This window comes from Chelmon rostratus, chromosome 19, assembly GCF_017976325.1.
Source record: "Chelmon rostratus isolate fCheRos1 chromosome 19, fCheRos1.pri, whole genome shotgun sequence".
Lineage (NCBI taxonomy): Eukaryota > Metazoa > Chordata > Actinopteri > Chaetodontiformes > Chaetodontidae > Chelmon > Chelmon rostratus.
Window position 1 is genome coordinate 22,611,666 of NC_055676.1, and position 282,825 is coordinate 22,894,490.

The window sequence follows — 282,825 nt, forward strand, 5'->3', positions numbered from 1 at the left end:
CTAAAAGTTAAGCATGTCAGTGTGCTGGCATTAGCATTCAGCTCACCTGCCTTTTAAAGTGAATGGGAGATGACTGGCTGGATTGATTCATGTTACGCCCAAAACACGTCTATGATTAATTAAGAGGCCAATAATCACGCCTGGCGCCTTACTTACTTACTTTTTTCTCTTCACCTTATACACCACTGACTTCAAGTACAACTCTGAGTCATGTCGCCTGCAGAAGTTCTCTGATGACTCAGCTGTTGTCGGGTGTATAAGAGAGGGAGAGGAGGGGGAGTACAGGACACTGATAGACAACTTTGTTGAGTGGTCCCAACAGAACCACCTGAGGCTGAACATCAGCAAGACCAGAGAGATGGTGATCGACTTCAGGAGGAAGAAGATGCCTTCACAGCCACTACGGATCAAAGGGGAGGTGGTGGAGGAGGTGGAGGACTACAAATACCTCGGTGTGGTGATCGACAACAGACTGGACTGGAAACCCAACACAGAGACTGTGTCCAAGAAGGGGATGAGCAGACTCTACTTCCTGAGGAAACTGAGATCCTTCAACGTGTGCAGCAAAATGTTGGAGATCTTCTACCAGTCTGTTGTCAGTCTGTTGGGGGGGGGGGGGGCACTGAAGACACTGAGGAGAATGTGCTGTGTGAGGACAGACCGATGAGGGAGGCTGCTGGGGGTTACATAATGGCCTGTGGGAACACATATATCTCAGAGGAGTGACGATGTGGGAGCGAGGAGCTTGGAACAAAAACATTGAATGTGCCATCATGGCCACAGATGCCCCACAGATAACAATACAAGCTGGAGCTGGAGCTGCAGACGGAGCCCAGAGTCACAAAGGGCTCAACCTGAAACCCGCTCACACCTGAGCCCCGGAGTTATCGCGTCGGCAGGTGACCCAGTTTGAGCACAAACTGTCACACGCTGTCCTCGCACAAACTCCCCCGGACACGACACAACACGCAAGGCGGCGAGAATCACACAAGAGGCGAGCTGAAGGGTTACAGTTCTTTAATGGCAAAATAAATTAGACTTGTTCTCAATGGTTATATCTTTTATACATGTGAGCAGCTATGGAGCGTAATATCAGCTTTAATGATAATCTCCTACAGGCAACAATGCATAAATGTGCACATTTATGGACATAAGTTAACTGACAAGACGAACAAACTTCTACTTTGATACAGCTGAGATGGATACTCGCTCTACAGAAAATGCTGACATAGCACTGAATCAACTCGAGCTGCACTGTCCCACATCATGTGTGAATGTGAAAGCAACAGGCGAAAACATGAGAAACAAAGAACTTACTACTGGCTGCAACATTGTGCACACATTAGTCTTCAGTTTGATTATTGAACGAGATTCATCCACCAGTTCTTTGCTCAGTTTACATGTAAGTTAACATCTGTAAGTAGTGCTGGTCCATAAACCATTAACAAATGTTTTACTACAAACTATAACTCACTTTAATGTAGCTGTAAGCAGAAATAAGGAGATTTTAAGTGTTTATTAATGCAACTTCTTCTGTGAAACATCTGTAAGTGGATGTTTGAGTGTAGCAGATGAACGACAACATAATATGCTGCAGTTTTAAATAGTTAAAAAGTTATAATTGTCATTAATAAACACTTCATAATGTCCTTCTCTCTACCGTTTACTCAGTGTCTATATACTACTGATAAGTGCTACATGTGTTACTGTGTTTTTATCTTATGTATTATGCGGTGTTGTTGGGATTTAAGTGTCTTGCTCAAGAGCACATGAACAGAGGGCAACGAGGAAGGGAAGAAAGTTAAATATACTTCGCAGTATTTTAATACTGCATCACGTTCCATGTCTAACATGCTTATTTAATACAAAACTATATTGTCGTCCTTTTAAGATTGCCAGATAATTGGCAAGTCTAAATGCAACTGTGACTGTAAAAGTCACATTTCCTGCCAACAAAGCTGCGTTAGTGTTGGGAAAAGATCCGTTTTCTACATTTCACGCTTTAGTTTCACAGCTGATTAAAATCATCGTCGTTTTTTTGGAGACACAAACAAAACCAACTGATTAAAGGAGAAGTTCACAGTTTTTCAAGCCGCCCGGTGGCCACATTGAAGCAGGCTTTTCTAGCTGTCATCGTTCCTCCTGCTCATGCTGGCCTTTAAGAAATCCCTTTATAGTGTGCTTTCAACAGAAGTGAAGGGGGACCAAATCCACAGAGGAACAACTCAGGGCTGGAAACACAGCCGCCTCTCCTGCATGTAAACAGTGAATGGACTGGTTTTATACAGCGCTGACAACCACTCTCTCTGATTATATTTCAGCACAGAACGAGGACTGTGGATTCTGTCCCCCATCACTCACGCTGGAAACGTGTCCAGTGTGAACAGGACAGAAAACAGAAGGACAAACTGCATCTAGACTTTAAAGCTACTAAAACACAAACTCCCTTTGGCTGAGCTCACTGAAAATAAGATGATTACGTTGATGAACAGACACTTCTATACTTTAAAAATAAAGTATGACAACTGAATGATACGATAAGCTCCAGGCCCGGATTTAAAATCCCCCTCGTCTATGATGGGTCCTCTAAATGCCACTCAAAAGAACCACAGTGATATAAACTGCATATAAGCAAGATTCACAAGATTCAAAAGTCCACTTGAATTGAATCCTGTTGGGTCTAGCTTCGGCCGACGGGACACTTCACAACAGTGTTGGTTAGTTGCAGCATGAGTATGTGTAACAGGCTAATTACTGGGTAAAGTTGGCTAATGAATATTTGAAGAGACGGGAGATACTCAAACCTACATAAAGTTTTTTTTAGTTTGAAATGAGAAGGTTTATATTTCTGGGTGAGCCACAGCGGACACAACATGTATAAAACACTGCGAGTATCCTGGAGGGGAAACTCTTCTTCTCTTCGTTTGTCAATAGGAATAATCTCAGGCGCTGTCGTCACACTCACACATTATCTGTCCAATCAGAGTCTTTGAATGGAGTCTCTATGGGCCGGTGTTTTGGGAAAGGTTGATGCTCCCAGTAGGAAGGGCAGGGAAGGCAAACGGGTCCACAACACCGTTCAGGGGAACTTTGGGGATCTGTGGGGGAAAAGCGTAGAAATACTGTGATTATCCTGAAAATTAAAACCCACATCTGGATCAGATTGTAGGAGATTAGGTCCCTTTTATCGGTCTAGTCGTCTCTCCTGATAACGAGAGGAGGAGAAATCAGGTCTGGATACTTCGTTAGTACAGAATATTTGGCAAAGGTTTGCAGGTTTAATTGTGATCCCTCGTCAGAGGTGGAGGAAGTACACAAACCGCAGTATAAAAACTACAACTCTCAGGTTTACAGAAGGTTATTGTATGTGTCACCCTCAGTTTTACGGGAGGTTTTGTGCCTCACTATTTCTTGGGTGGGTGCAGACACTTCCTGGAGTTTTCGCTGTTTGCTTGGCAACTTCTGGAATATCGGCCAAGAAATAGTCCAACACCCAACCTCCTATGTAACCAAAATTTCGGGTTTTGCACAGATGAAACAAACATGTTAGTAAGCCAGGCTACCTGTTTCTCCCTGTTTTCACTCTTAATGCTAAGCTAAGCTAACTGGAAACCTGGCTACAGCTTCATATTTAACCAGAGAGATATGAGAGTGGTATCAACCAAAATGCTCTTTGGCAGTTGTAGTTGATCTCCTTCCGTCAAGGTTTGTACACACAGACTTACAGCCATGACACTTCCAGTGATGCAGTGATGATTAAACCTGGAGTCTTAGATAATATTAGCCTGATTGATCATTTTGCATAGAATCGTTTCCGTTCAGCTGCATAGATAGACAGATAGATAAGACTTTATTAATCTCACAATGGAGAAATTCACTAAAAACAGTTGTATGAAACTCTCATAAATGTCAAATTTCCATGACTGTTTCTTTAGGTTTGACTGGAGCTTCTTCTTCCTCTGCTGTGATGTTTGATGGCACCTGATGGAGGATTAGCTCCACTCGCTGTCCTAATATTCCCGTAATGTTCATGGGTGGAAACACACATTGCTTTCCATTTTCTTTAGCTGATTTTCTGTAAATTCAAATTTGTGCTACACGTGGATTGAAACCTGGCTAATGTTAGTATACATAAACCTCACAGAGGTTAAAGGTCAAACAGAAATGTGTTTGTTATTTATATAGTCCAGTGTTCAATGCCAATAAATGGCTCTTCTCCTTCATAAGGTGTATGTGTGTTAATCTATTATTAGGTTTTCACTATAATATTGGCTTAAAATGAACAGAAAAAGACAATTAAATTGCTGATTGACATTATTTTTACGCCATTTAAATGGCAACTTAAATTTAATGTATTGACAGCACTGGAAGAGGCTCATCAAAGCAGAGCAAGAACTGCCAACTGCATGTGACGTGTTCTCCAAGACAAACTATGACCACCTGGACAAAGAGTTGGGAAGTATTCAGGCCAGTAATCCTGAAATCTGACACAGTTGTAATCATTTTTCTTCCCAAATGACCCTGAAATTGCTTAAAATTTGTATCTAACGGCAAGCTTGTATTTACCTGAGTGTGACCGTTCCAACAGAAGAATGACGACTGTAACGGTCCATTCTCCGGAGGATAATCTGATCGAGCTGTTCCCAGGCCAGTGCCGTCTCCATTCAGGGGAACCAAACTGATGTTGCGCACATCCGTGCTGGAGGACTGCGTCGTCCCCTGGTTGATGGCTGGATAGGAGAGGGTGAAGGAAGCGTTTGGGGTCGTCCCTGCGTGCGTGGCCCCTCTGGAGCGTGGGGGTCCCAGGAGGGGCCCGTTCTGTCCAGCAGGAACAGTGGCAGCGTTTGTTATGTGAACTTCCCTTTTTTCATACATGCAGCTGCCAGATAATCGCTGTGTTTCTGGGTGGAATGACTGAGCGGTAGAGTTCATGCTGCCTGGTGTGTGTGAGGAATGTGTGAGTGTGTGATGGTGAAAACTTTGCAGCTGCTGCTGTTGCCACGCCGACGGGCTGCAAAGCTGTGGCCTCACGTAAGTCTGCTGTGAACTAGACTGGTTTATCGTATATTGCGCACTTTGGTCTGTCACTTCCAAGCCAAACTGACGGCTGCTGTGGATACTGGTGGCGTTTTGTTCAGATGGAAACCAGGTGTGTTGTGTCACGTCAGGCTGTGAATTAACAGCATGGCAGGATTGTGTTGAAATCCTCTGGTTGCCACGGTGATGACCGCTGCTGCTTGTAGGCCACAGTCTGGGGGTGTGTCCCTGACGAGTGTTACGACACTGTGTGGGTGTTTGTATGTGTGCAGACACAACCTGAGAAGCGTCTTTTAGTCCAACTGAACAACCAACATCACCGAGAACATCCCCCGACAGAGTCTGCTCACTAAATCCAGACGCCGTGTCTGTCATTGGTGGCTCAGAACTGTTCCCGGTCTGATGTGAACCCTGCACAAACCCACCAGTCTCTCTCCTCAGAGCCTCCTCCACGTACGAGAACACGTCATTGGCCAGGATGCGGTCTAGTTCCATTGATGCGTCTTCCCTCTCGTTATTCATCCTAACGAGGGTGTTCTCCCAGTCCCTCAGCTCTGTCTCCTCAACTTCAAGACCCTCTATCCCTTCATCCCCGATATCTCCCAAAATCTGCTCCAAAGAGTCAATCATGGCTTCCGACGTGAGGTCCCCTGTGACAGACCTCTTCTGTGAAGTCTGGATCTGGCCTGGCACACTGAGCAGAGCATGGCTGTCCAGGAAGGCTTGTTCCAAGGTTGACTGGGCTTGTTCCACATCAAGGTCCTCAATTTGGGCGAAGATTGGGAGCTGGGGACTGGGTTTCTGTGGCTGGGTGTAAAGGGAGTGGTCCTGCCGGTGAAGGGATCCCAGGAGGGAGGCAGGGTCCAAAGCTTTCTCCGTTGTGGGCTCCATGGTGCCCGGTGCACCGGAGCCGGGAGGACCAGGCATGGAGAAGGCATCCATCCAAGTTTCGTACAGGACACCTTCACCGGTGGCAAGGTTGAAGGGGAGCTGCCGTCTTCTCTGGTGCAAGTGTTCCTCTCCTTCTTCATTTCTACAGAAACATAATGAGCAGCAATCAAAGGTTATCATGAACAGCACCGTCAGTCTTTAGTTTGAAACGACACACTGAGCTCAGAGATACTTCAACAATGAAACTGCCCGGCTTTCCATAGTAATGTGAACCATATGCTAATCCAAATTAAAATGGTTCAACATCACAGAAATCTAATAAATGATCATTGACGTTACCAGAATCACATGCCAGGAAGGTGGGAGTACTTTTTCAGCCCTGAACAATGCCTGCAGTCTTCCTCTCCGACTGTGTACAGCACCAACAATCATCCACCAATAAGGTAGGAGACAAACAAAACCTGGGGCAAAATGGTCTGAAAATCACCTGATCGGTAAACCTTTTGCTGCACGGCAACAATTGAAGGCAATTCAGAAAACCCCACAAACATTTGCTGATGGAACAAAAACCTCTTTCAGTGCACAGACGGGCACCTGACTACTGTTTTTAGATATACTGGAAAAATGGAGCTATTCTTTGAGGGGGTGAGGTCAAGATATTTTGGTAAGAAAAGTCATCCATCCACCCATTCATCCATCCATCCACCAGTACATCAATCCATCTATTCATCCATCCATCCTTCCCCCATCTTTTCACCCATCCATCTATTCATCCACCCATTAATCTATCCATCCACCCACTCCCCCATCTATTTATCCATCCATCCATCCCTCCTACCATTCACCCGAAAACCTCCAAAGGAATTCAACCAGGACGGCTCCTGATCAGAAGCCCAACCACCTTAACTGGCACCTTTCTGTGCAAAGGAGGAACGACGTGGAGCCGTGGGGTGAGATAAATCTTGTGGAAATAATGACCTTGGCTTCAATACATGAACAATAAGGTAAGAAGCTGATGCTTACGTGAGGGCTTTCTGACGTGCGATGATAAAGTCTGGTCTCCCGTCCTTGAAGACTATCCTTGCAGAGGCCTGAACCCACAACCAGTGTCCTGTTTTGGTCAGCAGCCGGAAGAAGGTGAAGCCACTGTCTCCAGTCTTTATCACTGAGGACGGAGCAGATGGACACGAGACAATGAGGTTAAAAACAAGCAGATAATAAACAGGAAAATGACAGGAGCTTTATGGTAAAGTGGAAGTCGGGTTAAGAACAGCACAGAGAAGAAGAAAGTGTATGATGCCAGTGCACTTAGTGCATGTGTGTTGAAGGATAACTCACTCTTGAGGTGGTTGTCAGCGCAGTACATCATGTCAGCAGCGTGGATGAACTGATAGCCAGAGCCTGTTGTGACCAGCTCTACCTCTGAATATCCCAAAACCAGCTTCCCTCTGAAAAGAAACAGATACACAAACACAACGACGGACTGTTGAGAAGCTGATCTAGTTCCGCTTCTGTTAGCTTGCCTCATGGACAGCTAACACATCACACATCTGCCGTGAAAAGGATCTTCAGAGATTCACTAGAAACACCAACCTGGTGTCTATGCCCATAGGAGCAAAGTCCATCCTGTGTTTAGTCTGGAAGATGAGGGTCTTAGTCCGGATCTCCATTACTGAAGGAGGCTGCAGAGGTGTGGCGATGGCAAACAGAGCCAGTTGAGGAGGAGCCACAGCCCCATCAGGCCCTGCGTTTCCCTGCAGATGCAGGTACTTCAAGCGTCCGTTGAAGTTTAGAGCCTGAAGTGGAGGAGATGTATCCACATTTATGCACGTAGTTACGCAAACAAGCAGATCAAGTGATGCAAGCAGCTTGGCTCTATGGATGGGTCCACTACTCGGTCCAGAAATATCTCATTAGCTATTGGATGGATTGCCATGAAAGTTTGTACAGAAAACTCTTGATCCCCCAGGGGATGAATCACACTGACTGACACTAGTGCCACCGTGAGGTTGACATTTCTGGTTTTGAGTGAAAGGACGACCGTGTCCTCCCTCAAAATTAATTGTTATAACTTTCGTGATCCTCTGACGCCATCATCAGGTCAAAATTATACTTGTTAAACATCAGCATGTTAGCATTACCATTCGCCAGGTTTCCATCCTGATGTAGCTCAAATTTCAACCAAATTTTCAGAAAACAGGTGGATAGAAACCCTGACCATGTTAGCAACGCAGAGCTGCTAGCATGTCTGTAGACTTAGCTTAACAAACGTTCTCTGTACCAGGAACCCGGAGGTGTTGTCCAGGAGGCAGCGAAGGCGACAGCAGAAGCTTCTTTCCAGGAAAGAGGAGTTCTCTGGAGGGATGTACTGAGGCAACACGCTCACAGAACTGCTCGAAGCTTTGCACTGCCCATCTGCAGAGAGACAGCATTCATGTCAAACTGGTGTGGTGCTACGCTGTATCCCACCATTTCTGCTCTCTACATTCATCAGCATCTGGAACTCTGACAATTACATCTCAATGTAGGCAAAGCAGATTTTACCAAAACGTTTGGATCCTGCATTGTTTGCATTCATTTCCAGTGTTTGTTGGAGCGTTACCAAGACTAGCTACACACCGGTGCTGCTCAAAAAATCAGATCTTTTCATGGGAGTCCGGGGCTGATTTGCTGCCACCTCAGATTACTCACATGCAGGTTTTTGCTCTGGAGGACAGAGATCTGATCTCAATGAGGATCACCAGAAAGCATTAAATATGAAAAGGTCTAAACACAAAGGCAAGATCGTTTATTACCCAGATAGCAAACCCGGATATAGATCTGGAACTGAACTGCTCTGAAGATGCCGTCATAGGTCTTCATGCCAAATGTTCTGCCCTCTTGTTTGGTGATGTCTTATCATTGACTCGTTACAGTGTGTAAGACCTGTGACTAAAGTGCTGTTTACTGTAGAAAACTACTTAACCAGCTGAGCTGAATGCAAGAACAAAGACCCAGAAAATGATACTTCAGTCATGTCGCTCCCCCAGAACAGCTGCTGAAGAACCCAGAGCTTTAAATATCTGAATCTGGTTGGATTCAGATGATACCTGAAAGGAATACGTATTATATTTGCGACAGGCAGGTTGATTCGTACTTTCTGCTCTCACGTCTGAGTCGTCATCGCTGGGGTCGAGGGCGAAGTGGAGCTGACATTTGAACATCTCTCTGTCGTCCATGTGAATGAGCTCATAAACACTCTGGTGGACCACATCGGACTGAAGACACAAAGGAAACCATTTCATAACACTTTATACTTCCACAACGCTACATTTCAGAGGGAAATATTGTACTTTTTACTCTATTACTTTGCAAATATGTACCCCCATACATCCGATGCTCTCACGTGAGTAACTGTAGTTAACACCACAACAACATTCAGCTACCAGCTGAGGAACACCTAGTTTAAATTAATACACCCTGATGCATCTTAAACTGTATTACATTATACAGAGAGGTGTTTTATTATTTAGTCTAACCTCATTGCTGTAAATAGGGTGGACAAAATAATAGAAAAACCTCTGAGTATGAGTACACAGAGTACAGTACACAGTAAATACACATATCAACACTAGCAGAGAGATACATAGAAAAATTTGCTCAAAAAAAACCCCCTCCAAATTATCTCAATATAGAATATACGAGAAAAACCTTAGCATATATCAGAACAAACTACTGTAGAATACACTAAATATAGTAAATTATCAGATATAAACACATGAAAGTAGGATTTATTGCAGGACTGTTGTGTTAAATATATTTAAAGTGCTGCTTTTGCTTAAATGCATCAGTTGAAGAAACAGTGACAGGGCCCACTGTGCAGAGTACTTTTATATATTTATACACTGTAATGTGGCTGCTCTTACTTCAGTAAAGCTTCTGATGCTTCCTCCAGCACTGCTACAAGGAAAGCTGAATTTACAGTGTTTCTTATGTGTTTACCTGATGGAAGCCCAGGAAGTCCTGGATGGTCGGGGATGTGTAGAAGACCGTCCCATCAGTCGTCACAACCAACACGAATCCATTTAAAGCCTACAGAAATAATGCAAATATAAAATGACACATGGCCACGCTGACAAATACACACCTGTGCACACATGTAGTCCACTGGTTTGTTTCTGTACCTGCAGAAGTATTTCTCCCTCTGAGAAACTGACTCCATCCAGCGACACAGACTGTCCATTTCTGCCGTTCACGGAGGCCGGAGGTGACAGCCTCTTCTGAAACACAGCTGCAACACACAAAAGAACAAACGACTCAGTCAGGAACGTCCTGAAGCTGCCAATGGGTAAAAGTGATATTGTCACAAAAGTTAGGGAAGACAGAAATTTAAATATGACATACTGCACACTGGAATAACCTGTAATTCATATAATGACACCAAAATAAGATGATAAATACATGTTAGGATGTCCTGTACTGACTATATATGATCTCTGTTCAAACAATACAGAAATACATAAAACAATACAATTAAATTACAACAAAACAACAAACTACAATCAACAGTGCTGTTTTGAATAAACTGTAATTCTATCTGCTGTATGTTGTCACAGGTTCCACCTTGTTTATATGATAATTTTGTATATTCTTGACCGTCTCTGTAGACACTGTGTCTTTAACGTGTAGTCCACTCTACCCTGGACTATGATTCCCTTGATGTTTATCCAGCCAAGTTCAACTGATTGACACAAGTGTTCTGCATTAAGGCAAATCAACTGATGTTGTTTGAACCTTTTGTGCAGCTGCATTCACTGCTACCTGTCTCTGACCGAGAGCTCGCTAATTAAAAAGAGCGAAAGCATTTGCAGATTTGAGTGTGAGGACACTTCCTTCATATACATAAATACATGTGATTTTCCCAGGAGATTGCACCTGGTTGCAGGCAGAACTGCATCATGAAAACCGTGTTTATGGGAACCAATCTAAAGGCGATGGTGTCATTATCCTATAGCCAGTACATTGTGCAATCAACTCTTACATCATAATGACAAGTTAAAGTAGAAAACTCGTCACTACATGCTCCGAGAAGCAAGAAACATTCCAAAGTAAATAAAAGCACGACGCTGTTGTGTATCTGTGTGTTTCTACAACACTTGCTGCATCCCTGCTAATCTTTCTCTGGTTTATTCGTGGAGCAGATAGAAGTATCAGTGGCGTCCTGCAGGCCAAACGCAGGCAGCTCCACCTCCACCGGCAGGACATGAGCGTTTATGTGTAATCATCTGCAAAGCATTCATGTGTTTGTGTAAGATAAAGGCAGGCAGATTTCACCCAGAATTAGCTACAAATGAAGCTCACCAACAAAAGCAGGAAATACAGCACATGCAGGAGTTCTGTCCAGAACATGTTGCTCAACACAAGTCAGTTGTATTTTGCTCAGATGGGATAGAAAATAGAGTTTTCCCTTGTGTTAAAAATAATTTGCCAGACTTTAAGCGTTGGCTAAATTTGTGTAATCTAATCTGCGATCGCTGGCTTCAGTCAGCTAAGCAAAACTTTTCCTTTCCTCGCAGTAATGACTACATGGCACGCTAACAAAACGTCCCTGCCCTCCCCCTCCTCCTGCTCCCACCACCTTCCCACCACCTTCCCTCCCGCTTTTTCAAACAAACCCGCTGGATCTGACCCCCCCCCCACCACCACCACCACCGCCAGCAGAAACCCAGAAAACCCTGTCATCTCGGTCCCTTTCTACAAACTCAAAGGGCCGAAAGACTCTCAAGCTTGTTTTTACAGAGCAGACTGTGGCTGACTCAGGGGATACAAACACATCAACATGTGGCCAGGTGTGAAGCTCAGTGTGACAGACTGGACCAAAGTGATGAGAAAAAACTGACGGTTTAATGTGAATCTGTAACCTGGCCTCTCCCACCTCCCTTCACTTCCATCCTTTCCTGCCTCCCTTCCTCTTCTTCCCTTCTCCTCTCCCCCTCTTCCTCCTCAGCACAGCACTCCGGAGTTCTGAAGGAAGAGGGTTCACACGCAGAGTCAGTACGCCTCCCTAAAGACGCGGGCCTGGAGAGAGGAGAGGGGGCTGATGGAGAGCTGCAACCCTTCAGACTCAGCCAAGGCGACCCAAGCCTTGACCTCATGTACACTGACTTTTTTTAAACTGATGTTTGTTTTTAAAAAATCTGTCCACATGACCTACATTTTACAAAAACATCTTCATAAACACACGAAGGAAAAACGATACCAAACGCTACAAGCATGCCGGGCCAGCAGGTGGCGGCAAAGTCTACATCAACATCGCTAACTCAGTGCCATCGTCTGCTGCTGGTCTACTGCAGGTTTCCAGCAATGGCCCAAAGAAATTTTGTCCACTTGGGCTTCAAAGCTCTGGAACAAACTACCTACAGATACCTAAAAACTTCCCTCTTCACTTTAACCTTTTACTAACCAGCTATGACTTCCTGATACAGGACTGAAACTTTTTTGCTTTGCCTTGCACTGATGCACTGCTGAACTTTTTAAAATGTTGTATTTTACTTTATTTTATGCATCCTATGTAATCTATTTTGACCTATATTTTATTGTGTTGTGATTTGATGCTTTTTCCAGATATCCACATGAAGTGGCCGATGTCACTTAAAATCTTTGGCTCCGTTTTTGGTCTCCTATGGGAAATATCTGCTCTTTAGCAGGGAGTGTACACTGGGTTTCAGAGTTTCTTCACTGAAAGCAGCTTCCTGATGCTGCTTCTGGGAAAAAATGTTGATGAGAGCAGCAAGAGTGAACCAAAATGGTAAATTTGCAGCCAGAAAACCAAAAGAACGAAATAAAATGAGATCAAATGCTCCGTAAAGCTGAAGGGAATTTCAGAGTCAGGCAGTGGTGGAAAGTAAAGCTGTTGGATCAATGTTGTGGAGTAAAAAGTACAATATTTCCCCCTAAAATGTACTGGAGTAAAAGTATAAAGTATCTTAAAAATGAAATTACTCAAGTAAAGTACAAGTACATCAAAATTGTAGTTAAACTACTTGAGTACTTGAGTATTTCCATCACTTAACACACAAAATGTACTCTGTTGTTTCCACCCTTCACTATTAGTAATGCATGCTTAATGCATGTAAAGTTCATCCGAACGAAGCAGGACTCTGTTAACAGAAACAGATTTATCTGGCAGGAACATGCAGCTGGAGGCTGAAGTTAATGACAGCAGTGACCTCGAGTCAACCTCGTTCAGCCCTCGTTATCGACAAACACAGGAAGCAGGCGTGAACAAGCAGCTCTCCAGGCAACCACGGCCCAAACAAGAACAGTAGTTTGGTATTGTGTTTTATTACGATGGTGTCGAATAAATTCAGGTTCTGTCGCATTATTATCTTCACTCTTTAAGGATGTTTAGCCTTCAGCAGTTTAATCCTGAAGATGTTTTGCTAACTCGTGGCTGATCACTTAATGCTTATGTGGACTAAGGTTTCAGGTTGCCCTGAAATTATCAGTTGAGATTTATCGTCCCCAGAAGATTATTCTTAATAATTCTGCAAACTGAGTTTCATCTAGCGCCACCGTCAGGTCAACATTTTCAATTGTAAACAGGAGATATCCAAATTTCGCCAAGAAAAGTACTAAGCTGGTTCATGCTCCCCAGAGGAAACCTCTTCTGATTTTGAAGGCTGCGTGAACTTAATGATGAATGATTCATATAAACTTCACATTAACTGAACTGACTGTGTTTGTGGAAGCATCTACAGCCTAATTTCTTTGTGAGATCACTGCGTCGAGTTTTTAAAATTTGCTTGAATAAGAGCAGATATTTCCATTTGGGCGAGTGTTCAGAGGGTATGCAAACAAGATCTGCTTTCAGCTTACACACTCTAACTATAACAATAAGGCACATCATACAACAGCCTTTCCCTGGTTTGCTCCCTCTTCTTGATGCAACAACACATTCGAGATATCCGAACACATTTCAACAGTTAATAAAAAAAAGACATCAAAGTTGCGTGAGGACCGTGTGAAGGTTTTGTTGTTCTGAAGGCTTTGTTGTGTTCAGCATTAAACATCCTCCACAATCAGAGGAAACTGAGATAAGAGATAAGATGGAGAGTGGGAAGAAATTCAGGAGACCACCGAGAGAAAAACAAAACAATGAAAACTGCAACGCTTTCACGATCACGATGTTTTTAGCCGCTCTGGCATGTTTACGTCGGTCGCTCCACCACTTTGGTCCCACAACTACCGGACGGACTGTCGTGAAGTTCAGTAGAAATGTTCATGATCCCCAGAGGACAAAGTCTTCTGACTTAAATGGACCTGACTTTTCCTCTAGCACCACCATGAGGCTGATCTTTTTGGTTTTTAGTGAGATGTCTTCACAGCTATTAATGGATTACCACTGCGTTTGGTACAATCATTCATGTCCCCCAGAGGATGAAGCCTACAGACTTCAGTGATCCTCTGACTTTTCTTCAAGCGCCACCATGAGGTCAGAATTCTTGCCAAATAGCTGTAAGCCTCAGCTGTAATTATCCTCCCCCACAGCTAACTTGATGCTTCAGTTAAAGCTGTGAAAAGGTTCCTGTGTTACATGATTACATCATGTGATCATAACCAGGAAATAAATCAGTCTGATGCCACTGGGTAACACCTGAACAAATACACAACGCCTCCGTTTTGCAAGACCAAATCTGGGTCAAGAAGATTTCCTATCACCTGTTTATTTCAAGCCCCAAAGGAAGAAAAAGATGTTTGTTACAGCAGGTGGAAAACGATGGAAACTGGAGCGAATAAGAGGCTTAAATGACCAAAAAATGTTTGAAGAGTCAGCTGAGTTAGTTTACTACATTATTTGAGTAGATTTACTCAAGCAATGTACTAAAGTAAGTAGTAACTGAAGTACAATATTTGCCAACATTGCTGTAAAAAGCTACACAAAATACACAAGTACCCTAACTTTGTACTTAATTACAGTAGTTGAGTAAATGTACTTAGTTACTTTAGACAACAGTCACAGTAATCACAGACTTTCATGCTGACTAGAGAGACCGAGTGGTGGAATGTAACTAAATACATTTACTCAAATACTGCACAAATTTGATATATTTTTACTTGAGGATTTCTATTCTAAGCTACTTTCTAAGTAATTTCAGAGGGAAACATTGTACTTTTTACTTCACTACATTTGTCCGAGTTATAGTAATGGGTTATTTTTCAGATTAAGATTTTACAGTTAAAAAACGTGATGAATTTATAAAATATGGCCCAACGTTCAGGATTAAACCAGCTGTTTCCAGATTATTTCAGTTGTGACCTGTTATATATGTTTATATCTATTTCAGATGTTCAAGGAGACATTTCCCTTCGAAACCTCTCACATGGTTTTATTTTAGAACAATTTGAGGCCCAAAGTAATAAAATCATCCAAAACTTTGTTTCTTCTTTTTTCTCCCATTAATCATCTCACGACCCCTCACATTTATCTGGTGACCCTCCAGAGGTGTCCGGACCCTACATTGGGAACCGCTGTAAACATTTTTTTTTGCTTGTTTCATGGGTGACGTTAAATGCGGCGCAGCGCTGCTCGACGACAGCTTGTGTGTGATGTCGGGCTGGACGAACATCAAAGCTGAGACGAGATAACGTGTTCGTAATACGACGTATGACGGCACAGGGCAGAATGTGCTGATGAAGATACGGCCTTCATCTGATTGGCGTAAAAACGGAGTGACTTCCACCAGCTTCAGCTCAGATGCTGCATCTCTCAGCTCACTCTCTGTTTTCTGTTTCTTTCTTTTTTTTGCAAGCGTTGCGACGAGCTTGAATATGTGAGGAAACACACGTCTGTGGCCAGACAGAGCCGAGTTACGTAGCGAATAAACTCTCAGGTGACGTGAAGCTGAGGTCGGACTGAGTCGCTCAAACGTCCCCGTTCACAAACGCTCGTCTGCACAGCCTCGCCAAGAGCCCTCATGTCGTGCCACCGTGCCTCACCCCCCCCCCCCCCCCCCCCCCCCCCCCCCCCCCCCCGCCCCGCCCCGCCCCGCCCCGCTCCATCAACAGGCAGTGATCGGCCGGCTGATAGCAGCGCCAGAGAGGCACAAAGCGAGGGGAGAGGCCTGCAGGACTCTGCTGTTCTTTGGTGTTAAATCTGCGGCCACAGTGGCACCTGTTATTCTCAGTTTAGTCAGAATGAAGCCGTGTTTAGGTCGATATTAAACAGCTGGTGGAAGCATTTGACTGAATGACTAACATACCACTCAAACTGTTTTCACACCTAAATGTCAGTTTACCAGTCATGCAGTGGAGCACTCAGCCACTGAAAAAGCTTGTATAGCGTCCTCTGTGGCTCTGGAGCAGATTTGTGCAGCCAGAGAAAATGACCCCTGGTGATGTCACAGTGATGTCATCAAGGTCAGTTCAGGCTTGGAGGCGGATTTACAGGAGAAAGCCTGCGTTACAAACTGTGGGTGTGGAGGATGTAGGGGATTAACAGGGAGTGAGGGCCTAATGAAAGATGCAATTGAGTTGCATTATGGGAAATGTAGGATCCACTGCTTTTGGCGCTTGGGATTAAAAACCAAGACAGCTCGGCCTCGGCCGCTTTGACTTTAACATTCTTTTCAATCTGGCTCTTTTCAGTCTTGTGTTGAGTGCCAGACCTAACATCTTTAACACTGACAGAAATCCCTTCAGAGTGTTAAATGTTTGAGGCCTGACATTTACTGGGAAACTTACAACGTGGGCAGTATATGCAAATCAATGCTGTGACTTCCCACCGTGCTGCCTGCACCCAGAGCTCTCCACTCCAGAGGACTTGTTTCTTTTGGCAGCTATAAGGCTGCTGTTCCAACAACAGATCGTGCTTCTGTATGTTTTGCATGCTCGCCTCCACTAACAGTACTGGACCGAGGGACCGTGAGAGGGGCGACTCAGGAAACTCCAACTGTCAAACTGGGCAGTGCTGAACAAATATGATAGAAAATACAGTTTTCTTTGGACATGTTTAGTTATTTGCATCTTTCTACTGCATCTTGCCAGCCATGAGGTACCCCTCTGAAATCTGTCTGACTTCCCTACGCTGTCTGCAGCTCTTAGCTCCAAGCCCATCGGTTGCTAATGACTATGTGAATCTTGCAAAAAACACAAAAACCTAAAACAGCCGCTCAACTGCAGGTTTTATCAAACAAACAGCAGAAAATAGTGCATTTGTTGGGGACTATTTTCAGCGGCGGATTAATCCACATTTGGTGCTCTGGTGAGTGTTTGTGGCGGCAGGACAGTGTGTGAGGGATTGAGTCAGAATAAACTATATATATAAAGGAACATGTCTGCCAGTGCAGCAGTGCGGCTCATTGATGTGGTTTTAATACTCTTGGACAACATGGAGCTCTACGGCACAGAGGAAGAAGATGTCAGGCTGCGACACACAGATAAAACTTGTTGGTTTTGGTCTTCTCATGGGATTTGTTGATAAAAATATAGAATATCATCATGCATTAATCAAAAATATCTTCACCTTTGTTTTTTTTTTTGCATGCAAAAACACTGGAATCGCCCTTAAAGGCAACAGAAAAGCAACATGCAATTAAACTGATTATGTGCAACAACTGCGCCCTTCGACTGGGTGTGTCGATCAGCATCAGAAGAAAGACGTGCTGTTCCAGTCTGCCCGTCTCATGTTCCTCTGCCCAGACTCCATCTGTCCCGCAGCTCCCTCTCCTGTTTCCCTCCCGGCTGATCTCCCATTCATTATTCCCAGTGTCAAGTTCCCTCTCTGACACCCCAAACACTCAGAGCTCAGCCACAAAAATGTCTGCAGCAACATGTTTTCACACCTGACACACTGTCCCACACGTGCTGCCTCTTCTTTTTAGTACTTCACACAAATATGCATGATCAGTGTGACCTTTTCTGTGCAACCTTTACTCTTTTCCTACAAAACTTCAAGGCAGAGGTCACCCACCATGGAAGTAACTCTTAACCTTGAGGTATCCCACACTGAGCCGGAGCACAGACAGCTTGTCCAGGCGACCTCTGACCTCCTCTGAGAAAGGCAGCAGGCTGGTCAGACGCTCCAGCTCCACATTCAGACGGTCCCGGTGGCGTTTGGACGGATTGGTCTTCACGGGGGGAGGCTTTGCACTTCAAAACAACACACAAGACAAGAGGATGTGTTCAGTGATGCTGCCTGCTGGAACACATTTGCTCTGCTTGACAGTCTACAGTGGAACAGTGGAATTTCCATTTAGAGTTAAAGTGGGAGTTTTTTGGTAGGAGGTAGATTTTTCATATCCTGTAACAAGCTCACGCAGGAGACTTGTGTGTCACAATGACACACTGACTCCTCCTGTTCATGACAACAACACATCCGGAGAAAATTCCAGTGTAGAATTTCTAAGAGACAATGTCGGCTGCAGTCCGAACAAACTCTCAGCCACATCAAACAAACCTTCAACTTCAAGGTTTTAAGAGCAGGCAGAGGCTGAAAGCGCAGCTCGCACTTTGAGCATTTTAAGACTGAAAAACACACAAAGAGAAACGCTGTTTCTTACATCACTTATCAAATTTGCTCTGCTAGCCTTAGCAAAATCTAAATGCAAATCGGGTTTTATGACCACAATCATACACAGCATCTCTGCATTTAACCCACGCCAGCTGGAAGCCAGCGCCTTGGCGAGGGCAGAATTAACCTAATATGCATGTTTTTGATGACGGGGGAAGCCAGAGAAAGGAATCAAACCTTCTTCTAGCTACGAGGCATCAGTGCTAACCCCCGAGCCACCTAATACATCTGATCAATGTGAGATATACTGAGAATTAACTACTGAAATCATGTCCACAAAGTTAAGTGGAAATCATTAGTGAAAACTCATCAGTACAAGCAGCTATAGAACGTTCGTTTTAGATCTGCAAGGATGAACTATATGGTCGACCAACAGAAAAAGAACAATGAGTTAACATTTTGATTATCTGTTAATTGTGTGTGTTGTTTTTTTTAGGTTAAAACATCGACATGTGATGGTTCGAGGTTCCAAAAATAAGAAACTGCTGCTTTTCTTGGTTACATTACAATGAATTTAATGTAATTTGACTGTTGGTTGGAAAAAAAGACATCTGATGAAGTAACTTTGGGCTGTGAGGAACATTTGCCACAGTTTCTGACATTTTATAGCCAAATCATTAAATTTATTAATGGATCAAGAAAATAATTTTTGTTTGTTGCAACCCGAGTCTGTTTAATTGAGACCTGCAGGGGACGAGTGTCAATAACAAAAGCTCCTCTGTGAGGCTGTGCTACTGTTAAATGTTAGCATGCTAACATTTGACAATAGCACTAAACACAAAGTACAGCTGAGGCTGATGGGATTGTTTTTGGTTTGATCATAAAACAAATTTTTGGACCAATTAAAGTTTTGACCCGACGATGGCAGTGATCAGTCAGATCACTGGTTCGAGTTAAATCGGACAGGAACATGAAGCATGGGTCTGTTTGTCTTCCACTTGGCCTTCGCCATCATTACAAATTACCACAACATAATTCCTCTCCAGCATGTCGGGACACGCAGCAAGCCGTCTCCCCCCTAAATAAACACTGATGTAAGAAAAGAGATGGAGGGAAGAGGAGAGAGAACAAAGCAGGCAGGAATGAGGAGATGGAACAAGGTGAGAGGTGCAAAAATCAGGAGGAAATTAACTCAAAAGAAGGCGATGAAGCAAATAGTTGAGAAATGAATTGAGTAGAGAACAGTCGTCTGTAGTTCGGGATAAAAGAGAAGAAAATTGCCTGAAGGAGTGAATAAACAAAGGCAGTGTAAGCATAATGAGTCACAGGATGACTGGACATCACATGAAGGAAAGTTAGCTCATTAAAAAGCACATTAACAGAGATTCCTCAGCTCGTTGTGCAGGATGATCCAGGTCCTTTACAGTCATGGCTAAGTACTGCGCTCCAGTCCCAGTTTCAGGTACTTGTACTTAACTACCATTTTTAAGCTATGTAACTTTTATTCCACTATAATTTCAGGGGGGAATTCTGTACTTTTTGCTCCACTACATTTATCTGCAAACTTCAGTTACTTTGCACATTAAAAATAGAAAATAGAGTCAACAAATAAATGATGTTCTATTATAGGTTAAGATAAAACTTTATTGATCGACTACAGGGACACATTAAGTTAATGAACTCATCAATAATAACAATCAACTAATATATATTATTATGAAATGGGAAACTGATGCATAAGTACTAATGTACGACAGTTGTAAGTATTTCTACACTGACTGTGGTCTTGCTTCTCCTTCCACCACAGCCACTATCACCTGACCGACTCACCTTTCTCTACTCTTGACGTCATGATTTTTTGCTGCAGGTGAGCAACCAGCCCCCCACCCCCCGTCCGGAAATCTCAAATCTTACAAATCTGACTTGTTTTGGTGGAAACACGAGGTGGGTGTGAAGCGATTGGTGGTATTACTACAACTGTGGATAATTACGCAGTCTCATTGTGGCGGTGATGACAGTGACCAGCAGTAGCCCCGCCCACTGAGCCGAGGCCAGTTAGGTTACTGTAGCGCATTGTTTCATACCCTGCGGTGACATATAAACGAGAAAACACATTTTAAAACATTCAAACTTACCTTTTCTGAACGGGCTTCTTCCTCCTCTTCACCGCGTACACTCCACCACCCCCCGGCATGGTGGCGCTGAGGTTACAACCAACCGTCTGTGTCCTTTCACTTCAAAGAAAAACCCTTCAAATGTTCACACTGACATAAAAAAGTTAGATCTTTGAATATCCAGACACACCCTGAATGTCTCTTCTCCTGTAAAACCTCCAGGTGATTTAGTCGAACACGGCTCGGCCCGACCCAGGAGAGAAATAATCCACATACGTGAAGTTTTGCGGGATTTCGCAGCGACGCTGTCGGTCAGAGACTAATTTGAAAGTCGTGAACTTTTCAAGTGAAGTACAGCAGCTCACACCTCGAGCAGCCCCCCGCCTGCGTGTGTGTGTGCGCTGCTGCTTCAGCCAATCCGATGCACCGTAACATCACTACAGCTCTGTCTCGCTGTTTGTTATTGGTGTACACCTTCGTCTTTGTTTATCTTCGCCCTCGACTGTAAAATACACGTATTACATTACATGTAAATATGTTCTGGCTGCTTTAATGGTCGCTTGTGTAGATGGACGAAGGTTGTTTCCTTTCTGTAAAGCTGTAAAGTTTGATATAAAGTGGCAGCAGCTCAGATTTCAGCTGTTTTCTGTTCTGTTTTTCTTTTTATGGACTCTGCCATGTTTTCCTGCCTTCTGAAAAGATGTGCTTGAACCTGTAGCTCCACCCAGTGGTAGCTCCAGGTATCGCAGGTTTCTTGCAGGGACTCTGTGTAAATACCCCATTACACGTAAAAACCTGGCATTAAAAATGTCACTGAATGAAGGTACGTTTGAATAGCAAAATGAACTTAAAGAATCAAAATTAAAAATACTCAATGCAGAAAAATGGCCCCTGTGAGCAGTGGTGGAATGTAACGAAGTACATTTACTCCAGTACTGTACTTAAATACAATTTTGAGGTACTTGTACTTTACTTGGGTATCTCCATTTTCTGCTGCTTTATGCTAGCTGCATTGCACTACATTTGGAGGGAAATATTGTGGTCTACTTTTTACTTAGCTACAATTTTTTGACAGCCTTATTTACAAGTAATAACTTCAAGAGTTGGGTGAGAAGATTGATTGGCTCTTATGATTGTTCACTAAATATGAAGCTAAAGCCAGGAGGCTGTTATCTTAGCTAACAGATATAACCAAGCTAACGCTAGCCATGTTTGTTGGTTGTTTCCAGTCTTTATGCTAAACTAGGCTAACCATTTCATTTTCAACAGACGTGAGAGTGGTATCAGTCTTTCATCTAACTCTTGACAATAATAAGCCAATAAATTATTAGCCAAATACATATATATGTTATTTAGATATAATTGTTAATGAAGGAAAGTACTTGAGGAAGTCTTAAATTCCACTTACCAACCAGTGATAAAACACAACAGTATTTTTATGCAGCTTTTTAATCACCAAATATTATTTATTACATGTTAGCAAAATGCATGATTAACATAAATTTGATGGCGTCTCACAGTTACTCCCAAGATTTCCGAAAAACATCACATTTATTGCATGATTATTTTGAACAAACACTAGTCTCTCATACAGGAAAGTACCTCAATCACGGTTTTGTTAAAAAAAAAAATAAACAAAATCAAAATTTAATCTTGAACAAAGGCACTGACCACTGCCTTACAGTTTAAGGTCAGAAATTAAGACATGACAGAGAAAAGACATTTGTTTTCAGTGACACTGCTGTATTTAGAATATATGGAAATCTGTGATTAAAACTGAACTCTTGATAGTTTTATGACTGAAATGTGATCGACCACAAACTCAAAACACCAGAGGCTTCGGTTTTTCCCAGGGGAACTCCTCTCTGCCAAAGTGACCGTAGCAGGCAGTGGCCTGGTAAATTGGCCGCTTCAAACCCAGCTCTCTGCAGAAGAAACACACCAATATTACACTGTTAAATTTACAGAAATAGACGGAAATACAATGATTTCAGCTATGAAAGCAATTATACATACTTCACAATGACACCAGGCCTCAGGTCAAAGTTCTTTTGTACAATCTGCAGCAGCTCGTCTTCATCCCTGTTCGACGTGCCGTAGTGAAACACTGAGATGGAGAGTGGATGACTCACACCGATAGCATAGGAGATCTAAAGGGCATGACAGATAAGACATCAGTGTATATATTCTGTCCAAAACGTAGATAAATAACGGAAACAATATGAAAGAAAAGTTTATTGGGACTCAGTGCTAGCACTGACAAGCTAGGCTAACTAGCCTCCCCTGTCTGCATGGAAGCTGGATGCACAATAGCTGCAGCATTATTATTTAAATCTGAGCAACAAGTGCAGCTTTAACTTGCCTCACCTGAACGAGGACTCTCCTGCACAGTCCAGCTTTGACCAAAGACTTGGCAACCCAGCGAGCCGCATAAGCTCCGGACCGGTCCACTTTCGAGTAGTCCTTCCCAGAGAAAGCCCCTCCTCCGTGCCCTCCCCATCCTCCGTATGTGTCCACTATGATTTTACGCCCTGTGAGTCCTGCATCGCTCTGGTGATACAAAAGCATCAGTCAGCCGCTGCTTGCACGCAAACATCAGACAATCACACTGATTGATCTTTTTTTTTTATGTTTCCCTCTGCAGTTTAGTCCTTACTCACCAGGGGGCCACCTATAAGGAATTTCCCACTTGGCAAAAGATGGTAGATGGTCTTGTCATCCAGGTACTTGGCAGGAATGACAACCTTCACCACCTTCTCCATCAGATGGCGTCTGATCTCCTCCAGGGTGATCTCTGGGATGTGTTGTACTGAGAGGACCACAGTGTGAACACGCATGGGCTCCATGGCTCCCATGTTGTCTCTGTACTCCACTGTGACCTGCAGGAGTAAACAGGACAGTCAGGATATTGTTTTCAGGATTTTAACAGGCAGAAAATGAGGGCTAGAGATGGTGAAAGTCATGCAACAAAGGTCAGAGTCAGACCAGCAATTTTGCAGTTCACAGCACCTGACCCAGAGTGCACCAGTGTAGGTTTTTAAAATGCCCCCCGTTGTTTTTCTTGTGAGGTGGCTCACTTGTGATTTGGAGTCTGGTAGTATCCAAGGACACTCTCCATTGCGTGACAGCTCCTTCATCCTGCGGTTGAGCTTGTGAGCCAGGAGGATGGTTAAGGGCATACACTCCTCAGTCTCATCTGTGGCGTAGCCAAACATAAAGCCCTGAAAGAGACGAGCAGCAGCCATGAAGATGGAAGTCACGCCAACAGTTCCATTCAAATTCAAGCCTTCACAATAAAGTAAATACAGCTGAAAAGGCTTCTGAATGTTGTTTGTAAATGATAGATGTTTTTTGTATTAGCCAGTGAGGCTCCAGGCAGCTGACTTTTCCTCTAGCGTCACTGTAAGGCTGAGATTTGTAGTTTTGAAATGTGTGAAATGTCTCAACAACAACTGAATGGATTGTTGTGAAATTTCATTTAGACGTTTCTGTTTCCCACCGGATCATTTGCAATAACTCTGGTGATCTTCTGACGTTTCATCTAATGCTCTGGTTCATCCACTCAAAAGTTCACACTTCAAACCCAAATCAGCACATCGCAGCAGCAGCAGCGGAGTTCACGAGTTCCATTTGAAGGCTGCATACATCTGCTAAACATTAGCATTTTAGCATTGTCATTGTGAGCATGCTGCCCTTAGCATTTAGCTAGTAGAGCCTTAATGGACGCCGAGGTCGTCTTTTGTTGAAATTGTTGAAACATTTTGTAACATTTACATCAAATACAAAGTGAAGTAGCCAATAAAAACACACAGCAATGAATGACAACTATCACTGTGTATGAGAATACTGCAAATGTACTATGTTTCCTCACTAAAGTGACTTTTTACAACCATCCTCACAACAGAACAATTATAAATCCACATGGTGAAACATGGCAGACTGGATCCTGCTGAGGATTTACAGGTGAAATACTGAACCTGGTCCCCTGCACCAATGTTGTCCTGATCCCGGCCTTGAAACACACAGTCGGCTATCTCCACACACTGCGGCTCCAACGCTAGCAGCACGTTGCAGGTCTTATAGTCAAAACCTGCGGATCACAGTTGGGACTCATTCACTTAATTTCCCTGCAAGATTCTGCACAATGTTCAGTTATTAAATTGGACTGCTGAATCCCACCATACTGCACCTTTTGAAGAACCATCATAGCCAATCGACTTGACGGTGTTCCGGACCACTGACTGGAGATCCACTTTGGCCTTCGATGTCACTTCTCCAGCCAGTAAAATCATGCCGGTCTTCGCCACACATTCTGTAACAACACATTCTGCTTTAACAAGCCAGAATCTGAGTCCGGAAATCAGTGTTTCTACCTCATGCAGACCTGGATGTATTATGTAATCATCATCATAAATTCAGAAAACCCTCAGTTCTTGTGTACTTTTTTCATGACCAGGTCTGACAGAGCTTCACAGAAAACAAAGCACAACAGAGCACAAGGTGAACAAGGTGACGAGGTTTGTCGTTAGCTAACATGCTTCGCAGGGAGCTGAATGTCATAACGCCGTGTTGAACTTTGATTTATATGGCGAACATTGAGCCAGTCTTAGATGATTGGCTGTATAATCATTAGTTATTAACACTCCTTCACGGACAGATTCACGCGAGTATTGACAGCTACACAGTTCTGATTTTTAGTTCACTGACATATCAGGACAAGGTTTAAGAGTCTGTGTACTCCTGTGAAACCAAGACAAGACAGAAAATGAATTTGGCTCAAAATTTAATTATTCCAATGAATGTTTAAAGAGCTTTTTTAAAAGTAAGCATTAAATACATGAGAGGTTTTTATCAAATGTACTTAAAGGTCCCGTCCAGACATGATTTAAGACGTAGAATTACTCTACTCTGAATAATACCTTGCGTTCTATATGATTCTTATGAGTCATATAATAACATCAATAGATCATAGGGCAGTGAACTCACCACAGGCCACCTTGGAGTCGGGGTCTTGACTCAGGTAAGCATCAAGTACAGCATCACTGATCTGATCACACATTTTATCTGTGACACAAAGTCAGAGACATAAAAGTAAAGAAGCTGTAAATGTAAAGAAGATTACAACCACAGAGTGGCAGCGACCAGTGAGGACGCTGCGGTCATATTTTCATTGATCATAAAAGTTACTGAATGCGATTTAATAATTTATGCATAGAAGATAAACAAATCTACTTTCTTTAAATTTGGAGGCTCTCTGGTTGATTACAGTTACAGTCACAAACTCACTGGTACATGTACTTTTTTAGGCTGATTCCAGTATTTTTATGCTGGATATATTTAAATTTGACAGCATATAACATATAATGACAATAAGTTCAATTTAAACGGAGTAGTCGGGAAAGTATTTGAGAAATACTGATATTTTCTGACTTGACTTTCTCATCTAACTTTCGGCAGCAAAGCAAATCTTGAACTTTATCTTTAAATAAATCTTGCAGAGAATCTGTGATAGAGTGGCCATTAAACTGTGATAAAGTGCCGATTGCAGAGCCACACTCTAACTGTTTCAACAGTACAAAGTTTTCTGTGTTTTTTCTACACAGGTGTAGTACTTACACTTCAAACCTGAGTTACATAATAAAGCTCTTCTAATCTTGAACTGGGCTTGTAGCTGTTTCAACATAAAAGCACCATGACTCAACATTTTGCAGTTAATACTGCACGTCTACTTCAGTGACTTTTAGAATACTTTTACTGAAGTACTTTGAAGGATCTGACTGATTCTTCCACCACTGACCACAACACAAAGCCTCTACATGTCCACACATGTCCGCGCAGCGTGCTCGCTGTACAGTTACACAGATAAATATGATCGTGGCTGTGTGATCGGCCGTCGCGCTCACAGTACCGGAGTGTCCCTCTCCAACAGACTCGGATGTGAACAGGAAAGTCTTCCCGCTGCTGGTTCCGCTCGGATTCATTTTCAGCTCGTCGGTCGCCGCACGTCACCTGAATTAAAGTCGCACAAACTGAACGGGATGACAGGAGGTCGCGCTTTAAGAGAACGGAAACTCTGATGCCCGCCGACACTGATTATAAAAAACAAATAATTAACCATGAAGGTTCAGCCGAGGAGAGGCGGCAGCAGGCGGGTCGACTGACCGGCGGATTTAACGGAGGCACGGCAGAAAGCGACTGGTGAAGTTTTTCACCAGGAGACGAGAAATGTTCTTCTAAAAGTCCAGCTTCAGTGAGTCGTTTTCTCTGCGGCGGAACTTCTGTGAACGGCTGCGTGGACCGAACCAGGACGGACGTTTTCAGGAGGAAGTCCTTCAGGCAGCAGCCGGGACAGCCTCAAGATGGCGCTGTTATGACGCAACACGTCAGGGACCTCTTCATGGAATATACTGTACTATACTATGCTATACTGTACTATACAGTATATTATAGTCTATAATATAATATAATATAATATAATATAATGCAATCTAATATAATACAATGCAATCTAATATAATAAAATACAATATTTCATCTGGAATAATATCTAATTTATAAGTTGGCTTTTATTTTGCATGAATACTCTAAATTGTGGCTAAAGTTATTGAATTGAAATTGTAGTGGAGTGTAGAAATTCATATAAAATGAAGTAAAATACGAGCACTTCCACCTTTCACTTAAGTACAATACCTCAGTAAGCGTACTTATGCATTCTGCTACTGAAATTCGGTCACATATTGCTATTGCTGTATATGGAAGAAGTACTCAGATCTTTTACTTAAGTGGACATACTGACACTGCAGTGTAAAACACCTCTGTTACAAGTAAAAGACCTGAATTCAAAATTCAGATGTTCTCATGATGCAGAACAGTTAATTTCATAAGAACGTTAATTATGTTATTGCATCACAATCACTGATTCCTTCATTCCTTTGATGATGTTTAATGTTAAAAGTTAATCTAATTTTAATTTCTTTGTGTGTTGCTGGGAAGCTTGTGAATTTCCCCCAGTCAATCAATAAAGTTTAGCAAATCTTAACTTATAACATTATATCAGAATTTATTTGTTGATGATTATTAATTTGAATCCGCAACTTAATCAGCAACAGTCAGGTGAACGCAGCAGAGTGAACAGGACTTTATGTGACAGAAGCTGCAAGTACACACACGGGCAGCTGCAGCTAAACAAGTATTCATATATATACAAGTATCACAACCTTCACAAAGGTCAGATTTATTGCAGGGGCAATATAATGATACGTGTTATATTGTACATGTGGTTATGTTGTTTGGATCGTCCCTCGTGTTTAACCCCTAGAATACTGGAACATTGTGCTTTATGCAATGTGCTGTTGTTTCATTACTCCTTCCTACTTCATTACTGTATTTTTTATTGGCCTATAATGTCTTGATACCTTACAAGTGAAGTGTTACTTCACTGAGTAGCTCTACAAAACTCAAGTCTATGATTCCTGTAATCACTCAGAGGTGGGAAGTAACTCAGTACATTTACTCATGTACTGAAGCAGAAACTGAGGATCCTTTACATGAGTATTTCCATTTCAGATAACTTTACACTTCTTCTCCACTGCTTCTCAAATATTTTACTTTTTACTCCACTACTTTGTCCAGCAGCTTTAGTTACTTTACAGATCATTGGTGCCAGTGATTCAGGATTTAGACACATCCAGAGTCAGGAAACAGACAGGAAATATAGCTGTAGATCCACCGCAGCCTGGACACAACCTGTTCCAACCTCTCCCCTCCGGGTGGCGCTACAGAGCTCTCTTCAACAAAGCAAGCAGACACAAGAACAGTTTCTTCACCCTGATGAACAGTTAACATCAGTCACACAGTGTCGTTAAAACATCCATTTACTTCCTTTAGAGAGTATATTCTCACAATTTAAGTGCAAGTTCTTCTGACATGTGCACGTTATCATGCACTGACACTGTTACCATAATCCTGCACGCTGTATATACTGTATGCAGACATGTATACATGCACATACTGTACACAATCATGCACTCCATTCTATTCCACCACATATCATAGGGGAATATTGTGCTTTTATTCCACTGCATTTATCATGTACCTGTAGTTACTTTGCAGATGAAGATTTTAAAAATATATATAATTTAACACAATTCATTATTATACAGTAAATTAAACCACCGAAGTATAAAAAATGAATAAAAGCTCTATCATACAACATATAGATATCAGGACAGTCACCAAATATTTATAAAGGAAGCTTTTTATCTTGTCTTCACCTGTTCTTTTAAATATACTCTATTTTTTTATTTCCTTGTTTTTATTGTTTTATCACACATGTTATTGTTATTTGCTTTTACATTAAGCACTTTGTGTTGCATTTTATGCATGAACTGTGCTATATGAATAAAGTTTATTTATATTATAATACTTTTGTACTTTTGCTTGAGTAACATTTTAAATGCAGTTTAAGTTTTACTTCTAATATAGTATTTATTTATTACAGTTCTGCTCCTTTAACTTCAGTAAATGACCTGGATACTTGCTCCACCCCTGTCAGTTTTATCATCACACATTAGCCTAGTTTAGACCACAGACTGCAGGTTGGTGGTGTGACATATTTCCTGATGCGTTTCTCATCTTCAATTAATGCAGTAAAGTGTAGAAAAGCTGAGTTCCCGTTACACAGTTAATTCTTGCCTCTGAACAGCATGAATGAAGCACAAACTGTCAGCAGCTGGTTGCTTTACTGCTCGAACAACAAGCTGCACAGCACAGGATGAGGAAATGAAGTGAAGCAACAGAGTGACTTCACCCCTTTATTGCCTTGCAAATATCCCTGCGTGGAACAGAGAGCCCTTTGCTCAGACTATCAGTCCAGCTCTGCCCTGCATCCGTCGCTCTATCCGCTGATGGTATGTACGTACGTGTATCAGAGAGGTTTTAGTCGGTTAAACAGTTTCCTTCTTTGAACCACTTGTCTGAACCTGTTGATATTGCTGCACTTGTCTGATGAATATGTGGCAGCTTAGTTCATGAAAAGCAGGAAATGAGAATACAGCTCAGCAATGATCCGGCTCGTTCTTTGAAGCAGTGACGTCTGGTTCCTGCTCCTGTCGATGAAACTTTGATTGAGGCAACGGGTCAGTTAATGAGTAACTCAGGAAAGGTGCAACCTTCAGCACACGTCTGCTCAGCGCTTACTGTGTGACTCATACAGTCAGTTTGTTTATGCTACCGGTCGGACGGGATCACAGCTCTCTGTGGAGGTCTTTCGTGCTTGTATGAAGCTGTTTTGTGGCTCCTGACTGAGAAACGCTGCTGCTATGGTACGTCAGGTTCTCTGTAATCAGTTTACACGTAAAGTTTTCATCTTAAATCTTGTTCTTCAGGTGTCACCGCTTGTTTTCACCTTGATATCATCTGAAATGATCTCTATGGGTCTGACAACCAGGTTTACTTTGTAACCTAAGCGCTCGAGCTGTTCATGTGACAATCACACAGGCCTCTGTAAACTGATAGCGGCCTTTTCCTGTTATCTCACTTGCAGGAAGTGAGGTTGCGTCATTCAGCGTTGTGACCGCAGAGGTCGTTGTTGCCTGCTTTCAGTGTGCTCTGCACGCTGGTAAATATGTGATGATTGTGACCAGTTTGTCCTTCCTTTACACAGGCCGACACAAGCCCCCAGTCGGCGGCCTCCGGCCCCCCTTCCACTATGGACAACGTGCAAAGTCAAGTCAACGAGGTTAAAGTCATCCTGACAGACAACATCAGCAAAGTGCTGGAGAGGGGCGAAAGATTAGATGACCTGATTGACAAAACCGATGACCTGCAGGCGTCTGTGAGTATTTGTGACCCATTAAAACAACAAAGCTCAAGTACTGCAGTTAAGTACAATTTGAAGATACTTTACTATACTTGAGTATTTGCTATGCTGAGCAGTTACTTTTCAGATGATTTAACATAAATACAGCATAGAATATATGTATTAATCAAACATTTCCACTTTAAACCTTCCAAATGGTTTCATTTCAATAACTGTTTAAGGCCCAAAGTGGTAAAACTGTCCATTATTTAACAACAAGGCAGAAAGTAAAGAAATGCTCAACAAATGAAAACTAATTTATATAACAGTTTTTTCTTCTTTCCTCTCCTGTCGATCGTCTCACAACTCTTTAGTTTGAGCTTGTGACCCTTTTAAGGGGGCCCGACCCCTCAGCGAGCTGCCTACTGTAGCTACAGCAGTAAAATGCCGCCTTCACACTGATGCATCAGTTTTAACATCTGAACATCAGTCACAGGGGCCATGTTTCTGCAGAGCCAATGTTTTCAGCTTTGATGCTTTAAGTAAATGTTCAAGTACATTACTTGCATTACATGCAGGATTACTTTTAAATTACAATATTGGTACTTTTATTGGAGTACTCCACCGATTCAGCCCTGCAGTCCTCTAACGTTAGCAGACTCATTGTGGCATCAACAAGAGCAAACTTGATGCCTTTTATTCCACATATATCCCTTCCTGGTCAAAATCTGGCACCAATTCTATCATCGTTAATTGCAGCATAGTCTCGAGCCTCTAGCAGAGGCTAACTCAGATTTTATTTGATCAAACTTGTGGCCTCTTCAGATCTAACTGAAATTTATCAGATGTAATGTAGCTGTCGAGTTTTTTCACATGCGAAACAGAACTGAGTAGCCTCTGATGTGTAAAACTGGTGTCCTCCTCCTTTAGATTACAGATCCGAGCACTTCTTCCATCACTGGTGTCTTATTATATCTCCCTTATTTTATTTTTTTCAGGCTGACTCGTTCCAAAGAACATCCACACGGGTTGCCAGGAAATACTGGTGGAAAAACATTAAAATGATGATTATAATCGGCGTGATTGTGCTGATCATCATCATCCTCATCATCCTCTTTGCCACAAACGTTATATAAATCCTACCTGCACTCCTTCACCAGTTCAGGACTGAAAGCGATGGAGCTGGTGGATGAAGCTCACCTGCACTCAGCTTTTAATTGCTCTCATCAGAGTCTCTGATCATTTCAAGAGGAAAATATTCCTGTAAATCTTAAGGGTTGATTTTGTAACATCTGACAGCTTATTGATACTCTGTGATAAAGATTTTGATAGACAACGAAGCTGCAGAGCTTCAACTGTCAGAAGCTGAAATACTTCCTTAAACACTCCAACAGTCAGTCACATGTGACGTAATACAACTCTCACTATTTCACAAAGGATCACAATGCCAAATGTGTGTTTATTACTTTTATTTTGTCGCATTTATGTATAATTGCCTGTGTGTGTGTATATATATATATATATATATATACTGTAAGTTTATGAATGTCAAACTGTGATAACATATGTATTATAAGACTGATAACTATGATGAAGAGGATAAATTGTAACAATGCATTTCATATCTTTGCTACCACAGTACTGTATATATGTGTGTTATCTGTTCCAACCAAACTAACATTTCAGTAATGTAATAAATGAAGCAATTCACAAATAGCATATGAGAACAATAAATACAAAAACAAGAAGGGATGCAGAAATGTTGCAGTAATCTAAATAAATGCCAAACATCAAAATCCAAAACTCTGAAGATACAACAAATACTCTGGTAAATATAGAGGAAATGCGCTGTAGGCCACAGTGCTCTTCATTTATTTCCTTACAATCAGCTAGTGATCTTTGCTGGATACCATCATCTCTCTGGTCAAAGCTCCACCAGCCCACAGCTGTCTTTCATCACTCTGAAACCTACGAAAAACAAACGAGAACTTATCAGCTCCAGATGAACACAAAAAGGCTAAATTATAAAAAAAAATAGGAATCCCCGTGTTTATAATGTCCAATGTAAAAACAATAAGACAAACTGAGAACAATTAGCTTAACAGTTTACAGTTAAAAAAAAGTTAGTCCATAAGCTAGAAATCCTGAAGCGCAATAAATTGAAGAGGTCAAAGCCAAAATACTAAATGGAAGAAACCTTTGATTGGTCAAAAATACACATTAAAGAAAGCATTACATGCAACTTTCTGGAAATGTAGTGACACTTGTTGTTTTACAAAAGGTCATAAGAGGAAAATTCGTTACAAGAAAATTAACAAAAGAGGAGTCTTTTCCATCGCTGTCAGTAAGACAAAACAGAGCAATACATGTACACAAAGTAAAGCACTTTATCCCCCAACACAGTAGAGTCCAAATACGAACCAGGTTTTAGCTCATGGACTACAGGCTACAAGAGCTAAATAAAGAAACAAGCATGATAGATAAGATTAGAAATGCATATATTAACAATAGGAACTGGGAAGTCCAGAGAATGCTGTACGTATCCTTTGAAAAGCAAATAGTTATTTTTTCATATTTATAATCATTACTTGTGGGGGAGTAAGGGCCTGTAAAAAATGACAATTACATGTGTATAATTTAAGTTTTACATTACAAACAGTTGCAAACAAATTAAAATGGAAAGAAAGATGACAAAGCTGGACGTGTCCCATATTGTTTTAGTTTAGAAATGCTGATACAGGATGTTGTAAGACCATACCAAATGGCAGCATTCGAGAGCGTATGCTTCTCGTACCCGGTCCGCATTGAGCGGGCCCTGAGAGTATCTGGGAGTCAGCTCATGGCCTGCAAGGAAGCTCCGCTGGCAGGTACAAACAAGGTATGTCAGAGTTAGGAGACAACACACTTCCTTTTCTGTTTCCTTGCACATCCTTAACTTTGGCATCCATTTACTGTAGTAGCAGTACTTTACCTGTTAACTTTACAGTTTAAAAAAGAAAGAAGGTGCAAAAGAGGCAGCAGAAGGCCAGCTGTTAAAATAATCGCCACAAGAGTGTAGCCTCTATGTTACCACTACTGTAAAGCACTTGAGGGTGCTGAGAAAAAGAAATTTACAAGAGGAAATTACACATTATGTTACCAAACAGCAAAGTAAATATGACTACTTTAAGTTAACAGGAAGTGGTGTATTTTTGTTCTCACATACCTAATTGAAGATGAGGGTTTCCCCCATCAATACGGCTTGTAGCTGTTGGTGTGACCACCACGCCGAGGCGACTTGCCATATCCACCAGATTGATCTACGAGTGCAGTACAACGTTTTTATTATTTCAAAAGCAACAGAAAGTAAAAGGAATAGTTGACATGAAACTTAAACCCATCAAGGTGTGATGGATTTGCTTACCGTTGTAGTCACCATATCCATAATAGTTGTTGTAACCAGGGTAATCATAACCACCATATCCTCCATATCCTTGATTATTGTAACCATAATTGCCATAATTTCCATAGCCTTGATTCCAGTAGTTGCCATAACCCTGGTTCCAGTTTTGATTGGGACCTGAAAATAAACAGGATTTAAATTAAAATGCTTTTCGTCAAATGTTTGATCACACATCTGTTTCAGTGGGGTTGTCCATGTCTGTTTACTCGTGGATGTTCAAGGTCTAAAGTGCCAACCTGCACAAAAAAAGCAGAATTAAAATGAAGTTCTAGTTTTATGGGGGTAACGTGCCGAATATATATTTCGTGGGCGGGGTTGATATCTTGTTTGTTTAATCCGTATAAACACAGATAAGAGAAAGTGGTGTTATTAATTTCTTTGTAAGGCACAGGGAGTCTCTGTTTGGACTCCAGGAAGTCCCTGTGCCTTGAAGTTTAGAGTTGCTAGCCCCTGTTTTTCCCCTGTTTCTAGTCTATATGCTAAGCTAACAGCCTGCTGACATTAGCTTCATATTTACTGTACAGACATGAGATTGTTGTTGATCTTCTCTGCAAGAAAGGGGAAAAATAGATCCAACACTATATCGTTCTTATTTCAAAGTTTCATCTGTCAAAATTGACAATGATTGGGACTGAGAAGGCGAACAGGTAGTATTATTTTCAGTTTTCTTTACATGTAACACAAATGTATTGCCCACTCACCACCGCCTCTTCCTCGAGACCTGGATGAGTATCCACCTCTGCCTCCCCAGTACTGCTGCTGCTGGTACTGTTCCTTGGACATGGCCACTTTAATTTCACACTAAAGGAACACCAGTTAAATTGATTTGTGTACGTAGTGACCATCAGTCAGTTATTACAGTCACTATAATATGTGTCAAACCAATTATCAGTAAATAAAGGTTTACTTAAAAAAAAAAAAGAGCCCATACCTTGCTGAGTCCAATATTGTGGTATTTTTTCTCCATGATGCTCTTAACTGGATCCTCCTCCTTGAATGTGATGAAGCAGAAGCCTCTCCTTTTGTTTGTTTTGTTCTCCATAGGAAGTTCAATTGACTCCACCTGATCACATTATCAATTAAAGTAAATTTACTCGTCCTCAGAGGATGTTTTTTTTTTTCCACTTCGACTCGTTAGCCCCACACAGTTATACAGACACGCAAGAGAGAAATTTGTAAAAAGCATAAAAAATGAGCCACAGCACCAACTAAAAGCTAAATCTGGGAATGTAAGAAAAAGACGTACCTCTCCGAAGGCACCAAAGTACTCTCTGACTTTCTCTTCAGGAGTGTCTGGAGAGAGACCACCAACAAAGATCTTCTTTACGGGCTCCTTGCTCTTCATGGCCTTGGCTTTTTTTGGGTCAATGACCTTTCCATTGAGTTTATGTTCCTTCTGTGTGGCTACCTTCATTACAAAATAATCAAATGACAAAACGGGTCATACAAAAAAGTAACTGCATGTAAAAAAAAATGTTAATTCACAGTTCCTTACATTGCATTATTTAAAGGTACCTGACCCCAATGCAAACAATGTTTATTTGTTGTTAACCTAATAATCAGACCGGACTGCCATTTTTTTTTCAATTCACCACTATATTTCTTAAATGCAAGAAAATTAAGAAAAGGTTTGAGATTCAAGTTCATAGAGCTCACGCTGACATACTCAAATTTCTAACTTGGTCAGACCAACAGTCCTAAAGTCAACTGCATTCAGTTTACAATGATGCAAAAGAGAGAAAAGTACCAATTCCCTTAATTTAAGATGGTAACAGTATACTTTTGCCATTTTGCTTGAAAGTAAATTATTAATCGAATATCCAAATGCAGAAGTTGCCAATTAATGTCCTGCTGATAGACTGTTCAGCGTTGCTTCATTCATTCTTTCACCATTTGAATCAATAAATAAGTCGAAGATGTGGAAATTGATTTAACTTCAGTGTGTGCCTCATTTTTTACCATTAAATTCAAGTCGTGGAGCTAAGCATGCGAAATAAGCAAGGCCAGCACGGAGGCTTAATATAGAGCAAAAGTCCCAGATTAATCAGAACCCGGTACCTGGGTTTGCTGTTCGGACACATGATGTAGACACTACTGATGGGAGCAGAACAATACCTTGTCAACACTTTCAGGATCTTTGAAGAGCACAAAGCCAAAGCCCCTTGAACGGCCAGTCATGGGGTCCAGTTTTAACGTGCAGTCTACAACCTCCCCGTACTTGGAAAAGTAATCTTTAAGATCCTTTTTAGTGGTGTCCCAGCTGAGCCCCCCTACAAACATCTTCCTGTTGACAAAACAGCAAATTTGAGGATACCATAACTCTGTGCAGACTCGAAAAAACAGCACTATTTAGTGTTTACAACACAGCTGTAGTGTCTTTCACGTTATCATACGTGTTGGTAAAATGTGTTCAATAGTGGAGATTGATTTCAAGTGTAAGATTAGTCTTGCACCAACATACCCCTCGTCCTCTTCGTTTTTACTGGCGTCAATTCTTGATCCCTCGGCCTCGCCCCCCATCAGGCCACAGTCCCCAGCCGCAGACATCGGGTCATCACTGTTAGCCTCTCCATCCTCTTCCATTCTCATCATGGTCGTGTCATCGCTGAATTCGTAGTCTTCTGACATGTTTTGGCTTTTGAAATGCTGCCCAGAGTTGTTGCTAAACAGCTCGCAAGCTCAAGCTACGTCAAAATTCCCCGTCGAAGCTAAGCTAGTTGGCTTGCCGTCAGGTAACGCTAGCTAGTGGCTAGCTAATATTATGTTATCGTTAGCTGTAACTTGTCGATAATTAAACCAAGCTATCTATGCAGTCTTAGTGAGTCCAGCAGTAACGTTAGCCTGAATCTAGTCAAGCTGTGCGTCCGTAAAAAGGAAATTAGTTTCGTATCTAACGTTACAGTTTGGAGGATGTTTTGTAGTCGTCGTTTTGTTTTCGCCGCATTTTCTTCTTCTCGTCTTTCTCGCAAAACTACGCTCAATAGCGCCACCGCCGAACTGACAGCCCTGATCTGAACATGTGTGCACAGTGTTTTTTAAGTCGAGTCAGTGTTAGCTGCGAGGTAATGGCAAGAATAGCTAGCTAGTGGATAAACAGCTAACCAGGTGGTACATTTTTGAGCGCACAGATAATCTTTGTTTCAACTGTCCGCGTTAAACAAGCATCGAAGAGCAGCGTTACCAGGCTTTTACGCTGCGGTGCTGCACATTAAGCTAACGTCAGCTAACCAGCTGCAGACTCTCCTTAAAAATGGCCACTGTTTCAATTCCTGCTCGTTCCAGTGCACTCTTGCTAGATATTGAAGGAACAACAACACCAATCACATTTGTAAAGGTAAGTTATATAAGACGAAACTGTTTTTCAGTGTTTTATGCATAATAATTTAATAGCAGTGTTTGCTAATTATGTAGCGCTCAGAAACGACTGGGACTCTACGGTCATGCTAACTGCCCCCCCTAGCAGTCAGCTAAACCAGCATAGCTCGACGGTGTTTGACCATTGTGAACTTGTAACATTCAAACCTCAGTGTAACGCTACTCTATTTCTTCTGTTTGTGTACTTCGTTACTGTCTTTCTCCATTACTCATATTAGTTGTTAGCATCATTACAATCACTGCCTGATTAAAAACAGACCATATGCCGCGTTCAAGTCATATTGGAGTCATCGTAATTACATCTGTCCCACCTATAAATAACGTTCACATCGACATGTAAGTCATAGTTAAAAGCTCCGAAATGTCGGGCTTTGTGCTTTATAATAAGGAAGTGAATGAAAAACACACAAACATGGAGAACCCATGTCAGCCAAAATCCGTCTTACAGTAGTCAGTAATTAAAGCCAGATTTAATGGATGTGGTTTTATATTGTCATTGTACAGTGGTTTTAGCTCGCATAGGACCAGCAAGAGGACATTTCCCATTCTTATAGACCGCCCCATTTGGCGTGAACGCAGCATAACAGTTAACGTTTTAACTAAGTCCTGCGAACATCTGGACAAAATACACTAACAGTAAACATATTTTTTGCACCAAAAGCACAAAAACATGAATGAAGTATGAATTAATTAAAAAGTGCTAGTTATATGTTCAATGTTGATTTTATAAATATGTAAGAACCAGCACATTTTGTGTTGGATTTATTCATTTTTCTCGTGTAAGGAGCCTGTGATAACACACCCAATGACTCCTCTTTGTTGTTTGCAGGATATCTTATTTCCATACATCAGGGAGCATCTTGAGGATTATTTATCGACTCACTGGGAAGAAGATGAGTGCAAGCAAGATGTTCATCTCTTAAAGAAACAGGTAAAAGGCTGAGGAGTTTTCAAGTGGGAATCAATCAAATTGAAAAGCAGACTTTTCTTCCCAGATTATCGCAGGTTATCATTCATCATGACGAGGACGTACATGTCAGCATCTAGTACACTATGTTCTGTAGAAAGTCAACCTCTTCCAGTCTCTTTGTGTCAACATCTTAATGAGTAGAGGAGGGAAGACTTTGGCCCTTGACATGTATGTTAGTGCAACTAATGATTATATTTATTATTCATTGACAGGACCATTGTTTTCTTGGTTAATCCATTCATCATGTGGTGTAAAAGTGAAAAAAAATAAAAAAATAGATAAATCATAATTTCATAAAGCTCAAACTGGAATATTCATGGTGCTTGTTTTGTCTGACCAACTGCCCAAATGTATTTAGTTTAATATCATATAAGAATAGGAAAACCAGCAAATATTCACTTTTAAGAAAGGATGCCTTTTTGTTAAAGTAATGTCATCACTAAATCGCTTTCGCCAAAGTCACCAGACTCCATTTACAGAAACAGTAATTTTATTTCTGTAAAACTCACTTGATTCAAACTCGACAGAACCAAAATAAATTTGCAAAAAACGTCTTGGTTCGTCTTTCCGCTAATATATCATCACCAGAGTTGGTGTGTCAGACTTCAACAGCGTATTAGGTTATTACCAGAAAACAGAAACCCTGCTGGAGGATTTGACCTGTCGACATTTTACTAGATCTTTGATGTAATTTTGGCAAAGACAACACAAAGCAGCCATAAAGCTCCCTGATTGTTGTGGCAGATTGAAGAGGACATGAAACAGAACCGTTCGGGTCCTGTCCACACCGTGGACCAGACGGTTCACACAGATGAGGAGAAGGCCATTAGGGAAGTAGTGGATAATGTGCTGTGGCAGATGGCAGCAGACAGGAAGTCAACAGCACTCAAACAGCTCCAAGGTCACATGTGGAGAGCAGCTTATTCTTCTGGGAGAATCAAAGGCGAGTAAGTACACTGATCCTTTTCTTCACTTCAAAATTCATACATCTATACAGAAGTTCTGTTCAGGCTGAAGCAATGACCGTTCATCAACCAGGACTGATTCACATCTCCTGCATTTCCATCAGTTCTGCATTTAAAACTGAGTAGTAGGAAAAAAACAAATGACTCACATGGTGTGAATTGAAAAGACCTTTAAGTCCGGGGGGGTAGTTATTTTAATGCTGATTTTCTATTCAGGTCTCTGTAGCAGCTTTTTTATAGCAGTTTTCTCGCAGCTGCTTTAATTCGTTTTATTCGTTGCATGTTACATGCAGCGCTTGAGTGTGGAGGCAACAGGGCAATGACACATTCACAACGTCTGTAAGATTAAGGCAAGCAGTGAATTACCGTTATTCATGAGTCCTTTTCTGTCCCTTTTCTATGTCTGCTGTAAAAATATGTGGACAGGCTCTGTGCGCCGTGCACACCACGCCCGTTCTCCAGCCAGTTCCCTGGCTGTAATGTTTGCTATTGAAGCACCCACCAAGAGTGAAAAATGATGTAATGATAATAATTTTGGGGTCAGAGCCTCATATAAAGAATATTTTAAATGGAATAGTGTTTGGACTAAATGTTTGATTGTGGAAAGCTCTTTTACATGTTTGTCTTGTGACAAATGATAAAGCTAACTGGCGTTTGCAGGGTCCTGGACTGATACATCACATGTAATGAATCTGAGCTCTGTTTACAATTGTTTTCCATTCTCAGGAGCATATTCGGAGTGGATTATAGTGAAATGATGATAGTTTTCAACACTTTTCATCTTTAATTAAAAATATCTAGTAGCTTTATAAAGGTGATTAAATAAGGTTTATCTTCTGATCGTGGTCTTATTGCAAACAGGATCTACCAGGATGTCATTCCATCCATCAAAAGATGGAAAGAACAAGGACTAAAAGTGTATATTTACTCCTCTGGAAGCGTGGAGGCACAGAAACTTCTGTTTGGACACTCTGTGGAAGGAGATGTTTTAGATGTAAGTCCAGCCGCCTTGCATCATCTATTTAATACTCATCAGAATATTAAGATATTTCCATTCAAACATCATGTAGTTGTCTTTGTAACTGCTGTTGATGTTGTAGATGTTGTGGCTTTATCATTTCAGTTATTTGATGGTCACTTTGACACCAGTATAGGAGCTAAAGTAGAAAGCAAAAGCTACGAGAGGATTGCTGAGAGGATTGGCTGTCAACCCGAGGAAATCACATTCTTGACAGACGTCACTCGAGGTAAGGTCTACGACTTGTTCACGATCATCATTGAGAAAGGCCAAGTGATGCAAATTTCAAAGCAGCAGCTGCAGAGCACTCTGAAAATGTAAATAATTGATGCCCTTAAAGCAGGAGAAGGATGTAAGAAGACAGCAAAGTGTTTTCAGGTAGTTGTTTCCTCGGTTTTGTGATATAATTAAGAAATGTCAGTTAACAGGAACAGTAGAGTTGAGGTCTGGAAGCTTCTAAGAGAACTGCTCGTAGGATTGTTTGACAGACTCTTGGGTGGTGCTGCTCTGTTCTCCTGAGCAGCCACACCTGGAATAGTCATTCCTTCATGGAAGCTATGTGTGAAAAGCTGCCAAACAGGAGCTAAGAGACTCTGAGCTACAAAATGCCTTTAAAAGCTGAGCTGTTTGTCAAACCGGGTGTTTTAAGTACTGACTGTGTCGGGAGCAAACTGTGGCTTCAGGTCCAGTTTTATTTTGAAACTGTGAAAGATGAAAGTAAAAAAAGTAATCCTACTTCTTAAAGAAATGCTTCATTTATAACTTCATACCTTGTTGAAAATCAGGTCGTCTTTTACTCGCTCAGCTCTTCACAGCGACAGATGTTTGCCAGCAGGATTTGTTCCCTGTAACATTTGCTGAAATCAGGTTTTTATACATTACGATTTTACACTGCACTTGTGTTGTATTTTCATTATAATATCCGTTTCCAAGAAGCGTGAGCCCCTACAGTCCATCACAGTGTATAATGAAACAACAAACCAGGACCTGCATGTAGAAACATGGCCATAGTGCTGACAGTGATCAGGATCTCTGCAGGGAACCTTAAAGGAAGTTTGGTGTTCACAGCTTACCAGCATGACTTTCTCTTTGCAGCAGGGCTCTGTTAGTGTGGGATTACATTCAGGATCTACGTATTCACTCGTAGATTTGTCCTTTCAGAGGCTAAAGCAGCTGAAGAAGCCGGGGTGAACGTGGTGGTGGTGGTCAGGCCTGGAAACATGGAGCTGACGGATGACGAGAGGGCCCACTATAACCTCATCACGTCCTTTAGCCAACTTGAACTGATGGGACGCGTTTAACGCAGAGCGCGGAGGAAGACGGGGAGATCTTCTCTAACTTCATTCATAATGAGCTGTTCCTTCTCCTCTTTGCCCCCCCACCCCCCTGTTTGCAACTCTGGTGTTTTGTGTGTTGACAGTTCAGGAAGTGTAGGAGACGCTGCTGGGCTGCAGATAGCCTCAGGTAGGGCTGCTGGAGTCCCGGCCTGTGATGAGTTCAGCTATCCGGCTCTTTCAGGACGCCTTCCACATGTGTGGAAACAGATCTACGGAGTGTAATAGGAACTCAAATGGAACATCACTCTGAGTGGGACCATTTGATTGACTGGGAAGAGAACAGAGAAGCGAACAGAAGCAAGGAACCTGAAGGACACTGCACACGACCTGTGACGTTACTTTACCTTTTTACCCTTTAGATGAAGCGTATTCGGTTGCCCGTTCCTCTCGAGCGTTAAGCAGAACTTTCCAACTGTGTGTGTGTGTGTGTGTGTGCGTGTGCGTGCGTGTGCGCGCATCAACGTTTTGTAAGCGTTTTCCATCCATGTGCTGTTTCCTCCCTCGACACACACCTGCTGCAGTTTTATCCAGTGACTGAACTGTTTGACATTGTAATGTTTTAGAAAGTAGAACTACAGTATATAGATGCACTCAGCAGTGGTGATGCTGACAGGAAGTTCTCATTTCAGACTTTGTTCAAATGTCTTAATTAGTCCCTCGCAGGTGAATGGTGTCTATTTAAATGTGCCATCCTCGTTGATCATCTGTGATGTAGGTATTGGTAAGTTACCTAAAAATTGCCAAATTGAGGATTTGTGTTTGTGAAACGTAATTGGTATTATTCAGGAACGATAATCTGAAAACTTCCAATAAATGCCTTGTCTCACACAGAATCTGTTGACTCTCAGTTCAGCCTACAAAGATTTGTTCCCTGTGATGGAAAAGCGAGTGAGCGCATTTCCCAAAATGCAAAACTTTTCCTTTTACAAATTGTCTTTTGGGAATAGAGTCAAATGAGATGATTGATACCACACACATCTGTCTGTCTAATATGAAGGTACAGCTGGCAGCTGCTTAGCTTAGCATAATGACTGCAAACAGCTAGCCTGGCTGACAAAATAAGCCTCCCAATACCTCTAAAGTTCACTAAATGATAATGTTACTCATGGTTTGTATTTTTCAGGTGGAGAAGCACAGAATCCTTCAAAGGTAGTTGTGAAACCTAAACATATTGACTCTACGAAGACTGAAATCCCCCCCTAAAATATAGTTTTTATCTTTAGAATGTAATTTTCCCCAAAAGCAAGGCTAGCTGTTTCTGTTTCCAGTCTTTGTGCTAGGATAAGATAAGCTACAGCTGACTTCAGCTTCATCTCTCCAAAAATGTTCCAGTGACTCTGAATAATCCACAAACCTCACTTGACAAATTTACTTTTATTTTTCGTGATACTGATTGTGCAAAGCTGCATTTAAAGAGCTACATGAAACTAATTACATAAATACATTCAAATGATATAAAAGCAAAGATTTAAGAAGTTTCAACAACAATTTAGATTCAATTTAGATTAATGTTTAAAAAGAAGTTTCAGAAATGGTAAAAGTAATTCCACAAAACATTCGTACGTACAAAGCAAACAGATTGTAAACAAAGCAGATTTTTGGTGTAGATAGCAAAAATAGAACAGTCAGTCATGAATACATATAGTCAGTGATTTGTTCATTTGTAACAGGGAGTTAAGACCTGATGGGAGCACACCCCTGCCCCCTGTTACTAATGATAGCAGTAACGTAAATACAAGGTCTAATCTAATCTTGCTGATCCACCTGGTGCAGTTCCACCCGAGTATTTTACAGCATGAGACAGTGTAACACCTCTACGGTTCGTCCGGCTGATACGTGGACGCCTCAGAGGGGTTCTCCGACAGGCTTAATGGACGCCCACAGTCGTCTGTGCACACAATGTCAAAGCGGCTGTGACGGAACTCGATGGCGAAAGTGCCGAGGAAGATGAGGAAGAACATTACCAGCGCCCACTGGCACTGAGCTGCTTGCGTGTGGAGGCCCAGACCCATCAGGGAGAAGTCTGCATCAGGTGAGTTAAGGTGAGACGAAGGATGGCAGTACATGAAAACACAAGGAAGCAACCTGTGCACTCAGTCTGCAGCCGGTTTAATGTGGGATTCAGAAGTCCAGCCAGTCAAATTAATCTGCAGATATTTTGTTAATCGATTCAGTAAATTGATATCTTGTAGTGTGTGTGTGTGTGTATATATATAAACACACACACACACACACACACATATGATGCTCATTAAGGATTAACATCGGCCTCAGCTAGTTCCTGCTTCTAACTGGTGAAAATGCAGAAAGACCACTCACATATGAAGTTAGAGCCAGTTAGCTTAGCTTAGCATAAAGACTGGAACCAGGAGGTCTGAAGGTGACAAAACCTACCTGCATGCACCTGTAAAGCTCACAAGTTCACACATTTTATTTGATGTATGCAAAAACTAAAGTGCTAAAACAACAAATTGTGGACAGAGAAAGTTTCTCCTTCTCCAGTCTTCATGCTAAGCTAAGTTAACCATCGTTTGCCGACTTTGAGATTTAATATCAGTGGAGTTCCCCGTAGAGCGAGAGGCAGAGCAACGCTAAAAACAAGCTGAAGTCATCACATAGAGCTCTGACTATATGCAGACTTCAGTTTCGCTCAAAGAAAACTCCACAGGGCTCCTTTAAATTCATAACCTCCCATCAGTCATTGTGTTTGAAAAGGATACAGAGCACCATGCAGAGAGTGATGGACCCCGACAACAGGAAGCGAACGATCCCAGCCCTCCTCCCCTCGTTCTTAATGTCAACTCTCAGGGTGATGTAGGACTGCGCCCAGCAGTACAGCGTTCCCAGCCCGAACGTCATGAAGGTGCCCAGGTTGTGAATCACTTCATCGCTGAAGAGCTAAAACACCAAAATCCAGCAATGAACTCGTGTCAAGCCTCTGCAACTGAACCTGCAGGTGAGTCCACCTGCAAGCGCTTACCTGGAAGTTTCCCACAAGCGTCATTCCAAAGCAGCCAATAGAGAAAGCCGTCAGACTGCCAACGTTCAGCCACGGCTTGTCTATTCTGGGTTTCAGCTGAAGGTATCTGAGGACGGCCGTGAAGAACGCTGTGATGAAGGAGAACCAAATAAAAATGAACTGTTGGCTTAATTCAACAACTGTGTGGCACGTTACATGTTGTTTGGTGACATCTGATAATTCTCTTATTATTATCAACAAATCTCATGAAAAGACCAAAACCAGCATTTAATTACACAGACAGAGTGGGGAAGTACTGAGAGACGGACCAACACACTGTTGGTTTTAGGATGCGTTCCAGATCGTATACATACTGCATACAGTATGTATACAACTGGGACAAAATACTTCATCATAACATCACACCTTGACCTCTGACCCTCTTGCTCAGACTGTTGCAGCCAGTAGCTTAAAGAAAAAGTATGCGATTTGGAGAGAGTGGCAACACTGTGCACAGGATTGTCAGTAAAAATAGCCAGAAAAGCATGCTGCCAATCTTTTCCTGGTGTACGAAACAGCATAGTAGTACTGGAACGCAGTATTAGTCTTTTCATTAGTCTCAGCCTTTAAAAATCAGTTTCTGCAGCGCTGAGATATCCGCACTGAACACCGGTGGATTACTGTTCTTACCCAGAAATGCAGACAAGTTCATGACCTCACTGAAGATGCAGCTGGCCGGTGGAAAGTTACCTGCAATACTGAAGGCGGAAAGGTGAAACATTTGCATTTGCTCTTCTAATATACAGAAAATGAAAACGCTGCTATCATTGTGAAAAGGAAATGATGAGCATGTACCTAATGTATGGAGGATAAAAGGAGCCATTTGTTCTCCTAAAAACATGGAAAAACAAATCTTAATCCAAAAAGATATATAAGGCTCATTATTTACTGTATATAATGTTGTGTAATTCTTACCAGGATTTCGAGCCCAGTGGTACTATTTTCTCATCATGGACAGCAATGAAGTATCTATTAAAATTCATCAGAACATGGGGAATGTATATTATTATTAACAATATATTGTGCCTCCAGTTTTTTGTGTCTCTGTAGACATTTTACTATTGTCTTGTAGTTTTTTGTGTCTTTGTGGTCATTTTGTGTCTCTTGTCATGATTGTTGTCACCTCATAGTCGTTGGTGTATTTTTGTCATTATTTGCATCTTTTTTTAAATCCTCTTGTGTTTCTTGGTAGTTGTTTGTATTTCTTTATAGTCATTTTTTTTTGTCTCTCGTAGTTTTCAGTCACTTTGTAATCGCTTTGCCTTTCTTTGTCTTTCTGTCAGTTTGTAGTAGTTGTGTGTGTTTTTGAAGTACTTTTGTCTCTTCATAGTCGTTTTCTGTCTCTTTTGTAGTCATATTGTATCTCTGTAGTTTTTTTTTTGTCAGTTTGTAGTAGCTGTGCAACACCGCGGTACATGATATGACAGGACAGCATGAGAGAAAGCTTGAGATGTGGGGAGCAGGACTTACACCAGCCACAGTCCAGCAGCAGTGAAGGCAGAGAAGATGGGGGGCAGAAGAGCCCACTGACCGCACTTCAGCATCTTGTCTCTGCTCGTCTGGAATATCTGAACTAATTAAATGCGCATGCGTCACGTGCACAGGAAGAAGACGGTCAAAGGACAACGTTTACTCAAAAACAGAAAGACACGCGTCAAACAACTCATTTCAGATGTATCATACAGTGTTTCTGCGGCTTTTATCTGTATTTAATAAACTGCACCAAAAAGAAATTTGGAATACGAACAGAAACAGGAAGTGAGCGATCGAACACTGCCAGACAGCAACAGCAGATCCCAGAACACCTGAACGTCGATGTAAACAAGGAGAGCCGGAAACGGGCTTTTGTCGTTGGTTTGTAAATAAAAGGTAACTGTCAGCCTCACCTGTCCGTGCTGATAATCTCACCGGTCCCAACGTTTCCGGTCCGGGTGGAGGCTGTAAATACTGTCGTTAGATGAACGGTTGAGCTACCTCTTCTGTATTTATGGTCGCTACTTAATGTCACTCGCCCCGTAAATCATTAACAGCGCTTCAAATGACCGCTAAAGGTGTAATGACGTTGTCGTTGCTTCTTCCAGCAGGCTGGAGTGAGATGAGCAACACTTCCGGTTTGGGCGTCTGTCCTTCAAAATACAAGCATGGAATTTTGAACATATACAGTCTGTTAATATGATGTCGTTGTACATCATTTACTTTAGAAAAGTAGCAATACTACAGTGTAAAAATACTCCAGCATTCAAAATTTTACTAAAGTAAAAGTAAAAAAGTAACTTCAAAAATACTTAAAGTATGAAAGGTAAAAATACTCATGATGCAAAATTGCCCATTTCAGAATATTATATTAAGCAACTGGTTTATAATCATGTGTAAATCACATTAATGGTGTTGCTGGTAAAGGTGGAGCTCATTTTATTTACTTTTTTAATCATTTTTCTTTTTTAGGGTTTTATTGCCTTTTCCTATTCTGCTGGTAGTTTAACATGTAACAATAGTATGTCATAATTTCTAAGTTAATCATATGTTGTATTTAAAAAAAAATCTGCAAAGTAACTAAACCTGATAAAAATGTGACAGAGTAGAAAAATAAATAAATGTAAACAAAAATGTTCCAGTGACTCTGAATAATCCACAAACCTCACTTGACAAATTTAGTTTTATTTTTCGTGATACTGATTGTGCAAAGCTGCAATTAAAGAGCTACATGAAACTAATTACATAAATACATTCAAATGATATTAAAGCAAAGATTTGAAAAGTTTCAAAACAATTTAGAAGTCAATAATGTTCAAAAAGAAGTTTCGAAAATGGCAAAAGTAATTCAACAAAACATTCGTACATACAAAGCAAACAGATTGTAAACAAAGCAGGTTTTTGGTATCGCTTTCTAAAAAAAATGTATGCACACAATGTCAAAGCGGCTGTGACGGAACTCGATGGCGAAAGTGCTGAGGAAGATGAGGAAGAACATTACCAGCGCCCACTGGCACTGAGCTGCTTGTGTGTGGAGGCCCAGACCCATCAGGGAGAAGTCTGCATCAGGTGAGTTAAGGTGAGACGAAGGATGGCAGTACATGAAAACACAACTAAGTAACCCATGCACTCAGTCTATATATGTATATATAAATAAATAAAATGCTTATTAAGGATTAACATCGGCCTCAGCTAGTTCCTGCTTCCAACTGGTGAAAATGCAGAAAGACCACTCACATATGAAGTTAGAGCCAGTTAGCTTAGCTTAGCATAAAGACTGGAACCAGGAGGTCTGAAGGTGACAAAACCTACCTGCATGCACCTGTAAAGCTCACAAGTTCACACATTTTATTTGATGTATGCAAAAACTAAAGTGTTAAAACAACAAATTGTGGACAGAGAAAGTTTCTCCTTCTCCAGTCTTCATGCTAAGCTAAGCTAACCAGAGCTGCGAGAGGCATGAGACAAAACAAGCTGAAATCATCACATAGAGCTCTGAATATACGCAGACTTCAGTTTCGCTCAAAGAAAACTCCACAGGGCTCCTTTAAATTCATAACCTCCCATCAGTCATTGTGTTTGAAAAGGATACAGAGCACCATGCAGAGAGTGATGGACCCCGACAACAGGAAGCGAACGATCCCAGCCCTCCTCCCCTCGTTCTTAATGTCAACTCTCAGGGTGATGTAGGACTGCGCCCAGCAGTACAGCGTTCCCAGCCCGAACGTCATGAAGGTGCCCAGGTTGTGAATCACCTCGTCGCTGAAGAGCTAAAACACCAAAATCCAGCAATGAACTCGTGTCAAGCCTCTGCAACTGAACCTGCAGGTGAGTCCACCTGCAAGCGCTTACCTGGAAGTTTCCCACAAGCGTCATTCCAAAGCAGCCAATAGAGAAAGCCGTCAGACTGCCAACGTTCAGCCACGGCTTGTCTATTCTGGGTTTCAGCTGAAGGTATCTGAGGACGGCCGTGAAGAACGCTGTGATGAAGGAGAACCAAATAAAAATGAACTGTTGGCTTAATTCAACAACTGTGTGGCACGTTACATGTTGTTTGGTGACATCTGATAATTCTCTTATTATTATCAACAAATCTCATGAAAAGACCAAAACCAGCATTTAATTACACAGACAGAGTGGGGAAGTACTGAGAGACGGACCAACACACTGTTGGTTTTAGGATGCGTTCCAGATCGTATACATACTGCATACAGTATGTATACAACTGGGACAAAATACTTCATCATAACATCACACCTTGACCTCTGACCCTCTTGCTCAGACTGTTGCAGCCAGTAGCTTAAAGAAAAAGTATGCGATTTGGAGAGAGTGGCAACACTGTGCACAGGATTGTCAGTAAAAATAGCCAGAAAAGCATGCTGCCAATCTTTTCCTGGTGTACGAAACAGCATAGTAGTACTGGAACGCAGTATTAGTCTTTTCATTAGTCTCAGCCTTTAAAAATCAGTTTCTGCAGCGCTGAGATATCCGCACTGAACACCGGTGGATTACTGTTCTTACCCAGAAATGCAGACAAGTTCATGACCTCACTGAAGATGCAGCTGGCCGGTGGAAAGTTACCTGCAATACTGAAGGCGGAAAGGTGAAACATTTGCATTTGCTCTTCTAATATACAGAAAATGAAAACGCTGCTATCATTGTGAAAAGGAAATGATGAGCATGTACCTAATGTATGGAGGATAAAAGGAGCCATTTGTTCTCCTAAAAACATGGAAAAACAAATCTTAATCCAAAAAGATATATAAGGCTCATTATTTACTGTATATAATGTTGTGTAATTCTTACCAGGATTTCGAGCCCAGTGGTACTATTTTCTCATCACGGACAGCAATGAAGTATCTATTAAAATTCATCAGAACATGGGGAATGTATATTATTATTAACAATATATTGTGCCTCCAGTTTTTGTGTCTTTGTAGACATTTTACTATTGTCTTGTAGTTTTTTGTGTCTTTGTGGTCATTTTGTGTCTCTTGTCATGATTGTTGTCTCCTCATAGTCGTTGGTGTATTTTTGTCATTATTTGCATCTTTTTTTAAATCCTCTTGTGTCTCTTGGTAGTTGTTTGTATTTCTTTATAGTCATTTTTTTTGTCTCTCGTAGTTTTCAGTCACTTTGTAATCGCTTTGCCTTTCTTTGTCTTTCTGTCAGTTTGTAGTAGTTGTGTGTGTTTTTGAAGTACTTTTGTCTCTTCATAGTCGTTTTCTGTCTCTTTTGTAGTCATATTGTATCTCTTTGTAGTTTTTTTTGTCAGTTTGTAGTAGCTGTGCAACACCGCGGTACATAATATGACAGGACAGCATGAGAGAAAGCTTGAGATGTGGGGAGCAGGACTTACACCAGCCACAGTCCAGCAGCAGTGAAGGCAGAGAAGATGGGGGGCAGAAGAGCCCAGTGACCGCACTTCAGCATCTTGTCTCTGCTCTTCTGGAATATCTGAACTAATTAAATGCGCATGCGTCACGTGCACAGGAAGAAGACGGTCAAAGGACAACGTTTACTCAAAAACAGAAAGACACGCGTCAAACAACTCATTTCAGATGTATCATACAGTGTTTCTGCGGCTTTTATCTGTATTTAATAAACTGCACCAAAAAGAAATTTGGAATACGAACAGAAACAGGAAGTGAGCGATCGAACACTGCCAGACAGCAACAGCAGATCCCAGAACACCTGAACGTCGATGTAAACAAGGAGAGCCGGAAACGGGCTTTTGTCGTTGGTTTGTAAATAAAAGGTAACTGTCAGCCTCACCTGTCCGTGCTGATAATCTCACCGGTCCCAACGTTTCCGGTCCGGGTGGAGGCTGTAAATACTGTCGTTAGATGAACGGTTGAGCTACCTCTTCTGTATTTATGGTCGCTACTTAATGTCACTCGCCCCGTAAATCATTAACAGCGCTTCAAATGACCGCTAAAGGTGTAATGACGTTGTCGTTGCTTCTTCCAGCAGGCTGGAGTGAGATGAGCAACACTTCCGGTTTGGGCGTCTGTCCTTCAAAATACAAGCATGGAATTTTGAACATATACAGTCTGTTAATATGATGTCGTTGTACATCATTTACTTTAGAAAAGTAGCAATACTACAGTGTAAAAATACTTTGTTACAAGTAAAAGTCCTGCATTCAATGTTTTACTAGAGTAAAAGTATAAAAGTAGCTTCAAAAATACTTAAAGTACATCAGGTAAAAATACTCATGATGTAAAATGGCCAACTTCAGAATATTATATCACGCAACTGGTTTATAATCATGTGTAAATCACATTAATGTTGTAGCTGGTAAAGGTTGAGCTCATTTTATTTACTTTTTTTTTTGTAGGGTTTTATTGCCTTTTTCCTTTTCTGCTGGTAGTTTAACATGTAATAATCGTATGTCATAATTCACTGCTAAACAGGTATATGTAGCCATAATAAACACAGACGACTCCTGAATACACTCCAGATGAAGCTTTATCTGAACAAACAGTGACAGGAGAGATTAGTCTGATGCTGCTTGTTGTGTGTTCACACAGAGGCTCTAATTGTGTTCATTTTAAGTGATTCTGATTTATACAGAGGGATATACTGTACCATCAGTGGTATGAAGATTGTATATGTTGCTCCCTTTGGCAATAATGACAGTAAAAAGAAGCTATAATATACTGTCTATGATAATAATAAATACAGTGAGCGGCCATGTCTGTTGGTTTGTTCATGTCTTTGGTCCAGACTGAAATATTGCGTAGCTACAGGATGGTTTGCCACGACAGTTTGTACAGACATTCATGTTTCTCTCAGGATGAATTATATTGATATAATTATACTGTTTATTTTCTGACTCTCTCTGGCGCCATCAACAGGTCAAAAGTTTAATTTGTGTGATATTTTGGTTTATGACCGAATTCCTGAAAAAATAATTACATTCTCATGCTCAGCTGCATTTTGGGTTTACTTCCAATTAGCAGTTGTCAGTATGCTAACATTAGCATTTTGCCAAAGCACTGCTCTGCCTAAGAACGGTCAATACCTATATTTAAGTTTTAATACTTTTAGGACAACAAAATGACAAATAAAGGCTCGTCCTGAATGTTGTGGCAGTGTGGAAAAGAATTTGAAACAGCATTCAAACCTTCATGCAGAACGAATATTAACTGCAGTTAATTTAATGGAACAGCTGTGTCTTTGAGCATCAGTGTACTCTGCTTATCTGAAACATGTTTGACCATCAAATCTCTTCGGACTCAAATGAAAGCCACTGCTGGATAAACTGCAGGTGCAGATCTTTTCCACTGGCTGCATCTTCTTTCACTTTCTTTTCATTTCATTCATTTAAAAGAAAGCAACTAAAATCATATTGTAAATAAATACTATTTATTGAAAATATTGCATGTAGTCAATCTAAAACAAAGACTTGTTTTCCTTTATTAACAACATAAACTGAGGTCGACCACTCAGACTACAGCCCTCATCATAGTTGGAATGAAATCAAGTACAAGTCTCCTTCCAGTTTCCTTCTGAGGTCTGATTAATTAGCAGATAATTGACCTCAAATGCCTTTAAAGAAGACTGTTAGCGTTTGTTTGTTTGAGCATGCATACTTTAAAATTCCATAAAAGCAGTCTCTTTTTAAAAGTCCATTGCACTCTGCTGAGCCCCATGATTACAATGAAAAAAAAAGAATACAACAAATCAAATGAAATGAAACAACACTAAACGTCCTGAACAAATGGATCTGCATTGCTGTGCATTGACATATCCCACACACTGACAATGTCTTGGTCCAATGTGTTGTGTGGAGGGACACCAGTGGTGAAAGTAAGCCAGAAAGAAAGTTTAAAATATGAACATAAAAACTTGCACTTAAGCTTGAAATGCCTGTGAGACGGAGCACTGGTTTTCAGCTGAACGGCCGAGCTGACGGCCTGTTTTTAAATGAATACATGTTCTGTCTCTTAGATCTCTCACTGTGGTTATCTGTCGCCTGATTTGCAGGTCTACTGCAAAATGCATGCAGGCAATGATGCATATATGTAAAAAATAAAGCCTGATTTTGTACTTCGAGGATAAATTTCTACACATTTATGGATTCTAATGTATCTGAGCTGTGTTGTAGTGCACAAATATTGAAAGAGTATAAAGATGAACAAGCTAATATTTCTTAAATGATTGTTGTTTGCGTGATCACACAGTCGTGAGGCAAAAGCATGCTGCTATTAATACCTAATTCATTGACACTGGCTTTATTCTTTATGTTGACTACATTTAATTTGATCATATCAATACAACTAGACAGAAATGCCCTTAAAATTCCTGAATCTTCTGTTTCCTATTTTTGTTTTCATTGATTATTTAATATTTCCATATCCAACATGCTGAAACTGTGCCTTCCTTATGTTGTCATTAACAGTTTGGAGATTTTCAATAGGATCGCTGCATATTCATTAAATCCTCACACATTAATCTGTATGAGCAAAAATCTGAATCGAGCCCTTTCTCTGTCGTGTGCATTTGTTCTAAATCTACAACCCTGATTCCAAAGAAGTCTGAACTCTGTAAAACGTGAATAAACAAACTGTGTTTCCTTTCCAGGATGATTCAGACCCAATCATGATGCTATCACCTGTTACCAATCAACCCGTTTACCTGTGGAATGATCCAAACAGGTGTTTTTGGAGCGTTCCCAGCCTTTAGTTGCTCCAACTTGTTCGTCTTTGTACTGTTTTGAGTTGAGTTTATGTCAGAACGGATTAACAGGTGATCACATTGTTTTATGTGTGTTTTGCACAGCGTCCAGACTTGTTTGGAATCAGGGCTGAACTTTCACCACTGAGTGCGACTGATAGCATGGCTTGTGTTTGCGTTGCGTCAGAAAACATGAATGGCAGATAGAAGAATTTTTAGGATTTTCATACATCTCAGAATTCTTCTCTTGCATCGAGAGTCAAATACAGCTCCCTGTGAAACCAGCTCGACCCCTGACCGTCTCCAACGTGTCGAGTCTCAGACTCGGAGGAGTTTGGAGTTTTGGATTTCTGCCCGATCAGACCCCGAGTTTGTTGGCTTGTGTCAGCACCACCTTGAGTACGGGCATGAACGCTGACGTCTCGCTGAAGTTGCTGCTGCTGACTATGTGGGTGTGGATGTTGAGGCCCTCCGTGTAGGACCTGGACTCTATACTCCGGGCTATGTTATGTAGTCCTCCTACAATGGCGGGAGAGAGCTGCAGAGACGACCAGCAGAAACACAAATTAGAGACGTCCTTCGTAAACTTTCTCAAATTCTTCTTATCTTATATTCTCATCTAGAGTTCTGTTTCACATGTTGTGGTTCTAACTGTATAAAACGGGGCTTCATCTTCATGTTTTCTCTTCTTATTTCCTCACACAGTGGAAGAAGCCCTGCAGGATACTCACCGTCTGCTCTCTGAGTTTGTCATAGAGCGCCTCCAGACGTTTGTTGGCATCGTCGAGCTTCCTCTTAGTTTGCTGTGAGAAGGTCAAACAGAGTCCAGTTACAAATCTGTTGGCTCACTTCGTTCAGCAGAGATCGTCAGAACCGTCATCTCGATCGGATACACTCACGGGGTCAGTAGCTACAGCCAAGCACTTCTGGATGAGCCCCTCAAACGTGGTCTTCAGGACCAGGTGCTCATCTGGGATGGGCTTCTTCATGATCTTCTCAGCAGGGATGGACTGCAGAGGCTGAAAGGGTTGAACGGGGTCAGAAGAGTTCCAGTCTAATGTGTGAAATTCATTACTTTTTGATCATCTGTTTTATGACTTTTCCATGGAAACACTCACAACATGCTGTGTTTTATGTCAGAATCTGCAGAAAAATGAGTACCTGTATCACATCTCCAGTCGGGGCTCCTGGCGCCCCCTCCATACTGGTCTTGGGCATTGCAGGGTTCATGGCTGGAGGGGAGAACTGCTGCTGGTGCATGCCTGAGTAGGGGATCTGGGCGCCGTGCGGACCCTGGACCATGGCCTGAGGGGCCCCAGAGGACACCGGCTGGGCCTGAGGGTCAGCACCCAGCGGGGCCATGATGGGAGCAGTGATGGGGGCAGGAGGGGTGTAGTGCTCTCGAACCGGCTGAATGATGATAAATGCATTTCATTTAGAACGCCTCCACCTCTGTCACGTGGTTAAAGGTTAGAGATTCCCCTGATGTGGAGTCTGCAGACTCACCTTCTTCTTTGAGGCTCTGCTCAGGGCCGGAGGGTCGTTCCAGCCATTCTGAGGCCCTGCAGGAAAATACAAACTCATTCTCACGCTAACAGGTTCTGGATGTTTTAAGTTTTAAATGTACCAGAAGATTATTTCTTAGCTTTGATCACAAACTTTTGTCATTTCAAGGAAAAGTTTGACATTTTGGAAAATACAAGAAGATTGATACCACTCTCGTGACTGCACGCTTAATATGATGCTCCAGCTGTTAGCTTAGCTTAGCACAAAACTTGAGGGGGGAAAGCTAGTTTGAATCTCTTTAAAGGTAAAAAAAGGCATGTCCACCAACACTTTTAAATCTCATCAATCAATATGTTTTATCTTGTTTGTTGAATCAGTGAGAACAGAGATGTAGATCTACATGGACTCTATTTCTTGGTGCTAAGCTAAGCTAACTGGCTGCAGCTTCATGTTTAGCGTACAGACGTGTGAGTGGTATCAATCTTCTCATCTGACTCTCATTAAGAAAGCAGTCAGGGTATTTTTTAAATGTCAAACTCTTCATCCACCCGACAAAAGCCCCGCTTCAAGTCTACAGCGCTGCATTGATTGATTGATTAGGATGTAATCTGGATTCATTGGGAGGATCAAAACAACCTCATTGTACCTTCAAACTTCTCACAGACGATAAAGTCGACTGATGTCAGCGGAACATTTCCAGATGAATGATTCTGACGAGTCTAGTTTGAATTCTAGTTGTGATCTCTTCCTCTTACTGCGATGGAGGTGATCAATGATTAGCTTTGGTTTCGATGTGCACAAAGCTTTATTTTCTGGACTGCAGTTTTATTTTATTTTCTGAAGCAGAAAATAAAATAAAACTGTTTGCTGCGTCTTTTCCACATCATGATCTGTCAGTTTGTGTCTAATTCTAATTCGTACGCTGATAAATGTGAAGATCCATCAGAAACACATGAATTCATTTTACATTTAATTTTGGCTTCATCAAATTAAAAGCCAGAAAAGGTAAAATTATAATTCAGTGTGATAGTTAATCATTCTTTCCTACGCTGATTTTAAATCATAAATTAATTCCTGAATAATTTCAAAAACAAAATGACTTTTAAAATCACATGAATAACATGGAATATGAAAAAGATCTAATTTAAAGCTTTTCTAAAACAAACTATGGAACTTAATTTAAAAATAATCTTTTTAATCAATCAGAATGAAAAATCTAAAGAAGTGGCAAATTGTATTTTATTTTTAAATAAATGTATAATTTCAGTGCAAATTTTAATTAATTTAATTCAGAATATTTTTTGTGACTGAAATTAAAGCCTGTGAAAAGTCTCCAGGCCTCTGAAACTGGAACCAAGGTTCTGTTTGAACGTTCAGGCTGAGTGAGTCTGTGAGGAGGAAGATCACAGTGATGAAGATCAGAGCCATGCAGACCTGTTCCCTGAGAGGCGGGGATCAGGCCGGGGTCGGGGTCGGGGTCAAGCCGTGTACCTGAGACTCCGCTCGGCGGAGGAAGAGGCACGTAGGACACAGGAGATCCCGGACCGCCATGCTGGAAAGACGCTCCGGAGGACGGAGGAGCGGAGAAGGAGGAGGAGGAGGGGGTCGGAAAGAAAGCAGGATGGGAGGGAGGAGAGGAGGGCGGGCACTGGCTGCTGGGAGGTTGTCCGGGATAGACCGGAGGTGCTGGCTGAGAGGAGATGGGCTGAGTGTACTGAGAGAGAAAACCGGGAGGCTCTGCGGGAGGAGGAGCTGCAGAGGAGTACCGAAGAGGCTGATAGATAGACACCCCCCCAGCTCCAGGTGGGTACTGGCTGACCTGGGGGTAAGCTGGGAGCCACACAGGACACAACAGGTGCTGTTAGTGAAAAACTGGTGCACGTTAAACTGACGGCATCATGCAACGGGACAGATGAGTCTACATGCTACAGCGCTTCACGTTCAGCTGACGAAGAGTTAAACATTCAAAACATCACTCGACCACACTCATCTTCACTCTACACTCTCATCTTCTGCTGACGAGCGCGACGGCACGGCCGAGACCAGACGCTGCAGAGTCAAACATTTCCTGGAGGAGATGTTTGCCAGTGTTTTAAAGAGGAGAGAAGAAAGGCCGATGATGCTCCTGTGAAACCTGCCGATGCAACCGTGTCTCCTTCAATAAAGTTCATATACTCAATAATTCACTGTCCCACAAACGTTAATGCAGCCTGGAGCCGTCCAAAGCCGTCCGTACCCGCCTTCGCTGTTCCTACCTGTCTGTCTGTTTTTAATGAGACATGAGCTCCGGCTGCAGTCGGGACTTTTAATTCTTGTTGTCAGAGACTTCTTGGTGAGCTCTTCATGACATCAGATAAGACGAAGGCTTGATTTGCTCATGTGGGTCTGTCTAGCACTAATGATGCAGGACGACATCACCAATCACCTGCTGCAGGTAGATTCGATATCAAAAATATCCTCAACAAATCAGCTGTATATGAAACTTCATTTTTAGGGGACGAGGTTGCTCGGTGACATTTGACCTCAGACTCTCGGGAATGTTAAAACAGAGCTAACTCCTCAGGTGGAGCACTTACGCTGGTACTGATGGGACATCATGTATGCGGGCGTGGAGGAGTTCGGAGGTGCGGCAGCCGGGCCGGCGGGTGGCATCCCGTACATTGGGTTTGAAGGCTCCACCTGCAGAGGCGCAAAAAGAAACCTGAAGCCAAGTTTCAAAGCACAACACAGAGAAATGTCCTCTGACGACTGACTGATCTACAACAGAGGATGAAGCCGGCAGAGGTGTTCGATCCTGATCCAGGTGCTTTTTACAAGCAGACACTGAAGCTCCTGGTTCAAAATCACTTCAATTATTGATGTGATATGAATGAAAGATTATCTGTGATGGATCAGTTGTTGTTTTGCGAGAGCAGACGTCTGGTGGAAGTTCCACCCGTCACAAATGACACGGGTTTCACTTCAATCACAGAATTGAAGTTAATTAGCGACAGCTGATATGATCTGCCTCCGGCCATGCTCGTCATTTGAAATATGCAGTGATGGAGCTTCACAAATCTGTTCGCCCAAACATTATTTGACATTAGGATCAGCTTGGAACATCTATAGAAGGCTTTTCTCCCCACTGTAAAAACAAAAAAAAAAACAGGGCAGGATGGTCGTGTGTCAAATCTGCTCTTCTGTGAAGTAATGTATGCAGTGTCTTCAGTATTATCTCTGCTAACGAGGAACAGCAGCGGTGCAGTATGTTTAGACGAGCAGACGGATGTTAGAGTGTGAAGAGTGAGAGCTGGACAGTCAAATCACAGTAAGGGCACGAGAAACAAATGAGCGACTGAGCGAGAGACAGTGAATGCATCACCAACAGGAAGTGAGGCAGCGTGGGGAGGCAGGCTACCACAAACACACCACAGCAGCCAAACAGAATTTGGGATATCAGCTACTGATCCGATAAGTGAAAAAAAAACAGCTTTGGCATTTGCAGTCAGTAAGGTGGTGAGTTAACGTGCAAGAACATCTGTACACATCTGCAAAGGTGTGTGTGTGGTCAGGTGGGCGGTCAGGGTACCTGCTGCTGGTCTGAGGCGCTGCCTACTTGGAGAGGAGGAGGGACATTGGGGAGGGCTGTGGGAGTTTGGTTACTCCAGGAGGTGACAGTGGAGGCAGCCCTCACCTGAAGCACACAGAGACACACGGCACATACCGATGATGGCCGCAGCATGGCGAGGGGGGGGGGGCAACAAACAACACCACAACGCACTGGACCAGAGCCAGGGTTCAAATTACACAAACACATCGCAGCCAAACCTGAACGTTTGTACAGCACCCCCCAACAATCTGCACAGTTATCATTAATGTTCCACAGCATGTGATTTAAACCCTGGCCAGAACGGAAATCCAACCAAATGACTACAAACCGCCACAACGAGCACTTCACCAGTTAGTATGTGATGAGGATGGGGTCTGACAGCTTTTTATCAGATCCAGGGTGGAATCCAATGTGAACCCAGTCTCTTGTAGAATCTTATCAGGTTTAACTAACTAACTAAACTCGAGTATTTGTGGCACAAAGCATTAATGTACTGAATCATCTTCTGGGTATTGGAGCACAGTCAGACTGCGGCTGGTGGGATTTGCCGTATAAACCAGCGACAGCCAGTAAAGACGTTTTCCACTAAGAAGGTTTGAGAAGAGATTCGTTATTTTGCCGGCGGCTATTGGAACCCATCCCTCGTATGGGACGGGTAATGTCAGATTTTAGAAGAAGAACAGGAAAAAGACCAGTCTGTCCTCAGATTTAATGAAACCCCAAAACTAAATCTGCGTGAATCCTGATGTATATCAATGAAACTGATGTGATACAGCAGAAACTCAGTGGAACATACTGGCTGGTAATACTGTGGTTGAGGTGGGGCGGAGGCAGCAGGTGTGGGCATGGCGACCGGAGCGGCTGCGGGGGGCTGAGGCACCACAGCGGGCTGGATCGGGGCGAACTGATGCCGGGGCGGAGCCTGAGTCGGGGCGGGCAGCTGAGGCTGAGCTCTATGGGTCTGTAGCGGAGCTGCGGGAGCCACCGCCTGCTGCCCCAAAGCCCGACTGAGACGGTCCCGAAGCTGCTGTACGGCAACCTGGGTGGTCCAAACAGGAAAGGTGAACTTAGGTTAGCCTCTGTGTCAAGTGTTTGTTTGACAGCTTAGACGTTGTTACTAAGAACTGATGACTTAACACACTAACTCATCAACAGATTTACTGACAGCTGGTGCAGCGCAGCCCTGCTGTGTTACACACCTGGTTGGTGTTGTCGGGCAGGTAGGTGATGGCAGTGGACAGACTGCCCTGTGAGGCCAGCAGGTTGGCATACTGGCTCATCTTCTCAGCCAGCAGGATGCCGATAGCAGCGGGTCCAGAGTGCTGGGTCTGCTCGACTGCACGTCGCAGCACCACCACCTTCTCCACCAGGTCCTGAGTGGTGGAAACACAGCACGTTAGCATGAGGGAAATACATTTATCAGCTCTAAGTGTAAAAGGAAATCATGTAGTCGCAGGTTTAAGATACAGAGCTGGAGTCGCTTTCTCAACACACCTGGAGAGAGAGCGGACAGGCTCCGTCCTGCGCTCTGGTCCAGCAAGACACAAGTTTCTCCACGTTTCCGGCACAGATGTAGCACAGGCAGGCCTGCGCCTGCAGTTCAGTGTCCTCTGCTGCCTCCAGTCTGCCCCCGAGAAGGTCTGACAAACAGAGGTTCAGTCAGAGAGCAGATTCATAACTGAGAGACAACAGAATTTAAAAAAGGATGAAACTCTGAGTACAGGCCGCATGGAAGGAAGGAATCTCCTTTTTCTCGATAGCCATTCATCCAATCTCCTTCACACTCGGCGAGCACATTGCTGAGAAACCACGGTTCAGTTTTGAGTGTGAAACATAAAGTACAAAGAGAAACATCGGCCTGTCAGCGACTATTCTACTCAGAGCCAAACAGTGCTGGTTATAGCTAAAGAGGCTAATCAGCTAAAATGAGTTTTAATTCTAACATTGTGATAATCTGGTTTACTTAATATTGTTAAACTAAGATTAGCAGCGAGCTACCTTCAACGAATAATGTCCGCCTGTCCGCTGTAACATCCTGGGAACCAGCTATAACTTGGGGAAGCTGACTAGCTTCAGCATGAGTTCATGAATTTTATCAGTGGTGATGATGTGGCGGTGAAGAGTTTATTCATTCACTGTTACATGTGGATGAAAAACTCCTTGGTTAGATTTCAATGTCAGAGCTTTTCTTTCAGCATCTCCCACAAATGCTGATAACCTCAAATCAAAATCTTTTTGTTGCATATGTTGACATTTTTAACACATATAACAGAGACAAAGCAAAGAAACAACAATAATGATTAGAACTATTAATAATGAAGGTGTGGCTCATGTTTTGGGACCACCTCAATAAACTGTTGTAAACATCTAGAACTGCAGGTGGTCTCCGGCTCTCTTCAGGTCGATGACATTGAGAAAGCTGCTGGTGCTGATATGGTCTAAGCACTGCGCTCATATGCATGTATTCTTAAACTAACCACAGAGGGAGGAGAACTCCTCGGGCTGAGCGTAGGTCATGACAGCAGCCAGAGCCTCCTTCCAGTTCTGCAGGTCACACGTCTTTAGGATGTCGTGCCAGTCTTTCATCACCACGGCACTGATCAGCTGCAGGACGAACACATCGGTTAATCATCGATAATGAACTCTCCGTTCATGAACTCCCAGTGAAAAAACTCCCCGGCGTTACCTTGGTGATTTTGCTGTGCGTTTTTGTGAAATACTTCTTCTGGGTTTTCTCTAAGAGCTCGGCCCCTCCGGCGATGGCCAGGATTATGCTGTCTGCCATTCGGTTGTCATGGAGACACAGCTCCACAGCTCCCTCAAAGTCTCCGGTGAGCAGGGCCTGTGTGATGAGCCCGTCCACGTCTGGCAGGAAAACAGCGAGCGTTGATATTTGACAAACACGACAACCACGGGCGGTTCTTTCTCTCGGGCTGAAATCTGCCGCTGTGGGTTTACACGTAAAACGCTGACAGTTACCTTGACTGATGCTGAGACTGACTCCTCTTGTTTGAGCTGGAGCTGGAGCCTCAGCGGGCTCCTCAACTGGAGCTGAGGCCTCAGCAGGACTGGGCTCCTCCTCCACTGGTGCCACCGTCTCCTGAAACACCAAGTAAACATCCCATCATGTCTCAAATGTACTCCTCTCCATCCCCCGATGTGCTGCAGGACACTGACTCATTTAATAAATCACGTGAAAATGTCTGCAGCAGTTTAAATGATTATACCTGAGCAGACACCGACTAAAAACACATAATAATTCAAGAATACACAACTACAACTGATGTGTGTTGCTTACTCACAGCAACACGATCGGTCAGGTGGAGTCGTGATTGTGATCACCTGATGAATGTGAGCGAATATTCCCCCTCTTTTAGCTCTGTTTTTGGTCTCCACCAACACCGAATGCTCTACTATGTTCAGCAGCTCGTCGCTAACTGTGTCTATCTGCTGTTTGCTGCTGAGCAGGGTTTTTTTTTTTACAGCTTTTTCAGGGAAGACAACACCATGAAAGCAGTAACATTGAACCAAAATGAACCAGACAGATGAACAATGAGCTGAAACTCACTTTAAAGCTCCATAAAGTCAAGAGGAGCTGCAGGTTCAGCTTATCTCATCACTATAAATGACACCTTTCACACTGTCATCATTGTAAAAAGGTCAGTTGTCTTTGGAAAATGCCAACATGCATCCTTAACAATTTGTACAAACTAATAATATCACCTCATTATGTCTCTTTAAGGCCTGCATGGCTCTGGGATCTAATTGATCTTGAATAACTGTATTGATCCTCTGAGCTCCTGCTTTTAACCGTCATCTCATTTTAACTCTAACGCTGTAAAGTTGTTGTGTTTGTTCAGTAAATCAAGTGAACTCAAGACATCTGAGCTCAAATGAGCCATGAATTCACCTGACTGACGGATGCTCTCATTAATCTCAGTGAACTTTGATGAACCTCAGTCTTAACGAGCACTGTGGAAGACACCAGAAATACATGACTACTCGCAAATACCTCGATAACTGCGGGCACTGGGACGAGCCTAGTCCGAACATACCCCCGCGGTCCTGGAAAAGGTCTAATCGAGCAAAATAATTAAGATCGCCTGTGTGTGTTCAGCAGGGTGTGAACTATCACCTGAAACAAGTTCAACAGTCTGTTTGAAGGCAAGTCAACTGAGCTAGAAGACAGAATCCATGAAAAAGTGCTGAGATGACGATACCTCCTCCAGGGGGATCTCCTCCTCCTGCTCCCCTGGGAGATCCAGGTCCACCTTTTCTTCTGGTTTGTCGTCTGGATCTGCTGCTGCAGGCTCTTCTGTCTCTGGGTCTGGAGTGGAGTCTAGCTCCGGTGTGGGTTCCGGCTGAAGGTTCGCTGCAGCAATCATGTCGAACGCTGCCTCGGGAGTGTCGGCAGGCGGCGCGAGGCTGAGGTCTGGTAAAGGCTGGAGGCTGGCTGGAGCGGGCACCTCCACCTGAATATGGAGGAAGATATGGCTTCAAAGTCAGAGAAGTGAAGAAGTGAGCAAACCTAAGAGACATGGGAAGACTGTAAATTAGCAACTAGAGAGATATTTTCTGGTCATGTCCAAAGTTAAAGAATGAGTGCGATTGAAGTAAAATTCAAGCTAAAAAGGAGAATTTGCAAATGATTTATGCACCAACTGGTTGGAATTAGACTCGAACTAAACTCCAGACTTGGTTTAAATTCGTGGGTAAAGAAGAGCGCACGCTGAATAGAGCAAACGTCACATCACCAACTGGTTTCTGGATGACCGTCCTGAAGCCTCAAATCGTTGCCATCTTGGTTGTTTGAAACCAGAAGTGACCATATTTGAACAAGAGGTGGAGTCTCCATGGATTCACATTGCTACACCACTATCCTGATCGGGTCAGACTGAGAACTCGACACACCATGGTAGTGATTGTCAATCACAGTGTAGCCACGCCCTCTGTTGAAGCATTCCTTTTCACAATAAGAGAACCTGCAACAAACAAACTCACCTGTGGAGGGTCAGCAGGATTTTCCTCCAGTGCTGCTGAAATCTGACAACACAAGGACACAGTTATCACAAGATGTGCTGAAAGACACACCTGATGAAAGTATAAAATACTCTGAGCAGGTGTCATACGGGGCACACAGAAGCCTGGAAAATACACCTCACCTTTAAGGCCAGCTCCTCTTTGTTATAGCCCAGAAGTTCCAGGTACTTGCTGCGGACGTCACTTTCAAAATTAGCCTGAAAACACACAATATTCACACACACAGCTTAAAGAATGACAGCATTATTTATTGAAAATATAATAATAGGTTTCCACGTTTATTCAGATTTTCACACCTTGAGGAAAGACCAGACAGTCTTTTTGAACTTGTCTTCAGATGCATCGATCTTCTCCTGGCAGAAATCCACAAAGCTGCCTGCACTCAGAGTGGCCTGCAGCTGATCGGAGCGCTTCAAAAAGGCCGTTTCTGTAACAACCTGGCTGATATGTACAATGGGTGCCGTGGGCTGCTGAGGCTGCTGAGGGTTCGGCTTTGTGTTCTCCAGAGAAACCAGCTTCCCACCAAACTACCAGGTGAACAGAAGCAAAACAATAGGAGGTGTTTGGGATGGAAAAACAAAGATGCTCTATCCTTAACGTCATGGAGAGTAAAGAAACGGGACTCACGGCAAACGAGGCTCCTACGGGTCTGCGGATCCACTTGGGGGGCTTCTTCAGGGGGGTGACTGTTGCTGGAGGGGCGGCAGTCTGGGGCAGCTGCAGCGGGGGTAAAGTTTGACCTGTTCCAAAAGGATCCATGTTCCCAAAAGAGTTGCTGATCTGTGGCAGACACAAAGATGTGATGCTTCAGATACCAGACATCTCATTTACAGCCAAGCTCATGATGTGCAGCTCTAAATAAAAACTACATATGGACAGAGGTTCGCTCGCCTAGATCCCAACAGCACCAAGAGATCACACAGTGTCTGAAAAGAAACAAGAAACTGCTGCAAGATTTTATCGTGACACTTTCTATGAGTCACCAGGATCATTGTGGCTTTATTTAGCCTCTATTGACCTGCAAATGCTGTTTTTTTTTAATTGTCTCAACCACAACTTCAACTACTGCTGAGAGTAAATACAAGTGAAAAAGTCTAGAAGTCTACGTTTCTCCAAGCTGGAGCGTCACATTCACGTTTTAGAGAAGGTCAAATGACCTGACAGCAACACACCGACCGCAGAGATCAGAATAAAAAGACGAGTTATGTTCTGCGTTATCTAGCTCACATCGAACTCAACGAGCTCACTGGGTGCCGCAGCACATGAGTCCTGGTCCGTGTTCTGTGCAGGAGGACTGAGCAGGACTCCAGCTGTCAGTCCTTCACTCTGTACATTATATTATAAAACTGGTCTGATATGTCCACATAACAATGGAACTCACTCCACTTCTGTTGCTGACAGGAAGTTAAAAGAGAACATTTTAATACTTCCTTGTTGAGGTCAAAACTGTAGCTTACAATCTGCTGATTAACAATTTTTAACAATCAACTGGTGCAGTATCTCCAGCATGCTGTCAGACAATATTAAATGCTTTAAATTCAGGGTGGGGGTTGTTTTCACACCACATTTTCAAAAATCTTTGTGCACAAATGTTCTGTATGTTCAAAAGTTCTATTTTCTTTGCCTGTCATCTCCTCGTGGTGCCTTCCATTGATTACTAAACATATCAAGACTGCTTCCTGTTTCCATCCTGTCCTCTACGCACAGCAGATGCTGTGTGTTTTTGCTGAAACGGGGTTCTCGGCACAGTTTCCAGCGATAGGTAGCTGAATCAGGTGTTTCTCAGTTCGAGGACAGCGAACACTGATTCATTTGCTGCTTTTAATTGTGCACACAGAACATTTCTTTTGACTCTGTTGAAGACACAGAAGTGTTGAAACATCAGTCTGATTGCACTGTTAAAAATCAATCAGTGTGCTCCAGGCTCTTAGATAGATAGATAGATAGATAGATAGATAGATAGATAGATAGATAGATATACTTTATTTATCCCAAGCTGGGAAATTGCAGTGCAGCAGCAGCATTACACACAGTGAAATAAGTGAAAATAAAACTATAAAGAAAATAAAACTATAAAGAATTAACCCTAACCCTAACCCTCTTTTTCCCCATGGAGGAAACATGTTTTTGTCTCTGGAGATTTAATCTCACCTGGTCAGCGTGTCTCTGGCTCTGCGCCTGGTTGCTGCCTCCCATGATGGAATAGATGTCGATGTGTCCGTCAAAGCCTGCGGTCGACAGCACCGCGGGGTTCCTGGGGCACCACTGGATGTCGAAGCACCAATGGCTGCTGGTGGGCAGCTCGTACAGCACCTGCAGATTCGAGCAGATCATTGGCTCACATCAGAGGGATAACAGTGGAACAGGTTGTCATTTATTTCTGCTAATAACAGTGACCTTTAACCTGACAGTAAACGCTCACCTCTCCTGTGTTCGGATTCCAGCACAGGATCTTGCTGTCTTTGCCGCAGCTCAGGAGCAGCTCGGGATCCGCCAAGCTCCAGGCGATGGCCAGGACCCCCCTGTCCACGAATACAGGAGTTAGGTCTTAAAAGGCCACATGCATTTCTATGGGATATTCAATACTCAGCTTCAAGACCCTTATTTTCTACTGAATCTTTAAAAACAGGACACAACGACAACAACCATTTTAAAAAAGGCTAAATAATTTCCTCACGCAGACTGACACCGGCTCTATCAAACATTCCTCAAACAGGAGGAAATATAGCATTTATCTGGGTCTGTTTTCAGCGGTAAGTAAGTGGGATCAACCGATTGCTGGTTTTGTTGTGTTGACAGTAAGAAAAACATAAAATATCACCAGACTGTAAAGGAAAGCTTGGTGCTGTGCATGGTGTGTTTACCGTGTGTGATTCTCAAAAATCTTGAGAGGAGAGGTAGCAAAACGTAAGTCCCACATCTGGACGACCGGCATCCTATCGTCCTCCGAGGCCAGGACCAGCTGAGTGGCCACTTCCGGGTTCCAAGCCAGCCCAGAGCAGTGCATCTAAACACACAGACGTACACACAACAGTGCACAGTTTAAGCAGCAGACAGCACAAATTCAACAGGACAGCATGTGTAAGACTCCATCTGAGTGCGGGAGACACAACGTACTCTGTTGCTGTGGTCGCTGACTTTAATGATTAGGTCATTCTTGCGGAGGTCCCACACTGAGGCTCGGCCACTCGGGCTGGCAGAGGCCAGGATGTGTTGGACCTGTTTATTCCACGACACGCAGCTGATGTCCTCCAGAGGCTTTAAGACAAGAACACAAGCTCTTATATTCTTTATATGCTCATTATATTCGTCCAAACTGTTAACAGGGGGGCTGTACTCTCGCCTCCTGAGGTACAAAGTGATGTTACAAGACAGGATGGGTGTCAGCTGGCTGGTTAGCATGCTAACTTCAGTAGATATCTCTGAAACACAATACATAGATGTCTCTGACACATCAGAACTGTTGCTTCTTATAATTCTGTTGATTATGTTATACTAAAATTCTAGTCAAATCTTACACATTGCAAATTTAATTAAGCCAAATGACACTTGCCATTATGACAGCAGAAAGGAGGACAGTGGAAAATAAATGTCAAATATAGCTAACATGGTAAAAAAATAAAATAAAATACCTGCGTTTTCGCTCCTGGTGTCATTGGAGAGCCGAAGTTATTCATGTCCCAGATATAGATTTCAGACTCATTCCCACCTGATGCAACGAGGTTTGTCTGCAGCACAGAAGACAAATCACAAAATGGGTCAGTGCAGTTGGTTTAAACCAGAGTGCATGAGTTCAGTTCAGATTACCCGACACTGCAGTGAAATGGATTGTACCTGGAACGGGTTGACGTCCAGAGCTCTCACTGGCCCTGTGTGCCTGTCGCTCTCAGCTATGATCACATCGCTCTCTCCTGCCATGATCTTTGCGGGGTCGTACAGGATGACGTTGCCGTTCTCGCCTCCTGCAATAAGAACCCCCGACGGGTGACTTTCGCCGTCCATCCCATACGGACCCCAGACCAGTTGGTGATATCTGCGGGGAGAGAAAGAACAAAAAAAGTGTGATGAACAGCTGCACTTGAAGGAAAAAGGTCAACAACGTGATGGCAGTCAGCAGCTTTTAGTACCTGTGAGCAGAGGAGAAGCTGCCACATGACTTCATGTCCAGAGACGGCTCAGTCAGGTCCAGCTCGAAAAACTCCAGGGAGGCATTGGTGCTGAAGGAGGCATCCAGCTGCTGGGCTGATGTTCCTGCAGAGAGAGAGTACAGGAACCTTTGGTGCATGTTGTGTCACATAATATATAATGCTGCCATGAAAATGATGCAACATAATTTTGTGTTCTACTGTAATGTACCAGTGGAGCAAAATGGCGAACAAGTGAGATGCATGCTGTGTGCCTCAGATTAGTTTAAGTGGTTGCATGCATGGCTGAAGGACTTGATAAAAATGACATAATGTCCTCGTGTCAGCAGCAGGTCTGTGCTGGTTCTTTGTTGCATGCTCATACCTGTTGCAAGGTAGATGGGGTGGTGCTGCGCAGGACTCCAGCTCTGGATGGCTGTGCGGTTGATCTCTTTAAGTTTCATCCTGGAAAAATAAGTGCATGTTTTGATGCAGTATTGACTACAGAGTGCTTACAATGGATTATAATTTTATTTTTGTTTCTCTCCAGGTGGCTTCTGCAGGAATCGCCACAGATAACAGATTTTAGTTCTAACAGTAGGAATCAAAAATAGCATATGCTGGGCTTTACATTATGTATATGTCTTAAAGGATGGGTTCACATTTCAAGTCTGTCTTTACACAACAACTGCATGCTCATATGTTCACTGACAAAGTTCAAACAGAGATTCCTTATTAATGTTATTCCAAAGTACACAATGTATGTATTTAGTATTAAACCCTCTTTGTGTATCCATCCTGAGCCACGGTGGCAGGAAACAGACATTCTGCACTAGAAAGAATAAGTAATTCTGAAAGATAAAACATTAAATTAATTTTAAATGCATTTTAAAACAGAACAAGAACTTGATTTTTTACTCCATCACTTACATTTTTAGCACAGAACAAGTGGTTCTTTTCACAACCAGTATGGGACAATTACATTAACTAACAGCTCTTTCGACACACCTGCTGTAGGTGCTTGTACCCTCAGTGGCCAGTTTATTATTCACCTAGTTAAAACTAATGCAGCCTAACATAACAGTCCTGCAATAAATCCTCTCTTCATGAAGGTTAAAATATTCAGTTCTTTTGCTGAAACCATTTCAGAAAGGTGTTAAGATGCTGTTGAGCTGCACTGCCTGAGTTAACACCTCTTCAAAACAGTTTTATTACAACCTTTATGAAGGAAGGATTTACTGCACAATTCTTGTATCAGACTGCAATAGGTGAACCTAACAAACTGGTAACTGGTAACAAACTGGAGTGTGAGTATTGTGTTAATTGTGAACCTATTCTTCAAATCTAAGATGGGGCAAACTAGTCAAGACATAAGGTAATGGTGTCATGAGTTAGAAACAGGCAAGTCCGGTTTTACATCCACTTCTGTATAGTCCATTTTCACCCTTGAGCCCCGCTATTGTAGTAAATACACGAGTTAAAGAGTTACAGACCAAGGCCTACTTTGACTGACACTAATTATCACATGTGCACTGCATTGTAGAGCAGTGTTACAGCAATGACATAAAAAACAGATGTGAAGAAACTGGGGAACCAGTCGGCGTTACTTACTCCTTGCAGTCAAAGGTTAACATTAGCAAACAAAAAGTACAGTGCAAGCTAACTTAGCAGCAAGCTAACAGCTGACTGCCCGGGTCAGAGCCACACGGCAGTGCCGATAAGGAGCCTCAGCAGTAGCAGGAATGAAAGTCAAACAGCAGAAAACGGGCTGTAGTTTCTTGTCACTTCTTGGTACATGGTTGCTGGGACATGGAACAGCATGTCTTAAAACTACAAGGGGATATCACGTTTTCTAGCCTGCTAGCTGTCCGTACAGGCAAAATATAACAGTGGGAAGGCAGTTACACACTCATAGAAACCCACACAGATCTTACTACTTCACCAAAGCGGCTTACCTTCCTTTCTTTGCTCCTTCTCACATGAACGCACACATAAAATTTGCGACAAACACACACAGCCTGCACCTGAAGAAGTTCCCCTTTCGGTTCAGCTTGAGAAATAACGGTTGTAAAAACAGAAGACGAGGCTACCGGTTCCCGGCTACGGACTCAAGACAGATTTCCACGTCCCCACTGGTCTCCATCAACGTGGCACTAAGCAACAATCTCCTCCTACCACGAAGAAGAACAACAGCTTCCGGTGAACGTCAACACCGCTACTCCTGCTAGCATGCTAAGTAGCACGCGAGCTAACCATACCAGCGTTATAGTCAAGATGGAAAAAATCATACTCGTGGAAGATTTAACATTTAGAAGTATTTAATATAGTATTCAGTGTCGAATCATTGTGAATTTAAGTGTTTCATACTTCAATGAAAATATTCTAGATCACTCTCCTTAATGATTATACTTGTACATTAGATTAATTTTCATTGTTTACCAAATGCTCTGTACGGATGATTAATCCCTAAAATAAAAAAGGCGATGGATTACCAACTAAATACAACCTCAATAACCCCATGAATTCTTCTCTATTTTCATTTTAGACTCACTGATTAAAATGGTGTTGCTCCTGAACATATTTTAGTTTTTTTTATATAGTTCTTGATGGATTCTGCTCAGTATTTTGTATAACATTAAAACCCTACCTTTATGCACATATTTGATATTTATATCTAAAAAAAGAAAAATGAGTACTCAGTACTCATGATACTTCAGTACAGCACCAATACAACAGAGGAAAAATACTCCTTTAAATTAAAAGTCTCCCATTCAAATTTGTACTTAAGAAGCACAGGAGTATTATCAGGATACATTTAGATTTTAAAATATTGATCCATCAATGTGTAAGAGACAGTAGAGCTATTACAGTAAAATACTGCAATAACTGGTCAAGGTGAAGTTAGTTGTAATTACCTCATTTTGATTTTCCTTTCATGTGCTTTTATTTTTTCATTTTATTAACTTCTTCTGCACTTATGTCCTTGAACTTTTTCTCATTTTATCTGCCTGGTCTGGTTTTATTTTTTCCTTTTGTAAAGCACTTTGTAACATTAAGAGCCATATAAAAAAAGATTATTATTTCTACACTGTACTATTAGGAGGTTTATTCCAACAGGCCCTTCAAAGACTCACAAGATAAATCTGAGGGGTGTGAGATGATTAATGGGCTAAGAAAGAAAACTGAAGAAAACTGTGACACATCCAATTTTACCACTTTGGATGTGAAACAATTATTTGAAACCATGCATTATCTTTCAGTAGTAATTTTACAAGGAGCCCCAATTACACACATCAAAAGTCAGTTAATGAAGAATACAATAATTTAATGTAAAATGCAACAGAGTATAAATACAGCATCCAATGGAGATACTCACATAAGGTACAAGTACCTCTTCATTGTACAAAGGTACAGTATGAGTAGCAAAAGTATTTTTCACCATTGCCATTAAACTCTGATAATGCAAAGGTAGTAAGAGGATTAAATGCAACTAGAGATTCCTCTAGTAATATTTAAGTCAATACACCTGTAATAAGCAGGGGAAGTTTCATGATGAATGTCTGAAATGTCTGATAAATCTAATTTCCTCAAAGAGACCCCACCATCCATTAAAAAAGACAAACACCGACTTTGCTCCACAGCTTGTATTTATTTGTCAATATATAACTTGAGACAAACAAAGACAGACCAGTCAAGTACTAAAGTGACACATCCTTTCATTTGCACAGCAGCATGTGAAACTGATTTTCAATCAGTGTTGCTTCCTAAGTGGACAGTTTGATTTCACAGAAGCGTGACTGACTTGGAGATACACTGTGCTGTTTAAGTGTTCCCTTTATTTTTTTGAGCAGTTGTAGTTGTGTAAGGACATCACCTGAACAGACTTCCACTTCCGCATGTCAACCCTGAAAGAACAATGCAGATATTTAAAAGAACTTGAAGTTAGTCACAAAACGGCAGCAAGTTCTTTAGAAGCTGAGCACCAAAACCCTCAGTTAGAACTTCATAGATAATCTTCCCCAGACATTTGACTGGGTCAGATGGGTAGTGATTGATATAATCATTGGGATGGCCTTTAACTTTATTACATAAATCACAGAACTGCAATACATACATGTATGGATGTCAGGTTCATGCTGTTCTTTCACTGCAGCCCTCTTCAGCTGACCTGTAAAACAGAGAGATGTTAAAAATGCTTGTGGTTAAGTAATTTGTGCTATTGGGGAATTACACAGAAGACAATGAATACATTTGGACACCCAATAACCGTAGAAATACGACGCGTTAGGATTTTAAGATGTATGCCGAATTGAACAGGCGCAGAAAATGTTTGAGTTGTGTTCTCTTGGCTAAGTAGCCCTGGTTGAAAAGAGAGTTCATTTTAACGCGTGACGCACGTGTAACACTGGAGCACGCGGACTGTTCTTGACCACGTGCTCTGGCGGTTGTGGCTTTAGAACGTGAAGCGGGCTAACTGTGCTTTCCTGAACACATTATCACAAAAACAGAACAACAACACATTTAATTTACTTACCTAATTGCAGACACGGAACCCCGCGTGCAGAGATATAGTTTCGGCTAACGTTTGTCACCAAAACCTCGTTTCAAAACCATGCACCACGTCCTGACTGCGTTAATTTACTGTGCACAGAGCTTTTCTGAAGTGAAATATAACCGTTCCTATCTCAAAGTGACACTTTGCTCAGCATGTTCAACTCGCTACTGATCTACAACTGCGCTGGCGTCAACCTAACTTCTTCTTCTGTGTCTTCTTCTTCTTCTTCTTTCTTTTTCTTCTTCTGGTTTACTGACAGTGTTTGCGTTGAGTGCGTTGCCGCCACCTACCGCTTGTTTTGGACTGAAATGTGAAAAAGAACGGTACTTTTTACTTTCATACATAAAGTATTTTCGCTGGTAATATATACAGCACATATTTTTGCTTACTAAGTAGCATGAATGCAGGACTGTTTAATGATGTTTTAACATTAAAGGCATACAGACACATTTTCATCTTAAAAAACAAAACATTATATGGTTTAATGATTGTTTAAAAGTCAGGATGGGTGGACATGTGAAACATTTCAGTCAGCTACAGCCACAAAGATGAAAAGCAGCGACGTAAACTCTACAGCAGACACTCGTCGGTTTATTTAATCTGAAGTAGTATTAAGGGCACTCAGAGTGAATGAATTTATGTGAAAGAAATGAACTACATTGGTAAATGTTATATAATTGCAAAGAAAGGGTCTTAACAGAGTATTTGTGCCTTTTTTAAATTATTTTGCATTTTCAAAATGTTTGTCTCCGGCACAGACAGAGCAAAATGACTTTAAGCAGCATTTGCAGATAGAAAGAATTCGTTCACATTTGTTTTGGTAACATTTTACACATTTTTTTCGGACGTCTTTAATCTGAGAGACACACTGTTTGCCAACAAGATGTGTGTGAGCAAAGTGAGGAAAGTGGGTTTTGGTAGACTCGGACTTGAAGTGGTGAGTCACACACACACAGTGACATTATGCACAAAAACAGACGAACAACAGACAAGTGGTTCCTCTTTAGATTTAACGGTCTAAAATCCCACCCACCTGCTGCTGTACGATCCACATTGAAGGACCATGTGGAGGTTTTTTGGAGGGTTTCAATATAACAGCTCTGCCATAAATTCTCCTTTTACTAACTTATAAGGTTCAGTTTTCGGTGACATTGTTGAAAATGTGTAAATTCATTACACTCTATGTTTATTACTGCAGAGGTCAGAGCTGTTGTACAGGACTACATTATATTGAGACGCGTTTCTAATTTTTTGTACCCTTAATTTACATACATCAGAGCAGCAGAATTTTAGAAACATCTCTAAATATAATGCAATCTAGTACAATGCCATCACTTATTCTGACCTCAGTGCTAAAACATATGTAATTAACACGTCTATGACTGTCAAATAAAACCTGAAGATTGCTGTAATGTAACAATGTTTGAGGAACGGGTGATTTTTTCTTTCACGTTGTTTCATCTGTGTGTGCTGGATACTACTTAATGTATAAATTAATAATGTTGTTTTAAACATGTGGTATCAAAAGAAGAATGTAAATATTGATACGTCTGACAACCTTCCACTACAGACACCACAGCAGGGCTGTTGTATTGGGTTACATTAGATTGTATAGTTGTACCTAATAAAGTGGCCACTGAGTTCTGTTCACACTGTTTCTAAGCAAAACGTATTACTTAAGAACTACCGAACATGCTAAGTGCAATTTTTTGTTAAACACCATTTGCTGGGATGAGTTTTGGAAGAATATGAAACGTGCAGTGTCCTTCCACAGTTGCTCGCTAACACTCTTCTTCACTGCTTCTGTTGGCGTGTTTCTAAATGTCTTGGCACTTTACCTCCATCAACTGTTGACCAGTGGAACAGAGTGAGACTTTCATCAGGACGTGGTTCTGCCCCACCACCAGATCCATATTGCACAATGACTCCATGCAGGTTTTAGTCTTCAGTCTGAAAAGGTTACTTAAAGCAGACAGACAGTATTCAGACTCAGTACAATTAAATACAAACAAAGAAGTCTAAAATCTTCTGACAAACATTTGGATGTCTGTTTATGAAGTTTTCCTGCTGAACTAAACACTATGGCAGTTAGTATGCAGCACATACTGTATGGGATTAGTATGTAGTACGAATCTGGGACAGTCTTACAAAAACATGGCTCCATGGCGCCCTCCACAGGACAACTTTAACATGGAGGCAAAACACCAATAAACTGACAGCGTCAGTTTGGAATAATTGTCAGAGAAAGAAAGAGGCGGACAGACGGTTTGACTTGTAATAGAAACACAAGCAGAAGATAAAACTCACGTCAACGATTTTTCATTCTACCAAAACCCAAAATATTCAGTTACAATCAGACAGGACCAAAGAAAAGCAGCAAGTCATCACATCTGAGACGCTTTGATGAGCAAGTTTGTCCTAAAAAAAAGACTCTTTTAATATTAATTTCTAGTTGAAAAACTAAAATACTTTTTACTTTGTTGCTTTTGGGGTCATGAATATCGAATGTAAGAGAGTTTTCAGGGGCTTCTGGTATTACATTACATGTTTGTAACTAAATACGCATCAATCAATCAGTTTGGAATATTTGAACAGTCAAAAACTCTGCTAACCTGCTTCACAACAAACACACCGCTGTCATCAGATTTGGGCTTTTCCTTTTTCCAGCCTCAGCTCAGCTCGCTTCACACCTGAGAGAAAAGCACTGACGAAAACCACGAACACAGAAATCTCACGTGAACTGTTCACGCTTTGGCAAAAACACTTGTGTTCATGTCGGACGCCATCACTCGTGTTAGGTGACAGGAAATTGGTTTTCAGGGGCTTTTGGATTCAGTGAGAGCACCGTTACGCGAGGAAATAACTAGTTTGTATGATATGTTGTGTGTTTATAGCTGCTGGGATGTGCTACACCGGAAGGCGGCGGAAGAGCTGCTCATTTAAATATCAGGAAAACAATAAGTGTGTAAGGTCAAATCCTTTCTCAGCTCCACATAGCCTGATTTGAGAGTGAACGTCGGATCGTCTGTTTTCGGAAAGTTACAGAACCTTTCAGACACGACGCCTCCTAATGCAACATCCAGGTTTCTGGAGCTGTTCAACTGTCCCACAAGCAGTTCTGACGGAAACACAAACCCACGACCTCAGAGCGCACAAAAGTGAATGAAAAGAAGCCATTGTTACTGTTATTAGTTACTCCTGTGCCTTCCTGATATGAGCAGTCAGAACAGATGCTCGCTGCTCTTCATCTGTGGCCTCGGACGGATCAGCTGACCGTCACTTGTGTTCCTCCGGCCTGCTCACCCCCAGTTAGCAACATGAATCATTTAACAAGTCATTCAGGTCTCATTTGAGTTTCCATTCATGGTGTTTTTTTAATGTAAAGTAAGCATAACGTGACTAATAAACCAGAAGATCTGTGTACCTCCTCCGACTGAGCCACATTTCAACTATTCTGAACGGTGTGTGTGTGTGTATAATACATTATGTGTGTGCATTCATCTTATCTAAGATTGCCTCTACACATTTTCATTGAAGTAATTTAGCCTAGCCTTGGTTAATTATTAACATTTTGCAGCACACAATGATTAAAAATACTTGTCAAAATAAATATAAAAAGATACAAGTTCTGTCCGTCTACTGTCAGCACAGATGATAACATACAAATTACAGGCATTTCTTTTTTCAAAAACCTCAAAAAGGGGAAAGAATAAAAGAAAACGGAGTAAAATGGAAGAACAAAAGTTTGAGGGAAAACAGATCTGACAGGGAAAATAAAGTGAGGAAATGATTTCATTCCTGTCCAGCGACACCTCGCTCAGCCACCTCTGTCCCTCACAGCCAGGTGAACGAGTGTGAGAACAGCTCTGAAGGTCCATCAGAGACGATCTGCTCTGTCCGTTTGTCCTTCAGTGAGTCAGTGAACGGTGCAGACGCCTCTTCCATGTTTATTATTCCAGCTGGCTATAGCTCGTCCGAAGCTGGGAATCTACTCTGAGGCCATCGTTCCGCCTTCAGATGAGGGAGACGGCCCGTTTCCCTGCAGGACAGAAACCCCGGGGGTCCGAGACAGAGCGCAGAGTAATTCGTGCTTCTCGGCCCGCACGGCCGGGGCGGGTCGGAGGGCGGGGACGGACACGTTGCTCCGCCTAGCAGTTGATGGAGGAGCAGTCTGCTTTGGCTTTCCCCGCGGAGCTGATTATCCTCATGAGGCAGTGTCCGAACTCCTCCAGGATCAAGCGCTCCGCTTCGGCCTGAGGCTGGTGAGTCTGTTCTGCCTTCTTGGCCTGTTCCAGCAGACACTCGCACGTCGCTTCGAGCACCTCCTTTGTTACGAACGTGTACGGCAGCCTGCGGGGCGATGACAACAAGACCTCAGTGAGAAATACGCCGTCCTTCACGGCGTCAGCTATCATCATACGTTAGCAGAGGAGGTGACTGACAGTCACAATACACACTGACTAAAGTCTGAATTCATCAAAAGACTTAGAGACTCATCACAATCTATTTCTGATGATACTTTATGATATTTTAAGCTCTAAAATAAATTTTTTACATTTTTTTATACATGAATATTATATAACATATTATATATGTTAGAAATACTGAAAACATGAAGTTTTCAGGGGCTGTAAATATTTTAAAGAGGAGTGCCTCAACAGACAAATCAAAAATAAAGAAAGATATAACAGCTCTGTCAATCTGAACAACACAATCAAGCAAATATCAGGTGGCAAAGAAAAAAACAGCTTCTGGCGGAATCACAAGCGGACGCAGTCGTGTCAGGAGGAGTTTGTGGATAAAGCTGGCATCTGTTTGTGCGTCACTCTGAACCATTTATTGACATTACTGATAGTTTTGTGTTGTTCTTGTATGAAGAGCAGCAGCTGCTTTTCTTTTCCTTTTGGACCTCGCTTTCATGAGGTAGCAGTAAACACCATAAAGAAACGATCATAAACAAAGTGCTGCAGTACCTCCCGCCTCCACTCGAAATAACTGGCGTCGTCCGCATGAGCAGGTCTGAGATCTGTGAGGACAGCTTGGTCTTGGCTGCCGTCTGCTGCTGAACTCTCACTTCTGCTGCATCGGCCAAGTGCATCAGCGTCTTCCTCTCCGGGCTCTCCTCGAAGTTTTTACAGCCGATGCACTTACAAATGGACGAGCACATGATCTTCGCCTACGACGTGAACATACACGACATGTATGAATGTAAACGAGTGCAGTCTCAGTTCGACGTGAAAGCGACAGTAATGTTAAAACAGCTCCTGCAAACCTCGTAGCACTCGCAGTAGTTCTTCAGGCAGCCCGATCGCTTGCAGTTGCAGCCTTTGCTGTGTCGCCGGTCTGACTCTCCCTCTTTGCCTTTACCAATTTTAGGTTTGAAGGCTTCGGGGTTCCGGTCCAGACACGTCTGCGAAAACACATTTTCAGCTCGATTCATCCGTCTGACGAAACAGCTCAGTCCGGTAACATCGCTCTCAAACCTCCTTCTTACCTTTATGGCTTTCAGACGCTCTGTTTCATGCTCCAGGTTATTGAAGCAGTTGTTGCAGTTACAATTGTTGCAGAATTCTCCGTTTGCAAAGCAGTCGCAGTACCTAGGCGAAGGAAAACAGCTGTATTTAGTGAAAGTGCGTTAGCAGCCTAAATGTCAGCACTCACCAAACACAAACAGAAGTGGACTGACGTGTTTTGTGTTAATACAGCTACACACACAGCACACTGATCAGGTGAGGCTCTGTCCACACACTTTTGTCAAACAAATACAACAACAAACAGGTCCAAAGGACAGTCACACTTACAGTTTGAGACACTGGGACTTGGTGCAGTTGCATGGTTTCCTCGGTCTAGAGGTCGTTTCTGCTGTCGACAAGCTGTGAGACAATAAAATGAAAACAAAGCACATCCGACAATCACTCAATAGCAATAAGAACAGCTTCGAAAACGGTTTTATTTTAAAATACTTCCATTTCAGTTGAATTGTGTTTTCTGTGTGAGCTTGAATAGACAGGGAGAAGGCTTTTCATGAAGGCAAGATAGTTTTCCATCTTCGTTTTGATTCTCCTCGACTTTTATTCATTCAAAAAACACAAAGGCACAATATCAAAGCAACAGTTTCTTGACTTTGCTAAAACATTGTTTTAAACATTAGATTAACGGTCTGTCCCTCATCAAATAAGAACTGTCTTCATGTCCATACGTACCCATTATGTGGCAGTTTGGCCTGAGTCTGGATCCCAGTGGACGCAGGGAAACCAGAGCTGCTGGCGAGGGTCACAAACGGTGACTGCTGGAGCTACATGAGACGAACACAACATGATATTATCATGTATCTGCTTTTGTGCACAAAGTTCTTTAATGAACAGAACTTGAACACACACACATACACACAACAAAAAGAAAAAACACTGCTAACCTGTGTGACATATTGTGCTGGTACGACTGCGTAGCCCACGTTCCCGCCTCCTGGTGCTGGTGCCAGAACGGTGCCTGGAGGGAGGTTGGTGAAGTTGGGCTGGATCTGGGGTAGCTGAGTTGCGGGCATGATCAGGCGTTGCTGGGTCTGAGTGGTGGTTACGACTGCTGCTGATGTCAAGGGCTTCGGTGCCACCTGAGAGGAATACAATCCATGAATGCAGCTCAACAGACATTTCATAGAAAGCTGCGTTTGAATAAAACAGCTTTTAAAGCAGTTACCTGTTTGATGGTCTGTGCTGGGACAATCGGGACAGACATCCTGACTGCTCCTGTACTGACCACCATAGGTTTCGCTGTGGGACATTAACCATAAGTTACAGAAGAGCTTCCACGCCAAGTGCCATCTGTGTTTGTTACCAGAAAAAACAACAATGAAAATGTGTGTTTAGACGTCACCTGTCTGTATAGAGCTGGTGCTGGGACCACTGGGCTGTCCCGTGCTGCTAGCTGTGGTTGCCGTGACGAGGCGGACGTACTGGAACCGGTTACCTGACACCTGAATCTGCTGCACATTCGGCTGGGTGGCCAGTGGGATGATGGTCTTGAACTGGGAGCCAGCGACTCCTCCCACAGCGACAGACTGCACTGGTTTAATATTCTGGAAACGTTCAGACACAACAGGAGACGGAGTTTGAAGCCCAAACGACAGAAGAATGAATCAGTTGAAATGTAGGAAAATCAAGGACAGTATGAGCAGCATCAATCTTAGACAGATTCACACTTAAAATCAACTGTTGCCATCCATAAAGAAACTTTTCAAAAGCTGCTCCGACCGACCTGGACTGAAGGATTGGACAGAAGAACCACATAGTTGTAAAGAACAAACATCATGTACACATCATGCACACCAAATTGTTCCAAACTGTCTTTCATTAGGAAGCTCAAGAGCAACTACAGCCACTATGTAATGAAACCAGGGACTTGATGCCTTAATAATAAGAGAATAACAGGGAACAGCTCCGGAGAAGAGAGATGTACACATTATGAGTAATAAACTTTATTCAAACACAGTGCTCTGTGTTTCACACAGTCATGATGATCCCCACAGAGCAGCTAACAGACATCAGCGGTGAGAGAAGGCTCACAAGTGACATCCAGTGAACAAAGAATCTGCTTCCCACACACAGACTTTACTTTTTGTATAGAGCAGATAATAAGCAGCGACCAGTGCCGGTCTTTCATCTCACCTGTGTCGTGGTTTGGCTGGTGGCCACCTTGACTGGAGATGCAGACGTGGACTGCTGGACTGTGAGGATCTGCTGGCCGAGCGCTACATTAACAGGCAGCGCCACAGACTTCTGAGAGGTGTTAGAGGTTGGGGAGGCCACAGATACCACAGTCACCTGGCAGAGACAAAAATAAAGGAAAAGGCAGTATGATCAGTCCCAACTACTGACCGGATAGATATGAAATCTCATATTAATATTCTCACATCATATTAATGTTTGGCCCACACACGTTAACTAACCTGCTTAAATATGGGTGTCATAATCAAGAATTAATGCTTAATGTGTTGGCAGAAACGGAATAAACCCAAAATGTAGCTGTGACACTCTGATTTAAGTTAACATTTCTCAGAGTGGATATCTTGACTTGTCAAACACAAGTGTATATAAAAACATTACTGATTGCTGTATTTCATGTCAGTGTGTCACTGACTGACATGACTTACAGGCACTCATTAAGGTTATTAATGACACCTGTGCTTTTCCTGCTGTAACAAGTCAACATGTTGTGACCATCTGGGACTTGATGTGTACGGACGTTTTGCAAAACCAACATTTTCGTCTGCATTTGCGCCTCTTGTTCACTCGAAACAGCATTTTAGGTCTTAGGTTTGAGCTTTTTTGATTTCTTGTAAAACAAAGGTCGCATCGAGAGAATTTTTTTTTTGTGGTCTAGGCCTTGAACAACTGAAAACTGCAGCAATGGCATTTCCAGGCGCCTGCAGCTTGTCAATATTTAAATAAAGTGAAAATAAGTTGGAAACACCAAACCAACATTATAGGGAAAAAGAGAAAAGAATCCTTTATTTGGTAAATGAGGAACAGTGTGTAGAACTTACCTTGCTGGGAGTCTTGAGGGGTGAAATAGCAATCTTTTTGCCGGGGAGAGTTTGTATACTAGTGTTGTGGGGCTCAGAGAGAGTAATGGTCCTTGGGGGCATCACTGGGGAATTCTGTGTCAGGACCCGTCCTGAAGCACAAGATTGAAAAAATGTGGCTTAATCGTAGCAGAAACAGAAGTAAAAGGTTTAAAAAAAAACAAAAAACTATGAAGTCTTAACTGAAGAAATAATCACAAGGCAATAAGTCGAATAAACTTACCTGCAATAACAGGAGATACTGATGACTGAGGACTTAGACCTTTGCTGTTAACAGTTTTTGTGATGATAAACTTGATTGGTGCAGCTGAGGACGTTGGTGTTTTCTTAGCAATCTGTGGAGATATTCAGCCAGACGCATGTGATGTGCATTCGAATCACACATTCACAACTAAGGTTCAGCGGACATTTTTAATCCAAACATAATTCCTATCTAGTGTTATGTCTGTCCTGTTATATCTACTTTAACCTTAAACTACTTCCAGTTTGTTTCGTTGTGTTTTAATCTCATCCTGTTGCTTCAGTCAAATCTGGCCAACACCTGATCTGCTAAACTAAATTCTTGGCCTGCCAGGTCAGTTTAATTTAGAGAGAGATAAATGAATATTCAGTGATTGGTGAGGGCCGCCATAACTCACAGCAACCAAGCAATGACGGCCAGACAGTCCTTGAAGATTTATGATATCTATGCACATGTATATGCCTCACATACCCCAGCTTTTAATATTAAGGTATTAGTAAGCACAGGAGTACTTGTGCCCACAGCAAACACACATGCAAACGTGACTGCGGCACAGTTCATAATGTACTTAGCATTCCTGATTATCAACTTTAATTTATGTATTACTGCTTTATCTAAATAATCACGAACTTGACTGCCCATCTTTTTGTGTTGCTTCGCACATATGTGCATTAAACTAGATATTTTTGTGTTTTGTTCAAGCAAGCCCATCATCATTTTAAAAGCTCTTTAAATAAACATGTCATGTCATAATGTCAAAATTAGAAAATGTAAACCAAGAGGTAGCTTCACCTTCAAATCCAAAACACAAGACTGAAGCGGTTCCTGTTTACCAAATGGGTGGGCTGGTCTTTCAGTGCACACGTCACACAAAAATAGGAATGCTAACACTGGACAATGAGATGTATGCATGTCTTCTCCAAGGTTACAGTGACACAGAAACAGACCATCTCTTCTGAGAGGCAAACAAACTGGCTTTTAACTTTCTTATCTACCTGTCCAGCAGGAGAACTACCTCAGCAAAGCTACATGTGTTTTGCACCGGCAGATTCTCAAATCAAGCAATCAGCTGTTCTCACCTGATGATGTTTAATGTCAGTTTAGAGCATCAAAGCCTACATTAATGTTTACATGTTGGACAGCCCACTGAAGACTCGAACACTGAAATCCTGTCTAACAAAGCCGGTCAAGTTTGTATTTTAATGGTTTAGTCAGTGAGTAGCTTCTCAACAGTGTGTGCAATCTTATTGGCCAAAGCTAAAATTTGCAATAGTACTTATGTTTAATTTAACAGTACCATGTGGCAAATAATCAAACACCTCGAATATTAAATTGTCAGTAAGATCAACTTCCTTTAAACATTGTACTATAACAAAACAATCAATGTTACCTGTACAGTCTTCAGCTGCTGGGCCTGTAATGTGGTCACTTGGCTGCCAGCACTTCCCACCACCGGCTTCAGCTCCGATCTCCCACCAATAGTCACCACTTTAAACTGTGGAGCTTGAGATTTAGTGTCTCCTGAAGTTTGTGAAACACCAGGCTTGCTGCCTGTGTGGGGTAACTGCAGCACTATAGGTTGTCCCGCCTTTCCTATTGCTGTAACCAAAAGTTTTTGTCCTTCCTGCTTGATGACTTGGGGTTGATTGCCTGCAGACTTTGCTGCTTCTGTGGCTTGAGATGAGGCCACCTTGTTGAGAATGATCTGGTGGTTTGCAGCAGAGATGGTGAACGGAGCTGTGAGCTTCTGTAAACCACTGGTAGACACAGTAGTCCCAGTCACACTATCTGTGGTTTTGGTAGTGGCTGTGGAAGTAGCCGTGGATGGTTTGAGGGCAAGAAGGGGTGAGGATGTGCCAGAAATTGAGATAGGAAGCTGACTTCCAGTGCTGATGCTGAATGTGGAGTCTGTGGGGGTGGAGGTGGTCAGAGTCTGAGTCTGTTCTGTTGAAGTAGCATCCGAGCAGAGGCTCATATTTTCTGAAGCCATGGGTGTATCCGTTTCCATCGGGACTGATGTGTCATCACTGGGTTCTGACTGGGCCGAGGTGCCGTCGGGTTGGGAGTGAGGGATGTCCTCTATGGCCTCGGTATCCATGATCTCATCAGGAAGGAGGCTGTTGAGCTCTGGTGACACCACATCCATGCTTGCAAAGTCTCAGCTCTCTGTTAATCCCAGAAGAACAATGCAATCATTTTATTAAAAGATGTCAAAGGTGATTAAACATTTTTTAATTGAACACATAAATTGGATCTTAAAACACTGGAAGCTTTGAGAAATATTTTCATTATTTGTAACTATTTCAATGAAAATCTTGTAACCAGATTTAGGAGAACTGTGCATTTACTGCACTAAATGCATCATAGTGCACACAACAGGGAAAATTCAGATACTATGTGGATTACTTTGCAATTAACTGACAATTAATGTCTAAAAACGTGACGTACACTTTTTTTAATTATTTATGATAAACTGCTCTACATAATTGATTAACACATATTTAGAGAATAATGCAGTCTGCTTGCAAAAAGCTTTGCAAGAAAAATAAACAAACAAGCAAGACAGTTAAAACTAGCGAGTTAGCGAGTGCCCGGTTTTATAACTTTATGCCTGTTTATTAGTTACCAGTAATCACGTGAGATTTAATCAATCAGGGGCTGCACAGGAGTCACGTTTGAGCTCTGATTTTGACAGAGCCTGACAGCTGATGCTGGGTTAGCTAGGCCGCACCGATCATCACAGGCGTATCTTTGTCCTGCTGCACTCTACTCAACATTAATCCACTGAAACGCACATATGAACCATGCCCACCCCATACCAGACACACACAAACGCGCACACACAGCTAACTGCTCTGACTGTTTTCGCGTCCCCAGATGAAACTGTGCTGAGTTGCACTCATCGATGGACAAACATGCGCAGAAGTGGTCCCAGCTGGGGCAAAGAGTGAGAAAAGGCGACAAGCTGTTTGCTGGCTGCGTTACTATTTCAGGCCCGGGTTGGATTTCGAAAGATCCGCCATTTTTACCTCGTCATCAACTCAGTTAGCTCTCCGGCTAACACTGAGCTATTGACAACGAGAGAATGCATTTACTGTTATTTACGTTAAGCGAATACACTTAACCGCAACGATGCCCCGCAAAACAGAACAGCTACACGACAGCTGAACATAGTAAGTTACTTGTTGGTAACTGTGTGCTACTAACAAGTCACAAACTCTTTTAGCAGGCTCAACGTAAACAATGCTAGCTTTCAATAATTCCTCCTGTCACTTGAGACGTCTATCTGGATTACAACATTTTCGCCAGACAATGCACTTAAAGACATTGTACCAGATAAATTTACCTAACGGCATGTGTAGCCTGATGTCAGGGGCTATGAGTCGAGTTAGCGTGGCCTAACCAGATATAACTAATGTTAAATTACATTGTTTTAATTAAACGTCTAGTAGATCCTATTTTAGCGCATTCAAGATACACATACAAGAAACCAGAGAAACATCAGGTTTGACACCAGGTTTACAGTTAATTAATATAAAAACTGCAACCAGCAAAGGCAACTGCTAACTTGTGTTCCTTTAATTTTGGATAGCATAAACAGGAGGAACAGTTACTGCATAAGTCGCTTTACTATCCCATCAAAACAACTCAGTACACGTCTCGGTGTTCAGCTAAGTTAGCCTTTACTTTTCATTTACGAACGCAGTAACTTCACTTAGCAGACGATTCACATGATATTTGCACCATGTTATTAAATTGTCGGTTAGTACACACCAAACTTTGTCTCGGCACACAGAGTACTGTAATTGATCCGTTCCAGGGAATACCCTAGCCCCTGTGCTCCTCATTGCCTTAACTATCGTTATCATCATCATCAGCCACATCAAGCCAGCCCAGCGGGCAGGACAACTGTACTAGCAAACTTGCTGAAGCTGCTAACCCAAGCTAGCTAGCATAACATTCTCAACATTGAACACTTTCTTAAGTGTACGGCTTACTAATGAATACCGTGTAGCGAATCCTAGAAGGGTCCAACACATAAAGATGCTTACCCGAGGTATTTACGCTATGCAACGTTTCCAGATAAAACGAGGAAAGCAAAAGGCGATTGTTCAAAATACCGCGCCGAGCGCCATTCCTCCCTGACATTTCACAAGTCGACCACGCCCTCCGCACCCTGCGTCACTGCTGCGTAATTCTTAAAGGCGCAGCACAACTTCATCCATAATATTACATTGGTTTTAATAAAAGTTATTAAAAACTACAAATTTCCCAATTTATGTGCGTCCATTTTGGTGAAAGAAAAGAAAACAAACAAAACTCCACAAAAAACATTGGATTCAAAAGAGTGTTTCACTTTCTGAAGAGCATTGTACATTTGATGATGTCAAAATGTATGAATATAAATGAATGAAAAGGTAGAAGAGATTCAGTAAATTCTCCAAAAATGACTAAATAAAAAATTAAGAAACAAATTGCACATGAATAAGCAGGAAAAAAAAGAAGAAACCCTGTTTGAGTCCCGTTTGTAAAAAGATTATTAGTTTGAAAATCAGGGTTGTTTTGTAAAGTCGTATGCATGTACTACAGCAACAGGCCCAGCATTGCTCAATAGAACAAGGATAACGTCTTCATTAATCATTATCAATTTGATGATATAGAAGATTATTTTTCCCCCTCTAGCTACCAGGACAGTAGGCTTGCCAAGGAATAAATTTATGAACTGGTTGAAACACATACCACATAGCAACAACAACAGTAAAAATCTGTCAAAGTAGCAGAGGATTAATTCATTTGGCAAAGCTGATTTTTTGCACTTAAGCAACAAATGGTGTTTCTCGGAGATACTTTATTTCATTTAGACCTACTTTGGTCAGATTAAATACCTATGACATGCATACAAAAACCTGATTATAGATCACACAGTGTAACTGTGCTTAAAAACACATGTATTTCTTTACACTGTGTCCATATTGTTATTTTTTAAAGATTATTTTATGGCATTTCTGGTTGATTTATGTAGTGACAGCTGGAGCAAACATGCAGCAAATGGCCCAGGCCACTCCTGTAAGAACTTAAGCCTCAATACACAATACACTCTCTACCAGGTCATCCATGTCCTCCAGCTGAGGGTGGGCACCCCAAACTGTTATGTTTTGGACCTTTAATTACCCATCAAGTACATGTCAGACCACAAGAATCAGGTTCATCATATTTTGCCTGCAGCCCCAGAAATGATTTTTAATCAATATTAATTCCACTAAACGCAAATATATAATGTATTATGCAAGAACTATATCCACAGGAATGATAAGGGTATTAAAACTAGATTTTGCTACCTCAACAATGAACCTTCTAAGGGTCTGGTGCCCTGGGCCATTGCCAGCTTTGCTCTGCTGGTAATCAAGTCTTGGATGACATGAGGACAACTGATTGTAACTAGTCATCAGTGGTGAAGGAAGTATTCTGCCCTTGCCTAGGTAAAAGTGCTAATGCCTCAGTGTAAAAAGTCCTGCATACTTAAAATATTAAAAGTACTTCTAGAAAAATCTAATGATATATTATACCATCAAACTATTACACATTATACCATTAATGTAAAAGCAGGTGGATGAGTCGGAGCTCACTGAAACATTTTGTTTTGGACTGCAACTAGTGATTTTCTCCATCATGGATTAATCTGATGATTATTTTATTCACTAATCCATTGATGTCTTGTGAAAACTCTGAAAATAGTCAGAAATGATTATTGCAATTACCCAGAGCCCAAACTGACACCGTCACAATGTTTGTTCTGTCCAATCAATACTACAAACCTAAAAAATAAATACAATTGTTTAAAATAAGATAAGATAAGATAATGAAAGGGAGAGGCAGAAAATACTCACATTCAAGAACCTTGAGGAATGAAATGTGCCAATTAGTTAATCTACCATCTCTACTGTCATATTGATTAATCGACTCATTGTTCCAATTGTACTTGAACACTTTTATGTGTCGTTGCGTGTAAAACTCTTTTTGTAAAGGAACTAAAGCTATCAGACATATGTAATAGAGTAAAAAGTACAATATCTTCTGGTTTGGAGTGTAAAGTGTAAAGTGGCATCAGTGGCATCATTACTCTCATGAAGATAAGAACTTCGCCTGTGTCGGTGCGCGCTCCCGCGATGGGCGCACACCGACACAGCTTCATGCTAGTTGGAGGACCGACGAGCTCCGCGCGCCGCTGACACAGACCGGAAGTCTCGCTCCCCTCTTGGCAGAGGAAACCGCTGTTGTTGACACTTCGACAGGCGACAATGGCGACCGAAGTGAGACAGGAGCTTGCACAGCTGATGAATTCAAGTGGATCTCATAAAGATCTTGCTGCCAAGTATGTAACGCTTAATATAAAAAACGCATTACTTGCTAATAGCAATATACTTTTTTAAATGTAGAAAGAAACCGCCCCAGTAACTGTTAGCTAGTAACGAGAGAGCTGTGATAGAGTACGCTAAGCTAATGTTAGCTACGTAGCTACATTAGCGATACATCCTCCAAGGTATACTCTAAATTGATTGAAAAAAACGTAATTGTCTGTCAAAGCACTTTATTGAACGGATCCTCCTTTAAACCGCAAGCGGCGAGGTTAACATCGGCCACACCGTTATCTTTAATCGTATTTGTATTTACAGAACAGCTAACGATATTGTTATAATAGACTCAGAATCAGTTGATGCTGTGCACAACATAGCTTTAACAGCTAACTATGTATAATTTATAATTTTAAAATGTTAACTCAACACTTCTGCTGCTATTTCACTGTGTCGTTCTCTACATTTACTTTTTGTTTCCATTTTAATAACATCCCAATAACAAACGAGTTTTAATGCGTCTAAGCTTTCTATTTATACAGTTTTGACTAAAGTGTACTTTTGTTTTGTAGATATCGCCAAATTTTGGACAAGGCCATTCAGTTCACAGATGCAGATCAACTGGAATCCTTGAAGGCCTTTGTTGAAGCAAGTATGCTGTGCCCCTTTCCTTTTAACGTGATCAGCATTTTCTTCACTCTAAGTGCTTTTGAACTGAAACGGGATATCTTACCATTATATTTCTTCGTCTTCTTTCTTTCACAGTGGTCAATGAAAATGTCAGTCTTGTCATCTCGAGACAGCTGCTCACAGATTTCTGCACACATCTCCCCAACCTGCCCGACGCCACAGCTAAAGCAGTGTATCACTTCACCTTGGAAAAGATTCAGCCGAGGGTCATCTCCTTTGAGGAACAAGTAAATGCCCGCGCTCTCTCACAGCCCTTTTGCATATTTGCTGTTGATCATCTGGTCCGTTAAACTTTAATGTTCTTATTGAAATGCACGATTGAATTATGTTCTAACACATCCTCAGGTAGCCTCAATCAGACAGCACTTAGCAACCATTTATGAAAAGGAGGGAGACTGGAGAAACGCTGCCCAGGTTTTAGTTGGCATTCCCCTGGAAACAGGACAGAAGTAAGTAAGCTACTAGCAGAGTTATTTGCTAATCTTTAACATATGTGATATTTCCAAGTCTTTACATTGCTTTCTGTTTCCTCCCTTAGGCAATACAATGTTGACTATAAGTTGGACACATACCTGAAAATTGCCCGACTCTACTTGGAGGATGATGATCCAGTGCAGGCAGAGGCCTACATCAACAGAGCCTCACTGCTTCAGAATGAGTCCTCTAATGAACAGCTGCAGATACACTATAAGGTACACCATCCCTTAGTGATTTCACCGCTGCAGGCTGTATCAGCAGGACTGTTACAATTGAATTTGAAATTGAACATTGTGGCAACTTTGCTGTAAACAGTGTCTGCAGTTGCTTGGATCAGGGTTTCATGTGGTTTTCTTCTTAGGTATGCTATGCCAGAGTCCTAGACTTCAGGAGGAAGTTCATTGAAGCTGCTCAAAGATACAATGAGCTGTCATACAAATCAATTGTCCATGAAAGTGAACGTCTGGAAGCACTGAAACATGCCCTGAACTGCACCATACTGGCCTCTGCAGGTATCACCAAGACTCACGTGTTTAAGACTACATAAGAAAATCTTAACGACAAACTTCTAAATAGTTCAGCCACGTGTCTCGTACCAAAAATGTTGTCATTTGTGTCAGGCCAGCAGCGCTCCCGTATGTTGGCCACCCTCTTTAAGGATGAGCGCTGTCAGCAGCTGGCTACCTACGGTATTCTGGAGAAGATGTACCTGGACCGTATTATCAGAGGCAACCAGCTGCAGGAGTTTGCTGCCATGCTGATGCCTCACCAGAAAGCCACCACAGCGGATGGTGAGTTGAGATAATTGGCTTTGCACGGCCTAAACTGCTAAGTTGTTGGATCTGGCAATGGGGCAAAAGTTTCCTATTTACAGCATCACTTCTTCAACTGGTGATGGTTGATAAATTTGATATTTGATATACACAGTGTGTTGTTTGAAAAAACCTCAGTGCTTCTCTGAATTTAACGTAATATTTAACCACATGATGGCTGCAGGTGTTTTATGCTGTCTAGGACAGTGTAGAGGTTCATAATATTAGTAATTAACTTTGTGTGTTCTCTCTCGCAGGCTCCAGCATCCTCGACAGAGCTGTGATTGAACACAACCTCCTGTCTGCTAGCAAACTCTACAACAACATCACTTTTGAAGAACTAGGAGCACTATTGGAAATCCCCCCAGCAAAGGTGAGACACTGATGAGATAAATATGTAGTATGTTTTTTCATTTTTTGGTGTTTTCTGCAGAGAATGACTTCACTTCACTGGATGGAAATGGCAAATTAACATTGAGCTCCAGATATTTAGATAGATGCAACAATTCACTTTCCATGGATATGACTGGTGGTCGAGCAGCTGGTTCCCTCTGTGCGGATGTTGTCAGTAAAATGTTTTGTTTTTTCAGTTTAATATTTCCCAATTGTATTAAAATCAGCCCAATCTGGCTTTTGCAGTACAGAACTGTTTACTTGTTTCAGTAATGTTAACATCATTAATATCTATATATTCGTTTGTGATGCGTTCATGCACATCGCAGCAAAGTTGTTGTCAAAACCTTAAATAATGAAACATTTTACTTACACAAACCTTGGTAAAATTACACAATTCATCCTTTTAGTTCTTCTTTAGACATCACACATGAAATTCTAGCCATCCAACTATTTTTTGTATTCAGCTCTGATGAGATGTATTAGATCCAGAAAATTCATTTTCTGTGTTTATTCAGTATACTTTTTACCACAGAAATGCCATCTGTGCAGCTGTTTATTCTCTGTAACGTACGTTGAGATGTTTGTTTCTTTTGTTTGTCTTCAGGCTGAGAAAATTGCTTCACAGATGATCACTGAAGGACGCATGAATGGCTTCATCGATCAGATAGATGGCATTGTACACTTCGAGAGTGAGTAATGACAGCCAATGTGTTTTTACATTTGATGTAGAACAGGAACTGGCGAGTCCTGTTGTGAATCAAAGACCAGTTTTTAACCATTAAAGTGAGGCCGTTGCAACATTTCACCTGTTTTTGACAACATTGTCCATGATGGGGATTTTTTGTGTATTTGATTGTTTAGTTCACCTCTAAAAAAATCGATTGTCATGAGCATCAACCACACTTACAAGAAGTATTACAAGTATTTGTTCCACCAGAGTTACATTCATGATAGCATTAGGTGTCACACTACATGCTTTTAATGCTCATGGACGACGTTTTCATTTTGCCAACAGTGAGAGGAAAATGTATTAAAAACCTTGAACACTGGTGTAGAAACAAAACAACCTTCGAGGCAAACATCGACGCTGATGAAGATGAGCAGCAAAATTTAGCTTTCTTTCATAGTAAAGCACTGTGCTAGCTCCTCTTGGTGTTATATTCACTCCCGATCAAAGGACCCTGATCTTATTGAAACTTCACGTTAAGGAGAAAGCAAACACTTACAAATAATCTTTTTAGCTACTAATTAATAAGCTGCATTCAGCATTTAAAAAGTGGTTTAAAGCTGCCTTCTCTTCTACTATTCCGTATTTGAGGGTTAAAGTTAAGTTGTTGGTATGTTGATTATATTGTGATATTTGATCCAATAAACAAATGATCTGTGGCCTGTAGGGGGCAGCCTCTCCAAACAGGAATAACCAGATACGGTATAAAGCGCCTACTCCCTGCTCCTGGAAAGAGGCAGTGCTGTGATAGAGCAAGTGCAAGATCCATTAAAGCCACACACAGAGTTGATTCGCTGTTCATGTCGTGAAGTTGAAACGTGTTTGATGCCCTGGATTCCAACCCTCTTTTTTTGTTTATCTCCGGCAGCCCGTGAACCCCTTCCTACATGGGACAAACAGATCCAGTCTCTGTGTTTTCAAGTCAACAACCTCTTAGAAAAGATCCGTCAGGCTGCTCCGGAGTGGGCTGCGCAGGCGGTCGAAACCCAGATGACCCAGTAAACATCCCCAACCCCTCCCAAAAAATCCCCCACACTGCTTCCTCCGCCTGTCCCAAAGGGTTGTCTTCCTGGTCAAAAATGTCACCACTTCAGTCCCAGTACTGAACCCGCCCGCGGAGAGAGGCCTCTGGTATCACCATCACTTGTTTCAAAGAACACTGTTTCATTCTTTTGCCCACGGGGAAAATATGTTTCTCAATATTTCAGATCTGTGTCTGGCATAGATGTAATCACAGGAGGGATGTAATGCAACATTTAGGTGTGACTTCAAATTGGTTACTTGCCATTTTAAACATTTGGATATGTTCATTTGGATAGCTGACATGTAATAGGGTCAAAAAGAAGTGAAAAATATGAATAACTGGTCCATTTAATCTTTTGTTTTCCAACACATTCTTATGTTTTTAATGTAACATAATGACACAGCAATATCTGCCAAGTGGGTCTTGATTTATTCATGCAAACCTCCTCTGTCTACATCCACGAAATTACAGCAAAGAGAATTAAATTCAAAGCTGAGAGAAAGAGTTATTTTCTGCTTCAGTAATAATTCATTGAAATGTAATCAAAGTTTAAATAAGCATTCATGCGACAAAGTCACGACATGCAGCTTTCCCGTCACGTTTTCTTTTAATCATCTAGATGTTCCTTCTGGTTTTCCTGTGAGAAAATAATTGTAGGTCAGAGTGTTGGATGATTCAGACGGCAAATCTTCAAGCATTAATGTAGGTTTTCTCCCTGTTAGCCTCCCACAGCACACACTCATTGGACTCATTCCACTGGACCCACACACAGGTTTAAAGAGGTCTGGTCACCGTCTGTCTGTTATCCAGGCTGAAAAATGTCTTAATGATACATACACAACATTCATGTGAAATGCAAGATTTTAAAAACACTTTTGCTCCTCTTAAACTACAATAATTTGTACGACATATAATATCAAATTATTTTACCTTTTCGTAGTTGAGTCCTGATAAAGAACACAACGCACACAAGTTGTGCTGCTGTTGGCTGCAGCAGCTCATGACTAATATACATGTATTTGTAGAAATTAACTCACTTGATTAACTTACTTGAAAGGAAGAACATGATGACGACTAAAAGCAGAGAATGCATTAAGCTGCATAATGACAAAACCTTAAAGGCGCAGTGGAAACTCCCCAGTGCACATTTTCATTTCCGGTATTTATAATCCAATAACGTGTTCATGTCATTTACATGCACAGTTTCTATTACAGTTCTAAAGTTTACAATTGTGAATTAATTGTACTGATAAGTATCATCTGTGAAGCCGAATCCTGATAAAAGGTAGCGTGTACATGCTGTAAAAAAAAAAAATTTATGAAAGAGCTGGACTATTGCATGTCGTAAAGTCTTTTCTCACAGCGTATCAGAAGGGGCAAAGGTCTATTCCATCAAGGTGCGCCAGCGAGAAAAACAACGTCCTGAAACTGGCACCACTAAATGGAAAAGCTAATATAATAATTAATGTTCTGGTGCACATATGAGGCACGTTAAAAGTTGTAAGAATGAACTCAACACTCACATAAACGTTTGTGGTTGTAGCTCAGTTCATTGTTGTTTTTTTCTTTTCTCAGGAATTTTTTATGACAATGAAAAACTTGATAATTCTCGCTGTCTTCAAACTAATCGTCAATAAAATAAAGAAATACAAAGAGTCTGCAGCCACGTTAGCAGCTCTGTGAGGCTGTACTTAAGGCACAGTGGTGCGCTGAGCTAAATGCTGATGCTAATACATTTCCCCACAGAGATGAACGGAAAAAAATTGCTAATGCTAATATGCTCATGCTAACATGCATGTTAACTGTCTTAGTTTAGCATGTTAGCATGCTAACCTTTGCCAAACAAAAAGTACAGCTGAGGCTGATGGGAATGACATTAGCATCTTAGGTATTTGGATGTAAATCACAGTATTGTACAAATTAAACATTTCAATGTCAATGCTAACATTCAGTGTACCGTGTTAGCATGCTTGCGTTTGCAGCACAATATTTACTTTAGAGTGCCACTTGGCTGATGGGAAGGTCGTTGGTTGTGTGACGTTTGTGAAGTAATGAACAAATTAACATTTTGCCTTGATGATGGCGCCAGAAGTAAAACCGGGAGACTCGAGAGTCTGTAGCCTTCATCATCTGGAGCCATCTATCCCATAGTCGTCTAAATATTTCAGTCAGACCATCACCTGTAGTGTGGCCAATAAAAAATGGGCTAATACCGCTGTGTAGAGAGATATCCAACAGATCCACAATCAAGTAGAGGGGAAAAAAGCGAGAGAATACCTCTTCTGATTCAAAATAAAAAGTTTTTATTGGCAGACCAGATTTACAGACTTTCAGCGTCAAGGTGAGAAGTTCATCAGGATCCATTTAATATACTTTTTCCACGTCTGAGATCATCAAGACATATAAAATGCATTTTGAAGCAGCTTGTTGCTGTTTAGTTCAACTTACATAAGATAAACTTTATTTATCCCCAGTTGGGGAAACTTGTGATTTAAGATTCAAACATCTGTTGTAGAATTAGTCGGCTACATGCGGTGTCATGTCAGCAGTCATGTTTCGGCTTCAGTAACAGCTGTCTTACATAATTAAAGTCAGTGGTAATCTTCCCACATCAACTGCTCAGATTAGAATCATAACAGGAGCAATAAAGTTGCGTTGCAGCCGACTAATGTTTAACCGGCTGGCGTAGGTCGATATAATTTCCCTCAGACAATAAAAGTTTTATCTAGAAAAATCACATGGATGGTCAATTTACAACACTATTAAAGGTTGCGTGGTACTGTAATGCCCGTCATACGCAATCTTAATCAAAAGCAGAAAAGGCCGTAACCACCAATGCTTCAATGAGTCCAGCCCATTCACAGCTTGCCTGGTGCAGTGACAGCATCTAGAAGACATGAAATGATAAAATGTCCCATAATTACGTGTGAAGGTAACACGACAAACCTGGCGTGGAATACGTGAGTCATTTTTAAAAAGAGGATGTGTTTTAGAGCCGTTAAAAGACTCTCTTACCAGTTCAGAAAATGCCTTGTTCCTTCCTGCGTTCAATATCTCTCTTGAGCTGGCAGGTGGCACAGCACGGACAGAAATAGGACGTGATGAAGTCTTCACACATTGAGCCCTGGCAACACAAAGAACCAGCGATCTGTGTCACAATTACTTACATATGTGTCAAAAGAAAACTGAACTGGGGAACTTTCTGGGGAATCATAGATACATTCCCATCGGTCGCATGATGGTATCAGGAACATGAAACAACACACTTCCTCTTCAAGCCTCTAAAGAGTCTAGAAATAGAAGTCTCTGAAAGTGTCTCTGAGGCTTTCTGCAGAACGAGTACGTTTGATACTGCAGGTGTGTTACGATGATCACGCTTTTACTTCAGTAGGATTTTAAATGAAATTTAATGTGAGTATTGAGTATTTACATATAATCAGTACTTTTGCTTAAGTAAAGGTCTCAGTCTCCTTCCTTCCTGGTTTTAGCACAGTGAGGGTTTCACTGCATCTTCCAAAGGGGGTCCCGCAGTGATCCAGCTCCACATACAGACTGAGAACTTACTTGGATGTTGTATTTGGTCCTGTAGACGCTTCGGATGGGCATTCCCAGCCCACACAGGCAGCACTCGTCCATGTCGTTGGCAATGGAGCAGCCGAGGCACATGTAGCACCACATACCGTAGCAGCCTGATTCAGAGGGAAAACCAATTTAATACAAACTCGCTCTCGAACGCAGCCTCGACTGTGTGTGTGTGTGTGTGTGTGTGTGTGTGTTTTAATCAGATTTCCAGTCAAAGAAGAGCACTCACAAACACTTTTGTCGTCGCAAATATCACACAGGCCGGTCTGGAACTCAGAGACCTGGTATCTGCCTGGTTGGTTGGTCACAGCCATGATCAGGGTAATTCTGTGTGGGATGAAAAGGGTTTGTCACTCATGTTGGTTCTTATCTGCTCTGAAGCCCAACGCTGACGACCTGAGGCCTATTTTCTCATCGTTACTTGTGTATTTTCCCCAGCAGAGATAACAATAAATTACACCTCTTTTGAACATCAAACAATATATGTTTGGAATTGAGAGTCAAGGAGTCGTTAGCAGGTAAATCTTACCAGATGGTTGCAGAGTTGACGGATGGTGAAACTGATGAAGGTGTTCTGCTGGACGACAGACCGACACTGGAGCCTTTATGAGTCTTCTAAGCCGGTGACTAATGCACTTCTGCTTTTATTGCGCAAATATTCCCAGCAAAGACATCAATAAACACACCCACAAACCGGACAATACTGCAATAAACTTCACATTCTCCTCCATGTGATCATGCTTTCATTTTAGGGAACACGCACACAAGTTTTAGCTTAGTTAATCCAGTTCAATCACACCAACAAAGACAGTGTAGGAAAGTAACTAAGTACATTTACTCAAGTTCTACTAAGTAGTTCTATCAGTATAATTATTATTGTTGCTAAATATGATTGATATATATTACCATTATTGTTGTTAGTTTTGTTATAATTGGTATTACTAAAGTATTAGCAGTAGTAGTATTCTATTATTAGGAAGATGTTAGCCAAGCTGACATCTATCATTGTCAACCCCTCCTACCCCTGCATGGCACAGTGGGGGCCCTCAGCAGCTCCTTCAGCAGCCGACTGCTAGCATCGTGTAATGTAGCACTGTGTTCACATACAGACTGTTTTTTCTTTGTTCGACTGTAAAACATCCTTCTACCTCATCCATGCTATAACCTGTGTAATATTACATACCTTTTCCCTTTAATACTACACTATGCATATATATTTTTATTTCCACTGTGACACACACACACACATATATCTACTGTGCAATAGGGCCAATACTGTACTTAATTTATCCATAACCATGTCCAATTTTTGTTTCAATCCCTATGCAATTTAATATTTCTCAAGTAACTTTGCCAATATATTTTCTATAGTCTTTTGTGTAAAATGTACATATACATAGTCTACTTCTTTGTATTTTTTACTTTGTATTGCCTTTGATATTTGCTATTTTTATTAATGCTGGCTGTGACACCAAATTTCCCCAGCTGTGAATCAATGATTTACATGTCAATTTTTACATATTTCTCATATATTTTTATATAAGATATTTTGTATTTCCCTTTTCTATTTTATTACTGTTGCTCAACGGGAACAACTGCAAGTTAGCCAGCTTCATGTCTGGGATCATTAAAGTACTTCAGAGGTACTTCAGAGGTTTCAGAGGTGATAATATAGTACTAGCCTTCACAACATTTATCTGACAGTTATTTTAGTACTTTAGATTTTAAAAAGCTATAATAAATATACTACAGTTTGCTAATTATACCTGTGTACTTTTAATTCAGTAGAGTTTCGGATGCAGGACTTTTACAAGGTGTGTCAGTCATAAACAGAGTTTTATAGGGCTGACACACCTTGTCCTGATTCACCAGCAGAGAGACTAAACTTCTGAACTAAACTTATCTGAACTGAAATCACCTTTGACTGAACACACAGGCTTTAAGGTTAAAGTTAAACTTTCCTCTCATGCTTTTGGAATCCTTGCTACGCTCCTTTCAGACACACGGTGGCGCTGCTTCCCACAAACTGGCCTACACCTACTCAGGCTGTGTAGGAGAGCATGTAATGACGACCTGACTGTAATGATACAGGCTCCTCCATAATGAGCAGCTATAAGTGAAACTAAGGAATAGGCATGATTTTCAATTTCCTACAGACTAAAGATAGACGTGGGCTAACTTACAGCAAAATCCACGAGGTTACCATTAGCCTGCAGTCCACAGCAGACCCCGAAAATACCTCCACCGTGCTGAGCACATCCAGCAAACTTTGATAGATAAGAACTTTATTAATTCCACACCAGGGAAATTAAATTGTTACATGCAGCAAACAACAAAAGAAGGATATAGGAAGACCAAAGGAGTCAATAAAAAAGGTATACAGAATAACAGAATAATAATAGAATAGACAATCAGCTATGTATATGTGCATTATATCGAAAGAGTACAAAAATATATGCTGCCTTCAGATTAATAATAATAATAACAATAATAATAAATTGTGTTAATACTATTGCAGAGAAGAATAAAATATACAAAACCATAAAAAACGTGTAGTATTGCACAATATGTTAAGGATAAGAGTGCATGTTGGCATAAATGACAAAAAACAACAGATTTGTATGGGAAACAACGTCAACACGGTCTTATGTTTAGTTTGTGTTGATGTTGTTTCCCATACAATCAAACCTAATTACTTATTGGCAATAATAAAATGTATTGTAAAGGGCCAGTGTGTCCATGGCTTTGATTTATTTCAGGATACTACAGGGTTAAAGATAAAATCAGACAAACTTGTTCATGTTTTCAGCCTGACAGCAGTTTCATTAGTTAAATTCAACATTAGTGCCAGACAAATGTCAGAATATGTTGGGGGTTTTTTGATATTGTCCCCGATAATGTTTGTGGTTGCTGGGTGATCATGCTGGAGGTCATATCATCATCTTCTGTACAGAAATACACCATCAGGAAGTTGATTTATACGGCAGAATATTTCTAAGTTACTGTGTTTTTACTCCATGTATCTGAAAGCTATAAAATATGATCAGTTTACAAAATATGCTGCATTTTCCAGGATAAACTACCAAAAATAGTTAATTAGCTTCCTCAACCAACTGCAATATTAAAGTCTACATGTTAACGTACATGTGACATGGGCCATTCTGCATGATAAGTACTTTTATCGCAGGTGGAGCTACTTTCAACTCCGTCATATACAGTTAGCTCGTTTAGTCCAGTGGTTCTCAACCTGGGTGTCGGGCCCCTCCAAAGGGTCACCAGATAAATCTGAGGGTGTGTGTGTGTGTGTGTGTGTGACAGTGTCTGACATACTGCTGCTCCGGGTGTCTGGTCTGAAGGGGAGAGTCGCTGCAGCTTTAGAGGATGGCAGAGTCCAGAAGGAGATGAAAAGAGGAGAGCAGCAGAGGTTTGAGTGCGGAACTTCAGAGCTGCACACGTCTTTTGTCCTGAGCTCTCCCTGCGCACTTGGACCGGAGCTGACCATGAAGATGAGCATGGTAACTATGCGTGAACACCGTCGAGACCGTAGCGCGATGTCTTTCGGGTAGTTTCGTCGGCGCAGATTCGTGTGAAGCAGAGTGTGTTTGCAGAGCAGCATTTCGCCAGTCGTACTGCTCATTCGGGCGCAGCGAGTTCACAGAGTTTTGGGGGCATTTGCGCGGAAAATGTGCACTTTTGGAAACATTTACGCACCGGAGGCGCATTTGCAGGGTGTTAAGTGTTGCACCGCTACAGGTCCACAGCTGCAGAGCTCAAACTAACTAAACTTCTCGACAGAGCACGCTTCACGCCTTTTGCAACGACACCAAAGCGCGTGAAAGCGATGTCAGGTGGCGCATTTCGATTGTGCAGACGCTCCTTGGGGCTTGTATTTGAGGTACCGGTGAAATGCAGCCGGGCCGGCTGCCAACTGTCTGGGTCAGAGTGGCCAAGTAAGTAGCGCTGTCTGTCTGCAGCCTTGGAGCCAGAGCTGAAGCAACACGCACAAAATCCTGAGATCCAAAGGCTGTCATCCGCGTTTGGAGTGCGGTCACTTTTCATTGGACATCATCCGTCTATCACCTGGAGCCGCTGACGTTTGTTTATAGTGGTGTTGCCGATTTTTCATTTTGAATCTAACATTACTGATTTTCGGACCGTTGGTCATATAAAGCAAGTTTTTCCACTATTTTGCGATATTTTCTATACAAAATGATTAATCGGTTACTTGAGAGGTTTATTGATCATGAAGATTTTCATTCCTGTTTCATCTGCTGGTTAATCCATCAATGGTTTGGTTCATAAAATGTCAGAAAATAATGGAAAATTCGACTGCAGCCCAAAAGGTGAACCAACAACACAGACACAGTTTGCTTAAAAAAGACTTAAATGATCAACTGATTATTAGAAAAGCTGCAGATTTATTCTTTGTCGGCTGATGAGTCGATTAATTGATTAATCATCCTGATTAAGGGAGAGCTAGAAGACAAAAACACAGAGATAAATGGAAAAAAATTGCTAATAATAACATGCTAATATGCTCACAGTGACAATGCTCACATGCATGTTAAGTGTCTTAGTTTAGTATGTTAGCATGCTAACCTTTGCCAGGCAAATAGTACAGCTGAGGCTGATGGGAATGACATTAGTGTCTTAGGTATTTGTATGTAAATCACAATATTTTGCAATTAAACATATAATGTCAATGCTAACATGCTGTGTAATGTGTTAGCATGTTTGCAGCACAATATTTACTTCAGAGTGCCACTGTGTAGAGAAATAGCCAACAGATCCTCAATCTGGGGAAAAAAACGAGAGAATACCTCTTTGAACTCAAATTAAAAAGTTTTTATTGGCAGATTTACAGACATCCAGTATCCAGGTGAGAAGTTCATCAGGATCCATTTAATGTATTTTTTCCACATCTGAGATCATCAAGACATATAAAATACATTTTGAAGCTGTTGCTGTTGTAGTTGAATTTACATGTGAGTTAAGATTCAAACAGCTGTGTTCATGTCAGCAGTCGCATTTCGGCCTCAGTAACGTCTGTGTTGCATCATTGAAGTCAGTCATTTTCTTTTCCACATCAGTTGCTCTAATAAGATTCATAACAGGACCAATAAAGTTCCTACACTCAAAAAAGTCAAGAAGTGAGGTGGGTTGTGCACTTTATATTTATATATATTTTTGTTTTCAGTTTACTTAAAATAAATGTCTTTGTTAAGTTTTTCTTTCTATTAAAGCCCATGTAATAGTGTCTTTCGTTATGTTTACACAATAATTATGTGTTGGGTAATCACAAACCATTTATTTGAGTCAATTAGGATTGAAATACTTCTTACATCCAGAAGGTGGCAGTCAGAGGAGAATTAAAATGCTTCAGACTGCACATGCAGAAACTCACGAGCAACTCTTCCCTCGCTTTTTGGCGGTTTGTCTTTGTTTTCTGAGTTGAGAGAGGTAGGAAGACATTTCTTTTCACCCATACTTATTGTAGTATTTTCATATTGAGCATGACTTAATTTTGAGTTCATGATAACTTTACAACAGTTGTTCTATAACTTAAAGGGCTTGTGTAGAGAGCGGTGGGTCTGGCAGGCTAAGTCAGTCTGCTTGTTGCCAAGCCCCGCCAGTCTGTGAACAGGTTAATACGGTGAAACCATAACGTTAACGTTATTATAGTCGGTATACAAATATCACTAGTTATCTAACATTATATTCAGTCTATGAACGTTGACAGAGTCCAGAAGTTAGTCTCTGCAGGTGATAGCATTACCGGTACTGTTTACAGGCCAGATCAACAGTCTGCTGGTGATCACAGAGAAGCTATGTTGATATTAACGTTAGCCCTGCTTTTGTAGCCAGGTCGGTGTGGTTTGGTGAGTAATTTTACTGTCGTGTTTCTGTCCGAACTTTCAGATATCAAGTTTTATTTTACCGGTGGCTGATCCCATCTTCTTTCTAACGTCACTGCTTCATATTAAAAGCCTTCCTTAGGCAAACCAGCGGGAGGCTTTTATTGTGAAGCAGATGCAGGAAATGCTATGTGTTTTAAACAGGAAGTCGACTTTACTTTTGACTATTCAGTTACTAATGGACAAAGAGTCAGGACGTAAGTTAGGTCCTGAAATAAAGCACCGGTTGCTTTAGGCTTAGGGTAACGTTACCAGCTCACATTCCGCTAACGTCTGATATTTAGGGTTGTCTTTCCTTTCGGCCAATACATACATAACGTTATGTTTGTAGTGTTTATGAACTTGAATGAACCGCTATTAGCCCAAAGTTGTGTTAGCTATATGCTAATGTAAATTGGAAAAAAAGAGTGCCACACTACACAGCAGACGTGGGGTTTTGGCAAGTAACGTTACATTATTTAATGTTGGAAATGAGACTTTGAGTTTTGCCTCTTTTTCCCCTCACTGAATTTTTAATAGTTAACTCTATTGTTTCGCACTCTTTTGTTTTTCTTTTCTTCCTCTTTCTGGGTTTCTTGGAAAGTACTTCTCTATTCTATGGATATGGACTCTACAACTTCAACGCCGACACTCGTTTATTCGAGGAACTTTTTAAACGCCTTGAGAGCAAAGTCCCGCTTCAGTGTGGTGCCGTGTTTACCTGTGGACGTAAGGAAGCTATAGCTAGCTAAAAGCTAAGCGGCTAGCTAAAAGCTAAGCGGCTAGCGAAGAAGTGGAGATACGGTGCCTTCAATTATCATAGGAAACGAGAACTCTTTACCGAATAAGATAGACGAACTGGCTGCGCTGACGAAGAACCTACAGACCTTAAGGGAGTACAGTTTACTGTGTCTTACTGAGACACAGTAAACTATCTATCTATCTATCTATCTATCTATCATGGCTGTAAGTTTACGTCACTATTACTTGCCCAGGGAGTTCAGCCACGCCATTGTTCTCATTGTTTACATTCCGCCGCGCTCCGACCCAGAGGCTGCGTGTGACGTCATCCACAGCGCTGTGGCCAACTTCAAACACATCATCCTGAGGCCCTTGTGCTAATCTCTGGGGACTTTAACCATGTCACTTTGGACAATACACTGGCTGCTTTTCACCAGTACATGGACTCTAACACCAGGGGGAAGAGGACTATAGATCTGATGTATGCAAACGTGAAAAATGCATACAGAGCCACCCCCCTGCCAGCAGTGGGGAAAGCAGATCACAATCTGGTCCTGCTCAAACCTCACTACACACCAAGAGTGAGGAGACTACCAACAACCACACGCTCATTCAGGAAGTGGTCTCCTGAAGCCGAGCAGGCTCTGAAAGACTGCTTTGAGACCACAGACTGGGAAACACTGTAGGGGTCTCACAACGAAAACATGGAGGAGATGGTTGACTGCACCACAGACTATATCAACTTCTGTATGGACACTGTTGTTCCAGTACAATCTGTACGCTGCTTTGCCAACAACAAGCCCTGGATTACCAGTGACATCAAAGGACTTCTGAACCAGAAGAAGAAAGCCTTCAAAGATGGTGATACACTGGAAATCAAGAGGGTACAGAAGAAACTCAGAGTCCAGCTCAGAGAGGCGAAGGAGCAGTACGGAAGGAGATTAGAAGAAAGGATGCAGAACAACAACATGAGGGAGGTGTGGGAGGGAATGAAGACTATCACTGGCTGCAGCTCCAAGAAGGGTGCCCACATTGAGGGGGATGTGGGGAGGGCAAACCAGCTCAACCACTTCTTCAATAGATTTGATCACCCCAACCCATTCACACCTCTGAGCACAGCAGCCCCCGCCCTACTACTCCCACAAGCCATCACCAACACAGATGAGGACATCTCCCCTCACACCACCCACGACAATCACAGCAGCTCAGGTCTGTCGTGAGCTGAAGAGGCTGCGCCCCAGCAAAGCTGCAGGTCCAGATGGAGTGTCACCATGACTGCTGAAGGCCTGTGCGAGGGAGCTGAGACACCCCCTTCAGCGCATATTCAACCTGAGCCTGGGACAGGGGAGGGTTCCCCAGCTGTGGAAGACATCCTGCATCATTCCAGTCCCGAAGAAACCACATCCCGGGGAGCTGAACGACTTCAGGCCGGTCGCCCTGACGTCACACGTGATGAAGACCATGGAACGGCTGCTGCTCCATCACCTGAGGCCACAGATCCACCACGCTCTCGACCCTCTGCAGTTTGCTTACCGGGAGAAGACGGGAGTGGAGGATGCCATCATCTTCCTGCTCCACCGATCTCTCTCTCTCCTGGACGGAGGCAGTGGTGCTGTGAGGATTACATTCTTGGACTTCTCCAGTGCCTTTAACACCATCCAGCCACTGCTCCTCAGGGACAAACCGACAGAGATGGGAGTTGAAACACACCTGGTGGCATGGATTACAGACTTCCTGACTGGCAGACCTCAGTATGTGAAGCCGGGGGACCGCAGGTCCAACACTGTGGCCAGCAGCACAGGAGCACCGCAGGGAACTGTGCTCTCTCCGGTCCTGTTCACCCTGTACACGTCCGACTTTCAGTACAACTCAGAGCTCTGTCATGTACAGAGGTTCGTGGACGACACAGCCATAGTGGGCTGTATCAGGAGTGGACAAGAGGATGAGTACAGGAAACTGATTCAGGACTTCATCACATAGTGTGACTCCAACCACCTGCTCCTCAGCACCACCAAGACCAGGGAGATGGTGGTGGACTTAAGGAGACCCAGGCCGTGTCCAGAACCGGTCATCATCAAAGGGGACTGCGTGGAGGTGGTTCACACCTACAAATACCTGGGAGTGCAGCTGGATGAGAAACTGGATTGGACTGCCAACACTGACGCTCTGTGCAGGAAAGGACAGAGCCGCCTGTACTTCCTCAGAAGGCTGGCGTCTTTTAACATCTGCAAAAAGCTGCTGCCCAAGGAGGAGCTATGTATTGTGGTCTAGCAATGTTGTCCTGGATAGCTTAGTTCTTTATTTTTATTTCACTATTTTTTCTTACATTGTTATTCTGTATTTTGTATTGTATTTTTGCCACTTACTTGAAGGTTGTTCTTTCATTACTTAAAAGTAGTTCTTGTCATTACTTGAAAAGTAGTTCTAGTTTTTATTTTGCATGCCCTTGTGTGTCCACCTTTTGAGCTGCTGGAACTGCAAATTTCGCTTTGGAGATGAATAAAGTATCTATCTATCTGTCACACCGCGGTGAGGTCTGTCTTGTCATTGGGGTTTTGTCTTGTCTTTTCCTGTTTTATTTTGAAGGTCTAACTCTCCTCTGGTTTCAGAGCACCTGCCCTCCCTCGTGTGTCCTGTGCGTCCGCCCTGATTACCCATTGTTTCCACCTGTTCCTGATTACCCTCCATGTGTTAAATAGTCTGCGTCTCCCGTCTTGTGCCAGTGTGTCTCTGTCCGTCGGCGATTCACCCAAGCCTGTCTTCCCCGTCCGTCCTTGTCACAGCCATAGATCTTGTTTGTTCAGTAGCTCCTGTTTCCTCCTCGTGAGTGTCTTTTGTTTGTAAGTTTGATACCTTAGTTTTTGGTTTATTTTCACAGTTTATTCCTTAGCCGAATTGTTTTCCTCTAGCGTGAGTGATTTTCTGTTGATTCCTTTTTAGCATAGATATACCTGTTATTTCGTAGTTAGGATAGTACTTTTGATTTCATAGTTTTTCTTATTCAGCCTCGTTTTCCTAGCCATCATAGTCCATTGTGTTTTCCTCCCTTTGGAGCGTTTTCTGTTCATTGTCTTTTAGTACTTAGTGATATTTAGCTTATCCTCTTAGTGAGCGTTTTCTGTTTCTAGAGATTTTCATTTCTTAGTGTTTTCTTGTTTATTCTCTTAGTGAGCGTTTTCTGTTATTATTTTGATAGTCATTGTTATAGCCATAGGCCTAGTATAATTATATAGCCTATTCCTTTGACACTCGTTGAAGTGGATCTTGAGTGCTGCATTCTCAATAAAGATCTGTGTGTTCTACACTCTGCATCTGAGTCCTGATCTGAGTCCCGGCCTGACGCTATCCATCTATTCATCCATCCATCCATCCATCCGCACCCTCTCACCTTTTGCAGGTGAAGAATACAACTTAAGGCTGCTCTGCAACCCATTCATGACTGGCCATATCATTCTATGTAAGTGTGTTAACTGAACTGTAAACTGGCAGTTTTGTTTTTTCCATTTTTTTATTTATTTTTTATTACAACGCTTTGCTGAGGGGGCTTTGGGCTTTTTCTTAAAGTGTGACAAAGGTAGTCACAGGCCCAAGGAGGAGCTATGTATTGTGGTCCAACAATGTTATGCTGTCATTGAAGATTAGAAATAGGGTAGGTATTGCCTATTCCTCAGGCAACTGAAGTGACCATAACAACCAATCAGCCAAAAAATAAATAAATCCACAGTTAATTTACTCAGTAAGTTAAGTTTCTTGAATCTTGTGAGAGCATCTATGTTTTAAATGTTTTAATAGGTGCCAATAATATGTTGTGTTGGTGGACATTATGTTTTCAGGTGGACAGAATTTGTGAGGATGACTACTGCTCCCCTTGTCTCAAAGTTTCCTGCACAGCTTGACCAACACTCTGCTGTGCTCATCAAAGTGTTTAAGAAGAAAGGAGGCTCTGTGGGGACTAAAATTAACAAACAAGGAGGAAGATGCTTTACTGGCTTCTCTGTCCCTTCCCTGCATAATGTGGACATCTGTAAAGTGGTGATAGCTTTTTTTTTGACAATGTAACCATTTATGTCCATGTGATTATTCATTGTTCTACCTCTACAGTTGAGATGTCATCCATTTCCTATGCTTATAGAGATGTGAGGTGTAGTATCTGTGAATGTAAAGCTCTAAAATATCTCGAGCTGTTGTATTGGATTGCATTAGATTGCATGTGGTGCTAAAAGAAATTGCTTGATGAGTGTATATTAGATAAAATATCTCTAAAGTTTGATGGAATCACTCAGCACTGCTTTATCTTTTTCTATTTTTTATTTATTTTTATTTTTTTTTTACAAATGGCACTGTTTGAAGTGTCATGCTTTTTTATTAAGGGAAACCTGAAAGGCAAAAGTTAATCTTTGGAATTCTACAAAATCTGTGATTTTATAGTTTGGCTTGTCCTTTCTTTTGCCCCTGTGTAAAGGACCCTGATGCCACAGCTGTTCAGAGGGAGTTTGAACGAGTTACCCTTGGCATCTACAGCGTCAGGGAGGTGATGCCACCACTCTTCCAGCTGATGTTGGAATAGTGATCGTGGGTGTTGAAGTTCTTCATGACCTGGGAGACGTTGCCTCTGCATGTACACTTTTAAATGGGTGTGATATATGCACTGAACCTCACTTATCCAAAGGAACTGAAAGCGTTCTTTGAAGTACTCTGAAGCTCTTCCTTCAACTGGACGCTGGCAGACTCTCAAACAAGGTACAGATGCTGAAGAACAAACTGGACCAGTGTTGGAGCCTGTAAATATATTCTTTAAGTCCATACAACATAAGTGAATTAGACTGGGTAAGCTTAAATATCTCTTGTTGATCAGAAGTTATTTTATTTAGTTGGGTCAACTCACATTGTGTTACTGTAATGCAAATTCATACATTTAGAGGAACTTAACATTTTTGCTTTTAACTAAGCAACCTTTTGGAACCTGTTGCCAAAACAAGTTTAATTGAAGTCAATGTTTAATTTTTTTGAGTGCAGCCGACTAATGTTTAACCGGCTGGAAGAGGCTGATGTCATTTCCCTCAGATAATAAAAGTTTTATCTTGAAAAAATCACATGGATGGTCAGTTTACAATGCGTGGTACTGTATTGCCCGTCATACGCAATCTTAATCAAAAGCAGAAAAGGCCGTAACCACCAATGCTTCAATGAGTCCAGCCCATTCACAGCTTGCCTGGTGCAGTGACAGCATCTAGAAGACATGAAATGATAAAATGTCCCATAATTACGTGTGAAGGTAACACGACAAACCTGACGTGGAATACGTGAGTCATTTTTAAAAAGAGGATGTGTTTTAGAGCCATTAAAAGACTCTCTTACCAGTTCAGAAAATGCCTTGTGCCTTTCTGCGTTCAATATCTCTCTTGAGCTGGCAGGTGGCACAGCACGAACAGAAATAGGACGTGATGAAGTCCTCCAACATCGATCCCTGGCAACACAAAGAACCAGCGATCTGTGTCACAATTACTTTACAAATGCAACAACCATTTGGTCCCAGTGTATACAGAGATGACTCCAGCCATGCAAATTTTGAACAACCGTGCAGGTTTCCTTCAGGAGGAAGTTGGGGCGCCGTGACAAGATTGTAAATATGTGAGCTTTACATCTCATACAAGTGTAAGGCAGTTTAAATGCAAAGTCATACGTTCTCAGGATTAGGGCTGTGGTTTTGACCTGAACACAACAGGAGGGTGAATATGTGTTAACAGGATACTGAACTGGGGAACATGGGACCCTGGGATCATAGATACACTCCCATCAGTCCATGAAACAAAACTAAGTCTAATGCTAACAGTATATTTGTGCACAATGGTGCTTTGAGCTAAGGTACAGTGTTTACCATTCACCATCCTTGTTTAACATTTGTAACTTGCCCTTAAATAGAAAGTACAGATGTGCCTGATGGAAATTCTTTTTGCAGATATTTAGTCATAATTCAGCTGAACACATTAAAATTCGGACCTGATGATTTTGGCTATTATTGTAGTTGCATACGAGTGTCTGCATTGAATTTCCATGCAGATCCATCCAGTAGTTTCAGTCTGAAACCCATGGAGCCACACTGCTGTCATGGCTAAAAACAAAATGCTGCTACGCCAAATACATTTGTATTTCCCTTAGTTTTATACTGCATCATTATCCTCTTCAGGCCCCCACTCACACGGCCTTCTTTCTGCAGAACGAGTACGTTTGATACTACAGGTGTGTTATGATGATAATGCTTTTATTTAAGTAGGATTTTAAATGAAATTTAACTTACTCTGATGTTGTATTTGGTCCTGTAGACGCTTCGGATGGGCATTCCCAGCCCACACAGGCAGCACTCGCCCATGTCGTTGGCAATGGTGCAGCCGAGGCACATGTGGCACCACAGACCGTAGCAGCCTGATTCAGAGGGAAAACCAATTTAATACAAACTCGCTCTCGAACGCAGCCTCGACTGTGTGTGTGTGTGTGTGTGTGTGTGTTTTAATCAGATTTCCAGTCAAAGAAGAGCACTCACAAACACTTTTGTCTTCGCAAATATCACACAGGCCGGTCTGGAACTCAGAAGCCTCGTATCTGCCTGGTTGGTTGGTCACAGCCATGATCAGGGTAATTCTGTGTGGGATGAAAAGGGTTTGTCACTCATGTTGGTTCTTATCTGCTCTGAAGCCCAACGCTGACGACCTGAGGCCTATTTTCTCATCGTTACTTGTGTATTTTCCCCAGCAGAGATAACAATAAATTACACCTCTTTTGAACATCAAACAATATATGTTTGGAATTGAGAGTCAAGGAGTCGTTAGCAGGTAAATCTTACCAGATGGTTGCAGAGTTGACGGATGGTGAAACTGATGAAGGTGTTCTGCTGGACGACAGACCGACACTGGAGCCTTTATGAGTCTTCTAAGCCGGTGACTATGGTTCTGCTTTTACTCCCAGTAAAGACATCAATAAACACACCCACCAATACTACAATAACCTTCACATTCTCCTCTCTGTGCTCATGCTGTCATTATAGGGAACACGCACACAAGTTTTAGCTTATATTTAAAGTGTAAATGTAAAGAAAGAATGTTTGCAATTATTGCTATATATTACTATTATTATTGTTAGATTTGTTATTGTTACAGTACTAGCAGTAGTAGTATTCTATTATTCTTGTTACTTGATGTTGACTGTTGCACAACAGATATGTTTTTACATAGACTGATTACACTTAGTTTATATTTACATAGACATATTTCATGTTTCTGATTTATGTGTATTTATATTGGTGTATAGTGTATATTTTTTCATATTTCTAATATATTTTTACAATCTTGAAGATATTTCGTATTTCCTTTTTCTGTGTTATTACTGTTGCTCAATGGGGACAACTGCAAGTGACCCAGTTTCCTGTCTGGGATCAATACACTACACTACACTATGCATATATATTTTTATTTCCACTGTGACACACACACACACACACACACACACACACACACACACACACACACACACACACACACACATATATCTACTGTGCAATAGGGCCAATACTGTACTTAATTTATCCATAACCATGTCCAATTTTTGTTTCAATCCCTATGCAATTTAATATTTCTCAAGTAACTTTGCCAATATATTTTCTATAGTCTTTTGTGTAAAATGTACATATACATAGTCTACTTCTTTGTATTTTTTACTTTGTATTGCCTTTGATATTTGATATTTTTATTAATGCTGGCTGTGACACCAAATTTCCCCAGCTGTGAATCAATGATTTACATGTCAATTTTTACATATTTCTCATATATTTTTATATAAGATATTTTGTATTTCCCTTTTCTATTTTATTACTGTTGCTCAACGGGAACAACTGCAAGTTAGCCAGCTTCATGTCTGGGATCATTAAAGTACTTCAGAGGTACTTCAGAGGTTTCAGAGGTGATAATATAGTACTAGCCTTCACAACATTTATCTGACAGTTATTTTAGTACTTTAGATTTTAAAAAGCTATAATAAATATACTACAGTTTGCTAATTATACCTGTGTACTTTTAATTCAGTAGAGTTTCGGATGCAGGACTTTTACAAGGTGTGTCAGTCATAAACAGAGTTTTATAGGGCTGACACACCTTGTCCTGATTCACCAGCAGAGAGACTAAACTTCTGAACTAAACTTATCTGAACTGAAATCACCTTTGACTGAACACACAGGCTTTAAGGTTAAAGTTAAACTTTCCTCTCATGCTTTTGGAATCCTTGCTACGCTCCTTTCAGACACACGGTGGCGCTGCTTCCCACAAACTGGCCTACACCTACTCAGGCTGTGTAGGAGAGCATGTAATGACGACCTGACTGTAATGATACAGGCTCCTCCATAATGAGCAGCTATAAGTGAAACTAAGGAATAGGCATGATTTTCAATTTCCTACAGACTAAAGATAGACGTGGGCTAACTTACAGCAAAATCCACGAGGTTACCATTAGCCTGCAGTCCACAGCAGACCCCGAAAATACCTCCACCGTGCTGAGCACATCCAACAAACTTTGAAACCTAATTACTTATTGGAAATAATAAAATGTATTGTAAAGGGCCAGTGTGTCCATGGCTTTGATTTACTTCAGGATACTACAGGGTTAAAGATAAAATCAGACAAACTTGTTCATGTTTTCAGCCTGACAGCAGTTTCATTAGTTAAATTCAACATTAGTGCCAGACAAATGTCAGAATATGTTGTTTTTTTTCTGATATTGTCCCCGATAATGTTTGTGGTTGCTGGGTGATCATGCTGGAGGTCATATCATCATCTTCTGTACAGAAATACACAATCAGGAAGTTGATTTATACGTGCATAACATGCGAACATCTTATAAAGTAGGATGCATATAGATTAAACGGTTTATAATATCGTTAAAGTTTGCTTCACATTGAGAACTAAAACAGAAAACTGCTGCTTTCACATTAATGTATCAGTATAATAATGTGATCAAATAACACATTGCTCTGAGTACTTTTACTCTTGATTCTTTGAAGTACATTTTTCTTGTAATATGTATGTACTTCTACTCAAGTAAGAGCATCAATACAGAACTTTTACTTGTAAAGTTAATATTTTTACAATGTAGTTCTACAAACTTTTATTAAAGTAAAAGATCTGAGTTGTTCCTCCACCACTGCAAATCAAGACGGTTTAGATCCGCTGGTTTAATCTTCAACATGTTTTGTAATATTTAACTAAATCCTAATCTAAACTGCAAAGTAACTACAGCTGTCGAATAATTTTAATGGAGTAAAAAGTACAATATTTCCCTCTGAAATGTAATGCAGTTGAAGTGTAAATTAGCATCTCAAGTAAATTACAAGTTGTTAGTTGTACTGTGTTACTGAGTTTCCACTTTGTTGCTGGTACTTCTGTACTTGAATGTGCTCCACAAACACACTTTGACTTGTGGTGGAGTACTTCTCTCATGTGGAAGTGAAGCTTTTACTCCAGTAAATGGTCTGAAGGTTGGAGCTCCTCCACCTCCTCTCGCAGGGCTGGAGGAGCTGAGGTTTATGTGAGCTGGTGTTATTTCAGGGCAGCACTGATAGACATGCGCACAGCTGATGGAAGAGAGGCACATCTGCACTGACGTCACCCCCCCCCCCCCCCCCCCCCCCCCCCCCCCCCCACCCCCGAAAAAGCTGCCAATTTGAAGCTGTCCGGGACTGGGACATACCGGGTCTCTGCAATGTAGTGAGGAGGAGCAGCTCCGAGCCAACTTTTGCTGGTGTTTGCATGCACTTTTCTGAGAGGTGGCAGAAAACCCTCTGCAACTTCAACTTACTTTTTAAGCCACTCCGAGCCACCAAGAACACAAAGTGTAGATCAAATAGACGACAGATAGGCTGAAAATAGACCCCTCTGCTGGAGGAAATCCAAGCTGAATAGCTGCTTTTTGTGTGTGTGTGACAGTGTCTGACATACTGCTGCTCCGGGTGTCTGGTCTGAAGGGGAGACTCGCTGCAGTTTTAGAGGATGGCAGAGTCCAGAAGGAGATGAAAAGAGGAGAGCAGCAGAGGTTTGAGTGCGGAACTTCAGAGCTGCACACGTCTTTTGTCCTGAGCTCTCCCTGCGCACTTGGACCGGAGCTGACCATGAAGATGAGCATGGTAACTATGCGTGAACACCGTCGAGACCGTAGCGCGATGTCTTTCGGGTAGTTTCGTCGGCGCAGATTCGTGTGAAGCAGAGTGTGTTTGCAGAGCAGCATTTCGCCAGTCGTACTGCTCATTCGGGCGCAGCGAGTTCACAGAGTTTTGGGGGCATTTGCGCGGAAAATGTGCACTTTTGGAAACATTTACGCACCGGAGGCGCATTTGCAGGGTGTTAAGTGTTGCACCGCTACAGGTCCACAGCTGCAGAGCTCAAACTAACTAAACTTCTCGACAGAGCACGCTTCACGCCTTTTGCAACGACACCAAAGCGCGTGAAAGCGATGTCAGGTGGCGCATTTCGATTGTGCAGACGCTCCTTGGGGCTTGTATTTGAGGTACCGGTGAAATGCAGCCGGGCCGGCTGCCAACTGTCTGGGTCAGAGTGGCCAAGTAAGTAGCGCTGTCTGTCTGCAGCCTTGGAGCCAGAGCTGAAGCAACACGCACAAAATCCTGAGATCCAAAGGCTGTCATCCGCGTTTGGAGTGCGGTCACTTTTCATTGGACATCATCCGTCTATCACCTGGAGCCGCTGACGTTTGTTTATAGTGGTGCAGTTTGCACATGCTGCCGTGAAGCGCGTCAGTGAGTAAAACCACAGTATGCAGAAATTATATCATGTCGACTAGTCAGCACCGTTGGCGCTGCAGAGATTTATGCATCCATATTAACGCGGTTATTACGCTTCAATGACACCGCGCAGCCTCGTTTAAGTCACTCAATAAGTCAGCGGCTGAAGTCAGTGTTGGCAAATGGCAGGTTCGGGTTGAATGATAGAAACTTCAGATGCTTTGCGTCACATTCATTCATTCACCACAGATTTAGGCCTTTTATGGGGATTATTTCCATTAAAGATGCAACGATTAGTCAATTAATCGATTTGTGGATAAAAAAAAATTAATCGGCAATCAGCTTCAGGAATGTGAGCATTTGCTGCTTGTTGTCGGTTTATGTCAGATAAAACAGAGTTTTTCTACTATTTTGTGATAATTTCCTGACAAAATGATTAATCGGTTACTTGAGAGGTTCATTGATCATGAAGATTTCCATTCCTGTTTCATCTGCTGGTTAATCCATCAATGGTTTGGTTCATAAAATGTCAGAAAATAATGGAAAATGACAACCGGAGCCCAAAAGGAGGCAACTTCACTCTGCTGCGTTTGTTCAAACAGCCAAAGATATTCAATTTAAATTGAAATGAACCAACAACAAGCAGCATTTCCTCACACTTGTGAAGCTGAAAGCGGCGAATGTTCAACAGTTTTGCTTAAAAAAGACTAAAATGATCAACTGATTATAAGAAAAGTCTCAGAGGAATTCTTTGTTGGCCGATGAGTCGATTAATTGATTAATCATCCCGATTAAGGGGGGCTAGAAGGCCATTTAACCTCTGATTGATTTCCTTCACAGGAATGCAGATGGATCGGTCGAGACAAGTTTCCAATATAGAGCTTCCTGTTTGGAGTTACACCTGAGAGCGACTGTGTCTGATGGATTACGCTGTTTTCTCCGAGCTGCTGACATGAATTCAGAGGCCAGTGAGATGTGGAAGTGCTCGCCTTCAGGAGAAATCTGAGACCTGGATGAGCCCTCGAGCACGACGAGAACATTTCAGTGAAGGAGACGAACCACAGACTTGTTATGGTGTGGCATCGGACCGATCGTGTGCTTTTAACCCGTTTGTAGCACCCTCTACCCCTCACCCCATGTCACAGCTTTCCCTGAATTATGGAAATTTTGTGGAAGACGCTGACTTGGACTCTGAGCCTGGTGGTGATGGCCGCTTCTGAATTTCAAAGCATCAACAGACTTTCACACAACTCTCAAGGTATGATGTAGACAGGTGGACAGGAAGCAGGTTTCACTTCTGTTTTAACCAACAAATATGTCCTCTTTTCTCTGCTTTGTCCTTTAAAGAGGAGTTCCTGTCCTACCTGCAGCACTACCAGCTGACTGTCCCGGTGCGGGTGGACGAGAACGGAGAGTTCCTGAGCTACACTGTGAAGCAGCACCGGCCGGGCCGACGGAGACGAGGGGCGACGGACCCCGTCATGGGGCAGCTGCCTGCGTCAGGCCCCCCGGAGTCCCGGCTCTTCTACAGACTGTCAGCCTACGGAAAGCACTTTCACTTAAACCTGACGCTCAACCCCCACCTGGTGTCAAAACATTTTTCAGTGGAGTATTGGGGCAGAGAAGGGCTGGAGTGGCGCCATAACATGGTAGATAACTGCCACTATGTTGGATTCCTGCACAATCAGCACAGCACGACCAGAGTGGCGCTCAGCAACTGCAAAGGCCTGGTGAGTAGAAAGGGCTTTTTTCTTATTGTTCCAAGCGGCCGGCTCACACTCTTACCGAGAGTTCACACCGCTCACCTCAAACAAACCCAGAAGCTAATGTCACATAACTCAGATATACCTAGCTTGTGCTGCTCTCATGTCAGCCAATCTTTCAGAGGATTAGACCAGTTGTAGTTTGCTTAACAGAATCCTGGCTTGCTTCCACTTGGCACAGTGAGTCTGCAGGCAGGAGTGAGCTGATGCACATGGAGGGAAATCATCTCGGTGATCTGTGCGTGATAAGCATCGGGGGCTTTTCTTTCCATTTGTGCATTAAACCTGCGCTCTGTCCGTAGATTTGAAAAGCCTCGGTAGTTGAGATCACATTTCTTTGAGTCGATATGTAAAATAATGTGTCTGAACCTTAGATATTACTGCGAGGGCTCCGCTCAAAAACAGAACCGAGCAGCACTAACAAGGCATCTAATTATCCTGTCTAAGCTTTTAGTCCTCAGGCTTTTATCCACAGACTGTGTGACTGTCCAGCTTCTCTTTGCTAATCAAGAAATTGGAAGGCGTTTTAATAGCTGTTATCCCTCCTTGGTTCAGAATAACTCTAAAGAAGGGAAAAAGGCCCCGCTTCTTATTGGCAAATGTAATCATGTGGAGAAAGCATGTAGCCAAATGTGCTGGCAAGACCTACACGGAGCATCATAAATTGAATTAGTGTTTGCCCTTTTTTCTAACAGCACCAAAAATGGACAAAACTGTGTCTGTACTTTAATGTAATCAGCTGTCTGGACAGTGTGAGATCTTGACATCACACACTATTAAACCCCTCAATCGAACGTGTTTCTGTGTGCTGGTGTGATGTGCTTCTAATTGCTTTCATTGTAGGTTTTACAGAGCCAAGCTCGTGTTTTTTACGAACCCATTGTGACAGACCTCTCTCTGTTTATGCTGCGTAGAGGGTGTTGAAGGATCAAGAACAATGTTTGGGATTTGGTCTTGATGTAATTGATCGTTAGGGGTTCTTAAATTTGACCGCAGGCTAGAAACTAATGTATTATATGTGCTAAAACGCGACCCCATCAGGAGAGGAGATTACATGGGGGAGTATATTAGTTATTTAAAGGGGTACGCCTCTCAACAGTTCAACAAGTTGAGAGATTCACATCGGACACAATGAAGAAAAGTGAAGCAGCAAAAACTTGAGATATCCTCACTTACAAGTGCCTACAGTCCAAAAATGCTGGATCCTAGATTTCCCACAATGCAACTCATACTGACCACATTTTCACACTCTGAACCCCCAGTTTAAAACATCAGCTTTCTGTAAAAATGTAAACCCTCCAGACCCAAACTGAGATGACCCCGATGATGTCATCAGGGTCATCTCTGACGACGTCGTCAGGGTTTGTCTACGGCTGTTAAAGCTGAGTTCAGACAGAAAGCGAAGCAAAGTTTTCACCTCACATCATTCCAGCCACACAAACGTTAGCTGAGCTAGCTAGCAACAGGCTAACTGTGTTTGTGGGAGTGTGCCTATCCTCCAGTCTCTCCTTTATTGACTCGTCTGAGGAAAACTTGTGTCTTTTCATTGACTTTGCATGCAGTCACATCCCCTCTAAAATCCTCTCTGCGCTCAGACAGTTGAAGTGCACCTTTTATAGAGTGAAAGTACACAGAATCGTTAGAAATACAAACATCTCAGTTGTTTTTCCTGCATTTTTGTTAATATTTCTGCATTCAGTAACAATGTGTGCTTGTGTTTGTTGTTAACCTGTTTCTTTCATTGATTTTCTCCCCCGACAAGCACGGTGTTATAACAACAGAGGAAGAACAGTATTTGATAGAGCCATTAAAGAACATATCCTCCACCACCTCCAGTGAATGGAACCTGGAAGAAGCACAGCAACATGTTATTTATAAAATGTCTGCCATTCCCTCACCACAAGAGCATAGCCAGGAGTTCAGCTGTGGCATTTCAGGTTGGTGAACCTCCATCTGGGTTGGACTCTGTGTGGGTGGAACTGACGTAAAGGAATAACTATACATAGCAGGTTAGAGGAAGTGCTGGTTTGGTTCTAGGCCCAGGTTCTGGTAGACATGACCGGGCCTCTTGTGTGCTATAGTTGCTCCTGGCCTGGACACCTTTCAACCTGTAAGAAAAACTCTCGCTCCAGCTTTCATAAAAGGCCCTTCAGTGCATAAAGAGTACTTGGCTCTGACTTTTATAGAAGCACAAATCCTATTTATAGAACCAACAATCATGTTCAGATTTTAGAATTCAAACAACTCTGCAGAATACTGTGTGTGCTGAGATATGCCGAGTTGGAAAAAGAACCAGGTGGATATTTAGGTATTTGGGCCAAGGTCTTATAAGAAACAGCAAAAGCTGTCATCGCCAGGAAGCGAGCATGCCCTAACATGTACCATCCTATAGCTTTTTCCCAGAGCATCTGGGTCATAAAGCTTTAGCTGCAAGGTTCAAAGGGGCAGATTCTCTGTGTGCGTCTACTACACGCAGACCGGCGCTCTCTCAAACAGACAGCGCATCAAGATTTTGCTGTCGGCTTTTTCCGTGCATTCACTCTGACCTCTTTGTCCCGCTGTCGTTCGCAGACCTCATTAAAAGCAGTGCACCTTGCCAGTTCAGCACACCTCCCCCTGTCCACCCGTCTCCTGCACCCCAGAACGACAGCGAGCAGTCGAACAGCACCCACAGACAGAGGCGCTCCGTCAGCAGCGAGCGCTTCGTGGAGACGCTCGTGGTTGCGGATAAAATGATGGTCGGTTACCACGGACGCAAAGACATAGAGCACTACATCTTGTCTGTAATGAATATTGTAAGTTTGATCCTATTTTTTGGTTGTTGTTGAACGTACAGTGTCTCCATTGTTGCCGGTTTACTTCATGGATATCTACAGATCTGTGGCCTGTTGGTTGAAGATCAGATGTGACGTGTGGACACAATTTGTCTGACTTTGTGTCTTTTCTTCTTTTCTGGAGGTCAGGTTGCCAAACTTTACCGTGATGCCAGTCTAGGAAATGTTGTGAACATTATTGTGACCCGGTTGATTGTTCTGACTGAAGATCAGGTAAGAAAAATTCTCTTTCTCTGCAGTTATTGTTGCCGTGAGGCCTCTTCACAGCGCCTGTACCCTCACCTGTAGTCAGTGTATAACTGATATGCTTGGCGTGAGCGAGCTGCAGTATTTTATGTGATTGCCGTGGTTGAAGGGAAGAGAGAAGACAGACTCTTCTCCATATGGACACCACTTCAGATGAAAGATGTGCTCAGGCATCTTCCCTCAGGGAGCCTCGATAGAGGGTTTTTACATGCACTGTACATGTGTATGTATGTGTGATGGCAGAAACAGAGCGTCTCTCTACCATCTGCTTTTTCTAAAGGGGTCATAGCGGCTCTCTCCGTAGAATCAGGTCCAAAAAGCAAGTTTTTACGTAAAGTGGAGCTGCAATTTGATTCAATAGGAAGGAAATACAAGTCTCTCGGCCCTTGTTTTGGATAAACCAAAGAGAAAGTACGGTAAAAAATCAAACAATATTTTACGGTGAAAGTGAGTCACTGATGGGCTGTTGAGTTGTTCAGTATAGTGTTGTAATTAATCAGACGGCAAGCTGAAATCAGCGCTGCATCATCTGCTGGCGATGGTTTACCGTCGTCCATTCATGGACGTAGATGCATTTTGCAGACTTCACTACAACTTCAGCTCCTGTTAGTCTTCTTTCCACGTCTCCTGCTTTTTTCTAATAATGCAAGTCCTTGTTCTGCTCCCTCTCTGACTCATCTAACTCCCCCCTGCTATAAATGGTTTTACCTCTACCACCACTGCATCTTCTCTTAAATCAAATACAGAAACTGCTTGCTCTTCCAACAGCTTGTCCTCTAACCTCCCTCTGATCCCAGTACAGCACTCCTCCAAATAATTCATCCCGATAATCGCTGTACTTTGGCAGCACGGAGGCTCATTGGTTAGCACTGTCAACACATGACATGAAGTCCAGCATCTTTATCTTTTGCATACAGTAGACATTTGAGACTGACAGGAGATGAGAGGGGCACAACAAGACACAACAAACCAGGGATGTTATGATGTTGTTGTGTCACATGATTCGATAACTGTTCACCTCGACAGTCCACACATATTCTCCATGAAGTGTATCCAAGTATAGTATATGTATGTGCAGTAGGATATTTAGTGCTGTATGGTTTATGATATGATAACATACGACACAGCATGACGCAATACGACACAATACAATAAGACACAAACCGATCCGATACAACAGGACATGACAGGACATATGATGAGAAATGATACAAAACAAAAAGTGCTGTATAAATAAATTTTGATTGATTGATTGATTGAAAACAACATGATACAACACGTACTGAAACTACTTCTTTTGTTGCATATGGTTTTGTTTTGTAAAAGTGTATCATGTTTCACTGTATTGCATGTGTGTTGTGTTGTCTTTTGCAGCCTAACCTGGAGATTAACCATCACGCTGACAAGTCTCTGGACAGTTTCTGTAAATGGCAGAAGTCCATCCTGTCCCATCACGGCGATGGCAACAGCATTCCTGAAAATGGGATGGCTCATCATGACAACGCTGTCCTGATCACCCGGTAAGTGTAGGCCCACACGTCCGGGTATAAGGAGCGCATACACTCATATTGATCCAGCATGGATTCATGCACTTCAGACAGTAAGAGTTGTTTCTTTCAGTCCTTACGACCATTGTAAGTAGTGCTAATTTCCTCATTTTGAGCAAACAGGTTGCAGGTTATTTCCTGTGTTCTTGGCGCATTAAAAGCTGTGCAGTCACGGTTCAGCTTCAGACTGTAGTTGTGTGTGTGTTTGCTAACAGAGGTGGCCAACAGCTCAAGTACTCAAACCTCCCAATGTCCAGTTCTTGTGCACAAAATTTACCTGTGACCATTAAAGCTGATGGGAATAAAGACCTCAGTTCTTAAAATAAAATGTGCTGTTTCAGACGTACCTGTCACTCTGCAATTTATGTCATGGGTGTTACCATAAAACAGCAAACCTCTGTCATTACCTGGAATAGGCTTCATTGTTGCCAGAAATGTTTTGGCCACATAACCTAGCAACTAAAGTATAAATTCCCCCCACTGGTTCAAGTCAAGAGAGAGGATGGTGTTCAGTGATTGACATGGGCTGAAGCCAAGCTTTTTGACTCTCTGGGCTCTATCATTACTGTGCTTTTGCTTGTTGTCTGTCAGCTGATGCTCTCCAGTTCTTTTGGCTCCTGTTTTTATTGTTGGTTTTAGCTTCTCTAAGCACCAGCACCAAAGGCTGCTTAGTACAGTCTAGATGCACTGGTCACAGGCTTTAATGACTGTTTTTTTGTCTGTTGGTTTTGTTTTGCAAGGGACATGATAAATTGAAATTAAAATTAATCTCATGGCGTTTGTGTCTCACAAACTCACAAACCTACTCGTTCATGCTAATAGCACGCAGGGGGGAGCTGCATAATCAGTCCGTGTCTAAACATGCTAAACTGTGCCACCTTTAGATGTGCAGATGTAAACACGTCAAGCTTCAGTGCAATTTTAACATTTCTAAGTAAGTGAGTATTTGAAACTGCGTGAATCAATTGTTTGGCCACTTTGTGGCAGAAGAACTGCAACACAAGCTGGCATGCACACAGCCCCGGCATATCATGGCCTTATAATATTGGTATAGCTCACACTTACACATCTAGCAGACACAATATTACGCAACATTATTATCCCAGTGGCGGTGTGGTTCTGGCCACCTGACAGATGTAAGGTTAATATTCCTTGTCCTTTAGTTCTGTGTTGGTCTCCAAAAACTCCTGAGGAAACACAAGTTCACTAGATGTTCCACTTTCTTCACTAGCTAGCTAGCTAGCTTTGTCTGCTGGTTGGTGGTGGGCAGGAAGCGGTTTATTATTATTATTTGCTGCTGGAAACATGATTGAAGAGAGCCATGAGGCCAAACTGTACAGTAAAAATGCTGTAAAACCAAGAAATTCAAAAGATTTAAGTGTCCATTGCTCACCTGGCTTAAAGGCTTTGCTAGGTGCATGAAGGACCTAACATGTTAGCTAAACCGCAGCGCTGAAGATGAATGAGCTAAAATGGTCAGAGAAAAAGTTTCTTTTAGTTCAATACTTTGGTTTTTGAACAAACACCTATAAAACTAATGACACACTGTATATTGCTAACTAGTGAATATTAGCATCCTAACACGCTAAACTGAGGTGGCGAACATGGCCTTGAATGTTAGCATGCTGACTCCAGTATGAGCTTAGCATGGCTGTAGACTCTTGATCTTGTTAATTATTTTAGTGAGGCAGCGGTAAAGTTTTTTAAGAGGTGTGAAACCTCACGAACACTCACAAGCAGCAGCTATTTAAGCTAGCAGTTATGTTGATCCCGGCAGGTGGCACTCGATCGTGTCAGTGATTATCACTGTTGTTGCCTGTAGGTGGCGTACGTCAATGCTGATGTGGATCGTGCCATTAATATGCCTCAGTGCAGTGCTCAGACTTCCATATAATGACGTATTCGTGAATGTGGAGTAAATTTAGCATGGGTGCACACTGAGTAAAAACAAGGCAAACGTAGGTGAGAGATAATGAGATAATAAGCTGTGGGGAGGAGGGACCAGCTGAGCTCTGAGATGCTAACATTGGAGATAGTATAAATAGCTGATGGTAGACACCAGGAAGCCCCCATTAACCACCATGTCTGGAGGAGCAGGCAGACATTCCTGCAATGGTGGAATGCACCTGAAAAGATTCAGTAAGATTTTTAAGGCGGTTGATGCTCGCAGCAGCTGAGCTGAAACGATTTGTCCATCAATTGACAGCTAAATCGACAGAAAACGAATCGTCAGCTATTTTAATAATCAATTAATTGTTTGAAATGAACATTCTCTGGTTCCAGCTTCTCTAATGCAAAGATTTTATGTCACCGTAAGCTGAATATCTCTTGTTTTGGAGTGTTGTTCAGACTTAGTCAAAGCCCCAGATCCAAGGCATACTAATATAATGTTACAGTTACATTGTTCGCTTAATTGTAAGGTTTGCTCAACAGTTTTACTATTATTAGTATAATGTTGGTCCCTAACTACACATCTGAAGCTAATTCCAACTTCAGAAAAATTCATCTTAACACTCAAATAAATATGATTACTATTGGACAAATATAGTAATATCATCACAGGGACTTACAGCCCGGCTCACAGGAAGCGGTTAGCCTCAGAGTATTCTTCTTCTACTTCTTCATTATCTCCTGCAGGGATGCAACAGCGGGACACACAAAACCTTTTCATTGGAGCAATTACCGATCTCATCGTGGTAAACGTGACCTCCTCGCTGTCGCTTACTTGTCGGTCTCTGCGTCAGATCGCATTTTGAGGCTGCGCCGCCCCGTTTGGAACGTTTCCCATCACGTTCAAGAAAAGACACCGAGGGAAATTAGGGGAATAAATCAAAACAAACAGACGACCCGAACGAGGTCACGATTGTACCTCATCAGTTTGGAGCCGCTCCACCCGGGAGGGACGAGGAGAGAGCCGGGGAGAGGAAGAGGAGTTCAGGAGCGAGGGAGGGAGAGAGGGGAAGGGGGATGAAATTAAATTTGCTGTGCCCTTGGTTTTAATAGATTAAAAGCTTTAGGAATGATTGGATCATTCATTTGAAATGTATGATGTGTTATTAAAGCACCGTGGCTCAGAGTGTTCTGGCCTTTTTTCCCCTGCGCTCTATTGGATTACCTGAGTTACAGAGGTTAGCGGTAGGGACACAGCATGAGGCCTTTCACTTTACTCTCACCCCTGTCTGAGCACAGCACTACGACATCCTGCACAGGCCTCGTGCTGTGGATGGAACCAGGTGTTTTCTACCACCGAACCTGTCACGACTTCGTTATATGCTGTTGCTAGGCTGAGATTATATCTGGCCAGACTGTGATTAAACATGGAAAGAATGGAATGGCAAAGAGCCAGTGGAGGAAAATACTGTAAAAAAAAAAGTGTAGAGTTGATTTAATTGTTTGTGTTCTCTCCCTTTTTTTTGCCTTTCTTTAGGTACGACATCTGCACCTACAAGAACAAACCCTGCGGTACCTTAGGTGAGAGCAGAAGATTTATGTTTGTTAACATGTATTTTCTTGCCACATTGGTAATTCTAGCTGGTGCTGACTACATGAGTTCCCATCTTACGGAGCTCAGTCGTCTCTTTTCCCCTCCGGAGAGGTTTTCATTTTCACGCTCGGCCTTCGACGTGTCCTCAGACAAACCGTATTTAGCAACGTTGGTCTCCTTCAGGAGAACCCCAGACGGCTCCTCCTGCGAGACATAATGAGAAGGATGTTTTCACTCGTGTTATTATAGCTCCTCAGTGACTCCTCTCTGTCGGTCGAGGCCACGGGCCCTGAACCTGGACAGCCATGGTCACCTCCTCACATGGCCTCAGTTTATAAAAAGTGCTCCGTCTCGCCCCTCCGCCTCTAACCTCAGTTTGGCCAAGGTGTTTACACTTCCACCGGGGGCTGAGAGAGAAAGGAAAAGGTGTGAGGAGGGGGGATGAAGAGGAGGAGATGGAGAAGAAAGGAAAATGGAAGGGGAAAAGGACAATTACAGGGAGTGCTAAAGTATGCAGGAGGGAGATAGAGTGGGTGATATGCTGCTTTTGACGGTAGTGGGGGTGGGAAAAGGACCCTCTTCTCTCTCTCTCCTCTTCAATTCCTCGCCCCGAGGTTTACTCCTACCCACCTAGCCCTTCTCTCCCCATCTTATCTTTGTCAAGGCCCCGCAGGCACCACAGTATATCTTGGAGGTAATACTGTGACTTCAGGGGTGGTTTGACAGATTGACCGCATTCGTCACATTCCCCGGTCGCTTTAATTGCCCTGGCATCTGCTCGGCTTCCTCGTTGTCTAACCCCCAACCCCCCCCACCCGTCTCCTCCTCCTCCCCTCCACTCCTCACTCTCCTCTTCGGGGATCATGCTCCCGGGTCAGATCGCTGCCCTTTAGGGTCGCCGAGTAATCACCAGGCTGGAGATAATACACAGTCCACTGTGGCGCTAAGCAAACAACTTGCGGTGTGTGTGTGTGTGTGTGTGTGTGTGTGTGTGTGTTTGTGTGTGTGTGTGTGTGTGTGTGTGTGTGTGTGTGTGTGTGTGTGTGTGTGTTTGCGCTCACCCACTTCACTCACTCACACACATTCTTAAACTAATCGTAGAGTAGCCACCCTCCTGCCTCTCCCTCCCTCTCCGCCTTCTTTCTTCACCTTCGGGCTCGCTCTCTCCCTGCAGTAATGGTTTCAGTGGCCTCCTGATTTGCGAGTCTATTCTTGTTTAGCCTCTTACTGAAGAGGATACAAAAGCCACTTTGAGCAGGGAGGCAGGGAGTTCACGGGAAAACCTGAGGCCGTGCTGACCACCAAAACACCACAAGTGCGACTGCAGGTGTGTCCCGTCTGTCGACATCACGCTCTTTCAGTGGCTTTTCTTCCTCTGTGCTGATTTAATGGCACCCAACTGGAGAACCGCTGTTCATCTCAGTGCCACGAACTCCTAATACTTACATAACAGCAGTGGATTAACATGCATTAATTGAGCATTTTGTTTTACGGGTTTTCAGGAAATTCTGGTAAAATTTGGATGGAAATTCAAGATCTGAGGATTATCCAGAGTATGAGGGACGCTGCATTTCTTTTATTAATGATGTCAGCAGCACATATTAAATCCCATTCACCTCCATTTAATTGGAGATCAGGCAAAACTCTTGAAGCCAATGAATGAATGAAGCCGAAGCTGCCTGCGTGGTTGAATACAAGAAGAAGATTCACTACGCCGTAAACGTCATCATTAAAACGCTCTTTCCTCCACACGCACTGATGCACATCCCCCTTCACACACACACACACACACACCTGCTTTGCGCTGTCAGATGATCCACTCTCCAGTCACCTGTAGATGTAATCTGTGAAGAATTGCCTCCTGTCTCCCGATCTGACCTGTCAGACTTTAGGAAAAAGGACCTGCGACACCTGGATTGTGGAGAGTTTTTTACTTTAAACTCTCCTCTCCCTTTCTCCCTCCCTCGCTCTCCGACAAATTCTGAAATGAGGAAAACATCTATATTTTCTGACAGGTTTCTGGTGGGGTACGGTGTTGGCGAGGGGGTTCTTATATTCCTTTCCTTGGCTCGCGTTGTAGGCGATCCCTTGTTACATGAATTGAAATGTATAAATCTAACCATCGTCTAGACTTTTTCCAGCCGTAGTTTGCAGGGAATGAAAAAAGAAAGACGTCTAGCCGGCGATGCTAAACTCAACTCCCCCTGGTGAACAGGAGATCATATGTGCGGAATCCCAATTTTACGACCATGACTCTGAAGAATACTACGTCTCGACCCTGTGTTTGCATGTTTGTCTGGCGTGTGTGCGTGTGTGTGTGTGTTTAGGCTTGGCCTCCGTGGCTGGAATGTGCGAGCCAGAGAGGAGCTGCAGTATCAATGAAGACATCGGCCTCGGTTCTGCTTTCACCATCGCGCATGAGATCGGCCACAAGTGAGTTTTAAGACTTTTAAGATCCTAACAGAAGATATCAAATCTGACATTGCGCTCTTGCGGCAGTGGTGGGACAAAGTCAGGGGCCTCATGCAAGAACCACAGATTCATTCTTAAAGATCCCTTCCAGACATGTTTAAAGACAAAGAGAAAATTCCACAAAAATGTTGAACGAAAACTCTCAAAATTGACTCCAGAATCTCTGAATATGCAAATATTTGTTGTCTCAGAACTTGAACTGCTGCACACAAGACGTATTCTCACAGTTAGTGCCCTGCAGGTCTCCAGTTCCCACTTCACATTTGTGCAGGTTGCGTTTTGGACCACGACTGGCTTCCTAACCAGTTGTGATATCACAAATCATGCTCGTACGTGCACATCTTGAAACCTGAACCTCTTCAGCAGAAAAATGCGTAAACAGCCTTCTCGTGTCAAACTCTGCACAGATGTCATTCTGTACAGCGAAGCTCAAACATCACAGCGACGCTAACAAGAAGAAAACCTCATTTTGTTACTTCACTGTGTCATCATCGTCGTAGCCACTTTACGGAGAAATTCAATGTTTTTCTTTAATTTAGATTTTATTGTCATATTTTGGCACAGGGAACTCATATGGTTCAGTAGTTGCCTCGACAGCTGCCTCGGTCTGCGTGGTCAGGTCTGTCCGTCCTCTGTTATGATATCTGACAAAAAAGAAGTCGTATGTATGACGTATTGTCCGACCACGTCTCAAATCAAAAGTGTTTACAGAAGTTCGTCGAGGCCGCCGTGCGGGGCGGGCTGAAAAGCGTGATGTTGTATAAATGTGGGGATAACATTTTCAGACGGTCTCTGAGGACGATGCACCTGGTTGTTCACATGAAAAATGACAAAAATAGTTGAAAGGCGTTCAAATATACTGGCCCCGTAATGTCACCTACTGTATAATATGCTCTCCTCTCCTTGATTGTCTCCCATCTAAGTCGTGGACCGCTCTGCTTTTGGCACCGAACTCCATGTCAAACTTTCGGCTCTTTGAGTGTGTCACAGCACGGCGCTGCTCAGACGACACATCGTTGGCAGCTGCGCTCACTTTCTGAATTGTTTCAAGTCCCCGAATATGATTTCTGCACTGTTTTTGTCTGCTGATGTCTGACAGCAAACTCGAAGCTCTGTCTAGCTGCTGTAGCCTCTGAGTCTCTTTACAGCATATTTTTATCTCTATTTTTTATCTTTGGGGGGCACATCAAGTCATTCCAAGTTAAAAGGCTGAAGTTCAAGTAACGCCACGAGTCAAAGTCGAGTCTAAAGTCATCAGCTTCGTAGTCTGACTTAGTGGATGTAAACTGTGGGTATAAGCCTGCCATTGGCTGCCTACTGACGCAAGTGTGTCATATTGACGTATGCAGGGGTGGCATGAAGTACATGCTCACACACACACACACACACACACACACAGGTCAGAATAGCATTAATTTACTATTTCTTTAATCTACGTTTCTTACGTTCCTGTTTATCAAGGTGACTTACAATAAGAACATTTAAAGGACTCAAAAGATAAATACACCTACCAATCACAACAGAGTGGCATCACACCAATATAATTATAATTCAATATAAATCTTTTTAAGTACTCAAAAAGAAATTATAGCCCTAAAAGGTACAGCTACAAAAGAAAACAACGTACATGCATCCAAAAATACTCGTCAGACACTTCCTGCCTCTCATTTGCAGATAGCCATAATGCCTTATGATAATTGGGTGGTACTTGGGGTGGCCAATCAGATTTCAGGGGCGGTGAGTGTCACCCCAGGCCCCCTTCTGGGCACACCTCTGCCTCAGAGATAGCAACCTGCAAGCTAATCTATGCTGGAAATGGCAGCTCACCCTGACCTTCACCTGCTCGCTAATGGTACGAAACTCAACAGGCTAGCAGCTATGACCTTTTCCTCCGCCGCTGCATTCTGGGATTTGTGCCGCCAAGACGATTGTGATTGGTTAAAGAAGTACTAACAGGCCAGAGCACTTTTCCCCCTGCACCACAGTGATGATGGGTCCAGCTCTGTGGCGATGGATCAGATTCATGACCCGATCGAGTCCAAGTCCTTCAACCTGAGCCCACACCTCGTTTAAGTGGGATTCCTTTTTTTGCTCCTTCAAACCTTCACTTCACTTTCACGACTGTGTGCTCTAATAATCGCTCTTAAACAAACATTTCTTACTACTTGAGTTCGTCAGACCTGCGTGTAGCCTCTTTTCCCCCAGCAGACGTCTCGAACTGTATCTCCACATATTTCCTCATGCAAATGTCAGTGTCCACATACCTCTGGCTCTTTCTTCCTGAATATAAAGCAAAATAATGATGATGTATTAGTCTACGTATCCCTCTCGAGAGAGTTCAGCACGATGGCGATTTCCTTTATTATGTCTCGTGTCTGCTTCTGTTGTAAAAATAGTCTCTGCTTCTAGAGGATGTATAAAAAAACACACTGCAGCGGGGTTTCAACCGGGCTGATTTATTTCCAGAGTAGGGTAAAATGTCATAAACGCCAGCCTTAGAAAAACAGGTTCAGGCTGTGCAATGTGGTCGGGTTTGTTATATACATTAGACCTGATTTGTGCTGCTGGACTGCAAGGAAAAGTCAGCTTTGACATCCTGCTGTAACATGAGATTTTCCCTCAAATGATATCCAGACAGATAAGGTTTTTTTCAGATGCATTGTTAAAATGATTTATTTTCAGCCCTAAATTCTTGAGCAGCTTTCATAACAGACCACAAGGTCGGGAGCTGTTTAAGTTCTGGGTCTCTCTGTTCTCTGGTGCAGCGACTGATCTAAAGGATCCCCCATCTTCGCTCCAGTCAGCGTCGACTCTGCCTCGCGGCTTGCTCAGACCTGCAGGCGCTGATTGACAGGCAGGCATCAGAGTGGTGATTAGAACTTTCTCGTTCCTGCCGAGCTCCAGACAGGGTTTGACCCTTGACCCCCGGCTCTTCTCCACACAGCTGTTTCAGAGCCGCAGAGCTGGATCTTTACAGCCGGGGCCACTGAGGGAGACGTCCTCCAGCCAGCGGCCTGGACTGACCGCCGTCGTCCCACCTCAGCTGTGTAGTTAAGAGAAGAGAGGTCACTTTTAGACCAGCGGTTACTGATGATCATCAGACCCGGCCGCCTCAATTCCGGTTTTCATTTTGTGTGTTTCAGTTTTGGGATGAACCATGATGGGATCGGGAATTCCTGCGGCACCAAAGGCCACGAGACCGCCAAACTGATGGCCGCTCACATAACAGCCAACACCAACCCTTTCTCTTGGTCTGCCTGCAGCAAAGACTACATCACCAGCTTTCTCGAGTAAGTGAATGACGGTTTTTCCCTGTCTGAGGGTGTTCGTGTTTGGTCGGATGTGTGTGTGTGTGTGTGTGCGTGTGTGTGTGTGTGTGTGCGGGCGTGCAGTAGAGGAAAAGGTGCATGCCTGTTTTCCTGCTCGCCTGCAGCCGCCTCGCTTTGCAACCTGCTGCCACTGGCCGGCCCTTGCGGTGACCCGCTAGGCTGTCTCGTATGCAAGTCCTTCGCCACTTATTCACATCCATTTCATCACCGAGACTCCTGCCAGACCTCCTTGTGGCCGCGTATGATAACTGGGTGCCTTCCGCCCTTGCATCCTTGCACCACAAGGCGGGTGATGTTAGAGCTCGTGTGGTGCTCAGTGGTGACGTGCAGGCAAGCTGCCTTCAACCACTGCGCTGCCGTTTCGTGGATAAGTCATAGAGGACAACAAGTTGAAGTGCACAAATAAACTGAGGAGTAAAGCGGTGGCGTTTGGCAGGATGAGGGATCGCTGGCTGAGTCCCGCCAGCCTGGCATGGTAAAGAACTTACACAGGTTTCTAGGAGTTAGCGAAATCCAGACAAAACATCTGGAGCTGGCCTTCAGAGTCTGGCAGTGAACTCAAAGCTACTACCCTGAACCCTGCGCGTCGAGGGCACATGAGTTGAAGCTGCTTTTAAAGGAGTGTTCGACTTAAAACAGTTAAATTCTTCGCTTTCAGATGCACATTATTGAGAACAATATCCCTGAATCTGACCATTAGTGAGCTCCACTGTCATGATGGATAGTTTTATCAAAACTGATGCAGCAGAACCGCAGACGTCTTTTCATTCCATTCATTCATCCTGTTTGTTCAAACCTGGCTCCTACGTTACCCACAATGCAACTCAACTGCAGGCCGGAGATGTGTGCGGACGCTCGTAGCGGCTAATGTTGCGTCGAGCTGCTAGCCTCAAACAGAGATAGAAGAGGGCCACAGAGGTCTGGTCTCCCCAAGACCTGTAAACACACTTTGATGCGTATAATAGAGGGAGTCCTCCTTTAGACAGTAGTCAGTCTTGGTCGGCAGATGAGAAACATGCTGCCATTCCTCTTTATTCTTAAATCGTGAATGAGGTCAGGCAGTGCAGTTAAAAGGAGAGTAAATGCTGGACTTACATTCGGCAGGTGGCCAGAAAACTTGCCTGCAAATGAAGACTAATGTACTTGTTGGATGTGCAAACACATTTTTCATATCAACCGAAGAAGGTCAGTTAATGAAGATATAACTGCTTAGCAGCGTGGAGTGTTTTAAACAGAAGACGAACAGGATGTCGCAGCTGTACAGCAGGCAAAAGAAGTGGTTCAACAAAGAGATGAAGGTTAATGATTAAACCTGGAGGTCGATGCCGCCGACCTTAACACATGAGAAGCTTTATGTCTGAAAGGGCCTGCAGCCGAGGTGGAGGTCTACTTGAATAGGTTTTATCTGCTCCAGCAGCCTTGGTTCTCTGACTGCACAGGACATGATGGAGGTGGAGCTGTTACCTGTCTTCCAGAGAGGCTGAGAGGCCTTTCAGTATGGTATGATTTTTAGGCATTGCCCTGCTGTGCTTACGTGCATCCTCGTTCATTATAATGTGTCTGTGCAGTATTTGTGCACGTCAGTCTGTGTTTGTGAGGCTTGATCTGATTTGAGCATTTTGGAAAAGCAGAGGTTTGTGCGACGGAAACATAAAGAAACTGCCGTCTTGGCCGTCTGGATAATAGATTCTGTTTATTTAAGTTTGCTCCTGCAAAGCAGCAGTGGAGATCGCAAATATCTTCATTTCAGAGAGCAGTAAAATCCTTCCTTTTCCATCTTCCTGCAGAGGCTTCACAGCTCAGCTTGATTGCCCATCACTAAGACCTGAGTGCTGCTTGCAAATCCTGATATACGACATTGTGGTGGAGCGTTGGTCGGATGCGTTGCTAGTCTGCGTCGTGTCTCTGTGTGTGTCTGTTTGTGTATTCATGTTTGGTTAGCGAGGCCCTCCAAGAAAGCCGATAATAGCGGCCGTGGTTGTCAGATGCTGTTTCCGGCTGAGGGCTGTTGGAGGAGGGTTAGTGAGCAGCACTTGTGGCAGAGATGACAGTATTAAATGCCAGCTTCCAGCTGGGACACAAAGAGCTGCTTCTCTGCCGCTCTGTCGGGTTTCTGTCCGGTTCTGGCTCGAGTGTCTGAGAGTGACCGAAGCAAAGGGACAAAGACGGTTCGCTTGTTTTCAAAGCAGAATCGGCTGTTATACCCTGATTCATATCAGTCTCTCAATCCAGTTTTCTCTTTTCATTTTGGTCTTATTGCCTTTAGTTTTTATGTTTTTCTTTTTTTTTGTCTGTAAACTCCAATTATCCTGCCTTTCTCTCCCTCAATCAGAGTTTTGGATATCACACATGCTCCTCCAGGCCAAGTAAACAACTTTGGCTGTGGTGTTGGCCTAGATTCACCATCTCGCTAAAGCAATATGTGGTGCTTTGTTTGGGTTTTTTAGGAATGGTTTATGAATGCACTCACAGTTCAGTCATAGTTTATTCTCCCAAGTCTGCATGCCAATTTGTTCTAAATGTTATATTGCAGGCAGTTTGGCTTTATTAAACTCCCAGAGACCACATGCTCTATTCAATTTGATATTAGACTTGTGTGACTTGTGCCTTATGATAATTGTTAGGTTAGTCTGATTTAATCACCCTGCTGTCTCAACGCTGCTCGGATCCAATCAGCGTGGTTAATATCAACATGAATGACTGGTGTCAGAGTTCAAGGGTCGCTGATGTTCTCGCTTATTAGACGATATTTCCGCTCTGCATAATGAATTTGGCTCGATCCACCGGACAGGAAGCCTTTGCGACAATGTCAAATAATAGCCTCTATGTTTAAACTTTCACTATTTTGTCTCTCTCCAAACCAATAAATAGTGAGGCTTGCCCTTAGTGCACAGGGAGTCTGGGGGCCTCAGAGACCGGTTTGTCCGTCTCCCCCCATGATGAGAGGGTCCTCCGAGGAACAAGAGGCAGGAAACAGGATTATTCTATTCAGTAACTGAGAGCAGGGGATGGAGAGGGGAAGAAAGAGAAAAGGGAGGGAAGAGGGAGGGAAAATGAAAGGACGGGTTCTCTAATCTCATCTGGAACATAATTCTGCTTAGAACACATTATTTTATTTCCTAACAAACAGCATGTATTAGATATTGTGGTTATGTTTGGACGGTGCAGTTCTCCATCACAGAACAATTAAAAGCAACTAACGTTGGCTCGCTGAGAGATGAGTGGCAAGTCCAAGATGAGGCAATAAGAAATATGGTTGACATTTGATCACAATGCTGTTCAATAATGTCATCAAAAATAAGGCTTCATACCTCAGATTATAAAGCCTTATAATAATAATGTTAATTGTAATATAATTATAATCTAAAGCTCCTCAGCTGGTTTAATTATCCACCATGGAACCAGCGGAGACTCGAGGAAGTTACTGGTCCCGGTGAAGAAAGGGTCCAGAGCATAACCCCCCCATAAAACAACAAATTCAAACAAATGAGATATAACATGTTAATTGAGGAGCGTTAGAGGTGCAGGTAGGGGGGATTTAATGGCTTACAGGTTCCCCCTGTTCCCAGTCTTCATGCTAAGCTAAGCTAACTGGCTGCAGCTTCATATTCAGCATGTAGAGATGAGATCGGTATCAAGCAACTAGCTAGCAGACTTTCTAACTAGAAATTATCTATGAACTTTGAAATTTCAGTACTTTCCATAAAGCTTCATCGTGTTGGGCACAAGCAGGACATCTCAGACACAAACATCTCAAATCCTGGACACCAAATATCTATTTTTGTATTTTGTGTGAACCAGTTTAGTTTAAGTCTCCTGTGTTCTGGGTCAGTCTGCTCAGTCCTGAAGCCTAGCTCTACATTACTGTTGTCACCAGGCCCACTTTTCCTTTCGAGGGATGGGAAGCATTCCACTGCATGCTGCAGCTGCCGCAGCTGGAAGGAGCGCCGCGCTGGAGTAAATACTTGTAGTGATATTTCGCCTTGAGAGAAACCTCTGAATCAGAGAGAAGCGGGGGAGTTAGCGATCAGAATGAAATGCATCTCTGTTTGTTTACTGGCGCTTGTCTTAAGTTTGATTTTGGTGTTTTGGCACGTTGGCAAAAGGTCAAAAGGATAATGCTTCAGCATCTGAACCCAGAATAAACAGACACACCAGCATAAGAAGCTCCTCGAATAGAGTACTTTTATTTTGAAGCTACTAAAATACAAAGCAGCCACGTGTGTGTGTGTGTGTGCGTGTGTGTGTGTGTGTGTCTGTATGTGTGTGTGTGTGTTTGTGTGTGTTTGTGTGTGTTTGTGTGTGTGTGCGTGCATGTGTGTGTGTGTGTGTGTTTGTGTGCGTGTGTGTGTGTGTGCATGTGTGTGTGTGTGTGTGTGTGTGCGTGCATGTGTGTGTGTGCGTGTGTGTGTGTGGGTGTTTGTGTGCGTGTGTTTGTGTGTGTGTGTGTGTGAGTTTCCTGTCAGTTCATTGTGAGCACACATATTTCTATCTGACAAAACAGACTAAACATAATCCCGAGCCTGGACATATGACCCACAGCTCGCTCCAGATTTTTCTCTTCCTTTGGCTGCTCTGTTATTTTATTGGCTGCTCTGTGGACTCAGTGTAAGCAGTGACATACAGGACAGCGGAGCTCAGGCCATATAATCACAGCGCTGGTCTTCTGAGACAGGCGCATCGGCCCTCGTTGCCTCCGGTAAAATGTCACTCCTCGTGCTTCAGCGCTCCCTTTGATGAAGAGGTGTTGATGTGTAATATCAGCATTAACTACATGTCATTTGAGATCTCTGACAAGCTTCCCACAATGGCAGCTTGGTGGTAAAATTAAACGAGTCAAACAAGCCTTAAAGAGAAGGGGTGGGAGGGCTTTAATCATCCAATCTTGGCATTTCTAACTCAGCAATCCGCCAAGTGTAGAAAGGTTTCTTTGTGTAAGAAACAATCCTATTGTAGGTTTGTTTTTTTGACAGCTCAGGTCGGGGGACGTGTCTGGACAATGAACCTCTGAAACGAGACTTCCTGTACCCAACAGTGGCCCCGGGGCAGGTGTACGATGCAGACGAGCAGTGTCGCTTCCAGTACGGAGCCTCCTCACGCCAGTGCAAGTATGGGGTAAGAAACCAGCATCTTTCATCCTCCCTCCTCCTCCCACTGACCCGAAGGGTTTTAGCTATATGGCACACGGGATGATGGGGTCAAAGACGCCTCACAGTAGCATCGCTGAAACACCCGCATAAGACCGGACTTTAAAAGGTAATCGATCAATCACCATCAAGACGTCAAGACAAGACAGTTTTCTGACATTTTATAGACCAATCGATTATATGATAGTCAATAAGGAGAAAAATTATTGGGTGCAGCCCTTGAAATCAGAGACAAAAGGAACTCCTCATAACTTCTGATCTATTTCAGATGATTGTTGTCTGTTTCCATGGTTACAGTGTGAATCATCATCCCATAATGATGTAAATAGTCTTATGTTGATGTCAAATCATTATTCTGACATTCAACGCAGGATGAAGCTTGACTGACCTGCAGATGTTGTTTATTTCCTCCTGATCCAAACTGAACTGAACTGAATTCAGGGACCGTCCCAAAAGTGCATGAAAAATGTCCAGAAGTGCTCAGATTTCAGCCACAGCATTAAAACCGCATCCATCGAGGGCATGGACACAAAACCGAACCGGGACACTGGCGGCGGATCCTTTGGATCCTGTGGGTTGGAAGATGGGTCCTCCATGAGTTAGACTGGGTTCCTGGGTGGGTGGTGCGTGGCAGTGCGGCATCCGTATGAATGCCAGGGCCCGAGACTGCATTGTCATGAGATGATCGATGTTACTGACGTCACCAGCTGGTGGCTTAATGTTGTGGTTCTCCATCCCCATTAAGGGGCCAGTTTACAGTCGGAGCTGCAGGTCTGAACTTTTCTCTTCAGCTCTTTTACACTTTTTTCTACTATTTGTGTCAACTGAATGTAAATAACTGCCAGGAGAGACTGTATGTAAACAATACTGTGTCTTCTTCCTCTTCATGACGGTCAGTTTCCACTCCACCTTCGACTGCAGCTAGTCACAAGGCGCTTTGGATAAAAGTGCTATAAATAGTGGACAAAAGTGGAGCATGAATTCTTGTAAAAGTGCAACATAAACATTGTCTAAATGCAAAAAATGAGACAATAATTTTAACTGTTAAAGTTCTGTTTCTTCCACGTTTAATAACGGGTGTTGACGTACAGCGTGCTCACTCCTCGCCGGGATAATCGCCGTTTTCTTCAGGTTCACATTTCCTAATTGAGATTAAAGGAGGGTAATCATGCGAGGGAGAGAATTGTTTTATTATTTCTCGACTGTGCGGAGGTGTCTGTCCACACGTTTCCTGATTCTTCTTTTTAATCTCTAAACGTCCCAGACAAAGAGATGAAGGATTGAAATCAACACTCTCCTCATCTGTTTTTTTTTTAAGTCTTTAATGATAATGACCCCCCCACCCCCCCGTTCTGAGTAATGAGAAAATCTGCAGTGAAAGACAAGGAACAGCCATGCTGTAAAATGAGCGCTTGAAAGATTTAACGAACAATAACGTGATATTTTTTCGCATTATGTAAATATTTGGGCACACGATGGAAAAAGGGGGACAGAGATTAGCTGAGATCATAGAGTTATTTCATTTCATTGAAAGAAATATCTGACAGCAGATTATAACAGGCCCCAAATCAAGCCCTGTTATTTTGGCTCCTAAGCTCATAATTGTGGTTTTAGATCAGCATGAAAGACACACATTTATGAGCGGGTTGGATTCCAGCTCTGATTCAACAGAGCTAGATTGGAGTTTTTCATCTGACAATCAGATCTATTTCATGCAGCCATCTGTGAAAGAGATGCCCTCTGCGACTGCTTACAGGACAGACATGACCACAGAAATGGATAAAGGCTCTAATGAATGGAAGAGTCTGGTTTCTGAAGCGAAGGCTCAGCCATAACTTATTGAACTTTTCCACATTTGGATGAATATTTTTGCATCATTTTGCGCTGTGACAGAATACAGACGAGCAGTGTTGGGAAAGGAAGGGAAGTTTAGCCAGAGCGTATCAAAGTTTATCTCTAACATTACAATAAATAATGTCATACACACATGTAGCCTTCATATTTCACTGGCGAAACAGACTGTAAGATAACAAAATGATTTATAATGTTTTCAACCACAGAAAACTTAAAATTCTGGCCACAAATCTTCACCATGTTCATTCATCCTCAGGACAGGATGGAAATTTACCACCGCACATGACCCGGTTTGTCCCGTTCGACTGGGATACACTGTGAACAGCAATGTAGAGCGGCAGTTCCCAACCAGGGGGGTCCGGCCCCCACGGAGGGGCGCAAGATCATTATTGAGTCAGGAATGAAGAAAAACATTCAATTCTGCTGCACAAAATTAGGTTTAATTTCCATCATTTTCTCAAACTTTTCTTGTGGTTTATATGATTCTCATGAATCTGCGCCTGTTTTTTCCCCAATTAGCCAAACTGGCATTAAGACATTAACAAACTCAACACGCAACGACTCTGTGATAACTAACGACCAATAAAACCAAAGTTCAGTTCATTACAGCGAGGCTGAAACTGTCGTCAGCCTCGTTCACATCACTGAAATATCTCAACAGCTGCAGCTTCAGATGGATGGTGTTTGAATTTTAATAGAGATGTTCATGCATTCACCTCAGTGAACCTTCCTCTAGCGCCACCAACAGGCCAAACTTCCTGAGAAACATCCTGATCCTGATCCACATTGTCTCACACCAGGTCAAAACCGATTAGGAAATGCTAACAAGCTAAACTAAAATGGTGAACATGGCAAACATTATACTTGCTAAACATCAATGTGTTCACATTGTCATGGTGAGCATTTTAGCACGCTGACATTAGCATTTAGCTGCTAGCATGGCTGCAGACTCTTGTTTTCACCATTTTTTTAACTATTCAGCTCATTATTTTGTCTACGATAAAGCCTTGTAAAAACGATTCCATCTGTTTTTAGGAGCACAGACTATTTGTGTAATATCCAAAAGGCCTGCTCTGATTGGCCCATTTGTTGTCAGTCAAATCTGGCAACATCATCATCATCATGAAAGCAATTCAAGCTCAGAAAGGGAAATAACTCACCCTTCAATTTAACTGCCCACAAATCAAACCAAAGTACATCCTGCTTTGTATTTATCGTCGCTACCAGAAGACTTGTGAACCGCTGATGCGGAGCAACACGACGGCGATATTTCACTGAACGCGGCCGTTCAGAAGCACGGAGGTGTCGCAGGCCTAAAATCACGGCGTGAGACTCCGTGGGAGGCGGGAAACGTAACACAGACGTCGAGAGAGGAAGTCGGGCTAATTTATAGCAATAATATGGTTTCAATGACCACTTCCCACGTCTGAGCTGGAAGCCGCCGACACAGACGTGCAGGCCATACGAGCGTTTATGAGACACTGGAAGCTGAAGGTAAGAAAAACAAACAACCTTTGATGGCTGTATTTGGGAGGCCCTCTCTGAGCGCCCTTGCCCTTTTTATCGCCGGCTCGTTCTCTCTTAGCGTAAATCCATCAGGTCCACTTCCGTGTTCGTTAAGGCCCGGGCCGCTGACCTTTTAGCAGGGCCGGGGCGGAGGATGGAGCAGCGGGGTGGCTTATTGAAACCAGCTGGCAGAGGGGAGTCGCTGCAACCAGAGTGGCAGTTTGCTGCTTTATTTAATCTGGACAGGCTCGGGGAGCTGCAGGGCCGTGGCATATTTACTGACCCCGGGGGTCAGAATCTATGTGCGGGATCATAGCTCTTTTTCATGGGCCCGCTCTTCTGCCGTCCACAATTGTCCTGTAAAAACCTTTGAAGTCGAGACGACCCAGTTCGGTTTAATGGGAAATCTAATGCAAGGTTGTGCAGAGCTGTCCTTGTAACATGGTTTTATTTATTCGGGGGCGACTTAGTGCTGTCGACCCACTATCTCCGGCCCTCTAACACACACACACACACACACACACACACACACACACACACACACACACTCAATCCCTTTAGTAATCTAAATGGATTTTCCTCATGCTCTAGACTGAGGAGTGAGGAGGAGAAGACGGAGATATGATGTTTATTCAGACCACTCAGTAATACTAAAGATATTTGTTAGGCCTACAAGTTGTCTTTATCTAAGACTTGGGAGGCCTATTGCTCACTCTTGATTTCCCCTAAGAAGCAGAAATTGGATTTCTTGAACTGATGTCACGGTCCCATGTGGTCCTGAGGTGAACGTGAGCAAACGTTAGTCATGGTGTTGATCCAGCTGACTCTTCATTTCTCATAAGAGAACGCTGACCCTTGGCGTATTGCTCAAGATGTACTATGATCCAAAGCATATGGGCTCTTGAAGTTAGATGCCTCTCAGCGGTCTTGATGTGGTCTCATCAGCTGCTCTCATCCTCTGATTTGATCTGGAATCGCGTAGATTTGTATTTCCATGCTGTTTGTGTTCGTTTTTTTTTCTCTCGCAGCTGTCAGAAGAAAAGAGGAAAACCACCAAAGGCTACTGATAAATCATCCTCGCCCTTATTCGGCAATCCACCCCCCAGTCTGATGAATTGACTTATTCTGACCAACTTGCTTTTGCCTTCTTTCCTAGGAAGTGTGTAGAGAGCTCTGGTGCCTTAGCAAAAGCAACCGCTGTGTAACTAACAGTATCCCTGCTGCAGAGGGGACTCTGTGCCAGACCGGCAGCATCGAGAAAGGGGTAAGTCATCCGATGAGCGCTGTGCCTCCACTCACACCTTCCTCACCTGTGATCAAAGCTAGCTGGTGGGTCACAAAGGTAATAATAAGACAGCTTTCCCTCAGAGGAGAATCCATCTTGTCATTGGTTAAGTAGCAGCCTATTAGGAACTACTGGCAGGTAGGTGTGGGCGTGGTTTAGGTGTCTTGACAGCGTGACAATGGCGGCTCCTGAAGAGGTTAGCATGAGTATTTCTTCACTGAAATTAGAGCAGAGAACGATACTGAAGGCTTTTCTCCATGGAAAAGAGTATTTCATTGATCTGATTGGTTGAAGTTAGCTCATGATAGACAGCAATAGGCTGATGGTTCATCCAGCCACCTGCCAGGTGTTTTATTTTTAAAGTACCTGCCCTCTTTCAGACAGTTTCCGTGGCTGACTTCCCACACGGTTCTGTGTAACAAACCATCTGGAGCTTCAGGTTATTAGAGGTGCGCCCTGTCAAGGTGGGAACTGTAAGCTCTGTGTGCATTTTCTTCCACTGATAGCGTTTCCACTGAGCTCATTCTGGGGAGCTTTTCTCTTCACTGTGAACACCTTTCAGTGGCGCTACTTTCTGCTGAAGAAATAGTCCCCATGAAGTCTCTCGAGAGCTTCCTCGGTGTAGAGAAACTTGCAGAGATGTTCAATGCAGTGAGCAACATAAATGCAATTCCGTTCTCTCCATCTGCGTGACCACTGCAGACACGGCCTGTGGTCGGAGATGAAAGTCTGCACACGGTAACGCAGTGCCTGGCGATGTGAGGCGAGCGCCTCAGCTCCCTCCTCTGTGTGCAGATATTAGCCTCAACTCGTGGTACCTCACTGCCTCGACTCGCATCTATTCCACTCTGGGAAGGGTTTCCATTCTCTGAGTGTGCACTCATGCAATGAGCGCTACCACACACACTCTCACACACACACACATGCAAGCAGGCCAGGCTTTAGGTCATCAGCCCACTGTTGATGCCAGCCAGGTTAGGGGAGACAGTTTTAACACGGATTACGGCAGCCATTGTCACCGGATGGTCCGAGGTCTAAAAGGGAAGAATAGGAGAGTGTCACGAGCTGTCACCCGTGATTACCATTAGCTCAGTGGAGCCTTTGAGGACCGGGGCCCACGGACAGGGTCCTGGACAACACAGGGGGCCCCAGGTTGAGCCTGGGGGGCTTTGGAACAGCTTTTGGAGCAGCTTTAGGAGAGCCAGTGGCATACCCCGTCTGCCCCTGCCGGGGACAGCTTCAAAGGAATATGAATGTCAGCCATTTCTCACCCAGCGTATAATGGAGAGAGGCCCTTCCAACAGGAGCAGGGAGAGAGAGAGACTGGGGGAGAGGGCAGAGGGAAGGGGGGGGGCAGAAGCTGACCAACAGAGAGCACTTTTTTCTCTTTTACTCGACTCAGATATATACTCTAAGGTTGCTTTGGAAAGCTGACTTCACCCCCCTTCCCTCTGCGTCTCTGCCACTGCTAATCTTGTTTAGACAACGTCTCAGTACGTGAATGAGTAAGTCAGAGAAAGAGGACAGTGGCCCAACGTAGCCCTCACCTTGACTGTCCCGGTCTCTCTGGGTTCTTAACCTACTGACACAGTTGGAGAGACAAAGGGCGTCTCTGATCCCCTCTTCCCTCTGGAACTCTGACCAGCTTAGCACGAGGCTTAAAACACTCCTGAACCTCAGCACGGTGCTCTCACCTGCCTCTGAAAGCACCTTGCAGCACACTGGAGACGTTAAGCAGAAACACAAAAACATGCTTATTCAATATTACATGTTGTTCAATAAATTCAAGAGTGTTAGAAGAAAACATTTTGTTGGTGTGATAAAGAAAGAAAGAGCACAAATTAAAGGAATAGTACAATATTTTGGGAAATGTCACTTTATTTGACACTTTGATGATAATAATTCTGTTGTTCCCTCCAACACTCCAAAGTATTAACTGAATGTACGTACATACAGAGCTGAAGTAAGGACATGGTTAGCCTAGCTTAGCATAAAGACTGGAAGCAGGGGGAAACAGCTGTTCCCAAAGAAAGAGTTATAGCACGTAACTCCGTCACAAATTGTTCTTTTTATCTCCTGTTTACATGTGTGTTGAACAAATAAGATTTTAAGAAATAAGATTTAACATGTTAATAAGTCAGCTTCAGAGTTTTGTTAAGCTAAGCTAGGCTAAACACATCTCAAAAACACAGAACAATGTGGAACAAATATGACGCAGTGCTAAAATCAAAAACTGGACACTAGCACAAGCAGAGAAGAGTCAGTAAAGTGACTCAGTAATGTATGAAATACAGCAACATTTACCTAAAGGATGCTAACATTAGCCACCATGAGCCAGTCAGACTCTGCAAGGCTGTAGCAGGAAAACCCCTGGGTCTAATGAATTGAGTAAGGGTCCATTTAATTGCTTATGAATTCAACATTCAACATCTTAAGTCTCCTACTTAAAATTCACATCAATCTTCTCATTTCACTCATGCAACGCAAGCAAACAAGCATATATCCCCACATGTTGAACCATTCCTTTAATGATAAAAGGACACAACCTGAGCTGAGTCACATGAACTGTACACTGAAACAATAAACCTCAGTTAGGAGGAAACCAGGAGAGCAAGACCAAATGGAAAATGGCACGTAAGACAGGAGAAATAACAGGACTAATGCGGAAATGAAATTATAGGGTGAGTGATAAGTGTAATCACAAGTAAGTCTGTGTGTGTGTGTGTGTGCTTTTAAAGCGAGACAGAAGAGGGAAAATGTGTCATTGAAGGCAACCTTCATCAGTCAGCTTCTGTATAGTCTACTTTTCACTACTCACAGATACACATACATTTATTATGAGCCAGTAACTGTTGGAAAACTGCAAAACTGACACTTAAGTGTTCTTTGCTGTAATAAATTGGTGTTACTGTGAGTCTCGTCTTAACTGACGACGTCTAACAGCCGTTAATGTGTCTTCATGTTGGAAAGAAATTGCTCAACTCGACTGCATAACAACCAGCGTTTCCCTCTGTCTGTCTCTGCTGCTCCCCGGCCAGTGGTGCTACCAGGGGGAGTGCGTCGCGTTCGGTACCTGGCCTCAGAGTGTGGACGGAGGCTGGGGGCCCTGGTCGATATGGGGAGAGTGCAGCAGGACCTGTGGGGGCGGTGTATCCTCCTCCATGAGGCACTGTGACAGCCCAGCGTAAGTAGGCAAAGTAAGCCACAGCAAGCTGAACACACACATCCAGGTCCTGCCTACAGGTGTGTGTGTGTGTGTGTGTGTGTGTGTGTGTGCACATGTGTGCTGTGTCGATGTATGTTATGTCCCAGCGGGAGTAGTAGTAGTAAAATATTTCCAGGTAAATGCCTCCTTCCCGGCTTTTTCTTTAAAGCTCTATGTGATTATTTGAAATACTAACTTTTGATTTTCCAACAGGATGTAACAAAGCATTTAACTTTATTTATGTCAAAATTGCCTTTTCTGATCCACGTACAGCGTGATGGACAGTACAGTGTTGCAAAACTGTGAAGCCAAACAGGAAGTGATGCATTTATTATTCATAATAACCATAAACGATCAAAAACAATGGCATCACCATTCTGCATGAGTTTCTTGATCCGCTGTGAGCGGCGCCAGGCAGCATGTGTAGTCTATCACATATGAGATTTAAAGAAACAGTATCATCACTTCTTAAATATGATGCACTTCCTGTTGAAACGGGTCAGGAAGTCTTCAGTCTTCAGTGTTAACTGTTGCGGTACGGACAGAACAGCAGATTTGAAAGAAGGGATTGATCACGTGTTGATTGGGCTTTTCAGTGAAGCGTGAGGTCATCACCGAATTAATCACTGATCCAATGTGCTTCTGAGCTTCTGGTGCGTCTCTCGTTACTAAGCAACCAAAACTGCTTGTACCAATTAGCAGTGCCAGCAATGTAAAAACAGCATATCATCACGCTACCAGTTCTCCAGAGATTGGTGTGAAATGATAAGAACCTGACGGGTCGCACAGCTCCGGGTGTCAGTGAATGTTGGTTAATTCTTGTCACATGACCTTGCTGCTTTTGAAAAAGTATAAAATTTTACTTCTTGGTGTGCCGTGGACGCGCCCAAAGTTAGAAGAAGTGATGTTTTTTTCTTTCTAAAGTTTTTTCTAAAGTCTTTCATGCAGTATAATCACCAGAAGAAGGTTGTTTAAGGTTGTCCTGGACAGGAGTTCGCCTCATGCTGCTTGAGATGGACCGATGTAGCATGTGCAATCAGTTAAGACACTGCTCACTCTCAACCGTAGATTATAAGGCCGTTTAGTTTGTTTTAAGGCCTCTCACTAGACAAATCCTCGTCCAGTGCATCTTCATCTGGCTCGAAGACGTTTGGGATCTTTGTCTTTCCTCCAGCGTTGCATTCCTTTGTTTTGGGAGCTCGATACTACGTCAAACACGTCATGGGAAGACACGAGAAGGAGCCAGGGTGAACCAGAGGCAAGGAAAAAAAGGGGGGAAGGAGGGAAGAGGGGGAAGAGGAGAAGGCACAGGCATAATGTGGAACACCTGTGTAAGGTGATCGCTGCCGCTCAGGCATCGGTGCAAAGAGGAGGGAGGCAGAGAAAACAGAGCGAGACCAGCCTCTAACACATTCATTACAGAGCCTGTCTCGCTTTTTTTTTTATTTGTTTTTTTTTTTTTTTGCAATGCAGTGGAAATAGTCATGGAGGAAAGGTGGGCTGATGAAGGTGAGAAGAACAAAGAGATGATATGAGAAGAAAAACAAACCCTTTACAGATGTAGCAGATGTGCAGCGAGCAGCAGAGACTTCAGTCTCTCTCACAGATCTAAATGGCATGTCACACTTAAGAGCTCTTAGAGCAGCTTGGATTTCATGAATGAATCATTGGCACACATGCTCAGCAAAGCGGCAAACGCACACACACACACACACACACAAACACACGCGCACACACACACACACAAACACACTTTGTCTTCTGGCACAGGCGCTTCGAGGCCTGTTTCATGACCTGCATTCACCAAACCTTTCCTAATGCACTCACCAAAGACGATTTCCCGTCGGGAGTTTTGTGGTTGTAATTTATTGATGTGATGTGTTGAAGATGTCCTCTAACTGTTCAGTTCCCCCGCTCATTCAATTCTCCTGTGTCTCTCAGCCCGTCTGGAGGAGGCAAGTACTGTCTCGGGGAGAGGAAGCGTTACAGATCTTGTAACACCGACGTGAGTTTCTTCATTTCTTTGCCTCCCTGTTTTACTCTGCCGCTCAGTATTCAGACCAAAGTGTACAAGTGACTTGGAGCCTGAACTGTCCTCCTGATGGATGCGGTAGAGATAGCGGGTCTGTTCAGGCACTCTGACGTGGGGTGGATTCGGCCTGTCACTGCACGACTGCTGAACCTCCTCTTTGCTGTTTTTCTCCTGCTGAACATGTTTGCTTAGGAAAGGAGCGTGTTAGCTCGCAGCATCACGCTGCCTTTAAGCTCCCTGACTTGTTTCGTCCTGGAAAGCAGGACAGACGATGATAAAAATGCACAGGCAGCGATTCGATATTCCCTCAGTAACTCCGGGTTTATTCGTCTCTTTGTCACTTAATAGTTCATATATTGTTTGTGACATTTCACTTGAATCAACGATGATGACAGTTTCAGAGTCTATTCCATGAAAAGCAATTCACAGAGCCTTTTTTTTTTTTGAGGTCTGGAGCAAAGCTTTAAACAAATATTTAACCTGGCTGCGAGTTGAGACCTCTGTTCAACTATTTCTAGGTGGGCTTTTTTTCACAAGGTGAAAATTGAAATAGTTAGGGCCCTGGTGGACATTTAACCGCAAGTCTTAAAAATAACAGCTGAGAGCAAGCACTGAGTGTTTTCTTTGGAAAACAAACAACATCCCCAACCGCTATTTCATCACACCGACCACACCTTGTCCAGGGAAGTGTGTGTGTGTGTGTGAACACAAGATGTAGACACAATGGCAAACACTCACACACTTACATGCATAAATTGCTGTTTGTATCCTGGTTATTTTTACATTGATCAGTGGTCAGATATTATTTGTTAATGCTGCCTCCCTCCCTTCCTGTTGCTACTGCGTCTGTCCTGTGGGAGGTTACTTTATATTCTATTTCCATTAGCATAATGCTTCATGCAAGCGCTATTGGAAAAGGAATCACCTTCTGGTTGGATTCAGGCCCATTAGGCTTGGACACGGTCAGATATGTAGGTTGTAGTTGAGATTAAAGCTCCAGTGATTTAGTGTTATTCTTCCATACAACTGAGAGTCTGTGAAACACAAAATAACAAGAGTAAGAGTGGTTACTGAGCTGAATGCTAATGTTAGCAAGCTAACATACTCATATTGACAATGCTAACATGCTCATGTTTATCATAATGTAACCAGGTTGACCTTAGTTTAGCCTCTTAGCATGCTAACCTTTGAAAAATACCAGTAAACACAAAGTACAGCTGAGGCTCATGGGAACGTAATTAATTTCGCAGTCATGAACCGAAGTTGTGGACAAGTTGATTTTTTGCCCTGATGGTGGCGCTAAGCGGGAACGTAACAACAAACGTCAACCTCGTGGCGCTGGAAGAAAAGTCAGGCGGTCGCCAAAGTCACTAGGATGCATCGTCTGTTTGGGCCAAATTTCACGTCAACGCGTCCAACAGTCGTTGAGATATTTCATCATTTCAGAGCCAAGCTGCTAGCACGCAGCATAATGAGTCGTCTCTAAGCCCAAACCAAGATTAGTGAAGTGACATCATGAGAATATTCTCAGACTTCTCCTGAGCAGCCACAGGAGACCTCATCCAACTGTTCTCACAGGTTGTGTCGGACTCCTCATTACTATCGCTTATTATTGTTACCAGCTAATAGACTTTGACGTTAAATTCAGTGGAGTTCCCCTTTAGCTACGGAGTCTGAGGAAGTGCTGCGGCAGGCGTGTGTTATCATATAAACATACAGTAACGTGTAATACTAGGAAGTTCATAAACTCATGAGTCAATCAACAGGAAAATATTGATGATCTATTAATGATTTATCAAGAAGAAACAACCGACATAGTTTGGTTCCAGTTGCATAAATGTGAAGACTTGCTGCTCGTCTCTTTGGGCTTTGGACTGATGTTATCATTCGTCACCTTGAGCGCTGGGGTGATTTTTGTGATTATTAATTATTTTCTGACACTTTATAGGCAAATGATTAATCGATTGTTCAGAGCATAATCAACAGGTTAATCAATAATGAAAATAATCCTTTTAACGTGCTCTTGGAAGTTTTCACCTCCTTCGAACTTGTGTTGGCACATGTAAGTCTCATTTGGCCCTGTGTTGTCATTTCAACACACACTTGTAATAATATTATTCTGTCTCTTCTGACTCAATCTGCATGTTTGATGTGCAAGTTTAAAGCTGCCATATTGGCAAAACACTTGAGTGGTAATGAAAGCGGCTCAGCCTTCCCTATGGCCCGCTCCAACGTGGAACACTTTCAGCATGTGAAATACTGCTTTGACCTAAGAGCTTTTATTTGTCCCGGGGGAAAGTGTTTTGGGGTTTCTAAGGACCTTTTCTCACCAATAAAGTGTTTCTTTCCACTTTTTACCTCCTCTTACTGGAGCAACATCCACACATGAAAACAAAGCAAAGCCTCCAAACGCAAAATGTTCTCAATTAGGAATTCCAAGAAACGAGTCTGTTTGTGTCTGAAAATAAAATATGACATCTTATGCAGACTTTGTCCAGTTGTTAATAATTATGTCGTCTATATGCAAATTAAAACTTCCCGGAATAAAGATACGGTCGTTGCAGATACTGTAATTCACTCACTCAGATGTTAACGACATGCTAGCCTGCAACTCAAGATCTTAAAGGGTTATTCCATTGCGCTTGCAAGTTTTAGCTTCTTTAAATCATGTCAGATCATGACTTTTTGAATGCATGCCGCAGATTTTTAGATTTATGGATGTTTTTTCCTACTGTTCCAGTAATGCATTGGTTTCCATTCATTTCCGTCTGGCACGAAAATCAATTGGCAGACTCTAAAAACTTGTTTCAGTTGTGTAATCCATCAATTCTGTATATTTTTTTGTCAGCTACATAATCATAGCTTGGTAATGCAGTTTAATAACAAATTGATTGGAAAAGTCTGTCCTGCTTTACCCTGCGACAACAACGCAGGCTAAATGTTCACTGTGACATATTGTATGACTCAAGAAAGTTTTGTGTTTAATACATACAACAGTCTCACCATCATATCTAGATCACAAACATTAAAGCATTATGGACGGCCAGGCTTTATAAAGTCATATTTTATGGAAATGAAGGGAATGGTAGCGCGTACTTTATTTGTAATAAATGTGCAAAGACAATGGTTTGATCCTTTAAACATCACAAATTCTAAAACATTGACTCTTTATGCATTTTTTTTTTGTATTTTTTTGCAGGCCTGCCCGGTCGGATCTCGTGATTTCCGCGAGAAGCAGTGCGCCGATTTTGACAGCATGCCTTTCCGTGGGAAGTACTACAACTGGAAGCCTTACACCGGGGGTGAGTTCAGGACCCGGTCAAAAACCTGCTTTCAAATACAAAGTCTTTCTTTGTAACATTAAATATTCATTACTAAATGAGCAACAACCAAATATTTGTGTGTAAGAGTAATAGTAGCAGTTAAAAATAAGCAGCGAGAAAGTTTCGGTTATGCTAATCTAACTGATGCTAGTTAGCTAGTCATGTAGTCTGACTTTATTAGCCTAACTTGATGTAGATTGTGTCAATTTGTGAGTTATAATTTTAAATTTTCCTAGTTTACAGGATTTTTAAAGCAGTTTGATCCAGTGTCGGGTCAGCTATATCAACCATTTATTATTCATTTCACCCTTCACTCCAAAGAGGTCACATGCTAGCAAGCTAAAGCTAGTTCTCTCAGTTAGCTAGTTCAGTAAGCCATGCGACAGTTACACCTGTTAGCTAGTGGGTGTGAATATTTAGTAACATCTCTCTGTGTAAGAACTAGCTTGTGTGGTGGAACCAGCTGACATTTAGTAATGTGTAAATTATCAATAAATATTTATGTTGTAAGTCAGCTAATGTTGCTCAGAGCTTATGCAACTGGCTCCAGCATATTTCACACATCAGTCTCTACTATTTCTCAAGTGTTGAGCTGTGAAATCTTCCTGTCATCCCTTTTGCGTCACTAATGACCGTCTGCAGGCCGGCCTGTATACTCGGTTAACACTCGGGAAGGTCTCTCTGCTGTGTAGAGAATTCTTCAGATTCCTGCAGGCTGTGCTGCGTTCAAAGACCCTCGCTGCTCTCCTGGATCTGCTGAGAGATTTTACATCCTGGACAGACATCTTCAACCAGAAAGACTGGGTCTCGCTCTTTGTTCTCCTCTGGATCAGCACTTATCTGGCCGAGCCAGAATGGGTGGAAGCGCTGTTGTGCCGCTGCACAGTCCCTGGCAGGGGTTTAGGTTTTTAGGAGTACAGGCCCTAAGTTCTTTCCTTGATGTCTGCAGATCATGGAAAATATCCACTTAACTGAAAACACAAAAAGTGATAAAAGTTCGAGGCATGTAAACACAGCCTTTATTTTCTTTGAGAGATGGAAGAGCTTAAGTTCGATCTCTTTTATCACCGGGGTCTGTTTTGTCGAATCCATCACCTTTTGACTCGCAGTGTTCCCCAGGCCGGGGGCCGTAATGCGAAAACAGCAGATAACCTGCGTCAGTGTGACTGCTGCTGGCAGCCGGCGCTGTGTCTGTTGGTGTCAGCGTTACAGTGACGTCAGGCTGGGGTTCAGATCTGAGCACTGCTGACTTTCCTCCACATGATTATTGTTATCAACAAGTCGAGAGGAGTTCCCAGAGCTGGCGGCGGGTCCTGGGACGGCAGCGGTGTTCGCTGGTCTCTATGTGTTGTTTATCACTTATCTCTGAGTTGTTCTATTCGATTTCAGGTCACGCTGTTTGCTTTCTGCGTGCAGGCTGAACTGTAGATAACAGTGTGCTCAGTCTGTGTGTCTCTGTATAACCCAGGTGGTGTAAAGCCCTGCGCGCTGAACTGCTTGGCAGAGGGCTACAACTTCTACACAGAGCGCTCTCCTGCAGTCATAGACGGCACCCGATGTCAGGCTGACTCTCTGGACATTTGCATCAATGGAGAGTGTAAGGTAAGGCAGCAGTGCTTTGTTATATATGGATGCTGTTATAAATTTCTGTTTTGTTCAGTTTCTCTGAGGTCTCGAGAGAACAAAACTGTTGAACGATGATGCAACCGCTTAGCTTAGAAAACGACACAGTGAAAATCTTTTAACTGAACTGAATGAAGGCATTTTCCACCGCTGACCAACTTCCTGTTTTGACTTTGCCCTTCGGTGCTAACCGTGGCTGCGCACGCTTACATCACGCATACAAAATAAAGTGGTTTAGATAATCTGGATAATGTGGTTGTACTGTAGTAAACCATCGTTTTCATTTATTCACCAGTCTACCAACATTAGCATGAACACTAAAAACCCAGTGATGAAGTTTTTGGTTTCTAAAGTGGGACTTGAACATCAGTGTGTTCGTCATGTGAAGTCAGTTCACATGCTGAGAAAGCTCAATCCATTGAGGAAGGCTGTAAAATGTGATTGAAAGCTTTGGAAAAAGCTAGTAAGTGGACCTTTTTTCTCAAACTGGTCAAAGCTGGTCCTGACTGAACTTTCATGCTCAGTTTTGATTCTAGATTTGGATAAAATGCTCATTTTCTGTTGCTCCTACAGCCAGATACTCAACTCCACTGAAAACATACCGTCGGTCCTAATGCAGGAATTATTTCCAGATATAAATATGTGATCAATCCTGTTTGGAAATCAGGCAGATTTGCAGGATATGGAATGCCACATTGATGCATTAAGTGTCGCTGTGCCAAATTGAATCCAGTGTTATGACTGCATTGCATGTAAAACGGCTGTCAGGTGCAATTTAAAAAATCATGCATCTCCCGCCCTGAAATAATAAAATGACACACTGATGCTGTTTCAGATTACAGCTGGAGCGACATGTCACCTCTACATTAACTGACCCAGTGAGAGTTTCCTCAGCCCCGGCTCTAGTCTTGATCTTCGCCATCATGTAAACAGCACACAAACCGCACCATTCTCCAGCGAGGAACAATCCGGCCTTTGAGCTGCTGATGGCGGCTGATTGTGGTCCAATGACTGGCATTGCTCTTATCAGGCCTCTGCAGCCCCCACCAGGATTGTTTTGTGATAAATAAAACACAAAAATCATTGTTTTGATTGAATAATGATTTTTATATATATTTGAGGCTGAGGCTGATTTAATAACAAGGCAAAATAACATTTTATTGAAAGCAGTTGGCAGTCCGTGCTGTCTTTGTTTTCGTGAGCATAAATCATCTTTGTGCAGTTTGTGTGTGTGTGTGAGTGTAGAGATGAGGGTTTTTTTTGTGTATTTTCCGAGATGCAGCTGAAATAACTTTTTGGTTGCTCGCTTTAAGTATTTGCTTTGACTTCCACCTGACTGTACAATTTGATTCCTGTTTGGCATGACCGTGCAGCCCACGTGCCAACAACATTACCCTGATTCTAATATAAAAACACAACACGGTGTGTGTTTTAATGGGAAGAGAATTCTAAGAGGTGGAATATTCTCCACCAAAGGAGCGTTGCAGGTTTGTTTCCAGTCTGAATCCAGTGTGTCGTTTCATTTCAGAGGCTGGCTCGCTGGGTTCACTGCCACACTGTGATAAATCTCTAGAACAGCGTCTGCTTGGAAAGCTCTTAGAAACACTCAGAACTGCTATGCTGTTTGCAGGTGCTGGAGAGAGAGAGAGATAGTTATAGAGTAGAAGGAACTGGGAGATCCAAAAGAGTAGTGGAAGTGTTGGTGATAACAGTAATCCTCCCAGTTATTGTCACACAGCATTAACACACAGTCGATAAAGCTGTTATCACACAGTTTACACTGGAACTGCATCCAAAATCACTCCCTTCTCGCTATCTAGCGGACGACAGTTTCTGTCTGCCGCTCTACAGCAGTTTATGACCTCTACTGCGCGAGGCTGCAACTAACAATTATTTTCATTGTGGATTAACCTTCAGATCTTTTCCTTGATTCAATCCTTAATTGTTGGGTCCATAAAATGTGTGAAAAAAGTGAAAAAGACAATGACATTTGTTTGTCCTGTCCTGATTTGTTCAACCAACAGTGCAAAACCCCAACATTTAAAATTTTTAATAAATAAATAAATACATTTATAGATTTATAGAACAAATCTGAGGAAGTTTGATGTCAAATATGATAAATATATTGTTTCCTTGCATATCTGTTGCAGAAGACCTAACAATAGATTGTGGGCCTAACACATATAACAAATATTTTAATGTTAGTGTTTTAATGAGTCCATATATTGCTGCTGTGGGGGTCCTTATGGGGGGGAAACAATGAAAACTTAATGAAAACACAGATCTTACCTTCAATGACTACCGCTGTTCCACCTTTGACGCTCCAAGGCATTACCAGTCAAGCACCGATGAAGCAATCACTACAAATTCAGCACAGATAAAGATTTAATGTTCTCCACACGACCTTCATGTTAAAATTCATTTGAAGCCAACACATTATTGTGTGTTACATTGGCTAGTTAATGCACTCAGAGTCCATTATGTTTTATAGCATCTCATATGTTTTACATGTAAAAATCCTTCCAAGTTATTAGCAATTACAGCTGCTGGGTATCAGCGTAGCTGTGTTAAATGATCAGTCTGGCATTATTCTTTATCTTACAAATCCCATGAAAACACCAAAACCCAGTGATATGTCGTTCTATCTCTCGATAGTTTATGACTTGCCCTGTCTACGCCCTGTCTGCAGCACCCAGCCCCAAGCTCATTGGTTGTAAAATGGTGCTAAATCCTGAATCCACTTTCCAGTCTCCAACTAACACACTCACTGTCATTCTTTGTCGGCTTGAAAGCATGTGGGCTGTGATAACATCCTGAGCTCCGATGCTAAAGAAGATCGATGCCGCGTGTGTGGAGGGGACGGCAGCACCTGCGAGGCAACAGAGGGACTCTTCAACGAGTCTCTACCCAGAGGAGGTAAAACATGTCTGACTCCAGCCTGTTTTTAGGGCGAGCCGCTTCACGTTTCTATTAGAGGTATTCTACTGCAACTTTCAGGCTTCTTTGATTCACTCGTTGTGAAATGAGCGGCAGAGGTGGCGTGTTTTGGTTTGTTGACCACATGCGACAAACTTAAAGTTGCTGAAGATGACTGTGAAGAAAACCAACTCATCATCCTTTTGGCTTAGTTTGTACAGTTTTTATTTAGTTTGTACAGTTTTTATTTATCTCTTTTTTAATATATGTCCCTTCACAAAGGGTTGAAGAGTAAAGCAATTTCGATTCTCTGTTTGTCCTGTACATACTGCAGAATTGACAATAAAGCTGACTTTGACTTTGACTTTGACAAAGCAGCTTTTGTCCATAAGCCAGCACATCTCTGAAGCCAGGAAGATCATCTTTCATGGAAATGAGCCTTTTTTGCCTTTGTCGCCCACTGACAGAGCATGTTTTTGGCTCTTTAACATTTGTGTTGTCAGAATATAGATCAAAACATAATATTTTTCCCATTAATTACATCACGGAGTGAAGAAATCAGGCGTAGAGATAGGGCCGTGGCAATGGCGTTAGTTGGAGGCCGTCTATAGAGAGCAGGAGAGAGAGAAAACATGTTTCTCCTTCTATGGTATGGCCAGTAAACCATCTAAAAATACTGTGTGTGCATGTGTGTGTGACTGTAAGAAAAAAAGAGGAGGGGATTGTTTTGTCCTCCTGCTTTGTCCTTTTTGGGTGATTTGGAATTTATTCTATATGTGCTCCGACCTGACATGATCTGCAGCTTTCTGTCCTCTTGTGTTGCAAAAAAGCATTGTGGAGAAATGAAATATGGCGGGGGGGTTGGGGGAGCTGAGAGGGAGAAATACCACCTTAACCATCCCTGTCCTTGTCTTCCAGGCTACATGGAGGTGGTTCAGATCCCAAAAGGATCGGTTCACATCGAGATCAAAGAGCTTGCCATGTCGAAGAATTATATTGGTAAGTGGTGAAATAATCACATATAGAATCATACCAACATGCACTTTTATGAGTTATATTTTCATTAGCCATGCTAAAGGTGTAGTATTAGGGATGGCAACTATTGAATGGATTGTTGTACGAGCTTGCATGGTCTCCTGAGGACGAAGCTCACTAAGCTTGATGGCGCTGACATTTTCGTTTTTTACAGGAAAACTTCAGCAACTATTTGATTGATTGGGATGGAATTTGGTACAAATATTCATGGCTCCCAGAGGATGAATCCTAATGACTCTAAGGATAAAAGGACTGTTCCTCTAGCACCAACATGAGGTTGACATTGGTGGTTTTAAGTGAAATAGCTTGACAGTTATCGGATGGATTGCCATGGATTTGGTTCAGACATTCGTGTTCCGCTCAGGATGGCGATCCTGTCGGGTTCATGACCTGCAAAACCAATGACAGTTATACATTGTGTTAAAGGGGTTTTAACGCTGCAGCTGGTGGGTGACGCACTGCGAGTTGGGTGGTGTTTGGTTTTGGCTCGTCTGGTTTTGAGCAATGGTGGCCTGGTCGCTAAACACTGAAAGCTCAGGACACACCACTCTGATCCGAGTGGTGTGTCCTGAGCTGCCCCTCTATCGGCCCGACAGGGAAGGAGAAGCAGCTTTCTCTCTTGATCAATGCTTTGATACAAAACTGGTCGAAACTTTCCCCTGTAAGTGCTAATTAGCAATTGTTAGCACGTTATCATTCTAAGCTCCAAACATTGTCATTGTGAGCGTGTTGGCATGATGGCTGTAGCATGAAGCTCACTGTGTCTGAGTCAGTCTCACAGAGGCACTGCCGTGGCTGTAGTTTGTTACGATATCAACCCATCAATCTCAGCAGAGCCTGTAGATCCATGCGGCGTGATGAATTGGCAATTTGCAACATCAAGCTGTTTCATATTATCTGTTCAGTTCTGTGTTAACCACATTTCCTGGGATTTCCTCATGTTTTTGTCAAGAGCAAATCAGAAGATGCCATCGTTAAATCTCCCGTTGCCTGATGTGAAGCCATAAAACAGAGCGTGTAGAAAAAAACCCCGAACACATGTGATGGCCATCTTGGCACCAGACTCATCCGCTGCGTTCCAGACTAAACAAAAAGTATTTGCGACACTGGCAGCGTCAGACCCAAAACAATCAAACAACCGGATTCAATTAAGCCGGCTCTGTGTCTTTTCATTAACAGGAGAAAGACATGTGACAGCGTGTTGAATTTATAGCGGATGGTGTTGATGGAGGGCTTAAGTTACACTTTGAACCAGAGAGCTGCATCAGATTTATAGGGCCGTGGTGACAGCTGCCTGGTCCACCAGGATTACAGGGGATATGATGTCTATATATCAAAGTTTAAAGAGTGCAATTTTGGCTATTGTGAAGGACTAGATTTTCCCTTCCAAGCAATTTGTAACTTTGTTATGAATTTCATCCGTGACCCCAGCGATAAAGATAATATTTTTCTTTTGCAGCATCGTTTGAGTCTTTGCTATTTAGGCCAAGCAAAGTTTGCATATTTAAAAGTGTTTTATTAAAGCACAAACTGAGTGAGAGGATATAAAATAGAGGCTGGGACGCTTGTGAAGACTTGTGTAAACTGCGCTCTTCAAATGTGCTCAAGTTGAATTTATTGAGAAGGGCCTTGTGATAAGTTAAAGAGGAGTAAACACACCTGGTCGAACGCTGAGTCCTTCCATTTCAGCCTCTGGTTGCCTCTCATGTTCTCCCCTCTCTCTCTCCAGCTGTCATTATCTAAAAAATAATAAAGCAGAAATGCCAAAAAACAATCTTAAAAAAGAGGAATTAACTATTGTTCCTCTATGTGCGTAAATGCTGCTGAGGGGAATCTGCAGAGCTCGAACCAAAGAGACAGAACAGCGAGCGGTTGGATCGTTTCTCCTCAATTTGGCCCCATTTCAACGCAGAGAAAGTGGATATTTTCAGATCTGTTGTGCTTGGAGACCAGCTTTTGTTTTGACAACCAGACAGAGTGGTGTTCATGAGCTTCGTCCAGGCTTTCACCTGAAGCGTGTTTTCTTTCTCTTCCTAAATTAGACGCACGTACATGTCGGTGCACGTGAATGTCTTCGCTCGCAGTGCGCGAACAGGCGAGTGTGTGTGTGTGTGTGTGTGTGTTTCTGCTCGGTCTGTCCCGGGATAGAAAGCTGTCAGCGACATCAGGAGGGCTGAAACTGATGATGATGAAGATGAACGACGGCGGTGACGTCACGCCAGACGATCGCCTCCACCTGCTGTCCCGGCTACCGTTCCTGCCTGCTTTTCATTTCGGCTTTCTGAAAGTATTTCTCTCGTTCTCTGTGATTACTCAGCTCTGAAATCTGAAGGGGATGATTATTACATCAACGGAGCGTGGACCATCGACTGGCCCAGGAAGTTTGACATTGCAGGGACGGCCTTCCACTACAAGAGACCCTCGGATGAGCCAGAGTCTTTGGAGGCGCTGGGAGCTACCACAGAAAACCTGGTTGTCATGGTAATAAATCATTTTATTGTGCACCCTGCACTATAAAAACATGAACGTGTCAAATCACACAGTTTTTTTAAAAATCATTTATTTTTCCCCACAGTTTTCCTGTAGGAACGTTTTTTTTAACAACATCGTGGACATAAAAACACGAGACAATTTAAACCTGCAATAACAACGGAGCTGTGAACATTTTCATACAGCCACATCGTTAGCAAACAGTCCAGCAGTCACAGCAGCGTAGTTGTGTCCGCCTGGTGAAAGTCTAATGTTCTCTGTGTTTTAGCTCTGTTTTTGGTCTCTACCATCTCCTGGGGGAAATATCTGGCCTTTTAGCTGCTAAATGCTCCTTTATGCTCTCGAGCGAGTCTCTAACTGCGTCTGCTGTTTGGTGCTGAGCAGGTCGCGTACAGTGGATTTTTCTCTGAAAACGACGCTATGAGAGCAGAACAGTAAAGTAAAGATGAACGATGAGCCGAAACTCTTTGTTGCTTCGTACAGCCGAGGGGAGCTGCAGATTCGGGTGACTTTGGCCGGCTCTAAATACTCCGATGCACATGAGCCTCAGCCACTGCTCTGCTAAAATGTTTCGTCGGGAACCGTCGGTGCCAGATTGACCCAGAATCTCTCGATGACCCGATTTAAGCTGCTGAATGTTTTATCAGGGTTCTTGGAAGCATCGTGTTGAGTTTCTGCTCACATGCAGCGCAGTCTTGAGCTCAGTGAGTCTTTCTTCTTCTCTGCTTAAAGTCACTGTGGAGTTTTCTTGGAAGTAAACTGAGTGACGTTTATATGAAGGGAACACGTTATATGTATCTGTGTGGGCTGATGAATGCGCTGCATAATTTAAGCTGATTTTTACACTGTGAATATTTCCAAAGCTGCATTGTTTGCATGTTTGTTTGTTAGCCGGCAGGAATCTGTGTCAGGTACAATAAAGCAAACCTGTGTTTTTTAACTTTTTATGTACACAGGCTTTGACTTTCTGTAAACCCCCCCCAAAAAACAGTTTTTCTTTAATGTCCATCCAAGCCATGGAGGTGTCGGTCCCTGAACGCTGTCTACGCAGAGAACGAACGAGCCTTTAACTTCCAGGAACTCGGACTTGTTCAGTAACTCATCTCGCTCTGGAACTTGATAGTTGTACATTTTTGGTTGTCGTGTGCATTTTATGCTGATGTGAGTCCACTTAATGCAACATCGGGGCGCTCACCCCAGCTGACCCTGAGCCACTGGATCTGGTGAGCGTCTGTGTCGTTGTGTACGAGTTTTCCTGTGCATGTTAAACAGTGAATGCACTTATGTCTGTGCATGTTTGCGTGTTGCTCTGTGTGAGGCAACTGAACATTTCTTGTCGTAATACTGTCGTATTAAGTGGTTTCTGCCTTGATATGAATCTGAGAATATCCGACCACACAGCACCACTGGAACAGACGAGCAACTGGCCGCTGGAACAGCAGCCATTTCTTTGTGGCTTGCAAAGACTGACTCCCTCAGACTCCCTCTGCATCCAGCAGACTGATGCAAACCCACCAGAGCCTCTCTGATCCGGTCTGTTGAAACAGCATTTAAAGCTGCTGTAATCAGTATTTTTATATTCACATTGGTTCAAATGGCTGCTTGTAATGTGAAAGGATTTGGAGTGGAGACCAAAAACGGAGCTTTAAGAGGGCTTAAATGTGTCAGGCGGCCAGAAAAGCAACTCCACATAAATGCCACTGTTAGAGATAAAGATAACCTGCCTCCTCTGCAGGTTCTCCTTCAGGAACAGAACCTGGGAATACGCTACAAGTTCAATGTGCCCATCCAGCGCACTGGAAGCGGTGACAATGAGGTGGGCTTCTCCTGGCACCACCTGCCGTGGTCTGAGTGCTCCGCTACCTGCTCTGGAGGTAAGTCAGCGCTGCAAGCCTCTTTCCTCCCTCTGAAGCCTGTCGTGAAGAACCTCGGAGTGTCCAGTTGAACGTCACTCAAAGGTTGAATATTTATGTTGTCGTTTTTTTCCAACTGGCAACTAGTTTCCATACAAATTTAACCTCAATTTTAACAGAATTTGCAGAAAATCGGCCGAAGAAAATGCTAATTAATGTGTTTCCATCCATTATTGTTGATGCAAATGCTAATATTAGGAGTTGGTTGTGCTAATTGTCCAGTTGGGTTACGTCAGACATTGCAGAGGAACAGGGCACAAGCTGGAGCGTGAAAACCTCTTTGAACTGACTGCACTTCCATGATCGCATTTTCACGACGACCTCTACAATCGTCAGCTCGCTTTAGAAAAGTTCTTTCATGCATTGATTTCCTGTCAGGTGACCGTCAGGAGCCAAACACTGAATGTTTTCTCATTTATTTCAGGCGCAGCACAGTTTAACTGTCGTCTTTCTGTCTTTTTTGCCTGTAAAATGCTTCATGAAGACTGCATTTATAGAACTGCTGTACACATTTTCATTATTAAAGTTGAACTTTCTATGAGAGACGAATGCCGTCCTCTGCATGTCGACCTTCTGCTGAGCTCCGGTGGCCAGTTGCTTTTTGAAAAAGAGCTCTCCAAGCATTCTGGTATTGAACACCATAACACGCTGTGGGCGTATAAATTCTTTTTGAATATTTCTAACCTTCTCAAATATTTAGTACTTCGTATCTTGTGTGTCCGTGTGTCATTCTGTAAATCTTCCCCAACCAATAATTACACAAATGCTGAAGAGCAGTGTGTGGAAACCCAGTATCATAATTTGCGATGGTTTTCCAAAATCATTACTTTATAGCTGGAGATTCAGCCCTCTAATAAATTCAATATGTATATTTTCCATATTTTAGCCAGAGTAATGAATATGGTGTAATTTCTGTGAATGAGCTGCTCTGCATAGCTTCTGGTTTACCAGCGCTGCGCACAGATTCGGCCACTCTAGAGCGCTCGTCCTACAAACTCAAATATTCAAAATCTGAAACCGCAGTGAAATGTTGACCATGGCCTCAAGAATGACTAAACCAAACCTTTTAGCCCAAAAGCAATGGGTTTCATCTAACAATAAATAGTGTTTCTTCCCAGTTGTCAAGTGTGGCCTGGACGGGTTTGTAATATTTTGTAAAAGCATGACTGAATAAGCATGTGGGTTTTTCTGAGGAAGGATTTCCAAGTCTGGAGCAGAAGTTTGAATCTATTCCTTCGATGAGGAAGCACACATGGCCTTCCAGTGCTGTAAACATGCCTTTGCATTGTTGATCCAAATGATCTAATTTGTGTCTACGGCGTGTCTCTGACCGCGCTGCGCTTTAAATCAGGGAAATGTTATTCAATCATGCGCGCGTTCGGTGCGGCCAGCTCAGCTAATCATGCTGTGTTGTTTAATATATCACGACAGTAATAAAAGCTATGAAAAACACCTTCTGACAGCCTTACAACTGAAACTCTTTTACCCCATGCCCCGCACGATTCCTCCAAACTGTATTTCACTTCAAGCACAGATGGGTAGATTTTCTATACTTCTCTCACACACACACACACACACACACACACACACACACACACACACATCCATATCTCATTACAACTGCCAGACAAGTCTGCTGTGGGATATGTCCCACGAGGGCCCAAACAGACCCTTTCTGAGTTGGTATGGCATATACACATGCACGCGCACACACACACACACATACAGAAAACACATGCATGCTCACACACACACACACACACACATGCACACATGCACAGTGGGAGGTGTGACACTGATACGGTAGCCCTCGCTCTCTCCATTAGAAGCCAAAGTAAAGAGCTCTCTGCTCTGTAAAAGTGATTTGCCAAGATATCCTGCAAAGAATCAGGAATTTACATGTCTGGATTTACTACAGGCTGAAAGTGATACCACCTCCGCTCAAACACAGCGCTCGACACGGCGGCCCACTTCCATGTTTCTGAAGGAGATCAGTTGAGCCCTGTGCTGCCTTATTGATCGCTCTCTTCCCCTGTAGGTTCCCAGAAGCAGGAGGTGGTGTGTAAAAGGCTGGATGACAACTCGGTGGTCCAGAACAGCTACTGCGACCCAGACAGCAAACCTCCGGAGAACCAGAGAGACTGCAACACCGAGCCGTGTCCTCCAGAGTACGTAACCCTGACTCATCATCGGTTCATTCTTTTTTTGAGTGGCTCATCAGTTGTTTAGTCTGTGAAATGTGAGAAGTTGATGGAAAATGCCAAACACAAGTTTCCAGAGCACATCTTCAGTTTGTTTGCTTTGTCTAAAGATCAGTCCCAAAACTCAAATATATTCAATTTACAACGATAAAAAAAAAAAAAGGGATCCTCACATTTGAGACGCTGGAAGCAGAGAGTATCTGACATCACTGCTTGATAAATGACCAAAATGATTAATTGATTATTAAAATTGCCTCCCATTATTTTTATATTAATGTTTTTTTTTTCATTTTCCCCCCTGTCGTCCAGCTCAGTTCAGTTCTTTTGCGTATGAAAAGAGAGCGGCTTTAAAATAAAATATAAAAATGCTGTTATACAGAGCATTTACCGTCTTCTTAAACCTGCAATAACTGATCTTTTTGGGCCACTTCGAGGCAGTAAAAACAGGCTGTAAACACAACACAAATATGTTAGCAAACACTTGTCTATTCACACATTCATTTGAGGTTGTGCTTTTGGCCACCTGAGGAATAAAAGTCCAATATTCACTCTCTTTTAGCTCTGTTTGGGTCTCCACCGACTCCTGAGGGAAATATTCAGCTGTCTAGTGGTTAAATGCTACGTTCGCCAGCTAGTTGCTAACTTCATCTCCTGTGGCAAGTGGCGCATGGTGTTTTTTGGCTGAAAACATCTGCGTGATGAATCTGGAAACACAGCTGATGACATCAGTGAGACTGAACCAAAAGCCGTAAAAACCAAAATAATTAGCTTAAAGGTGGTAAAACGCTCTGGAGGGCTGAGGAGAGCGTAAACATTTGAGCCGTCGTTAATGTAAAAATATTGAGTGTAGCAGCTTTAAGACGATGCTTTCAAAAGAAAAACCCTCCGTAAAAACAGGACTCATGATATTAATTCGCCTTCAATGAGCCCTAGTTTGTGAAATGTGTTTGGAAGAAAATAATAAAATAAAATAGCAGTGATTTATAACTTCATATGTTAACTATTTTCAGCGTTTGCCTCGTGCCAAAAATTAGAGCCCTGAAAATGACCACCTGTGTTTGATTGTTTTGGCGTCTTTAGCGATCCTCCAGGGGTAATATACTCGTACACAGGTGGAATATGAACTTGTGTTTGGTGGCCAAATGTCTGTAAGCTCCACACTAGCTGGAGGCATGGCCAGACCGACTTCAATCACGTCTGGAAAAAGAGGGATTAAATGCATTGGGTTAATTAGTTTCAGACTATCTGACAATTATTTGTGTATGAGAGTGAGTGTTGGTGTCTTTCAGCTGGGCTCCAGCCAGAAAAACCGACGGTATCGTAAATCTACTGTATAAGTGGTAATTTGTTTTCATACGTTCAGACGACAGTCCTGGGTTATTTATTTTCACATCTGTATTCAGTGGACGCGGACTTGTGGTATCTCATTTATTTTGATTAGTACTTGACGGCTGTTGCAATGCATGTGTGTGTCTCGAGGTGCAGTGCACACATGATACTTGTGTCTGTTAGGAAGGAAAGCCCCCCCCCCCCCCCGCAGCCTCAGGAAAGGCCGACTAAAGGAGACCATGTAAACACAATTGTTTTAGAATAGGCAGGATTTTATGGGCCTGAGTAACGAAGCTAACACAGATGTTTGAACACGTCGTTAATGCTGTATACATTCCTTCAGATGATGTAATATCTCACAGGCTGGATGTGTTTGGAGGGCTGTTGTCTCGGCAGTTTTATGATATTAATTCTGAAATCTGTAGACAAAGGCTTGAATCATGCATGGCCTGGCATGGCACAGCACTGGACACTTTAGCACACATGGTGATTACCTGGTCCGGTAACAACAGTTTATGTGCATCCGTCATGTTTTAATGAATGCTGAGATGCCACTCTCATGGAGGTACATCTGGCAGGGGATTAGCCTGTCTTACACTAGATAGCCTAGCTAGCATAGCAAAGCTACACTAAAACTCCCTCTAAAAGCACAACTTGTTATGTTTACATTTGAGTACACATTAAAATAATCAGATACAATGTGTGTTTGTGGGCTTTAGAGGCGCTGGTTGGTGGATTTTTTAGCCAGGTGAGCTGATTCCCCCTTCTTCTAGCTTTATGCTAAGCTAAGCTAACTGCCTTCTGGCAACCGCTCCATATTTAGAGCACAGACATGGAACTGTTATCAATTAGCTCATCTTAAGTCTTGGCTCGAAAGTGAAACATTTCTTTGTGTTTATTACCAAACGAGTCTGCACTTAATCAAATTACCACAAACGATCTGACACATAGTGAACCTGGAGCTTTCCGGGGCCCCTGAGGGTCTGAGGGTCTGTGGCCCTGTGTCTGGTTGGGTGGTGTTTAACAGTTGTACTAGTGCAGGTATGCTACCTGAGGTTTAAGTACCAGTACAAAAATAATACTTTTTTCCAATACCTTTGAGAAATCTGAAAATATTTTTCGAGAGAAACATATTTTCATTTCACTTGAAAAGAACTTCATCTAAAATTCACTTTTTCTGTTTTTTTTTTAAATTTAAATCATGAACTGATTAGATAATTAGAATATGCGTTTGTTCAGATGCTCCAGCTTTTGATGCTGTGGACATATTTCAGCAGGTACAGAAAGGTATTGAGGTGTGATTCAGGGTATTTTGGTAATCCCGCCTTGATGAAGTCGCTCAGATGTTCGGGACCATAATGTGATTTTACGCTCTGACTATTTATCAAAAGCCTGTTTGTAATGAGATAACCACAGGGGGTATAACACACTGGTACACAGAGTAACACTGTTAGCTTTGGTCGTCCTGGTGTTTCTCCCCTCCAGGTGGTTCATCGGCGACTGGTCGGAGTGCGGGAAGACATGTGACGGCGGGATAAGGACGAGGACGGTCCTGTGCATCAGGAAGATCGGCCCTGCTGAGGAAGAGACACTGGAGGACAGCCACTGTCTGACCCACCGCCCTATAGAACAAGAGTCGTGCAACAACCAGTCCTGCCCGCCGAAGTGGGTCACTCTGGACTGGTCAGAGGTAAGACTACCTCCTGACAGTACCTTTAGCTCACCGTGCTGTCGAGATGCTCGTCTTAAACCTCCTCCTCCCTCTTCAGTGCACACCGAAATGTGGCCCAGGCTTCAAGCACCGCATCGCCTTGTGCAAGAGCAGCGACCTGACCAAGACCTTCCCTCCCGCCCACTGCCCGAGCCACAACAAACCTCCGGTCCGAATCCGCTGCAGTTTAGGACGCTGTCCTCCTCCCCGATGGATCCCTGGCGAATGGGGACAGGTAGGACGGCACTTCCTTCACATCGCAGCCGGATCTCAGAACAAAAAGGCTCCTTTTTGATATCGCTGGTTAATCCTTTAAAAGGTTAGCTCGAATGTTTAGAAGACCAACGATGTACGGATAGATTCCATGTGTTGGTGGATGGTTAATATAATTTACACCTGGATGACATGCGGGGGGTTCGAAGCGAGCCTGTGACGTGTGTGTGTGTGTGTTTGTGTGTGCTCGAGCAGGCCTGGAGTGTGTGATCAGTGGCAGTAATATCCCCCCGGCTGTTTGAAGTTTATCTCAGCCTCGGTCCAGGCCTCTCGATCACTTCCAGGAACACGATTTAGAGGAAGACCGAGGAGTAGCATTCTTGGGCTCACCCTGACATGACTTAGTGCGCTCAGCAAAGCTGTTGAACACTTTACAACACAGCTGACTCATGTTGGAGAGAGGACGCCAAAAAGACGTGCGTCAGAGGGAGCTGTATCTACAAGAAGTATGGCCTGTTATTTTCTAGGATTTGCTAATAATTCAGTGTAAAAGTGGAATTTTAAACAGCGCGCTGTGATGTTTGGGAGATGGTTTTTCTGGTCACTCGTTGCTCCGGTGGAGGTGATGTCATGGTTCCAGCTCTGTGTTTCTCAGGTCAGAGGTCAAAGGTCAAGAGTCAGGCGGTCTAGGTCACAGCTCTCCCCTGGCTTGTCCTCATAACGGCCACATGTGTGTTCACACATGCAGGAACGCACATCAGTAACTTTACAATTCAATCAGTGCCAATAACAGGCGTAAACAAAGCAGACCTGAGTGATAACCTCAGCGTGGTCCATCAAAGAGCGGGCTGCCCGTCACGCCGGGCCGAGGTTAATACCTTGTAGAGCAACAGCTGGAGTTCGCTCTTACACAGCGCTTTCTCATGCACTGCAGATGTGTGTGTGTGTGTTTCTTGTGTGTGTGATTTTTTTTTTTTTGGCTGTAATTACACGCTTCGCCCTCGCTGCTCCGTCCCTCGCCGGCCGGCCCGCGAACCGTCAGAAAGGGGAGATTGTTGCCAGCTACCGAGCGCCTGGTCTCCCAGGCCAAAAGGTCACCGGTTCAAATCCCACTTAAGTCACACCATTGACGTATGCCATCTGTCATGGCCGGCAGCGGGTCCTAATAAAGACTCTCTAATTGGGAAGGGATGACATGCGGACTCACTGATCTGAGGCAGCCAGAGAGGATCATTGAAGGTGACAGAAAGCCTGGTAGTTCTTTCGTCGGCGGGGGGTGGGGGCGGCCATTTGTTGAAGGCTGGGTTCATATTATGCGCTCGTGCACGAGCACACGCTCATAGCGATGGCTGACAGGTGTGTTGTTTCTCAGAGGGAGTAATTATGAGGAAACTTCATTTGAGGCTCGCGTTTTGCCGAAGGTGTTTTGGCAGCAACGCTTTCTGTAAACTTTTTTTTTCATTCTGCAAACGAGTTTAACGGCTACACATACAAGCAACGTACAGGTGCACGTTTGGGTTCAGCACAACAACCTTTTTCATATGCGGTCAAGAAGAGTCCACTGAATGGAGCCGTTTCTCATTAACGCAACATTCTTCTCTCACAACATCAAGCGAGCACGGACCACATGCTTTTATCAACACCCACCATTTAATACTCCTGCATTACATATTCTGCATTATAAACTGCAGGAGACTGAAACTATGGACTAAAACATGAAAACTTTTTACTGTTATTTTGTTGTTTACTCAGTTTGCAATGAGCATTTAACACTAAAAGAGAAATAAATTATATAAAGAAAAACAATGTATAAAAGAAGATATATTGAGTGTGCAATGCAGATAGAAACAGTTGGGTTCTGTAGGCCACCGTCAGGCCCACGTTGAGGTCAGTCTTTGGTCCGCGAGATCTTTTAAACCCTTTGATGTGTCAGCACATTTGAAGGCCTGTATGACAGGGACCGCCATGTCGAGTCTCATGTCGAGGACGGTCTTACTCCATTCAAACCATCTGGATGACATCAGGTCTGTCAGTCTGTGGCCTGCTGCTTTTAAAAGGCTTGTTGATGCGTTTCAACTGAAAATTGGTTAAAAAATAAACAAATGATGGACATTATTTACATTTTTTATTAGTCCCTTTTGTCCTATTTAACCAACTTGTAGTGTGATAAGTAGAGATCAGGACTAATTACACCTGAGACGTTTAAGACACATAACGAAAGAATGAATGAACGATCCATTCATTATTAGTGAGTGAACAGATGTAACATTCATGTGGTTCCGTCAGTTTTTGCAGACCCTTGAGCCGGTGGACCCTGACGCTTCCTCTGGTCCTGATCAGAAGTTCTTAGTCAGCACACGCTTCACCTGCGTTCACTGTATTCAGCTTGATGCTTTTTTGGATTTGCTTCTGGAGTCGCAGCTGTATTAGTTTATGTTTGTATTTAACTATATGAGAAGGCTGGGAGACTCTGGCAGAAAGAAAACTTGGCCTTATAATTTCTTCTTTTTTTAATTCAGAGGTTTTGTTCTGAAAACAAGAGGAAGTTTATCATTTATCTTGTTATAGTTATTGTAGTTTGGCTGCTGATTTGGCGGCTGTGATGCACAGCTCAGGGAGGCACTTAAGTACTTAATAAAAGTACTTTTGCAGCTGATTGCTGCAGTTCAAGGATCAAAATGTGCAACATAACCTTCATCGTCAGCCCTGAATAAACATCCAGACACCCACCCAGAAGTCTCAGGAACTTGTCTGAAAATACATTTCTAAAGTGTTGAATCAAAGTATTCCAGTGTTAGCTGCCTGTACATCTATCATAGGGAATGTAGTGCAGCATTTAGCAGCTAAAAAGGCAGACATCTCCCTCAGGAGCTGGTAGAGACCAAAAACAGAGCTAAAAGAGAAGCACAAGTGAATGAATAATGTTTCTCTGTAACTCCTGGATGTGGAAGTAAGCAACCGCTTGCTAACAAGTTCAGCACATCAACTTAAAAGGTGATGCTATGTCAATGATTCGTTGATTGGTTGATTGGATCGAGTTGTGCAGTGAATGTGCAGGGATTCCTCAGGACGGTTGTGTGTGTGTGTGTCTGCAGACTAACAGCCCGGCACTCACACAGAGAAAGATGGTCCTGGTTTACCTTGTTAAGTCTCAGTTGCTGCCTCATGCTCCAGCACAGACAGTAAGTTTAACCTTTTCTGTTCCAGTGTTCGGCCCAGTGCGGCCTGGGCCAGCAGATGAGGACGGTGCAGTGTCTGTCCTACACCGGGCAGCCGTCGAATGAGTGCGCAGAGTCCCTCCGACCCACCACCATGCAGCAGTGTGAGAGCAAGTGTGACGCCACCCCCATCTCCAACGGCGACGGTAAGATGGGGAAACGTGCACATCTGAGTCTGCCATCACGTTTTAATAGCGCTGGCTCGGCGAGTTGTCTGCTCGCAGTTTTCATCGCGCTCGCAAAGAAAATGTGCGGCCACAGGACAGACGCAGGTTTCTATTTAAAACTGCCGTTTCCTTCAAATGCAAAGGCAGATGGTTTATGTGAGCGCCCATTGTACTGTACACAAAGCCCCAACTGAAAAGGGTCTAAACTGTCTCATCTTCATCCTCACTGTTCTGCTATGACCTAAACACACTTGGATGACACACTCCTCTACACTTTGCCAGCTACATTAATCTTTCCAGTGAGGTTGGCTCCTGGTCAAAGCGAAACAGCTCAACCCTCCATATACACTTACCCATGATGGATGGCTATTCAGATGCATCGAGAAGGGCCTTTCGATTAGCCTGAATGGAAAACGTGAGCAGCGTTTACAGGCTGGCTAATGGGATTAGCTGTAGGCTAATTGTTCCTTTACGGACAGCAGTGAGGCAATGTCTCGTTTCATTTGGCTCTGCGGAGGCAGGGGCCAAAGCCTAATAAGGGAAGACACTCTGATCGTGATAAGGCATTTAGAGCACTGTGTGTGTGTGTGTGTGTGTGCATGGCCGGGATGGCAGATAGCCCAGTTAGTGAACGAGGCCAGAATCTGTCTCAGTCTCTGTGTCCAAGCATAGTTGCAGAGTTTTACTCTGGTGAGGGAGATGCACCAGCCCTCGTGAAGCAGGTTAGCCCCAGTTCCTGCCTCTCGTGTCTTATCACTCCACCAAAGATCCCCTGAAAATAAAAAAAAGGGGTTCCCTAAAAGCACTTATCGCTGCTGTGAAGGTGTTTCCAGAAACCTCAGAGACTCTTCAAACCATCTGGATGAAAAAATACTCAGTTTGTTGCAGATGTGTTTGTCTTTTCCGCCTGAACATTAACATGTTATTTTGTATTAAAAACACGATATTGGAAAGAAGCAACATACATTACAGTGATGTTGAAAAGTCTTCCAGGGTTCAGTTTCTTTTTACAAAGTCTTACATTTAGATGTTTCCAGGAGATGTGAGGCACCTCTGACCTGAAAGTGTCACTGCTGCAGCTTCAGCAGCTGGGAGGCTCGTTCCTCATAATATACAAGCGCTGAGTTTAGCCTTAAAAAGACTTAAAATAAACTTATCAATATGTGAATTCACCATTTTATCCAGGTCCAGGAGGAGTTGATTATATCATTATGAAGTATTGTTTTCTACTGCTTGAAAGTACAGAGAAAATCTGATTTAATGATGAATAAAAAATCATTATTGGCCACATCGTCCCAACTGGTTTTCGTTTTGGATGTTGTTAAATCATAATTACATTACGTGTGCTTGTAAAGGTCTAACTGTAACCGCCCTGCAGAAACCCTGTTTGCTTCGTACGAACGCGTCATTTCCAGCTTCCGTGTTTGTTTGCAGGAGGAAACGGGTTAAACGCGTGGTTAAACAGATGGTTGTGGAGTCTCTGAGGGTTCATTTCAAACGGCCGATCAGATGCTCGGCGCTGCGACTCGAACGGGAGGCACAAACAGGCCGAAGAGTCGAACTCGTGCAGAAACAGTGACTCGGGATGCTCAGTTAAAGTGGATGAACACTCTTCTCTCCTCTTTCTCTCCACAGAATGCAAAGATGTGAACAAAGTGGCCTACTGCCCGCTGGTCCTCAAGTTCAAGTTCTGCAGCCGTGCGTACTTCAGGCAGATGTGCTGTAAGACCTGCCAGGGCCACTGACCCCGACACAGCGAGGGCGAGACGGCGAGGGGGAGACAGACAGAGAAAGGCAAGAAAGATGGAGGGGGGCTGACACAGCACTCAGAGGGAGAAAAGAGGGCAGACTGAAAATCAAACCAAACCTCTGGACCAGTGGAAGACGGATGAAGAGATCAGCGCTGGCGAAAGAAGAAGTAAGGATTTCCCTATTTATCACACCTGATCCTCCTGCCCTCCATCGTGGTGGAATCCAAACCACTGCTCAGCCCGCAACGCTGACACAAACTTATTTTTTAAAATGTTCACTTCTGTGAAGTGGAACTCGGAAGATTATCTGTTGGTGATGTTATTTTTATTATAATAATAATTATTAATATCATTGTTAGTCTTCCTTTGTGTTTGTTGTTTTATGAATCCAAAGTGCTGGACACATCGCTCACAGAGGATGTACCCGGAGGTAGACGGACGGAGGGGAGGACTCCTCACTGGAAGAGGGGGACGGGAGTTGAGCGTGTCGGACTCCCGTCTTTGGGATGGCCGTGACGGTGCTATTGGCAGGCAGACTTTTTGGCTTCGGTGCACTTTTTCGTGTAAATACTTTGCCAATTTACCGCTCAAATACGACAGAGAAACCCCATCAGTGTACTGTATATTTATTGTACAATTCCAAACAGAGCTGAGATATTGTCCTCTGATCATGTTTGTGTCAGATAGTAGCCTACTGTCAAGGAAGGGAATGTAATGTGATTGAATTCATATTCAACGTCTCTGTGCTGGAATGAGAATATTGCATACTGTAACATACGTTAAACCCTTATATACTGTAAGGATTTGTATATTATATATGATGTTAATCCAGGACCAGAAAATACCACGTGGTTATAGGAGCATTTTTAATTCACGTTTGCCTTAGTTACGAATACTCAAAGTAAAGTTCGCCCGGTGTCAGTCGGTCGTCCAAACGTAGTATGAAGACACGGTCGGACTGCCTGGGCCGCATCAAACACTGTTACCAAACTGGCCTTGACTAAACATCCCATAGAGGAGCTTCCGGTTCACTATTGAAGGATTCATTTTGAAGGAGCATATTCTATGAAGCAGCTTGTTCATTGGAATCACAGTGCAGTCACTATTTCCTGCTCTTTAAAGCTGGACAATTGGTCATATTTTTTGTATTTCAGCACCGAACGGACGGTTTAGTCTGACATTTTGGGAAATGAGAAGCTTAATACCAGTCACATCATGTCTGTGCTGTGAATGTGGAGCTTTAGCTAGCGGATTGTTAGCTGAGTTTAGCATAGCATGCTAGCCTGGCTAGCACCTCCAAATCTCGCTTATTAATACATATTATTTCTTTAATCTGTCCAAAGAACTGAGTGTAAAAATTAGATGTGGGAGTTCAGTTCAAAAGATTCGTGGTCACTTTTTCTCTTAGATAATTAATGACATCACACCATTTAAATGCATTTTTGTACATAAGTGCGAAAAACGTTGAGATGTTCGGCGTTTATGCAGCTTTTGTGCTGTATCTCACAGCTGAACTATCAATGTTGCTGTCAGTCAGTGGGGAGCGATGAACGTCCATTTGATCATCTAACGAAAACCGAGAGTAAAAACAAAAAGTCGTATTTCTAAGCGTTGATGCTGTAATACCCCATCTGACCACAACATCAAAAACCGCGTCAGAGCCGAGGCTTTTTCCTGGAGGCTTGGTCCAGCACGTAACCTCCCTGACAACTGCTTCACGTCTCCTGGCTGCGGTTTCTTAATTATCCGACCGACATGAACGGTATCGATCTTCTCATTCAATTCTCAGCGAGGAAGTGAAAAAGTATTTCCCAAAAAGTCTAACTTGCCTTTAAATACGGGCCCGGTGCTAAATATACACACACATCACATTCATCATGGATATGTTGCCAGACCACGTATCCAGGCTCCAGATAAAACGACCCCACCGTTCTCTTTCCTCTCATCATCAACAGCCGCCTCGATGGTGCTTCCCCCTCCTCTACGTTATTGTATTTTTTATCTCCATGGAGTACTGTGTTTACCTCTTCTTTTCCTCCTGCTCTGCTCCGAGGGTTACGGCCTTCCCAGGCTTCTGGTGCTATCAAGTGGGTGCTTCCATTCAACCCTCTCCAGTGAGGCTGGATCCAAACAATATGAAATATATCCTCGTCAATCTCTCTGTTGGTAAATGCTGGTCATGTTATGTTTTGTTTGTATCTGTTAATACCTCACACTGGGAATTTTCATTGTTAACCGTGTATTGTTGTTTGTGCTACCAACAAAATGGACACTCACCCAGTTGTAACTGACCCCTTTAGGCAGGGGACGTTTATGCTGGTGGAGGGGTTGTGAAAGGGAACACCTGCGAAACGCCTCCATCACACTCAGCGCGCATCTGAGAGACAATAGGAGTGTGCAAGAATCTCATCGAAGCTGTTAACAACTAATTTCTAATTTTGCTGCTGCTACTTTTTCGTAGCCACCTTCAGTATGACAATGTCGAGCAGATTTTGTTGGTTACCAAACCTTGAATGAGGCGGTCGGGAAGGGACGGCGGATGGCGAGAAGCGTTTGAATTTAAACGGCTTGGACTGACGCCTCCGCTGGCTGCGGGACGCGGAGCCTCCAGAAAACGAGAAGTGAAATCAATCAAACTGGTACTCATTGCTGTGAACTTGGATGTTTGAATGTCACATTGCTTATACCTGTACCTAAAGTGCAAGAGAAATGAAAAGCATCTTGATTATTTGCTTATATTTTATATTCAGTATTAATGTTGGTACACTGTTACTAATTTTTTTTCCAAATGTAAATTATATGCTAATTTATTGCGTTGTCTCACTTGTACATTTATTTCACTGCATGCAAACTGAAATTTAGCATAGTGAAAAAAATGCAGTGATGCAGCCCCTCACCAGCCCTTTTTTTTAAAAAGTAGATCCAATAAAAAGAGCAGCTTTTAAAGAGACTCTGTGTTCGTGGGTTCATTTTTTTCCCCTGCTTGTCAAAACACATCAAAACATGTCTGTGCAACATTTCTAGTGGTGTACACGGTGATCCCTGTGAGAGGGAAAAGCTCAACGTAGGATCAGATGAGCAGCGCCGGTGCCAGGGTGGATGCTCCGTTCTCACAGGCTTTAAGAGATATATACTCCCGTCCTTTCACTCAGCTCTTGGAAAGCTCCCACAGCATGAGAAAAGCTAATGGCATCACACCAGGATACCCGTTACCTACACTTAAGAAGTCCATTCATTCGCTGCCTCAGTTTAGGGTGACCGAACCGGAGAAGGAGGGCACCGTTTGTAAGAGCTTTTGTCCTTATCTACCTAACGCTGGCGGGCCAGCTGCATCATCATCCTGGACTCAAACATAATAAACGTCAGCCAGTCTTAGTGAGCGGCTTCAGACGCCGTCCTGAACTGTCCCAGCTCTGTTGCCACAGCTTTGGTATGGCACTCTCCTTCCTCTCATCCTGGCCTCAAGTGTCTGGATTCGCTCTTTGGGAGCTGTGAGGTTTCCACTCTCCTTGGTAATTAATTCCAAATAAACAGTAACTAGCCCACTTGGCTGGGAAACGCTGCCGTCTCCGTCTAATCCACAGTGTCCAATTACAGAGGGAGACAGATGGCCTGTTTGGTCTAATGTAACCAGTTTAGAATACCTGTACGTCTGGCCCGGCTTCTGTCTCCCGCGCTTGCCCGGCTGCGGGGGTCTGTGATTACATTAGTCCGAACCTGCAGAGCTGAAGGCGACAAGGAGAGGAAAAAAAGGAAGGTGATGGAGTTCAGGCTGAGAGATTCATACCTGCAGACGACCTGAGAGGCCTGAGGTGGCGCGAAACATTTGTACACGATCACGCTCTATTATGTGCACGTACGTCGACGATAGCTCATTACAGACTGAACACACAAACAGAAGCGTGAGCTGTTCACTGGATACTGTGAGTGCACACAAGGCCTCCAGATGACGAGGCAATGAAAGTAAGATCCACTGCAAGACAACACGTGCTGTCACGCAGCTTTATTGGTATTTAGCTTTGAATTGCCAAGTATTTCCTTCAGCTCTGCCGGTCTTAAGGCACATCACAATGTGGTGCAGGTGAATTAATCTGCATCTGTTTACTAAATATTTGTGCTTCTTGAAGCTTGGTGACGTAGTTACTGTACTCCCAGGGCTTGTTGGTGAGCTGTTGTAGCCAGTGAGCTTACCGCTAACTCGCTAGCTGGCCGGGCTAGCACTAGTCAGTCATAATAGGACCTGTTTTCTCTCTGCTCTTCTGTTTACTTTATTCTGGCCAGGAATGTAGCGTCAGTCCAGGCAAGTCTGTACATCCACAACAGACCACGTGCAAGCAAGAACTGTTTACTCTTCATACCAGTAACGCATCTTTAGTCAAAATGGCTAAAAAGTGTCTTCAGTTCCAGCACTTCCATGATTAAATCAACGGGAATAAATATTCATGTGCATCATTTTCGTGCACTTTGGGTGTGCTTGGCGCCTGATGTTTCCTCAGAGTTCTGACTGGACTTCATCATCGTGAAGCTCTGAGTAACTGAAGGCACTTCCACCTGACAGAAAGGAGTATACAGCTCTTTATTTCCCAGATTATTTCCATGCATCTCCTGCTTTCCTCGCACGAATCATTTGTTTAAAACATCGAATCACAGCGGGACTGTAGCTGTAGCTGTCACTGGATGGCCAGTCCACGTCTGATTTCATTCAATAAAAGTTACTGAAGCGGCAAATCAAAGATCTCCAGGCTGATGGTCAGCTAGCAAGCTCGTTAGCCCGGTTGCAAAACAATAGCATTCTACCATTAACTCAGCTCATAACTGTCTGCAAACCATTCCTCTTTTCTGGAAGAGTTTTTACTCTGACGAGTGTTAATAAAAGTGACCAACAGCACAGCTAATCAGCTAATAAACCTTAAAAAGTCAGCACTGTCGGGACGGTTTGCTGTTGGTCGACGGCGCAAATTCAGCGTTCGCCAAATTGACCTTGACGTGAAAAGTTTGCACAGATTAACTTTGCTGTTTTAAATGCTGGTGTGAGACTTTGGTGCACAGTGAGCCACTGTCGGCACCTTTACTACAAAATGAAGACTACAGAAAGGTACTGTTTAACTCTCTCACTCCAGTATGTTGACTTTATTAGTCAAGGGGATAATATTAGTCTCCCTGACATGGACCACATGTATTTGAAGAAGTGACGAGGTGATTTCCCAGCACAGCGGTTCGCTGAGACGTGGAGCTCACAGGCTGCTTACAATAAGAGGTGTGTAGAGGACGGGGAGCAGATTTCGCCTCTTCTCCCAGATTCTGCACTTCAAAAAAACTGCTGACAGAGAGAGAAGCCATTGCTGCTTATCAGCATTCAGATATCCCTCACAAGCTGCATGACAAAACAAGCGTGTGCAGGCGGCAGCGACGAGGTACATTCACAGAAATAAGCACAAATTAAAATTCTTCAGCATCCTACGAAAAGTTGAACTTTCTTAAGTTGGAGTCTCTCGGGTGGTAATCATCTGCCTCCCCTGGAGGTAGAAACCCAGCAGACCTGAGGCATCACTGTTGGCTGCGGTCCTGAGGACATATCGTAGCTCTGGACGTAAAGACAGTGGCTGTTTGTGTATTTATCCTCCAGCTGGGAGGTGTGAGGATTAGCATAGCGACAAACAGCATAGCTCTCTAAGGGTTTATCATTCTTAATCAATGTTGCCGTGGTACTACAGCGTCGTCGATGAGTGCTTGAAGCGTTTCGGACACTCTTGCATTTGAACACGGCACAGCGGGACGAGCAGCTCCAGATGGTGTGGCTGGAGACAGCGCATGCATGGACCTGGGGGGTCTGACAGGCAGGAATGCTGGCCTGGGATGGGAAGGTCACAGCTCCAGCACCTGCTATCTACTGGGCTCTGTTTGGGCTCTGTACTGTTAAGCCCTGCTGCTCTTTCCCACAGCTGAGGCCCAGATTGAACTGCCGTGGACGAGATCAAAGCCCCGAAGGGCACTGGCTGCAGAGGGGAGGGCAGCAGCCAACCCATCACATATACCAGAAGGATGTGTTTTTTCCTTCACACCTTCAAAGATGTGAAGAGAAATGTTTCAGCTGTGCACCATGGCCTCGTTCAAAGCTGTTTTCATTCAGTGTCTGGAGCTCCACACTCTTTATCAGCTGCGAACCAAACACACTACTGTGCATTCACATACTGCAGCCAAACATGCACAACAACAGGTGAAACAGGCGACACCGTAAACCTGTGACGTGACTACTACTTGCAGGTTGTGTCCCACAACAACACAGTCTCATTAGGGTATTACTCTTCAGTTTAAGTTCAGTAGAGCTCAGTCCCAAGAATAAAATGCTGGCATTTTATGTTTCACATGCATCATATCAACAGTCCTACAACAAGTATCAAAGTGGTGTTCAGACTAGCGGTACATGTATATGAGCTGAGTCTGAGCCGTGCTTTGCTGTCACTCTAAGTGGTTTTTGTGCTTAAACCTAACCAGACCTTAACCACAGCGCGGTCACAACATGAAGCACAAATTTAAAGAAATGTAAAGTTTGAGCTCAAGGAAATGTAAGACTTTAACACAACGTACGATGTCAGCGTCGATTCTGGTGACTGGGTTGTTCAGTATTTCTGATCAAGTGCCTCAGATTCTGCTTTCTAGAAGTGGAACGACACTTCAGCTCTTGAAGCACTGACCTGATCCTCAGGCAAACATTTTGACCAGTTCAGACAGGACCGCACTCATGACAGTGGCCTTCAAAGGTACCACCCAAGGGCACATGACAATCTTCTGCTGTGTCGGGATACTGAGCGTGATGGATGAAGGACGAAAAACCTAGATTACCAGATCACACTGCTGTCACTGCTGCAGAAACATCATGCTGTGGTGATTTCAGTGGTTCTCATCAGGATCAATTAGTGACAAGTTCAACAAGCTCAATCACTTTTATGTGATAACCAATTGATTGAAAAAGTGCAAAACTTTCCCATCTTGCTCTCCTGAAAGATGAATTTAACTTCACACGTGGAGATAGAATAACCTCTGTCCAAGTTTCCATGCATCAACACAAACAGACAAATCCTCAGCACCCACAAGGCATGCACTCTCTGACCTTCTACAGCGTTGGTGGAGCAACAAGCTCCTCCACAATGTAAATGTGTTTTCAGTGAACTGTAGACTTTAGTGAGTGCAAAGGGCATGTATCTGGAGCCAATATTTCTACTGCTGTCCAGCCCTCAGAGGTATGTAACCTCAGCCCCAGGTGAGGAAGATCAAAGGGTTCATAGCCTGGAAACAAGTGGCTAGCTCTCCGTCATTGGGTACACAAAAACCAACAAACATTCTTTTTACCTTCATCTTCTGTTGTTCGGAGGTGAAGCAGTTCTCCTGTGTTTTTTGAATACTTTGAAAGCACCAACAGAAATCCCTTCTTTAAACCTGCTAACATTGTTGAAACTAACATTGAACAAAATGGCCGTGTGGTGCGACACGTTCACTCATTATCCTGAAATCATTGAGAACATGAAGCGCGTTCAGAGAGCGCAGACCTCCACCAAGAGCAGGCTACTCTTCTATGATATACAACTGCAACCATGATACACGTCTGGATATCTTTCCAAAACTATAAGACTCATGTCAGATCAGGCTCGTAGTTTTTCCATAATCCTGCTGACAAACAGACAAACTGAACTAATAAAAAAATTAACCTCATTGGAAGGTAGTGATCACTCAACCCTGCAGCTCAAACATTTCAGCGTCTTCTAGCTCATTGTATCGGTTTTACACCACATTTACAGCCTGTCTGTACCAAACGCAGGTGTCCCCCCCCAAAAAAAAGGTAGAAAAACCTGACAAAAAGCCCTCATAAAACATCTAGCAAACGAAAGAGTAAAAATCAAACTAGAGTTAAAAGGAAATGTTTGCTAACACGTTAGCCATAAGAAACTTACGCTGGTGATGTGTGGTGTTTGTGCACTTTTCTGCCCCCTAGTGGCCAAAATAAAACAACAAATAACGCAGCTTGAACCGTTAACTGACGCTGAATCAGTTTGACGGCCTTCTTTTGCCTTCTTATCTCATATTTTGACATAAAGATGAACAGTTACTGTTTACTCTGACACAGATGTGCTATTGACGGTTGTTTTACAAAAGGAAACATTTGATTTCTATGTGACCTTAAAGCAGAGTGACATCGCACAGCTGTGCTATTTTAATATCTATAGACAAGGACAACTCCACCACCTGACCTGCACTTGAGGTGTTACTTTGTTCTCTTTAGAGTACAACTGATCGATGAATCCCCGGACCATTAATAAAACTGCAGATCATTTTGTCTTTACAGCTGCTTTTTCATTGTAATGTGAGCGCAGAGAGATTACATTAAGGACAACTAACACACCATAAAATAGGATGAGTTATTCCTCCATAAAGCATATTGTTACCTCAGAACATAATTAGGGTTACAAGCTACTAAAAGAACAGATCTTAAAGAGGGTTCACATTAAAGCGGACCATCAGGATTGCTGTCAAACCTTCAATGTGCCTCCGCTGGATGTCCTCGGTACGTCCGTGTGTTATACAAAGATTCACCTTTTCCTGGTCGAGAGTGAAGGACATGTGGGCTATGAAACGGAGACAGAAGCAGCATTAAAATGTAACCGAACAGAGTAATAACCATGAGCCTTGTAGCTTTCTGTACCGTGACTACAGCCCCATTATCGTTTGTCCTCATTAGCCTGCTGTCATTTATTAGTTGTGGGCAGTTGGAGCAGAGGAGGCTAAATCACGACATAATTCATTCTTGATGGATTTCATAATGTTCTTTCTCTCTCGAGCATGTCTTTAAGCATGCTGTACGTAGAACGCTGTTCAAGAGCACCGTCCACCCAAATGATGACACTCACATACACACACGATATTATTCAGTCTCATCCACAACCAAGCAAACGCTCTTGGCTTTACTCCATTGGCCTAAGTGATTGGCTATTGATTCTTTATACGCTTAATCCATTTACCTTTCCTGCTGACAGAGGACAGTATAGGAACAAAGCAGTCGCATCCCTTAAAGGTGACCCAGCTACCTGCTGAACCACAACACATGCAGACCCTGAAGGGTTACGGCCTCAGTTTGCCTGAGACAGACTTAAAACTCAATTCATCAACCCTGATTTCAAAACAGCTTGAACGAAACATACATAAAACAGAAAGTGAAAGTTCAGTAAACCTCACAGCACAAAGACAACATGTTTTAAGTTTCACCTCATCAGCTTCATTGATTTTTGTAAATATCTGCTTATTCTGAATCTGATGCAGCAACACGTTTCAAACACGTTGTGACAGGAGCAACTAAAGACTGGAAAAGATGTGGAACGCTCCAAAAGCATCATCAAGGTTGTCAGTAAAATCAAACCTATAATGACCAACACTAAAAACAACGAGAGAAGCTGCTCGGCTTACTAAGTGGCACTAAGTGTAGTTTTGCAGGTATTTCACAATGAATCAGTACTGGACACAGTAGAAGCTGTTAATGGAGCTAGATGAAACATCAGGGCATCATAAAAGCTGCTATTCATCCCGAATGTCCATAAAACATCAAATTACACTGCATCACATCCATTAGTCATCAGGACAAATCTCTCTAAACACAACTGTGGACCTCAGATCTGGGGATAATTAAAGTCATTAGGATCCATCTTCTGGGAACAATGAAAGGACCGAATTTTGTGCCAGTCCATCTTGTAGAGATGTGGAGATATTTCAATTAATAATTTTTAAAAAGTTGTTAAGATATTTCAGTCTGGACCACAGCGATGGACCAGCCTGGGAGCCTCAGCACTAAGAAAATCATTGATCAAACCGTAACGATCAAACTGTAGTTCACCTAAAATTAAAACCTGAAATAATAATTCAGACACAATTTTATTAATATGACGGCACGTACAGTATACTATGGTTGGTATTAGCGTATCACATTTAAGCCAAACCACATTATGGCCCCTACTCGCCTCTCACCAACATTCAATATCATACTCACCTCTTTCTCTAAAAATCTCTCACAATATGGAATAAATTCACCCAGACCTTAAATGGAAATATTTTATAATGTCCAACTAGGAGGTTAGATAACAACTGCCTTCCATGAAACTCAATGCTACATATTCTTTCAGTTTGAGGTAAAGTATTTCTGAGGTTTGCTTTTTTGAGTTTAACCTTGGTCTCAGCTGTAGTCCTGGTCTTAATTTATTGTTTACACTAGTTTCCTTCTGTGTGTTCAGTTTCTGAGAAAAAGCGCTCATTCCCGATCAGTCCTGTCCAATTGCTGTGGTATTGGACATGTCACGGGCAGGCCTTGCTTGGACCTCACGCTTGGCAAGGCGTAGAGGAATGAATATGTTATTGTGAACGTTCCGGCAGTCGGGCAGCTCTCTGCATCACACAGCCCTGCCATCACTTTCTCCTTCTGGCCGGCATCTCTCTGGCTGCCGACAGGCACCTCTGCATTGACCTGACATTTTCCTTAAACATAACAGCAACAACGCCTGCATGCTAATTTGGCTCTGATTTAACATGATGAGCACTGTTTGAGAATATATAGAGAAATAAAGAGAAGGAGTAGAAAACGGGGAAGATACAGACTTGTATGAAAAACACTCTTATAAAGTAGCTGTGACATGTGCACATTTATGTAAAGCCTATTACGAGGGAAAGGGCCCAGATTCAGTTTATGTTCAGGACAAGTTAACAAGCTCATACGTACAGTGAAAGTTACAGGAGTTTTTGTGACCGTAGGTCTTCCTCCTGTCCTGATCCCTGCCTGACATGATATCAATGTGAGGTTGTGTTTAGACTGAATTTAATGAAAAAATGCAGGTTGTCAGTGCAGAGGGTTTTGGCATAAAAACACAGTGTCATCAGCAAAAAAGCTGATCCGAGCTCAACTTTAGCAACAATGCAACAAAAGGCGCTGCTGTTCTCCATGAAAGTGAAAGCCTAAACTCCAGGAGGGCTACTCTGTTATGTGAACGTTGTGTTCCTTCCTTTTACCTCTCGATCGTTGCAACAAAAGATAGAATAACTTAACATTGTTCAATCCTGTCTCATATGACTAGAAACCATCTGATAATCCTTCAAACTCACAGATCTGTTACTCAAACTGGAGCAGATTTAAGGCCTCGCTGGTTCTTGAAACAGGGCTGATTTCAGTCTGAACGTCCACTAAGTGATGGGGGACAAATCTTCAGTCCTCATTCTATTCTAAAATGTATTCAAATACTTTCAGTGCGATTTTTTTTATGGATCAAGTACTAATAAAACCCTTTCTGGTTCATGCGGGCAGTTCAATAAACACTCAGAGAAAGAAAACAGACCAAATCTTTGCTTTGATGAGCTTTGAAGCTCACCAGCAGAGACAAACGATCTCTCTGCTGTCCTCGGACGTCTGCGAGTGACCAACCGTTAACCATGAAAACCTGCCGCGCCTGTCCAAACCATCTTCTCTTTGATCTCGCGAACTCATCAATACCCTTCCTATGAGCGCACGCTAACTCACCGAGCTCTCTTCTCCTGCTCGTCCCGTCCATCACACCCTGGGGAGCGAGGAGTCACGGCCGCGGTTCAGAGGTCAGGCACGTGGACCATCGCTGCTGCTCACACGGACCCATCTGACATGTGAGCTACAAAGGACCACTGAAAGCTGGAGCGTGCAAAGGAAGAGTTACAAGTTAAAGGCAAATGCTTTTGTGTCATCTAACAAGAGTAAAAATATGGAAAGATCATAAGGAAATGAATCCCTGTTACAAAAGAAGTGTTGGCTGAATTTCTAAGGGATGAGGAGGATTATCTGGCTATATTTAGCCCTCACCCACAAGGGCAGAGGGAGATAGTGGTTGTAGAATAGCATGATAATGCTATTACCATTCCATCTCATCCCTGGCAGTCACATGACCAGCAGCAAAGAGCGGTATTTCCTGCTCCGAGCTGTGACACCGGGGAACGTGGAGTGTTCTCCTGGTGGTGCTGGAGAGGAACTGCACTGTCTTGTCCTTCTCTCTGGTCGTCCCTTTAAATAAAAATTATTGATTTATGTAGCAAGCAATGCCCTTAAAAAAAGCAGATTCATCTGAGAGCACCTCTGTGCATCTTCTTGAACAGAAATATTTCCAGCATTTCTCTCAGTAATACATCAGTGGCACAACCTGACCTGGACTCAGGAGCACATACAGTCAGTCGGATCACCTGTTTTAGATTTGCTGCAGCTCGGGCCGAGCCGGGCTCATAATGTAACATTAACTCTCCTTCCTGTTCCATATGAAAATTTAAGCATAATCCCAGAAGTGCAGTAAAAAATAGTGCGCTGGCCAAATGCAGCTCCTGGTCACACACATGGCAGTGGCAGATCATTTACCCCCAAACCACCACAGTGAGGTAAAGTCTTTGGTTTAAACAGTTCCCTTTTTACAAGCTTTGAATGCTCCAGTGGTGACCTGAGCGGGACAGCGTGCCAGATACCGTTCAAAATATGTCAGGCCATCGCTGGCTTCCGCCCCAGCATTAAAGGAATAGTTCGACATTTTGAGAAATGCACTCAATCGCTGTCTTGATGACATTGATACCATTCTCATGTCTGTACAGTAAAGATGAAACTACAGGCAGTTAGCTTAGCTTAGCATAAAGACTTCAAACAGCACAAAAAGGTAGAAGAGACCTGCCTGCTGCTACGGCTAAAGCTCACTTACGCGAAATAGTTCCACATTGCATTGTTTTTTAGCCAGATTAGCTGCTTCCAGTCTGTATGCTAAGATAAACTAAGCTAAGCATCTCCTGGCTCCGACCTTCATAATCAACACACAAAAACCTCGAGAGAAAATAAGCACATTTCTCTCAACTGCTCCTTTAATCTGCTGAAAACTGCTGTTGTGAAGTTGAGGCTTCATCATATCTTTCAAATGTTGAATCGGAGATGAGAGGATGAAGCAGGCTATTCATTAACCTCCTGTTGTCTGTAATTAGTTTAATGCCACTTTGATCTTAATACTGTGGTGATGAAGGTGCCCAGCATTAGGAGTACTGAGGGTATACAGAGGTAGTGACAGAATAGGAAAGCTCAACAGAGCAGATGTCTGTTTCTGAGATCAACGCCCAGTTACCACCCAGTTCACTTCATTTACTTTCTACCATTTTAGCTGAGCGTCCAAATTCAAGGTTTTTTTTCCTGAGCCTTTTATTTGATGCCGACGGTAGAGACACAGAGAGGAAATGCAGGGAGAGAGATGAAGGTATGTACAGGTGTCTTAACCACGAGGTACCTGAGCTGCGTTCAGGTACGCTACAGTACGTTTAGCTACAGAAAACAGGCAGGTGTAATTATCCACCTGAAGAGGACAGTTTGATTATAAGATGATTAGGGACCACACTGGTATGATGAGCGTAAGGAACCTTTATAAAGGTGGATTTTACTAGTAAAAGATCTTTGCAATCTAATCTCATGTAAGAAGTCGTGTTCTTGTCTGACAAATGTTTCACCACGGCAACTGTAGGTTTTGTGCTCAACACTCATTTACAGTCATTTGTGGCTCAAACTGATGATGATGATTTATATTGAGTGTCCAAAATCTCAATATACTGCTCTCCACTGAGCAAACTATTGTTCATTATGTGGTGTGGACACAGCTCAGGCCTTTTGACTTGAAATAGTTCTGTAAACAAGTAGCATACACCTGTACAGGGTAACGCAATCCAATACAGCTGAACATAATAACACCACCTCTACCTCTGACCTCAGTGATAAAGATTTAAATGAATGTACATATTTCTGACAGTCTCATCGAAACCTGAACACTGTGAGCTTTGTAAAGACAGATGGTAACGCAGAGCTGTTGTACTGGATTACACTAGATTACACAGCTATACCTGATAAAGCAACGACTGACTGGTTCATTCATTTAAAATCAAACAGAATCATTACGGCCAGTTTACAAATGTACTTTATTTTTCCGCCAAAGTCACATTCAAGCTCCGGACGACAGAAACAGAAAAAGAAACGTCATAGAAAAGTAAGCGACACCACGTATTATCAAATCAGGACCGCGATCGTTACTACGACCACAGTTTTAATCCAGATGAGTGATGGAGCGTAGTCCAGGTGCAGCTGTTCTGAGCGGAGAAGCCTTCACGTCACAGATTACAGGGATCAGGTCAGCATCCTCAATCCAGATGTTCGAGCCGGGAGACTCTTCAAAGTTTGCAGCGGGTTTAAAGTGGTGGAAACGTGAACAGGCAGGATGCTGAACGTCCAGTTTCTCAGTCACGTGGCCCGGGCAGGACCCGACCTTCGACCTCGCGACCTCACCTCTTGGCCTTCTTCTCCTTCATGATCTTCTTGCTCTCCTCTCGCCTTCGTTTATTGACGGGGTTGCGTGGGTCGTAGATCTCGAACGTGTCCTCGTCGTGCATGTTGGCATCCTTGACTTTTCTGGTTTGCTCATCAAACTGCAGAACATGGGCCATCCTAAATCAGACGGAGAGAGGCGGAGAGAGTTCAAAGAACAGCGGCACAGGATCCACTAAATCACAGCTCTGCAGAACTTTGACCGAGAGGCTCGACTCTCCTCGCTTTGACCACCTTCTTTTCAATATTGCAACCAAAAAATGGGATAAACTAGAATATGAGAAACTGTTTCGATTATTCTGACCGCTGCTTCTTTGTCAGCTGCAAATAAAAGTGAATAAACAGAGATAAGTTCACAGCCACAAAGAGATGAAAACAAAGCACTAAAAGCATGAAACAGCAGGAATGTTGCAGAGGACTGTATGCTTTGAATGGTGGGGGGGTCTGTCATGTTGGCGGTGCAGAATGGTAAACAGGCTAATTGCTATGCTTGAAATCAAGATTTATTATGAGGACCTCCAATTGCTCCAACTGCAGCTCCTCAGTAAATCATTACAACCCACTCAAACAAACATCCCTGATACTAAAATGCTAAATCTTCTAGTTTGTGACTGATGAGCCGTCAGTTCAAGCAGCGACTTCTTTGCATATTTCCCTGAAAGCTTTCTTGCTTCTGCTTGCAGAATGACCTGTACTACTAATAAGTATTAAATTAGCTGTGATTTTGAGTCATGCTAATAATGTGCACTGCAAAAAAGATCTGCAGAGCTGAGAGAAACAGCGTCAGGTGAGTTAAAAACATTGATCAGCTTTAAATCAATCAGAGACTTGTCAGACAAATGATACAGAAACAGTACAGCTTAATGGCTGAAGCCATTTAAACTAAAGCACAAACATGTCCAATATATTCTGTAATGCTGTCTGTGGGAAGCCTTTATACAGCCATGCTAAGCTTAGGACACACAAGGTGCTTGAAGACAGATTTTAAGCCTTGCTGGAATTTATTTAACGGTCTCTCAGTAAAAAGTGAGAGATTAGACGTAGTAAAGGTGCAGCATGAGGCTCTTAGCAGGTCAAAGATCCTGAACGAAAGCCCTGGTCTCCAGAGAACAGACACTCATGTGTCTTTCATTTCCCCCGTCAGTTTCTCTTCCCCCAAAGACAGATTAAAGAATCGGGACATTCCTCAGCGGAGATATCAGCGTCAGGCAATTCACAGATTTCTCCAGATGCTCTGTGAATGCTATCGCTGCATCGAAAGTACAAAGCAGCAGGGACTGAGCAATCTCAGGCATCCATTTTTAGCCACGCCAGAGGCTAACAACCTGTTATTAGCAGCTACATCCTCCTACGTTCATGTCTGGGTGGAGATGAGATGAATGTGGGATTCTGTTGTGGGTAGGGGAAACATTTTAGTCATGCTAACAGTGTTGCTCTATGGAAATGTCAGTCAGCCCACCGCTCACGTCCAGACCCACATGTCTCAACAACTGTTGTCCAGTGTCCAAATATCTGCATTCAATTTAGCAAAATTAGCATGCTAAACTAAAATGGTGAATATGGTAAACATTATACCTGCTTAACGCCCACATGTTAGCATGCTGATGTTAGCATCTAGCTCAGAGCAGCGCTGTGGTTGAGTACAGCCTCACAGAGCCGTTAGCATGGCTGCACGCCGGCAGTAAACTCCATCAGACGTGATTCTCAGGTGGAAACCAACAATCTGACATTCACACTCAGTTCACGCTATGACGGACCAGCATTTCTGTCACTTTTTAAGGTGAACACTAGGCACCACTATGAACGCCTCCCGTATGGATTACCATCTTCAACAGATTCCTAAAAGCTTGAACTGTGTGTGAAACATAAAGGAAAACAGAATCAATCAAATTCTGTTTCCTGACAACAGTTTCCTGAAGTGTTCCTGAGTCCAGGTATTAATCTCTTTATCCAATCACGTGTTGAACCTCACTCCATCCTCACTGTGAGTCACTGATACTCTCACCTGTTACCAATTAACCTGTTTACCTGTGGAATGATCCAAACAGGTGTCATTAACGGGACTTTGGAGCATTTAAAAGAGATGTTGAGCTGCTTTTTAAGTATTTTTGGGGCACTTTTTGCCTTTATTATAAAGCAGACAGGAGCTACAGGAAACGAGGTGAGAGTCCAGCCTGGACTCAAACTCGGGAAATCGTCACTGCCACCTTAAACCTCAAACGCCCCATGACAGCGACCAGGTTTTGGGTTCTGCGGACGACAACGCTGGCTCCATTCACTGCTCATGTTTATCTGAGAGGCCTCTGACATCGCTCTGTCCATGTCCGGAGACTAAGCTAACATGCACATCAGTAAAAATAGCTTCAGTCAAAGCGTCTTTGAAGCTTCCCTTCAGAGCTGATGATCAGCAGGTCTTCGTTATCTGCGGGAGACAAAACATTTACAGACTGTGCCGTATATGAGCGTGTAAACTGCTCACATGCACCAGCGTGTGCTTCAAACTGCCAAATAAAGCAGCTGTGTATCCTCTTCTGTGTGTTTTAAGGTATTTTGTGTTGATACCTTGTCTTCCGTGTGTGTGTGTGTGTGTGTGTGTGTGTGTGTGTGTGTGTGTGCGCACTCTCTCCAGTGTTCATTTGAAATCGGCTGACATGTGACAGCTCATCTAGAATGTCATGGCTAGACTCTGGCAGACCCTGAGGACTCCTGCAGCGCGAGCAGGCCGCCTCTGATAATTTGTCTAGCAGCCTCGGTGATGACAGCCCGCCGGCCGCTCGGCCTCAGAGTCCCGCAGCTCGGAGTCGGGATGTGGAAACTCGCCGTTCGGAGCTTATCGGAAGCGCTCTGCGCCGCCATGATGCGAGGCTACAGAAGCCTTTCCTCAGTTGATTTTTCTCGCTTTCATTCCTTTTTGTTGCTCAGGCAGGGGCAGTTAGACAGAACGGGAGGGATGGTGAGAGCGGCGCCGGACTCTTTGCATTGAGTGTGGAGGTTGTGTGTGTTAGCAGAGAGGAGGAGGAGGAAGAGGAGGAGGAGGAGGGAGTCAGGATTTGTAGACACAGACACAGATGGAATAGTTTACCTCCTCTGGCCCAGACTTGACTTCCAATGTCTGACCTGTTGTAACCCACATTCTGTTCGCAGTGCTCCCAGAGTGGCACAGACTTCCCACTGGTGTTTTTCTAGGACTGCAAAGCTACCGCCGCGGTCCCTCCCTCCTCGCCATACCTGGTGTCTCACACACAGACTACACTTCAAGGGGGCTTCTGGAGACTAATAGCAACGACAGATTTTGTTATTCTACATCTCTCACACACAGACACTTTGCTCAAATTCAAACACATGGTTTTCATTTCAAACCCGACTCTGTGCAGCGAGACTTTGAGATCTTTGGTGAAAAACAGAATATGAGAGGAAAACACGGCGTCAGGGCTGATTTCCTGATGGCCGATCTGGTGGACACACACACACACACACGCACACGCACAACCTGAACTTTCGCACACATCTACGAGAACGTGAAGCAGGCTTCAGATCCGACAAAGGACAGCTTCGTCATTCGCGGTACAAAGAGGGATTCTCTGCAGGATCTGAGCATTTCAGTGTCTCATTTAGGCCGCGCTCGCTTTTAGAATAAATTTCTTTTACAGGCTCTTACAATCCAGCGCTCGCCGTGCGGGTATCAAGAGGAAGAGCACAACGTGAACCCAGCAGAGGCGAATGAAAAAGGCCTTTTCGTGCCAACTTGTCATGCTTGAACTTCACCGTCCACAAAACAGAAAACTGTCCGGGAACACTCTGGACCCTGGCGTGCTCACACGCTGCTCAGTGCCGCTGCAGCGAACAGCATCAGTGATTTAAAGCTTCGCACGGCGGCCTCTCTGCACATCCGGACACATACAGACTGGTATGCTAACTCTTCTCTTGGCTCTGTTTTCTCCACCTTCTGAGGGAAATATCTCTCTAGCTGACTATATTACTTTTTTGGACCCCAGTTTGTTGATTCTGCAACAGTTTGGCCAGTTTTGACAGACGGTTTAGGAGAAACTGACATTTCCACATTCTGTTGGACAACTGGAGCAACGAGAGCCGAGCGAGTGCAGCACCCTGCCGCTGCAGGATCACTTTTCACGACAGTGACAACACGGCTTGATTCAGAGATGGTTAGATAGAGCGACGGTACCCAGGAATGACGGGGAGTGTGCTGCCATGCCAAATGACAGACCCGAGAGAGGAAACCCCGGATGAAACAGCGATAATGACGGTGACGAGGATCTGAACAGCATCTCACTGACCATCCTTTGTCGTCGTCCTCCTCCAGCTCCTCCACGTCCTCCTCTGGAGCTTCGGTGATGGCCGAAGACAACTTGGACTTGAAACGATTGAGGAGGGCCAGCGTCTGCGGGAAAGATCGGGCACGGTTAACATCGTGTTCTCCTGAAATGATCTGTGTTCACCGCACATCGAGTTCTTTCACCTGTTCCTCTCTGCTGGAGCCTTTCTTCCGTTTCTGTTTCCTGAGCTCTTCGTACTTCCTCCGTCCCTCCAGATACTCGGCCACGGCCTCACTGGAAGGCTTCATGTCCTCTGGAGAGACAAGGCGGACGTCACACATGCTGTCAAATTTCCAGCTACACAAAAATCTTTTTAGGTCACCTTCTGAAAAAGCCACAGTGACCTTTTCCTTTATTTGGTTGGTTCTTGTGACATTTTCTTGTCATCACTGTCTGGAGCTCTGGAAGCCCTGCTGAAGTGAAGGGAAAGTAGCTGCACAACGATTTTTACTAAACTGTTTAAACACTAAAAAGTAAAGGAGACTGAAGCAGACGCTCATAATAAAGTTTTGATTCATTCCTCACTTATTTTTTCATTAATCTTTCTTTAGTTCCTCAGAAATGAACACACACATTGTTTGGAGAGATTCTGACACCATAAACAGTTTTAAAATGACTCAAATATTACAATTAGTTTAAAATACTACATAGTTTTTGACAATTTTACATCATTTCATCGTCGTATTTTGGGGTTCAGAGGAGCAGGTAGCTTGGACATTTCTCCCTTTGTTTTCAGACTTCTTGTAAAGATAAAATATAACTTTATTGATCCCACAGCTGGGAGGTCACGTTGTTCCAGACAGAAAAAATAACAAGAATAAAGAAGGAGGAATGGAAGTACAACAGGACACTAAGAAGCTCCCTGATGCTATGAGTTCACAACACCTCCACCTCTACACCTCCTCCTCTACACCTCCACCTCTACACCTCCACCTCTACACCTCTACACCTCTACACCTCCTCCTCTACACCTCCACCTCTACACCTCCACCTCCACACCTCCTCCTCTACACCTCCACCTCTACACCTCTACACCTCCACCTCTACACCTCCACCTCCACACCTCCTCCTCCTCTACACCTCCACCTCTAGACCTCCTCCTCTACACCTCTAGACCTCCACCTCTACACCTCCACCTCTACACCTCCACCTCCACACCTCCTCCTCTAGACCTCCACCTCTACACCTCCACCTCTACGCCTCCTCCTCTACACCTCCACCTCTACACCTCCTCCTCTAGACCTCCACCTCTACACCTCCACCTCCACACCTCCTCCTCTACACCTCCTCCTCTACACCTCCACCTCTACACCTCCACACCTCTACACCTCCTCCTCTAGACCTCCACCTCTACACCTCCACCTCTACACCTCCACCTCCACACCTCCTCCTCCTGTACACCTCCACCTCTAGACCTCCTCCTCTACACCTCCTCCTCTAGACCTCCACCTCTACACCTCTAGACCTCCTCCTCTACACCTCCACCTCTACACCTCCTCCTCTAGACCTCCACCTCTACACCTCCACCTCTACGCCTCCTCCTCTACACCTCCACCTCTACACCTCCACACCTCCACCTCCACACCTCCTCCTCTACACCTCCACCTCTACACCTCCTCCTCTACACCTCCACACCTCCTCCTCTAGACCTCCACCTCCACACCTCCACCTCTACACCTCCTCCTCTACACCTCCACACCTCCTCCTCTAGACCTCCACCTCCACACCTCCACCTCCACACTTCCTCCTCTACACCTCCACCTCCACACCTCCACCTCTACACCTCTAGACCTCCACCTCCACACCTCCTCCTCTACACCTCCACCTCTACACCTCCACCTCTACACCAGCCAAAACTGGGCCGAACACGATCAGAGAGAAAAGATAAAAGGAAGTCGAGCTGTGACAGTTGCTGCCGTACATGATCTGAGAACGTGATAATAAGAGAGGTGAGAAGAGGAGGCAGCGCAGGGCAGTCCTCTCATCTCACACTGACATCCACACTGCTGCTGCCAGCCTTCGCAAAGACGTAGTGAACTAAAGCCCCGACCCAGTAACCCCTCGCTCCATCTCTCTCAGAGATGACCTGCTCCGCCTGCTGTGTATACCCAGACCTTCTGTAACTGATCCCTCCCAGGCACGGAAAGGCCTCTTTAATCCTCAGCAGAGACAGGACACATGAGCATCGGTGGACTTCATTCATCTTTTCATTAGTATGTGTCCTGTAAAAGAGCGAGAGCTGCTAATTTATGAATCACACATTTGATCCATAGATTAACTGACTGAAAGTGAATTAATACGCAGCTATTTTGACAATTATTTTTTTTGCTTGAGTATTTTTTTAAGCTGAACCTTGAAACATTCTCTGGTTCCAGCCCCTTAGATGTGAGGTATTTCTGCTTTCCTCTGCTTCATATCTGAACATCTTTGCTTTCTGGAGAAAAATTACACTTGAAATGGCAAAAATTCAAACGTTCCAGCTGCTCATGAGTGAATATTTCCTTGTTTTCTTCATCATCTCTGATAGTAAACTGAATATCTTTGTGGTTGACTGGAAGAAAACGCGACAGTTGAAGGTGATCTGTGAAACTGTGACACTTTCTGACATTTTATGGGCTAAAAAATTAATCCAGAATAAAAATAATGGTTAGGTGCAGCAGAAGGGCCTGAGATGTAACACTGGTCACTACAGCGGCTGAAGTCACAGCTGACAGCAATGCTGGGAACGATTTTCCACCTCTGCAGCATGTGTGATGTCGTCTCTCATCATGAATGAAAAGAGAGACGATCAGCGCGCCGTTAACGTGCTTGTGTAAACCTCTCAGCTCAGACTGAAGTCACAGAGTGGCAGACGGTGAGCACAGTCTGCTGGCCGCCGGAGCACTTTCTTTCCACAACAAAGTGATGTCAAACACGCGGCGAGCGCTGAGACAGCGTCGCCTCGCCGGAGGAGCTGGGTCGCTTCTGACTGGGCGCTGTGACACATTCGGCTGCACCAAACAAATGATGCAACAGAGAAAACACTGCAGCCCGCGGCTCCTCGCTTAGCTGTTTCTGTTAATGTACAGTTATTTGTTCAGCTGTTTATCATGAGCAGCGAGCCTCAGAGGACAATGAAAAGATGAAGTGAGTACCAAGATGTACTAATAAACACTAAATTACATAAGAAATGTACAACACAGGAGAGAAAAATGAAGTTCAAGACACAGAGGAGCCAGTTAGAAGGACCCGACATACCCAAACTAACCTGAGGAGGCTCTCTCTGCAGAGACTCCAGCATAAAAAGACGCCAAGGAAAACATTATTACAAACTCATCTGATATTCTGCTGACATTAATGTAGAAACTTGACAAACACAGAGTTTATTACAAATGTAAAGTCCAATTTTACGTTGCAGTGAAGAAACTGCAGAGTTCAGTCTCAGTCTGAAGTCTCTTCACACTGAGCAGATCTCACCAAAAGTTATCCTAAAAGCTACAAACACTTCGATATTAAAGGAAGAGTTTGATATTTTGGGGATAATCCTTTCTTGCAGAGTGAGATAAAAGCATCATACAACTCTGATACTTGTCCACTAGATATGAAGCCAGGAGATGGTTAGCGTAGCTTAGCATAAAGACTGAAAACAGGGGGAAACAGCTAGCCTGAATCCACTTAGCAGCATCTCTGAAGTCACTGATTAACACCTTATACCTCGTTTAAGACTAATTCTTGGCTGGGCGCAGTAACTTCCAGCCAGGATATAGTCCCAGCCATAACTTCCTGTAAACTTTTGTACAAACTAAACAAACACGATGTAAGGCGTTGCTTTGTCAGCTTTAGAGGTGTTGGTAGGCAGGTTTTATCACCTGCAAACAGAGCCAGGCTAGTGACTTTTTAAAACGGTAAAACTTTTGTTTTTCCATATCAGCAGATGAATATAAGGTCGGAACTCTGTTGTTAAATGTAAATTTATAAAATCTCAAATTAAATGTGCTGTGATTCATAGTTGTCCTCATATTGGTGCGTTCAGGCCAACTATTATTTAAGAAAAAGGTGTAATTACTCTTTTAGGCTTCTTACCCTGCAAATACTGAGCGCATCGAAGCTCCTGTGGTGTCAACATGGAAGCCTGCTCTGCTGCTCGAGGGGCAAACCTCTTTGTCTTGATTTATGAGACCAACAAGTGATCTCCCTCCATCCCCCCCGTCACCTCTCCTGCTCTGCCTCCCTGCTGCAGCCTGTGACATGCTGGATGCTGACTGATGATGCCCTGAGGTCCTCCACGAGGAGCCCACATCTCCCTCTCCAGCTGTTGTCACTAACTACTATCCTTGAGTTTGATGGCCTTCTAACTACATTCCTCCCCTCTCCTGTCACCTGGGCCCAAAGAGCCACAAATCAAGCCGCTGATGTTGTAGCAACCGAAGGCCGTTGTGGACGACGAACTCTTCTGTGGAAGCTTCCCCTCGTGCTAAACAATCAACAGTTTTCAAAGAAAAGTCAGAGCAGCACGGCGCCGAGCTGTGAGGCAACATTACTGCAGATCATCAATCAAAAACACATCAAAAATGATTATCAGTTAGTGCTTTGAGGTCAGGACCAACGATCCGTCTTCGATTATGCAACAACAAAGACTGCTACTATTTCACAAGGCCGCTGTGAAAATAAGTCGGTGGTGCTTCAAATATCACCCTCTTTAAAGTCAACAATATGCAAACAGTGTAATGAAACACCAACGGCACACAGGCATAACCTGTATAATATCTAGGTGGGATGAAGACTGCTGCCACAGCACTGAGGGTGGGTATTGAATGGACAGTGGTTTCAGAATGGCTCTCTTATTTTTGGCTCCGGCAGCCAGCGGTCATGCCAGGAGAGAGAAAACCAGACTGCAGGAACACGCCGGAATTCAAGTGATGAAAGGTTTTTTTCTTTTTTTAAAAGTCAAAAAGTTGAAAAATGGTGAATTTTCAACCCAATCAAGAGTAATGTCATGCACATGGGGATGAGGCCTGACTTAATGCGGGACTGTGAGGGGACGGTCAAGAGTCACATGACCATTTATAGAAGTCTTACAGGTAGAAAAACTGGAAAGAAAAATCTTGGCTGGACTGAATAAAGACGGAAATAACAAGAAGTTCATGTTAATTTTAGCTTGAATGTCTTCGACTAGATGAAAGATAGCTGCTTTAAGGCTTCCTTAATTCTAAAATATATAAACATACATAATCTATGTTCACATATAAAGCCTTATCTTACCTTTTATGTTTTTCAGTTGAATTAAATTTAAAGTTCAGGGAATTTCAGTTTCTTGAAAGTTCAATAAATGCATGACGGTTCCACACTAAACGAGCAATCGTGATAAATAATCGTGATCTCTACTTTGGTAAAACTAATGGTGATTATGACCTTTTGTCACAATAAGGCAGCCTTGTAGCCTGAATAATAGGAAAAAAAGCAACCACTTCACACTGACACAGATATAAGATACACACAAACACCAGCTTTAAAACCACAGAACAAAAACATTACGGCAACTATTACGACAAAACCTGATTTTTTTTGGTCTGGTTTTACTGTGAAGAGATATTATTAAAGAGCCATGAGACAAAAAATTGGTGGTTTTCACTGTGTCATCAACATCTTTATAATTCTTTAAGACTTTTTTTTGAGCTGTGAGACAGCTGACAGTGCAGACGTGTCATCACATGAGTCTCACTGGACAAAATACCAGCTTGAACAAGTCATTTCAAACTGCACCAATAAATATGGGACAGTAGGACAAATATCCTGCTCAAATATCCACTAAATGATTTTAGAGTCTGTCACTATGTTAAAGCCCCTTACGGAGTCAAATTCCTTGAACGTGTACACATACTTGGGCAATAAAGCCGATTCTGATTCTTACCACAAAGAATTAAGACCAATATGAGAGATATCATCAATCCTTTGGTTTGTCTGCTTTTTCTCACTTGGAAGTAAAGCAGGGTATCATCGAACACTCAGTGATGCAGCTGCCTGCACTTCATTTCCAGATACCGCACTACTATCTAGTAACATTTGTTCCCACAGACCAAATGTGGCGGATCTGTGGCCAAAAACAAGCGCCACCTTTGGCTCTGACTGCTGTCTGCAGCTGTTCAACCCTTCACGTTTCCCACACACATCTGTATTATTATTATTATTATTATAATACAATACTTCTTACCACGACTGTTTGCTTTTGATATTTTATTATTATGTATATAATTTTTTACTGCTTGTTATTTCGATATTTTATTATATATAGTTTGCTCTTACAGTCACGGTCCACTTTATTTTCACTGCCATTTGCATTTGATATTCTTTTTTGTGCAATACTTTTACTACTGTTCACTATTTGGCTATTTTATTATTATTGTTATGTATATAATCTTTTTACTGCTCGCTATTTTTATATTTTATTATATTTTTATTATGTATGTATATGTTCTTTATAGTCTTATTTTCACTTATTTCGCTGTGTGTGATGCTGCTGCTGCACTGCAATTTCCCAGCTTGGGATAAATAAAGTCTGTCTATCTATCTATCTATCTATCTATCTATCTAGTCAATCTTTATGCTCACTTCTTGTGCTAAAACAGTTGTCAGTTATAAATAAGCTGCTTCATCTATGGGCTCAATGCACCGCATGTTCGCCGGTTTAGTTTGGTGCATAGAAGCTGGCTGGTGGCGCTACAGGTGGTGCACAATACTACTGGAGTTGTCCACCACGTGGTAGTTGGTGCGCATTATGGTCATATGAGGGTAAAACCCTCAAAAACCAACAAGAGACATGCTACTTGTATATCATTTCAGCATGAATGTCTTTTAAAAGATCTACGTAGCTACACATTACAAAATAAACAAATAAAATAATGTCCTATACCGACTGCTGAATCACGCATTCGTTTCAGCTTGACCTACATTTCATTTTCAGTCGACGTTGTGTGCACTTTCCAGTTGGTGCAGATGCACGTGTCCTGGAAGACTTCAATGTCCCAGACAGACAGGACGAATTCTGGTCACATATTATCTAATTATGGACCCTATTTTCACATGTTGTTTGTGTCTGTTATTTCGTTCTCGCCACAGCCACCAGACTCCATTCAGAAAAACAGTCATTTTATCATCGTAAAACTCACAAAAACAAAATAAAACTCACCAAAACCTTCTTGGTTTGTCTTTTCACTGCTCCAACAAACATCGCTAATTCTGGTTTGGTTGGATAAACTCTTAATTCACCGAATTGGGGGAGGAGGGAGAGAGAGGGCTAACATCAGAGAAGCATTGGGAGAACAGGAATATTTACTATTTTCACATCTGCACAGACTTATATATGCCGGACATCAACACATTTTCCTGGATGTTTTTTTTCACAATTAAAATATGAATTCTAATTTAGAATATTCTCTGACAGCCCTAATGAGAACAGTTAAAAATACCGCTCGTTAAAGGCTCTTCTATCAAACAAAACAACAAAACTTTACCTTTATAAAACGTCAGAAAATAAAAACAAAGGTTAATAAATCAATGTTAGCTGCAGCCCTAAAAGCTCCGAGCTCAAACCTGCATCATGCGTACCCCCACTGAACCTACGCTGACCAGTCTGAGAAGCACGTGAGTGAAATGAGACCAGAGGCTGACCTTCACAGAGAGGTCAGAGCAGCACCAGCAGAATGATTTAAGCTTCCAGGGACGGCAGTGTCAGCGCGAGCCTTAATGTGTGTGTGCAGCTTCTCCAGTGGGATGAGATAAAACGAGGCCTCGCCACAGTGTCCCTCTGCGGCTGAGCTGAGTTTCAAGATTTACAGCATTTGAGCAGACATCCGTCTCCCCTGCAGTGGCCATTGGCCCATGACATCTAAGAATTCCATCTAATGGAATTAACTTTTGCTTCCAACACAGAAATGTAATGAGGAACTCTTAAAAGAAACTCCTGCCTCTGGCTAAGCTGCCAGAGACGCACAAAACAAAGGTCCCTGGCAGAGTTTAAATACCTTGTAAGATAATGGAGGAGCTTAGGCTAGCTGCCACTCGGTGTAACAATGCAGCGCTGTTACTGACTCAACACTTGAGTTTATAACTGGATCTATTAAGAGAAGGCCTCTTTCTGCTTAGTGTGTTTATAGAAACAGCTTAACTCTATGCAGATATCACTAAGAGCAACACATTAAATCAGACTCACCAACAGATTCTTTGTTAATCTGAGTGTTAAAGCACAATGTGATGACTGTATTTTGTGCTCTTTCACCTAAAATCTTGAACCAATCAGCAGCAAGTAAAGAGTGGGCTCAAAACCATCAGTGTTTGTGGAGACAAAAACAATGTTTGAGCAACAAAAGCCCATCATGGTCTTCAGTACATTCTGGCTGGTGATAATCCCACGGTCAGGCCGGTCCCTGCAGAACCCCCCGTGAACTATGTTGTTTTGTTGCACAAGAACACACACACAACCTCAAGCTAACCCCTGTGCCTAAGTGGTTTTTGGTAATTTTCAAAAATGTGTTTCAGCATCAGCAAAAATCCAAAGATTGACGGCATTATGACAGACTGCAGTGCGGTGAAGACCCGAGGAGATTTGGGGGCAGATTTTTTACAGACTCGCGTTGGCCAAAGCTGCAAACTAACAAACACACAAAGGGTTTGATGTGCAACTATGGCGGCCACTAAACAACTCGCACCCACGCAATTTTCTCTGAGCTTTAACACAAAAATGCAGACCCTTGGGGGGAAAAATAGACGTCTGCAACTAATTGACAAAATCAGAGGGTTGCCTGTCTTAGTGTCCATTAGCAGAGAATGTAGCACGGACCACCCTCTTAGAGACTTTGTTCACACTTAGAGGGCTCTGTGTTGAAAGAGCTCTTTTTCAAACATCCTTAAAAAGCACCTCGTTGTGGGAAGATACATGCATAGTACATTATCAATAAATCTAGAGCAGGCATGTCAAACTCATTCCATAAAGGGCCGTGTGGCTGCAGGTTTTTGTTCCAGCCAAGGAGGAGCACACCAGGCCAACCAATCAACATCAAGGGATCACTTAGTTATCAGCTGAAGACTGAGATCAGCTGATTAATCGATTCCAGCCAGGTGTGCTCCTCCTTGGCTGGAACTAAAACCTGCAGCCACACGGCCCTTTATGGAATGAGTTTGACATGCCTGATCTAGAGTATAATGGTAAAGAGGAATAAAATCTGCTCACCGTCCTTGACTTCATCCACAGCAGGTTTTGAACTTTCTTCTTTCCTTTGCTTTATGGCCTGTAGCTCCTTCTTCAGCTGTCGCGCCTCTTTCCGTAATTCATCACTGCGAGGCGAGAAGTGAGGTTGAGGAGTTAAAACTCAAAGTATATAACTGCTATAAAGGATTTCACCTGCAGCAGACGAGAACGATGACAGAGCAACAGGTTCAGACCAGCATCAGTCATGACAAATGCACAGTGAATAGTTTGAGCAGACTCTTGGCTCCAATGGATCCTGCTGTAAAATAAGCACATACATCATTATGAAGACCTCAATGTAGACCTTCACACCCAAACACCAACTGTTCTGAAATTTTAAAACTAAACGCTCGTGGTTAATTATGCAGGAATAGAAAACACACCTAAAACACGATGTGCAAGTGTCAGAATGACGTGTGTACATTAAAAGCTTGTGTTGCTCCAATAATTTGGACGGAGCCTTAATGAAGTGAGGTGAAGTCCAGGTTCTGGAAAGCACCAGACGGGGTGTTGAGGTTCAGCAGACTCAAGTGAGAAAAAAGTGTCCAAGTGTAAGGCTGTCATTTTTAAACTCGTTCTAATGCTGCCAAGACCAGCAAGTCTCGAGTCAAGACCACAAAGTCCAGAGTTAAGACAGGCAAGTCCCTAGTCTGGACTACCAAGTCCAAAATTAAGAGCGACATGGCCCAAGTGAAGTCCCAAGTTAAGCCCAACATGCTTCAAATCAACAGACAAGTCCCAGGTCAAGGTCAGCAAGTCCTTAGTGAAGACCAACAAGTCCCAAGTCAAGACAATTAGGTCCCTAGTCAAAACCAGCAAGTCCCAAGTCAAGAATACCAAGTCTTAAGTTAAGACAGACAAGTCATTGGTCAAGACTAATAAGTCCCATAGTAAGAGCAAAAGGGGCCAAGTGAAGTCCCAAGTCATGACCAACATGTTCTAAATCAACAGACAAGTCCCAAGTCAAGTCCCAGGTCAGGTCCCCTGTCAAGACCAACAGGTCCCAACTTCAGTCCTTGGTCAAGACAAACAGGTCTCTAGTAAATACCAATAAGCAAGTTCCAAGTTACAAACCAAGTCAAGTTCGATGTCACGTTCCAAGTCAAGACCAACATGTCCCGAATCAAATCTAAAGTTGAAGAAAACAAACCAAGACGAGTCAAGTCTCAAATCAAGCGAGTTTGGTCCCAAATCAATACACAAAGATCCCAAGTCAAAACAGACAACTCCCGAGACAAGACAAATAAGTTCCAAGTTTCAAGTCTAAAAAGGTGTTTTAAGTCCTAGACAAGTCATGGTATGCCCTTCACAGAACTGAGTGCCACAGGTGGGAGTTCAGGTCAAGTCTAAGTCACCATATTCACTACTTGAGTCTGACTCGAGTCACATTTAGTCTGCATAAGCATATACACACACATACATGCATGTAAAGCAGAGAACGACTCTTTGGATGGAAGCCACGAGATATTATTTCACACTGTGTGCAATAAATGACAGAAACGTCCTCCGATACAAGAAACACACAACTGTCAAACACTGTTTGTGGTAGAAGTCATGAAAAACTTTACACTTCCTTTCCTCTAGTGGTAACACATTAAGTATTACAGGCACCGCTCACGTCGAGCAACCCTTATAAAATCTTTAACTGGAGGACGGAGGCAGGCCAAGGCACATCCTTGCTTCCTTGACTCAAGGTAGCGTCCATTTTGGCAGGTGGCCCGAAGCCCGGCTCATGCAAGGCTAAATGCTAGAAGTCTGAATGTGGGCCAGCACTGCTGATTATTGTTCCCTTTCACATGATTGAGACTGCTGCCAGTTGCAGAGCAGATATGTTATGTTAGGAAATGATGATATTTTTGTACTGCCTGACAGCCCTGTTTTTGTCCCATTCTCTTGCAGAGCCACAAAGCACAGGTAAGCTGCACAGACTGGGCCTCTGGCCTAGAAACATGTGAGGCATCTCCAGACCAAACAATGGCAGCCTTTGTTTCTTACATCTGCTTCTCCGGACTGACATTCATTTACATCCTTTTCTTCCCTTTTATCTGGAGCTTTGATTCTTCGGTTTGTAGCTTTCAAACACTCGTCTTACCTTCGCTTAACTATCTGACATTGTCTGTGGCAAAGCAGTGAGGCATCAAACCGAGAGATGTTTTAACTGTAAGTGTCCTGACAAATATTAAGAGCTGCGGCTGACTTGATGTCACGTCTCTTCCTCGTTGGCTTTCCTGCTGCTCCTGAGGACAAACATGAGGAATCAGTCAGACGTACAGTCGTTAGTCGTCTCTTTTCATGGAGAAAAAATGCTGCAGCTGACTCCAAACTGAGTTGCCAAGAGCAGAACTGGTTGGCAGAGTCAGACTTGGCCCGTGTGAGGAAGTCGCCTGCTCGGCTCTGTCTCGGAGCAATGACAACAAACCTCTTCTCTGAGGCAAACTATTTATATAGAGTGTGGTAATGCTACTCAGATGTGACAAACCAGAGGTGAGCAAAATAATACAGTTATTCAAATGCTACAGCTGCCATTCACAATTTCACATTTCACACAAGAGGTAACGCCTCGTAAACTTGGTATAATTGGTGTAATTATTTGGCCGGTACACCTTAAGTCAAGACAGAATATTGACATCCATCAAAGGTAAACACAGACACTTCATCTTGTGCTTAAAATGTTTAATTTCTGCAGGAAGTGAGCAAATTATGAAAGAAGAGTGCTTTTTGCTGAGGTACTTTAACGCTCTTTAGAATATGCCATCATGTGATTGCCTGTCATTACAAAGGCAGCTTCACATACAGTATTAGTGATAAAGGTGAAAATCAATCAGCTGTATTGGCAGATTTTACACAGGTTGTACAAATGTTCATGTTTTTATGGATACACCAGTGCAAAAAACATTTTAAAAAGAACAAAGTCAAGAAGACGCAGAAATATCCTGACTTTCAGTCTCTAGTATGGGTCAAGCTTAAAAAATGCTGCATCCTACACTTCCCATAATGCAATTTTCTGATAAATATTTGTGGTCTCCAAGCTAATACAACAAAGGTAAGACAAAGCTCTTCCAGAACCACAAGCGATAATAAACAACTGTTTTCCCAGGCTGTGTAGTTCACCTTAGGACTACTTGACTGATCTTTAAGTGTATTAATCAGTCGAGTTCCCCCTTAAATTAGCTGTCAAACCAACAGAAAGCAACATACAGGTGTGCAACGAGGCCAGGTACTGGCTGCACAGGCAAAAAATAACAGTGGTCACAAGTAGATGCCTAATGGGATTATTGGTCACCAACTATAACCTGAAAAATAATCTGAGTCTAAAAATAAATACTTTAGTCATGATGACAGTGGGATATTGTAGGGCTGTCGTATTAGACTGCATTAGATTCCTCTTTATACATGTACAGTATTTACAACTTGGTTTGATGCATCCAGTGAAGCTTTCTTGACATGATATCTGTGCTTCTGTAAAATCAACCATGAGCCAAGCATGACGCAAAGCCCCTCCTGCAGCACAGTCCAGCCTCCTCTCCAGGACTGAGAGGTGAGGTTTTATGCAGATATTTTACAGTGAGGAGCACTTTGGACAGAGTGATCATTTTCTGCCTGCCTTGACATGCTGCCATTCAGAAAACAAGAGACGTTTCCAAGGCAACAGCCAAACAATTGGCTCCACAGCCGCGGTGCCAATAAAGAGAAAGAGGCCAGAGAGGACAGGAAAAGCCCCAACAACACCTGTTAAGACACACCTCGAGGCTCAGCAAATTCCTCTCAGGACCCTCACAGCACAACACCACAAAGTATTTTGTTTCTACGCACTTGGAATAATGTGAGAGGCACATTTCTGACTACATAACGATTTGTTGTATTATATGCGGGTTATTTTGAGTTAATGATTGAGGCTGATACCACTATCAGTTGTAACGACACTGACCAATAATAATTTTTAAACACATGACATAAACAAACATTTTTAATAAGGACTTATTATATTTAGTTGTTTACGAATCGTGGCAGAGAAATGTGCTGAGCGTGAGATTCTACAGTGGCAACTTGAACCTATCGCTGCCCTCTGGTGGACAAAATAATGATGACACCATTTCTAAATGAACCTCGAACATCTTTGGCATTTCTGTGCTGCATTTATTTTCAATTATGGCGCAACATTAAACATGATACTCATATATCTGTGATAAACTAAGATCAGGCTCTAATTCAAATATCTTGGATTAATTCGTTAGAGCTCGAACGATCAATCGCTGAAGTAATTTTTGTTACTTAGTCAGGGGTCGTCCCTAAAGGAAAAATGCTGGATCACTGGTGTAACTACCAAAACGAGCATTAGCTTACTAATGATATGCTAGCTTGCTAACATGTGACTTGTTTAGACTGAAGAGGTAATATTAAATATGATCGAAACATCTGATATTTTATGTAAATGTTTTAAAATGATGTTAAATTCCACCTTTTTCAAATTAGAATTAACAAAAATAACACAACATGCCTTACATTACAAAATGATTAACGGAATGGCATCGTTATCTTAGCTTAACAGGATATTTCGATCTTTTCTCTTTTAAACTGCACAAATGCCACTAACAAGCTAACTAACTGCTTACATTTATTAAGGATTAGCAATTAAGTTTGATACAGAGAACAGGCTCTTGAAACTATTATTTTTGACAGTTATGCTACACTTGTGATACTACAGTGACTTCCTGTTTACAAAGCAGATTGCCTACTGGACGGCACTACAGATGTTTCCTAGCAACCACTTCACACATCACTCAGGTCCAGGTGAAAAGCATCATCGAAGGATGAAAGAGAGGACGGAAGGACAGGAGTTGGAGGAGTTTGTGAAGAGTGGCCTTGCTATCTTCCCATTTTCTCTAAAAGCCACAGAGAAGACACATCCATCCATCCATCAACAGGGCTCTCCATATGCTAGCAGGAGGGGAGACTCAGAGAGAAAGCCGCTCAGATTTTATTATTTGCCAGATAAACAGACCTGAATGGGCAAAGCTACATACATTATGGATGCTTTTTGAGAATCTCTACCAGTCCCAGTGGTCTGGGTCTACCAGGCGGCTGCCAGCTACTGTCATTCTTTCAGAAAATTAAAAAAAGTGAAACCCAAAGAGCTGTGGATGATTAACTTTTCATAAAGAAAGCATATGAAGTGATTGGCAGGAGACCAAGAACTCGCTCATGATTCAGAACCTTGCATTTAATACTCCAGTGTCTGGCACGAGTCTGAGGCTGACACAGGAATTCGACAGCCTACAAAATAGTACAGCGATGACTGTATGGTTCATCAAAAATTCAATGGTTTTCCAAAGTGTACAGGCAGGCGTCCTTGCCTTTTTTGGATTTCATTGTATCTTCATTTTCTGGGCTTCGAGTGACTTTAAGAAAAGTAATAAATGATAAAGTCAAACTCTTTTCAGTTAAAATATAGCTACAGAATAATGGAAACAAGTCAAATGTATATTCAACAGTAAAATTTAACACCTAAGTCTTATTTCAAGTAAGTACACCACAAGGATGGCAGCAGCAGCTTCTCCGTGCTATGGCGGACTCAAACCAGTCTGACGACTGAGCAAGTGATGTGGATGAATGTGCTAGAATAACAAGATGGCTGGGTGAACTCCCCTCAGGGGGCACTCCATGGCTTGGTCAAAAGCCAAGGAGAACTGTGAGCTGGAGTGGAGGAATCCAACCTCAACACAGGAATTTGCATGACTTTGCAGAGTGATCTAGACCAACACATTACCCACGCAGTGGACCAAGGTTCCTCTTTTAGAGCGGCTTATCTTCCTCGCAATTATCGACTGGATCCTTTGTCCTTCTGTTAGTTCGTCATGATTGAAGAGAGGAATGAATCTTGCAGAACATCAAGTGTTTCTTTTATCATATGTTCATTAATTTTCTGTCCCTCTTACATATTTTGCTTATTTGAGTAGAAGATAGTAAATGTGTTGACACTGATCACGGTCCAAGTGGTGTTCTGCTGTATCTTTAATTAATTTTCAAAAAGTCTTAACCCCGTCGTCCGAGACCTGCATCGCTGGCTGGAACTGTTTCCAGCGAGCAAGTGCCCCATATGGGGCAGACATGCTACAGTGGGCCAGAGATGTGTAAACCTGGCAGTTCCAAAACATACACAATCCCGCTGCCAAGAACTGGATTATCTCAAGCAGTTTTCTGCACAAAAGCAGCGCTGAATGCTTTCTTGATCTCTGCAACCTTTCCCTGCGAACGCGTTGGGTTATGACCGATGACAAGAGACAGGTGCAGCCAATTAATACAGAGTGACGCAGCGTCCGGGGAACGGCCACTCGGGCAGGATAATTAGTGTCTGATGTCCCATTTAAGTTATACTGTCCGCAAGGCTGAAAGAATGCTTTCTTCAACAGCAATGTGGAACAAGACCAAATCCAGAAACAACAAGATCAGGATTAGAACTATAACAGTTACTCAAGTCGATGGACAAAAAAATAATAAGCATTTTAAAATTATAATTAGATAATTAATCATATTAATCTATTTGTGAGAGTTTGCTGTGTTTCTCTGTTTGATGCGATTGTAAACTGAATCTCTTTGGCTTTTGGACTGTCGGACAAATCATTTGGAGACGTCACCTCAGGGTCGGACACTGTGCTGCAAATATTTTACTAGTATCTAATATTTTATTTAGAAACAAATCAGCAGATTAATCAATAATGAACACAATCATTAGTGGCAGCTCTAATTAAGACACACACTTGAGTAACAGAGGGAACACAATTTGGTTTTTCAGAGCACGAGAGGCTTCGACATGTACGTTACATTGTTTACCATGAAATATTCAGACAAAGCTTCAGACAGACAACTATTCTGACAACCGATTAATCGTTTAAGTCATTAATCACTGCTTCCACCTTCTCAAATGTGAATTTTCGCTGGTTGTCTCAGTTTTTTATGATATTAAACTGAAGATTTGGGGATTTTTTTAGTGTTTAGATGTAACAATCAATTTTATTCTGTCAACCGGGGCTCTGGGAAATTGTGATGGCCACTATTACTACTTACTAAGATCTTACACAACAAATAAGAGTTTGAGAAATTGGCAGATTATTATCTTCTCATCATTAGCTTCTAAAGTTTTGTTTTCACACATTAGATCTGTCTCACACCATTGGTCTGAATATCAGTTTGATCATTTCTTAGTGATTTTGCATATATTTGCCATTACTGGCATTGGAAAATACCCTTATCAATATCTTCATAAAGTCGGCATCACAATTCCTGTAGGGATATTCCATTGACACAATGCATTTTGGCCCCTTACCCTAACCATCACAACCCTAAAACCAGGTCTTCACCCTCAAAAAGCAGTCTGAAACCAGGGGACCTCAGTTTGGTCCTCACAATGACAGGAAGTCCCCACAAGTTGGTGTGCAGTCAGATTATAGTCCCCACCAGGATATATAAACAAAAGCACACACACACTCTCTCTCTCTTTCTCTCTCTCTCACTTGCTCACACACACACTCACACAAACACACACACAGTTATTATTTTAATGACAGACTGTAAATGGACATCATGTGGATGATGTGATAGTCTTGATAGCACCTTGATTTTTAAGGCCTCTATTAATGTCATTCTGTTCATACTGTATACACTGTATATAATGATGTGATAACAAGTGATATAAATAACAGGAAGTGCGCTTCTGTTATTATCTCTAGCCTGCAGTAACTGAAAAGCGATTACCAGAGACAGCAGAGGGAGCCAGGCCCTGCTGGCAGAAGCAGCTCACACTGTCCGACAGCCATATGGAAGCGTTTTGCTTCCCCAGTCATGCCCCGTCGGGTTTAACAAAAGTGGCGACTACCACATACACCGCTTTTGGGACTTCATTCAGTAGTGTCTTTTATAAAGCAACCCCCTAAAGAGGCCTTCTTCAAACACAGCAAAACCAGACTTGATCAATAGCAACATAAAAGAAGTGTCAAACTGTGAGCACAAAAGCTTAACCAGCATCACCAAGACCGCCAAACATCACAGCAAGTTGAGACAAACTGGGCAGAGGATCAGTTCTGATCAGTTGTGACTCTTTCCTTGGTTCAGGTACCGTGCACCATTATTTGGCAACTTGCTGACGAATCTGAACAAGTCCAAGCATTTTGCAATCATGGAATAGTGCAGTGGAATATCATCTGGCTGCTGCTGGAGAGCAACGTAAGATAGTTTTGACCTGATGTAAAAACTATTTTGGTTTCAGGGAGACTCCAAATTTCAAGGTTGTCTCAGCAGCCTCGACTGCGAGGGAAAAAAAAAGATACAATCATCTTTGTTAATGTTCCCCCAGCTGAGGCCTGAGCACACTGCAGACAGCACACACCACACACTGCACGATCGCAGTCAATCGCACAAAACTGAGAAAAGTGGCTGCTTTTAACATCCTTTCTCCCTTTTTCCCAGGTGACCAGATACCAGCCGGTGCTCCTCCTTGTGCACAGAGCAGCTGAAAGCTCAAAGCAACGGTGGGAGAGCAGAGCTCACCCTGCAACAATGCCCCCTTTGTCCCGGACTAACACTGTACCTACCAGCCTGCTCTTTGATTCCCTGCCAAGACAAACCACTGTGTTGGGTTACAGTTCTTGTAGCAAAACAATCTGCGCTTGTGTTTAATATTCTACAGTCTGCCTGCATTGGGCTGGCTGTCAGTCAGGGCGCACACACACACACATAACTGAGTGGGGGCCCACTCCTTATCCCATTAGCGCTAATGAGAGAAGGGTATGTTGATATGTGTGTTGAGGGCTACCTGTTAGGAGGATGTGGAGGAGAGATAACCGGCCAACCAGCAGCATCAAAGAGAGATGAAAGACAAGTCGCTGCCTCCGTTCTCCTCAGCTCATTTTCAGACTAATGCTGTCTCACACACCATCACCTTCCACTCTCACCTTCACTTCACTCACACTCTTGGCTCAGACAGACACACTGTTTGCTTCTACTTCAGCACAGTAAGTAATTTGGTTCGAGTGCCAACATTCCTGTTTCAAATAGCAGGTCCACTGAAGTTGGTCCAGTGAGCTACGACTGAGATATGTGCGTGTTTGCCGGGTGTGTGTGTGTGTGTGTGTGTGTGTGTGTGTGTGTGTGTATAGAAACAGAGCTGGAAGATATCTGGATGACGAAGACACCAGGCCTCGGTGGGACAGAACTGTGGAGGCACTGGAGCGATGGAATCATGCTATCCAGACTTCTAAAGTGCTGCTGTTCATTAGGTCATTTGCATGGGAGAACTAGGCGAGGACTTATTTTAGACACATGACACTAAAATCCTTCTTTAAAGAACACATTTACTCATCACGCAGAGCGTCAACTGGCTCTCTGTGGCTCTGGAGGAGCTCGGTGAAGTCTGAGAAAATGACCATGATGACGTCATGATGATGTCGTCAATGATGACGTCATCGGGGTTTGTCAGCTTGGCCTTTGAAACTTAAGGTTTTTATGTGTGAGCTTTGGAAGAAGTGGCCATTTAGGCATCTAATTAAAAATGCAATTGAGTGGCATTGTGGGAAATGTAGGATCCAGTGTTTTGGGAGCTCAAGCACCAAAAGACTAAAAAGTCTCTGCTTCTTTGTTCTTTTTAAAATCTGTCTTGTGAGTCCTCCAGCTTGTACACAGCTTCCCCCTAATACGACAGATGTTGTTGACAGCATCTGGGGACTAACGTGTAACTCAGCTACAGGTAGAGCTGCAGTGATTGGCTGATTCACTGATGAGCCAATCATCAATAAATGATAATAATATAATTGATTTATCATTTAAGTTATTTTTCAAGTAACATCTCTGGTTCCAGCTTGTAAAATGTGAGGATTATCTGCTTTTCATTGTCATGTGTCTGATAATAAATGAAATATTTGGAGCTTCAAGATTCAAGACCTTGTGCTCTGTAAAAGTGCCATTTGAATTCTACAGTTTTGCGGCTTGTAAACAGCAAAATGTTCCATATTTCAGGGATGCAAATGTCTTAAATAACACAGTGAAATGCACATTAATCTGTGCATCAATTTGCATGTCAAACTGCTTCTGAAATCCAACCACGACCTAATCAGAAATGCTAGAGGACAAAAGTGTTTTGAAGGGATTTGCTGTTGCAGAGAGGCAGTAATTAATACATGTTTCAGTGATTGTTTCATGATTGTTTCAGTGCGCCTGGGCTTCAGGAGTGTCTAAATAGTGCATAAATCATTCTCACCTCTTCCGAACCCGTTATTGTGGTCATGTTAACTCAATGTAGAGCTAAAATGATAAATTGATTGACAGAAAGTTAATGATTTTGATAACTGATTAATTCTGTAAGTCATTTTTAAAGCAAAAAAATTTCAAACATTTACTGGTTCTAACTCCTTAAATGTGAACACTTGCTATTTTTCCTTGTGTTAAATGATAGCAGATGGAATATTCAGGGTTTTGGTCTGACAATGAGACAAAAGACACTTGAAGAAGATACTGTAAAATGAATAATCAGTGAATCAAGAAAATAATCTTCAGATTAATAAATAACCCTTAGCTGCAGTGATGTAAATATTACAGTCCAGGTCCTCTTCCTGTGGATTTAATGATTTAATGAAAGCTCTGCTTGTTACAAAAATTAAAGTTTGATGGTCTACTCTCATCTAACTGAATTTATTTAACAGGAGAGGGAAGCTCAACGTGGTTCATCACTTTTTCTCTGTATTGCAGCACAACAGCTCCCCCATCAGGCTGTTAGCCTGTATTACAACTGGAACAGCAACTTAATGCTGCTGCAGCTGTTAGCAACCAAAGCAAAAATCTGGCCAACTATTTTCTGAACAAAGATGCATTATTCTGTACATATTTTGTATTTCTGCTGAAGTCAGAGGTTGCAGTATGTATCCTATCTCTGAATCATGCGTTCCTACCTGCGGCTCGGCTTCTTCCCTCGCTCCTCATCACCCGGCTCTGTTTTCTCTGCTCCTTTTTCTTTCTGTAGCTTTTTACTGATGAGCTCTCTCATCTTCTCTCTCTTGTCTGAGTCATACTCTTCATCTGCATCCACGTCATCTTCGGCATCACTGTCAGCTTCATCGTCTGTCTGGAAGAACACGCTGAGGTTTACTATCAGAGGAAAGCGACTCTGGGAACTTAGTTTTCCATCTTTACAGAATGTCCCTCTTACCTTGGCTCCATCTCCTGATGTCTTCTTCTTTGTTTTCCTTTAAAAGCAGAATATGGGTTAATGTTGGAATGGGACAAACATTGTGAATGTAGAAGAAGATGTTTATTATGTCTAATCATCAATCAATCAGTCACTTTACACACTTATCAACTGCTGGAACTGAGCTCAGTCTGGGATCATCCTTCAGAAGGTCGTGGCTGCTTTTGCTTTTTCCCTTTAGTGTCTGAGAAAACAAAAAAATATCATCTGATTCTGATTTTGTACATTTTGCAACACTTTTTAAACTTCAATGAGATGTCGAATTCTCTAACTTCTATTTAATTTTAAGAGAAATTCATTCAAAATCAGCACTTATTGCAAATATATGAAATTAACCAAAGCACATTTACATTTCAAAGACAAACTGTCCACTGTAAAAGATTATGGTACAGTAAATACAGAATCATTTCCCAGCTAGTACCATCAAATGTAGTTGGCACATGCTTATAAACAATCATTTTAGATCAGCAATCAGCATTATGTGAGATTATCTGAGATGAAACACTGACTTTAGGTCAAAATAATGACCAACCTTTACAACCACATACGGTCTGTTTGCTCTGTTTGCACTGGTTTACGCTGCCTGTGGCCTGTGCACCAAATCCAAAAAGACATGAGGCTCAAACAACTTAAATAAGATTTTAGATGTTTCATGTTTTTGTCTTTAGTCTCACTCAGGAACAGTAACTCAGATACTCCCTGCAGTTGAGGCGTCACTGGCAGACGTGGTCAGTTTTAAGAGTCTGTCTAACAGCGAACAGACTGAACTCCTGAAGAAATATTAAAATTATTTCTCTGCTGTTCAACTGGCAGCCAGCAGAAGGACTAGCTTCATATATCAGTACCTGACTGACTTGATTCACCATCTCCTCTTCCTCTTCAGCTTCCTCTCCAAACGATAACAGACTGAAGTTCCTGCAAAAATCAACATGAGGCATTAAAAACAACAACACTGAAAACACATTCATCTGTGCAGCAACTGTCGATGAGTTGAAGCACATGACCCAAAGAGAAAGAGGAGAAGAACAAGCAGGACTGCCTCAGGATTCTGTCAGAATATACAACGACGCAGCTCAAACACAAAAGTGACACGAAGGTTATTTAAAATATAGATAATTCCATGTGAAATATACTGATGCATATTTGCTAACAACAAAGATTTTCACTGTCACTCGTGGCTGTGAAGAGTGATGGCCGATGGTCCACTTTTCTGATGTACTTTTTGGGCAGACGAAGCAGTAAAAGATGACGAAGAAGGAAAATGAACAAAAGAGGCAAAAAAAAAAAAAACACAACAAAGTAAACAAAAGGGTTCGAGCACCTGCAGCACAAAAACCTTCCAATGTTACAGTGAGCGCGACAGATGAAGTCTGGGTACTCACTTTGTGGCTTTTGACTGTGATTTCTTTCCCTCCTCTTTATCTTTTTCCTTTTTGGCTTTCTTTAATTCACGTGGCACGATGTCATCAAAAGGACAATGAAGCACCTGGACGAGATGAAGGGTTTTTAACGAGAGAGACACAAAGAACAACAAAAGCTGTCAAGCGAGTGAAAAAGCGGAGGAGGAAGAAAATACCTCAGCAGTTTTTATCGTGTGCGCATTTAAAGGCCTTTCCTCGTCATCACACTCAACTTCTGCTAATCTGAGCATGTTGTAGACCGTGTCCCCTGTGACCTGCAGAAAAGCACAAATGGTCAAAAGCAGTTGGGGAAAATTCCACTGATCTGGGTTCATGGATGTATATCTGAACCAGGACTGAAACGAATGCACACAGGAAATATTCACCTTGGCGAATATGGTGTGTTTATTGTTGAGCTCATCTGCACGGCCCAGGGTGAAGAAAAACTGACTGCCATTATCATGTGGCCCGGCATTTGCCATGGCAACCAAACCTCTCCGATTGAAGCGCAACCTGGAGTGAAACTCATCCTAAAGGTTTAAAAAGAAAGCCCATAGGGGTTAGTTTTCCATTCACACTTCTTCTGGTAGTTTTAACAGTAATTAAGCAGTCTGACCTTGAACGGCCGGCCATAGATGGACTCTCCACCTGTTCCTGTTCCACTGGGATCTCCCCCCTGAATGATGAAGTCTCGCACCACTCTGTGAAATATTGTGCCATCATAGTAACCTGGAGGAGGAGAAATACTAGACAATAAGCCAACACTATATTTTACAGGCCTGCAATGTCTGAACAATTTCCAAGGAGTTTCCTGGAAATAACTATGACAATTGGGAGTAATTACAAGGAAAATAGAGACAGTATTCAACTGGTACATTTCCAGTTATTTAACTGCAATAAACTAGAGAGTCTTTAAGTCAGTGAACAGCTGGTCATTTGTCTGCAGGCAAGCACAAAGTCAACATACCTGGCAAATAAAGTTTGTAATAATAAATCAGTGATAAATGAATGATGATTTTTAAATTGAACTTTTATTTTAGTAACATTAATTATTTTCCCTATAATTAGCACCAAATTACATAGTTCATTTCAGGAAAGTTATGGACCCATAAAATAAAGAATTACTGACAATTAATGTAAATAGTGAAATAACCAAAGCTGGGTTTGAATTTCATCCATATTGGGATGAATGGGTGTATAATTAAACCATGAGCCTCCAGCTCAGTGGTCGCCAGGGTGATAAATACGTATTATAATGTAATTTTAGGAGAAGTGGGATACCCCAGAAAACCTATGATTAACTTTAGCCTGTAATACACATAACTCACTTTAAAGGTGTTTCGAACGGGCCATTTGAGCTAGATTTTCAAATAAATCTGAACATCTCAACATGGATGCGGGAATTTTCTCGCAAAACTGGAAGCACAGATTTTAGCTGGCTTTGAATTTTTACCTTCCATGCACAGCTGCACAAAGTTCCTGCATGCTTTAGGAGCCTCCTTGGACCACAACTCAATGTCAATGTCACCTGCTGAGGTCTTCAACAGGACCTAAGAAAAGATCACAAGGTGGGACATTTAAATCCAGAAGTTATAGCCACATTACCTACAGCCACAACAGCGAGTAAAATATTTTACGACTCAAACATTTCTTAAGTAACGTTTGCTGCAGGACATAACGTGATTGTGAAGGCTCAACGTAGCAGTGATCAAATTATGACTGAAACTTTTAGAACTTAACATCGTAACATTTAAATAGACTTCAGCTAAACGTGCGACGTAGTCAAAGATCCTCCACACCGTTATAAACTCTAAAAGTAAACTAGATATTGAGGGACTTGTTCGAAAACCACGTAAAAGGACAAAGTGGATGTTAAAGCTGCAAAAGTGGCGCTCACCTTTCCATTTGTTGGCGGCTCTTGAATGTAAATATTGCTCATTCTGCCACTGAGGTTTTGTTTGTCGTTAAAGCAAGAAAAATGTATTTCTTACAATGTCTGATACTGAAAATATATAAAACAGTATACAATATTTATTAAGTTAGCTTGCTTTACAAGTGACAAGTATCATACTTTCGCGTCTACAGCCATCTTGGCAATACATGTGAGCTTATTGTTTACTCCCGAGTCCGTGGGGGGTTCTAATCAAAAGCATTCTGTGTTTTTTATTTATTTGAATAGCAACATTTAAATTAGTTTAGTTGTTTTCGTATCCATTCTAGTGAATAATTCATTTACATTAGTATGAACGCGCAAATGTTCTGGTGACAGAACAATCTCAAGAAAATACTATTTACCCCCTTAAAGTTGACTTTTGGTTTGGTCCAAGTGTTCCATTACAATACACCGTCGGAAACAAAACAGTAGTTTTGTTCCACTGCGGACAACGTTTTTTAAATACTTAAATTTGAATGATTAAAACCACATACAGGCATTCTTAAAAACACTGATTAGAAACACTGATTAGACTGTTGTCACTGTGTGTTGACGCTGATTTATATTGGGACTGGGAGAAATAATATTTGGCGGTGGACGCTATTGCTCCTGTATGTGCTACTTGGACAAAACAACCAATTTTTCTCGCTTATGGTAGAACCACCCTAAAATACAACCTGCAGTGAAATCTAAAAATAAATCAAGAATGTATTGGTTTTCAGAAAATATGGCAGGATATTAGGCAGCTGGAGTTAAGATCAGTGAGAGAGAATTTAGAGGTCCGGGCGCTGAACGGAAGTACCGTAATCCAGAATGGACCACACCGAAGATTGGAAGCAATGGCGGCCGCTGAAAACAATGTGGAACTTAAGCGAAAAGCAGATGATAGTCAGGATGGAGATGGAGTTGGAAATGGGGAAGAAGATGAGTGGGTCGGACCCATGCCGAGCGAGGCTACAAAGGCCAAGAAACGGAAAGGTTCGTTTCTGGCACTTAGATAATTCGATATATTTTCGTACATCCGCGACTCCTGCTGAACAATGCTAATCATGCTAACCAAACTCCCGCTAACTCTGGATGTCTTTTTGTTTTTTTTTTGTTTGTTTTTTTTGTCAGTTCTCGAATTTGAGCGTGTCTACCTGGACAACCTCCCTTCAGCTGCAATGTATGAACGGAGCTACATGCACAGAGACGTTATCACACACTTAGTTTGTTCTAAGTAAGTGGTTTTCCATTAAATTTGACATGGACATGGTGTGTTCAAGTTACTGTATCCCCGTCGGACCGCTTTCCTAGTGTCTGCTGTCCACTTACATATACAATATTCCAAGATCAATTATCATGCTTAGCTGATAGAGGGTGTTAACAGTGCTAAACTGGTACAACTTGTATGTAGTTTTCAGGAACAGTGAAAGAGGTATGACTCAATCACCAGTACCACCTATACACTGGTATACACCAGCATTTCCTTTGTGCTAATCTAATGTTACTTAGCATTCAGATTTTCGTAAAAATCAGGTGCCAAAGGGACGATATACACTGGTGTCTCCCGTGTTAAATCTGTTGGTGGGCACAAGACCTTTACTTAAGATATTGTAAGATAGGATGATTGCCTTTATGTACCGTGATGATTACGGCATTTCCTATCATTGATATATTATGAATTGCGCTCACCAGATCACCACAAAAATCTTAAACGCAGGTTACGGTGTCCCTGAACCCTTGAAAATCCACTCTCCACATTAACTTGTTGATGTTATTTCTTGTTTTGCTCCAGGCTTTGTTTTTTAATCAAAGTAAATGTTCCTTTTTCCAGGACAGACTTCATTATTACAGCCAGCCAAGATGGCCATGTCAAGTTTTGGAAGAAGAAGGAGGAGGAGGGAATAGAGTTTGTTAAACACTTTCGAAGTCATCTCGGTATGCAGTGATTGGGGGCAAGAAGGAGTTGTATGATGACCTTCCTGCATTTCCTTTTAGTGTTTGCATGATATAGTCAAATATAACATGTATGATGCAATGAGTACTGACATTGTTCTTGCATTTTCTGCAGGTGTGATAGAAAGCATTGCAGTCAGTGCTGAAGGGGCCCTTTTCTGTTCTGTTGGTGATGATCAAGCCATGAAAGTATTTGACGTTGTCAACTTTGACATGATCAACATGCTGAAATTGGGGTGAGTGAGAGAGGTGTGCTTAGTGTTTCTTTTGACTTCATGTGAAATGTGTACACATGAAGGACAGAAGGTGTTTACAAAGGTGAACTGACACCTCTTTCCCAATGTAACACGATTTTATTTCTCACCTCTGTGCAGCTTTCAACCAGGCCAGTGTGAGTGGATCTACAATCCCGGGGATGCCATCTCCACGGTAGCCTGCTCAGAAAAATCTACAGGGAAGATTTTCATTTATGATGGAAGGGGAAGCAACCAGCCCCTCCACGTCTTTGACAAGATGCACTCCTCACCGCTGTCCCAAATTCGCCTTAATCCCACGTTTAGAGTCATCGTGTCTGCTGACAAAGCGGGAATGCTGGAATACTGGACTGGCCTCCCGAATGAATTCAAGTTCCCCAAGCATGTGCACTGGGAATACAAAACAGACACAGACTTGTATGAATTTGCAAAACACAAAACCTATCCCACCAGTCTCGCATTTTCTTCTGACGGGAAGAAAATGGCGACCATTGCTTCTGACAGGAAAGTCAGAATCTTCCGCTTCCTAACAGGAAAACTGATGAGAGTGTTCGATGAATCATTAACGGTAAGTTCTCAACATCGTTCAGCCTGAGTCTTTACTGATGTGCATGTGCATGTGTACATGCTTATCGCAGCTGCTTTCTGTGTTAGATGTTCACAGAGCTGCAGCAGATGAGGCAGCAGCTGCCCGACATGGAGTTCGGGAGGCGAATGGCTGTGGAGAGAGAACTGGAGAAGGTGGACGGTATCCGACTGACAAATATCATCTTTGATGAGACTGGCCACTTTGTGCTCTATGGGACAATGCTGGGGATCAAGGTCATCAATGTGGAAACCAACAGGTATGTTCATGTGAAGATGGAGAAAATGAGTGTGCTTAAAGTGTTGATTAATTAATTAAACCTTGAAGTCTATGACCTGTGTGTCCCGCTACCTTGATGTCAATCACCTATTTAAGGTCAAATATCAAATCAGTGTTTCTGGATGTTATTCTCCAGATGTGTGCGGATCCTGGGGAAGTTGGAGAACATTCGCGTGGTCCAGCTGAGTCTGTTCCAGGGGGTTGCAAAGGCCATGCAGGTGGCGCCCACCGTGGAGATGAAGGCGTCTGACAACCCTGCTTTAGACAGCGTGGAGTCTGACCCCACCATATTCTGCACTGCGTTCAAGAAGAACCGCTTCTACATGGTGGGATAACAGGGCATTTAAATGAAAATGATAAAGCTCCATTTTTCTTTTCTCTGTCTTAATAATCATTTTTTTTTTTCCTTACTGAAGTTCTCAAAGAGAGAACCAGAGGATACAAAGAGCGCAGACTCAGACAGAGACATCTTTAACGAGAAGCCCTCGAAGGAAGAGGTGATGGCTGCCACGCAGGCCGAGGGCCCCAAGAGAGTGTCCGACAGCGCCATCATCCACACCACCATGGGAGACATCCACATCAAGCTTTTCCCCGTAGAGTAGGTTTAGTATAACATCGTGGTTTTGTTCAGAAGTCTCCTTTACACTTGACAAGATATAAACAATACTTTGCTCTGTTGTTCTTAGATGTCCCAAAACTGTGGAGAACTTCTGTGTCCACAGCAGAAATGGCTACTACAATGGCCATATATTCCACAGAGTAATCAAGGTAAGTTTTCTTATCTGGTTCTTAAGACATATTCAGCAATAATCAGTCGTGAGAGTCTGTGTCTACATCTTCTGTCCTTGTTGTGTGCAGGGCTTCATGATTCAGACAGGAGACCCCACAGGCACAGGCATGGGAGGAGAGAGCATCTGGGGAGGAGAGTTTGAAGACGAGTTCCACGCCACGCTGAGACACGACCGCCCCTACACGCTCAGTATGGCCAACGGCGGGCCGGGCACCAACGGCTCACAGTTTTTCATCACTGTTGTCCCGACGGTAAGTCACCTCATTAGTAGTTAGTTCCTTAAGTCCTTTCAGACATGCACTGCATTAATGTGCGGCTGCAGATTTGTATATAGGCTGGCTCTGTCTGAAGGTTAAAACTAATCATCCAATTTATCGTGAAATATCTTTACTTGAATATGGATTAAACAAATAAGATCTTACATGTTAACTAGTGAGCTTCGTGGGCACTGGCAGGATAATCGCTTCTTATTTATTACACTGTTTTCCTGTTTCCAGTCTGTTTGCTAAGCTAAGCTAGCAGTCTCCTGGCTTGGCTTTCATATGTAACAGACAGATGAGAGAGTGGTATCAATTTTCTCATCCAACTCTCGACTAAACAGCGAACGTGCTTGTTTCGCATAAGCGGACCTGCATTATTTCTAATGGCCAGCAGGGGGCACTGGTTGATGCATTGCCTCAGTAAACATTTTCCCAATGAGTTTACTGTCTCATTATCCATTTAGAGCAGGGTAAGTTTTAGGGCGTGGCTACCTTGTGATTGACAAGTCGCTACAGTCGGATCCAATCAGGCGTATCCATGGCAGCGCCACCATCTCTTCTAAATATGGTCACTTCTGGCTCCAAAAAAACAAAATGCCAACCTCGAGGCTTCACAACGGTAGTCCACAAACCAATGGGTGACGTCACGGTGGCCATGGCTACTGTTTATTATTCAGTCTGTGGTTTGGAACCAGTGTGAGCAAATGAGGAATTATTAAGGTAGAGTCCAGAACTGAACATGCTGTCTTTTTCATCAATGCTTGGTTGTTGTTAGAAAAAGGCAGCAGAACATTGTAGTCCTGCTAATTAATGAACAACTTGATGAGGGAATGTATTGGAAGGAGCTGGAGAGAAACAGGGGTCGTGAATTAAAGCTTCAACCAAGTTTAAAACTCAATCACCTGATGCAGAGTCAACACGACGCCTTGACTGACAAAAAAACACGACTTTAAGAGACAGAAGCAGCCGGCAGCGCTACAGATTCCCTGCCTGACAGAGGCTTAAAATATCTGGTTTGTGAGTTTGACGGCTCGTGTGCCGCTGCCTTTCTCTCTTCACAGCCTTGGCTTGACAACAAGCACACAGTGTTTGGAAGGTGTACAAAAGGCATGGAGGCAGTTCAGAGGATCTCCAATGTCAAAGTCAACCCCAAGACCGACAAGCCGTACGAGGACATCAGCATCATCAACATCACCATAAAGTGATCGGACGTCTTATTCCTGTCCTGTACACTGATGGTTTCTTGTTTTTTTACCAGAATGACTTATTAAGGAATGCTCTGAGGATGAGTGTAGTAAGAATCATTTGTTAGTTGTGATGGAGATGAAGAGTCTCAGTTTGTAAATAATCATTGTGAACAACATGTATGGATGGCAAAGCAGCAGAAAAAGAAAAAAAAAATCTACCAGCCAGACAAATAAGGTCAGTCAGTTTATTTTACAGCATCACATTATGAATAATTTACAAAAGCCATTATCAAGTCCACTGGTAACAAAGGCTCTGCCGCGCGTTGTTCTTCTACGTCTCAAAAACAAACGGAAATGTTGTCACAAACTATGTGGAAAGGCTTTTCACACGTGCATTTTTTTATTTGTATTTTTATACATAGATACAAGTAGTAAACATTACATAGCAATGAATAAAGATTAAATCAAAGTCAAATGATGGTTTCAAGACAAGTGTCCATGTTAGGCTTAATGCTTCACTAGGTTTCACATTACACTTACTGAAGGCTGTTGATTACAGGTGGACCTGCACTCTGGACACAAACGGGACTTGTGAGATGTTTAAATAGGAATATTTCCACGAGACATTTTGTTCTGCAGTGAGATTAATATTCTACCAAGAAACAGCAGATAGTTAATTTGCTTCCAAATGAAAACTGGTAGTGAGGCAGCAAACAAGTGCATTCCACAAATTCTGCGTGCAAAGACACTCCACAAAACAGGAGGCAGAATCGGTGCGTAAAGACTCGATTTGTCACAAAAGCCTCGTAATAAAGTAACGTCAAACGTTCCCGCTCATAAATAAGTTCAGTAAACAGTTTGTTCTGTAACAGAAAACACTACGTACGAACCGAGGCTGTACTGGTGCGCCACGTCGAGACCAGCTGCGGCTTTAAATAGGTTCATACAGTACACTCAAAAACAAAACATAATTTAAAGACCCCATGAAACATCAACTGCTATTGCTTACATCAGATGTGAAGGCAAAGTGAGAAAACAGCCAAAATCTGAACATTTGACCCTCAGTTTGAAGCTACAGAAAGTCCTCTGAGCATTTCTGTACCTGCAAATATACTGAATTTAGCCGAGAGGTCTTTGTAATTGTTTCATGATTAGGAAAAGGTACGTAAATTATACTATCATTACAATACAGACTACTCTGCATTTAGATACGATTACTGTCACATATAGTGGTGGTTATGATGAATGACATGAGTCCACTCTGGCAGGGCACAATGAGCAGTTTCAATGAGTTACTGGACCGAAGTGGACTCGCTATGGAAGCCAGAGAAACGGCTCGTGTCTTGAAAAGGTTAGAACAAAGACTAACTAAAGTAAGCCAGGGGTTAGACCGTGTAAGCTGCCTTAGAACTGAAGCAGGATGGGAGTTTGTAGTCTGAACTCAGGTTTTGTGGCTGGTGATGGCTGCGACTGCGACAGACTTAAAGGTTTTGTAGTTTCCATGTTTCAGTGAAGCTACAGAAAGTATTTACATCTTTGTTTTCTTTGCCCACAGTCGTGCACAAAGAAGGAAAGATGAGGGCAGGCTTAAAGCTGCAGTCTCGTCTGGAGAGTTAGTGTTTGGAAGTGGTGGGAGAACTGATGAGCAGGGCTCAGAGGTTGGATGGGGGGGGGGTTCAGTCCTTAAGGGGGTCGGACCAAGACAGCAATGTAAAGAGGGCGTGACCTTTAGGCCACGTCCAGGACGCCGGCGGCCACCAGCTGTCGGGAAAGCCAGTCCAACCCCTCGTGGAGACCCATCCCACTACGGGCGTCGCAGCCCTGAATGTGCCAGCTCCGCCCACAGCACAGCTTGTGTAGGCTCAGCAGCTCCGTCATCTCCTCCACGGACGCAGCGCCGGGGACGTCCTGCAAACACGCAGAGCGGTGAGCAACGGCGAGGTTATTTTCACCAGAAACTCACCGTGAAATGACGCACCTCTGACCCACGGTGCCGAACACCGCGTGAGCGTTCCAGTACCTGTTTGTTCGCAAAGATGAGCAGCAGGGCGTCTCTGAGCTCCTTCTCCGTCAGTAGTTTGGCCAGCTCACTGTGAGCCTCCATCAGTCTGTCCCTGTGGCAGCTGTCAATCACGAACACCACCGCTTCAGAGGCACAAGAGTTAGAGGAGGAGAGGTTCAGCTTTCACTGCAGCAGTCAGTGTTCGACATCATTTATGCTGCTGCGAAATCCACAACAATTAAATCAGATCTCTGCAAAGTGATCTAAATTAATTACAGTATAAAATACACAATGTGCGCTCACATAGTTCAGAATATGAGGCAGCTTTGGTAGAAGTTACAGCCTTGGTGAACATTTAAAGGCTTCAGGTGGAGCATTCATCATCATTTACACTGATGGATGATGAAGGTGAAGCAACCAAAGCACATTAAACAGAGCGTCCTAATGTTTCTAAGAGGCAGCAAACCTGTTCATATAAAATGAGCTAATTAGTCAGTTTTCAAATAAGTCACACTTTCTATCGTTTAATTGTAGAATTTATGTGCTGCAATAATCCAAATCATTTTTCTCCATGCAGAGTTGTTGCTTAAGTTCTGAGCAACGTAAGTGAGCTTTAAAAGTAGAATATTGCTAAAAATCAACAAAGGAAAACTTGTTGAGCTCATAAAGAGTTAAAATACGGATTTTAAAGTCCACCCATGTGCTAAAAGCCAACAGGACTCCATATATGCTGCACAGCACACAGAATAAAAGTCTGTAAAACACCTGACAATACCTTGAGTGTTCAGGTAATAGTGTTTCCAGAGAGGTCTGAGCTTATGTTTTCCGCCCACATCCCAGATGGTGAACTTTAAGTTCTTATATTCCACAGTCTCCACATTGAACCCTTTAAAAAGATCAAAAAGAAGCTTTAATTAGAACAAGGCTAAAGGGAGGCGAACTATCGTGTGTAAAGTGATGATTCCACTGTCTATCTTTTACCGATGGTTGGGATGGGTTGCATGAACTCGTCTTGTTTCAGCTTGAAGAGGATGGTGGTTTTTCCAGCTCCGTCGAGCCCAAGCGTCACCACACGGATCTCCATCTTTGGACCAATGTGGACCCGGTTGTCCTGAAACAGTGACACATTCTTATCAAACCTGAGCTTATCAAAACGGATCTCCAGGAACAGCCGAGCGGGTGGCACGTACCTTCGTGAAGGTGACGGGGATGCCGGCGTCCAGCTGAATGTGGTCTGCCAGCTCTGTGAACTGATGCTGCTGCTTCTGAAGCGTCTCCAGCAAACAGTTGATCTCCTGCTTTGCCAGCACGACTCTGCAGTCGTCCTGCAGGAAAGAAGCAGCGTGCATCAGGCCTGTCACTGCAGCGTGTGTGTGTCAGCCCGACGCTCCGGGCTTCATCCATAGTGTCTCCTACCTGTTGGAGTGTCTTCTCACAGTGCAGGCAGGCGGTGGACACCTGAGACAGCAGGATGGTCATGTCCTCCTGCTGCTGCCTCAGCCAGATCAGCCTCTCCCTGACGTGCGCGTCCACCACACTCAGCGCCATCTCCTCCTGCCGACACAGAGTCTCGTGGAGGTCTGCGAAGTAAGCTCGGACGCAGGAGCGCGCGCTCTCTGCCGTGCCGGGGACCTGACGAAGACACGGAGGATTAACGTTAATGCCGGAGGAAAAGCGTGATGGTGGAAGTTCTGGCCGAGAACGAGCGCTGTCTTACATGTTCAGTGTGTGCCATGCCAACTCCGTCCTCTACTATCTGCTCTCCGCCTTCTATCTGCTGCACGATGCCCACCAGCTTCCTCGAGTACTCGGACACTTCGTCCGTGAAGGTGCGGATGCAGTGGGCCATGTCCAGGATGGATGCACGGATCTGATTCGCTTCCGTCTCAAGAACAGCGTGCTGGAAAGAAAGTCGAACATGACCGCGTCTCTCCAGATGAAGACATCTAACATGAAGCGGTTACTGTAACTTATCTTTAGTACCTTATGTCCCTGGTGCTTGCCGTACTCCTTGCACACGCAGCACATGAGGGGCCCGGACTGACAGGCCTCCTCCAGGCAGACGAACTCGATGGCGTGGACCTGATGCTGCAGGCACAGGGTCTTCTCGTGAGGCTTGTCAGCCAGTGGCACCCGGCGGTGTTTGGCCAGCGTGCGGGTGGAGTGGGTGAGCTGCGAGCACTCGGCACACAGGTGGGTGGCACACACGGTGCAGTACATCGAGGCTGTGTGGCTCTCGTCCTCGTCGCACCGAATGATGCACTAGTTGAAGAGAAGAACTGTGAATGGGAGGTGCAGGAGGTGTGAGGAAGACTATGCAGAACAGTAAAAGCACGGGTGTCTTACTTCTCCCATGCCTTTCAGGGCGTCCTCTGCCATTCCCGACTGGTTGGAGGCTCCATTCTGGAGTCGCTCCAAGAGTTCAAGCAGAGCAAAGTTCTTCTTCAGCCCCCAAACTCCAGAGTCCCCTAAACATGTTGTAAAAAAAAACGTGGGAAGAACAACAGTGAAATAATGGCTTCCTAACAGTCAGCTGGAGACACCAACGTCTGTAGCAGTGAGTATGTTTACTGCAGGTTTGCTACAGTTTTGTAGCTGTTATTTTGTCCAACGTGGACAGAAAAGCATAACTTTAGCACTTGGCAACATAACGCAATACAAACAGCATCAAAGTTTATCCTCAAAATACACACAAGCTGAATCAAAACCCCTCTGACATAATCAAACCGCTGATTACAGGCTTCACCACAACAGGAGTATTTTCAGTGGCGATCTCTGATTTAGAGCTGAATTCATACATGATGTGCTGCAGTGAAAGCAGACAGACAGATAAAGGCCCAAATATCAACTTTGGTTAACTGCAGTTTCTGTCATGAACCCAGAGGAAGAAAAGTCTCTGGATGTTGTTGTACGGTTCTCTGATGGTTTGCTGGTTTCACCTGACAGGATGACAAGCCAAGGGGAGACGCACAAATATCACAGAGACGTGTCAAGCATTAGAAACTGATTCACATAATCCTTTATTACAATGGCACGAGGTGCCTGCATCCCTCTGTGCCTGATATATCACTGTATGCTCATGGCCTGTCTGATTTACAGTCTGGGAGGCCGTGTAAATAAAACAAAATGCGATAACTTGTTAATCCTTTCTGACATAAACTCAACTGAAAACAGCACAAAGATGACATATTTAATATTTGACCTCATCAGCTGATTTTTGTAAATATCTGCTTATTCTGAGAGGATGGAGCGAGCAAACACATGATTGGATGAAGGAGGTTAATACCTGGACTGGTAAACACAGTATTCAGTTTTTATCATTAGAATCAGGGTTGTATAACTGAACAAAGCTGATCAAATCAAATCAAATCAGTGCACAACAATTCCCCTCATGATGAATAAAGTTGAGCAAACTAAACAATTGGCCAGTTCAAAAGGAAAGATGCCTCAAAATGTAGATAATTCAGAGAGGAGATGAACATTACAACATAATAATTATGGACATTATCATGTCACTAATCCTCTTACTCACCCAGCTCTGTGACCTGTCTGTCGAAGGGGCAGCGGACAGCTCGTCCATGGAGGGGCAACCGGGTGAGACAGTCATGGCACACTGTGTGTCCACAGAGCAAGAGACGAGGGACCTTGTCCCCTTGGAGGGAGAAGACGTCCTCACACACACCACACTCCAGCACCTGTATGAACACACAACCTGATGAACTTCCAGGACCTCCGTCTGTGACTGGCACTGCTGCAGAGGGGGGGGGGGGGCATATTGTACAGCTGCCACTGATTTCATGATTTATGTGGGGGTTTTTTTAATGCACAGAGTTTCTCTATAAGGAGCCAGAGAGGATACAGGTGAGTCAGTGAGTATCTGCCACCTTCACTCTCAGTATTTCAGATGGTTAACCCTCCTGATTTCTGACTGTGGTCTTTAAATATCCACGCGGATGTTGGCTGAACAGTGTTAAGGGAGGCAGGTTTAGACTCGCATGCCAGTGTCTTTTAAAAGCGATCACGTTACTGAGGAGCTGCCGTCAACCTACAGCGCAGCGAGAGGAGACGGCAGCTAGCGATGCAAGCCTTCCAGCGCTGTTAGCATGCTGCAGGCACACACATCAGCCTTGTGATTTCGTATGATGCTACTTCACTTCATTGTGAAATAAGTACGCAATAACATTGTTCATGTTCCACTTTGAAACGCAGCTCATCTAGAATATAGATGACTGTTTGGCATCCCGTGCCACCGACGCCAACGCAGCAGCGTTCACCCAAAAATCATAAGCCACGGAGGCTAGCCTGCCGCCGATGCTTCGTGCAAAATAACCGAACAACATCATCACCGTGATCGTAACGTAGCTGCGGGTTTTAGTAGCATTATTACAACCTTAACGGTGCTTCCAGTAGCTCCCCTCCCGTGTCGGATACAGGGCTCCATCGTCGCTACGGCACCCTGCTTGTTTATTCCTGCTGCTGCAGCGGCCATTCTTGGACGACAGCGCAGAGGACTGAGTAAGTGCGAGAGGACAATCCCACACGTACTTCCGGTTTCGCTCTATAAGTCCTGCTAGCATACAGTGTCGGTCTGTCGTCTTCCGTGTTTCGTTTTTCCATCAGGATGAATGAACTTCACTGTCGAAACAGAAGTTATAGTTATTCTTCACACGATACCGGTAGTTTAAGGAACATTTTGACTCTCACAACTGGCGACAAACATTGTGATGTCACCTACTACCTCTTTGAAGCGCACGCGCAGTGCCACAAAGTGCTTTTTTGTATGTAGCTTAACCGTTCAGAAAGTAAAATAGGTCCCACAATAAACCACAACTGCCAGATTCAGACTAAAAATCTGCACGAAAGGACATGTGGCATAAATGGAATATTATAAGTGGAATAAATAGTCACTGGGTACTGTAATAGGTGGTACAGCTGTATCCATACAGAAGCTGGTTATATATACACATAGTATACACGTATAGTATATACTACCTACTTACATTTAGATTAATAAAGTTTATCTTATCTTATCTTATCTTATCTTATCTTATCTTGTCTTATTTTACGCTTTCTCAAGTACTGTACTTCAGTACAAATTTAAGGAATGAGGTCTATGATGTTGCGTTATGGATTAATCTATCCAACAGTTTAAACAAGAACAAATAAAATGATAAGTCGATTAATTAATTATTTGACTGACAGAAAATCAGTGGGGAATTTTTTTTGATAACTGTTTCACATTTCATGCTTTCGGCTTCATGATGAGGATTTGCTGCTTTGCCTTATAATTTTTATTATATATATTTTTAAATGTGGTTTATTTTAATAATTTTGAGGTTTTGACTATTGGATGGAAAAAATTCTTGATTATTCTTGCATACTCTTACTAAAGCAACATTGTCAATGCAGGACTTTTTTCGATACTGATGTTATTCTACATATATTAATGTGAATATATGAATCTGTAATATCTGGTAATGTGCATATTAAATAGATGCTTGTATTTTTCAACAGAGATCATCCCTGTGAAAAGAAACCATAGTTCTGTTTGCACTTGTAAGAAGAAAATTAATGCGTGTTGACTACAAGTCCCACAGGACGCCGCGGTTTGTCTCATGGTGATGACGTATATTTTGCGCGCCTCAAACTGTTGTGGTTAACGATACTCTAGACGTCTCTCATCACAGCTAGCTTGACGGCAAGTATTTTTTTGTTGAAAATAAAACAGTCGTTTAGTCTGTTAACCTGTTGTCTGTTAAAGTAATACTGGAGGAGGAGCTCGGAACAGGTTACTCCATGTTTTCACTCTGGGCGGGTAACGTTAGCTCGCTAGCTGCTGGGACATCCCAGCCGTCCTCATTGAAACATTCATTCGTCGAGTTCATGTCAAATGTACCTTATTTACTCTCCTTCATCCTCGTCCACTCAGGTATCCACCCCTAATGTCTCAACAACCGCAGCAGACGGTGCCCTCCGCCCCAGACTCCCCTGCGCTGGTGGTCACCAGTAACGTGCAGAAATATGCCATCAAGAAGAAGAAGGTCCTGAGTGCTGAAGAAACGGAGCTGTTTGAGCTGACCCAGGCTGCGGGGATCACTGTGGACCAGGAGGTCTTCAAGTGGGTGTCACATAACCAGTGTAGCACATTTACTAACACTGCACAGAAGTACAGTTGGTGGTACAAATACTGTACTTTTCCATTTCATGCTGCTTTAATCTTCTCCTCCTTTACATGTCAGAGGGAAAATCTTGTATTTTTACTCCACTACATCTATTTAAAAGAGTTAGACAACATAATTGATTCATTGTTTACTTTGTCAAGCAAAAGTGGCAAATATTTGCTGGCTCCTGCTTTTTAAATGTACAGATTTGCTCCTTTCTTAAATGAAGAGTCTTTGGATTTTGGGCTGTTGGTTGGACAGAAGAAGCAGTTTGAAGACCTCATTGTGGGCTCTGGGAAACTGTCATGAGCACCTTTAATCATGAAAACAACAGGTAGATTAATGAATAATGGGAATAATCCAGAGCCACCGGACAAAACTAGCTGATGTATATAAAGTTGTTAAAACTGACAATGTAATCATAAAATACAAACTACTGTGTCAGTCACTGGGGCCTTTTTTTCTGCAAAACAAGTACTTTCATTTCTTGTACTTTAAGTACATTTAGCTAGTAATGCTTCTCTTTGTGCTTCTCAATTTCAGTGCTTTTACTTGTAGTGGAGTACTTTAAGAAAAACATCTCAGTTCTTCTTCCACACTTGCAGAAACATGACTGCAGTGCATATGGAGTAAAAACAGGAGGAAACCTTGATCTCACATTCTTCCACTTCCTCTTGTTCCCTCCCAGGATCATAGTGGACCTGTTAAAGATGAATGTGGCTCCTCAAGCAGTCTTCCAGACTCTGAAGGCAATGTGTGCAGGCCAGAGGGTGGCTGAGAGCGGCGGCGAGTCTTCAGCTGCCTCCCACACCACTAGCATCACCACAGCACCTACAGAGGCCAGAGGTCAGTGTCTGCAGCATGAACAATGAACAGCAAATGACTGCAAGGTCACAGGTGCAAAGCGGGGGCAAAGTTTCTCTGTCATAACAGGTGCAAGAAAACTAACATGGCCGGGAGAGAGATGGCAATCAAGCCAGCTCTGTACGTGCCCAGACAGTCCAGAGCAGGATCGATCCAGCAGGAAAAGCACAGGTGTTACCAATAGCATTAATGTTGGTTACATTCTGTTCAGATGTCCTAGTAAACCACGATAGCATGACAGCAAGCCATTATGCACAATATCAGGACTCTGACTCCAAAGCAGCTAAGTGGAATTCAGCTGTTAGTCAGTTTATTATTTACAGCTGTGAGGTGTCAGATTATCTGTGTGAAAAGGCTAATCAGGCTCATCAAAACTCCTCTGGGGATTCTGTTATAGCTGTGAGCTGGATTTGTTTTTAGTAACCCTGCAAATATCATCACTTAATGATTTTATAGGTCAGGAGGTTCAAGCGCATTATTAGACCTTTGTACCTGCGTGCAATCGTCCTCTTTCAGGAAAAATGAGGTGCAACTAATGACAGTAATGATTGCTCAGTTCTGTTGACTTCTCGTTGGTTGTGTTTGAAATCAGTCCCTCATTCAGTCGTTCATTATTCCCACTTATTAGACTTACTCTATAATGAGCCAAACATTAAGATTAAAATGCATTGAATTTAGCACGTGCCTCAGATTTTGGACAATCAAATAAAATGGCAGAAAGCATGTAGCACGTAGTTTAAGACCAGTGAAAACATCGAAATATGGAGCACTGTGTACAACAAGTGAGCTCAGAAACAGCCCCAGTGAAGCAGCACACACGACGCAGGCAGGACTAAATGAAATGCAGCAATTCTTAACGTTATTAATTACACCTGTGATTTTCCTCAGTTCAGGTAGTGTTGAGAAAAGCAGCAGGAATAACACACAGACACACATACAGGCAAAAAATTAAAGTGTGTGTGTGCGCGCGGGCGTGCGTGCGCGGGCGTGCGTGCACGTTTCGGCAGAGTGGAAGTATAAAGAGCTCAAGGTCTCAAAGGCTCACAGCCTTTCATTACAAAGTATAGAAAGGGCCACAACTTTGAGAATTTTTTAGATGTTTTCTTTCTGACTCGGTTTACTTTTCACGTCTCTCTCGTCTTTCTTCCTGTGCTCTTTGATTCTCACTTCCCCTTTCAAGCGTGTGAAATATTCACATTCCTTTGCTTAAGTGCTGTACAGAGTGTAGTAGAGGTTCTTGTCCTGCACACTGCACCACCTAATCCTCCTCACTAAATAAATTCCTTCTTCTCTCCACACCATCGTGAGGCTTTTGCTCTGAAATGGAGGTGACCTGAAGACCAAGGAAATACATTAGATGTAAATAAAGAATAGAAGCTGATCTTCACTCTGTGCATGTCTCGGCCTTTCTAATTTCTGTTCTATCCCGCTTGAATTCTATTTTTTCTGCGAAGAAGAGGACTCTTTGGTCTCTGGAAAGAGCCCTAAGCCTCCTGCAGCTGCCCCCTCGGCCTCTGGCCCCAGAGCCACAAGGGTCAACACTAAGATTGTGGTCTACGGCCCCCAAGACGCTAGCTCTCCTCACACTCAAGGTCCCCTCTGGTGCACTATGCCCTCCACCTCCATCTGTCTGCTTGCTGTCCTCAAACTTCATGCTGTGCTTTCCTCATTTCATGATTAAGCGGAGTGGAACCTGTGTGTGTTTGCATGCATGTATGTGTGTGTGTGTGCACTTTAAGTTAAAGTGACTATGAGTTATAAGTGATCCTAAAGTTTTGGCTGATGTTTGAACTTGTCTGAGTTATAAGCAGCAGGACGCTTCATTCATGCAGGTTAAGAAAAATTAACTCCAAAAATCACCTCTTGTTTTGCTTCCTCTTCACTAAGCCGACAGAACGTAGAACAGAAATCTGTTCCAGCTGTTTGAAGTATGAGGGAGGACAATCGAACTCAGACTGCCTGATCTTCACTGACAGCAGGACCTTGGACACAGTGGCCTTAATAGCTGAACTTAAACTCCCCTGTGGGACATGAATTGAACAGTGTGCTCTGCTGTGAACTGTGCCGTCAGGATCCTGCAGCAGAGTGCTGCACATTAACGTACTACTGATTGTGAGTCATGTTTGTAGTCCGCTGAGTCTGAACATAACAGACATTTAAACTAACTGGTCAAAGTCATTGCTTGAGTGAAACTTTGACTAACAAAACAGAGAAAAGAGTTTTATTTGTAAAAGTTATGGTAACAACTGTAATGTGAGCAGTGCAGGCTTGAGACTAATCACAACATCTCATCATACAAAGCTAAAAACACTGATGGCATCTCTACTGAATGAAACATCGATTTTCAAAGAAAAGCACGATTTGTGGGTGGAATCTGTATCCAAGTACGGGATTGTAAAACCAGGACTGTCCAACATTGTGTCCCAGGAACAGTAGACCATGAAACGTTCAAAGACTACAGTGCAAGAAGCATTTACAGGGTGATATTAAATGCTGAAACACAGCGTAACAGAAGGGAGTAGAGAAGAGTTATAGAGTCACAAAACAGGCCGAATAATGTCAGTAAAACAGCAATGTCCATCTAAAGTTTGCTAACATTAGCTGCTGGTTGTCTCAGACCAGGTGAGGCTGCGGAAGCAAAACCATTGACAGTGTTGAATTAAGAAAAAATGGGTTTTATTACTTATGAATTGAACTTTTCATTTCTAAGAGGAAGATTTGTTGATTCGTCTTTCAGATGTGAGTCTTAATATCGTCTTGAGACGCACTGAATGATCACAGTTCATAGAGGATAAAGGCCTTTCTAGTCTCCTTTTCCTTCTTCTTATTGCTGTAGTCAAGTGCTGCAGTGTTGGTGTGCAGTAATATAAGCTGTGGTTAAAAGAAGGTAGGAAACTAAATCCATGTCTTTTTCAGTCCTTTGTGTCTTTCCCTCCTCATCACCACTTTCCATTTTTAAGCTTTTGTCATGTTGTTTGGAACATGTGCAGCAACAATCGTAATAGCTCAGCCTTTACCTGCTGCTTTAACTCTGTGTGTTTTCTTGCATTGTGTCAGCAGTGCGCAGCAAAGCTGCAGCGAGCCACAGCGACAGGAGCCGAGAGGCGTCCAGCCAGCGAGTGCAGCGGCAGCCCAGCGCCACCAGAGGGCAGAAGACCAAGAGCTCCGGCAGCAGCAGTTCCTCCTCGCAGATAAACTCCACATAAGACTCAGGTCAATATGAGAGCATTTGTAAATATGTTGTTTTCTTTATAGTTAATTTATCTGTCGGTTAAACGAAAATTAAACAAAATAACATGTTTTCTTACTGATGGAATTTTGGTTTTCTGAAGATGACTGTTGCCTCTCCCTCAGTGAATGCTACTTACAGCACTGAAAACATACATTTTATTTATAGAGTCAGTTACAAAGTTCTTTACATGATTGAATCGAGATTAAAACAAATATGCTGTCATACAATTTGAGGACCTATTCAGCCCCATTTTTAAACGTGTGCTTGTTTCAATTGTGACCAATTGGCACCATTAAACGCATGCTGAATTTGCTGTTAGCAGTGAGCCCATTGATATATAGATAACTCTCACTGGATTACTTAGATACTGAGCAAGACTGAAAAACGTGATGTTTCTCAGGCAAGTTCTGGACTTATGAAGAGTTTTTCTCTGTTTCGGATAATTGGCACACCCCACTGTGAACTTTCACAGATATGTGAAAACCTTGCAAAATAAAATTAAAGCTACCGGCATGACGAGATAGATGTCGCTGATGTAAGGAAACATGCATACTTGTTGTTTTATAATTTGGGTAAACATCCTGTCAGAGTGTGGCTTCACTCTCGTGCTGGCAAACGTTACTGTAAGCGAGCAAAGCCTTTTATTTGGTTGCCATGTAACTTTAAAGAGAAGAACAAAAAAAATAGATTTTTTTACCGAAAAATGAAAATGTCTGTATTCAATGTGCCACTTTTTATACAATGATTCATCCTGAATAAATCCAATAACAACATACGTACCAAATTTGACCCTTTGTGTTGCAAAATTTTTAATTTCTCAGGTTCCCAACAGCCCTAAACCTCTGCTCCTCACTGAGAAAACGTGAATATATTTTCACTTCAGAAGTTTTATCGCTGGACACTGCCGTTCTTACTGTTTGTGCACCAGAGGCCTCAGGTTCCCACATCACACTCCTGTCAGTCACATATCGGACCTCGATTGGCTTTTTGAAGCAAAAAATCCTGATCTTAGATGTCTGAACTCTGCTTATTCGTCATTCTGCACAGTGAAGTTCAAACATCGTGACTTCAGCGTGAGGTAACATGAGATCAGCGACTGTTGTGGAGCTGAAGCTGCTGTGACTGACTGATGAAGAGAAGCATCTCCTGTGGATCGGACACCTGATCCATTTAATAAGGTCATCATCTCAGCTGATTCTGGTCCGGTGTGCAGGATCAGTGCATCCATAATATTTCTATTGCCGTACTTTTTTTTTAAAAATAACCGTATTGATTTCCAGTCAGAGGATCTTATTCAAGCTGCAACACTCAACACTCCACACAGTCATCTTTAAAGGCACCACATCAGCAAAAGGCGAAGAAAGCCGGGCTTCTTTCTCTCTTTGCTGGTTGGCAACAATTCCCTGCACAGATCTGAGTACAGTGGTGGTCTGTCTTCCCTCTTTGTCTGGCGCTGAAGGAGAACAGCTGTCCTGCCTTTCTCTTTTTGAATGCTTGATAATACAGCCAGAACCTTGAGGAATGCAGGTTACTCCGCGATGGAGATGAAACACACATTTGTTAGCGTCACTTTCGAGAACGCTCTGTGCTATTGATCTAACTCTGACTGCTATGGTCTAATTGATTTTTCTTTTCTTTTCTGTCCCGTTTTTGTGAGGAGGAGAAGGGATCGATATATTTTTAAAAGTTCCGGAATTCTGTTGTTGCGCTGCCGTCACACGGGGGCAGTAGAAGCACGCAATTGATGTGCCCGCATCCTTTTTTTAAAGCCTTTCCTTAAATGCATCGCGCCATCATGAATGAAAGTGAGTCGGAAATGAATGCATTTTGCGCGTATTTGAAACAAAGCATCCTCTCATTCACAAACAGAGTGATGGTATACCTGAGAGGTGATGCTGTGTGTGTCGCTGCCTATGAGGCAGGCTGCAGGGCTCCATGCGGCTGCAGGGCTCCATGCGGCTGCAGGGCTTTTATGTGGCCGTTTGTCCTGTTTATGTGCCACCGCCCCCCCCCCCGCCTTTCCTCTGTGCTCTGCACTGATGGCAGCGTGCCTGTAATTGATGGCACCTTATTGCTGTGGTGTAGCAGGTTTAATGGGGCTTGACAGAGCAAGGGAAAGCAGCATGCACCCGGGGAGGGAACTTAACCCTTTCGCGCACAAACCCTCCCTCCACCCGCGTCCCTGCCCGTCCTCCGACGCCACCCTCGCCTGTTTTTCTGGTCGTTGCACCCTCCCCGTAGCACACCAGCGCATGCAAACACAAATGAGACTACAACAGGCCCAAGGTGATTAGCTTGTTTATGATTCCTACTGTTATCAGTGGTCATGGTAATGGCAGCCTGGTTCATGATCAAGGAAGCTCAGACACCCCTCTGACTCCAGTGCTCGCCAGCTGTCGGGGCTCTCCGCTGTTTGGCTTGGAGGAACCTAAAGGTGAGCTGCTGGGAATTTATTCCCTCCAACCTGCTGCCAGGCTGCAGTTCCCGGTGCGCCCTACAGGGGCCAGTGTGGATCCAAGCTACCAGCGCGGCCTTGCACCGCCTTGGACCTCCACAGGCATCCGCTCCGGCGTTTTGGATGTGTTTATTTTGTTATGAGGGAATTTCATCGCCGGCGCAGACTCCTCCATTAAACAGAGCGTGTTATCCTTCACTCAGGGCGGCGCGCGCACACGCACGCACGCATGAGAATTTGCGCGCGCACGTGCGCACTATATGCACCATTAATCAATAGAGACGATGAAATGATGCCATTGTGTGCGAGGCAAGGCGAACGGCACATTGAATAATGAGCTAGTCAACGCTGTTGGCAAATCATTAATGTAAGGTGTTGGTCTAAAGCCGGCTCTCACACTCTCTCTGAGCAAGCTGTTCCCAGGTGACAAAAAACTGGGGAGAGACACTATTTTAGGAGCTGATATCACACCTCTCTTTCTATTTTTTTTTTATCCCCATCACTTATATTCCCTCCTGAGTCTCTTTCTCTGTGAGAGCACTTGGGTGGGGTGTGGAGGAATATCATCCTGTTTTCTTTCTTCCCTTCTCTCCGTCTTCCCTCGTTCTCCCGGGTATTATCCCCCTCCTGTGAACTCTTGGTCCACATTTCTCTCTAAATTTATAGGCCACTTTCCCTCACTTGTTGTCTCTCTACATTCGCTCCCTCCTCTAACCCCTTCACTCTCCATCATCACGCCCCCCCCTCCCTCCCTCCTCTCTCGCTCCCCGCCATCACCCTCCTTGCCAGGCTGGCTGCAGATTGGCTATTTCCTGCACGCGCCCAGTAGAGCCCTTATCAGAGGTAGAGTGCTGATTGTTGGTCTGTCTCTCAGGCTGACTGACAGTTGGGGCTGCGCTGCTGAAATGCCTGATTTGGTCAATGTTTGTCTGTGGGGCCTTATCTCCACACCTTATATTAACTGCCTTGACAGTATGTGCAGGCAGTCTCTCTCCATCTTGTTGCACCGTTCCCCCCCTCACCACCACCACCCTCCATCCTCTGTCTCTATCTCCATTCTCTCTCTACACTCTGCTACGCACTATACTCTCTCAACCACCAGCTAAACACTTCCTCGCCGATCCTCCTCTTCCATCATTCTTCCTCTTGTAGCTGGATCAGCATCTCGAGCGCCATGGATGCCACTTTATTTCTCATTTGTTATTTCTTTCAAAGGCAGTAATGGAGCTAACATTCTTAAAGGGTCAGTTCATCCAATTTACAAAAAGACAGCCTTTTTCCTCCCCAGTTACTGTTTACTGAATCGAGCCGTGCAGAATTTTTTGGGGGTTTTATGCTCCGAGGTGTTGAAATGCTCATCTCTGAGATTTGGCTGCCAGTTCAACACAACGGAGGTGAACTGAATTGCATTTTTGTTCATCAAAGCGAATGACATTTGAAAAATTCCCTAGCAACGATTGTTTCCAGAAATAGAGTCTCGTTGTTCTGGATAATCCACAGATTTGGCTGTAAACAGTTAAATTGGAAGAGGTTATTGCTGAAGAAAACATTAAAACAGCACGTTCGGCTTCTTTTTCCAAACGTGCACTTTCAATGCTGCGAGCAGGACCAAAGCCAGCATTTTAGAAATAAAGGCTGAGTTTACGAGTCAGAAGTCTCCAAAATGTTTGAATTACTTGAATTTCTCACATTTTATTTATTCAGCGAGGTGTTCAGTTATATTTCCTGCAGGTTTTGTTTAAATTGAGCAGATCATCGAAGGAAATTCCTCTGGAAATCATCAGCTTCTTTTAAACTCAACACAACTGATCGAAGGAAAGTAGTAAATAGCTTTGTCTCCTTTTTTCCACCTGTAATTAGTGTAATTAGTAGATTACAAACTTCTCTCCAGAAAACATCCCAAGAATTTACATACCTGTAAATGAAGTGTAGAAGGCTGCTGACGGCTCTGAAACGGGTCGGAAGTGGATCTGGAGTTTATGGAGATTATGTGTCACACATAAAACATTCCTGTTTTGTTTCCACACATAATAACTAAATGCTGCCTCAATAGAAAAGCATTTACAGAAGGGTCTCTAAAACCCCCCAGTTCCCAGAAATAAGACAGAGGAGGTGACCGCATCTCATCTCAGTGAAGGATAACTCAAATACAGAGTGATCTGCATGGCTGGATACCACTGGACGAAAGGGGGGTTTTTTAGTTCGTAATTTGGTTGAACAAACAATCTTCATCACCATGAACACACACACACACACACACACACACACACTGTAGTTCATTCTGACTCCTGCATGCACTGTGCTGCTGCCACAAATACTCATTAGAGCACCAAATGTGGATTAATCCGCTGCTGAAAATAGTCCCCAACAAACGCTCCATTTCCTCCTGTTTCTAGTAATTTTTCCTAAAAGCTACAGTGTCCGGCTGTTTCAGGGAAATGTTTCGCCTTTTTTTGAAAATGAAATAATATTTTTATGACCTCTTTTTTTTACATGAATTACATCTTCATCAGGGATTAATGGAGTTGGGGCCGAGAGCCACAGACAGGAAGCCGTGAGGAGAGCACTGAGAGGCGGATTGACACGTTTTCATGGGATTTGCTGACAAAAATATATAATAACGTCAGCCTATTTTAAAATAGTCCTTTTGTTTTTATTCTTTTTAAATATTTCTTCTTGCTGTCACTGCTGTCTGTAGCAGCATCATTTCCCCGGCGTGGGATCAATAAGGTCACCTCGTATCTCATCAGAATGAGTTGAAGCCATGTTGTTTCGCTGCCTCTGCTTCTGCTTTGCTCTCTGTGATTCTACAGGTTGTCGCTCCGCTGTTTTAAACACTCTGACGAGCAATCCAAACAGCTTGACTGCCACAGTGACTGTAATCACTAAGGTAAATATACAAACAGTAACTGCACTGACGGGAGTTAATCCACACATACATGCAGAACCAGAAACTAACAGCTCTTCCTGCTTTTTGTTAAGTAGCACTTATCGACAGACTGAGGAGGTAAACATGGCCTCTTCAGCGGTATTTATTTATTCACTTTATTAGCGCGAGGCTGTTCATTCCGTCTGTTAATGGCAGCTGTGGGAACGAATAGAGTTCACACTCACTTGGACCCCTATTGTGTGGCAGGCTGTCAGGTTACACACACACACACACACACACACAAAGGCGAGACTCTGCACAGCTGCCTGCGAGTTGCGTCTTCCATTAATTGTTTTCTGAAGTCGCTGCTGCAGGAAGGTGCCTCTAAGATGTGGCAACGGTCTGCTTCTGCCGTCCCGACGGCGTGAGGTGTGTCACAACCGTTCAACAGGCCGACTCTACGTCACCGTGCCCTGATTGGATGCGCCGTGGAGCCTTTTTGTGCCATTCCAGCACAAAGTCATGGCTAGCACCGGAACTACTTTCTACTGGAGAAATAGTCCCTGGTACGACATGTCTGTTTCTCTACATCAGGTTTTGTTTCATTCCTTCCTGAGTTGGGCAGCTTTTTGTGTCTTTGTAACACAAACTGGATGTTTGATAAATTATTTACCATAAACCTGATGTGCAATATTAGCTAACTGATTAATGGAACTGTCAATCAGCCGTCAAAAATTAATTGATGACATTTGGTTACTTTATCAGAAAAACGTGGCTAAAATGAGCTGCATTACAATATGTTGCTTTTTGTCCCTTTTATATTGTCATAAACTGATATTTTATATTTGTGTTTTTGGACTTTGTGTTGGACAAAACAAGCAACTTGCAGTAAAGTCACTCAGTACATTTACTCATGTGATGTACTGAGATGCAGTTTTGAGGTATTTGTACTTTTGTCAGGTTTTTCCACATTATGCTGCTTTAGACTTAAACTTTGCTTCATTTCAGAGGGAAATATTGTCGTTTTTACTCCACTGCACTGATTGACGGCTATAATTACCACCTACTTTAAAACCTTGACCACCTACCTTGAGTGTAAAATGCTACTAACACATTAATGGACTGGTAATCGTGATCCGATAATATAGTAGTGCAACACGTATAGGAGGCCATTTTGCTGCATCGACTACTTTTACTTTTGATACTTTAAGCAATAAATCGTATGTGCTTTTGCTTATTTGATGCAGGATCTGATACTTTGTGCACCACTGGACGTCAGCCTACTTAGTTTTTCACTATTTTCTGGCTTTTTGTACACTAAACAATGAAAAAAAGCATTGGAGAAGTCATTGTGACATTACCTGAGTGTTGAGGGGCGACCTCAGTATTTCTGAAATCCTGGCAACGACTCCGGCCCTGACATGCTGCTCAGGAGTGTGCTGCATACTTGATGAAGTCCATTTGAAGGAAGAATACGTGTGAGGCCGGTTAAAAGAGGAAGTAACGTTCACTCCGCTGTGGATGATGAGCTGCTAATTGTTGACTGAAGAATAAACAGGAGAAAAGAGGAGTTTAATCATTTCCCAATTAAGACACTTCCAAAGGTGTTTTTGTGCATGTGTCTGTTACAGTGCTCCAAATTCCTTCTAATCAAGGCAGAGACAGAGGTCACGAGTCCATCTTTGTCTCACTTGTATTTCATGAATTTTCAGTTCTGTGTATTTCATCTATGAAGATTTTAATTGCATTTAATTATGCATATGTAATTAATACACCTTCAGTTTGTAGTTTAGGAACTTTTGAACCCGTTGGGTTTGAATTGTTCTGTTTTTTTTGTTTTTGTTTGATTTTGCAAAACAATCGTTTCACGAGAACAAAGTAATTCAGAGCTATGTGTAAGCTCACTTTTAAAAAAAATATCAGCTCTCTTTGTGTTCATTTTAATTGATTATTGGCTGATAGCTCTATCTGAAACTTTCATTCTTGTGTTTTTTAGTGCTGGGTTTTAACTTTGTGTGTTTTCGTGTGATGGTGTGAGCTTGCACTGGTGTGTGTTTGCTTCTCCAGGTGTGTGCACGCCTGCAGATAAAGTGGTCATCCAGGCAGCGTCCCCCTGAGGAATCCTGTATATGTCAGTGGTGTTATGTCATGTCACTGCTCTGACTCGCTGACACACTACTAGAATGAGTATTTTGCATGTGTAAAGGCAGATTTTTTTGTGTGTGTGTGTGTGTGTGTGTGTGTATATAGAGGGTTATGCTGTACAGTATCCTGTGCATGTGTTGGCCGTGCACCCTGACAGACCGCTGTGCTGCGTGCCCATTGTGTTGGCTCCTCACACACTGGTTCGCTGGAATAATGCCAACATCTACCCCCATTGTACCCACTCTGAAAAGAAAGAAAGCGCCCTGTCTCAGACGCACACACACACACACACACATTCACCTGTCTGTCAAACCACATGGCAAAAGCCACACAATTACCCTATAACATGATGAATATTTACATACACTGCTGATCCTGTTAAGGTTAATGCCGCTTTCATTCAGCTGCTTTTGTGCATCACTGATCTGAGTGTGTCCATGCCGTTGCACCTGAATTTAGAAGTTTGCAATTAATTTGAGACTTGACAGTTTATTAATGAAGGCAGGGGCGTCTTGGTGTCTCAGCGGGCTGCGGGATGAACAATGTAACTGCAGTGTTGTGGTTCTGAATCGGGCCCTGGACCTTGGATGCAAGTCATCCTCTGGTCTCCTCTGGCTCCTTGTTAAAACATTAATTTCATTTTCTCATGTTTCCAGATGTCTGTCTTTGAGATCTCTGTTTCTGTTTTGTCTTTGCAGAAACCATGAAACTAGTCCCTGTAGGAAAATGGTTAATTGTGGATTATCTCGACTAACCGTAGAGCTGTTTCTGGAAAAACATGTTGATTTTTACACTCCTGCATTCAGCTTTTCAATGCTGCGAGCGTCATCGTATTGGAGACAGAGAAATCACATCTGCATGGCCAGATATCACCAGAGGTGAGAGAGAAAATCTGCTTGTTTTTACAGCAGTTTGGGTGAACTGACCCTTTAAAGTGTAAACGCTCGGTTTGACTGTGTATTGCATGGATTGTGTGTGTGTGTGTGTGTGGGCTGTATCAGTCTGTAGAATAATGTGCAGCTCAGGTTGATATGACGACATGGTGCAACACGGGGAAAATGTCCTGTAATAACCACGCTTGTATTTTTTCAGGCCAAGTCTCAGATATTAAAAACCGGATGTCTCCTCGCTCTGTTCTCTCTATCTTACAATTTTCGCTTTCTCTTCCCGTCTCCTCTGACTTTTTAAAAAAAAAAACCTCCTTCCCTCCTGTCTCTTGCAGCCTGCGAGCACCCTCATACTCTGTCTCACTCTCTATCTCTGCCCTCCTCCCTCTATACACTAGGCCCCCCCTCACCCTCCCACTCCCTTTCTCCCTCTCGCTTTTCCCCTGGCAGGCTAGTGATTGACACTTACAAATTACCCGGCGGCAGTGGCATTGTGTGTGACCCCTCTCTCTCATCTCCAGCCCGCCGCCGTTTTGTCATCTAATTACTGTGAATCCCCGGCCTGCTCCCCACTGCTGCATTTTTAATATGCCTGCCTACCCCCCTCCTCTGTCTCTCTCTCTCTCTCTCTCTCTCTCTCAGACACACACACACACACACATCCCCCTCTTCCATTCACCTGCAGCCTACTTTACCTGCTTCTCTGTCCAATACTTGGAGTGCAACCATCGTCTCTATATCCTCCTGTGCACCCTCCGAGTGTTTTCTCTCCACCGCCTCCATTATCACACCATCACCTCTCCTGCCTCCTCTCTCCGCTCTCCACCTCTCCGTGGAGTGTCACTCCATCCCACACATGGACCAATCCATGTCAATCCCTCTGTTTGCGTTTCAGTTTTCAGTAGTATCATTAAAGTGTTTGGCAAACATGTTTTTCGGTTCACCTGATCAATACGTGCTAATGAATGGACGGTGGTTTATGAGCTGTGGCAGGAAGGCAGATTTGAAGATTTTACCTTCCTGTGCTCAACTCTTAATTACTCTCTTTTCTTATTTTTAATTGTGTTGAATTGCTTGTGTATATTATTTAGTGAAGTGCAGTTCATTATGTTTCTCTACTGTTCTGTTGCAACAACAGTAGTAAATAAAAAAAAATTCCATTATAATTACTTTCAGTGTGTGTGCAGCTTCCATTTGGGTTTAATTTATGTTTGTTCAAAATGCTAACGATGAAGTCTTCTTTTCATAAAAATATATAATAAAAGTCTGTTGAATAAAAATGCACAAAATACCAAGGCAAGCCATTCTTTCACCTCAAGGTGACATATTTAAGGACTGTATGGCATCTCGATTTTCAGAAAAAATGCATTAAGTTGTTGAAAAATTGCCTACCGCATGCATGCAGCGCACTTATAGGCACAGATAAAGATTTTTTTTGTGTATGTGTACACAGCAAACGCAAGGAGAACCTTCACTTTAGGTGGATTGGAGCATGACACGGTGCAAATGTCCACAAACACAATTCCTGTCATAGCTGGGCCTCATATCGAGATTCTACCTGTTTAGTGTGTGTGTGTGTGTGTGTGTTTGTGTGTGTGTGTGTGTGTGTGTGTTACCGTTAAACCTGCTCACACAGTCGCATTGTGGGGACTCGCCTTCCTTATGGGGACGAAACGCAAGTCCCCATAATGTAAATCATTAAATTCAAGGGTGAAGACTTGGGTTATGGTTAGGGTTGGTCTGCAGGAAATGAATGTAAGTCTATGTAATGTCCCCAATAGTGATGGAAACACAACCGTGTGTGCATGTATGTGCGTGCACGTGTGTGTGTGTGTGTTGTCGTCCACGGCTCAGCTGCCCACAGCCAGACTGAGCTCCCCTGCCGATCCCCATCTTCCAGCTAGAAATCAGCAGAGCATGGCAGACTGCTGCTACAGCACAGCTCCAGAGGAAGGAGGGAAGAGAGAGACAGAAAGAGCTGAAGGAGGTAAAGACAAATAGAGAGAGCGGTGCGGGATGGTCGAAGAGGTAGAATTCACTGGGAGTGCTGTTTTCCTCTCCTTGGCTGCGTAGCTCTGCAGATGACAAAGTTTTATTTAGAGTCAGGCGACGACAGATGACTCGCAGTCCGGCTGAAACAGACGTGGAGGCGGCCAGGCCGGGCAGGGGCCGACCTGCCCCTCCACCTTCTGATGTTGCTCCAGGGCGTGGTAGGATTTAGCATGGCCTCATTACCTTGTCATGAGTTTGGAGAAATATGGGCCTCCTGAGAGAGGCTCAGGGACGTGGACTGATGAAAAGAGAAAAGGAAGGGGAGCTGACAGCAGACGCATGGAGAACGCAAAAAAAAGGGAGGGAGGAGGTGGGATGAATGAGAAAAAAGGAGGGAGGAAAAAAAGAAAGGAGGGTAATTGAGAGAGGAGGGAGGAGAGATGTTGGCAGAGCTGGAGAAATAGAGAGAAGATGGGGAGGGATGGAGTATGGCGGGGAGTGGCGAAACTAATGGTCCTGCCTGGAGAGATAGTAGTCAATCAATCATCTTTAAACAAAAGCAGCAGGCCCAGGAGAATATTTAAGAAGTGCTTATTTAATTAAAAGTCCCTTTGCTCATATTTATGGGCCATCCTTCCTTCAAATATTAACCTTCCAGGTCCTGGGAGGCCTTGGATGACTCAGCCCTGCACTGGGGGCTGGAGGCCTGGACGGGGCGACGGCGCTCGGCTCGTACAGGAAATACAGTATTCACTCCTATACTGTACTAACATGCACAAATTATTATTACAGCCACATAAAATACATGATGTGTTTATACAGCAGCATATTCAGACTCAGATCCCGACTTCAATACCACGAAAATACTCCTGCAGTCGAAATTTTACTTTAATATTGTACATGACAATTTAAAGCACTCATTCAAAGTGTTTTATGATTCTATATCATAGCATTGGATTATTTATCAATGATGAAGTAGAATTTTCCTCTTGTAGCTGGTTGGAGTGGAGTGAGTTTTAATTGTAAAAGTAACCACGGCTTCAACTAAAGGTTGTATGATTTGATTATTTTTCCAATCCACCAATTAACTGTTTGGTATGTAAGTGGCAGAAAATACTGAAGAACGTCTTCACATTGTTTAAAGCATCTGACCAACAGTCGAAAACCCAGAGATATTCAACACGGGAAAGTGATAAACCCTTACATTAGCTGCTGGAACAAGAGTTTGGTGCTGCTGTTGTTTGAGGAACGATTTAAAGGGGCACTTCGGTATTGCTCTTCCATGTAGCTAGAAGAACAGTCAAACGTGAAGCAGCAGAGGTTGAGCTATCCTGACTTTAACTCTTTAGTATGGCTCAAGCTCCTAAAAAATCCTGGATCCTACATTTCCCATAATGCAACTCAGGGAATCTTTTTGTTAGAGCCTTCCTGACCTGTAGCTCAATCTTTCTGTTGTGCATTTGAAGTCTCCGAGCGGGCTGGAATCTCAGGGTAAGTTATACTCAGAGAAACTGATTACGTGTGAAACAGTTGGAGCTAAATTTGTAGTCCATCGTTGAAATTCAGCACTTGTAAGTTCAGTGGAGTAAACATGTAAGTATGGAAGTACAGTACTTAAATAAATGTCCCCTCCAGAGACAAAGACAAGATATGACATCAAATACAGTTTTTATTATTTCTGTGCTTCGTCAATAAGTAAAGCAACTTTTTGCTGTCATATTTTTTTTTCACACAAGGTGAACAAATACAATATCCTGCATGTCTTCAGCTAATATATTTAGACACTTAGCTGCCGTTAAAGAGTCAGCCGCTGAATACTCAAACATAAAGATCAACAGTCGTGAAGGTGTAAATATAGTTAATTTCCGCCAGCCTTTATAAACATGTGACATGTCACAGTGTGGTATCGAACCGACATCTCCTCTGTTGTTCTCACCTGTGGCTACACGGCTCACACGTAGAAATCGGCGTTCGTTGCTCCTGCATCCTCCGTCTCCTGACTGCCTCCCTCCAGCTGATGTTTAGCTGACAGCTAGCGGGGGAACGGGCGTCTTCTCTCCGACATCACACACGTTCTCACGTGCTCGCACACATCCTCAGACTGCGGAGACGATCAACACTTCACAGTGTTCCCAGTTTCTAACGAGAATGAGATCACAGGTAATGTTCACTTAAGACCTTCAAAGACTCTCCACTTTACATAACTGTTTTATGAACCGGTGCTCACTTTGTGGAAGCACCTCACTATGTTCAAGCACCCACCCGGGGAGAGCTTGTTCATTACATTTAGTGATACTTACACAAGATGCTGGCATTGCTTTGGCTCATACCTACATTTTTGCCATCTTTCTGCCATGAACATATTTACCGCATTCATCAGTGATAATTACTTTATTTGTCCCCTTGCTGGAATTCATCTGGCATGGTCTGAGCACACAAAGAAAAATACACATGCAGTAATGCAGAGATGCTTGCCACGCAGCACGGCTCCCCAAATGGTTAGGGGTTAGGTGCCTTGCTCATGGGAACCTCGGCGGTGCCCCAGAGGTGAACTGGTCCCCAAGACAAGCCATTATGGACTGAGATACTGCCGCTCCAATTCAGTTTGAACATTTTAACACCAGAGAGGAATAAGAGTGAGATGGAGGATTGAAAGTAAAGTTTCTTTTGCTAGAATTCATGTATATGAAGGCCTCAAACTTAATGTAAATACATGAAAGTACTGAAGGAGTTTGGGCTCATACATTTGTTTAGGAGTTGATTAATTAACAGTCTTTCTTTTTTTTTTAGGTAGCTATAACCAATATTTTTTAGATTGGATCACATGATTCACAGTGATGAGCCTAAGAATCACTTAACTCTGCAGTTCATCTCTTCTTCGTCACCATTTTGGTTCACTCTTACAGCTATCATCAGTTTCCTGATGCAGCAGGCAGCTGTTCGCAGTGAATAGCCTCTAAAATCATATTGTACACTACCTGCTCAACACCATGCTGAGAGGAACAGTTAGATATGGTGGGAGGAACAGTTTGATATGCTGGGAGGAACAGTTAGATATGATGGGAGGAACAGTTTGATATGATGGGAGGAACAGTTAGATATGGTGGGAGGAACAGTTAGATATGGTGGGAGGAACAGTTTGATATGCTGGGAGGAACAGTTAGATATGATGGGAGGAACAGTTTGATATGATGGGAGGAACAGTTAGATATGATGGGAGGAACAGTTAGATATGGTGGGAGGAACAGTTAGATATGATGGGAGGAACAGTTTGATATGCTGGGAGGAACAGTTTGATATGATGGGAGGAACAGTTAGATATGGTGGGAGAAACAGTTAGATATGATGGGAGGAAGAGTTAGATATGTTAGACATGATGGGAGGAACAGTTTGATATGATGGGAGGAACAGTTAGATATGATGGGAGGAGCAGTTTGATATGATGGGAGGAACAGTTAGATATGATGGGAGGAGCAGTTAGATATGATGGGAGGAGCAGTTAGATATGATGGGAGGAACAGTTTGATATGATGGGAGGAAGAGTTTGATATGCTGAGAGGAACAGTTTGATATGCTGAGAGGAACAGTTTGATATGATGGGAGGAACAGTTAGATATGATGGGAGGAACAGTTAGATATGATGGGAGGAACAGTTAGATATGATGGGAGGAACAGTTTGATATGATGGGAGGAACAGTTTGATATGATGGGAGGAACAGTTAGATATGGTGGGAGGAACAGTTAGATATGATGGGAGGAACAGTTAGATATGATGGGAGGAACAGTTTGATATGATGGGAGGAACAGTTTGATATGATGGGAGGAGCAGTTAGATATGATGGGAGGAACAGTTAGATATGATGGGAGGAACAGTTTGATATGATGGGAGGAACAGTTTGATATGATGGGAGGAACAGTTAGATTTGGTGGTAGGAGGAGTTCTAACAGAATTCGAGTGTGTAATTAACCTTTAAAGGGTGATAAAATGTCACTGCTTGTTTCTGCTGCCCCCAAGTGGCCAAAAAAAGTTTCAAGTGCTTGCAGCAATGAATTTTAAAGCAGCATTACGCAAAAGTATAATAAAAATAAGTACTAAAATACCATAAAACATTAACCAGATGATCTAGACCACCAAAAACTGTGGCATTTAAAAAACGCGATCAGCAGCCCAAGCAGACGACCTCTTTCCCGTCTGTCCGTACAAGTGATTTTTTGAGAATGCAGCTGAAGAAACAATCTGACTGCCAGAAGCCTGCAGCAATAATTTCCCCCATAAATTATGCAGGATTATGATTAAGATCTCCATCATATGGAAGATAAAATCACAATTTGCTGTAGGTTTAATAGGAGGAATGAACTGGACTGTATGAAGCTTTCTCTCTAATGCATAAACTGATGAATATCATGGGTCTGAGTGCTGATGACCTCTAACTGTGTCCACGGCCAGTGTTTGGAGTCAGCATCTAGTGAGGAAAACATAAAGCTATTGATGCAGGTTAAATTTGTCCAGTATTTGTGTTGTTTAAAGTCTTAAATCTAAAAAAAAAACTTTCAGGTATCTTTGACTATATTCAAAGGCCTCCTGTTCCTCCATGTGATCAAATCAAATGAAATATGACCACGTGAAGCTATGCTAATGCGGACATTTTTAAATTGTGAAATTGTTGTATCGGGATAAATTTCTTACAATGTTTTTAAGGGAGTCCTGAATGTTACACTCACAGGACAATTTGCAGTTGATTGGATGGAATGGCTTTTTATTTTTCTTAACATGTGTTTTATTGTATTTTTCTGATGTTTGTTCTTAATTTTTGTCTTTTGTCGGTAAACCTGAAAATGCTGCTCCCAATAACATAAAAGATTATCCAGTTTTATTTGTAATGTAAACGTGTCCCCTCGCCTCTTTTGTCCGCTGTGCTCTTACTTTGTTAACTGGTCAAATATGAATCACGGCACAAAGAAGCGAAAACATCCAAACGTTGGTTTGTTTTCTCAGCGTTCATACTCTATGCATGAGCCTGTTTGTGTTTGCTTTGCATTCTGTATGTGAGAGGAAATTCAAGTGGATGGCACTGAAAAAATATATACAAAGGATAAATTGCAGGGGAGGGGGCACAATAAGAGATAGAGAGAGAGGCAGAAAAGAGGGAAAGGGGGGGCATGTGGAAGTATTTGTGTGTGTTTGTGAGGACAGACCAGCAGACCAGAGACAGACAGAGGGATGGAGAGGGAGAGAGGTTATTGCTGGGAAGCGTGAAGACAATAATGCAAACTGACACTTTAGAAATGAGATGCCGGTTGCCTTGGCAACAGGCCCTGGGCTAGGGGCTACCGGGAAGGGGTGAGGATGGGCGAGGGTGAGCGAGCACGGGTGAGAGGGGCTGCGGCGAGGGCTGAGATAGTGAGTAAATTACGTCTGATTAGAAGCGCAGTCGTTTGAAAAGAGCAGAGAAAAGCCTGGCGAAAGGACGAGAATGAGCTGCACTGCGCGTGCACACGGACAGACCCGCCTCCCGGGGGTTCTCACAGGTAGCGTTTACCTGAAGAAGTACTCGCGCTTGTTTCCGGTCACAGGTTGGATTGTGCTCAGCGTTGCACGGCGGTGTTCCTGCTCTGTATTTACTTTATTCTTCATGTTCGCTGAGATAAAGCGCAGAAAATCTCCTCCCTCTCTAACCTTCCTTACCTGGCGCTCTGCTTCCTGGATGGGCGGAGCCTCAGAATCAATTGAGGCAGCTGGTGGCAAACACTTTTTAGCAGAAAGAAGCTGGCTGGCCTCACGTGGCTGCCTCATCCCTCCACAGTTCTGATCTCTGTGTTCCTTTGCTTTAAAATGCATTTAAAGCAGCTTCAGTTGTTTATTTGCTACACAAGTTTCAGCAGTGATGAAGTTTTGGTGAAGTTTGTTAATTCTTGTGCTTCTTGTGTTTGATGATAAACTGCTACTTATTCATTTATATCTAGATTAATATCCGTTGTTATCCTTTCTTCATGCTTCAAGACGAATATTCCTCATAAATAACTCTTGTGAGACAGTGTGAAAAGCATGGTAGGATGCAAAAATGTATGCATGAAAAATGCATTCATGCTTTTAAAAGACTGTACATTCTACTTTAAACCTGCATATTTAGCATTCATGAGCAGTATACAAACATTTCATAGCTTGCTTGTAACGCACTATAACGTAGTTGTGAGCAGCTATAAGGACATGCTTATGTGTTTATTAATGTTCAATATTTGTCAACAATCATAATTTCTCCTTTGAAGATATTTTATTCATTATTACTCAGATTTATCATTATTGTGTTTCACTAAATTGTCATTAATTATCTGTTTATAAACCAGTTTCCATTTACAGGTGACCACGACAGGAGTTATAGTTGTTCATAAATCCATTACTACACGTTTCTATCTGCGTATAACTACATTATAGACAATTAGAAAACAGTCATTCATTTTTTGTTAACGTGTCTGTCTTTTCATTTGGCTACAGCTGGTTCCTACTAAAGAGGTATATCACAAATATCACAAAAAGGCCTCAGTGCTTCCCTGACATTGCCGTTAATGAAACAGAAGTAATTAGTGCTTTTGTTGGGGACTTTTTGGTGCAGTGGTGAGTGCTGACAGCAGAAGGACGTTGCATGTGGGACAGAATCAAGGTAAACTCCCACGTTCTTCATGATGATGAAGGAACGTGTCAGCTGGTGCAGCAGTGTGGCTCATTGATGTGTTTTTGATAGATTTTGGTTTGGATAAACTCAGTGTTGGTTTTTGAATGTAAGATATAAAATACAAAAGGCCTGCCGAGCATCGCCTGATCTCTGCTCCGTCAACAGTTCCAGCCGAGAAACGCTAAACGAGGGGCCACAGTGGAACTGAACGAGCAGCTGCTGTGAGGCCACACTCATTTCTGCATGTCAGCATCCAGCGATGTTATTACACCATCTTAAATATGTTCATTTTAAACAGCCGCACAATGTGCGCACATGATATGCAGCATGGCCGTAGAACATTTTTAATTCAGACAGTAATGGGCTACTTCTGAAGCACCACAATGACCCTGTTGTCATCGTTTTTCAGCTCTACGCAACACAAGTCATCTGAAATGAGCTGCCAGTCGATTTAGTTCACTGGTCTTTGATAAAGGATGAATAGAAACAGCTTAGTGTTCTTTACTGTCCTGTCATGTAAGCCGCCTCGAATGCAAAATAAGGATTTACAGTGGAGCATTTGTCTGGACTGTGTATTATTCTGTAAGATAAAGTTTAGATATCATATGGAGCCATGTAGCAGTACAGACTACAAATATTCTAAAACAATAATCAACGTCTTAGAATATAAATGACTGCAAGAATGTAAACTGCAAATGCAGCTCTGCATGGTTGGATTTCCCACCAAAAGGTAACTGCTGATACATTGCTGCTGCAACCGAAAAAAACATGCGAAACCTCTCTTTGAATGGACTTGCACCTCAAAAACAGCATGACAAAGAGGCAGAGATCAGGAAACGCTGAGGAACCTATCTCTTAGACATGAGATGATCTATTCATCTGAGCTGAAAAGTCAGGACATGAATTTATTAGCAGTAAAATCCTGGATGGCAGTGACCTCTGCACCTAGCACATACTAAAACCACTGACACCTGAACGCAACCTGCCTTTCAGCCTGCCTCGAGCCACCAGAACCACCAGTCAGTTTATTATTCCAAACTCACATTTATACCTTTTTAATTCAAATCAATTACTTGAGGAGAATATTGACTAGAATATTTCTTTCTGCTTTATTTGATTTTTAATAAAGATTTTCATTTGACTGTGGTGGTTCGGGCCAAAAAAAAAAAAAGTTGAGTATATCAATCAGAATAAAGGTGTTAACAGTAGCTACGGTGCATATGCATACAGAATATGCTGAAAAGCAGCTGAATGTCTTATGATTTATGAGGTGAATGCATCGAATAGGCTCCTTCTGAATCATTCTCATTACAACTAAATGATTTGGCAAACATTAAGAATTTCTTTTTACTACTCTGTTAGCTGCTTCACCACATGCATGTTAAACCACGAGACAGCTCGGAGGATGAATAACAAATGTTTACTGTCGTCTCTGTAGAAAACAAGGTGGTTTCACCGAATGGCAGCAGGGTGCGTTCACCAGAATCAGCACTCAAAGCGTGACTCCGTAGCATCTTCTGCTTTAAGTGAAACATTTTAGCATTTAGCATTTTAGCATCTTAGCTCATTGTTTTGGTTTTCTTGCTAGGATCTTTGTTGTTTTGGTTGTCATGGATGCTGTTTTTAGTGAAAACGCTCTAAAACCTCACTGTGGCAGACAGATGGTGACTAGCTGGGGAACGTGGTTTAGCATTTAGCAGCTAAAGAGAGAGACACATATTTCCCTTGTTGTTGTTACACCTTGGAGTTGGTGGACAGCAAACCAGATGTAAAAGAAGAGTGAATATTGGAGTTACAGTCAGCCTCAAAATGAATGCTAATGCTGCTACATAACTGCTGGATGTGTAAATAAGCCAATGTTTGCTAACGGGTTAGCCATATTGGCTTCATAAGGTGATTATATTTTCATGTTTACAAGTCAGCAAAAGAATCAGTAAATGCACACAAGCAGGTTGTAACCACTGACAGGCATGCTACAGTGTGACACGCTGCAGCTAAAGCATGCTAAAAATGCTATATCTGACCTTCATCACAACAGTCAGAGTTAAGTTCACTGTCGTGTAATTCCAGCTGCAGCAGTTACCTTTATGAAGCCACATGATTAGCCGGCTACACGTGACACTGCTACTACTGACACTTTTTGAAATCCTTATCTACATTCACGGTTGAACGGCAGTGTGAAACACATCTGAAAATGTGACACGCACGCTGCACTGTCAAACTGGCAACCGACGTGTGAACATTTTGCAGGTTTTGCAATTATGCACCAGTCCACGAGGGCGACACCATTACGCACCTGGTGCATTTAGAGCACTGATAGCATGTTAGCGTTGCGTCGCTTACTTCACAATCAGCAATCCAACAACAGGGGAACCAAAGACGGACAAACCAAAAAGCCTGAATAAACATTATGGGCTGTGTGTCATGTTACTGGACCTGTTTCTGGTTTGGGTTGAGATCGTCTCCTGTAGCCAGGACATGCAGTTCAAGGCAATGACAAAGTGCTCTTCTTTTAACCTTTGATTGCTGCATTGAAACCCTTTAAAAACCACAATCAAAGCCCAGCAAAGGAGACCTGCTGCAACTTCAATTAAAACGTGCAAATAAACTGCTAAAGAAATAAATCTGAGGCAAACTTGTGAAACACCAAAATTCAGATTTAACTCCTTTTTTTATTTTAAAGACATCACATTTTGCATGAATTTGAAAGTAAATATTATCCTAATCATGTGTGCAAAGTTTGTAATGAATTGTGTGTTGCCTCCCCCAGCTCAGCACGGATGCACACACATGCGCGCCTCATCGTAGCACACGCATGTGCACAAACACACGGACGCGTGCACACGCACAGGCAGTAGAATTGAATGCGATAGGGAAGTGAAAAATGATTAACCCGGGGTCAGCTCTCAGCCTCAATCTCGGCAGCGCTCAAAGAACATCCTCGCCTGATTTACACTCGTCATGTTCCACAGCACACATTTGCATATATTTATTAAATTCACCACGCGTTGGAGAATAAAATATAACAGGGGGTGGGGGGGTGAGAGCATGAGGAAAGGAGTGGAGGAGGGGAATGAGGGAGGGGGTTATTTAAAGGAGGCGTGTTCCTGATAGATTTGCCTTTCATTCATATTCATTTGCTCTCTCAGTCTCGCTCTCTCTCTCTCTGTGTTTTGTTCATTAGCATGGAGGTCAGTGCGAGCATCAGATGTGACTGTTCGACGCTTTAGGGAAAACACTGCTGTTGGTCAGCCCACTGAGTTGACCTTGTTATCACTGTGACAGACTGTGTTATTTATCAGTTAGTCAGATAAGCCAGCATGCAGGACGGTGATAGTCTACCACATGAAAATGAGTCTCGATAGTGAGTCTGCAGCGACAAACACGGGCCCGGGGGTGTTTCACATGCGCTCACTAAACTCGGTTATCTTAGAGCGCACCAAGAGCAAGAAGCAAGAAACAACGAGGCGTCTTTAAGGAGGACTGAAAATATTTTTCAGGTCTAATGACATCTCTATTCTTCTTTTATAGTTTTAGCGTTGTGGCTTCGTCAGTCTGTTGGTCACTCAGTCTGCAATACCTTAACAGCGATTAGGTGGATCTGTTGGCAGAATATGAGAGAAACTTAATACATAATTCATAAGCACGTTTTCATGAGTGTATAATCACCTAAAAATAAGAATGGTCACCTTAGAATGAGCTGTTTATATCTACAGAAGGAGCAGGTCCTCTATGTTGCACCGCCATGTTTCTAGCATTTTTCACAGCCACCATAGGGGATTGTGCGGCGCGGGGTATTGACTTGTTTGCAATCTGCAACCTCACGACTCCACACCAATCCTATGCACTGGTCCTTTAATGGTCAGAAGTTCAATGTGTCTGATGCTTTGACTTATCAAAAAAATGATTAGCTACCAGTCCCATCAGCCTCAACATCTGTGTTTATAATTAATCAGCAAATCTTGATATAGAAGCTGCTTTGTAAAATATAGTATGTCATTGTGAAGAGATGTGAATTTTTGATGTACCGTGGGATATAAGTAAAAGTCGAAGGTTATATGCTGCCTGTTCAAGTGGGGAAGTCTCATATATTTTGTTTGTTTATTTTGTTATGTGTCTTTTGATTAATGTCTATTTGACTGCTACATGACTGTTTATTGTGGAAAATTCAATAAAGACAAAAAAAATCAGCAAATCTTAGCATGCTGGTATGCAAAAGCTAACATGCTAATACACAAAGGTTAGCAGGCTGAAATAAGATGGTGAACATGGTAAATATTACACCATGTAAACAGCAGCATGTTAGCACTGTTAGCCTGCTGATGTTAGCACAGTTGTGCTTGGAGTGAAATGAGTTCAGGAGAGCTGCTAGCATGGCTGCAGACTCTCAGTCTTGTTTATTTTTGTCTTTATTGAGCTCAAGAGTTTGTCTTTTAGAGTTAAAGCACAATAGATACTCATGCTGAAAAACAGTTTGCATTCAGTCCTCCTGGACTTGTTTAAAACACCAGCAAACAAGATGCTTTCATTTAGTGCACAGGTTGACTCATTTAATTAGTAAATAGCTAACGCCCACTCTCTCTGCAAACCTTGTGGTAATTAACGTCAAGCTCTTCTTTTTCAATCAGGTTTTCAGATTTTCATTGTTTTCAGAGTTCAGGGTTCTGTGGGACAATTAATACAGACAACAACATGCTGCCAATCACCACGACTTCACTTAAAAAGTTGGAAACATCCTCAACCCCCGCCCCCGTGCTCTCTATGCCATCCTGTCCCCCCTCACACCAACTGATGTGAGCAGCCGTGGCAGGTGAGATCAATACGGCTGAAACCTGTCCAGAGCTTTAATCCATCAGTGGCAAGCCGGGAGAAGAGACAGGGCAAGGAAGCCATCAGTCACACATAGACCCGAGCCCCGCTCTGCCCGGCCTGCTAAACGGGCAGCGGGAGAAAACTGTCAGTCTTCAAAGGTTTGTTTCAGTCAAATGTGTCTTTTTGTTAACTCCATGAATTCTTGTTGGTTCATGATGCTTTTTGATAATTACTGTTTGAGTATATCTGCACAGACTATACACAAACACACACGCACACACACTATAGGGTGGTTAGCTGTAAGCGCTGCAGCCCCCCCTGCTGCCCAGAGTTAAACACAATGTCATTTATTCTCACACAACAGTTGCTGTTGTATGAAATGCTGAATTGGAAGGATGAACATCTGATTTCCTGCTTAAATATACTGAAAGTTTGAGCTGCTGTCCATGACATAACAAAATGAAAGATTAAATGTATTTAAAACAGCCCCAAACCAACTAAAAAGTAGGCTCTGTGGAAGCGGGGCTGCTCGTTATCTGATTTTCTCCTGGGATTCCAGTTTCTTATTGTGTTGAAACTGGATCTCACACCAACATCAGAAACCTCGTGGACTGATGAGCCTGCTCTGCAGCTTCTCAGCTGGACACGCTGACAACAGTTCCCACAGTCACACTTCAACTTCTATCCGCTATAAATCCCTCAGCAGCGCCTGCTCCTGCAGCCTTCCCCCGGTGTCTCCATCCCAAACACGCGTAACCGGGGTAACGGCTGCGCGCGTCATCTTTTTTTTTTAACGAGTCTGCCGCCTGGAGCTCCACGTTTTTAATTACAATATAGGTAGAATAAAACTGTGATGAGCAGCACGAGGGGTTCAATTATAGCCGCGTTCCCACAAACAAAAGCCTGTTATTTTTAAAAATCCCAGTTTATTTGTGGATCATCAGCAGGATCACGTTTATGTGGCGATATGAAGATTAAAGAGGAAACGATTTCGTTCCCAGACTGTGAGCAAACATGTCTGCAAGTAAAACGGTCAAATCTAACAATGTGTTAAACGTTCTACATGATTTCAGAAGAAAAACAACATGAAGATCACAGATCAAACTCGACTTTCATGTGAGAGGCCTGTGGTTTATTTGCGGCAAAACCGCGCACTATTACGCACCAGAGAAATGCTGACCATCGGACCTCACGTGTCGACTCAAGTGATTCCTTCCGAAGAGAGCCATCATGTGCTGCTGGCAGCATGTTTCAGCTGCTGTACGGTACGTCTCCTCTGGAAACTCTCCACAGGATTCCCAAACTGTCAGTGCGTCATGACGGGGTGAGCCCTGTGTTAAAACAAGCGAATAGGATTGGCCGTGATTGCCACAGCCTCTAGCACTCACCTGTTATGCATGATAATATACTCCTTCTGATGCCACCCCGTGCCAAGGTGCGCCACAGGTGCGCTAAACCAGCCTGGCTACGAAATTGCTAGAAGTGCGTTTGGAGCGCTCCGGACGCACTTGGCAGGGCGCACATGACCGAGCGCGCGGTGTCCTCGTGGCCACAGAGCAGCAACAGTCAGCAGCTGAGCTTGTTGCAGCTTTAAATATCCTCCATCACGTGGATCATGTTGTTTCTCAATATTCCAGTTTATCATTTCATGTGTCTTTGTGTATTCTGTATGTATTTATATACACAGTCACTTTTTTGGTGTTAATTTATGTTTATGAGTGAAAATGTCTATAAACTGAAACATTTTGGAAACATATGCAACAATATTGTCTATACGTATATACAATTGCATTGTATATACGTGGATGTGTGGATTTATACTGTATACACACTCAATGTGTGTTAATGTGTATATGTCTATGCATGTACTGTATATATGTGTAAATATATAGTATATACGCAGACTGTATACATCTTGACATGCCTATACTGTACATGTATATGTGTGTAAATAAGCAGAACAAACAGACCACGCTGAAACAAACAAACAAACAAACAAACAAAAAACAAAAAACAAAAACAAAACATTGGACAAACTCCACAGCCCTGGTGGCTGACTGCCAGGCAGCCTGCCTCCCTGGAAGGCCCCAGTCTGATACGTAGTAAAACAATTGGCAAGAGGGATGTGAAGCTCTCTCCCTCCTCCTCTCTCTGTCTCTGCCACACGCACACACACACACACACACACACACACACACAGGGACAGGCTTGATGGCAGAGGACCAGCAGACTATGCCAGTAGGCGTAGTGGGACCACTGGGCATGCTGGGACCAGCCTCAGGAGTTAAGACTCGCTGAACTACAGCTGCAACCAACCCAGCCGTCGCCAGAGCAGGAGAGAGCGGCCATGGGAAACATGCTCCGACACACTGCTACAGATACACAGCAAGACATACGCTCTCCACCGTCTCACACACACACATACACACACAAAGGCATCTGTCTGGTCTCGTGATATGTGTCTCAGCTGTGCCAGCATCACCCCCCCCAACCCCCCCTTAGGCCTGGACCTCCCGCGTATGCCACCCCTCTCCACCCTCTTCTCCCTCCTCCCCCTCCTCTGCTCCTCCCTGCCGGTAGCCTTTGTGGGCTAATTAGCGGTGAAATTGGTGAATTGCAGGCTCGGGCACACACACACACACACGCACGCACGCACACATGCACACACACACGCACACACACACACACACACACACACACACACACACACATACAGTCGGTGAATTGCAGGCTCAGGCACAGCAGTGCAGACACTTCAGCATAGCCAAGCGCCACTTCAGTGCCTGAAAAGCCTCTGAAATGGGGCACACAACACAAAGACAGGAGTGGAGAAGAAAGGAAAATCGGGGAAGAGAAGGAGAGAAAGACTGGAAGTGGAGACGGAGGAATAATTCTGCTTCGGTTTCCTCTTTACGCCTGAACATGTTCCCACTGTTTATACCTGCAAAAGTTTCAAATGTGTCCCCTCTCATAAACTGATGGTCCAGGTTTAGTATGTGTCTGAGGGTCAGCTGACACTCACCTGTGTGCCGTCAGCTCGCGTTCAGTCTGTGATGGAGTGAGAGCGAAAGAGAGCTTCCAGTGTCTAATGATTTCTGTGATGGACGACACTCATTCCATCATCCCTCCGTCCCACCCACACCCCATAAATTACCACTCATATTAACAGGCTGTATTAAAACCATGCAACGTGTTAGGGCTCTCATTGAAGATTAATAAGTGGTAATTATGGAGGGAGGGAATCTGATGAGGAAACAGGGGAGGCTGAAAAAGGAGTCCACTACCAAGTGGAAAAAAAGAAAAGAAGAATAAAAGTGTGGTAGAATTCTGCCATGTGACGAGTTGCTGCACGTGTGCCTTAAATATACAAAATAATCAACAAAAGAAGAGTTTCAGATGTTATGATTGACTGTCTGATATTACAGAGACAACATGGCTTCCCAGCTGAGCATGAAATAAGGGAAGTGGGTGGATGACAGGAGGACAGAAACGTCGCTGCATCCGTCTGACGCTCGCCAGAGGCGCAGAATGACGATCAGACAGGACAACAAACAAATTAACAGTAAATTACTTCTTATTCTTCCTCCTGCACAGTCAGCTCAGCGAGTACTTTGTAATAACTCTCATCATCATAAACCTCCAGTTTTCTTTTCTTTCAGCCTTTTCCACCGGCAGCGAACAACGAGCCGCTGCAGCTCCTGAAGGTTTATTTTATTTATTTGTCAGCGACCATGTACAGAAATCATTAATCTCGCACAAGGACAAGAGATGCACTGTACCAGTTGTTTTCCATCTGCAGTCGCTGCTTTATTCCAGTTTATTAGAACTTAGTTTCATCCTTTTTGGCCAATGTTTGAATCGTTAATGGTTAGACTGTTCTCACCATCATTGAGACTGCATTGCTGAAAAGTAATCAAGTCAGATGACCAGACAGAATTATTCCCTGATAATGATCCATTATTATGTACGACGAGGGATTATTACTGACGTTTGCTCTGCCCTCACATTCAGTTTGACTTCCAAATCAAGTGGTTCAGATAATCTGGTTGGTTTGTTTCTGACCTGTATGATCTGATATGAGTTCCCAGATCTCAGCATTTGCTAAAGTAGAAGTCAAAACTATGAACATAAAACTTTAGCTGCAATAAAACGTAATTATCCTTTAAGTACATCATAGTAAACTTAATAACTTTGTTATAATGGAGCCAACATTTAGCTGGCTAACATACATGTTGATGTGCTGCCCTGTGCCATGACTGTAATAATATATACATGTGCTGATGACACTGTTTTTAAATCTCTGTGTACATTTTGTTCTTCCTATTGGCAAAAATATTGTATAGAGTGATAGAGATGATCAATAATATCTGTTTTTTTTTGTGGCCCTTTTAAAATTATGAAATTCAGAAAACATTTACTCAACCATGTACAGTACTTAAACGCAGCTACATCGCACACCCGTGAGGTTTAGTAAAGGGAGCTCATCTCAAGCTTATTCTGAGGTTAATATTCTATATTTTTGATGTTGAACACGTTAAAAACCTGAACCAACAATAAATTGATCCTTCTAACAAGTATCATAAAGCCTGATTATTCAGTTAAACATCAACACACCATCCTGCTACAGGAAATTTTCACTAGACTGTCTCATGTGTGTTCATCCGCTGCTGAAAGTAGTCCCTGGCAAATGCACTGTTTCCTTCTGAGCGATGTTTGCTAAAAGCTACAGACTCCAGCTATTTTATGAAACTGCTGAGACTCTTTTTTAATGAAACAAACTATCTGTGACCTGTTTCTAAAGACTGGTGTGTTTAGGAACCAGTGAGGAATGGGCAAACAGACTGTTGTACACTGGATTTGTTGAGAGGAAGAGGAACATCGGCTAAAATCAGCCTCTTCTCTGAGCCGACACCAACTCATTCCTGTGATTAGTGAGTAATTATCAAATACAGTCAATTTGACATCACAGGTCAAATCTGCTAATTACGTCCAGCGTGTTTGTGCAGCAGATGTACAAATACAAAGACGTTTTGCTGTAAATTGCATGTTGCCATAGAAAAGGACTTCAGAATGTACATTAATGCTGTGCGCATAAATCTCAAACAAACACACCATCTGACAGCCTTCAGCTCACCACTGTAAACTCACTGTGAGGAAGCAGAGCTGTGTTGTCTGCTCAACTGTCCTACTCATCCTTCTTTGGCCCCACAGTCCCCCCGGGGACACATTAGTCTCCAAATGCTTTGTCATCACCACAGGTTAATGGACCTCACAGCAGTCTGTTAAAAACAATCCTGATCAATACACAGTGCGTGCAGGAAGGGATAAGGTCCAAAAATAGAGCGACTGGACTTTTTTTTTTTTGCTTAGCAGTGATCAGTTGTCAATTTTAGTGACTACAGGGTGGAAATAATTACAGATGGTGAAGACTGAACACATCTGGGGTCTAAAAGGGCCTGATTCAACATTTGTTAATACATTATGAGAACGTAAACACACATGAAACGCTAAGAATCACATTTACTCAACTGTGTACAGTAATTAAACGCAGCTACATCGCTCACCTGTGAGGTTTATCAAAGGGAGCTCAACTCAGGCTTATTCTAAAGGCCTGGATGGATTTTATTTCACTCTAACATGGACTAGAGTCATAAAAGCTACAGGAAAACAAGGATGAATTAAATATGGGAGCAAATAAGGGAAAGGAAATCATAAATACCAGATCAGGAGTCTTGAAATGAAAATGAAGACCAGAACTAAGAGGACTGATTTGCACCAGTTTTGTTCATTGGTGCTAATCACCTTTTTTATCGCCATCAAATGTTTTGACATTACTGTTCAGGGTCGCTCTGATTGGAGAGAGTGTTGGGGGAATGCAGCATATACATCGAAGCATCTGGGTCCTAGTTAACACTTGTGCAAAGTCAAACTCATCAAGCAACGCAAGGTTGGAGGGGGACAATCAACACAGTCCAAACAGTACGAAAACAAGCTAACACCAGACACATGGAGGACCACGCCGGCACACACACCTCCAGGCCTCCTTACATCATTATTTCTTCCCCCTCTCTCTTCCATCTCCAGCAGAGCGAATCCCCGGTCTGGCTCGGGGTGTCTGGCACCTTTTGCCCAAATCTGGCTCCAAGTGGGGGCTGAGCCGAGGGGGTGAGGCAAAAGGAATAAAGGAAGGGAGGACGGAGCGAGGAGGCAGGAAGACAACGTGTTAACACCCTTTTCAACACCGAAGCAGAGGGAGCCGTCTAATTGTACGACGTATGTGTGTGAGTGTGTGTGCGTTGATGTGTGTGTGTGCGTGTGTGTGTGTGTGTGTGTGTGTGTGTTAAGGCTTTCTCTCTAGCTGTGAATATTTCTTTCACTGCAAGTTACAGCAGATTTCTTTAGACGTCTTTTCCTGAATTGCATCTTGTTGGTTGTTTAGAAACAAACAGGAAGCAAACACAGCTTTGTGTTGTGTTTTTTTTTTCATCTCACGTTGCTTCAGTAAGTTTCTTCTCGCACTTTTCTCTTTGTCTGTTTCCTCCTTTCTTTGTCTTTCGTTCCCTCCTTTTGTGTCTGCTGGCATGCCGCTCTTTCACCTCTATCCAATATACTCAGACAATCTCTTTATTTCTCATTAGTGTGTTTTGACAGTTAATGAGCGGACTAGTGTGTGTGTGTGTGTGTGTGTGTGTGTGTGTTTTCATGTCTGAGCGAGAGAGAAAGTGAAGGAGGGAGACAGAGAGAGAGAGAGAGAGAGAGGGGGAGAAAAAGAGATAGCGGATGGGGTGAAATTCATGTTGATAAATCATGTGGTCAGTAGCACAGGCCTATGTTTATCTCCTGCTGTCAGTGGAGTATGGGGCCTGAGATACCGCTCACACACACACACACACACACACACACACACACACACACACGCATCAACAAGGACGACAGAGGGCTGTTGTTACCTGAGATTTCTTGCTTTTGCTCCTTCCTCCATCCCCCTCTCTCACCTCCCTCATCAGTGGGGATGTGGAGGCCAGAGATAGAGCAAACCTCCCCTTCCCTTTTTTTTCGCCCCCCCCACCATCAGTCAGCTGTTTGCACTGATTACTGGTTGACTAATTGACTTTAAACCAGTCTCTCTCCGTCTTTCTCCCTTTTTTTCCGCTCTCTAGCAAAAATAATATGTCTATGCATTTCTATTGAAGCCTTTTCATGAGCATTTATACATTTATGAGCCTTTTATTTGAAATGGGATGAAAACATGATAACAGCCCCCGGCTATCACAGGTGTTTCCCTTTTATGACTCTGCTGTCTACGTGTATCTATAATAACGGATAATGAGATGTTTCCAAATATACAGTATGTTTTCGGTGAGAGATTTTACACTGTGCATTAAAAGTCAATGGACAGAAATTTCATGTGTATATATTAAAAATAATTATTTTTTAAATCCAGAATTTTGTTGGAAAAATCTAATGACACCTTCACCATCAATGGCATTTGATGGCCCCAGAGTGTCTTTTTCCTCTATGTTCTAATGTAACAGATGAAATTTAAAGGTCCCAGCAGGAGAAGGTGTGAATTCTCTGCAGATTGACAGGTATCTTATGTGCATAATAGATTCAGATAGCAACACTGAATGCTTCTCTTTCTGCAGAGGAGAGTGATTAACTTGCTGATCCTATTAATTTTACACAGATTTATTCGTAAACGCTGATTTGATTTTCATACGTGTGAGAGAATAAAAACGTCACATTTCCATCAATAAATGTTATTTCTGCGGATCTCTGTCAATGCTAGTCAAATAGTCGTTAATGCATGAACCATGAATTAATTACTTGTTTTAAAAGTACAAGTGCTTAAAATACGGTGGCTGTTATAGCAACTAAAAATATACTTTTTTAAAGCAGCTAATCACACACAGTTCCATAATGCATTCGGCTTTGTTGCCTCATATAAACTGTGGCTGTTCTGTTTCCTGCTGTTATTTTGTCCATTGTTTTTAATCCTGGTGGAGGTTAGAAAGCCAAATGAATGGTGGGGTTATTAGAAACTGTGCAGACAGTTCTTTGAGCTGCGACGTGCTTGTCAAGTTTAATTTAATTGTATTGTAGAATGCAGCAGCTACATTATGAATGAATACCAGGAGCAGAAAGAAAATATGAAAGATGCTTGAATCAATATTTCTAATATAATCTAAAATAATCTAATATAATCTGATCAATGCAAGTTTTCCCCATCTTTATGGTTTTGGCTCATTATCACTGCTGTTATCACTGTTGTTCCCAGCAGTTAGTTAGCAAGTAGGTGGTGAACACAGCAAAGCAATTAGCAGCTCAGACGCTGGTGGAGACCAAATTTTAGCTAAAAGCAGAGTGAATATATCATTCTATTTATAGCGTCTTGTGCTGCCCCAAGTGGCCAAAAAATTCAAAGAATGCAGGTTTTTGTACAAATCTGAGGTGCTCATACTGTGTCGTAATGTGATAATTTCCATTTTATGCTGGTTCATACTTCTACTTCACTACATTTCAAAGTAGAATATCACACTTTTTACTGCACTACATCTATTTGACATCTTTTAGTTCGTTAGGTTGCTTTAAGTTTACCCACATGGGGCGTCCATCCAATGGTGGAAGGAAATGCTTAAAACAAGAGTTTACGCACAAAACAAATGATGTGCTGATTAAATATGATGCGTTTTTGCAGTGTACAAAATAGTAAAAATTGTCTCTGACCAACAGTAAAATACTGCTTACACATTAATGCCTCAGTCATAATAATACAATCATATAATACATAGCCTAACAGTATAACACTTGCATTATGATTCATTTTCCTTTTAATACCATGATTTTATTTTGATACTAACACGTCCACACTTTTACCGAACATTTTGCTTGTTTTATTGCTTTTACTTACTTGGTTAGAGGCTGTGAATAATTCCTCCTCCACGGCTATTTCTGCACCCGCTCATAGCATGTTATTCTGTTCGCAAGTGTTACACATGCATGCGTTTCACCAAGTGCTCATTGTACACGTAGCAGCCACGGCGTAGCCTATTATGCAGAGTGGGTGCATTTACATACGTGTGTGGTGACACATGCCCGAAAGTGTGCGCTCTCACACTTGTGTTTGACAGTTGGGAGTGGCGCCGTGACATTGTGGCCTCGGTGAAAAGATGCGAGCTGCAGTGTGTGTGTGTGTGTGTGTGTGTGTGCACGTGCACGTGGGTGCGAGCGGATGTGTGTGCGCTCTGCAACAGGCCGGTGGGAAGAGAGACAGATTGCGTTTTAACAGCCATCGCTGTCATCTCCAACAGCTGTCCTCTTCCCATTCTCTATTCAGAGGGCCTGTGTTTGCATTGTCTCCCTCATGACCTCCCTTCAAAGACCTACCGAGGAGGGAGAGAGAGAGAGAGAGCAGGAGCGAGAGGGGGGGGGGGGCCAGAGGACAAGAAAAAAAGGAAAAAGTGAGGCAGACCATTGGGCAGTGGAGAAGAAAATAGCGAAAAATGCAAATGGAGGCCTGCAAAAAAGGCAATGTAAGGAAGAGGAGTGAATGAAGGGGGGCTGATGCCATGACAGAGAGAACATTAGATGCCCCAGAACTGTCTCCCATCTCTTCTACCATCCCTCTCAATTTCTTCTTCCCCTCCCCTCGGCTCTGGATGTACTGTATGCTCCCTTTTCTCTCCCTCCCGTCTTATTACGACTGCACAGCCTCCACCTCCCACCACCCTTTACCCCTTTCTCCCGTCTTGTATCTCTCCTCTGCTTCTTCCTCTACCTCTCCATCAACCCCCGCCCCCATCCGCCTCCACCCCTCCACCACCGCTGCCCCGTCTCTCTCCCATGTTGTCTCTTATCAGGTAGAGGGGAGATAAGGCCGCTATCTCGCCGTGCCAGGGCTTTGACATGACGCTTTAATGCATAATAAGTTCACTCATCTTTTAATCAATGCGGCCAAATGATGAATTTCTGAAGGGTTAACAGTCATTCATTGGCAGGTTTCGAGCCAAAAACACAGAGATAAGGTCTGCCTCCACATCAGACGGGAGAGTGCTGGATTTTGCAGACAAATATGCAAATCAGACGTACAATCGCTGTCAGATTCTTTGCGGATCTCAGAAACATTGTCTCAGCAGCTTCTCAACACACTCACTGACGTTTTTCTATTAGCTGCTTTGCCTTAAATCTCTCCTGAAGTAGTTGTTGCGATATTGTTGACAGATCTGAACGTTTTCTCTGTTTAAGTATTTATTCTGGATCCAAGATTAAAATCATAAGTCTCTGACACGTGTTCTGATACAGCTGCGCTCTTTTTAAAATTATTTTTCAGGTAAATTTGTAGAGTCCAACGCAGACTTTAAGAACATCTTGAAAATATGCCGTTTTTAAAGGGGAATTTGGTGGATTCAGGCATTTTAAGCGGCTGACAGTAATCCATATTTGACTGGATCATTGACAGCTCCAGAGCTTTCATATCAAATAATCAGATGATCATGAAAAGATTAAACTGAAGAAAAATTTAAAGTCAAACTGATATTAGAATTCATTTTTTGAGAATAAATCTGTACATACTGTATAACCACACTCGTGTAGCCAGCTTAGTATGTGGTCAAAAATTATTAATTACCTCCAAGGGTAATTTACTTTTGTTTTTTTAGTAAAAGAGAGCTGAAATGATTACATCACTTCCTGTTCAGCCCTTTTTAACTCTGGCTTCTGTTACTTAACTTAAAAAATAAAGCCTGTTCCTGAGGTCTACTTTACATATTCTGAGCAAAGTCAGCCCCAGTAGAGCAAACTGATGATTTTGATAAAGTTAAACAACGATTACTTCGTGAGCGCAGTAAAAACTACGACTCCCACGATAAAACTACAGCCTGGAAGCTTACATCATCGTAACTCTTTTTCTATTAAACTCACCAACACTTTCTTCTTCTGTGAGATACTGTGAGGACTATGAGCCACTGCACTTCTACACCTCCACCTCCACCTGCACCTTCTGGGTACTTAACATTTAAGTACACACACGCTTAACTAAATGCTCAGCCATTTGCATACAGTATATACATTTTAGTATATTTCAGCTGCTGTCGGTTCTTTTCACTGGTATATTTCATTGTTTAGTATATTTTATTGTCTTAGTATATTTTCATTCCTGGTATATTTTTATTGCATTTACAAATATTTTTACTGCATGTTGGTTTATTTTATTCTAGTATCTTAATTTTATTTTATAATCCTTCTTATCTTTCTTATTATCTTGTTTCTAACATGGGGGCTGCAATGCAAATTTCACTGACATGTCATGCTCAGTGACAATAAAGAAATCTTGAATCTTGAATCTTCTAAAGTAATTTTGTAAAATCTTTTTAGTTCCTAGGCTCTAACATCCTCTTTGTCTTGTCTGAATTAATCTCGACCCCTCCACTCGCTCAGACACGCCTCTTCTGTTTTAGCCTGCGAGCGTCGGGCTTATGGGAAATGGAGTTTGTTAGCGTTCACAAGCTAAGCGTCCTTTTATGATAAACATGAATATTGAATAAACAACGATGCTAGAGAAGGTGAATAACAAGATCAAATCACTGCTAACGTTAGCAAGCTAGCTTAAACCTGCCGAAGGGAAGCTAGCTAGCCTAGCTCTCTAGCTTCCACTTTTTGAGTACAGTATAAATTTACAATGGGTCCTCCTAAATGCTAAACAAGGACTGATAACCAACATTATGAGGACTTGTTGAAAGGGAGGAAGGCGTCTCTTTTAAAAAAGAATATTTATTGAATTCTGGTTCAGTTTTGGTTCTTTGGCTACATTCAAGTCAGTCTGGTGGATTTGAACTGATCCCAGGCCAGACAGCATTCCCAGACACCACCCACGCTGCCTTTCCCTCTTCAAACCCCTCTTCTAGTTTTTAGCACCCCCTCCTTCCTCCCTCACCTGCTCTCCCATCGCCCATTCAACCCCCCTGAACCCCTCCTCCTCCTCCTCCTCCTCTTCCTCTTCCCATCCTTGTGGTTAGTTCACGGGTCACCCGGGTGACGGGGCCTGAGTTGGGAGATAAGAAGAGGCCAGAATGGCATTATGACACCCCGACACTCTGAGGGGCAACGCCGGGGCGACGGCTGGATGTAGAGATGGGATGAAACATGGAGGGGGATTGAGCGGGAAGGTGGGGGCTAATCTGCCATCGTTTGAAGTATTAATACATTAGTGATAATCATCGCTACATGCAGGGAGAGAAGAAGGACACACACATGCACATGTGGGCGCTGCACACAAAGACAGAGACGAGCAGAAAGCAACAAGAAACAGAAATACAGACGAGCCCGATTCTTATTCTCCCCCCGTCCCTCACTGTAAATCACAGCTCTCTGTACTTCCACCCAGCTGCTGCCCCTCCCTCCAATCCTGTGTGGATATCAGACTGGTGCAGAAGGGCTCAGCCCAGCTGATAGCAGGTCCTCTGGGGGTTGGGGGTGGAGTGCTGAGGGGTGAGACATGGGTGGGTGGAGGTGGCGGCGCAAGTGTGTGTGTGTGTGTGGAGGGGTTTGGGAGCAGCAGCTCAGGGACTCGGAGGCTTACCCTGCTCCCTCAGATATGGAGGTCAGGGGTTAGGAGGGGCAGGACGGCCAGCGTGCTGCACAGCAACACGGCCGGCGTGTTTCTCAAATGTGTCCTGTGTGCTAAGATAATCATAACTTCTGGAGATCTTAATACGTATGTCCTGATTGACGCCCTGCAGGTCGTACGTGGCTGCAGCTGCAGCAAGTGCACAGCAGTTAGCCTGGCAGACGAGTGTGTGCTCAGGTGTAACAACTCATAAAGAGAAATTGTCCTCTTTTCCTCTTTTTCCCAGAGTGATTGTGGAAATATAATCAATTCAGGGGACACTTCATCTTCTAGCAAAATGGCAATTTGACCCCTGCAGAGAGCAGGTCTGATGCGACAGTGAGTGGTGTATTGTCACAGGTGCAGAAATGCTACTGAGCCACATGCCAGCATTAAAAAGAAAGAAAGCAATTTCCTTTGTTTGTTGTCCGCTCGCGTTCTCCTCTCGCCGGGGTTTGGCGATACTGGGCTGAAGTTTGCCAAAAATTAATCAAGATTTGTCTTGTGATTCTCCGTCTGGGTACAAGACGCTCAAAGACAAAGATGACTTCCTGATGCCTCATTTGTCGTCAGAATTTCTTCTGTTTCACTTTTAAATGAGTTCTCCAAGGGAAACGACAAACATCATTTATCAGTGCTTTCCAGAACTGTTGCAAACCACAGAACGATAACTGGTCATGTGATCGCAGCGGTGGTTAAAGTTTGGTTAGGTTTAGGCATAAAAATTAGTGAAGGATCGTGGTTTGGGTTAAAAAAACTACTGAAGTTGGTGGTTAAGAGAAAAACGACATTGACTGTCTGCTGGAGATCCAACATCCGTCAAACCTTCTATCTGTGCAGACTCTCTGGCTCTGAAACAACATCGCACTGTTTCCCTGTTTGCGGCTAATGGACAAAACTCATCGCTCCTACAGCGGTGAGGGTCTTTGTCACTAACTAACAATTCTTGTGCACTTGGTAATATGACTGATAATTGTTTTTCTTTGGGTGGGGGCAGTCTCCTTTAAAATTCTACGGCTGTATTATAAATGCTTATTATTACGTCTCAAAAGTATTGTCTGTGTTGCCAAAGCCTGATATATGTTTCCCATAGACCTTCACTGTCCATTAAAACCACACATTGCTCCATCATTACCAAGAACGCACACTGCAGGTTATTTTGAGTCCCACAATAACACTGGATGACTGGCTTACTTTCTCTGCTTTGCATGACAGCTGCTGCTTGGTTAAAGTAAAGTGAAGATTGCTGTGGTTTAGGTATACAGAGTAGCTACCTGTTAGCATAATTCTCCCCAGATTGTGACCTCGTTATTCCCTAATTTCACTTCTTGTTCCCTTCTGCATGTATTGTACATGCTGCACTGGCAAACTGTAAAATTATTGTGCAAATTTGGAATAATTATCATTTTTATTGTGGGCTTACTGGTGGCTTAGGCAACTAAGACACTGGGCTGATAAAAGACAAGCATTAATTGTATGTCTGTAATGGCAGGCGGACTCTGGACTCAAACTGACCTCACTGCATAACAAGTACTGGATGTAAATCTTGGAGTGCAGACTTGCGCAATATGAATGTAAATCTGAAGGTTATCAGACCAGGAAATACTCACTAGAGCACCAAATGCGTGTTAATCCGCTGCTGAAAATAGTCCCCAACAAATGCACAGTTTTCTTCTGCTTGAGCCACGCTGGCTAAAACCTCCAGCGCTCAGCTGTGTCAGGAAATCACTGAGGCTTCTTAAAAGACTTTAAACTGTGTATTTATGAGCCGTTTTTTAAATGTACATCTTATAGGAACCAATGGGTCTGGGGCTGAATGCCAAACAGAGGAGGGACGTCCAACAGCATTCAGAGACGGTCAAACACATTGTTGATTTTGGTCTTTTCATAGAATTTGTTGACAACAAGAAAAATATAGAATCACACCAGCCTTATCTGCCAATAATTTCCATTTATTTTCTCCACTGCTCTTTCTTTGTTTTCTCCTTTATTTCTTCTCTTTCTTCTCCTCACATTGTAATCTAACTTCTACCTTCCATCCTCATTCTCTCCTGCCTCACAGCCTCTCTCTAATATACCTTTACTACACTCCTTCGTGCTTCTATAGTTTCTCTAACCTGTCCCCCTCTCTCTCCCTCTGCCTCTCTTTCACTCCCTCTCTCTCTCACCCGATTTCAGCTCCTGCATTCTTATCTCTATGTTGCCGTCCTCAGTAATTATTATTATGTGCTGCAGAGATAATTCGAAAGCTGTGAGGAGAGAGAGGAGGAAAAAAGGGATGAAAGAAACAGTGGCTGTGGCTTCCTGGGCTGTGCTTCTCTTATCTGACCTTGGGCAGAGCCACTTATTGTTAGGCAAATCTCATGTGCAGAAAAATGGAGTGAGCGGCTGTGAGAGCGAGTGAGGTGGTGGTGGTGGTGGTTGGGGAAGGGGGGCTGTCGGGAGGGGATAGAGAGGGAAAGGGAGGGAGAGAGTGAGGAGGAGATGGATGGAGGTGGAAGGAGAGACGTCAGAAAGCAGCGGGTGGAGGGAGTGTTTTATGGAGCGATAGGGAAGGAGCAGCAAAAAGAGAGGGATGGAGGTGCAGAAATGCGCAGAGAGGTAAAACAGGCGGATGCACCGGCCGTGAGATATGGGCGGAGGGAAAAGAGAGGATGTGATGATGAAGAACATGAAAGAAAAGAGGAAGACAGACATGAAATAAAAATCACATTCAGGGAAAGAGAGAGAGGGGGAGTTTAAAATGGGTGGAGGGGCGTCCGGTTCCCATTGCTTGTGAAGTAGACTCTTTCAGCTTGTTCAAATGCGCTGCGCTGAAGAGGAGTCATGTAGAATCAATTCACTTTTTGTTTGGGAGGAGAGCGTGCTCAAATTTGTCTGTGCTAAATTGTTCTTGTTGCATGTGAGCTTTGATTTGTGGCTTCCTGTTCTCTGCTTCCCATTGACCGCACGGCCGTTATCTCTCCTTAGTGAATAAATAGAATATTAGCCTGACTTTTCGTGCAGGTGAGAGTGTTTTCAGTCTGTCCTACAGCGTGCTTGTTGAACCCTTGAATTTCTTGCCGTCCGTGTGGTTAACGGTTAACTCGGTGCCGCGAGCTGCTGCAGGTGATCCTGAAGTTAACATGTCTGGCTTTGAAGCTGCACGGTGAGCACGTACGCTTGTGAAGGGGAACCATAAATTCCCATCAGTGGCATCCAGGCCCACGAGGGGCTGATGTGTGGCCTTTTCCGCCGCCGCAGCTCAGCTTCCTTTAATTACAACCCATTCTGCAGGAACAACAGGCTGTCCTTCCACCGGATTTAAAACGACGTGCTTCTAGTAATTAATCGGCCTGCGTGTCCTTCACAAGGTGCAAAGTGTGTGTGTGTAGGTGTGTGTGAATGTGTCATTCTCCATTCAGAGTCACAAGAATAAGAAGGAGTCGGCCCACAAACGGCGAGGTGCAATTTCTTTGTGTGGTCAGATAGAATTCTTCCACCACATGATGCACAGCGTCAAGACATTTCACAAAATAAAGGTAAATGTATAAGTTCACACCCGTTACCAAAGCAAAAGAAGCCATTCAACAACGCAGAAGTACTCGGATACAAGTAAAAATCCTGCATTCAAATTTTTATGCATGAATATTTTCAGCAAAATGTACTTTTGCAGCAAAATTTCATCATGAATCCTGAAAACAATAGTTCAGGATCAGCAGACAAAGTTCATCTATGATGCTCTAATGTTGTTAGTTTATCTGCAAAGATTAGCCGATCAATCGATGAGTCAATCAAACACATTGAATCTAGTTTGATGGTCGATGAGTCATTTCAGGCATTGTTTTTATGCAGACTGCTAACTCTGTGCTGCCTCCAGCTTCTTTAAATCAGAGGATTTGCTGCTTGTCCTCATCATGTATGACAGGACATGAAAAATATTTCAGTTTCGGTCTGCTGGTCCAAAGAAAACAAGCAAATTAAAGACGTTACTCTGAGAAGCTGTTTCTCACTACTCATTCATTCAGTGATTAATTGATTGAAAAAATAATGATTAGTTGCAGCCCTGAAACGAGCCACGGCTGACCGAGAGGCATTTTAGATTTTTTTTTAATCTCAAATGTTGATCTTCAGGAGGCGTGAATGTGGTCGTCTCCGTTTTGAAGTCTATCATTTGTTATTATACTTTCACGTCGACCCTCCCTCTCCTCTGTTCCCCTCTCCTATCCCCCCACATCTGCATCAGAGCCACAGATTTTAAGCTCTCATGTTGCACCTGGCAGGTAAGCAACCGGCAGAAAAAAGGGCTGCCATGGCTCCAACTGGGAGGGAAGCCCTGGATGCTCTCCATGCTGTAGACTGGGCAGGCGTTCAGTGCGAAGGGAAAGAGGTGGATGTGTCTCCTATCAGCTCTCTGCCCTCGCCACGTCGTGTCTGGGAGGATTCTCCGTCATCACGCTTCTCCAAGGAGGACTGAATCAAGAGCAACTGGAAACCTTCTTCAGTCCAGACATGCTAAACGAGCACCACCGCCTGCTCCCACGTCCCCATTAGCTTTGCTGCATGTATCCTGATTCAGTCTTTGCCAGATTATGTCATGTAGTTGCTACGTAGCCTCCCAGCCGCCATCCCTGCCTGTATTTTGGATGTCTGCCCTTTTTCCTGATCCATAACTGGATAGGTTTGGCTTCTTTTCCTGGTCTGTCCAGAGTGTCTGACCTTTTAACTTGATCCAGGTGATCCAGACCTAGTTGTACTGATTCATTAGAGATGTGACCATGATTATTCACCTGTCTTCTGAAACCTCTTTTAAATTGGCAGAGAACTACCTTCACTTTGTACAGTGGACTAATTACACCTATAAATACAACAAACTTCAAATATACACATCAGCGTTTTAAAGATATAGTTTGTCTTCGCTGACTTACGCTTACTTGCTTCTTTGACCCGAGTTAGATGAGATCAACACCGGTGTCAAATTTGTCCAATAAATGTGACGCTACAGCCAGCAGACGGTTAGCTTAGCTTAGCATAAAGACTACAAACAGGAGCAAGCAGGACGCTTTCTCAAAAAAATAAAAAATCCTTGTCGTTTTAACACTTTTTGCACAGATTTATTTTTGAAAAGAAGCTTCACACAGAGCCAGGCCAGCTGTTCACCCCTGTTTCCGGCCTTTATGCTAAGCTAAGCTAAGCTAAGCTAAGCTAAGCTAAGACAGTCAGCTCCTGCTTGCTTCATATTTAACAGGTATGTGTGTGGTATCAATGTTTTCATCTAACTCTCAGCAAGAAAGCAACATCAGTGTATTCCCCCAAATGTCGGGCTTTTCCTTTACAAGTGAACTAATTCATGTAATAACCTTGATGTCATCACAGCAGGCAAACAAACAGGAATATTTCCGGCACTGAACATGCAGTTAGATTATATTTGCAGGCTGGAGAGAAGATGTGAATTAAATAAGTCACAACCTGGCTGAAGGAAACACTTTAGTGTCGTCATCATTTAAATCTTTCCTGATATCATCACAGATGCACTCACAGCACCAAACTCCCACCCCATGATCGCCGATCTGTCCCCTTCGGAGCCACAAGGGCCCCCTGTGCCCCTCTGAAACCACATCCTCACTCCCCCTCCTCCCCCGCTTTGGCTCTCCTCTCCCCACAGTTCACCCCTGCCGGCTGCTCAATTCAGCTTCTTTAACCGAGGAACAAACAAACAAAACACCCTGGGGTAATGAGGCCACCTCTGGGAATAGACGGAGTGAAAGGAGCCTTGCGTATTGATGTGGGATTGACCATTATTGAGGGAAAAGGAGAAGAAAGGGAGGGAAAAGGGGAGATATGGAGAGAAGAGCTCTGATCTGATGGAGTGGATTGAGCTGTCTGCCGCTGTTCGAATGAAGAAAGGTGACAAGACAAAACCCTGATCAGTGACTCAGGCAATGAGATAACCACCTTTGGGGGCATTGTGCTCAGAGCGCTGGTCTGGATTTAACTAAGCTTTCCCACACTATGAACAGGACCGGACCGTGGAGTGTGTGCGAGTGTGACCCCGGGATGCAGAGCTGGGATGCCCCTCATCAGCTCACATGATCCGAGCGGGGTCACACAAAGCAGGTTCAGCGAAGCAGGAGTGACAAGCTGTCTGATAATTCATTGCAGCATTAAGTTCCTAACAGCCAGAGCTGCTCTCGTTTCAAGCTTGTCTCATGTGCATTCAGTGTATTTAACACTTAGGAGTCTGATTTTCTCGACATTAATGTGAAAAAACATGTCCTTTATGAGGAAAGAGGTCAAATACTGACCCACCTGCAGCTCCGGCGACTCTGTTTGAAGCTGAGCTGAAAAGCCTCTAAAAATAGCCCACAGTGGTGATGAGCTGCTGCGCACTCAATGGAAAAATCGTGTTCCTTTAATCAAACAGAACTGATCAAGTAATTGTTTATTTGAAAAGATAGTAGCTCAAGTATTGGTATCCTTCGTTGCAAAGCTAATTAACCTCCTTTTAGGGTGGCTGTTTATTTCCTTTCTTTAATTCCTGAAGTACTTCAGATTCGACCCTCTCGGATTAGAAGAGTCACTGTGTTGTTTTTCATTAGCGCGGAGCCTCTTGCGTCAAGTACTGTTCTCCTGCTCTGTGTTTTCTTTATTGTTGCACCAGAAAGGTGTGGACTGTACAGGTGGCTAACAATGTGTTAGCTTGTTTAGGTCAAACATGACACTTGCTTCACACGACACAAAGGTGAAAGTGCATGGAGCATTCAGCTTGCAGATTTATTTACTTGACACATACCTGCAGTAATCCTGAGGTATCAGCAGTGGTGCAGCCCTGTCTCCTACAAAATGTGCTTCCAGTGTCAAATGAGCTTTCAAACTCATGGCTGCATTCATCTTGACATCGCTACCTTTGGCAACTCACCTCTCTCACCTGCTGACCTGTGTGCCATTTTTGGTTGGAATGCCTGAACTACAGCTTCTCGACACCTGTTAGTCCAGATCCAGGGCCGTTGCAGCCCATCGGTGCTGGTCAGATCATTTAAGGCTTTACAGAATTAATAATTTCATTTCTCATTGCAACAATCTTGATATAAACAGTAGAAATACAGTTTTGCACACGTCGTACAAGACCGGCTGCAGAGTTTTCATCTGTGTGCAATCCCAAGCTTTTTGTTTGAAAATACCAATCAGATATTATCTGCGTCACTTTAGTTGAACGAGGAATTATCTCCTTTTATTCCATTTTCAAACCAGGTTATCGTCATGATGTTCCAACCGCAACGTTATGAAATTTAATTTACAAGATTTAAACAGATTTTTAGAAACTTTGCAGCCGATGATGCTGATAATTGTCACCGCCACCATTTGTTAAAGGAAATCTCATTATGCACTTTTTGTATTGTTGCTCATTATCTTTGCCCGTCAGTGTTAGTGCGAGCACAGGCTATGGTCTGCAGACAAAATGTACACTGGACAACCGTCAGTTTATTCAAACGAGACATTTCTGGCTAAAAAAATCCAACCTTCCACAAAGACAGCGTGAGCTCTGACTTGTCGTTTTTGTTGTATACCGTCTCATTAATCCATTTCATTCACTTAAACACTCAGCTCTCTGGTTTTCTTCAAGCTATTTGTTTTTAACTGTGTTCTGGTGTCACAATAGTTTTTCTCATGTTTTCAGAAAGGTCACAGGATCAGCAGAGACCTGATGTACGCCTGTTTTTTTGCTCACAGTGTGTTGGATGTCAGTGATGTTGTGTTTTCCTGTTTGGTCTTCTGATGCCGCCGTTGTCTCACTATTACTCTGAATAAACGACAACACAATGAGGAAAAAGCTTGCTTGTGTTAGCTTACTGTCACAGTAGCGTGATGACGCAGGACCTGGCAGTCAGCATTTTCTTTCATATTAAAGGTTCTTGAGGACAGCGTCTCTGGAAATCAAGGCCACTGACGATGAGGAATTAGTTTTCCTGTCATTTATGAATCAGGTCATTTAAAAGCAGAACTGTAGCTCTGAAAATGCCATCCAAGTCGTGGTTCTAAGAGAAGTTGGGACTGATGAGGGAACCTCATGCAGCCATAAATGCACAAGTAGTTGCTGCAATTTCCAACTTGGGAAGCGAGAAGATCTTACATGTGCCTCGTTCTCACTCCAAACGTGTCACATATGGACACTTGGAAGGGACCCCTTTAAGGCACTGGAGACCCCTTCAGCCTAATTGTTTGATGTGCAGAGTGATCTGATTCAAATTCTGTCGTTTAAAGATCAAGAAAAAGCCACGTTTGGATGAAGGTGGGGCGGTTGGATGCAGTGTAAACTTTATTTTAAAGCTTTACCTGCACATTGCTAACTGGACGTTGTATATTAATTACTGCTAGCTTGCCTGTGGAGCCCTGCACATTGAAAAACGATGCTACACGTTTACCCAGTGCCTCATAAAGAGACGCCAAGCGGTCCTGGTCCAGCGTCCAAATGCGACAAACTGAGGGAGAGAACGTGTTGCATGAAAAGACTCGGCCGTCAGCTGTTGTGGCCACAACTTCCAAAACCTGAAGGATGCTCTGGAGGTGACACTGAGCCAAGAACTTGGTCAGTGAGAAGTTACAGGAGGCATAAATATTGTGAGCAGTAATGTGAATACGAGGTTGATCTGTTTGTACGTGCCGGTTTTATGCAGACAGAGAGCTGTGGATGGCGTGCAGTATGGAGGCTGTTGGTGACAGGGAAGGCCAGGGCCGGAGTGAAGGGCGGCTGCCAGCGCTGGGACCTGTGTGACAGTAAATGCCCGGCCCGATCGGCTCCTTGTAGTAATTATCTAAATGGGCTCATTCAAAACCTCTTCATTGTAGAATCAGTTAATTAATTAGCTGTTTCACTGACAGGATAATGGTGAGAGCATGCTAAATAGATTAGTCTGGAACTTGATTTATCGTTGCAAGGCACCCCCCACCCAACTGTGTTTATCACCACCTCTCAGCCCCCCCCACCCCCCCACCCCCCTCTCTCTCACTGTTTTTCTCTTGTCTTTGTAGCATCTGTAACCCACCGCCCACCCACTTGCTGAAAATCCCCCAAATAGAGACAAAGGTTCTGAGCTGATAAGACAAGTAAATTTGGAAACAAGCGAGCTGAATGGAGAAGAAAGTGATATCTGGCCGAACAGGTGTTCAGTTTTGTAAGAGATACAGAAGCGCAGGTACACGTGGAGAAAGTGTTCTCTGCGTTACCACGGCAGCAGAGTAACTGCGTGAATGACACATCACATTTTGTCGGATTTCCAGATCACTATCGCAGTATTTATCTTTCAGACGGGAGGAAAAATGAATTATTAATGTGCAACCAGCAGCACCTGTGTGATCTCATTTACCTGATTTAATTTGCAGAGCTTCTCCAAAGAAAGTTTGCCAAGACTCGGACAGATTCTCTAGAAATGAAACGAAACTGAGCCTGATCATGTTCGTATCTAAGTTGAGTTTTTATTAGAAAATGTCTTCGTAGATTCATGTCTGCTGTTTCATGTCGAGAAACTTGCTTTATCCTAAATCTAGCGCAGAGAGCTCTTTTCAGACAAGCTGCCAGGGCCGGATTAACGCGCAAGGGGGCAAGAAAAGAGCTGCCGTGCCCCTGCTCCTCCCACTTTCTGTGCATTATGTACGTGCTAGAATGCTACCTGGCCCAAGGTGTGCCGTGTGCTAATTTAATTAAACACACATTAATGTAGAAACAGGCAACATAGAAGCACAAAAGTGAAATTTGACACAGGGACCAGGTAATAAAGTGGAGCCCACTTGAAGGCCTTTAACGTGTCAGTTTAATGCTTTAGTGGTGCATGTTCCCAGTAAATCCAACCCTGCAACCAGAAGGACCTGCACTACATTCAGCAACAACAATGTTCTCTGTAAAATCTGTGCATGGCAACTTTCTTAAAGTTAATGTTGGTTAATGTCTGTGAAACTGGCCGATCAGGCCGGATTAGGCCAGTCTGACGACAGGGAAACCAGTTCTGAGGTGAATTTTATTTTATTTTTTTGTCTGTCCAGTTTTAGCAAAGTGTGTTTTACAATAATGATGAAACAAAACAATGAAACTCTTCTTAGTTTGGTAAAAGAGAGAAACGTGAATTCAGAAGGTGTGCAGTCGTATTTTTCTCTTTAATAAGGAAAATGTGTGTAAGAATATTTCCTTTCTTGATGTTTATTGAGTTTATTTTGTTCATTTATGTGACTAAAAAGCTGAGAGAGAGAGAAACGTGGCAGACTCGCCTCTTGAGGCAGAAAGTGACGGGACGGGCTGACGCTAGCCTGTTAGCATGCTAACTTCAGTAGACACAATGCACAGATGTCTTAGACAGATGATAATGTTCACATGGGACACAGACAGCGGTCACCTGGGTGAAAGTCCCCCCCGACCTGCTCACTGCATGGTCGCTCTTTATACTACATCACCTAACTTCCTCTTTTGCACCCAGCATAATGACCACAGATACATAAATATAAATACGATAACTATATCGATAGCTATAATGTAAATACTGATAAACTGCTTGAACAGACGACCTTACGGCTGGGGGCTTTTTCTTCTGTACAAGCAGTTTGACGTTGGTAAACAGACCATTTGATTTCCCTTAAGCAAGGCACTCGCCCTCCAGCAGCTTCCCCACAGCGGCTGTGATAGTGATATGGTGCGGTCTCACCGAAACTGCGTTGCTAGGCAACAGCTTGGGTCCAAGTTTGTTTCCTCCGTCTGTTGATTGCAGCAAATAATGCAACAGGAAATAAACATGGACACATTTAAGATGTTTACGTTTGAAACGCCCTCCAACCGTCTCTTCGTCTTCTGCAAATTCTCTCAAATGCAGCCTCCCTGCTCCAGAAATAATTTGTCACATAATCATATCACACTGATTGTCACAATACAGTACATTTAATATCCTTTATATATATATATATATATATATATACTCGTATATTCTGTGCACCAACCTTGACGCTGTAGCTCAAGTGGATCAAGCACAATGACCAGTCACCCACTTAATGATAATAAAATAATTTGCAACTTGAAGTTCTCAGCCCTCCCCGTTTCATTCTTTACACCATTCACACCAGCCAGTGATATCTGACAGAGTGTGTTAGCCTTTGAATTGAACCGAACTGAACTAAAAAGGATTTAATTGAATTGAACTCGATGCGCTCGGTGGTGTGATGCAGCATCGGAAACGGTGAAAGAATGATCTTTGGAGTGTGATTACATTTCAATGCAAATAAATCATATACAGTGCAGGAGCAGGATACTGCACGAGCTGAAGAAATGTGCTTTTAAAACGAAATCTTATAACCTGCAGCAGAAAAAACGCAGGCTTGTTCACAACATTAAAATCAGAGAGCTGAGGCCACTTGTCTTTTGACTGACGCGCTGAGTAAACTCTTGGTCAACTCTCGTAAAAATCCTCTAAATTAGTCTCACTAATGTTTTCGCGTGCCAGTGGCGATAAGCACGTTGAAATTTAAAAACGCCCACGCATCAGATTAGCACAAAGTCACATGAAGCACATGAAATAAATCAAATCAGAAAAATCAGGAGCAAAAAAGGAGAGAAGACGGACGTGGACTGTCGGGGTGGAGGTCCGGGTGGAGGATTATAGAGACACAGAAAGAGTGTGTAAAAAAAAGAAGGTGTTATTGAGAGCACTGGAATCACTTGATTAATCAAGAAAGAGAGGCAGAGCTCTCTCCTGCCGATGTCCAATCAAAGCTGGAGCGGCTCTGGGCGCTGCACGGCGGGCCAAATCCTCTTGTTGCTCCACCAGGAGCATGAAAGCCAGGAGGGGAGTCTCCTTTTGTCCGCACAAAGGCAACCCTAACGCGCTTTCACTGCAACAAGGAATGGGAGGGCTGTTTTGGGGGGTGCTGAAAAACAGCCAACAAGAGGTGCGAATAAGATGCCCATTCATCTCCCGAGCTTTACACTAATTCCCCCGACCGTCTCCTTTTCTTTCCTTCGTCTGCTCCGCCACAAAACAACAAACAGTGAGAGGGAGTGAAAACACTGGGATCCGGGGGGCTTAGAGCAGACGTGTAATCCCTGCCACTTCTGACCCTCCATCGGTGTGTAAGTCCCTGACCTCCCCATTGAGGGGCTGGGATGTGTGACTAAAGGACGGGTGACCCTCCCGCACACACATTCGCACTCGCACACACACCCTGTTGCCCCCAGCGCAGCCCCTCACTCACACACCCCACACTCCAAGCCTTTTTAAAGAGCTGAGCTGAGGAATTCAGGCTTTGGAACACCTCCGCGGCGCTGAAAGGAGCGAGTCTGTGAGGAGTCTATAAGTAGGGCCAGGCCTGATCGTGTTTCTTTTCTCCCACCATTTAATTCGCCTTTAGAGGCCATCTCGTTAACACGATCTTCCCTCGCTTTTTTCTTACCTCCGTCCCCTCACAGAGAGACCCCCTCCCCTCTCCATCTTGCCCAACTTCAAAGGTCCACGCCAGCCGAGGAAAGAAAGTCACCTCTTTCTTCCATTCAGCCTCTCTCGCCTCCTCTCGCTCCTCTTTTCTCGCCGTGGCTTTCTTTCTCCCCCTCTCCTCGCCGCTTCTTCCCTAAAGCGGCCGCCGAGAAATCATCTCACTTTCTGCCGCTGCTTTGCATTTGAAAAAAGGAGTAATTAGCCGGAGGCTTGCAGGAGGAGGGAGACGGGGCTGAGCGAAGGAGGCGTTGAAGGGAAAAGAGAAGAAGAAGATGGCCCCTCCTCGCTCTCTCTGCCCCCCCCACCTCGTCCGCCATCACACCCAGAGGCCAGTCTGTTCAACCTGCACGTCCTCTGCAACGTGGCACCAGTGGGCGCGTTCGTAATGGTTGAAAGACTCGTTGGAGGGGTCTGCATGACTGAGGGGACCCAGAGCTGGACAGGGGCCACGCAAGATTACAGATATTTATAGTTTCGGGGGCCAAAGTGAGCTGTTGTTAAGGGAGCCCCTGATTTATTTATTTTTTTATTTTTTGCAGTGTTGCTGACTACAGTTCACAGTTTCTGCTCTCAAATTATTCTCATCGCAGCTACAACAGCGTGGACACATATTTGCGGTTATTTATAATAACAAAAAGGGAAATTAGATGCCTGGATTATACGTCACTATTCTGTCCCAACAATGTCAAAAACCAAAATCCTATCACGTTATCTCTTTCCAGCTCATTTCATTTCGTGACCTTGTGCAGTCGCTGCGGTGTTGCTTCAATTCATTCACTGTGTGACAGTCTATTTCAATAATCTACGTCCGTATAGCCATAAGGCAGAGATAGGCTCAGCCCGAGCATATCTAAAGGTGCAGTGTAATCCTGTAATATGCAGAGTAGTGAGGAAAATTCATTCTCCCCTCCCGCCCATTGGGGTCTTAAGCCCCCTGATGCAGCTGATAGAGATCCGGTGTTATCTCTGCAACACAGAACAGTTTAACACACTCACCCTGCTGCCCCCCCCCCCCCCCCCCCCCCCCCCCCCCCCACCCCCACACACACACACACACACACACACACACACACAGACACAGGGACACACATGCACACGTGCGCATGCATGTAAAACCAGAAATCAACCCCACGTCCACCTTCAGCACATGCACATTTGCACACAGCTGCTTCACGTGAGAGGCAATATTCAAATGTACTTCAACATCGCTGCAAAGCCACACACACACACATGCACACACACACACACACACACACACACACACACACACACACACACACACACACACAGTAATGAGTTACTTCCTCTGACCCTCTCCTGCTCATCTCATGGACCCTCTTGGCTCAGATTCAGTGATGTAAAACACCACAAATGTTCATTCGTTGCATTGAAAAGAGAAACACAAAGAAAGTGTAAGTTGTGTTCAATAATCAAATGTCTCTGTGGATTGGGATGTGAGTGAAGGAGGAGAAGAGAGGAAGCAAGAGAGGAGAGGACATGATGAAAGAAGAGGAAGGGAGAGGAAGGGAGAGGAAACGAGAGGAAACGAGAGGAAAGGAGAGTAGAGAGGGGACAAAATGAGATGAGACAATGAGGATATGAAAGAAGAAGAGAGGAGAGCAGAGAAAAGGAAGCAAGAGGAGAGGAGGCAAGATGAGAAGAGGAAATAAGTTGAGAGGAAACAAGAGGAGAGGAAACGAGAGGAGTTGAAATGAAGCAGAGGAGAGCAGCGAAAACAAAAGGAGAGGAAACAAGAGCAGAGGAGAGGAAATGAGGGGAGGGGAGAGGAAGCAAGAGGAGAGGAAACCAGAGAAGAAGATAGGAGAGGAGACAAGAGGACAGGAGAGGAAACGGAAGAGGATGGGGAGAGGAAAGAAGAGGAGAAGAACGGCGAGTAGAGATGCAAGGAGAGGGAGAGAAGAGAAAATGAGGAAGATACTAGGGGAGAGGAAAGGAAACGTGAGGAGAGAGAAGAAATAAGGAAACAAGAGAAGTACAAATGAAAAGAGAGGAGAGGAAACAAGAGGACAGAAGAGGAAACAAGAGGAGGATGAGGACTTATCCAGAGGAGAAGATCAGGGGACCTGGATGTTGGTTTAGTCTGGCTCTCCCTGTTTGTATTGTCTGGTTTGCTTTCTGTTGTTTACTCAAGCTTACATCACTGTTTTATTCGGTGGAAAGTCGTCTGCTGCTCCGAATCTGATGAATCGTTTCGCTTCGCCCGCCTGAAGCATGTCCAGGACGTCGTCTCTGCAGCGTCGCTATCAGAATAAAGCGTCACATTTATTCCACCAGCTGTAAATTTCAGTGATAATTCTCCCTGCTCGTGCCTGAATCAATATTCCTCCTGCGGTTTGTTTCCTGGACGCAGACGTCACTTGGCACACGAGCGAGGACGAGTGTTGATCCTTGGTATGGCACATACGGGCCGCCGTGTTCGTTCTTAGCACTGTAGATCCCGCGCTGTTGATTGTGTCCAGTGTTGACTCTGGAGAAGCGCTGCGTGTTGATTGTGTACATCTGCTGTCAGGGCCCCCAGTGGTGGCCTGCTAAACGGGAAGAGCCTGCCTGGCAGAGCCGGGTTGTTTGTCTGCTTCCAAACATATTGATCTCCTGCAGAAGGGAAAACATTAGCGATAGCGTCTGCACAGGCTGGGCTGGAGGTGGGTAAATAGCTTTGTCAGGTCTGGCGAGCCTCCTCTGTCTTGTAGGAAATGAATAGCAGGTGTATTTGCTGAGCGTTTGCAGGAGGGAATCTCCTGCCAGGCTGACAAGGCAGGCAGGACGATGGGATGTCGCAGCAGACCCCCACCCCTTGTCTGCTCATTAAGCGTTGGTGCGTTTTTATAAGTATGTCCCTTAAACTATATCTATAAAAGACATTTATCTTCTGCTGATCTGTCTTCTGATTACTTTCTTACCATTAATTCCACAGATTCAATTCTATTTTCTAGTTTTGCCAATTTGGTATTAAAAATGCTCAATTTAAAGGCTTCATTGCTCATAATGAGGAACAGAGATCCCAGAACTTCCCTTATTGTCTTTGCACACTACTTCCATTTAGCACACAAACACGCAGACACAAGACAGACAGAGAAGGAGTCCAGGATATGAATATTTAACAGTAGCCTCTTGCAGCGCAGAGCCTGCCAGTCATTGTCAAATAGGACTTAATCTTTTCAATTTCTGGGTGCAAATATTCACACTGGCCACTGTTTGTTGCCCAGATTAATGAGGCTCTCTGCCCATAATCCTCTGCTGCTAATTCAAGTGGCTGCTGGTGCGGTTAGCCAGGGGAGGACGGGATGCTGAGAACACATACGCAGCCGAGATTATTTCCCCCCCCCCGTCTCCGTCGCTTTTTGTTTTGCCCGGCCTTCCCACTTTGTCGCGCTGAGTCCAGTCCAGTTCGCCCACAGATCCTCTTCATCTGCATGCATCTGACTGCTGGAGGAGGTTGTATATAAAGTACATGCAGTGAAAATGGCTGAGAAATACAAATACATTTGACAGTTTGATTAGGATCATGCAATAATTTCTATCATGTTTGTTTACGTCTTGAAGGAATTATGTCCTCATCATTTGGTCCATGTAAGCAACAGTAATCCAGCTGGTGTTTAGCCCAGTGAAGGAGCACACAGTCTACCAGGTCTGACAAAGTCTCCAGTCATGGAAAAGTGACTGAATTCTCCCCTCAGCGATAACATTTTATTAAAAATCCAACACTGAACATTTGTGGCGTTTTTTTGTCAGACATTTGTTTCTCTGGAGTCTTTGTTGACAGATGTGATAAACGTGCTCAGCTTTCCATGTGAACTATCTGAGAAAATAAACTTTACTTTGATTATTATGCACAAGTTCATAAGGATAAAGGGTGATTTCAGATAAACTGGGACAGATTTGGGAAAATTGAAAGTGTTGGTCAAGTTCAAATAAAGTTTTTTTTATTTAAAAATATATTAATCAAAAAACTTGATATAAAATGAAAAATGATAGAAATTACTTAAAAACAACAGGTTTTATTGACATAAACTCCTTCTGACAGCTTCTTTCATATAATACAGCTGTAATATAAGTATAAGTGGCAGACTGGGACTTCATTCAAACATCCATGTAGTGAATTCTTAGTATTAAGTCGTCAACTAAAATGTTAATGAATATAGTGAATCAGTATTGTTGGAGGAATTTAATAAAAAGTGATTTAATTCAGCGAATTAAAAGGCAAATGGGCATAAAATGAGTTCAATCTTCACTTAATGGTCTTAATTTTTTAATGGGTAGTTATATATAGATAGATATAGATAAAGTATTATTCATGCTTGCATCTAGTCTCCTTTAAACTTGTTTTTATTTTTCTTCTTGCTGTTATTTCTCTCGGTGTGTCATTGTGTATGTTCATGGCCAGGAGGGCTAATTAGCATGCTAACACGAAAAATTTAGGTGGTGAAATTGGTAAACATTATACCGACTAAACATCAGCATGCCAGCATTTTCATAATTATGAACATATTAGCATGCTAATGTTAGCATCTAGCTAAAAAGCTGTCTGTATGTACAGCCTCATTGAGCCTTTAAAAGGTAAGCAGATTTAGCTTTAGCTAAGACTAGCCATGAAAATTCCATCAGCTAACACTGATTAGCATTGATATGGTTTATCTTGGTTTAGCTGCGTAGTTTAATGATTCTATGTGGCAGAAAACAAGTGTTGCAATGCTCATGCTGCAATGACTGATGCAGTATTTACAGCTCCAGAACTGCACAGCATCACCTTAGCTACACAGCTAATGTTGCTAGCCATTGTTAGCTATATTTCAGAGACTCGAACAGTGTTCGTGCATGTTGATCTTTTGCCAAACAAATGTAATTGTTGTCTCAGTGTGAGGCTGATTTGCTGTTGATTCACACAAGTGATCGAGAAGAAGAATCATTTAAAGTAAAAGTAGCAAGCTGTAAAAATACTCCACTACAAGTAAAAGTTCTTACTTAAGTAAAAGTATGTAATACTCTGTAATATTCCTGCTGCATTAATGTGGATGCTGCATTTTACTGCTGTAGATGTTTCAGCTTTGCTCATTTGAACTACTTTATATCCTGTTGGCTGGTTCAATCTACAGCGATGCATCATATTCTATCAGATCATCATATGTTTTTCCTGTGAGAACCTCGTATCTCAGAAAAACTGCTCAGAACTTTTCAGGTTTGTGATGATGCATTTCCAGCTGATCTAAGCCTTTTAAACAGTTTATTTAGCTGAAGAAAGAGGAGAATTTTCTCAGGACATGAAGGAAAACTTCATCCTTCAGTTTATCACAAACATCTGGAGATACGTGGTTTTCACTGGACAGGAAAGGGATGAAAATCTGCAAGAGTAATTAGTAACTAAAGCTGTCAGGTATATGTAGTGGAGTAAAAATATTTGCCTCTAAGATGCAGTGGAGTACAAGTATAAAGCAGCATAAAATGGAAATACTCAATGAAGTACAAGTACCTCAGATTTGTTCTCATGTACAGTACAGGCTGGACTTTAACACGGAGTGTCACAGCACAGCACATATACAATATAAAACTGTTTTTACATTAAAATGTTGATAATGTCTGAGAGAGCTTCACAGTCTACAGAAGTCAGAGAGCGTTTACTGCAAATTCCACTTGCTGTTTTCACAGAGAATATACATTTATTTTGTCTGCAAATGTTAAAAAATGTTCAAACTAACATTAAAAATTCTCACTCTGGTCTTGAAACTGCCCAAATATATTTGCTGGCTTACAATTACGAGGCCTGTAACTGTAGCTGCCCTTCATCGCTGCTCATACAGTACATGTCTGCCAGTTGCCGATCCTGCCATGGGCAGTCCAGATAGCCGACTGACCCTCCTGATCCTTCCTGAAGGTGGCTGAGATGAGGTCAGAGGTCGTGGTCACACACACAGCTCTCACTCCTCCCGCCTCTGAGGTGTGAAATGCTCTCCCAGTTGGCTGTTTCCACCCTTACATTTCCTCTGGTTTTTCTTCCCAGGAAATTATGCCATCCCTCTCTCCTCTCCTCTCCTGGTTACTAACCAGAGCTCTTTAACTAAAAGCACCTTCAATCCATCGCTTGGTCCATTAGTGCTGCCAGATGGGGGAGGCTGGGTCCTGGCGGCTGTGTGTGACCCTGCTCTGATTAATAGAGTAGGTGAGGGCAAAGGTGCAATGCACACCCCCATTCATTACCTCATTAGGATGGCCCACAGTGAAAGGTGATCTCCCTCATTATATCTCAATGACAGGGGCTGAACTCAACACAGTGTGAGGCATCCAGTCAGGCTTTTACCATCCACCTGTCTTTTTACACTGTTGCACGAAACGTCACACCACTTTACCCAGCGGTTGACTGCGGCAAGGAAATCCAACCTGATGAACAGTTACACACAGTGACTTGTGGCTCCTGCTCACCTGGAGCTCAATAATGCTCCAATAATCTATTCACAAGTGCTTTGTAGGATCCAGCACCAAGCGTGTATTGGTCTGCAAGCAATTGTTTGTGCTCAGAATCAGGTACGATTTGGTGCTCAGGGGGTGAAAGGTGAACCTGGGTGTTTGAATTAGTCCTTTATTTCAGGTAATTGAGAGGGTTATATTTGCTGAGTTGAGATTCCTGCCATGTTTGTTTTCCTTGATGATAGCCTCCCATTCTGCATGTCCTTGCAATCAGAACACGTTTAAAGATACGAGAGCGGGTTCCTGATGAGTAAGAGCCCTTTGCACAAAAGTAATTCAAGGCACAAAATGAGTTCCTTGTGGGTTTTAATTCAGGAAAAATTTGAAAGGAGAAACTGAAAGAGAGAGAGAAAAAGAAAATACTGTTTTGCAGCCACCAAACGACAAACATGAAATCTTGAAACTCAAAATGCAAAGAAATTATTGAGGAAACCAAGTAAAAAGGTTTCTTTAAGCACAGATGCATGAATTCTAAATAACTACGAACTAATACTGTTTGAACAGGTTGGCTTCAGGTTGTTATTTCTGTTTGATTGTTTTAAAGGACACAGGTGGAGGTTTTCAGCATTCTTCTATCAGTGTCAAACCACCGAAGAACTGATGCTACTGACAATATGAATCCAAAGTCTTCATTCTTAAAGCTCCAAATGCATCAATAAGCCACACATACTGGCTGACATCTTCTTTCATTACCATGAATGAGGCCACTGTAGTTTATTGTTGAACTATTGCCAGAAAAACTCACCAAAGCACGAAATGTGCATTCATCTGCCTCAGGAAATAGTCCCCAACACAATCTGTTTACTCTTGTTTGAGTAAAGTCTGTTAAAAACGACAGCGACCCCCTGCTTGAGGGATAATAAGTTGTGAAGTGCTGAAAGAGTGAACAGAGTTCCTGTTCGACTGAAACCTCCTCCTCCTCACACGTCTCTGATGTGATTTGTCGAGCTCCCTCTTCCACCTCTGTAAAACCATGGATGTCCTCCAGGAAGCGCTGACCCAAAGAACGTCTCCAGTTGTTCGATTCATTGCTGCGAGACAACAAAAACCACAAAGTTCCAGGTGGGACACAGTCAGGAGGCTTTCCCGGCCACTGACACCTCGACGACACGTTGTACGAGCTAATTCTTTCGAGCATACTGAACCCATGATGCATTTTTGGTTTTGGCCTTTCGATGGAAGTTGTTAACATTGAGAAGAACACTGAGTAGCTCCAGAGTTCGTGTACCACCTTTGCTGAACAGCGCCCGCTGTGGCCACAAGTGAGAATTGCGAGAAAACGCTAAATGGAACCAAACTGACGCAGCTGATATTGTTTGCTAACATTAACCTGGTCACGCCAGACCAGGCAAGGCTGTAACAGAGTGATGAATTCATTAAGAGCATCATCTGCGTCAACTTCTTCATTTCCAGCAGTAAGAATGTGTCATTTCTTCTTTCAAAGCTCCTCATGTTCATTTATTTCAGCACCGACAGACAGATTTTAAGAAATGACAAAGTCTGAAATGACATGCGTGTGATTGTGTGCATGCTCGAATGCATAAAGGCGCACGCATGCTTGGATGTAACAGAGGCCTTTAATATTCAGATATTTGTGAGGCTGGCTGCCTCCTGTGGGACGGAGGTGTTGGTGGGCTGAGCAGGAGGACATGGGAGCAGGGAAAGATGGAGGGGAAAGAGAGAGTCCCTCAGGCGTGTCCGGGCTCTGATGGCTCCCCTGACAACCTCCTCTGTAATGGTCTCCCTCTCTCTCTGAGTGCTGTGAAATTGCAGGCCGGCTCTCTACAGCTGAGGACTCAGAGGAGACAAACGGCCTTTTAATTCAGAGCGCAGAGAGGTGACGGAGAGGGAGGCCCTAAGGGAGGGCTACCAATCAGACATCCATCATACTAACCTCTCCCTTGGGACCGGCCCTGCCAAAGAGGGGGCCTGGAGGTGGTCTTGAGTGTGCGCTTTAGTGTGTGTGTGTGTGTGTGTGTGTGTGTGCACGGAATGGCGGCTGCAGGGGAGGGAGGGCAGGAACCGGTCTGCTCAGGTGTCCGGGCTGTCACGGTGCAGAGTGGAGCGCTGAAGGTGGGGGTGAGTTTGGGGGTAGATTTTCTCCCTCCATGTCTCACATTCATCTGGGCTCTCTTTTTCAGATTTCCCCACATCCAGCTCGTCTTTTTTCCCCCGGTGTGCAGCAACCACTGCAAATGACCAGGAAGAAAATATTTTGGCCAGTTTTAAATGATTTTCCCCGTTAAAAATTCAGTTATTACGAACTCTGACCTTTATTTCTGTCATCCATGGATTCTGCAGATTCTTTAGGAGCTCAGGGACACCCGGGTTCAGGGATGGTGGAAATTGCACACAGCGTTTAAATTACTCGTTTTACTTCCTGTGCAGAGAGAGAGAGAGAGAGAGACAGAGAGAGAGAGAAAGACAGACAGAGAGAGAGAGAGAGAGAGAGACAGACAGACAGACAGAGAGAGAGAGAGAGAGCAAGACAGACAGACAGAGAGAGAGAGAGAGAGAGACAGACAGAGAGACAGAGAGAGAGAGAGACAGACAGACAGAGAGAGAGAGAGAGAGAGAGAGACAGACA

General features: G+C 43.1%; 16 protein-coding genes and 1 long non-coding RNA gene across 29 annotated transcripts; 5 read left to right on the forward strand and 12 right to left on the reverse strand.

The window, feature by feature from the left end:
• Positions 1-1,000: 1,000 nt before the first annotated feature.
• LOC121622652 (aryl hydrocarbon receptor-like) lies at positions 1,001-20,865 on the reverse strand. The gene is made up of 11 exons (XM_041959513.1): positions 20,554-20,865; positions 17,879-18,057; positions 10,092-10,198; positions 9,910-9,999; positions 9,065-9,185; positions 8,210-8,343; positions 7,522-7,724; positions 7,267-7,376; positions 6,952-7,093; positions 4,567-6,070; positions 1,001-3,098 (listed from the first exon to the last, which is right to left on the reverse strand). Exons 1-11 carry the CDS (start codon positions 20,610-20,612, stop codon positions 3,003-3,005), a joined length of 2,745 nt encoding a protein of 914 aa, XP_041815447.1. The 5' UTR covers positions 20,613-20,865; the 3' UTR covers positions 1,001-3,002.
• A 1,181-nt stretch (positions 20,866-22,046) lies between these two features.
• mat2al (methionine adenosyltransferase II, alpha-like) lies at positions 22,047-26,883 on the reverse strand. The gene is made up of 9 exons (XM_041960414.1): positions 26,441-26,883; positions 25,519-25,596; positions 24,722-24,844; positions 24,510-24,622; positions 23,610-23,753; positions 23,193-23,411; positions 22,900-23,082; positions 22,549-22,682; positions 22,047-22,457 (listed from the first exon to the last, which is right to left on the reverse strand). The coding sequence occupies exons 1-9, from the start codon at positions 26,511-26,513 to the stop codon at positions 22,355-22,357; spliced, it is 1,170 nt and encodes a 389-aa protein (XP_041816348.1). The 5' UTR covers positions 26,514-26,883; the 3' UTR covers positions 22,047-22,354.
• Positions 26,884-31,785: 4,902 nt separating this feature from the next.
• Positions 31,786-36,739, reverse strand: LOC121622711 (heterogeneous nuclear ribonucleoprotein D0-like). 5 transcript variants are annotated; one of them, XR_006007799.1, is made up of 9 exons: positions 36,235-36,739; positions 35,889-36,057; positions 35,020-35,181; positions 34,705-34,836; positions 34,475-34,574; positions 33,735-33,890; positions 33,537-33,630; positions 33,090-33,191; positions 31,786-32,299 (listed from the first exon to the last, which is right to left on the reverse strand). XR_006007799.1 is itself a non-coding variant. In XM_041959640.1 (8 exons), exons 1-7 carry the CDS (start codon positions 36,399-36,401, stop codon positions 33,563-33,565), a joined length of 954 nt encoding a protein of 317 aa, XP_041815574.1. In that variant the 5' UTR covers positions 36,402-36,739; the 3' UTR covers positions 31,786-33,191; positions 33,537-33,562. The 5 variants fall into 5 exon arrangements, 3 of the variants coding, with proteins under 3 accessions (XP_041815574.1, XP_041815573.1, XP_041815572.1); XR_006007798.1 differs by having other exon boundaries at positions 33,090-33,630; positions 36,235-36,738; XM_041959640.1 differs by having other exon boundaries at positions 31,786-33,191.
• A 17-nt stretch (positions 36,740-36,756) lies between these two features.
• Positions 36,757-42,259, forward strand: enoph1 (enolase-phosphatase 1). The gene is made up of 6 exons (XM_041959641.1): positions 36,757-37,107; positions 37,978-38,079; positions 38,863-39,065; positions 39,945-40,077; positions 40,207-40,330; positions 41,263-42,259. The coding sequence occupies exons 1-6, from the start codon at positions 37,024-37,026 to the stop codon at positions 41,400-41,402; spliced, it is 786 nt and encodes a 261-aa protein (XP_041815575.1). The 5' UTR covers positions 36,757-37,023; the 3' UTR covers positions 41,403-42,259.
• Positions 42,260-42,800: 541 nt separating this feature from the next.
• tmem150c (transmembrane protein 150C) lies at positions 42,801-46,533 on the reverse strand. Of its 3 annotated transcripts, none has more exons than XM_041960399.1 (8): positions 46,344-46,533; positions 45,928-46,025; positions 45,373-45,426; positions 45,253-45,288; positions 45,088-45,155; positions 44,419-44,546; positions 44,159-44,336; positions 42,801-43,461 (listed from the first exon to the last, which is right to left on the reverse strand). In XM_041960399.1, the coding sequence occupies exons 2-8, from the start codon at positions 45,999-46,001 to the stop codon at positions 43,253-43,255; spliced, it is 747 nt and encodes a 248-aa protein (XP_041816333.1). In that variant the 5' UTR covers positions 46,002-46,025; positions 46,344-46,533; the 3' UTR covers positions 42,801-43,252. The 3 variants fall into 3 exon arrangements, with proteins under 3 accessions (XP_041816333.1, XP_041816331.1, XP_041816330.1); XM_041960397.1 differs by having other exon boundaries at positions 45,928-46,030; XM_041960396.1 differs by lacking the exon at positions 46,344-46,533 and having other exon boundaries at positions 45,928-46,334.
• Positions 46,534-47,107: 574 nt separating this feature from the next.
• LOC121623252 (transmembrane protein 150C-like) lies at positions 47,108-50,395 on the reverse strand. Of its 2 annotated transcripts, none has more exons than XM_041960475.1 (8): positions 50,206-50,395; positions 49,790-49,887; positions 49,237-49,290; positions 49,117-49,152; positions 48,952-49,019; positions 48,283-48,410; positions 48,023-48,200; positions 47,108-47,490 (listed from the first exon to the last, which is right to left on the reverse strand). In XM_041960475.1, the coding sequence occupies exons 2-8, from the start codon at positions 49,861-49,863 to the stop codon at positions 47,345-47,347; spliced, it is 684 nt and encodes a 227-aa protein (XP_041816409.1). In that variant the 5' UTR covers positions 49,864-49,887; positions 50,206-50,395; the 3' UTR covers positions 47,108-47,344. The 2 variants fall into 2 exon arrangements, with proteins under 2 accessions (XP_041816409.1, XP_041816408.1); XM_041960474.1 differs by having other exon boundaries at positions 49,790-49,892.
• A 1,397-nt stretch (positions 50,396-51,792) lies between these two features.
• On the reverse strand, positions 51,793-69,506 carry sec31a (SEC31 homolog A, COPII coat complex component). Of its 3 annotated transcripts, XM_041960157.1 has the most exons (28): positions 69,327-69,506; positions 67,757-67,836; positions 67,375-67,498; positions 67,082-67,280; positions 66,880-66,975; positions 66,365-66,505; positions 66,112-66,254; positions 65,670-65,769; positions 65,399-65,560; positions 63,875-64,027; positions 63,544-63,774; positions 63,370-63,444; positions 63,209-63,250; positions 62,428-62,679; positions 61,187-61,307; positions 60,894-61,072; positions 60,685-60,811; positions 59,702-59,847; positions 59,407-59,580; positions 59,004-59,246; positions 58,187-58,291; positions 57,195-57,297; positions 56,110-56,448; positions 54,619-54,674; positions 54,274-54,522; positions 54,012-54,131; positions 53,844-53,915; positions 51,793-53,650 (listed from the first exon to the last, which is right to left on the reverse strand). In XM_041960157.1, the coding sequence occupies exons 2-28, from the start codon at positions 67,833-67,835 to the stop codon at positions 53,471-53,473; spliced, it is 4,011 nt and encodes a 1,336-aa protein (XP_041816091.1). In that variant the 5' UTR covers position 67,836; positions 69,327-69,506; the 3' UTR covers positions 51,793-53,470. The 3 variants fall into 3 exon arrangements, with proteins under 3 accessions (XP_041816091.1, XP_041816092.1, XP_041816093.1); XM_041960158.1 differs by lacking the exon at positions 58,187-58,291; XM_041960159.1 differs by lacking the exon at positions 56,110-56,448.
• Positions 69,507-71,060: 1,554 nt separating this feature from the next.
• LOC121623523 lies at positions 71,061-72,113 on the reverse strand. Its single transcript, XR_006007828.1, has 3 exons — positions 71,906-72,113; positions 71,486-71,539; positions 71,061-71,276 (listed from the first exon to the last, which is right to left on the reverse strand). It is a non-coding gene; the product is annotated as an uncharacterized LOC121623523 (long non-coding RNA).
• Positions 72,114-74,015: 1,902 nt separating this feature from the next.
• lin54 (lin-54 DREAM MuvB core complex component) lies at positions 74,016-84,903 on the reverse strand. 2 transcript variants are annotated; one of them, XM_041960108.1, is made up of 14 exons: positions 84,801-84,903; positions 82,139-82,914; positions 80,731-80,842; positions 80,469-80,599; positions 79,591-79,746; positions 78,800-79,001; positions 78,623-78,696; positions 78,342-78,536; positions 78,130-78,221; positions 77,728-77,799; positions 77,421-77,523; positions 77,199-77,336; positions 76,900-77,102; positions 74,016-76,276 (listed from the first exon to the last, which is right to left on the reverse strand). In XM_041960108.1, exons 2-14 carry the CDS (start codon positions 82,892-82,894, stop codon positions 76,075-76,077), a joined length of 2,436 nt encoding a protein of 811 aa, XP_041816042.1. In that variant the 5' UTR covers positions 82,895-82,914; positions 84,801-84,903; the 3' UTR covers positions 74,016-76,074. The 2 variants fall into 2 exon arrangements, with proteins under 2 accessions (XP_041816042.1, XP_041816043.1); XM_041960109.1 differs by lacking the exon at positions 84,801-84,903 and adding an exon at positions 84,523-84,650.
• A 2,115-nt stretch (positions 84,904-87,018) lies between these two features.
• cops4 (COP9 constitutive photomorphogenic homolog subunit 4 (Arabidopsis)) lies at positions 87,019-92,882 on the forward strand. The gene is made up of 10 exons (XM_041959978.1): positions 87,019-87,121; positions 87,674-87,753; positions 87,867-88,018; positions 88,137-88,240; positions 88,330-88,483; positions 88,630-88,780; positions 88,889-89,059; positions 89,338-89,453; positions 90,081-90,165; positions 91,072-92,882. The coding sequence occupies exons 1-10, from the start codon at positions 87,048-87,050 to the stop codon at positions 91,203-91,205; spliced, it is 1,221 nt and encodes a 406-aa protein (XP_041815912.1). The 5' UTR covers positions 87,019-87,047; the 3' UTR covers positions 91,206-92,882.
• Positions 92,883-93,507: 625 nt separating this feature from the next.
• On the reverse strand, positions 93,508-95,464 carry plac8.2 (placenta associated 8, tandem duplicate 2). The gene is made up of 5 exons (XM_041960545.1): positions 95,339-95,464; positions 95,039-95,136; positions 94,792-94,916; positions 94,243-94,351; positions 93,508-94,114 (listed from the first exon to the last, which is right to left on the reverse strand). Exons 2-4 carry the CDS (start codon positions 95,121-95,123, stop codon positions 94,247-94,249), a joined length of 315 nt encoding a protein of 104 aa, XP_041816479.1. The 5' UTR covers positions 95,124-95,136; positions 95,339-95,464; the 3' UTR covers positions 93,508-94,114; positions 94,243-94,246.
• An 11,099-nt stretch (positions 95,465-106,563) lies between these two features.
• On the reverse strand, positions 106,564-108,070 carry LOC121623508 (placenta-specific gene 8 protein-like). Its single transcript, XM_041960795.1, has 4 exons — positions 107,986-108,070; positions 107,743-107,867; positions 106,803-106,911; positions 106,564-106,674 (listed from the first exon to the last, which is right to left on the reverse strand). Exons 1-3 carry the CDS (start codon positions 108,068-108,070, stop codon positions 106,807-106,809), a joined length of 315 nt encoding a protein of 104 aa, XP_041816729.1. The 3' UTR covers positions 106,564-106,674; positions 106,803-106,806.
• Positions 108,071-113,379: 5,309 nt separating this feature from the next.
• On the forward strand, positions 113,380-169,710 carry adamts6 (ADAM metallopeptidase with thrombospondin type 1 motif, 6). The gene is made up of 24 exons (XM_041959974.1): positions 113,380-113,479; positions 113,569-113,951; positions 115,747-115,921; positions 116,556-116,779; positions 116,948-117,031; positions 118,439-118,584; positions 122,039-122,082; positions 124,423-124,528; positions 127,711-127,857; positions 132,870-133,011; positions 137,560-137,667; positions 140,727-140,872; positions 142,835-142,898; positions 146,125-146,227; positions 147,717-147,850; positions 150,664-150,787; positions 151,706-151,786; positions 154,140-154,303; positions 156,048-156,186; positions 158,264-158,393; positions 161,241-161,445; positions 161,525-161,701; positions 164,887-165,043; positions 166,700-169,710. The coding sequence occupies exons 1-24, from the start codon at positions 113,380-113,382 to the stop codon at positions 166,807-166,809; spliced, it is 3,393 nt and encodes a 1,130-aa protein (XP_041815908.1). The 3' UTR covers positions 166,810-169,710.
• Positions 169,711-180,785: 11,075 nt separating this feature from the next.
• On the reverse strand, positions 180,786-209,563 carry cwc27 (CWC27 spliceosome associated cyclophilin). Of its 2 annotated transcripts, XM_041959839.1 has the most exons (14): positions 209,289-209,504; positions 208,845-208,941; positions 208,008-208,120; positions 207,778-207,921; positions 207,568-207,666; positions 207,374-207,477; positions 206,837-206,906; positions 206,096-206,175; positions 205,953-205,989; positions 205,696-205,868; positions 194,741-194,844; positions 185,679-185,788; positions 185,497-185,600; positions 180,786-181,321 (listed from the first exon to the last, which is right to left on the reverse strand). In XM_041959839.1, exons 1-14 carry the CDS (start codon positions 209,328-209,330, stop codon positions 181,159-181,161), a joined length of 1,440 nt encoding a protein of 479 aa, XP_041815773.1. In that variant the 5' UTR covers positions 209,331-209,504; the 3' UTR covers positions 180,786-181,158. The 2 variants fall into 2 exon arrangements, with proteins under 2 accessions (XP_041815773.1, XP_041815774.1); XM_041959840.1 differs by lacking the exons at positions 185,497-185,600; positions 185,679-185,788 and having other exon boundaries at positions 209,289-209,563.
• Positions 209,564-210,163: 600 nt separating this feature from the next.
• Positions 210,164-214,876, forward strand: ppwd1 (peptidylprolyl isomerase domain and WD repeat containing 1). The gene is made up of 11 exons (XM_041959656.1): positions 210,164-210,302; positions 210,441-210,543; positions 211,141-211,244; positions 211,378-211,498; positions 211,637-212,084; positions 212,171-212,361; positions 212,518-212,707; positions 212,798-212,979; positions 213,068-213,149; positions 213,240-213,422; positions 214,493-214,876. The coding sequence occupies exons 1-11, from the start codon at positions 210,164-210,166 to the stop codon at positions 214,634-214,636; spliced, it is 1,887 nt and encodes a 628-aa protein (XP_041815590.1). The 3' UTR covers positions 214,637-214,876.
• On the reverse strand, positions 214,856-221,134 carry trim23 (tripartite motif containing 23). Its single transcript, XM_041959657.1, has 11 exons — positions 221,011-221,134; positions 220,153-220,315; positions 218,967-219,088; positions 218,604-218,882; positions 218,338-218,520; positions 218,037-218,252; positions 217,811-217,945; positions 217,602-217,731; positions 217,396-217,506; positions 216,639-216,763; positions 214,856-216,526 (listed from the first exon to the last, which is right to left on the reverse strand). The coding sequence occupies exons 1-11, from the start codon at positions 221,107-221,109 to the stop codon at positions 216,347-216,349; spliced, it is 1,743 nt and encodes a 580-aa protein (XP_041815591.1). The 5' UTR covers positions 221,110-221,134; the 3' UTR covers positions 214,856-216,346.
• A 1,124-nt stretch (positions 221,135-222,258) lies between these two features.
• Positions 222,259-227,634, forward strand: mzt2b (mitotic spindle organizing protein 2B). 2 transcript variants are annotated; one of them, XM_041960645.1, is made up of 4 exons: positions 222,259-222,318; positions 222,550-222,738; positions 223,470-223,627; positions 226,703-227,634. In XM_041960645.1, the coding sequence occupies exons 2-4, from the start codon at positions 222,563-222,565 to the stop codon at positions 226,849-226,851; spliced, it is 483 nt and encodes a 160-aa protein (XP_041816579.1). In that variant the 5' UTR covers positions 222,259-222,318; positions 222,550-222,562; the 3' UTR covers positions 226,852-227,634. The 2 variants fall into 2 exon arrangements, with proteins under 2 accessions (XP_041816579.1, XP_041816580.1); XM_041960646.1 differs by having other exon boundaries at positions 226,706-227,634.
• The last annotated feature ends 55,191 nt before the right edge of the window (positions 227,635-282,825 follow it).

What these genes read in the sequence shown, in the direction of transcription:
- LOC121622652 (XM_041959513.1), bottom strand. Translation starts at nt 20,612, where the DNA reads ATGCCGGGGGGTGGTGGAGTGTACGCGGTGAAGAGGAGGAAGAAGCCC. An exon ending in GGTTAAGAGTTACTTCCATG is followed by an intron (nt 10,199 to 17,878) that starts GTGGGTGACCTC and finishes TGTGTGTTGCAG; the next exon opens with CTGTGTTTCAGAAGAGGCTG. An exon ending in CTCAGACGTGAGAGCAGAAA is followed by an intron (nt 8,344 to 9,064) that starts GTACGAATCAAC and finishes GTCTCTCTGCAG; the next exon opens with ATGGGCAGTGCAAAGCTTCG.
- mat2al (XM_041960414.1), bottom strand. Translation starts at nt 26,513, where the DNA reads ATGAATCCGAGCGGAACCAGCAGCGGGAAGACTTTCCTGTTCACATCC. An exon ending in TCCTTATAGGTGGCCCCCTG is followed by an intron (nt 23,083 to 23,192) that starts GTGAGTAAGGAC and finishes TTGTATCACCAG; the next exon opens with AGCGATGCAGGACTCACAGG. An exon ending in AGGCCTGGTGTCATTGTGAA is followed by an intron (nt 22,458 to 22,548) that starts GTATGTATAATT and finishes TTTCTTCTGCAG; the next exon opens with AGAGCTGGGTTTGAAGCGGC.
- LOC121622711 (XM_041959640.1), bottom strand. Translation starts at nt 36,401, where the DNA reads ATGTCAGAAGACTACGAATTCAGCGATGACACGACCATGATGAGAATG. An exon ending in ACAATATTGGACTCAGCAAG is followed by an intron (nt 34,575 to 34,704) that starts GTATGGGCTCTT and finishes GTGTTCCTTTAG; the next exon opens with TGTGAAATTAAAGTGGCCAT. An exon ending in GTCTCGAGGAAGAGGCGGTG is followed by an intron (nt 33,891 to 34,474) that starts GTGAGTGGGCAA and finishes GTTTATTTTCAG; the next exon opens with GTCCCAATCAAAACTGGAAC.
- enoph1 (XM_041959641.1), top strand. Translation starts at nt 37,024, where the DNA reads ATGGCCACTGTTTCAATTCCTGCTCGTTCCAGTGCACTCTTGCTAGAT. An exon ending in TTCATCTCTTAAAGAAACAG is followed by an intron (nt 38,080 to 38,862) that starts GTAAAAGGCTGA and finishes TTGTTGTGGCAG; the next exon opens with ATTGAAGAGGACATGAAACA. An exon ending in CTTGACAGACGTCACTCGAG is followed by an intron (nt 40,331 to 41,262) that starts GTAAGGTCTACG and finishes TTGTCCTTTCAG; the next exon opens with AGGCTAAAGCAGCTGAAGAA.
- tmem150c (XM_041960399.1), bottom strand. Translation starts at nt 46,001, where the DNA reads ATGCTGAAGTGCGGTCAGTGGGCTCTTCTGCCCCCCATCTTCTCTGCC. An exon ending in TTTTATCCTCCATACATTAG is followed by an intron (nt 45,156 to 45,252) that starts GTACATGCTCAT and finishes TTCCGCCTTCAG; the next exon opens with TATTGCAGGTAACTTTCCAC. An exon ending in CGCTTGTGGGAAACTTCCAG is followed by an intron (nt 44,337 to 44,418) that starts GTAAGCGCTTGC and finishes TTGGTGTTTTAG; the next exon opens with CTCTTCAGCGATGAAGTGAT.
- LOC121623252 (XM_041960475.1), bottom strand. Translation starts at nt 49,863, where the DNA reads ATGCTGAAGTGCGGTCACTGGGCTCTTCTGCCCCCCATCTTCTCTGCC. An exon ending in TTTTATCCTCCATACATTAG is followed by an intron (nt 49,020 to 49,116) that starts GTACATGCTCAT and finishes TTCCGCCTTCAG; the next exon opens with TATTGCAGGTAACTTTCCAC. An exon ending in CACTCTCTGCATGGTGCTCT is followed by an intron (nt 47,491 to 48,022) that starts GTATCCTTTTCA and finishes CACCTGATGCAG; the next exon opens with ACTTCTCCCTGATGGGTCTG.
- sec31a (XM_041960157.1), bottom strand. Translation starts at nt 67,835, where the DNA reads ATGAAACTTAAAGAGATCAACCGCACAGCCATCCAGAGCTGGAGTCCT. An exon ending in GCCAGAGACACGCTGACCAG is followed by an intron (nt 64,028 to 65,398) that starts GTGAGATTAAAT and finishes TGTCTGCCACAG; the next exon opens with ATCAGCAACTCTTTTGGGAA. An exon ending in ATCCTGCTGACCCTCCACAG is followed by an intron (nt 62,680 to 63,208) that starts GTGAGTTTGTTT and finishes CTCCATATTCAG; the next exon opens with GTGGAGGTGCCCGCTCCAGC.
- lin54 (XM_041960108.1), bottom strand. Translation starts at nt 82,894, where the DNA reads ATGGATGTGGTGTCACCAGAGCTCAACAGCCTCCTTCCTGATGAGATC. An exon ending in CAGCACAATATGTCACACAG is followed by an intron (nt 78,222 to 78,341) that starts GTTAGCAGTGTT and finishes CGTCTCATGTAG; the next exon opens with CTCCAGCAGTCACCGTTTGT. An exon ending in AAGTCCCAGTGTCTCAAACT is followed by an intron (nt 77,524 to 77,727) that starts GTAAGTGTGACT and finishes TCCTTCGCCTAG; the next exon opens with GTACTGCGACTGCTTTGCAA.
- cops4 (XM_041959978.1), top strand. Translation starts at nt 87,048, where the DNA reads ATGGCGACCGAAGTGAGACAGGAGCTTGCACAGCTGATGAATTCAAGT. An exon ending in TCATCTCCTTTGAGGAACAA is followed by an intron (nt 88,019 to 88,136) that starts GTAAATGCCCGC and finishes ACACATCCTCAG; the next exon opens with GTAGCCTCAATCAGACAGCA. An exon ending in CCCCTGGAAACAGGACAGAA is followed by an intron (nt 88,241 to 88,329) that starts GTAAGTAAGCTA and finishes TTCCTCCCTTAG; the next exon opens with GCAATACAATGTTGACTATA.
- plac8.2 (XM_041960545.1), bottom strand. Translation starts at nt 95,123, where the DNA reads ATGGCTGTGACCAACCAACCAGGCAGATACCAGGTCTCTGAGTTCCAG. An exon ending in TTGCGACGACAAAAGTGTTT is followed by an intron (nt 94,917 to 95,038) that starts GTGAGTGCTCTT and finishes CCTCTGAATCAG; the next exon opens with GCTGCTACGGTATGTGGTGC. An exon ending in GGACCAAATACAACATCCAA is followed by an intron (nt 94,352 to 94,791) that starts GTAAGTTCTCAG and finishes TTGTGTTGCCAG; the next exon opens with GGCTCAATGTGTGAAGACTT.
- LOC121623508 (XM_041960795.1), bottom strand. Translation starts at nt 108,070, where the DNA reads ATGGCTGTGACCAACCAACCAGGCAGATACGAGGCTTCTGAGTTCCAG. An exon ending in TTGCGAAGACAAAAGTGTTT is followed by an intron (nt 107,868 to 107,985) that starts GTGAGTGCTCTT and finishes CCTCTGAATCAG; the next exon opens with GCTGCTACGGTCTGTGGTGC. An exon ending in GGACCAAATACAACATCAGA is followed by an intron (nt 106,912 to 107,742) that starts GTAAGTTAAATT and finishes TTGTGTTGCCAG; the next exon opens with GGATCGATGTTGGAGGACTT.
- adamts6 (XM_041959974.1), top strand. Translation starts at nt 113,380, where the DNA reads ATGGAAATTTTGTGGAAGACGCTGACTTGGACTCTGAGCCTGGTGGTG. An exon ending in ACAGATCTTGTAACACCGAC is followed by an intron (nt 142,899 to 146,124) that starts GTGAGTTTCTTC and finishes ATTTTTTTGCAG; the next exon opens with GCCTGCCCGGTCGGATCTCG. An exon ending in CTGGAAGCCTTACACCGGGG is followed by an intron (nt 146,228 to 147,716) that starts GTGAGTTCAGGA and finishes TGTATAACCCAG; the next exon opens with GTGGTGTAAAGCCCTGCGCG.
- cwc27 (XM_041959839.1), bottom strand. Translation starts at nt 209,330, where the DNA reads ATGAGCAATATTTACATTCAAGAGCCGCCAACAAATGGAAAG. An exon ending in TCACAGTCAAAAGCCACAAA is followed by an intron (nt 206,907 to 207,373) that starts GTGAGTACCCAG and finishes TGATTTTTGCAG; the next exon opens with GAACTTCAGTCTGTTATCGT. An exon ending in TGGTGAATCAAGTCAGTCAG is followed by an intron (nt 206,176 to 206,836) that starts GTACTGATATAT and finishes TTGTTTTCTCAG; the next exon opens with ACACTAAAGGGAAAAAGCAA.
- ppwd1 (XM_041959656.1), top strand. Translation starts at nt 210,164, where the DNA reads ATGGCGGCCGCTGAAAACAATGTGGAACTTAAGCGAAAAGCAGATGAT. An exon ending in AGAAGAACCGCTTCTACATG is followed by an intron (nt 212,708 to 212,797) that starts GTGGGATAACAG and finishes TCCTTACTGAAG; the next exon opens with TTCTCAAAGAGAGAACCAGA. An exon ending in TATTCCACAGAGTAATCAAG is followed by an intron (nt 213,150 to 213,239) that starts GTAAGTTTTCTT and finishes TGTTGTGTGCAG; the next exon opens with GGCTTCATGATTCAGACAGG.
- trim23 (XM_041959657.1), bottom strand. Translation starts at nt 221,109, where the DNA reads ATGGCCGCTGCAGCAGCAGGAATAAACAAGCAGGGTGCCGTAGCGACG. An exon ending in CAGACAGGTCACAGAGCTGG is followed by an intron (nt 219,089 to 220,152) that starts GTGAGTAAGAGG and finishes CAACATGTTTAG; the next exon opens with GGGACTCTGGAGTTTGGGGG. An exon ending in GCAAGCACCAGGGACATAAG is followed by an intron (nt 218,521 to 218,603) that starts GTACTAAAGATA and finishes CTTTCTTTCCAG; the next exon opens with CACGCTGTTCTTGAGACGGA.
- mzt2b (XM_041960645.1), top strand. Translation starts at nt 222,563, where the DNA reads ATGTCTCAACAACCGCAGCAGACGGTGCCCTCCGCCCCAGACTCCCCT. An exon ending in GTGGACCAGGAGGTCTTCAA is followed by an intron (nt 222,739 to 223,469) that starts GTGGGTGTCACA and finishes GTTCCCTCCCAG; the next exon opens with GATCATAGTGGACCTGTTAA. An exon ending in AGCACCTACAGAGGCCAGAG is followed by an intron (nt 223,628 to 226,702) that starts GTCAGTGTCTGC and finishes GCATTGTGTCAG; the next exon opens with CAGTGCGCAGCAAAGCTGCA.